Source organism: Strigops habroptila, chromosome 4 (assembly GCF_004027225.2).
Source record: "Strigops habroptila isolate Jane chromosome 4, bStrHab1.2.pri, whole genome shotgun sequence".
Taxonomy (NCBI): Eukaryota; Metazoa; Chordata; class Aves; order Psittaciformes; family Psittacidae; genus Strigops; species Strigops habroptila.
The window spans coordinates 71,843,846-72,132,203 of record NC_046358.1 but is presented as its reverse complement, the minus strand read 5'-3'; the positions used below and the strand labels follow the sequence as shown (position 1 = coordinate 72,132,203).

General features: G+C 40.0%; 1 protein-coding gene across 3 annotated transcripts; it reads right to left on the bottom strand.

Moving 5' to 3' along the window:
• Positions 1 to 82,451: 82,451 nt before the first annotated feature.
• GRIN2A (glutamate ionotropic receptor NMDA type subunit 2A) lies at positions 82,452 to 267,192 on the bottom strand. Of its 3 annotated transcripts, XM_030484243.1 has the most exons (15): positions 266,817 to 267,192; positions 265,869 to 266,118; positions 263,929 to 264,351; positions 167,505 to 168,097; positions 154,230 to 154,344; positions 141,558 to 141,763; positions 139,969 to 140,137; positions 139,691 to 139,844; positions 135,090 to 135,215; positions 131,617 to 131,846; positions 125,016 to 125,176; positions 108,304 to 108,491; positions 96,333 to 96,571; positions 93,076 to 94,736; positions 82,452 to 89,510 (listed from the first exon to the last, which is right to left on the bottom strand). In XM_030484243.1, the coding sequence occupies exons 3-15, from the start codon at positions 264,331 to 264,333 to the stop codon at positions 89,495 to 89,497; spliced, it is 4,263 nt and encodes a 1,420-aa protein (XP_030340103.1). In that variant the 5' UTR covers positions 264,334 to 264,351; positions 265,869 to 266,118; positions 266,817 to 267,192; the 3' UTR covers positions 82,452 to 89,494. The 3 variants fall into 3 exon arrangements, with proteins under 3 accessions (XP_030340103.1, XP_030340101.1, XP_030340102.1); XM_030484241.1 differs by lacking the exon at positions 82,452 to 89,510 and having other exon boundaries at positions 89,541 to 94,736; XM_030484242.1 differs by lacking the exons at positions 82,452 to 89,510; positions 265,869 to 266,118; positions 266,817 to 267,192 and having other exon boundaries at positions 89,541 to 94,736; positions 263,929 to 264,794.
• Between the last annotated feature and the right edge of the window lie 21,166 nt (positions 267,193 to 288,358).

The following is a 288,358-nucleotide window of genomic DNA, read 5'->3' as shown; positions in this document are numbered from 1 at the left end:
GCAATAAGAACAAAAAGCTAGCACCTCTGGATGTACAGTGAGAAGGGAGCAGGGGAAGAGCTGACACCAATGTAACCAGCAATATCCTATCATTCCAAGCTGCGCAAAATACCCCAAAAGTAAAAAAAATTCAAAACCACCTGCAGTTAATGTCAGCTTGCACATTTCATGATATGAACCAAATACTTTTGTAATGGAAAAATATCTTTGAAATTGAGGAATGCTATTTAGATTTTTTTCAGAGTCACAGACTGGTTTGGGCTGGCAGGGACCTTCAACCTCATCTAGTTCCAACCCCCTGCCACGGGCAGGGACACCTTCTGCTAGACCAGGTTGCTCCAAGCCTCGTCCAGCCTGGCCTTGAACACTGCCAGGGATGGGGCAGCCACAGCTTCTCTGGGCACCCTGTGCCAGCACCTCAGCACCCTCACAGGGAAGAGCTTCTGCCTAAGAGCTCATCTCAATCTCCCCTCTGTCAGTTTAAAGCCATTCCACCTTGTCCTGTCACTACAAGCCCTTGCCAAAAGCCCCTCTCCAGATTTCTTCTTGGCCCCCTTCAGGTATTGGAAGGCTATTATAGGTCTCTCTGAAGCCTTCTCTTCTCCAGGCTGAACAAGCCCAGCTCTCTCAGCCTAGCTCCAGAGCAGAGCTGCTCCAGCCCTTGCAGCATCTCTGTGGCCTCCTCTGGACTCACTCCAACAGCTCCATGTCCCTCTTGTGTTGTTGCCCCAGAGCTGGATCAGGACTGCAGGAGGGGTCTCCCCAGAGCGCAGCAGAGGGGGAGAATCCCCTCCTTCAACCTGCTTCTCACACTCTGGGGATGCAGCCCAGCATACGGTTGGTTTCTGGGCTCAAGCACACACAGCTGGGGCATAGTTAGCTTCTCATTGACCAACACCCCCCTGTCCTTCTGCTCAGGGCTGTTCTCAATCGTCTCCTCCCAGCTTGTAGTTGTGCCTGGGACTGCTCCAACCCAGATGCAGGACCTTGCACTTAAGCCTTGTTGAACTCCACGAGGTTTGCGCAGTCCCACCTCTCCAGCCTGTCCAGGTCCCTCTGGATCCCATCCATTTGCACTAGTGTGTCGACCGCACCACACAGCTTGGCATTGTCAGCAAACTTGCTGAGGGTGCACTTGATCCCACTGTCCATGTTGCTGAAAGGTGCTGAACAGGATCAGTCCCAACACCAACCCCTGAGGAACACCACTCGGCACTGATCTCCACTTGGACATTGAGCCACTGGCCACAACTCTGAGCATGACCATCCAGCTAGTTCCTTATCCAGCAAGTGGCCCATCTGTCAAATCCATGCCTCTCCAGTTTAGAGGCAAGGATGTCATGCAGGACAGCGTCAAATGCCTTGCACAAGTCCAGATAGATGACTTCAGTCACTCTTCCCTTATCCACCAGTGCCATGGCCCCATCATAGACAGCCACCAAATTTGTCAGGCACAATTTACCATAGATGAAGCCATGGGGCTTTTTAACATTAAACAGCAGAGAGGTTTGCAGAGGAATTTCTGCAAGTGGTTGTCAGACTAGTATGCAACACAAAAGAATAGCAAGTACTATGGGTTTAGATTCCTGGTGTTTGCTCACAGTAAGTAGATGTGAATCTTGTAAATTATTCAGCACTTCTTGAGAAATGTGTTATCCAAAGAGAAAATGGCCCTGAAATTAAGTTAGAACACTAGCCATTGCAAGCAGTTAATATAAACTCTGTATGCCCATGTACAGTACTGCTGTTTTCTTGTGCTTAGTGTGGTGAGTGGTTCTTTGATATGGTAATGTAAGACAGCAACAAAAGCAGTGTCAAAATAATCTGCTTAATAAAACCTTTTCCAGGAAGCCTAAAATAAAAGGTACTCTCCAACTATATGATATAAATCAAATTTTCTAGAACACATTCATTACCATGGAAATGGGAAGATTCTGTACCCACAGTTAGCTCATCCCTTCCAGTCTGATAAATAACTTACATTTGCCATCACCCCTTTCCAGAAGAAGGAATGTGAGTTGTCATTTGGATAATTTTTTTTTAGTTACTGCTCACCCAAACACTACACACATGGACAAATACACAGAGACACTGCCGTGGGGTTGTCTTAGCAGAGACCAGTCAAAGAAATACACTGCAGTCCTGACAGTGCTTATTTCATATCTTCTGCAGTGCTCACCTCTTAAAAAGGCTTACTGCCTCCCAGATGGGGATGCCAGGGAAGTAAAATATAGCCTTTAGGCCAGAATTTCTGTGGCTTTTTGAAAGAGGAGAAGTATGAAAAAATACAAATTAAAAAAAAAAAAAAAAAAAGAAGAAAAAAGCAGATAACTCTCTAAATCAACAACTACCACACAAACCAGCTATTCATTGAGACATATGCTTCATCAAGGGGAAAATAGGAAAACTGCTGACAGAAGACACACGTTTTTAAATGCTCCCAAAAGAAAAGTTATCATTGATTCTGCTCATTGAAACTCCACCTTGTGCTCAGACAAATGGTAAATTTTAAGAGTGGATTTACACTGCTTATTTTAATGCCCCTAACGAGAAGCGTTAAAGCTAGACAACCAGCCTTTCTGGGCTTCTTGCAGAGAGGAAGAAAGACGGTTCTCCAAAGAATGCTTTAAAGTGACATGCTGACTTAGATTCCTGCCTGCAGGTGGTGCAGCCTCAGAGCTCTTTTTGTTTTAACTGCAAGGGTTTCACCCTCCACGTCTTCCAACATTCACTTATTCATCACTTTCCAAAATCAATATTCCTCAATTTGAAGGTATCTGCCAGGTTTCCTAAGTAAGGTGTGATATGAAACCAGTTGTTCATGTCACCAAACCTGGCAGAGGTCTCATAGCACTGAATTTCTACAAATATTGTCAAAGCACATGGCTAGGCAGGAGAGAGCCCCTATCACACTACATGCTGTGGCATGAGCACCATCATTTCTTAGACTTTAAGGGCTCCATACACAGACTCCACCTCCAAAGCAAACTCATAAGAAACCAGGGTTTGGCGTTTGGTTGTTAAGGAACCCAGTGCAACCAAAGAGCTGGACTTTTCTTCCACAAAGAGAGGAAATAATAATCAAACCTCAAATTCAAGCTGGGGACTCTGTCTTGCTTTAGCTTACAGTTTTTTTCCCTTACATATCCTGAATTCTGCCTTTCAATTATTCTGGGATTATTTCTTTCAAACAGTACTACCTACCTGAAGTAAGAGTCCAATAAGACCTTCAATGCCTATTTCCAAAGAACTTAAATCTTAGTGAACATAGACTAACTTGGCAACAAAATGTCTCCCAGCTAACCTTACAACTTGGAATGAGAGCTGATTGACCTGTCTTTTATTTGATATGGCAGTTCATCTTCAGAAAAAAAATAAAGCAGAGGAAAGAAAACAAAACATGGAAAATATTGAAAATAAATTCGTAATTTCCATATTATTCAGTTGAAAAGGGAAAAATATTATTTGGGTCTAAACTAAAATTATTTGTTCAGCTTCAGAATCAAGTGTTTCTGGTTGTGTGTGTTTGTGTTGTGAAGAAGGGCAGGACAAAAAGCTTACAGAAGTTTACAATTTTTGTGATTATTTATCCATATTTTACTGGAAGATGCCATGTCAAGTGACAGTCAAAAACTGGGTTTAAAAGGCATGAAAATAAAAATTTTCTTCCTAAGGAAAAACATTTAATTGACACCTGTGTAGGTGGGGAGAGGCTTTCTTTCGTTCACCCAACTCTGGCCAGGTGAATTAACATTCAGTCCAAAGCACTGCAAATTGCTACAAAAAAGGTTTTATCCAACTCAGTTTGGAATAAAACCATCTCCTCTCTTTATCAGCCTACAGAACAAGCCAACAATGCAGTAATGTAGCCGAACAAATTGAAGAAGTTTTCTTAGGAGATTCAATTTTCAGTAATGTATCTTCTTTCTACTTTGCATATACTCAGTAAGCAGGCAAGGCCAAAGAACATCACGTCTGTGTTCAACTTCTTTTGCTTTTGTCTTAAGCTTCACTTCACTTGCTCCCTTGGCAGCACATCCGCCTGCTTCTTTCATGAAGATGTCACTTTTCAGAAAGGACACAGAAAAGCCATTTGTCATCCCAGGGGGAACCTGTATCTGGTATCTAGTACTATTCTCTCACTACTATTAGATCCCAGATTAAATGCAAGTTATCACCTGCCACGGACGGGTTTTTCTTCACTGTCTGCATCTTCCTTAAGCACAGCAAGAGGACAGGACTCCCTGCAGCCCTTCACTCCCAGCAGCTGTAAAAGGACATGACATCAGGATGCTCAGAGCCCTTTATGGTTGGGGGCTTCTTCAGCTCTGCAAAGTTGTAAATGTTTTTACCCTCAGATTTCTACAGCAGCTCCTTATCATGTTTTTTCCTGTCAGTATTGCTCAGTTTGTTGCTGGGGATAGGTGAATGCGAGAGCTTTACACTACTTTTCAGTTTTCCTCCTGGCTGAAAGCAGATTCCGTTGTCTTTCTCAGACATTTCAATAGCTTAAGTTGAATCTGGAAAGCTTCTGAAAACACCAGTTCATTATAACTAATCACCCAAAAGATTAGGAACTTTTTGAGGATTATTCCAAACCACAGGGTTCAGCTTTTCTCCTCAGTCTTTGAGACTTCTTTCTCCTGAACAACTCTCTTTCCCCTTTCACCTTATCTGCTTTCTTTCATGAGCTCTGCAGCAAAGGCAAACATACAGCTTCCTCCCTTCCTATGTTTCATATTCGTTTCCAGAAGGAACCCAGGTACTCTGATGTTTGTGTTTAACACAACTTCATGTGCTCTGCCTTGGAGGGAAGCAACACTGGCAAAAAACCTCAAAGTAGGCAGAATTGGATTTTTCAGCCACCCCCACAAAAGCCTGACCAAAACAATTATTGGTAGCAATAACACAAATTAAAGCAGCTGAGTTAAATTGTTTACCTGCTGGGAAAGACTGTTACATGGCAAAACATTACTTGCTTTCTTTACCTAAGAAAATGCTCACTGAGGGGCAAAACTGCTGAATGGTAACTGAGACTTTTTCTGACCTTTTCTAAGTGGTGGCCAATGCCTCCACCGAGACAGAGCTGCTGAAAGGAGAAGCTGCAGTGCAAACCTCAGACTGCAAGCAGTGCCTAGACCTTTCTCCTGGGGCAGGGGCAGGCAGCAGACCTGCCAAAGCATGCCCAGGTGGAGGATATCCTGCAGCAGGCAGCTGAGCTACAGGAGGTGGTGAGGAGGCTTCATAACCTCAGGGGGGCTGAGGAGGAGCTAGACAGCTTGTTCCAAGTGCAGTCTGCAGTGGACCCACAGCATATAAAGCATCTAATACCCACCTGGATTGCTGCCTCACTCCACTGATCCCAGAAAGGCTGGACACTGCACAGGGTAGGATGGAATTTGCCATACTGAAGATGACTATTACACATTTTTAAAAGAAGGATTATTAGGCATTATCCAGGTTAAACTAAAAAGGTCTATAGTCTATTTCCCTTATATGTGGTTTAGCAGAATCTTCCTTTCCCCCTCCTGACTACTATGCATTTTACATGAGTGGATAAGACCCTTGTTTTAACAGCAAGGCTAATGACTGACAAAATGTGGCTTTTCTATCAATATTCCCAAGATGATGAGCTGGATCAGGAAACATGATCTCTACCCAAAATGTTAAGATTTCAAAAGCTTTCAAAATTTTTTACTTAAAAGGAAAGGAAGGCAGAGAGAAGAACAACAAGATCTGGAGATGATATTCAGTGCAGAGATCTGAATCTGGTTCCCCCCCAGCTCAGTTTGAATACCCTGAACTCTAAGCTAGTGTCTGTTCTGAGATCTTCCTCCTGTCATCTGATATTTTCCCACAAAAAATTTTCACTTTAGTGAATTTGCCAAGGAGACAGTTCTGCTGAAAATGCCCTTACCAGGTTTGTATCCATCTCCATGGTAATTCACAAGTTTCTAGTTTCTATGCTGGCACTTTTCTGAGCAGCCATCACTAGTACCTGCTGCTACAGAAATAATTCTGTCTGATCCCAAAGTTGCAATGCTCTTGTGTTACCATTTGTGCTTCAAAAGCCAGAGCTCTTCTCTTACAGAAGAGTCTGGGCATGTTTAGCTGGAGCCTGTGATCTACCACCCCTTCTGGGCCTGCTCTTGGGACATGCTTTCCTGCTGGGGTCCATCAAGTGCCAATGAGTGGACTGAGTAGGCTGAACTAGAAATCATGGCATGGGTAGTAATAATTGTCAAGACTGCCCAGTTTTCCATCTGCTCCAAGGGCCCAGACAAAAGGTTATTCTGCAGAAGCAGCATGCTGCTGCTTGTGAGCAAACAGCAGCTGAAGACACCATCTAAGCCCATTACATAAGTTCAAACAGGAAAGAGCTGTCAGAAATTAGGAAGAACAATGCCACTCTGGGTAGTTATCACATAGAAAGGAAAGGAGAAGGACCAAGCAAGAGTGGCAAAAAGATCAAAAAGCAAACTATCTCCAACAAGAGAAGGGAACTAAATTCAGTCCTGGTATTCAGGACTGATTAAATACTAGTTAGCAGCTCCAGGAACTAAGCAAAGCAAACATATCAAGGCTAAAAGCTTTCAAATGCAGTGAGGAAGTGCTAGAAAGTGTCCAGAAAATCTGGTAAATTGAGCAAAGAGCAGTCCCGTCCCTTCAGCTTTGCATCTTGGTTCAGAAGTTCCCAGAGCTCCCTTCAGGCAAATTACACATTGTGCCCAAAACGTTTGGATTTAGAAGTTTTACAAGTGGATGTTAATCAACATGTCAGCTACTAATGTTGAATCACTGACTCAAATCAGGAAGAAGTGCTGTGTTCAGCACAAGAACCTTAAATCAAGATAAAAAAGCTGGAATAGTTTTACCATTATTTTATTTTCACTGCTAGAAGCTACACAAAGTTTGGCGATACAGTAGGAAATAAGATATTAAAATCCAAGAAATAATAAAACCAGGGAAATAGGTACCCATCCAAGAGCTCTGCCAAAATAAACTACAAAGCCCCCAAATTACAGTAAGATGCTTACAAATAGCATGAGAATATAATGTATTTGCGTGTAAAGTCGACTTAATACATGCACAGCAACAGATCTTTCTCTCTAAGCTTCATGCCAGGCTGGACAAATATCTGAAACATGTAGCAAGTAGCTGCATTTTTTTGCTTTTAGCAATCCTCTTTCCCTCCCTCTAAGCATTCCTCTTCAAAACAAAAAATAAATATAAATTCTTTTGACTGGCAGATCACACACCACAGCAAGTTAATAGAAATGTTTGCTTTCCCCTGTTATCTTTCCTTCTACAAAGTATAGTGCTAGGATGATGAATTCAATTATGAAAATAAATGCATCACTTTTTAGTGTGACTAAAGCATAAAGAAGTTTAATACCAGACACCAGCAAAATATACAGTGAGGGTTTAGTCATGCATTTTGATACACATGAATCAAGAAGGCTCTTTCTACAGGCTATTATAACAAGCTCCGTGGTTATAAGTTGTCAAGACTTAAAACACAGAATAGAGGCCCCAGAAAGAAACACAGATGATAAGAGTGGAGAGTAAGAGAAGATGCAAGATGTTTGCAGCAGGATCTGTATTAAAAGGATCCTCTGATTCAAGACAAACGTGTAACAATGCCCAAAGGAACACGAAAAAAGAAAGGCCTGGCTTTTCTTCTGGTCCATTTCGCTGCAGAAGTGATGCTGACACACAGTTTGAATCACCAAACTTTTCTGATATGCATTCTAGCCAAGACTGACACTAGTAGTAAGACTACTTTGAGCAAGACTGGGGAGCGCAGCAGTATGATCTACTTGCAAAGCTAATGAGAAACCTACAAACCGGAACACTATCAGTTTTGACCCTAAGAAATTTACCGGGGGGATACAGGCTGGTAGGTTAAATAAAGGAAATGGCATTCCTTTCCTCTAGATAACAGTAGTGATGACTACATGCAGCATTTCTTATTTAAGTTATATACAACTTGCATCTATAAGGGATTTTGAAAGTAGGCCAATAACTAACATTAAAGCATTAGGCTCATTTATACCTGGTAGCTGAACTGGCAGTAAACAGTACAGATGTTTAAAGGCATACAGGTTACAGGAGCATTAAGGAGATTGAGACAACATTTTAATTTTATTAAGGTTTTGTGAACGCCAGCTTCGTCAAGGCAACCAAGTTTGTGCAGTTCTTTTAGCATACGTGTGGACCAGCTAAAGAGATGAACACCATGAGCAGAGCAAGTACAGTGTAGGTTTTGCAGAGACATGTGAATTGTATTGTTCCATAGCCACTTAAAGTAAATACCAGAGCTGCAAATGAAACACACTGCAAAGTTACTTTTCATGAACATAGTTGTACGAATCCCTGAGTTGCAATTGCCACCTCTGAAACCCATGACCAGTCTGATACAGCCACAATATCTCAGCTACTTACTGAGCATAGCAACATACAGATCTGTGCCATTACTGCATGAGACCCCAGTGATTTTACACAGACTGTGGTCCTCCCTTTCCTCCTTCCCCTGAAAGCAGTCCTCAGTCAGGATTTTAACAAAACAGACATAGAAGAAATCAGGAGCACAAGGAAATCAGTGTTTCTGCCACTCTTCATGTAAGTCCTGAAACTACAGTCTTCTAAATGGCAGAGAAAAACACACGGTGGCCCTCATTCCCAGCCTGAACAGTGATGCAGGGGTTGGAACATCTACTCTGACCTGTGTGGCATCAAATGCTCTTCTGGGCATAGGCACCTGCAGCCTTTCACAGCCATAAGACAAAATCACAGGTGAGCAGATTTACTAAAGTAAGGCACAAAGTCCAGCTGGTTAATATGGAAATAGAAGCACATACACTCATAATTTGGTGAATTAGATGTTTGCATCAGTACATCCTTTTCAAAAACATGTAACTGACCATCATTAACAGCAACTTGCTTTTCACATCTACATGCTTGTCTGGTGAAGGACACAAAGCAAAAAAGCAGCATTCAGCACAAATGCAAGATGTCTTGGTGTCCGAGAGGGATGTGAATATGGCATGCCCATTACTCCTATTTAAGCTGCAAGATTTGGCTCAGAAGATGTTTTCAAAGGAAGATCATGCAGGGAACCACCCGCGCCTGTCCTGCTGAGCTAATAAAAAATAGGTTTGTGAGTCCCATGACCATACTTGTTCCATTTAACCTCTTCCAGGTGTTGTGGCAAAATAACCTGACATCTCTGAAAAAAGGGCCAGTAAAAAAAATTGACATGCTCAAAACCCCATAAAGCACGAAATATCAAAAGCCAATAAAGAACACATAATACCTACTTCATAGTCCTACGCAGCGCCTATCCCCCTTATCCTGCACTTCTCACTTCAAAGCAGCTTAAAATACCTTCCTGACTGAAAATAATTTCCAGACTTTGCACAGAGATTATTTCACCCATCAGTTAAAGGCAGTCATTTCTGAAGTAGCATTTAACAGAGCACGGCAGCCTGGAACAAAAGGTGAAGAATAACTTATTTAAATGAAATGTGGGAGGAAATCTAGAAAGGCAGAACTTTCCTTTCAAAATTAGCTCAGGATATTGGGATAAAAAAAATCCTGCATATTGTGAAAATTACAACAAGCCGTTGAAAGAACAAGATCTGAGATGTTTCACGAGTTGTTCAGTCCATCTCCCCCCACCATCCTGATATAGCTACTACATATTAACTCCACTGCTGAAGGATTTTAGCTAGAAAGCCACCCACTGCAGCTCAAAAGCATTCCTTGGTGACCCCTCTTCCAACACTGACCAAGCTAATTCAAATAGCCCAGGGAAATAAAGCAACAGGCAATGAGAAGTATAACAAGACTGTCATTTATATGGGAGTTCCTTCTACCAGCAAATTAAAGGCTCATCTAAAGATTTCCCCACCCAATCATGAGTTTGCTGAACTGAAGCAAACCCCCATGGTTTCTTTGGGGGAAGCTATTTTTCATGTTGAAATGTGCCCTGGATTCTCCCTAACATGTCCCTCTCAGCACAGGTGTGGGAGCACACTGCAGACAGCTGTCTGGCCTGGGAATCCTCCCCTTAATAAACACACTTACTGCTCACGGGCAGTGTTTCAGCAGCAGAGTCATTCCCATCTGTCTGGATGGCACTTTTCCCTGCACCTCTATTAACAGATTTTTTGCTAAGGGATATAGCTACCAAGATGTTAAGGGGCCTTGCTAGCCATCGCATTGCATACAAAATAAGACATTTCTATTAAAGGCACTCTCTGTGCCAAGAACCAAGGGTTGGTATCACATCCTGTGAGACTTTCTCACACCTGCAACTCTTCAGAGGAAGGTAGGAGCTCATGGCCACCACAGGCTGCCAACAAGACAGCTTGCATTGCCTCACATGACTAGAAAAGCCATGAAGGCCAAGTCATCTGACTGCCTGAAGACAAGTGATGGGAAGGAGCACACTATAAAAGATTCTGATGTGAAATGTCATCACATAGCATCATAAAACACACGTGTTTTAGACATTAGAGTTAATTGCACAGAGCTGATCCCACACAGCAAGAAAGTGAAGGCTGCAGCAAATGGACAATCACATAGCATGAAAATAATACACACTATTTTTTCCTTTATGAAGTCCCTGCATTCTCTGTATTTGAATGGCAAAGGCAAAGAAGGGAAAGCTCTTCCTTGCAGTAGTAGTTTCTATGGTACCCAGACAATTGTCCATACTGTTATTGTAGGAATTCTCTGCCACTCTTCTGTTACACTGAGATGATACGACCCGATGCGGAGCTGCAGCATCCAAAGCTTCTGGCAGGAGCTGTTCCACACCTTCTGAGGTTTGCCCTTCTGAGCAACAAAAACTCTGAGAAGTTGACCTGTTAATGATGGCTGCTTGCTGTCGGCTTACACAGCTTCCCCCAGCTAGGGAGCATGAAGGGTGTTGCTTGGAATTGTGTCCCATGAAAGCGGGAGCTGGAGCTACTTCAGGAACAATTTTAGGGCAGAACAAAAGACAGATGAAGTTATTGCTCTGTGTTAACAGAATAGGTGTCTGTCTTAAAGATGCTCACAGACATCTAATGCTAGAAATATTTTTATACAAAAACACAAAGCAATAACAGTTTGCTCAGTTAATAATTCTCTGCTTATCCTGAATATTCTCAAGGATAGTTTTCCTTAAAAAAAAAAAAAAAAAAAAAAAGATGTCATTTACTGAGGTTTCTTGACTAATTCATCCTGACTGCTCTTACAATGAAATTAAAAACTCTTTCTCTATTTAGGATTTAAAATAATCTATTGCCTGAAACCAACCATCAGAAATCCACATTATAATTTTGCTTGAAGAGTAAAGAGGACTAGATAAAGAGAGATAGGTCCCTTCTTTGGGATAAAATTAACTTTCACAGTTTAATAAAAACAATGGTGTAAGAAATCACGTTATAAATGATTAAATACTGCAACATTAGAATCAGCCTGTAACCAAAACCCACTCCAGAGAATATTCCTGAATACCAGTATCAGCACTTTCTCACACGATCAGAATTCAAGATTTGTGCATCCCTCCGCATTAGATTTTAACTCTTCTAAGTAAAGCTGATAATGTTCACCCTGATCACCCCATTGGCAGCCTCAGGAAGGAACTGCATCCCTAATTCATGATGTTGCAAGTTAATTTCATGACCTTCATGGCTGGAATATAACGTTATTTTATAATTAATGCTGTTTGCTTTGCGGCAAAGCCTGGACTCTTTTGCCATGAAAATAATAGGTGAGGCGTGGTTTAAAGACTTTATTCTTACTGTTGGTAGGGAAAAAAGACCAATCCAGTTCCAGCTGTCAAAATAACAAACTTCTATCATAGCAAAAATAATTCTAACATCCTGAACTCAACTGTCATGAAAAGATAAACATCACAAATCTCTTTATAAAATCCTTATCTGTGTTAGAATACAGTTCTTTATACTAGGTCTTTCATGACCTTGTCTTGGCCTACATAATTCTCTTGGCCTCTGAGAATCTTTTTACTTAACTTTAACATGACATTAGAAAGCTCAAGTAGCAGGCATCCGTGATTTACATGACTGGATTTATTATACATATTGAAGTAGATAACATTCAGTAGCTTCACATAACAGAACTTCAACAGTTATGATATAAATACACATAACATCACTTCAGAATCACAGAAAAAGAAATATTTTTAAGGGACCTTTAGAGGTCTCTAACCCACCCTCCTGCAGAAAACATCTATCTGACTGGGATGGGGAAAATCCCCTTTCTTAGAGTTCAGTTCTGGCCAACCAGGAACCTTTGACATATTCAGCCATCTCTAATACTGAGAAAAACAGTACAACTAATAAAAATACTAGCAAGTGTTTCTTCTATTGAAATTCATCAACAAAGCTAGAATAGAAGCTGGGATCTTCCAGATAATTTACTAACAAACACAGTGGCTGTGAGTCAGCTGTGGTTAGTGCACTGTAGCACTCTCAGCATAGCTCTGACTTGCCCAATGGGACATGGGTCTCCCTCGTTCGTGTGTCATACATCCCAGCCCCATCCAGACGGCTTAGCCATTAGAGAGAATCTGAAATGTCACTAATGCATCACTGAATCCTCAATACACATAATGTATTAACAACTTGCTTCTTGCTTGGACTGCTGGGACAAACTCACGAAACATCCAGCCCTGATAGTCCCTGAATATCTACAGTTTATATTTGTTCAAAAATGTGAATTTCTGACCAAATATATACATATCGGGGACTTTCAGTATTTATTTTCATAATAATAAGGCAATGAAATCTTAAGTAGATCTTATGTGTAGGCTTCAAATTCTAATGTTTCACGGACAGGATATTTAGTGCATAGTAGGGTGTGTGTATCTATTGCAATCCACAGACTCACTACTGATGATACTGAAGGAGTTCTAATTGCCCCAAGTCCTTTTCTTCCTCATTTTTCACAAGTGAAAAGCAAAATGTTGTAATAAGCACTTCTCTAAAAGAGCTTCTTAAAATAGTATTTGTAAAATGGCCTTAGGTGGGTTGCTGAGGTTAGGAGAGAAACAAACCCAGCAACATGAAATTAAAAAAAAAAAACAAATAAGAGTGAGAAAAATTATTTCTATGTCTTTCTTAATTGCAGATCTGCCCAAAGTTATACATCACTGGGCTGTTTGTACCTAACTTCGAAAAACAAGCAGCAATGAGCTTGTGCCTGTAACCACCAGCTGCATGGAATCCTTATAATTTTCACTTGATTTTTCTTTCCAGTTCCTGTTCAGGCCCTCATCCCATTGCATATCCAAGTCCTTTAACCCCTGAGCATCCCTGTTGCCCTTCTTTCACCTTCTTGGGACTGCACTCAAAAGCACATGCAACCATCAGCCAGGGCTTCACAGTTCCATGAACCAGATGGAACCTCTTGTTAAGTTCATGCCAATGTCACACATGATTCAACTCAGAGCCCAGTCTCTGTTTCTCCCTGCATTTCTCATTGTCAGATACACAGGCATCTTGTATAATATTTGGGCTGCCTCCCTAGAGGGCATCCCTAGAGAAAAACTGCCGGCATGCAGACAGATACCAAGAGCCTCTTGTTCAGTGCCACAATGCAGATTCATACTAGCAAAGGAATTGGTGCAATCAGTTCAATCAGGTCATCTCCACTTCAAATACAGAAGAAAACTTAATAACAAATTGACTCTCCGAACTGCCTTAGCTTCTGCCCCTTCCAGTCATCATCACTCCTTTGCATGGAGTACTTACTGCCATGGTTTAAAGTGGTTTTATATTATTTAAAGACTGAAAATTATTTTGAAAAATATTCAAAGAATGTTTTTCAATATTCTTGGTACTCTTCTCTTGGTAAAACCGCTACTAAATATAAGCAATGCTGCCTTTGAAAACCTACAGAGCTAGGAAATGAGACATGATTCCTTAAATATAGCTTCCTATTTCTGAAGTATACCTTTACCTAATATGTCCATAATGGCTAGAAAAGAATAGGACTGTGTAGGCACTTGAGCAGTGCTAGAAATGGGGAGGAGGAGGTGTTACTTGCCTAGATTATATCTAATAATTAAAAGGTTTTCATGCAGCCTTTAACCTACTAGAAATTGTATAATATATATTAATTCTCCTTTTTACAGATCTTCATAATCCATCCAATGAAAGTAATGCTATTATCAGCTGTCATTGGAGAGTTAATGATGAATTTTCTAATTTCATGGAGTTTTTTGAAAAGATTATCCCTCATGAAGATGCTCATTATTTCCTTCTAACACCATTTGTGTTATTTCCTTCTTTAAATTGGAGAATGTCCCAGGAGCAGAGCTTAGTTCTGCTGGCAACAGCCCATTACTGACAATGACTGTCTCAGCAGTGCATTTCTTAGGACTTAATACATCAAATTCAGATGGAAAACATTCCCCCCCACACCCCATTCAGTTATCCTGTCCAGAAGTATTTTGTTTCCTAAACAAACAGTCTACAAGTACCAAGAGACAGAGAGACACAACCAAGATTTCTGGCCATGGAGGAAATTCCAGATAACCAACATAAAACACAGTTCAATGGTTGGAAATCAAAACTGGGAAAATAGACTTGGGGAGATAGCCATACTGTCAGCTATTACTGTCTGATACAGATGTCCCATTTCTTGAAGTTTTTCACTCAAGACTGAGTATCTTTCTAGAAGAGACACTTATTTTGGTACGAATTCCCAGGCGGGATTCCATGGTGTGTGCAGCACAGCGCGCCTGAGGTGAGCACAGTGATGCCTCCTATCATTTATATCTCTGACTCATCATGGCTTTATCATCCTCTCCATTTGTAATAAACTGCCTCCATCGTGAAGACAACTTGAGTCATCACATCCAAAGTCACCTCTCACTTCCTGCATGTATCTGTCTATTCAAAAGGGCTTGGCAGAGACGAGGATTTCCCTGAAGCACAAAAGTCATATCTCTCACTCCTTCTTTCTATCTCAAACCTTGCTGCCTTCAGTGCAGTGATATTTACCTGAATTGCTATTACATCCTATTATTCTTCCTTCTCTTTTTCAGTTCTCTTCATTTGTCCAATCAGAGAAGTTCTAGACTGCTTTTTTACTTATTTTGCCTGAAAGCTATAGGCATGCAAATCTTGACTGCAGTCTGAACTTCTGAAGTGACTTCTGCAAGCAGTACTACAGCTTTCCTCTCCTGCCCAAGTCAAACATCAAAGGCATTTGAAACATATTGCCAATTATAAGCTTGCTTACAAATGCCATATTAATGTATTCTGAAACATATTTCAAATAACATTTGTAGTGGGTTATATAAAAAGCAGCCATCGTTTTCTCTTTAGCTATACAGGCAAATTCACCTGCTGTTCACTGTATAGCAATGAAATTCTTAGCGATAAACAAGGCAAAAACTCCCAAGCTGAGACAAGTTGTCTCATTACCATGGCAATAATGCAGGCGATGCTATTAGAATCTCAGTCTCTATCTACATCCAATGACTTCTGAGGAAGGAACAAATTACTGGAAATCAAACAGCTCCACCATGGTCTATTGGGACAGTCACTAACAAGGACCAGATAAAAAATTTCAGCTCTTTTTATCAGTGAAAGGCACAAAACTTGCTTGCTGTGTTGCTCTGTGATGCCTTATCACAGGCAATCTGCTTAGGTAATATATACTTGGTTCAGCTGGTGATTTCTGCTTAGAGGACTCTCCCCAGACTCACAGAATGATCTTCTAACTGGAAAACACTTAAGTGTGACATTTTGCACATTGCCTTGCCCACCTGGCTATCAGGCTCTGGACTCCAGGATGTGAATATGTAGCACATACTGTTTGCACCTTCTTCATCTTTCAGGGGAATTTGTTTTCCCTTTAATTGACAGAGTCAATGAGTGCACTGTCTCAAAAAAAGCCGAGCAATGGAGAAAACATGGATCAATACTCATGGACCTAATTTTGACCTCCTCAGGCTCCTTCCAGTCAGAGTTATCCTCTGATTCTCTACTCATTTCTAAATGCAAAAAAACAGGGTAGGAAAAGGCTTCCTTCTTGATTCCAATTTATAGCATATTGCTGTTTTGCCAATTCTGCTTTTTGCTACTTATGCTTTCTAGTGGTAACCAATATATGAACTAAAAAAATAAAAATAAAAAAATAAAAAAAAAAAAAAAAAAAACACCACACAAAAAAACCCCAAAACACCACACAGGAAAATCTCTCTCCCTCCACTACCAACCCAACCTGCCTTCCTAAGTTACAGAACCTGATTCACACCTGTTTATAGGTCTCTCACTCAGTCCTGTCTGGCCCCATTTTTGTTATATGTCTGAATTGTCCAGTCTGCAGAGTAAAGGAGGAAAATGCCAGCAGCAGAAAAGCCTAGTTATTTCTCAGTACAATCTTTCTTCAAGGAGCACTAAGATCTTAGGCTAAAGACTATCATAGCTTTCATCAAAGTTGGCTTTTGTTAGGAGTGTTGTGGCAACAGTGGATTTACTAGGTTTGCACTGCATCACCTGGAGTTTTCTTGAATTCAGTTACTTCATTACCAAAAAACTTGTTCTGTCAGTTGGCTGTCCTTCATTTCAAAGCATACCTTTAAATTTAACCCAAGATAGCAAGTCATTCTGGAATATGGGTATTTCTATTATTACACTTGATTTACAGCAACAAATTCTTAGTAGGAATTATGGAACTGTTTCTGGTTTCTGCCAACTAGAAACAGCCCAGTGCTGTAATATGTATGCTACCTTCCAGAGTAATTTTTTTTTTTTTTTTTTTTTTAGAACTTAGGTTTAGGTCTGGTAAGACAGAGACTACCTTCTTATAGGCCTTGCCATGAAATAAACATCAGGCTGCCTGTTGGCTGCATCACATAACCTATTTCAAAGGCTTAAGCAGCAATACATGGTATTCAAACTCCTGAAACACCATTTCCCGGTGTTGTAACTGTGGTGCAGTTACTGCATTTCACTCAGAAACATCCTCCTTTTTCCATCCCCTCACTACAACATTCCCCTTGCCCACCTGCCCTCCCTGCAACCTCCCTGCTTCCAGTCTTCTTTCATTCTTTCCACCACCACAGGAGGTTTTCAGTGACATGTGGCAGCTTAGACGTCCAGCACAACCCTTTAAGTTCAAGAAGTATCTCATGGTGAAATGCCACAGTGCTAAATCACACAGTTCAAGTTAGAACTCCGAATAACAGGTTTCTCTACATCATACAATAAAAGTCTATTAAATCCAGGCATGGGGTAGGAAAAAAAGTTGATGTTATACATCCTCCTGAGCGAGGTCTGACCTCCCAGCCTAGGGCAGGAGGGCAGTGAGGCAGCCCTGGAGTGTGCCTGGCTTGTACCTCTGGGACCGACCACTAGGTCAGACAGAGCCCCTCCAGGTACACACAGCTCCTGGGGATGGCATAGGAATGACACTGACTCCAGCAATGCCTTGGGTTATTTTTTACAGCCCCTGCATAGTGGCAGTTCGGTTATACACATACCATAGTATAAAGCTTTTTAAGCTTCTCCACTCTGCTCTGATCCTCTTCATATAACATTAGTATATCAAGCACACGTTGCGAATTTCCCTTCCACTAAACAGGCAAATTTTGAACAATTGAAACTCAGGAGAAAACTCTGCTCAGCCTGCACGATAAATTACCTAGCAGGGACAAAATTTCTCCCAGCTATTTTATTTTTATGTGTTTTCTTCATTACTTTATGTGTTTTCTTTTATTTATAAATTCTTCTTGATTAAAGATGAGTAGTAAATTTATTTTCCCATTTTATGTCATAAATAATTTAGTAATATGGATGTGTATATATATAAATAACATAGGCATATAACATAAGCTGTCTTTGATTTATTTATTAACATATACCAATGCTTTAAAAATCCATATTCAGAATTTGATTGTAGGTTGATTGTTTTCTTTATCTGCAATGACATTGACTCTATATTCAAGTCAAATCTTACTCATACTTGCATCACAGCCTGATTTATTTATGATGTATCAATTTACAGGCACAGAGGAGCAGTGCATGCAAAGTTAAACAAAAATGCCCAGAAAGCAAAAAATGGCCGTACTGAAAATTACAACATAAGTACTGGGTGGAAAAATCACAAGAGAAATAGTGTGCACAAAAGCAGCGGGGTGAGGGAGGGAAGAGGGGGAAAATACAAGCAAACAACAAAATTCAGCTGACGAAAATACTGTATTGCAAAGTTTGCATCAGTCTCCTTGAAAAGAAGTCTTTTAGGTGAGTTGGCTCCACAGAAAGTGCCATGAGCTGAGAAGACTCTGAACAAATGCAAATTCAGATGGACTCCTGAGATGATTAAGAATTGCCACAACCTCACTTATCATTGATGATACAAGATGATATAAGACTAGTCAATGATCTTAGTTTTACAAGCAATTTCTAAGCCCTAGATGAATATGCGTTTACATGGGGCTTTCCAACAGTTCAGTTTTCCAGAATCTGAAAGTAGGGGCAGCTGATGTCATTTCTCTTTGATTTTTATATGAAATAGTATTCAAATATTCCATTCACTAGATGCACACGGATATGAACACTTCAGGAGTTGGAGCTGGAACTTATCCAGCCTTTGATCAGATGATCTTGATCAAGATCCTTTTAAATTCAATAGAAATTAGAGATTTTAGTGCCTCTAAACTGTTGCGCCCTGGCTGCTCTGAGACTCAGTTTAAGTTTAGGTTTATGTGAAATCCTTATTTATAGGGTCATAGTGCAAATAAATTTCATTAAACTGTGATTAGCTAAAAAGTTGAGATGATAATTACTAGGTATAGATTAGTTGTGAACAGGCTTCTGATAGAATCTGCAGCTTCTGATTGGACCGTCAGCATTTTTTTCCACTTAGAATTTGGCTTGTGAACCTTAATTTTCTCAGTTACTCTAAGGTAAACATGGAGAAACTCTAGAAATTATTTTTTTAGTTACTGAAATCTTGTCCTTATACCAAGCACAGACAACTCTATTCAAGAGGACAGTAGAGTGCCTGTAATTGCTAAATGAAAATACCCCAAATTTTTAGGATCTGACACACCCAAAGATTCCAAATCAGAATCCAAGCTAAGTTTCAGAGAATCTTTCAGAAACTTTAGCTCTTAAATTATAAAACTAACATTAGATATTGGAATCTATAGAAGCTACACCAGGTTCCCTTTTATAAAGTCTATAATAAAAAGAATCTGATGAGGATAAGCCAACCCATTTCTATTTAAAGATAACTTCTCCGACAAACATAAGTTCTAAAATTCACCTGTGAAAATTCTCATCTGTTTCCCACTGAATTCTTAAACCAAAAATCCCACCACTGAAAATCCCCAGCTTGTAGCAAGATTTTCTTTAAGTGCTAAGAAAGCACTGGACTACATGGACTAGCAGTTCATACTCCTCATCAGAGATCCTTGGGTGTAACTAGAAGCATGCACATTTACTGTACTGAAACCACAGGAATCTGTCAGCAAAGGATAAGTAATAACATTAGACAACGGTAGATCAACACTATTTCCATAGATCAACTATTTCACTCCCATCTTCAGATAAATGCTGCCAAGCATTAATTATTATGATACTTTAACATTTTCCCCACTTTCGTTACAGAGATATTAAAAGACCATTTTTGGAAGACACTTGATAATTACTGACATCAAATGGCAATTAAAAAGCTCAGAACAATTCAAGGGATATATTCTATGGTTCAGATCCATTAAAGTTGGTGCAAATCTTTCCAGTAAATCACATACTAGATAATCCAGCTAGAACTACACGAACATGATTTATTCTTGGTCCATTCAGGCACAAACACGTCTTCCAATAGGACTTATCTGTTCTCTTAGCCTTACAAAGTAATATATGAATTAGGATAAATCAGAAAATGTTCTCCTAAAAAGATGTTATTTCCACAGTGAAATACACCATAAATATTTACTTACTAAGAGTGAAAAAAGATATTGCCATTTTTAGTATCAATTTCAAAGCACAGCATGCTTCAATATCCAGATAGTATCTGACATCATAGATGTCTCTCTAGTTACACATTTATATATATTAATGTGCTCTAAGCTATACATATGTGCTATAAGCTCCTTCTCTTTGCTTATTATGAAGCCCAGTTTAAGGTGGTTTTACACACTTCTGGTGTATGCCTAACATGTTTCTCTTGGACAGACTAATAGATACTCACTAGGCACAAAACCTAAAGTCATCAACTGTTCTCAGCACTGTTTTGAAGTTTTGCACATCACCTTTACAAAGAGGAACAGGGGGTTGGGGCTGTTTAGCATAATGCCTTAATCCCTTCTTGCTTCTGGCTCCCTGCTCACCTGCGCATTTTCTTGATCCAAATGGTCACCTAAATCATTTGATCTTGGATGATTCTGGACAGCAATAAACCATGAAAGCATATTCTGGAAACCCTGAGGTGACAATTACTCTGTCTCTGCTACACTGACCTATCTCACCAATTAGTTTGGCACGCTGATACCTACTGTTGTCACCCTGCCAACAGTGCAGCAAGATTCAAGTACCACCTCACATGCAGGTTGCTAATGCGATAAAGCTGAGTTTGTCTTTTTTCAGACTCCTCATCAATAGAAATCTCTAATTGCTAATCAATCAGCCAGCTCAGTCTAACACAATAACTTAACTTCCTCTTGCAGTCATTGTCTCCACAGGACCCTTTATCAAGTAGCTATCATGTAGCCAAACACACATTTTAGCTGCTGTTCACCCTGCAGCCATGGAGAAGGTTTCCATGATTCAGCTGTTACTTGTTCTCAACTATGGATTTCTTTCCTTTTTTAAAAGCAGAATGTAGGACTTCCTCATTTGTGAATTGAGGCTGCCACTGGCATTGGCAATCCTCTGAGACCCATGATGCTTCCCCCTTAGATTTCCATGTCAGTCATGCATTTAAATCTGTATCTATCCATCCACCTCCATGGCACTCATTCACTGCTCAGGGGAAAAGTGATTGTTATTTTTTTATCTGATTGATGTTGCAATGTTCAGGATGAGAACACATGATTAGAGCCCATTGAACAGAGGGCCAGGAATCTCCTTCAGTTACCTGTTTCCTGAATGCAAAGGAATAGCAACATTTATACACCATAAAAAGGAGCTCTATCTAATGGAAGTACCATTCCCTGCTGAAATCTACCCAAGGATTATATAGGATACACAGCACCTCAAAAACACATCCAGGGTGATATAATCTGCAAAGGCACTCACCCTTTTCAAAATGTTATGCATTCCTTGCATGAAGAATGAATCAGGAGCTGAAGATGATGATGACAAAAAGAAACCTCAGCACCAGCAACCCTAAATGTGAATAATTTAATCTGAAAAACTCTTTGGTGGGGATTTTTGTTTGCTTCAGAATTTAAAAAGTCTTTAATTTGAAAAACATTGACTTTGATACGGTCAGGAATACCCCCTAAAGCATCCATGAATCAAAGGTCTTTAGCCTGGAAATATCTCCACATGACAGGCAAGGCTGGGCATCACATATTTCTTTCACTAGTCTCTCTTCATGGACTCTGAAGCTACCATCCCACTTTTTTGTGAGAGAATTGCTTTGCTATCAAACAGTACTTTGCTGGCTGCAGTGGAGCTCATCAGCTAAGCTACCCTTTTCTGGAATGCATCAAACAATAACAATATATCAAATTCTCTTTTTCACTGGTTTAGAATACCCATGTAAAGAACCATTTTCCGAAGCTGAGATTAATGTTGGAAAAGTTAAACCAAATTAGTTGACTGGAATTAACTGATCATCTCCAGTTCAGTATCATCAAATAATCTTCTACAATTCCAGATATGTTCCTCATGACAGAAACAACATACTCCCTCTTTAAAGGGCTCAAAGTGAGCCCTTTGAATGGCTGCTCTCTCACTGAAACACTGGCCTTAAAGCTGGGAATAAAAAGATGCAGATTTTAGCAGGAGAAGCACAATTGTATGATTTCAGTGGAGCTACAGTCCTTGGAAAATGGGTAAAAACAGGGATCATGGAAAGAGCATCTGCTCTCCAGCTGCTTAAGTTTCTGAAACACCATTAAACAAGCCTTTGGTGTTCAAATGAAATTACAGGTCTTTCTAGAAAGCAACAGAGAAGGCACACACAAACACCATCTCTTGCTGAACAGGCAGCTCTGTTCAGGAGACTTCTGAACATCTCTGCAGGGGAAGATGACTCAAGAAAATGTATTGCTCAAATAGTCTTTTGTCTTTCTTAATGGGCTGTTACTGCACACTGCAATATCAGCCAACATCTGTGATTATATTACTTACTGCACATGTCCATAACCGATCAGGTCTTAGCATTTACTATTCATTTCTTTTAATGTAGGATTCTAATTCACTGCAAGACAACTGCTTTTTCACATCTGATAATGCCCCTTAATCTGTGAGTGGAATAAAAAACACAGGCAACTCAAATCCTTAGAGTCATCCTGTATTTTTTTTCTCTTACAGTGAAAAGTTGTTGCAACATCAGAAACATTGGGCCTCAAGGCTATCTTCACAAAAGTGATTTTTAGTTTGTGCTTATGATGACAGTAACTGCCTAAGTACCATTTCCCAGTAGACCAGCAACCTGCAGGTATTTAAGAGTCCTTTGAGTCTGCCTATCAGCTCAACTTGCTTGGAAAGGCTCTTTATGCCCAATGTAGTTAAGGAACTATTTCATCTATTTCTCTTGACCCTTTCTACCTCTCCCTGCTTTTACAACAAGTCAACAGGCTAAAGATACTTTTTAAATTAGATCTGTCCAGGGGAGTAATGGTAGAGAGCATATAGATTTTCAAAAGCCCTCAACAAACACCCATGTTTGAGACTAAATTTTCAAGTTCACCACTCTGATGCATTTTACAACTGTTCTCAGGAACCACCTGCAGTGCTGGACTGACACTGTGTGTTTAGACGGGCAGATCCTGGGGCAAGGAACCAAGACTTGACCTAATGCACTGAGTTCAGTGACCTCAGCCTCTTGTGAGCTAGTAAAATATGGTTCTTACTTTCTATTACTACAATTCTTAGTATTTATATTGTTAACTGTTATTAATATCAGCACCTCAATATTATCATATGTGGGCTCCCACCTCAGAACATCAGTTGGATAAGGTGCAACCTAGTAGTATAGTATAATCTTTAGACAGATGCAGCTTGCTAAGCAAAACCATCTGCAGCAATCTGCTCCAATGGGTTCTTCTGTTTATTAAAAAGCTTTTTGAAAACATTTCCACAGAGATAAGGAAAAACAAAGGCCAGATAGCATTAATGATAACTTTTCCTTTTCCAAAACATTTGTTCATTATAAACATCATGCAACTTAATATGCAAAGACAACAGTTCACCTAATGCCAAGACCACCCCCTATCAGTCTGACCAATATTAACTTCTTTGCTCCCCTGTGCTCCCTTCCCTTCTTATTTTCTCTTGATTTCTATAAAGATCACAGTCTCCGGGGGCCCAGCGTAATACCTAATCACTTCTGTGAAGTACAGCACAGGAGTATGAAGAAACCTTGCTGAAATAAAAATAATGAGAAATTAGCCCATGGTAGGTACATTTCCAATTCAGTGTCCTAGATGAATACCAGACTTCTTTGTATGTGGAAATGTGAGATATGCTTAAATAAGGAGAAAATCCTAAACCATATACTACCTAACAATTGCAGATAGATAGCTGAAGCAGCACTTTCAACAGTTCTGAAAGATGGAGAAACCAATACAGTGTTCTCAAGTATTGAATTAGGTTATCACATTCCACTCTAAGGTCCTTTCCAACCCTAACCATTCTATGACTCTGTGATTCCCCATGTTGATTTACAGTCTATCATAATGACTGGTTTCTTTCTGCTTTGCAGAAGTAATACCTGGATAGGCTTCCCGCTGAAAATTAACATCACCCTGGTGATGCGAGTGGTCTAATCAGGAACCCACATCCCTAAAGAACTCCTCCCCAGATACTGACATTGAAAACTCTGACCTCCACATACCTATCAAAGTATTTAAGGCAGAAGATGAAGACAGGAATCAAGACACTGACAACTTAACACATCCCAGACTGTCAACAGTAGGAGACCAGTTTCACTTTTACCCACGTGAAGTAAGAGCAGAGGATGGCAATATTACAGAAATCATTCAAGACGTATTTAACTTTATTCAAGAGGGTCCAAACTATGTGATCAAGGAACAAATGCTGTTCTGGCTAGGGAACCAAAATCATCAATAACCACATCTAGTTTTCTGCTCATTTTTGACATTTGTGTTCTGCCCATGGTTAGATTTGGCTGTAATTTCATTTCCTCCATCTCTGAAACAGCAATGATGCTTATTACCAAGACAACTTTTCACAGTAATTGCTTTAGAGCATCCAGGAGGGAAAAAACAGTTGTTGTGACAATATTGGCTCAATTTCTCAGTGTTGGCAGGTGACTGGAAGCATACCCACATTCGTGAAGTGCTTTCTCTTCCTTTAATACTGTGTTCATATATGCCAAATGAAGAGCCCAACTTTATTCCAGATGACAGAAAGTCTCAGCAAAATCAATAACAAATTCCTAAATAAAGGAACCTGTGCACATGGTTGTTGTTTTGTTTGTTTGTTTTGTTTTTTGTATAATTGCTTCATTTCAGGGAGGCATAAGCACGTTGAGAGAAGCTCCACACATCAGAATTTATGCATACCCAGTTTTATCAGGTTTTGAGATGTTATTCCGTCACAAAATGGATGGTTAAGGATCACTCAAAGAATGACCATTAAAAGTACTAGCAGGAGCAGTTTTAATTTGATGCATAAAGGCATGACTTGAGAGAATTTAATGGCAAGCTTCACTCTATTATTTATTACATGGATGAAGCATACAAAGGACAATCGAGGTAAAAATCAATCTAAAAACAAATAATACAGAGACCAAAGGCACAAAAGGATAAGGCGGCCTCCCATTGAGTCATGAAGTTAAGAGTAGACCCCCTTGCTTTCTAAACTTCTTTCCCATGACCCTGCTGTTATCAAGAGTTTATTTTATTTCTCCTTTTTTCAATGAGGACATTTTAACACTGTGCTGAGACCATATCGCTGCCACAAGAATGCCACAGAAGAAAAATAGTCATAAATACACTGAAAATTTTTAAGCCAATGTTTCTAGGAAAAGAAAAAAAAACAAACAAACAAAAAAAAAGAAAACCCTATTTCTTATAACAATGAAATACTGATAGGTATTTGTGTTAGGGCTCAGTTTCATACTGGCACATCAGTGAATGACATGCAAATGGAAGAATCGAGTTATAAAAGCCCATTTCTGCCCCTGAAATTGTGTCCTTTTTAAGGACTTGTTGACAGAATGGCACAACATGACACCTCTGAACAATACCACTTTGCCAGCCAAAAGCTGTCGCATTGTGTGGCTTTATTCAAACCTTTGCTTTATTTAAACATTAAATGAAGCAGCAGTAATTATTTTCCATTGATCGAGGCAGCCAGTCACAAGATGTGAACAGAAAATAAGAGTGGCTTAGTGAATAATACCCATTAAATCTATCAAGTGAAACTGTTTTGCTACCAATGTGATTAATATGCCAAAGTTTATAAGCAGACAGTTCATATGCAGCCTCAGAAAACTTGTCTGTAGCAAATACTGTTCCCCATTCTCCTCTCTTGAAATTGTATCTCATCATGGTAATAGCAGAAATTAAACTGCTACTGAGATTTTGTCACACAGTTTAGCTGTTGTAGCCATCCTAAAACAAAAAGGTCAAATCTCGCTTGGAGCCAGACTTTTAGAGGCTAATTGGAGATCTTTTTCCCCAACAAACAATAGCCAATTAACAGACACTGGTTGTCAGAGAAATAGCTCTTGGATGTTTCCTTCTTGTTAACGTTATAAGTCACAACGCTTTTTAAGGGAGCAGGAAAATAGAAATAGAAACCATATAGGTCAGAAACAGATGTCAGCAGGAAGAGGAGAAAGGGCCGTAAGTGTAACAGACTAAAGATTTTCTGCGAGTTCAATCATAGTGCAGGAGTTACAACGTCATGCTGCTACATTAACATGTAAAGACCAAGCTTTATCAGAAGAAAGCCCAGCTGCCTGCTGCCAGTACTAAAGAGATATCTCAACCCTCAGGACAGCTATAACGCGAGAGATGTGGGTTATAGCACAAGCTACCTGCTTGAAAACAGTACCTAGAACACCTGCACACCTTGAGGCTGTGAGTATTTTTAGCATGCGAAGAGAGAAGTCACTTCAGGTTACAAATCAACACATAAGACAACAAGCCAAACTGTGCTTGAGTAGAACTGTGCATTTCAAGAGACCACTGCTAAAGCTAAACCACAGGTCTACTAGAGCAGAGTGATAGGGGAGTGTCTAGGCAAGATCTTCAAAACAGAGAGCCCATTTTCATCTCTTACATGCAAAGTACCAGGCACTCAGTAACACACCTGATGAACTTCTTTCCCTGAACTGCGTGCCCAAACAATGGATCTTCTGTGACCACAGAACCACCTGTTCAGATATTCCCCACATACCATGGGACTTGACGCATTCTAGGTGAAGGCTGCTCACTCTAAAAATCATTTATGTATGAGGCACCCTGATACACTAATCCATTACTGGTAAAACAGTTTCAGTGGCATGGACAAATAACCTACATACAATCATTTACTTCTGAAACAGTGCAGGGAATTTTCGCAAGCTCAATTTATCAGGACAGATCCAGAAAATGCATGCAGGTGTCAGTGGACATGATGGACACCTTATGAATACAATTGCATGCATTAATGGCCATATACCATCTCATTAGTTCTTTTTAGAAGCAGTCTTGTTCTCTTTCCTTGGAGAAACATTTCCTCAGTGAACAAGTAAGCTGCGGTGGCTAGCTGAGAAAATCCTGTTCTGACTGACTTTAATAATTTAATAATTAACAATACCCATTATTAATTATATCTTACTTGCATATTAAATTCTGGTGGTCTTAAAAAGGGAGACCAAAACACGACTGTTATCCCAGTGATTAGGCTTTCTTTCTCATTAAAGACTTCTTTGCGCATGCTCACAGGATGGCAGAACAACCACACGGTAAAGAACAAAATTGGGATGGAACTCATGAGACCCATCAGAATAACCTTTTGGAGATTTGCAGCTACACCACACAAAGGCAACTTGTCCTCTTTGTGGCTGACATCCCTTCCTGGGTGAAATGGAGAAATCCTAGAAGTGCTTAAACTGATAATATGCCTTTTAGGGATTGATAGCTATACACAGTTCAGGATAATGCAGTATTTTATTCAGCCACAAAACATAAACAAATTTCTTCGATACAAGTATTTCTTAAAGGACTCTTACTCCTCCTACCCCTTATTTGTCTGGGAGAAGAATACAGAAGGTGCTCAAGGAAGAACATTAAGAAAATAAGAATCATTAAAAGAAATTATTTTGGTTCTTCAGCTAATGAGCTTCATCTTTGCCATGCTGTGCAAGTTCTTCCCACACAATTCTCGTTAAAATGAGAAGTTTTGCATTAGCCTTTACACATTTCCTTGTGGTGGAAGCTCTCTGGTGCCTCAGGAAGGTGGAAAGGTCTAAGAGGTTCTTCCCGAGAGTCCCTGTATGTAAGGAAGTTACAGCCAGGAACCTGGGACCAAGCTCATTAGTATGAGTGGTTGCTTGATCGTTTTTTAACCCCAGATTAAATTTAAGGGCACACAATAGGCATCCATCTCTGCAGGGAGGGAAAATCTACTCCTGCCAATGAAAGACAAAGCCTGTAATAGTTCTTCTGCAAGTATGTCTATAGTAGGTTGGAAATAAAGAGATTTCAGCAAGAAGTTCCTTAAATGATTAGCCATTAGTGGCTCTGATATAGTACCAAGGACTACAGAGGGATGCCGTGCAGAAATGCAGAGATGTTATTAAGATGCAGGTGCATATACAGCTCTATCAATGTTTCCACCGCCAGCACTGCGGAGAAGAGCTACACAAGGTGCAGGGACCATGAAATACATACACTGTGCTTCCACTTCAACCTGGTGCTGCAAAATCCATGTTGACGATGTCTTGCACAGACAGGTATGGGTGCACATACCAGCATAGCCCAATACCTACCACACACTTGTCTACAACACAAAAAAATCCTTGCATTTATGCTGGCATTTGTCCTGGTACCATAATCCCTGGCATGTCAGAAAGGTCAATAAAACCAAACAAATTACATAGAATGCTGCCCTTTTAAACTGGCTTAGTGTGCATAATCTCTTACTTGAAGAATTCCTTCATTTTTTCAGATGTGGATCAGGCATCTCACCTTTAAAGGCTAGAGGTGCAAGCTGGTGAAATCTCATGCAAATGGTTTTGATAAAGAAGATTTGGTGACAAGAAAATTTAGTAAATTAATGAGTCTTGCTTTCCAGAGACAAAAATAAACATATCAGAGGCAACAAGAAATAACTGAGAATAAAAAAAAAAAAGTTCTGAAGATATAATGGGCAAATTATTTTATCCCAAGGCCGAAGTTCACCAGTTTTCACTTTGATTTATGCAGCACCACTTTAGGGTATGGTAAAATTACAGAGCAACAGTCTTCTGAAATCTGACAAACTTGTCATGTTAACAGATGGGCTGTAAGAACAGAAGCTCTGAACTGGGATTAAGATGATTTGGTCTTGAATGATTCCATCTAACTGCTAGTTAGAGCTAAAACAGCTAGATATATACTTAGATCGTTACCCATCTATCATAAATCATTCTGTTCATGAAAAACTACATCTATCTCTCCTTGTAAACTTTCCCCCACTGTTCTGACTCTTTGAACAAAATTATGCAGAACATCAGGTCAGAGAATTAATATTGGCTGACCAGAAAAGTGGATGCCTTCTCTCTTGACATTTCAGCCATCACTTTGAGTTATGTTGCTTAAATCTAATCATAGCATGCTACCTTGTACCATGCTGTTATACCTGATGCAATAAATCACTAAATCCTGTTAGAATCAATCTATGCTCAGCTGCAGTACTACTATCATACCCACTGCTATGTATACCAAAACTCACACTGCAGCAGAGTGCTCCATTTCACAAGTGTTGGAATTATATTTAAGGGAATGGATTCAGGTGATCAAGACTTCACTTCATATTTTTAGGATTAAGAATTCCTGAAAATAAGGTCCTTGATTGCTCCAGAAAAAGTGGGTAGCACTTAGGTGGAATTGGCTCTCACATTTATGAAATCTATCATAGCTTTGACCTAACACTAAACGTAGCAAAGATTATATTCACATACATGCATGCATCCAAATACATTATCCCCACTCTCCCACACCCAACTTAGAAAATCATATTCTTCTTCTGCATTGAACCAGTTCATAGCTGCAAGCAGAAACACATAGGAAGAAAGCTTCCCATACACCATGTCATCAATGTGTATCATCTTCGGCTTTTTCATCCAGGTCAATACAAGGTTGTGATGCCAATATGAAACATGCTTGTGGCTTATGTAACACTTCATAGGCTACTGCCGCAATTGAGAGACGGGACGCAGCTTGATGCAAGCAAGATGTCGTTTTATTACAGTTATCCATATACATTTATACTTGTCTCTACCTAGCGTGTCTCATACTGATTGGTCTATCTTTTACAGAAGGCACACACTGATTGGCTAGCTAGCATAAGACAAACTATTAATCAAGCATTTACTTCCCCCAGCAAACATCTTTTCTTACACAAAGAGTTAGCTCCTCTTCATCAAGGTCGGCTACTCCCTTCTCTCTCAACCTTTCCAACCTGTGATTGATAAATAAACACTGGGCCATTCTTTCTCAGCCAAGCTTTTATCCTTATCTTCTTCCTCCCATGGTTTATGACCGACAAGCTCCAACACATCTCCTTCTATCAGCTGAACAGCACTGGGAGTCCTGCTGAGAGTAGCCAAATCCTGTAGTAGCCACAGGCTACTATTTCCCAGTTTGGTTTTCCAGAGCGCTTCTGTTGGAAATAAAATGTCATACACGTGTGTATGTGCAAATGTTATTCCAAGACTATAAATCTCCAAGTACTAAAATGACCTAGAAAAGAGAAGTTACTTCACAGCAAGCCTAACAAATAATCACACTGAAGTTCGGACTGAAGCATCAAACAAACAAAACACCACCACAAAAAACCGCACCACACAACTCTACAACTCTAGTCTGTGACCACAGCTTCCACAAAAAATCTTCCAAAACCAGGCAAGGTAATAAAACTATCAAACCTGGCATTGGGAATTACTAATAAGAAAAATGAGATGGATGTTAATCTATTGCAGTACTTCATTAATTAGATCTTCAACTTGTAGAGCACAATTTACAGGAAATACTGTGCCGTTCTCTACAGCAAATTACACAAAGACTGCCTGTCCTAATCCATTTGTTTGGCTCATAATTTTCTTCTCTGCTTTTATTCACCCATTAACTGTTGTAACAATTTCCAAGCACGAATCTACTGCAGGTTTCAAACTGTATTTGCACACCTTGAAGTACACAGACACTGCAAACTGCATGGTCAATACAAATCAACTATCATATGTCAATGCGAGGGAATAAAACATAATCCCAGGCTTCCTGAAACCTGTCATTGAAAATCTTTCCCTAAAAATAAACAAACAAAAACCAGCAGGCCGGCCATTAAAACGAGATAGGACAACTCAAACGTCAATAGCATTTATTTGGAATCTCCTTCCTAGAGCTAACTTTGCCAGTGCTCTTTCATGGCTTATTTTTTGATCCCCGTAAGGGTAAGAAATATGCTAGACTCATGCACCAGATTCACATACTTGTGTCTCTGAGGAGCCGTGAACTCCATTCCTGGTCATGCTCATGTGTGTGCAAACTAGAACCGTATGCCAAACATGCATCACACACACTTCCATCCTCCAGTGCTTGTCCCACCCAAAGGGGGTAGACATGACCAACAACCACACCTAGGGACCATGGCTGTTTAGCTCAAGCTGTAAAGAAATGCAGCTTCCTCCTCTGAATATGAATTTTTATGGTGACAACTCCAACACAGTAATGCGATTCCTAGCAAAAATACTCCAGGCCTTCCCACTGGATTGTTTCAAACAAGCCCCTTGTCTCCCTGCCAGACACTGGCAGAGCAGTATGTACTTCCTGAGTGCTCACTTCTAGGGCTTTCTAGGGGAGCCATCCTTCTCTGTCAGGTCAGAAGGCTTAAACAAAAAAATGAAGGTCTTCAACAGTCACTGACTGAAGCCACAACACATGTGATCCTGTGAAAACAAACCTCAAAGGGGAAACGAGTGCAAAACTGCAAAATTTTATTTGAGAAAAGCATTATTTCATGAGACTAGATGAAATTAGGGTTTGGGTTTTGATGTATTATGGAGCAGGATGAAGAAGAAGGTGGTTGTCTAAAACAAGCTATCTGTTTAGCGCTGGATAATCCGTCCTCAAACAGTACGTTTAAAGTTCTAATTCTTAAGCAAGTAAGTGCACTGTCAACCTTATCGCACTTATGAGAATTGCTTGACCACAGCTGAGTCACCGACAGAAGAATTATCAAAAGAAAATTTTTAAAAAGTTATTGATAAGACCAATAACAAGAAAAACTACTTCCACCTTTTATTGATCACGTTCAACTAACTTTTCCAATTTTTAACAGGAAGGATTCAAGTTGCAGAAATTCAATACACCTTTAGCTAGGCACCACTGCAAGGATGCCACTTTCCAACTCATAGATTACCATCAGTGTAATGTCACTGACATCTGTAATTCCCATGTGAATCACACAGGATCCCCCAAAACTATATGATATGTGGCACTAGAGAGAGTTGAGTGTATTCCCAATTAAACCTGGAGATTGACAAAGATGTATGGTTTGCACTGCTCATTACAAAAATGCATTACTCATCTAAATATGTCATGGAATGATTCATGAGCAATTCATTTGTAAGCAAGGCAAAAACTGTCCCTGTTCAGAGTTCCTTTCTAAATTTAGATTCTACAGCAGTTAGCTTTAAAAGAAATATTAAATCAGCAATGGGATGTGGAACATTATTCTTTTAGAGAAAAATAAGAGGTTGTCTAGGGATTCTAATTCAATAAGCTATGAATGAGTATAACCAACTTGAAATACTAAGAATATTTTTGCATCCCTGTTCCACTAATTAAGAAATACCTTTAGCTGTAGCTGAATTGAAGAGTCCTGTTAGCTGTAACTAATAAGCCCAGGCTAGTTTCTACAAGACTAAACACATTAGAACTTTTTCTCTGCCTTGGAAACAGTAAAGATTCAGCTTCACAGTCTTGCCTCCAGCAATGCTTTACATAACTGCATTTTATAAAATGTCATCAGCTCCTCCAGTGAGTGAGGACCTACTGTGAGGGAATGCCATAGTTCTATGTATGTCACACTTCTTCTGACTATTTACCAAAACAATAGGAATGTCGTTAACTTGATTGGCTGCATATCGATCAAGAAGGATCAAACTGTTCTTTCCACAACTAGAGCCCACAACTACATACAACAACAACAAAAAAAAGTTTACAGAACAACTTTAATTAAATTCAAATTTCAAAATAGACCTCAGCTTTGCCTTGGGATGTGTGTTGCAGATTTTGCATAAATTTGATGTAAAGAATTTTATTGTTCCTTAAAATTAGTGTATAGACAAAAATTTTCTTTCCTTCTTCATACATGGACTCCAATGAAACATTCCCATTCAACAATGAAATTGTTTAAATTCAGCCCACTTTATCGGCAATAGAAGTCTTAAGTTATACTTTACTTGCTTGGTACTTTTACTCTCCAGAGTGGTAAGATTCTTAAGCACGAACCTGACACCACTGGGGTTTATGGGACAGATGATCAGAAATTCCCTGATGACACCAGATCCCACATAGCAGCTTTAGCATGAGATTGCAGACATCCAGCATAAAGTTGTTTCAGTCCTAAACTTCTAGATTTCCCATTGTAGAACAGGAGCCTCAGCAGTCTTGGAAGACCCAGCTCAAAATAGAGCTCTTGGTATTTTTCCTTTTTTATTTTTAAGGTTAGTTTGGCTGTCCTTGCTGGGAACAGGATATAGCACATTCCAAAACATCTGACTTAGTCCCTCTAAAATAGATATTTTTTTCTGCTGGAAGAGGCATTACTTAACACTTTTGGAAGCTAATTTTATTATAACATTAAGTACTTTGCACAAATTTAAACACAAGTGTGAAGTGGAACAAAAAGTTTTAACGATAAGTGGGTATTTTGGGAAAAAGATGTAATGATTCATTAATAATTGTACTCTGATAACACTGTTAAGAAAGCAACGTAGGCAGAGATACTATGATTCCATATTGCCAGCAGAGTGCAGAAGAAAAAGAGAAAGCAAGGAAATTGCATCTGAGAAAGAAGCCAGAAAAGTGTATTTATGTGGCCTTTCATCTCTGGCAGAAGACATGGTGATCTGGGAATTCATCTTAGCAATCTTATTAGCTCCCAGCCTGACTAAAATGCACAGCACGAAGTGGAAAAATGCATACAGCTGGCAGAGAAAAAACAACGTCTTGTTTCACTAAGATCTATGTATTGCCAAAGGACAGTGACATTTAAAAACAGGAAGATGGCCAACAGCAGCCCCTATAGCAAGTTTATGGTAAGGGCTTGAAGGTTTGTGAGCAATAGAGAAATTCAGCAAGTAGCATCTGTTTCTTTGATTTTGTATTTAGCATTTTCTAGTAATAAGCCAAATGAATCCGAAAGCCAACACAAGTCATATCAACTTCATGGTTTTTCTCATGGAAAAAATAATAAATGTACCAGGTCAGATATCTCAAGCAATTGAGAATAAAACTCAGAACTATGTCAGGGAATGAAAAAAAGAACTTATCTGATCCTGAATAATCGTCTCCAAATGCAGTTCATAAAGCACAGTGAATAAAGCATATGCAGTTTTCTATCCAAATTGCTTCCCAAGGCAAGATGCCTCCTGAATCCAGCAGACAAATATGTGCAAAGAGCTGTTTATTCTCAGTCTAATTCTTGCTTTTTTCATGTAATAGAAATGAATACCCTGGTACACTAGGGGACCCAGAATGGTGATTTATTTAAACATTTTATTTGTGAAGCTACATATCCACTCAAGAGCCAAAAGCAGCATCATTGTAATGGCTGACTTGATGATCTTAAAGGTCTTTTCCAACCTAGTTGATTCTATGATTGTCTTTCACCTCACAGGGTGAAAAGCTTCTCAAGCCAAATCCTCTCCAGTTTCATGCCCCAAACTCATTCAAAACTTGTGCCTGAAAAAAACCTCCAATTCCTTTCATACTCAGCATTACCCCCACCAGCAGAAAAGAGCACACAAGACACTGGGAAAATCACATATTGATGATACAGGAGTCAAATACTATAAGCTGTTCTTAAGACCAGAAAGAAGAACACCTGGTGAGCCAATATGCTGCTATTGTGCATTTCCCTAGGGCTGAAAGACAGACCAGAGGGCAGTTGGTGAGAAGAATCAGTGGTGGAATCAGTGCTGGAGGTGGCATGGCATTGCAGTGCAAAGATCTGCACAAAGGCCAAATGGGCTTCAGCTGCTCAGCTCAGCCACTCCTGCCAATACCATTTGATTTCAAAATTCCATAACGAAATATATACTCAACAAGATTTTTAAAAAGGGAGCAGGAAGGGGGAGGAATAAACAGCCCAAGCTCATATCATACATAAATTGTCAGAGTCTCATGCCTCTAAGCTGCAACAAATTTGAAAAAAAAATTAAACTAAGAGAGCCTAAATGAACTAAAATTAGTACTGTGGCAGAGAACATATCCATTGCCAATGGCAAAGAAAGAGTTGATGAATGATGCAATTAGAGTAGCTGAAAGATAAATCTCTATTCCCCACTCAAAATCTTTTTTAACAAATAAATTAGTAATGACTTCAAAAGCAGATACACCTGTGCTGATCTACAGGGATGACAGCAGATGATGTTAGACAGGACTGGGCAGGATTCAAAATGTCATGTTGCGTACAGTCATAAGGAAACTAAAGTGTTACTGCTTTTGGTGCTATGAAATCCTCAGGATTCACTGTTGCCTACTGATGCCCTTTGCAATGGGCTTTCATTTCTCTTTTATTCTTTTAATTCTCTCTTTTGCTAGCTTAAGTGTCGCAAGACAGCAGCCAAACTTCTTCACGTTGATCTTCTTTCTAGATGTTATGAACCAAACACAGGCACTAAACAATTGCTACATGAAACAATAGGCTGCTGCTCTCAGTTCTAGCCTCTCCCAAAAACAACATACTCCTCAAAAGAAGTTAATCTCCCTTCAAAGAGCAGCCCTTTTCATGTGAAAAAGGCAGATGTACGTTTATACCACTGGATTTCAGTTCTTGATGCCAGTGGGTCTGTAATCAACCTTAGCAGAAATGAAAGCCTGAAGGCTTGATCTTGAATTAACTGGAAGTTGGTAGCAAAACTTCCATTTATTTAAGCAAGACAGCCCTCTAGCTGACTTGCTCAAATCCACCCCATCAATACCCACCTCACTCCCTGCTTTCTATGCATGTAAGAGGAAATTTGCAGACAGGCTACTCTGTCCCTTCCAACGTCAGAGTGAAATATGTAGTACAGCCCGTCTTACCCATCAGGAAGATTTGCTTAACCTGAAATTTATTCCTCAAGACAACGTTATCCAAAGGAAAGCTTATTATCTTAATTGAAAAAGAGAGCATAGGTGGGTTTCTAACATCTCCTATATCCCCCAAAAGACAAAGTGTTACATCCAGATTAAGTAGGTTATAACTTCCAGGCTCCATTCATCTAGTGTGCTATTGGAGATAATTCCCCATTCTCTGGATTGCTGTGCAGGAATATAAATTCAGTTTTCATAAGAATTCACTGACTGCTAAAGCCATTCAAACTGTCTATGATATCAATGCTACTAATCACATTTCCCCTCCATGTCCCTCCCTCTCTTTTCCCTCGAAAAATCCAAAGAGACACTTCTATATCAACATCAAATGAATTTGCTGCCCAGAAGCCAAACTGTGTTCTTTTATACTTGGCACTCACAGAATAGGGAGAAATAAGAATAAATGAGAGTCATTAATTAAATCTCACAGGGAACCACATTGCTGCAAATGGAAAAAACAACCTATTTTTCCTATAACTACTATTTTGTGCTAAACGCATCATAATTGCTATTCAAGACGAGATTAAGAGTTTGTTTTTCCAGCATGCACTTTCTTCTTATTTGTGATCAGACTGCAGATTAAGTCTGACTCTTTGCATCCAAACCTAAACGTAAGTTTTCCAAGTCATGGGTATGCCTGACGTGCAAGTGTGACTGCAGAGCCCCAAGCCACAGGTGAAGCAGTGTGGTGCCAGTGGACCTCCAGCAAATGGCTTCATAAACAGAGTTAGGGCCAACAGGCTTGCAAGCCCTAAAGCCTTTTCCAGGTCTGGCCATAGAAAGACCCTTTCCCTGCTAAAAGCCTTTCAAGTTGAAACATGGTTTTCATTTACCTAATTGCAGGGCTTCCCATTTCAAAGAAGCTACAAAGGTGAATTTTGTTGAAATACCAAAAACTTCAGTTTTGTTTTGTCTTCATTTAGGTAGCTGTCCCAGTGCAGTTCCCCCTGAGCTGATCAAAGAGAATACCCTGAACATCTTAAAAATCATACCTAGTGTGAAACAGCTTTTCTTTTTTTAAATGAAGAGAGAAATCCACGAAAAGAAGACTCAGGGGGACCATAGTGTTCTCCACAACTACCTGAAAGGAGGTTGTAGTGAGGTGGTGGTTAGTCTCTTCTCCCAGGTAACAAGTGATAGGACAAGAGGAAACGGCCTCAAGCTGCACCAGGGGAGGTTTAGATTGGATATTAGGAAAAATGTCTTCACCAAAAGGGTGGTTAGGCATCGGAACAGACTGCCGAAGGTAGTGGTGGAATCACCAGCCCTGGAAGTGTTCAAAAAACATGTAGATGAGGCCCTTAGTGGTACGGTTTGGTGGTGGCCTTGGCAGTACTGGGGTAATGGTTGGACTTTATGACCTTAAAGGTCTTTTCCAACTTAGCTGATTCTATTAAGTTCCAAGCTCATCTTCCTGCATTTTCTTACATTACACATATATGAAAGCCTTTCTAAACTTGCAACTCTTATGACATAGATTACAGCAGACTATATAAAATCAAACACAAGACATCATGGAAAGCACCATGAATCACAAATTCTGACACCACAGCCTGTGTTTAGAGCTAAATTGACATTTCTCAGCTTGCTTTTGACAGGGGCACCACTCCTGCTCCCTGTTGCCAGAGTGTGATGGGGGTTTGATTATAAAATGTTAACATCAAAAGCCTGGCACCACTGTGACCCCTCTATTCATCAGAGGGAACTACAGCTCTCTGCAACCTGCGCATCCTTGCTTTGCATCACACAGGGATTACCAAGAGACAGCCGCTGAAGGCAATCTTTTCCCCACAGGCATGCTCAGCCCTTTTAATACTCCTAATCCCTTAAAGGCTCAAGTCAAGCTCAAATCAAATAAGAAAGGGTCTTTAATAAAAGGGAAGATCCAAGATCTCCATTCTCATATTTGAGTACAGGAAACCAGCAGGGGGAATGCAATCCTCACATGCCTGTAATCACAGAGAAGGCCTGGCAGTGCCTGTGAATGTCTCAACAGCTGCACAGATGTTATGTCTAAATTGTACTTCCCATCTGAGCAAGTAGTTAAACAACATGATCCTATCCTCCAAAGCAAGTAGGTTTCACAACCAAGTTCTAACAGATGACAGCCCAAATGAGACGGAAGAAAATCCGCCACTAAATACACCCAGCAGAAACCTCACAGTTTTATACTGACAGGTATAAAACAGTCTGTAGCCTCTAGAAAATAATACCCAGAAATATTATGTAGCAAAGTGACTAGCAAAGCAAAGATACTAAATGTGTGTGTATGCCCCCAGCTACACCCATCTAAAGACACAGCTCTCGTTCAGTACACATGCACACAAAAATAGGAAATCCTATCACAGTCTAGCATTGTGTATATGTACACATGTGTGAATGCTATACCAAATATAGTCTTAAGGGGTTTCCCCATCATTCCAATCACCTGTTTCTGTCCTTTCACAAGCCCAGAGGATGGACTTGCTTATTTTTCACTGCCTTAAGGCTTTCTACCTGGAACTTCTAAATCACTTATCCAACAGCCCCCAATACACTTAACAGCCCATGAATTTCTCTAATCCACTGTGTATCCATCTATATTTGTCTTCACAGACCTTTACAGCAAGTGGTTCCATACTTTATGCTTTCTCTTACATGAAGAAATCCTTTCTTTGCTTTAAACCTTCTGCCACCTTGTTCTCCAGTTCCAGTCACCATTCTTGGTTTTAGAAGCAACTATTTACATACATATCACACACATAGAGATACTCTTTTCAGAGCCCAATCATTCTATTCAGAATATCTTTCTTTTGCCCACACAGGGAAGCCACTCCACCTCTCCTAGCCCAGACAAGTCTTGTGACCAATAAGTCTAAGGAGATTGCAGACTTGGTATCTGGTATCAGAACACTCCATCATTTAGATGTCCAGTATTTGCTTCTTGTAAGACTTGGGGCTAACTACAGAATTCAGGTCCAGTTTCAGCCCTTAGTGAGAACACTTCCTACAGAAGGGAAAATTCAGCTGGGGGCTTGGGCATGGGTCCTTTCTGTAAAGTTTCCTACTGAAAAGCAATGTCCTACAGATGTCTCCAGAAGTTCAGTACAGTTTCGCAGCTGGAGATACAAACTGCACCATCTTTTGCCCCAGGCAGTACAGGCTCGTCTCTTCATTTAGCTGGAATGCTGTAAATGCAAGTGAGAATACCTAACAAAGGGTAACAAAAACCTGTGCTGCACAGGTTGCAGTGAGGGCAGAAGGCTCCTTGCAGCTGTCTGGGAAGTCCAGATATTCCTCCCCTCTTTTCTACTTCTGTTTTGTGAGGTGATGAGAATCAGAACAATGTGCTGTATTCTGCACGTGAATGTGCATACGTGTGAATGTGAATGATTCATAGAGACAGAATGCAACTTCTGTGTTGTTCAACTTTACATAATAATTTCTAAGACTGTATTTAGGTTTGACTACCAAGCAGCTCAGGACTGGTGTTTTCAGAGAATTATGAATAATTCAGTATGTTTCTCCTTGCATGTACACCTCAGCATTACGTAGGCATTGGTGCACTGTTAGTTGTCTACCATGCATTAAATCTGCATTTAGCCCAAGGATTTATAATGCAGTAACTCAGTCTTGAAAGATCTATGTTAGAATTAAAAAACTTGTAATTCAATTAATGACAAAGTGCCATTGATTGTCTTAAATAACCTTTCCCTTCTTACAATTACTCTGGAATAAGGAAAGGGTTGATCACGGCACACAGAACACAAAACCTTCCACAGCAAAATTCTCTACAGGTCCATAGAGTAACCTTTAATGTCTGGCAAAGCAGCATTTTACATGACAACATCAATTCTGCCAACACTTAACTGGCCAAAAAGAAAAACATTTCAGTCAGTCACAGCTTGGAAAAATGCAATTCTGTATACCCTGAGCTCTCTTTTAACCAAATTATACCAATAATCTTTAACAAATATTCTCAGGCCTTTAAGTGCTGTACAATTTAACAAAAACCAGTGACTTTTCAATAGGTTGATCTGTTTTTAATAATAACGAAAAAAAAGAGGGAATATAACTCCATCAAATAATTACATAGGATACTTTTGCAGGGTTTGGATTTTTTATTTTTTTTTCATGTGCAGAAAGAATATTCTCTGTCAGAAGAGAATCAAAGTAATTCCTAGTAACTTACTGATTTCAGAGCTATTACTACTGAATTCTGTTAGGTTTATCTCTCATAATGTGATTCCAAGGGACTTTGCAACATGAGATGGTAACTGGTTTTTTTTTACACCAACACTTCTCATAAGTAATGATGTTCAAACAATTGCCTTTATCAGACAGTAATCCACAAAACCACCACCAGAAGATCATAGAAAATGATGCTGTAATGTATTCAAATCTCAGTGAAATTGCCATTTAAGCAGTAGTTTTATTTTTGCTTTTCTTATGAAGTAGGATTGATAGCACATTGCAGTGCAGCCCTTGAGTCAGTGGCCATCTCCTTGATCACACATACTGCCATAGCAGCAAAGATGGGCTTTTCATGTGTTCAGCACGGACCTAACCCCAAAGCAGTTTTACCATCAGTTTGAATGGAAGTAGCATTATTTCACTACCAGTTTGAATGGGAGTAGCATTAGGCCAAGGGTATGTCAGGCAAAATTAAGAATTATGAGCTAGCTGCACCTGAGCACAGGCGTGCTGAAAATACTGTGGATGCAGAGCCATAAAGTCTAATTAAAATCTTAAGTACTTAAAGGTCGATTTACTTCACCAGAATGATTTCATTCTCTTAAAATTCTCTGCATTTCTTTTATTCTTACTGCATTTACTTATAGTTTAAATATTTTTGCAAGCCAAGAAAACTGCCATTTGCATGTTGAAAATGTTGAAATGAGAAGCTTTCAGCAGTTGAAATCTGGTTCTTAAAGCTTTTCCCACAGAAAAAAAAAAAAAAAAAAGGATCAAATCAGCTCTTTCCCACACAATTCCGGTTTTGACAAATTGGCATTTCTAGATGAAGTATGTTCTTCTAAAACATCCTGTTCAGTTCTATTTAAATACATAAAAAATGTGAGCAGTGAAACTATGTGATGAAGTATATTTTATCTGGGGCTCAAATCATGAAATATTGAGCATGGCTACAAGAACCTTATTCAATAACAGCTCCAATGAGACAAACCAGATCAAACTGATTTTTGAAGTTGTGAGGAGAGATTGCCCAGAAAAAGTACCTGAATTGCAAACAAAATCATTTCTTTGTCATTACTTCTCTTGCAGAGGTGTTCAGAATATCCAACTGCTATTTCAAGGAAAAGGGGGTGAAATAGTGTGGTTTTAAACTTGATAGTGTGAAGCTCACTGCCGCCGAAATACAGCCAATTTAGGATGGTGTTACTTACACACAGCTGGGACAATATAAACAATTATATTCATTTCTTACAGCTAACTGAGATCTTATTACATGCTGCACAAAATAACATCCACAATTAGCATAAGACTGTTTACTGTACCTTATTTTTTGGATGTGAATTCTTTCTCCAACATCCAATTCTGGAGACTGCCATAAGCCAACCATATCCACGAGGCTTCACTAGGATAATCAATAAACACTGGATAGACTGAAATTTTAATTCTCATTCATTCCTATTTTTTTCGCCCTCAGAAATGCATGATAGAGAACATAATTCAGATTTGTAGTTTTCATAATTTGCTACCCTTAATTTAATAATCATGTTATGGTGTCTGAAAAGTGCTATCCAATTGCAAGCAACTGATTAACAAGTTGTTGCAAAGGCCACATCAATAAACTGAGATAAGGAGTTGTACTGGCCCCATCTCCAGGATGAGCTCATGGGAGAGGTCAGATACAAGCAGATAATTAGCATTAAGAGAATTCAGGTAATTGAGCCTGATTGCAACAATGACAAAGGTAAGAAGACAAGAATGTTATTCCCTCTCATGCCACTCAACATCACAAAATGGTTTTGCTCCAGTTTTGGGACTCATAACATCCCTACTCCGATTAACAAACTGACATGGGTTTCTTTGATGCATTAGCACATATACTATATAAGTGTATGTATTCTGTATATACATGAGTACAATGTATTTTCCTAGCATGTGTAAAGCAGGATCTGAGAGCATAACATAGCCAGCACAGTGTCTCTACTAGACAGGAAGCAGCCTGTGTTGCCGCCTAACCCAATATAAACCTCATGGCACTCATTTTCATATTTGCTATTCTTTGCTGTTGATTATAGTGCAAACGATTAAATTCTTCCTCTCAATTCCTCAAGTTACGCTGTCCACATGATCGGCCAGGGAAGTTGCATAGTATTATTTCAGTCCACTTATTGCAGCACTTACATGCAGCAGGGAAAAAACCAAGTGTGATAGGGATTCAAGCTGTGGTGGTAAAACTATTAATGTTGATTACTAAAAGATGTAGCTAAAGGAAGGCGTTACTAAAGGAAAATCCCTTTCACCTAAAAGCTAACAACGGTCAGTGAATGCTCTCAACTGCCCGACTTTTAAAGCAAGCGAACAGCGCATGTGCCGCCCCAGGCTCCACCCAGAGCCATCTCTCCATAGCTTCCTGGTTAGGATGGCAGCTGTTAGCAAGGCACTAAAGGAGGCCATGCCCCTCAGGGATAGATACCTGGCTTTGTTAACACCGATATTACTGGGTTTTCTCTCCTATTTCTTCTTCCTCCGACACAGTATATAGGTTGGGTCCGCAATCACCTGGCAGTGGCGGGGAGGCGCCATCCAGCTGTTGCCCCACGATGATCGGAGTTACTAAAGATTTCTGTCTGACCCGTCCTAAACCGTACTTGCTTCCTTACACAGTTGGAGCGCCCACATTCTCCGACAAGATGTAATCACTCTTTAGAAATTATAATGTATGCGATGTTGAAATTCATACATAAATTATTTATACCACAACTGATTGAAAATTCACCAGATAAACTACTCGTGATTATTATTCTGTTGGCTCTACTTTTTTTTTTTTTGTGAATTATGTACCTCTGAGTATAAATTGCTTGTACTTGAGAGAGAGATCATTGAACCAGTATAATCTTTACTTGACATGTCAAGATACGGCAAGAAGTTTATACCAATTCTACTGTGATATAGGAGTGTACATCTAATTGAGGACCTGGGTTTAATAACACCATTAATATTTTGTGAAGTACTTACAGGCTAGGACAAATAAATGCATGTTGCAGTCTATAAGAAAGTCAGAAATGGAAAACAGGCTATAAAATATAACAATGAAAACAGTGATATTCACGAGTGTTTCTGTCTGCATGTGCAATTCACCATTTAGTTTCCATATACCTGTAAAATAAGTTTGACCTTGTTCTAACCCTCATATTATAGTAGCTTGTGTTTGAGCAATCATCCTTTTTATATGAATAATCTACTTCCAGTAAGAGCACATTGCTCTGAAGACTATAACTGCAGGTATGTATGTCTCTCTCTACTTAAGCATCGCAATAACTAATGTTACAAAAGCAAGCTTATTTTCACGTTAATGTTTCCAGAATTAGCAAAAGACAACAATATACCTGAATTCAGATATTTTTTTCTCTAAAATATTTTTATACTAAGAGCAAAAATATCTAGTCTTCAAAGATATATTTTTTTTTTACAATACTTACACATGTAAATATTCCTGGTGCAGAGGTAAAAAGCTGGGCAAATCAGCAATATTCTAGTTTGCTGGACAGCTAGAAAGCAATCAAATACAACACCAATTTGTAACCTATCAACCCAATTCACCTTACCCAGAATAAAACAGTAAGTTGCCTCCCATCAATTTTCTTCAATGTTTAATTGAGGAAGGAGACTAAAATACCTACAAGCTAAGACTCAAAATATTAGGAGACTTATCGTTAAAAGGAAAAAGAATATGGCAAAGGATACATTTCTCTTAAGATTCTCTAAAGAACAAAACACTTCAGTTTGCTTATTCTTCCCCAAACCCTTTCAGGAATACTGCCAAAGATCAGCAAACCAGTATTGCATTTCAGTAGCCACCGCATGAATTTATTCCTCATTCATCCACTTGGCATCCCTTTCAAAGGAACCATCTCATCAATTGCTTCTGAACCTGTCATTTAGCAAACTACTTGGGCCTAACTTCAGCCACTTTGTACTAACATGTTCCAACATGCTGGAAAGGTGTAGTTCTGGCTCAACATGAACCAAGCATTCCACCCTTTATAGCTTCGTCTAATAGTGTGCAAGACTATTTAGCACCACACTGAACAGGAACAGAAATCCATCTAGCCTCTATCTTACCCATTGATCCTGCAGCCACAAGAACATCAGTGTGGTTTCGAGTTAGCTCAGGGTCCTTTGTACCCTCAAAACAGAGGTTAGAGTCATTTGCTGAGTTCAGACTGCAACAGCAGACAGCTAATCTAGCCGCTGCAAAGGACAACAGACTCTTTAAATTAATTACCGTATCTAATTGGCACAGCCTGCAACATACTGCAGGAAAAAACTTCTAAATATATTCACCATTGATCATATTAGGAAAAAATAAGAGATCCAGTAAAACAAAACATTCATACACAGGTTTGTTTTTCCAGAACAAATGCCCAGTCTTCTTAATTTGTTTCTAAAGGTGTACTACCAATGACTTCATGCAAACCCCCCTGAAGTAATCATTTTGCCTGTGACTGTAGCAACCCTAGTACTGGATTGTTTAAGAAGTGGAGTAACAAACCCACCCACCAGGCCTCTCCTCTGGCGCTGCCCACAGGCTCTCCAGCAGGCTGGCACACTTCTCAGCTCCATGGACATTCAAGCTAGTCATATCATCATCCTCCTCCTCCCCACCTTCCCTGCCTGTTTTTCTGTAGCAGCACTCCAGCCACACGAGCTGCACTGCCAGGTCTCAGTTGCTCCAAAATGGGCCCCTCTGAACCCTGTTTTATCATTCCTGAGGTTTCCCCTGCTCCCATCACCCTGCACCACTCGTTTTCCACCCTATCCACTCCCGCCTCACTTCACTGTGGCCTGTAACCACCGCTCCTGGTTTCCAGCTCTCCCTAGCCGGCTGGCAGCAAAGGTGCCCTTGCTGCCCTTTTCCAGATGGATCCCGTCAGGATCCTGCCCAGGCCTCCCAGCCCTGACATCCACACTCACAGGGATACACAGCAGGGCTAATGGCCCCAGAGCTGGACAAGCTGCACAGCCTCTCCACAGCATCCAGGGCTGCCAACAAGCACCACACAGCCCATGGGAGCAGCAGGGGTTCACTGCTACCACCCTCGCTGCAGGGTGGCTCCAAGGCCTCCACAGACAGGTTCCACCCCTCGGCAGCTACCAGGGCACCAAGCCTCCATCACACCTGCACATCTGCAGGAGAAGGAGCTGCCTTCCACAAGGGCCAAGCCTCCGCCATTTCAGGACTCTCCATACCAAGCGCGGCTGCAGAGTGATGGTGGCTGAGGCACTGTATTCCCAGGGTTTCCTTGAGGATCCTGTCAGTCTCTATCCCCGCTTGCCGCCCGGCCTGCCCACCCGCTCCCTCCGCTCCAGGCTCCTCACACAGCACAGGCCCTCACAGGCCAAGGTGCCACAGGGCCTGCCCCAGCCCCTCAGCGCCTGTGGGCCAAGGCCTCCAAGGCAGCTCTCCCAGGTGGTGCCGGTCAATTCCTGGTGAGGAAAGCCCCCTCTTTGTCCCATTCATTTCAGCAGTGCTATACTAGACTTGGAGAAGCCATCGATTTGGGCAGGAGCTGGGGTACTGATCACTTCGAGATCAGCCTCCTTCACTGCAAAACCATTTAGAAGGGCTGGTGACATCCTCCAGCTCCTAACCTGCTGACGTAGTTTCAGCAAGTCGGTGTGCATCGCATGGCTGCACTTACCCAACAGACACCCTCAGCTCAGGGCTACCCAGAAAGTCCTTTAGCACCAGCTGCATAAGCGAACAATACGTTAGTCCAGAGATTTTTACTGATACAAATCCTCTTCCGAGGTAATTTGTCTGGCTCAAGTTTTGCCATGTCAATTTGTAAACGTAATTAACTGTGGTCTCAATAAAAGCAAGATTAGGAACATAATGATTAATTAGATACTTTTAGGTAATGCAACGGTTGAATTAGCCAAATAAAAATAGTGGAGAAGCTGGCAAGATAACACCCCACTGATGGATGCAGGTTTGTCCTACAAAAGCAAATGCAAGAAACATTATGCATTAGCACAACAGAAATAACTACAACATTAATCATTAGAAGTATGCAAGTTACACACAGCTGCTTTTTATACAAAGGCATAGCTATTGTAATGATACCTTACCCTGGGGCAGGGGAAGGGGGAAGCTTCAGCCTCTCCATATGATGTTAGAATTTAAGAGTTATATTTAATCTCAGATAAGGAATGAGGGACCAGTCCTACTAGCCTGTATTTCTGAGATGAGGTATTACACAGACGATAATTCACATTCTTTTTTCTCTTATTTCTGTGGAAGTAGTAGGCCTTTAGTTATCCAGTATTGCACATCTATACCAATTATTATCGTAATGTTTTAAAGCTGTTCTGAGATTGAATTCTTTTCTCTGAATCCTGGATATGAACACACACAAAATAGCAATTCCAAACATTCTGGTCACTGGCTAGAGCTCTAGGAATCACCAACCGTTTGTCACCAAGACAAACACCAACTGTTACAATGGAAATCCTTACGGGTCCTTTTCAAGAGCTTAGAATTGCATCAGTGCAGATTTCTGTGAACTGCTATGTGAGACACTAGTTTCTCTTATGCTCCTTTTTAAGTTAAAGCTCATTCCTCTATCTTTTGCAAATTTTAGTTCATAAAAAATTGACTCTATCGTCTGGAAAAGCATTTTAAAAGCACAGGATATTATGTAGTTATAGAAGAGTTGCTATACAATGGTCAGAATTTCATAGGTAAATTAAGACTCTAGTTTACAGAAGTTAGGAAGAAACTTCTAAAGCTTAAATACTTTTGGAGGATTTAATCAAGCCATTGAATATCTTAGCATTTATAAACCAGACTACATTGGCAAATTGGATGGAGAACATTTCCTCAGGTCTGCAAGTAATTGATAGTAACCAAATGGATTCAGCACTGGTCCCAGTACTCTATTTAGTTCTGCAAAGACCTTGCAGGCATCATTATTCATTTGTACCTCTTTTCCCTTCCACCCTCTCTTTTCTCAGCTTGGACTAAAAGTCTTTCTGATATGGGTACAATTAAACTAAGTGCTTGACTTTTAGCAAAATAAGACTTCAGCCTAACGTAAGTTTTCTTAACAGTAAGTATAATTCAAATCAGAAGATAAAAATGACTGATAACTTTGCACATGCAGGTAAAGCCAGTTATTTCCTGCATTATTTCCCCATTTTCCACCATTCTTTAGACTTAAAAGATTTAGAGGATAGCTATTTCCCATGAGATTGATCCACAGTGGTATCTTTACTTTGTTGCAGGAAGTCATAGCACTTTTTTGTTCTAACTCAACAACAGCATCTTGTGAGTTACAGTTGGATGAACTTAGTTCCAGATGCAGGGACTACTCATTGTCACAGGACTTGTTCTTTTTACTAGCCAGTACTGAGGTTTATTGGCATTATTGTTGTAGCATAATTATGACAAATAAGTTTAGTTTTGCTTAATTGTGTCTCATATGCATTTAAATCCAGAATGGTTGTGATAACATCTAGTAAATTGTGAGACTGAATTTCATAGACAAATTCTAAAATTATTGTGGCCAAAAATCTGTGAAATAGATTCACACACACCTCAAAAAAAAAAAAAAAAAAAAAACCAAAAAAAAAAAAAAACCACAAAAAAAAAAAAAAAAACAAACCCAAGAACATCACAAATCTTTAAATATTCAAAATTGCAATGTTGGGTTTTTTTTTTTTTGGGGGGGGGTGGGGTGGGTGAGGGGGGAAGGTAAAACTGTATGTACTACCTATTTTCTTTTATTCACTCTACACAACCAGAACTGCAACTGAGGAGCTGACTCTAGCATTTGCAATAAGTCACAATTAAACAGAGGCTGCCAGACTCAATTACTGTACCAGTTTAGTGCAGATACTGTTCTGTCAAACTGAAGGGACAACTGTTTTTTCCAGGTCCCAGGGGTTTATAGCTTCTTGCTTGTGAAAAAAAGCATACTTCATCAGAGCATTTCCAACTCCTGTTGCCACTAACGGTACAGAAACAAAAGCCTAAGAACTGCAGCCTCTTGGGACTCCACACATTAAAAAATATGTTGCTCAAAAACTGGCATAATAAAACACTTGCATGTCTGTCCAAAATAAGCCATCTCAATGTATTTTAAAGTCATTGGCTGTTATGCTTTAAATCTGATTAGCGGAGCTTTTGTGTGTGTGTTATGATGCAGGGGGGTTTTTATTATTTTAAGCAATTCTGTAAACAAATTAAGATTTACTTAAAGTATTAGACTAGCTCTTACAGGTGAGCATTGGAGTGGACTTTATCATGTCTAATAGGCACCGAATTAAGAGTCAAATGCACTCTGTAGACAAATATAGGTTTTTCCTCCTCCACTCAGCCACGTTCCAACCAAACTTAACACCCTTTGCTAACTGTGGTTCAATTGGCCAGCAGTTCGAACTTGCAGCAAGGCAAGTGGCCACTGGACAGACAGAACAAAAGCCCATAATCTTCCTTCCCTTAAGGAACCGAACTACAACTTAACAATAGGGAAGAGGTCAAAAAGCCAATGACTCTGCAAGTGTGAGGAACAGGAGCCAGAAGATGCCTCAGCAGTGGTTGTTAGGAGACTTCCCTTCAAAAGAAGGCACAGCACAGGACTGCTTTCCAATAACCAGTTTCCAGACCAGTCCATCCAGGCCTGCTCTTTACAAAACAGAGGCGCCTGCTTCTCCAGAAAGTTGAAACCACCTCTCATCTTCAGCTGCAAAATACTTTATTCTCATTTTCATAAAGCACTTCAAAAGCTACAAAGAGCTTAAGCATACTTACCTTCCTGAAACATGGCGGGGGGAAATATTTCTCACTTTCCCAACCTCTATTAGCAACATTTTACAGAAACTCAAGAATATCACATAAAAACAGAAGGAACTGCCAAACAACCAAGTCCTAGTATATCAAGAAAACAAACTTGTACTCGTAACTCACCTCATCAAGCATTTGGTCTTACATTCAGCAAGTCTTGTATCTAGAACAAGAGGGGAGGAAAAAAAAAACATTACCTCAACCCCACACAGACACGACTCTAAAGGAGCTGCAAATCCAGCTGCTACCAATATTCATTTTTATTGATTTATTTTAAATGCAGCTTTAAGGCAGCCATGTGATAAGAATACACCTGTGATAAGAATAGCTGATAATTTAGCCACTTAGCAGCACAATTTCAGTAAATCTGGCACAATCCCTGCTCCTGAAGAGCAATGACTAGCTACAAACTTGAGAAGAAAGCTCCCTCACCAAATGACTAGAGGGGTTTTTCCCTCTTTTTTTGTTTTAATTTGTTTTGGGGTTTGTTTACTTTTAACTGGAGTAGGACTAACCGCTATAGCTGATGGCATTATTCTCTTCACCCCCCTTGGCAAGGAAGACACTAGCATTTCAGTGCCATTTACCCTGTCACTTTTCATTCCCGTTCCTCCCAGCCATACAGACTCCCACTGCTTCCTGCTTGCCTTGTAAATAAGTATTGTGACTCTCTGTAAATAAGCATTGTGTCTCCCAGCTAATGGTCAGGCTCCAAAGCTGACAGCCAATTAACCATCCTTTGGCAGCTCTTGGAGCATGTGCCTACCGCCAACATCTGAACCCAATCCATTAAAATCAGCTCTTAGCTAAGCACAGATGTTTTCCTGATTGCTTTCCGCAGACACAAGAGGACAATGAACCTCGATGCCTGCCTGCAAGTACATTGCCCAAATGTGCACCGGCCTCTCTGTCTGAGCATGAATTTCATATGGGCACAGACATGAATTACAAAGGTACAATGTGTTTGTATTCATTAGCCAAGGAAAATCTAGGGGGAAAAAAAAAACAACCAAAAAATCCCCAAACAAACAAACAAAACCAAAGCAACCCCAACCGAAACCCACAAATATTTTTTAAATTCTCAAAAATCATCCTACATTGCTAGTTTATAATTTATTAAACATTAGAAACTTTCAATACATGAATCTCAAACACATTAGCCCTAGGCAATCTCTTAATATCTATAATACTCCTTATTTCTCATTAAGAAACAGATAAACAGAACATTTTGATATTACCCTGTCACAGTTGGGAAAAGATTTTTACATTAACCATTTAAATTTTATGGCAGTGTCTGCAGTATTTTCTGCTTTGCTACAACAACAGAATTAAGGGACAAAGGAAAAACTATTCTTTCCCGAACTGAATTCCAGACTACACTTTAAGGCTCAAATGTAATGCAGTCATGAAAGGATAATAAAAATCTTTAATAACTCCATGGAAGTATGCCCTGAAGGAATGAAACTTAGAAGACATGAAGAGGGAATTTCTTCGTGTTTGAGACTAGAGAAATGTTGACAGCTGAAAGGAGTAGTGACACTGCACATCATTCAGTGATGTGTTCACGCAAAATACTTAGACGGCCCTGGGAACCAGACCCAGAAGCTGGGACTAAGCAGCCTCAGGATGGCACCTTCTCATTTTCTAACACCTTCTTTAACAAGTTAACCTTGCATTCTTAGCTGTGTGGCCTCAAATGTAGCCTGATCTCAGTGCCCTTGCACCTAGGGCTAGCAGACTCCTTTCAGAAGCTTTAGCTTCTAAGTACTACCTTAGTTGTACAACATTTGCAAAACAATGAGGTGCTAAACTACACCCATTACTCAAGTAATACGGGACCACAGATATACATTCACGCTTATTTTTTAATGTTATTTTTCTTTTCCCTACTCTGAGAGCACAACACATAGTTTAATTGTTTTTCATTTTATTTTGAAGAAATAATTAGTAAAGGAGAAAGCAAAACCTCTTTCCCTAGTAAAATAATGGTTTAGTATTAGCTACAAGTAAAGGATTGAGCTAAGACTTGTGAAAACTATGGACTAGGATATTGTTTATTAAGATTTATGTTAAGCTCAATGTAAAGGTTAGGTAACAAAAGATGTGAAATCGCTTATGCAAACAGCTACCAGACACCGCTTGCGTAAGATAAGATAACCACAATCGCGAGATAACCGCCAGACTTCCAGGAACCGACAGAAACAGGACAAACAACCCCATATAAGGACATATGAATGAGGGGTCAACTATGGGACAAAGGAGGAAGACTTCTTACTTCGGCCTCAACGACCACCAGGAGGCAGAAAACGACCCCCTAACAACAACTGAAGCATGCGCAGAGTACCTCCACTACTTCATGAACACGGAAGTAAAGATGTATAAAAAGGGACTGTTTGAACTGCTCAGAACGGCAGTTGGCGGAGCGCAGACTCCCCTGTCGTCCAGCGCTGTTTTTGCTCATATTCTACTTGCTATAATTAATAAAATTTTAATTGGATTATGATCCGTTGTGGTCTCAATTTATGACAATTTCTGGTGCCGTGACTCGGATAAGGAACGGTGGGCTTTGGTCCTCCGGGGAGGCGCCCCGCGACATTTCGCGGCCCCGCGACCAACAGCTCACTCCAACCTTACCGACGAACCTAAATTCTAGGATATTGAGCAAAAAAAAGACCGGTAAAATCCCATAAAATTCTGTGCACGGGAGTCCGGACGAAGACGCAGGACGCGTAAGTATATTGCGAAGTTGTTCGCGGGTTTGCTGTTCGGGCGGGATTGGGTTTCCTGGATTATAACGAACGAGAGGTTCGATATACTGAACCAAGCGAGTGTGGACCCTTTAGTACTGCGTTTCCCACCTCCCGCGAGGGACTGGGCCAGGAACAAGGGGAGCGAGTGAGTGTGTGTCTGTGGATAATCCAGAAGATGGGGGCGAAGGGCAGCAAGCCTTCGACTCCCATGGGGAGGGTACACACTGTACCTAAGAATACCCCTCTGGCATATATCTTAGACAATTGGAGATATTTCCCTGGAACCCTAGGGAAAGATAAGCAAAAAATGATAGAATATTGTACTAAGATATGGGGAGGGAAGAAGATTTCTAAAAATGTCTTTTGGCCAGTCTATGGGTCAGAAGAAGATTGGGTAAGACAGCAATTAAACCTCTGGGTTAATAATAAAAAACCTCTTAACCTGGAGGAGAGTCAATATGCGGAAGTGTGGCTAGAAAGACCGGGAGCTAGACTCTACCCGCTGAATGAAATAAAAACTAAACAAAAGAAAAAGAAGGAAGAGTTAGATGAAACCATTCTAATCCCCCCTCCTTACATTCCTCCTCCTGCTCCCGCAGAAGTCCCCAGAGCGCCCACTCCCCCACCAGAGTCGGAACAAGGGTCTCCCCCTCTTCCTAGACGCGCAACTAGAAGTCAAAAAGGGGCAGCTCAGATGTACCCCCTAAGGGAAATACCCATGGGGGGACCTCAACCTGTGATCGGATATATTTCCGTACCCCTAAACTCGGCTGACCTACGAGATTTTAAAAGAACCGAGATGGGAAACTTAATTGAGGACCCACTGGGAGTGGCAGAAAGATTAAATCAATTTTTGGGACCAAACCTTTATACTTAGGATGAGATGCAATCTATCCTTGGTCAATTATTTACTACCGAGGAAAGAGATATGATTAGACGAGCAGGAATGAGACTGTGGGATGCTCAACATGCCCAGGGACCCCAAGCAGATATTAAATGGCCACTTCAAAGACCTAATTGGGATAATCAGGATCCGGTGCATAGAACTCATATGCAGGACCTGAGAACTATAGTAATTCAGGGAATTAGAGAAGCAGTACCCCGTGGCCAGAATATCAATAAAGCATTTAATGAAATGCAAAAGAAAGATGAAAGCCCTACTGAGTGGCTGGAACGACTGAGGAAAGCCCTTCAGCTGTACTCTGGGGTAAATCCAGACGACCCTTTAGGGCAAGCGCTCCTCAAAACTCAGTTTGTGGCAAAATCATGGGAAGATATCAGAAAGAAGATTGAAAAGTTAGAAGACTGGCAGAATAGAGGGTTGGATGAATTATTGAGGGAAGCTCAGAAAGTCTACGTAAGGCGGGAAGAAGAGAGCAGCAAGCGACAAGTAAAAATGATGGTAGCAGCGGTCAGAGAGGATCGCAAAGGACGAACTGGTGAACACAGATCTGCTGGAACGAAACAAGGGAACGTAATAGTAAAGAAGGAGCAGAGATGTTGTTTTTACTGTGGAAAGAAGGGACATATAAAGAAGAATTGCAGAGAAAGGATCAGGGATGAGGAAATATTGAAAACGGAATAGGAGAGTCAGGGGCTCTATATCTTAGGGGACCGGAGTCATCATGAGCCCTTGATAAAATTAAAAATAGGTCCCCATAAACAAGAGTTCACCTTTTTAGTAGACACTGGGGCTGAGAAATCAACTATTAAGCAAATACCTGAGGGATGTAAAGTTTCCCCTGAAAAAGTACAAGTAATTGGGGCAAAAGGAGAACCCTTTAAAGTAAGCAAAATCAAAAATGTGGTATTCGAAACTGAAAATAAATTTGGAATGGGTGAACTCTTGCTCGTCCCTGAAGCAGAATTTAATCTGTTAGGACGAGATTTAATTGTTGAATTGCAATTAGAAATTAAAGTGAAAAATCAAGAGCTAACAGTGTCTGCTTATCCTTTGACCGTGGATGATCAAAAACAAATTAACCCCGATGTCTGGTACTCTCCGGACACAATTAGTAGACTGAAAATCCCACCGATTAAAATCCAACTTTCCGAACCCCACATACCTGTGAGGGTAAGGCAATATCCCATATCCCTAGAAGGACGGAGGGGATTAAAACCAGAAATTGATCGATTGTTAGCACAAGGAATCTTAGAGCCTTGTATGTCACCCTTTAACACCCCCATTCTGCCTGTAAAGAAACCAAATGGGAAATATCGACTCGTACATGATTTAAGGGAAATAAACAAAAGAACTATCACCCGGTTCCCTGTAGTAGCAAATCCATACACACTGCTAAGCAAGCTAGGACCCCATAACTCCTGGTATAGTGTGGCTGATTTAAAGGATGCCTTTTGGGCCTGTCCACTGGCAGAAGAATGCCGTGATTATTTTGCCTTTGAATGGGAAGACATGGAGACAGGCCGTAGACAGCAATTGAGATGGACTGTGCTTCCCCAAGGGTTCACTGAGTCCCCTAATCTGTTTGGACAGGCCCTGGAAGAGCTCTTAAAAGAATACCAGGTACAAACAGGAAACGTGCTGTTACAGTATGTAGATGATCTGCTCATAGCAGGGAATAATAAGGAGGATGTAAGAAAAGAAAGCATTCGACTCCTAAACTTTCTTGCACAAAAGGGACTACGGGTATCACAAGAAAAGTTACAATTTGTGGAGGAAAAAGTGAAATATTTGGGGCATTATTTGTTTAACGGCAAGAAGATATTAGATCCAGAGCGCATTAAAGGAATTCTGGAATTACCTATGCCTGTCACTAAGAGGCAAATTCGGCAGGCATTAGGACTGTTTGGGTATTGTAGGCAATGGATAGAGAACTACAGCTTTAAAGTTAAATTTTTATATGAACAACTGTCTAAAGACAAAATACCCAAGTGGACCCCTCAGGATCAAGAGCAGTTTGTCAGTCTCAAAAGGGAGCTAAGTCAAGCACCGGTTTTAAGCCTACCAGATTTAAAGCGGCCATTCCATTTATTTGTTAACATACATGAAGGAACGGCATTCGGAGTATTAACTCAGGAATGGGCCGGACAAAAGAAACCGGTGGCATACCTATCAAAGCTGTTGGACCCTGTGAGCACGGGTTGGCCGAGTTGTTTACAAATCATTGTTGCTGCTGCCTTATTACTTGAGGAAACGAATCGCATTACCTTTAATGGAGAAGTTGTCTTATATGCGCCTCATAACATCAGGGGAGTGTTACAACAAAAAGCAGAAAAATGGCTGACAGATAGCCGATTATTAAAGTATGAGGGAATACTTATAGAATCCCCTAAACTATCTTTGAAAACTATTGGAGCAGTTAACCCCGCTGAATTTTTGTACCCAGGAGAAGGTAATGAACTATTGCACAATTGTTTTCAAACAATTGAACAGCAGACACGCATTAGGCCAGACTTAGAAGAAGAAGAACTACAATGTGGAGAAGTATTATTTATAGATGGGTCATCACGAATAGTGGAAGGTAAACGATTGTCCGGATATGCCATCGTTAAGTTGGAAAAAGGAGAATTTAAGACAATAGAATCAGGCCCCCTGAGTGCCAGCTGGTCGGCTCAAGCCTGTGAGCTGTATGCATTGTGGAAAGCATTAGTGTCACTGAAGGGAAAGGATGGAACTATATATACAGACTCACGCTATGCGTTCGGAGTAGTACACACTTTTGGAAAAATATGGGAGGAAAGAGGATTTGTTAACTCACAGGGAAAAGAACTGATACACCCGGAATTAATTCGGCGAGTTCTGGGGGCATTGAAAATGCCGAATAAAATAGCAGTTGTACATATAAAGGGACACCAGCGAGGTACAAGTTATCAAGTTAGGGGAAATAATGCAGCTGATACAGAAGCAAAACGAGTGGCAGGCAATTATAGTATGATTTTGACTATGCAACAAGTACCTGTTAGTAAAAATTTGAGTTTTGAGTCTGCAGAAAAGGAAAAACTAGAACAAATAGGAGCTAAGGAACAAGATGGTAAGTACATATTGCCAGATGGGAGAGAAGTCTTGCTGAAGGGCATAGCACTCGAGATATTTTCAAAAATACACAGTAGAACACACTGGGGAACCCAGGCGTTAGTTGATCATTTCAATCAACAGTTTGCCGGTATAGGCGTATATAACATAGCAAAGACAGTCACGGCAGCCTGCGAGACCTGTCAAAAGGTTAATCGAAGCAACATGAGACAAAAACCTCTTGGAGGACGTTCCCCAGCATACAGACCTTTCTCACACATACAAGTGGATTTTACTGAACTACCCAGGGTAGGGCGTTACAAACATTTATTAGTAATGGTGGATCATTTAACACATTATGTTGAGGCTTTTCCTACCTCCAAGGCAACTGCTAACCAGGTTACTAAAGTGTTACTTGAACACATTATACCTCGATATGGAGTACCTGAAGTAATCGACTCGGACAGAGGAACACACTTTGTGTCAAAAATTGTTAAAGATCTAGCTGAAAGCTTGGGGATTAAGTGGGAATACCATACACCATGGCATCCACAAAGTTCGGGAAAAGTTGAAAGGATAAATGGAGAAATCAAAACTATTTTGACTAAATTAATGATAGAAACCAAATTATCATGGATTAAGTGCCTACCCATGGCACTATTAATTCTCAGAACCAGACCCCGAGCAGATGTAGGAATATCAGCGTTTGAAATGGTGTATGGAATGTTTTATAGAATTGAAAGTCCACAAACAAATGTTTTAATTCGAGACCGTGTGATTAATGAATATGTTTCACAATTAGCAAAACATCGTAACAAGCTTTGGGAACATGGACTGATTGTACAACGACCCCCGTTGGACTTAAAAATTCACCATGTTAAACCTGGGGATTGGATATTGATTAAAGTGTGGAAAGAAGAAACCCTAAAACCCAATTGGGAGGGACCTTATCTTGTTTTGCTTACAACAGAAACAGCTGTCCGAACTGCTGAGCGTGGATGGACTCATGCCAGTCGCATTAAAGGCCCAGTGACGAGACCCCACTGGAAAGTAATCAGTACTCCAGGTGACACCAAGATAACCCTGAAAAGATAACGTAATGATAAAGACTTTATTTGATTATTTTGCCGCATTACCTTTCGGTATAAAGTGTGTATTGCTGTTTATATTTGCTATAATTATTTCTCTTTTTTTCTATTATATATGGAAGCGTACAAAGTGTGTTGAAGGAAATTGCTAAACTTATGCAACCTCACAATATTAAATATAGAAGATATGTTGATGTAAATAATATATGCACTCTAGATATACGAATTAGGTGTAATGATTTGAACTGCAATTGTTATCCATTTGCTTGTTTTAGGTGTAAGGTATGCCAGGATAAATGGTGGACACATTGTGAATGTGGATACCCTCCAATAGGAGTTTGTACACAGTGTTGGAAAATCCAAAGAACTCTCACTGAGTGGAAATTAAAACAATTAGAGTCTAAACAAGAAATTATTCGGGAATCCCATGAGTGGTGGGAAATTTTTGCCAAAGGAATAAACCCTCAATATTATTGCTACCACTCCAACGAACCAGTCCCCTTTGTAGCTGAAATTTTGGTTATAAAGTGCAGAAGAGAAGTACTGACCGTGTCTTGCTTTGCCCCATTAGTTAAAGCTGCAAAGTGGGAAGCCTATATAAACAGGCAGAAAGCCCGAAACAGCTGTTCTCCTGAAGAATTCCCTTGCTGCCGAGAAGATGGTACACCCCGTGGCTCAAAGCAACCGAGTCGACGGGCGAGGCAGAAGAGGAACAAACTGTGGAGAAAAGAACCAAAACAATGGGACGCAAAAGCAGCAATGGTCGAACTTCCCCAGGACTGGTAAAAATATACTTAAATTGACAAAATTGACAGACACCCTTTCTCCTGGTATACCGTTAGTTTTGTTATTGATAATAACCCAAGCAAATGGAAACCCTCATGAACCTATGAACTGGACAATAACAAACATAAAATATCCAAATAATCCAATCCAAACACGAACTACACCGGGCACAGTTAGTTTCAATGTGAGTTTGCATGATCTAATTACTGAAGAAGATCGTAAAGATGAAGCGGATATATGTAAACCAATTTATATATGTCCAGCATCAAACCCTGGTAAAGGATACTGTAATTGGCCAGGTCATTATTACTGTGCATATTGGGGGTGCGAAACATGGGCCTCTGAGTGGTCCGCACCTGGAGACCAATATCTAGAAATAAAGTGGTCACCGGAAGGATGCCAGAGACCTAAATTAACCGGAGACCGGTGGGGTCATTGCTTAAGTAAACCGATTCCTTGTGTGGGCATCAATATAACTATAAAAAATCCTGCTCAGGACTTTTGGCTGGCAGGGAAATATTGGGGAATTAGATATTGGGAAACAGGTGCAGACAGAGGAGGAGTTTTTCAAATAATGAAAAGACCAATGCCCCACGATCCCTTACCAGTAGGACCAAACCTGGTCCTGAATCCACCCACTTTCTCTGAAGAAAAGGTTGCCCCCGCAAGCGTCGCAACCACTTCTCCAAACTCCCTTTCGGAAACAACTAATGACATTGTGACTGAATTCTCCTCATCCAGGGATCTAGAGTTGTCAGAATCCAAAGACCCCTTATGGAATCTAATGCAAGCCTCTTATCGTGCCCTTAATGAAAGCAAACCAAATTTAACTGAAGAATGTTGGTTATGTTATAATGTTAGACCACCATATTTTGAGGCAATTGGAAAACCAGGTAGGATTCAATGGTCTAATGGTTCAAACCCACGAGAATGCCCATGGGATGACCAGAGGAACCATACGCAAGGAATTACTATTCAATTAGTAACAGGTCAAGGAAAATGTATAGGTACAGTGCCCGAAAAATATCAGCCTTTGTGCAATCGAACAGTCACTAACACCAATATAGAGAAACACAAGAATCAAAATGACAAATGGGCTATCCCGACACCAGGAGCTAAATGGGTTTGTTCAGACATCGGAGTAACGCCTTGCCTATCCCTAAACGTGTTTGATCAATCTCAGTTTTGCGTACAGGTGATTATTGTTCCTCGTCTAATCTATCACACCTCTGAGGAGGTGTTACGCCACTTTGAAGGAGACCTGAATAGACAAAAACGAGAGCCAATTACAGTAGTAACCCTAGCTACCCTGCTGATAGCGGGCGGAGTTGGAGCAGGTACAGGCATAGCCTCCCTAGTAAAAGGTCAGGAATTACAAAGTTTGCAGATGGCTGTAGATGAAGATTTAGCCAAAATAGAACAATCTATCCAAAATTTAGCCACTTCAGTAAAGCCTTTATCAGAAGTAGTACTGCAAAATAGAAGAGGATTAGATCTATTGTTTTTAAAGGAAGGAGGGTTATGTGTAGCTCTCAATGAAGAATGTTGCTCTTTTGCTGACCATACAGGAGTAGTCCAGGACACCATGTCTGAACTCCGGAAAAGGTTAGATCAACGTAAGAAAGATCGTGAGGCGGGCAGGTCATGGTATGAAAACTGGTTTAATGTTTCACCTTGGCTAACCACTTTGTTGTCCGCTTTAGCAGGACCGCTTATCATGTTGATTTTGGGACTTATATTTGGGCCTTGTATATTACGCTATATTTTACACTTTATTAAAGAACGGTTTGACATAGCTAAACTGCTTATTTTAACTACGAGGTCTGGGGCAAAATATAAGAGTGTATCTATTAATGAGGATGAAGATTGTTGTGAATGCGTTATGCCACGTGAGAACTATGCCTTTTGTAATTGTGAGGTATTACCTTGTGAGTGTTATGATAAATGTTGGGATTGTGGAAAAAGGTTTGTTCGCAGTGCCGAAAATGAAAGTAGCGTCTAATAAACAATAATAGGATAAAAGAAAAAGGGGGGATTGTGAGAAACTATGGACTAGGATATTGTTTATTAAGATTTATGTTAAGCTCAATGTAAAGGTTAGGTAACAAAAGATGTGAAATCGCTTATGCAAACAGCTACCAGACACCGCTTGCGTAAGATAAGATAACCACAATCGCGAGATAACCGCCAGACTTCCAGGAACCGACAGAAGCAGGACAAACAACCCCATATAAGGACATATGAATGAGGGGTCAACTATGGGACAAAGGAGGAAGACTTCTTACTTCGGCCTCAACGACCACCAGGAGGCAGAAAACGACCCCCTAACAACAACTGAAGCATGCGCAGAGTACCTCCACTACTTCATGAACACGGAAGTAAAGATGTATAAAAAGAGACTGTTTGAACTGCTCAGAACGGCAGTTGGCGGAGCGCAGACTCCCCTGTCGTCCAGCGCTGTTTTTGCTCATATTCTACTTGCTATAATTAATAAAATTTTAATTGGATTATGATCCGTTGTGGTCTCAATTTATGACAGACTCTTCACACAGTACCCACACACAATACATGAGCATACAAGTGGGTATACACAAAAGCACTGTAGGAATGACTGCAAATGTGAACAGCATGGGAGTGTTTTTCCCTCTCCTGTCTACTCACATACAGTGATCCACTGCCATGTTTTTACATAATTACTATAACCAAAATCCATTAGCTTTCCACTTTTTTTTCTGATCTCCTATAATCATTATTATATCACCTGTAGGCAACACCATCAGTAACCACACTGCACGTGCCCCACACACATTAAAGCCTTTTTCAGGTTTACAGAAATCTAGCAAATAGCTCTACCTGAGAAGGCCAACTAACTGATGAACACCAACTCATTTAAGCAAGCTACACAGTTGAAAACTAAGTGGCATTTAAGGATGTTTGCACTTGTTCAGATCCAGGGTCCTGCGCTCAGCAGTGGTCACAAACTGACCTTGATAGATTTGCAGCTTTAAGTGATTTATATTTATTTTAATAAAGCCATGACATATTAGGCAGTTTATAAGAATTCAGTCTATTTTCTGGGCCTAACCACAATACAGAGGATGCTTTATAAACACAAATGTGTGGTAGTTGGCAGGGCATCCATCAACTTCAGTCATATTCAATCTCTCTTAGGCCTTGGCGAGTGTACAAGAGCCCCAGCATCAATATCTTACATACAGCTCAGGTGTGGTGTAGGGCACTTCTGCTCTTACTGCAGGCCTCAGCAGTCACAAGTGCTGGTGCCAAGGAAAATCACTCAATTTAATTTAATTTGCCAGAAACCAGTGCTATTTATGAGAAGTCTCTCTTCCTAGAATAAAGGAAATTTATTATAGGAATGGAGGCCAAATCCCATAAGGTCTTGCTATCCAGATCTACCATGGATTAATCAGTAGCATTTCCATTTTGCAGGATTTTATACATGAATTGATAACAACTTTTACTTCTTGACAGACAGTGTCCAAACAAGATATCAGTCTGGAAACTTATTCAAAGAAAGGTTAAATGTTAAACAATACCGCTTTATTGCATCAAGGAGCCTTGACAGGAAGAAGTAATTCTTGGCACATAGTGAACTCCAAATTAAGTTTATAGTTGGAAATTATTTTTTCTGGCAGATATTGATAACAGAGGTTCCAACTTGCTGGTTAAAATGTAATGTAAGTAGTACTCCTATTTAAACATTAGCACTACTGATTTTGAATGCACATATTGACAAATATCAGCAAATGACTGACTGCTGCAGAGATGTTAATAATGCAGCATTAAAACAGGTGTGCTGGTTCAAAAGGGTTCCCGTAGTATAAAAAGCAAAAGCTTCAACTAAAAAGAAAAGGCACGTTCTGAAGTGCAGAACACTATTGCATGTGAGGTTCATCAGGGGATCAAATTAACAGATACAGCTCATTGAATCAATAGAGTGAATTTGTCTGAGTATATTCTCACATATCATTAAAAGGAATTCGCAAATGTATGCAACAGCAACCAACAACAATGGTTGCAACAGCAACCAACAACCAATGAAAATTGGTTGCTTTTTCACTAGTTTTTCAGATTTGTTTTGCTACCTTTGGCAAACAGTGGAATTCAAACAAGGGCCTGTCTTCACTTACCATATTCCTTTACATTCGCATTTGGCCAGGGTGCCATAAAAATCAGGTTACCATGTTAATCAGAAATGCACCTGAGAATTTAGAATGATCAGCATTTTATCATCATATGTTTCACTTTTAACTTGAAATCAGTTCATTTTTCAGTGACAAACTGGGAATTTTGTGTTCAAATGGAAGCACTTCAAACTAATTTCTTTTAAAGTGTATGAACATGGCATATAACCAAACATACATTATTCAATTTACACAAGGCTTAGTGCCAAGCCTTACTAACAGGTATAATATGGGCAGTTGTCTCTTTTTGGCCAGAAGGATGTTAGAAGTTAGAAACAAAGAGAAAACTGGAATTAGTTGTAGAGAGAAAAAGCAGAAAGTATGGTCCACTTGGAAAACTTGGTGCAACAACACTGTTTCTCTTCCTCCTTCCTCCTTAATAGATCACTATAAAAAATCAGGTTTGGGAAAAAAAATATAGACACTGAAAAGCCTGTTTTAGTGATTTAGCACATCCAAATCTGTCTGTATTACTAAGTGTGTGTAGAATTTGTTATCAGAAATAGTCACTTTTCCCCTTATCTTCACTGATTCCCAAGGTTTTCTACTTGGCCACATCAAAGAGTATGAACACTTAAAGACATCTGTATGATAATATTAATTCACACACAATTCACACCATCTTTTGATCAGGATTACTTTGAGTATTATAGGCAGGATGGCACATATGAAAGTTTTCACATCCTTAACATCATACTGTGGAATTGTTTGCTCGCCTAATTGCCATGAAAAATGACATCAGCTGGAAATAGCACTGGCAAAAATAGCTTAAATCTGATTTAAAAAACAAAATCACTCTTCCTATAGAGTTGGACTGAAAGTAGAGATCGAGATAGATCAAGAATAATCATAAATAATTCCAGTGATGACACTAATGAGATAAAACGCTGTGGGCTTCTCCTGGCATGTGTCAAGCCCTTAGATTACAGTGAATGGTCGGTCTACAGACACTACAACCTCCTAAAACACTATTCTTACAAGCTAAAATCTCATCATATATTTAGGATATTAGTCACCATATCTTTAGGATATGGTTCACTGTATGTCTTGTGTTCAGGTGAAGCACTGCAGCATAATGAACACAGCATAGGACCAGGACTTAAATTATGATCTCATTTCTGCTCTTTGATGCATTTGATAGGTGACCTTACAAAAAGTCTTTACAATCAGTTTGCAACATGGGGACAGTGATGTTATAAATGACTCCATTATAAATAACTTTGAGATCAACTGAGAAGTACTCAAAAATTGCCACTGTGAGAGACACGTGGCATCAGCAGTGGGCAAATTTTGTAGTACCAGGGTGGCATGCTGTCGCGGTACAGCATGACAAAGTGTGACCTCCTGGCTGGAGGCAGACTGGGAATAGTCTCTCTGGTCTGGATACTCTAACTAAGCTTGCAGGGTTTCCACAGGAAATCTAAGCAAGAATAAGGTGCTTCCAACTTATAAATGTGCTATTTTCCTACTCTGCACAAGCATGTTCTCATATTCTGGGAGTGAAGCAAAGCTTTTGGCTTCTGGGTGTTCACTCTCCTGCGTGCAGACCTCCAAGACTCATGGACTTGGAAGGCTCAGGCTCTGGACACTCGCTTTGCAGACCTGTCACTCAGCGCTATCTACAGACACCACTGACCCCAGCCAGGCTTGTAATAGATTGCCTGTCTACAGGCTAACCCTCATTCACCACCAGAGATGGGCAACACCTCTCCTTCAGTATCACTGCCAGCTGGCATCTTGGAGGGCACCCACCAAAGCCATCTTCTGTGTAGACCAAAGCTGGAGTTACTGCAGGGTGCTCACACCAGTGAAAAATCCTTATGAACCACTCCTGTGCAACAACATCACAGATTTCAAGTCTTACCTCAACAGAAAGCATAGGGGCAAATATAATCATAGATCCAGTTTCATGTGCCCACATTAAAAGCACCAGTAACACCCAGCAGCTTCACCAGTTACAGTGCATCAAGGAAAGGCAAAGAGCTGGCAGATGGTCCACCCCGAGGCCTTGCTCAGTCAGCAGGAGCTGACTTCATTTGCTGCAGCAAGCACTTGGCACCACTGGAGAACAACCCAAGCAATTGTATAAAAAGTGCCAACAAGAAATCCCACCAGACCAGATCAAGCAATGCTCATCTGCAACTTTTGGAGCTGGAGCACATAGCACCCCACAGCAGCGGGACACCCATCCTGTCACCTCCCAGCACCACGTGCAGACTATTATCTGTCTCTGCAGCCTGACACAACCTGTGGAAGTCTTCCAGAGACAAAATGGACACACTGTTGTTATTAAACAAATTAGGGAACAGACATATTCAAGACTCTCCTTTATTTTTTCCTCTGAAAATCCATTAATAAACTAGCAAAGGATTAAGATTTGGTGATTAGCACCTGAATAATAACAAGTAATTATTTTTGAGCCAAACAAGGATACAGTATCCTGGGTAATTTATGCTGGGTAATTAAGGTAATGAATACTTGAGAGTCTATCAAATAAATAGTCCCTAAAAGTGTTGTTTTAATGGAAGCATGATTATAGGCAGCAGTAAAGAGGATTGAAGCAGATACAGCATACTTATTTCAGACACATATTTAAGAAAGGCATAAATCTAATCACTTAAGCTGTCATCTAAATTCAACACTGAAAAGGGCCTGTTCTTCTAACAGGCCCATGTTGTTTACATGGAGACACTACCATCAACTTAACTGGTATAGTTGTACCAAGATCACACACCCTGTGAATACACTTCCTTTAGATGCTTTTTTGTTTGGCCTGTCTTGCACCAACCAGTACATGATATAACTGGATGAAAAACAGGCTCCTATAGCATTTCCACCCATAGTCAAATAAGCACATGGAAGGATCCCAGCATAAGAGTTTGTCTAATTTGCTATCCCCATTGGGCCGCAAAGGTAATATTCCAGCTTTCAGTACAGCAACACAAAAAGAGTGCAAGCATGGACTAATGCTAATGTTTCCAATACTGCACCTCAGCAGGATTATAAAACAGGTAGAGGATATTAAAAGTGTGTCCTGCCGCGGAGCTGTTGTGTACTGAATCTAGCATTGAATCAACCCAGTTGCATTTCCTATGTCCTCCAGATCAGTAGGGGTTGCTTAAGCAGCACTCTCTAATGATCTAACCCCCAGCATGGGCAGTGATTCATCCTTCTGACTCCATTTGGGTGACTGGGCCAGAGAAATGAAGCTGCAGTAATGGTGAGCTCTTGCTGACCAGCTCAGCAAGCCCAAATATTATTATGTTTTATAGCTCTTCTCAGCCAAGTTATGGCCATTTCTTAGCACATCTTGAAAAGAGAGGCACTCTTCCTCGACACAAATGAAGGGGAAATACAGCTACAGAGGATTAAGCATCATCTTTCATTGCCGGGACTCATCCTTGCAGCTGGGTCAAGGATAGGCACATCCCCAAGTCGCTATTGCCTGGAAATGGTGTGGGTCACATCATTAGCTAGCTCAGTGAAATAACAATAATCAGGAATCTGGGCTTTGCTAAGATGCAGTATGTCCCATGTGGTAGGACTGTATTAGTAAGTTTTGAAGGTGATAACATTTGGAGGTGACAAGTTGTTGGATTTCATATATTCCTCCTGCTAAATTATATTATAAAGTCGAAAGAACAGATTACAGTGAAATTTCCTTAATGAAAAAGCTAACTGCTCATAATAGGACCTGCTTCATGAGGAGAGTCTGATGTCTTGATTAATGAGAAAGCATTAATCTCATTTGTTTGCACAGGCAAGATGAATTTTTAATATATAATGAAATGTCTAATAAACATTACAAGAAAATGGAAGCAATAGAATATCAACTTGCATTTCTGAATGCTAGTCACTACTGACCAACTAACCAGTTTGGATAGGTCACCTCATGCTAGCAACAGCCTTTCAAAATGGGGGAGAAGGGGCTTACATTGTTTAGAAGGCAGTCTTTGGATTAGCTTCAGTTTTATGCAGTTTTGTTTCAATTCTTCATTCATCTTTGTGCATCAGTTTTATATGACATCTTGGTCTGATGTCCGGCTTGGAGTTTGGTCATGACTGATGGTTTGGAAGGTTTCATACATAGACTTCCACCTCTGCTGTAATAAAGTGCTGAGTATGATGGAAAATTAATTCATTAAGACCCTTCAGTCCCTCCTCAAAGACAACATAATCCTGAGTGGTTTTATTGCATTTTGTTTGATTGATCAAATTGCTTGATGATTTGGTGCTCCTCACAAAATCTGTCCCTAGGTTTGTGCACGTCAGTGATTGTAAGGATCTGGTTCAGAATTTTTCATGCCTGTTTGAAAGCATAATGAAGTCTATGATTATCTGTTTTCTTCCAGGCAGTTCACAAATGCTGATGAATCCTCACAATTATTTTCCCTAGAAATACAGGATAAAATAATTCTGCTAGCTTAGAAAACACCTTTTTTTTTTTTTTCCCCTCATATAAGCACAAGCTGTAATACTCAAAGTAATTTATTTCTCTGAAAAAAATCATATGCTGGGAAAATAATTTAATATGCTAAAGAATAAATCACTACAGCAACCCTACCAATATTCTTTTCTAACTGGTAATTAATATAATGCTGAATATTTTTCAACTTGTTTCTGGAAACAATCCTGCAGGCTCCACTATTTGCAGTTCCCCCAGTACTGCCGAGGCCACCACTAAACTATGTCACTGAGGGCCTCATCTACATGGGTTTTGAACACTTCTAGGGATGGTGATTCCACCACTGCCCTGAGCAGCATATTCCAATGCCTGACCACCCTCTCTGTGAAGAAATTTTTCCTAATATCCAGTCTAAACTTCCCCTGGTGCAACTTGAGGCCATTTCCTCTTGTCCTATCGCTTGTTACTTCGGAGAAGAGGCCAGCCACCTCCTCGCTCCATCCTCCTTTCAGGTAGTTGTAGAGACCGTCAAGGTCCCCAATTTGCAGCACTTTCTGGTCAGGGACTAAAATGCTCAGGTCAAATCCAAGATGAGCTGGCAAAAATAAGTCATCTTGAGAAAAAAACTGATGGTAGTTTATCTACCCCTTTAAAGGAAAGCATAAAGTAGCTTAAAGTAGGAAATATTCCTATAATTTGATGTTGTGTGTTACAGAAAGGGACTGTAATTTTGGCAAAACAGTAAGATACAATGAACCATACAGAAAAGCTCTGCTTAGGTTAAATGGTTCTAATCCAATAGGAGCAAGAAGAAACCAACAGTTTGCATTGGGAAGGAAAGCATGAGGATTCATCTGACAGTAATCAGTAATATTTCAACAACTTCATCATGAATTGTCCCAGTGTTAAGTGTTAGCTCGTTTTGCAGCAAAGTGTGGAAAGTGTTCCTTAGTTAAATAGCAGATTTTTTTGTTTCCTCATGTGATAACAAATAAATTTGGAGGAAGCTTTTGTTTTTCATCGGTTTGACAATTCTATCACTGTTTTGCTGGAAATAAGAGCAGTTGGCATTTTCTTCATGCCAGCATGTATGAGTTGAATTGTCTCAAGTACAAGCAATAGCAAGATACTTCTTGTGCCAGAAAGCAATTAATTACTGCACTGCAGCCAGGTTAACCTCAAGGGTGGGAGCTCCTATCAGAGAGTCATGTGGCAGCTTCTGTACTAAGGAAAGTTTCTCTGGGGTCACTGCTTAGTCACTTTAAAGAGTAGAGAACTGCCCTCTTGGAAATAAACCACCTAATTGTATTAAAAAGAATCATCCTTCTAACCATATGGAAAAAACATAGAAATAAAGGGTGTGATCTGAAGACTGTGAATAGATTCTTTGATTTTCCTAATGTTCAAAGGGATTTAAGGGCTAAGGCAACTTACCACTCATACAAATCGCTTTTTGGCAGCTTTTTCTGTCTATTAGAGACTCCAAAATCTGCTGTGAATTAGGATTTACAAGATTGGCACAAAACTAACTTTTCCTAGAAGAGCAAAACCTATTGAGGTACCAGAGAAAGCCATTGCAAATGTTCTCAGTGATGAGGCAGGAAGCTGAGTCCCGCAGGAAACATTGCACCCTCAAAGCAGCAAGCATTGTGAGTGGGGGCGCACTGCCTTAAAAAACCACTCTGTTTTCACTAACAGAGCGCCAAATGTTGATAAACTCTCCAATTAACTAAGAGGATGAAAGCTCTTTTTTTGAAGCCTCCATGACCCAGATGTACAACCATCATCTGCTCCTACCTCCTTAGCAGTGTCCCTCCAGTTACGTAAACATGCCGTGCGCACTGAATTTCACATCAGTGATGCTGCTTGAAGCATGCCATAACATTTTCCAGACAAATATATGCACCACTCCAGCTAATATGCATATACATGTATCTCCAGTATGCAGTTAATGAGATGCAATTATTCACAGCTGATAAGACTCTTGTTCTAAAACCTTCTACATGAAAGCAAGAAAAATCTGAGTTGCAGAGAGACTTCTCCCTTTTCTCAGTACTGTCAATTATAATTCCAGCATTATGTAAGAAACAGAAGAAATTGTCTCTGATCTGGCTAAAGGTTAATAAATGCAGTGGTTCAGGGAACTAGAGCAGAAGAATACTAATGGATCATGCACCTGGAACACAGCTTCCCTCTTCATCCTAATTAGCTTCTCCCACATTAGCACATTGAAAGGGCATTTGTGCCCTATGAATTTATGAAATAAAGCAGGTCTTTGGCTTCAATAAGTCAACGTCCAGTCAAACAGAAGAAACAGGGTGTTAATAAAAGACTGATGCTGTTATCACCAACCGGATAGCATAAAAAAATATTGACAGCTCTTCTGCTCCTTATGCCCACTTAAAAGAATCCACAAATATTTTTCTCTGGATTAATTCACACATACATTTATTTTCCTATGTTAATATTGTTAGTTTTTTCTGTAAATATTCTAACTTCTTCCCATGTACCAACAGGTAGCAAAAGATTATCAGCAAGGCTGCAATTCTTGTGAAACCATACTCTCAACAAAACATACGCAAAAACCTGAAGCCAATCAAAATACTATAGCAGGAGCTTTCCTGGCATTGAACCGGCCAGGAACACACATCATACATTAAATTGAATGTGTGAGGGCAAAGGCAAGGGAGAGACCTGAGGAGTGATGAACTGCTCATCTCTCACAGTGCAAGTGCAACAAATTGTATGTACAGGATGAAACATGGCTCCTTCTACCTGTCAAAGTGTCCTGCCCTGTGGTGGCCTGGGATCATCCCCATGAAGCATCATGGAGCTGACAGTTGGCTCTTGCACCCCTTGCAGCCCTGAGATGAATGATTTCTCCCAGGCTCTGCTCACCCCAAGACATTTAATCAAACACCTGATTTTGGTCAAGTTAGTGCCTCACCAGAGAGCGGCAAAGTAAACTGGTCAGAGAAGTTCAGAGAACATTTTTGTCATGAGATGTGCCACATCATTTCTTCATTCTCATTTTGCATCTCAAGCTCTGTAAATAGTGACTCCCTGGAGCAGCACAAATCCAGCTCTCCTGGCTGACCACTGGGTTTTGGGGACACGGTCTCCACCACCAGCTGAATACTTCATGATTCACGGACTATGTTTAGTGGGAGAGACACTACTGGTATAACCAAAAGTGGTTGAGGTTATAAATGGAACATTAAATTAGGTATCAGAGGGAAAGTCAGTGGAGAGAGTCTGAGTTTGGTAAAATGCTTGTCTCCCAGCACTGTCAAAGTGTGTGAGATGACGCCCTTCAAACCAGGCAACCCTGGGAGTCAGGAGACCTCTCTCCCTGCTTGCTGGGGCTGCCTTGCACGAGGCAGTGACCTGACCATGGTGGGGCTATGGCTGAGGCATCACCCTCCAGCCCTCCATATCCCACCACAGTGATAAATCACTACCACTATAGGTAGGACTGATTAGTTAGTGATCTGCTTTATTTTTCCAGGACAGGGCACCCATTCATTCATCAATGAGAAGAGGATTTTTGTTTTGTAGACAAGACGCAGAGATCAGCAATTGCTTCCAGAAGGAAATGGAGAAAACCCACAACAGCAGCTGTGCAGCTGCCAGCATCCCCCATCAGCTCACCTCTCGGACTAAAGCCTCTCTCTTCACGGCTGAGGTGCTGCCTCCTCTTGTGAAGATTGCTTCTGCCAGCACAGCATGTGGATTCCAGAGGCAGAGGTACATAAAGCAGCAATTCAGCAAACCCCAGACATACTTGCTATCTCTAATGCTAGGGCAGGATGTCTGAAAGCAGGGTAGTAAATGGGATCACGCTGAAGGAAATGCAGACCTTCAGCCAGCTCCCAGACATGAGCATGAGCTTACTGAGCAAACAGATATTTACCTCTGCAGTAATTGCTTTCACGCTGCAGTTATATATAAACCAGCAACTGTGGGTAGGAGCTGCTTTGGGAGGAACTTCTGACTGTTGTGAGCATGCAATAGGTATTTTTGCCCTCCAAATTGTTGTGTTAAACCTCTGGAAGGGCTCATTTTGGTAAAAAGTGAGGTATAAAGCTTTGACTCTGTATATCTGGTGTTCCTGAGGCATTTGGTCAAGTATTTTTAAAGAGTTGAAAGCTTGTGACCAGTGCTATGTAGAAGCAAGCTTTACCAATGACTTAGACCACAGCCTAAACCAATGACAAACCATCAGTAGCATGCAGATGTGTTTCAAACATGCACTAAAAATATTTCCCTTTACTTCTTGACTAAAAAACCCCGAACACCTTCTGCCTATATTTACCTGATGACGTCAGCTCATGACCTGCCCCATCCAGCTGCTGGTTTCTGCCATCTCTGTACCTGAGGCCCTCCATTGTTGTTCCTCTGTATCTTCTTCCAGGCACGTGGTGAGATACAATCACATGCAAAAGTTCACTCCTTGCTATGAAATTAGTCACTGCTGCCCTTGACACAGATTCTGCCCTGCATCATGATGTTTAATACCAAAGAAAGATTAATTAAATTTTGTGGAACTATGGCTCAGGTAGCTCATTAGGGGCTTGTTTGCTTCTTTTTATTAAAATTTTCATTACTTCATATTAAGTTACACTAGAGGGTGCAGCCACTTTCCTCTTCTTGCATTCAGCAGATCAACTTAAAGGCTTCCAAGATTGCAAACTATGCAAGGTAATTAGCCCAGGTAACACTTGCTGCCTCCAAGAGTGACTTTTTCCATGTCATCCCTCCTGCTAAAGGAAACCAGCAGCCCCGTGAGCTCTGAGGAGGAGGACCAGGCTGTGAAATTCCACTTGGAGGCACATATTCACTCTACAGAGTCAGTACAACACACATCCTTCTTGAGTGAGAAATCCCACCTCTCCCATTGTGGGAGGTGGTGAAAATCACACATACCACAACTTACACATTTTAGAAGCCACAAACTCTGGAAACACTTTTTCTTGCAGCTGGATGCAGTCACCAGCAGTGTCTTCGAGGATGAGATAAAATGAGGACCCATTGCCTATGGCTGTGCCTCCTCTGTGGCCACCTGACAGGGACACCCACCACCATGGCCACGAACCTCCTTTGCCCGACCCACTGCTTGGGCTGCTCTGACACACACACATGTGCTGCTGAGCAGGGACCTGAGCAACTAAACTGACTGGGCTGAGAAATAGCTGAGGAAAAAGTTAATCTAAAGCAATACTTCCTTTTCAGCCTGAGCACAGCCTATCTGGTTCATGCCAGAGTGCTTCTGCACATGGGCAGGTCAAACAGAAAATTTCCTCAGTCAAAACACAGCGGAAATACAACTGTTCAGTCATGAGTGTGACAGAGCCGCTATGTTGCTCTTACAAACTTGATTTAATGTCTCACAGTCCTTCGGGCTTTTCCCACAACTTGAGGTCTCGATGACAGATGCATCTGATGTCCCAGATGATAGGCCACATCCCCAAATATGGTCCTTTGCACAAACAGCACTCCACCTTGCAAGTGCAGGCCAAACCAGGGAAGGGAAAAGCCTTCCTAAAAGAAATAAGCAGTTTTATTTAGTTTTTGTTTCCTTTGTGAAGCACATCACCTCCATAGCCAGTTCTCTGATGGCCTGCACAAGTGTTTGTGGCAGAAGAGCAGGAGCTGAAATCCCCCAGAATTTCAAGGGAGCCTCTTCTCACGCTGCTGCTCCTCATCAGGGTGATCTGAATGCACGCTGCAGTTCTTTAGGGTCTAACTGCACACTGTCTTCCTTAGTTTCTTCACTTTCTGCGAATGCTATCGTCCCAGTTTCTCCCATATCTTCTGTTTTGGACGCAATGACCTACTACAGGGGTATGTGAATCCTTCCCTCTTCAGATACTTCATCTGTCCCTTCCCATGCATTCAGGCCAGCTCCCCAGGCTGGTCCCATCAGTTCTTTTCCAGCCAACTGGACAACTCCAAAGCAGCATTTTGAGTCCCAGCATTATCTGGAAGCTTTCAGCTGAGCAGGCCTGGCCATAGTGCAAGTGTTGGAAAGAAGCATCAAGATGAGTGCTTCGGTTAAGCAGGAAATTCTATCATCAGCTTGCTTTTTGGTGGATGGGTTTATGTTATCTAAAATAACTGAGCAGACAGTTTTCAATATAAGAAATTCATCAAATCTGTCTGGTGATATGCAGGGAGCACAGACAAATGAGAGGAAGAAACATGATTTAGAAAAGCAAAAAAGGAGTCTGTAGTGCCACAGAACAATGAAGGAATGCATTTCCAGGATGGGGTGTTAATGAAGAGTTGCCATGAAAAGTGATTAAAAGCTGATAGAAAATACAGGCAGCGCAAAACTGATGTTATCAGGTTCAATTTCATTTTAGTCACTCAAAGTACTGAATCAGAGTTCTTATAAGAACCAGTCAAAGGTTTCAATAGTTTTTCCTGCCTGCCTATTTATTACCAGGTTTTCGAGATTAAGGCAAGAATAGCAAGCAGCTCATGTTAAAATATAAGGTTATGAGCACATTTTTCATAGGCTATAAAAACTGTATTTGCCAAGCTTCAAGTTGCCACATTGCAAGGGAAGGAAATTAGAGAGCGTAAATCCATTTGCAGCTGCACTTTATTCCAAACGTAATCATGAGGGAAAATACAAGAATTTTAAAACATCTACTCCACGGTACACTCAAAAGATGAGACGTCCACACTGGGGAAAGCAGATTTCCAAAGTTTTTCAGCCTGACACAGAAGTCAATGGGGTCAATGGCATCTTTGGTACCTGCCTGTGCAATACACGTACTTCAGCTTTTTTTCTTACACTGCACACACCAGCTGAACATAAAATCTGACAAAGCCTTTCATACTCACCACTTACAACCCACCCTGGCACTGTCTGAGCTGAAAGGTTTTGTTCCCTGTGCAACCTGTCCTATTTAATTTTTTTTCCAGGATCTGAATTTAGTGTTAGAAGAAAGAAAGTAGTTCATTGTTCACAGCTTAACTGATGTATTTCTGCACTGGCACCTGCGTAGAGAGTTTCTCCCATAGGTACGAAAGGACGTAACATCAAGGATGGCTGAATAGAAACGGATCCCTCTGATGCTCTGCCACAACTAGGACAAACCTGGTGCCAACAAGACAACCACATGTCTCCTCTCACAGGCTGAAATTCAGTGTCACGTCACTGGTGGACAAACCCCGAGGTGGTCCTGCCACCCGCATCCACTGGCTTTCACCAGTGGATGTTGGAGGTTCATTTCACTAGTGGTTGTTGGAGGTTTAACACAGAAGAAATTTGTATTTGAAGACAGGTGTCAACATTTTAAAATCATTTAAAGGGCCATGACGTACCTGATGACAATGGTGCCAAAGTCTACTGCATTCATACAGCTCCTACAAACTTATGATGCTGTCTCTGTCTGTCAGGATATATCCACTGTGCTTCCCAGGAGGAGGTAAGGTATCACAGAAGAAAGGATACTGGGGAAAATGAGAAAAAAGAACTGAAAAAAAAATGTTATTTATTCTAAAAAAAAAATTGGTTCTTCAAAGAAAACCACTTCATTTGAGAGCTAAACTTCTGGCTAAGAAATTTGCCACATCTCTCTCTTCCCCTGTGTACATCTGAGGACAGCAGGGTGCCATGTGTTGAAACAACTTACTCAGGCTTCATCACATTTTACTTGAAATTATCTTTCACAGAGCTGGAAAGGTTGAAGAGAATTTCCAAAGTAAGTTAGGCTGTACTAAACCAGCTTCATTAATGTAATAAAACTTCAAAGTAGAGAATTTATTCCAACTGTAGCAATCAAAATGTAAATAAACAGAAGAATTTAAATAAATCATCCAAATATTTGGGGGCACTATATCACTTTTGGAAGGTAGAACACACTGGCACATCAGGGAATGGAAAACAGGCTCGCTTATGCTCAGGAGATTCATCTGAATCAGATGGCAACGCTATTAGTTAGATGGTGCCTAGCAGGACAGCACCACACCTCCCAGTATTCAGACCCTAAACCAATATTGCTCTTGTATAGCATGTTCTGCAGCATCTCTTATTCAAAATACAGTATTTTCGTTCAGCAGTCTGGAGCATTTATCAGTGTAAGGAAAGCTTTCTTCTGCTAGCTGTATGGGCTGAATACTGACTATTTGCCTTATTTAATGGAGAAATTGGAGTGGGGCACAACTACCAGCTGATGTGTAGCTGTTCCATCCTGTCCCCAGCACTGTCACTCCCTGACCGCTCCTCTTTCTGCACTGGGAAACAAGTCTCAGTACCAAATACAACTTCTGACCCACAGTTTCAGTACCGCTGAATCAGTTTCTGCTGGAGAGTTGTGGTTTTTTAGATTGAAACAGCCAATTGACGCTATTTTCTGCCACTGGATGGACAGCTTGTATCAACCTCTTGACACTCAGTGACACTCATTCCTCTTGCTTCTCCTTCTCACCTGCCAGTTCAACAAAGGGTGCCATGAAAAGAAGCATTGGGATTTTTGGGTGTGCAGGGAAGGCAACTGGAAGATATCACAGTATTAAAATAGGACTGTCGCAGTCTTACATCCACAAAGAAATCTTTAGCTTGATTGGTGGACCATTAAAATCAGGCCCTTAATGAAGATGTAACTCTGGCACAAGGATAGTTTTTGGAATATGAATCAACTCCTCTGATTAAATCCCCGAAACCATTATTACAGGACTTTTCTTTTTATAACCTATCTCATTAAAAAAATATTTGGATCCCTCCTGTTATAGTTAGCTCAAGTTCTCTCATTAAGCCCTCTTTATGATCATTTTTCTCATGCTGAAGATCTCAAGGGGAAACAAAGCTCTTTCCTCCAAAGTGCTTTTCCTGTGTGCCCCTTGTAAGGAGGACACAGCGGTAACATTGAGAACAGCTGCTCTGAGTTGTACACCACCAACCAGGCAGCTAAACCAGTGAAAAATGAAGTAAAAAAAGGAAACACTTGCATAGCCATGGGGCCCTGAGGACACTCCAATGAGTCCATGGGGATCTAATGAACAGCAAATGTCACGAGCGTGGTCCCCTGAAAATATCATGTGGAGAGGTCCTTAAACAGAAATGATCTAATAACATAACTTATACAAGGTTGAAAGAGAATTAAGTTCCTGTGGAAGATTGGGGCAAACAGTCCAACAGAGTTTAAAAAGACCAATGTTCTCCATATGTTGCTGTTGATTTCAGGTCTGCAGCTTTAAAACCTGTACTTCCTCCCTGTGATCACATGGCAAACCTGTCTCCTCAGTATGAAGAGCAACAGAGTGTCAGCCCTGTCGAGGCTTTGCAATTTGTCTTGTAGGTGGTTGTGCAATGAGACCAATGTGGAGGCTTATTTTCATTGTAATATTTCATCCTAAATGTGGGTGGCTCCAGAGATGTGCTCTGCTTCGTTACACCTCTCTCTACGTTAGGCTTCTGCTGATAAATGCTCAGGTATAGTGAAGGTATGCCAATAGCCTTCATGGGAGGAAAAAATTGGTAATTGAGTATTTTTAATTATTTTATTGCTTCAAAGCCCATTTGCCTCTGCCAAGACTTTGATGTCTGCTTCATATGAGAAAACGGCAAGAGACATTAACTCCAGCAAAGGCTTTACAAACTGAAGATATACTGGAGGGAAACCAAAGAAGTGAAGATCCCACGCCACGGAACGCCAGGGCCAGCATTAGAAACCAGCCTTCGAGATTCCCAATCCATTCATACAATTGCTGCTAAAATCAGCAAACAAGGGTCTGTACTGGGAGCATTGCAGTCACGTAAGAGAGAATTTGTGTAGCTGTTTCTTTAGACTATGTCCACACATGCAGAAGTGTGCATACTTTAGTGACACACAGAGTCACTAAAGTATCGTCAGCCCTGACTTAGTCTCAATAACAGTCACATTTCGATAAAGACTAAGAATCTAGGACCAAGTTTTCCCTGGGTTTCACCAGTGTGATGAAGCCAGTGGGAACACTTCGTAGTCAGGAAGATCGAAGCATTCCGAGTCGTAACTGGTCTTTGTGCATGTCAGCACAGCCGCTCCCACATGGGCTGCCGAGCCAGAGTTACTCTGCATGCTCACCAGTTCATCTGAATTAATTTGTATTTCATTTATTATTGGTTGCCTGTGTGTAAATAACTGTATCTTGACTTCCTATCTAAAACCATGGGATTTTGCTGTTACAGCTTTGAGGCAAATATGGCACAGGTTTATAGTCTGAAGCAGTAGCCCACAGACAGCAAGAGGGCACAAGCATCACACTGCAGATAACCTCACATCCTACTTTCCCTCAGCCTCAGGAAGAAGAAATGTTTCCACAGAAGTATGCAGAACCAGCTGCGGAATACACTGATGTGAGCAATGAGCTGGCAACTCTGGCTCATATACACTCCAATTTACCCACCCACTGCTCTGAGGAATATATAAAAATACCAGGATCAAATAGGGCCATTTTGATTCAATTTCTTCCTATAAGACCAGTTCTGCTACCTGCAGGCAGGGCCCCAAAGAAGTAAACCCGTGATTCTTTAACCTTGCAGTGTGAAAGAATTGAAGACGTGCCACTTTCTCAAGGCATCAATATTTAATACCTTTCTTGATAACCTAAACTGTGGGTCTCTCATTCTCTGACTTCAAAGCATTTAGAAGTCTCATCCAGTGCATCACATTACATAATCCAGCTTTTTTTTTTAATGCTGAACATTAACTCAGAAAGTCCTCAGCACATGGAATGCAATATCACAACACATAGGCATTCGGGACACAGAAGTATGGACATCTACCCAGCATTCCTTAGAACTCCTAGCCCAAGCCCTGGTCTGTAGATGACCTGTAATTTCTTTTCTATTCCAAGCTAGATTGATTTGAAGGGGCTCTAAAATGACCTGTGAGACTCAAATATTAAGGAAAAGAAATACATTAGTGTTTAGAAATGCCAGAAAATAAACACATACAAGGAGAAATAATTTAAGCTATCCAAATGTTTTGAGTGCAAAAATAACATCTGGAAAAAAAAAAGCTATGGATGTCATTATGCTCTGAATACTGAAATCATCTTCTCATTGCAGAGTGGCAGTGCAGCAATAAATGAAATGTTAGTTTTTATAGAGACAGAAATAGAAAAGAACATGGAGATTACAATGCTTTTTACTAACACAGAAATGTGCTGACCGTGCAGGTTCAAGGTGCAGCTCGCACTTCCATGATGTTCTAGCAGGGACAGGAATGAAGAAAACTGTTAGGAGTAGACGGAGAGAATGGGAAATAAGAAGAAAGGTGATAACATCAGAACTTTTTAGTTCAGCAAAGAGAGACGCAAAAGCAAACAGAAGTACAAATATAGTTAAAGTCACATTGGGTGCTCCCATTTGCCAAGATACTAGAGCATCCATGGAAAGGAACAGCAGTGGATTTAAAGCTGTGCAAAACAGGACCTGATTATCATTCCAGCATTTCTATTTAGGGTAAAAATGGTAAAAATTTAGGGTAAAAATGGAGTAACAATTTGAGATTTGACTTTTTCATTAAAAATACATTATTTTCTTGGTTGGCTAAGACCTACTGCAAGCTGCCCTTGCAGGTGAGAGGCATGTTCAAAGAGATCTGTGCCATTTTCTGTAGGATTCCTAGTGTTGTCTAGTCCTATTTGAAAGTTTCTCCCATAGCAAAACCCCTCAGCATCATCCCCACCCCTATTTTTAAGCATAAGCTCTTCACACACATTTACATATAAAATGAAGAGGGTAACAGGAATTAACATGCACTGCAGTTTTCAAAGCCCATAATAGGAAACACTCACTGTGGCCAAATGAATGTAACAGCAGTTTTGTTCTTAGAGGAAAATCAGTTATTCTAGCCATCCATATTCCTACAACTTTTATCCTCTCCAGGGTACACAAATGGTTCTCTTTTTATAACTGCAGTAAAGAAACTCAGAGGCATTTCAGCCACCAGGAGAATTATATAGTTTGTCATATTTGTCTTGCTGGGAAAAAAGAGGGTAAAATCAGCATCATGGTATTGTGGTACCACTGCAAAAGCTTTTTCTTCACTTGGCAAACCTCTCATCTGATGAAATTATACTGACCCAGAAACTGGGAGTAGAACCTATCCAAGGTGTCTGTTTTCCTTGAGCATAGAGAAATGCCTGTTACGGTTCTCTCTTGATTTGCTTTTCCCTGTGCAGGACAGAGGGACAAAGCTACTCACAGCCCAGTCTCTGAAGTGCCAAACATCAGTCCGCAGGTCTGATATAGTCTGCTAATTACTAGTGGAATGACACACTTCCATAATGACACTTCAATAATGGTCTTAGACTTTCAAACCTAGTTCATATTGTATTTTTTCTCTCTAGAGTCCTGTGCTCAGATTTTCCGCTCTTTGTAGCTTTCATGGCTCTTCACATACACTAAAATGTTGCTGGCCTTACCGCCAGTATGCTGTATATGTGGTCATAGAACCACAGGATGGTTTGGGTGGGAAGGGACCTTAAAGCTCATCCAGTTCCAACCCCCTGCCACAGGCAGGGACACCTTCCACTAGAGCAGGTTGCTCCAAGCCCCATCCAACCTGGCCTTGAACACTGCCAGGGATGGGGCAGCCACAGCTTCTCTGGGCACCCTGTGCAAGCACCTCAGCACCCTCACAGGGAAGAAATTCTGCCTAAGAGCTCATCTCAATCTCCCCTCTATCAGTTTAAAGCCATTGCCCCTTGTCCTGTCACTACATGCCCTTGTAAATTTTTTCTCCCCAGCTTTCTTGTAGCCCCTTTAGGCTCTGGAAGCTGCTCTAAGGTCTCCCTGGAGCCTTATCTCTCAGCCTGTCTAAAATGCCTCAAGATATCACGCCATCAGAAACTCACAAGCCTTACACAGCAAGTGCCTTGGGAAGTTCAAGTTTGGAAATGCGTTTTGGAGAGGTAAAGAATTGGGAAGCTTTCAACTCCAGAAGCCCTCAATAGACAAAAACAAGCCTGCATACCCCACGCTGCAAACCAACGTGAGATTCACCTTGTCCTGGCACTTGTGCTGCAAGTTCCCTCTCTGTGACAGGGCGAGTGTCACCCTGTGGTGGGCTCCTGAAGGGTAGCTGTGCAGCCTGCCTGCAGGTGGAAGGTCTGGCTTCTGTGAAGACCTGGATTAGCTGCTAAACTGAGCTTCTGCCAAGGCCGGTAGAAATCGTGAGCTCAGCGGGGTCTTGTGAGAGGTTTCAGTTGAAGTAAGAGCTGGCAGACATATCGGGCCACTGAGACGTTTCTCATCTGCTTTCATACATACTGGAGCCATGGGAGAGGACAACTGAAAAAAGATGTGAGTTTCTATACATCCATTATGCGCAGCATATTTTTTCAAAGGTGGGTCCTCAGAGATCCAGCATTTTTCCTGTCTGGGATTTCCTCTGTGAATCATCCAGGTTTGAATATTACAGCTCTACTACAAATCAAGAGATGCATCGGAAAGGTCTTCTCTCCACTGCACTGCATTTTAAACCACTAGGCAAGCAGGGAAGCATCTGCAGTAGATAAATGTGCATTAATATATATATATTAATATAATAGATCTGTTCCCCCTAAGGAAGAAACCTCTGGTGACTCGAAAGCGAACCACCACCGGAATTCCTCAGAAACGAAGATGATCATCGGTGCACCCAAATCCCAGTTCCCGGTTGAAAGACAAGGGCGATCAAGCCCCAGAGCCCGCGGTGCCCGCGGGAGCCGGAGGCGGGGCCGGGCTCCCCTCAGCGCCGGGGCGGGAGGCGGGAACAGGCCGCCGAGGCCGGGCCCAGCGAGGTCGCTGTCCTGAGGCGAGTGGGCCCGCCCTGCCCTGTCCTGCCCGGCTCTGCCCGGCCCTGCCCTGCCGCGGGGCCCGGCCTGCGGTCCCGCTGGTGCCGCTTGTGGCTGGGTTAGCTGCTAAACTGAGCTTGTGCCAAGGCCGGTAGAACTCGGGAGCTTTCGCAGCACAAAGGGGGTTTTAAGGATTATTGCTGTCAAATGCCTGCATGGAGACCACTGGAAAATGTTTTTGACCTTGCAGTAACCGTGCGTGAACAATGTTAATCCTGATTATCTTCTATGTTACCCTCCCCTGTTGCATACTGCCATGCTAAGAAACTTCAGAGCATTGAGATTGCTATTGCCATAGTTAAGGAATGATCATTGCTTGTATTATAAACAGATTACTTCTCATAAGATTTAAGCACACTGATTTGAGCAGAATGCAGTCAACATCCGTAATGATCGTTCCGTGCCAGCTAACTAGTGGCAAATAACTAAATAAACAGTCCATAAATTACCCCCATAGAGGAGGTAATTTTGGGGAACTACAGAAAGAAAATAAGGAAATCAATGCAGAGAAATTCAGCATGTGGAACTTCCTTTTGTCAGCAGACAGGCGGATTGAGTTACAAGCTGTGCTGTGCATGGGGAGATGCCCGCTGAAGGAGACTGCCAAGTGGGAGAAGAATAGCAGTGGCCAAAGATCACACAATAGATCAATAATGCAATTTTTGAAAGCCACAGTTTGGCTTTTGTATTGCAACAGATCTGGAAGGGGAAGCTAATGCTGCTTGTAGCTGCTGGAAGAAGAGGAGAGACAAGTGGCTAGTGTGATCAGGGGCAAACTCACCACAAGTAGGGTGGATGGTGTCCCTGTCCATAGAGATGAGCAGACTTCAGCTGCTGGCCTTAAAACAGATGGGTTTGCCTCCCAATTACAGTGAGACACTTGTGTTCGTACTGGGTGAATCGCTGTGTGTGCTATGAGTGCTGCTGGCAGAGCCATGCTCACTATGTCAGACTCAAAAAGCTTTCATTTCCCAGGCACCACCTAAAATTGATTTATTTTTTCTAGCAAGCAGAGTCTTAGAGGACCAGTAGTTGCCATAGACCCATCAGCAAAGACTCAAAAGAATGACCGGGGAGAGTACGACTCTCTTTGAACCAGATCCCAAAAGGAATGAAAGCTGAAGCCAAGATGACTCAGAGCTGCACAGTAAGGAATGAGCTATGCTGGCAGGAATAGCCTGGGCACCAGTGCCAGCCCCCTCCTCAGCCAGAGGACAGGAGGCACAACAGCGATTCCAGGCCGAGTCGCATGGGCTATGTCCAGCATCGCCTGTTTCCTATAGAGACTCTGGTTTCTTCTATGACTGAAGGACTTGAGTTGGGCCTTTGTTGGACACCACTGCAGGTGAACCAAAGCCATGGATCACCATGCACTACTGTGCAGAACTGATCAGCCTGTCCATTGCATAAAAGTAAAGATTCAAGACCAGATAAAGATTCAATAACCTGGGCACACTTCAATTTGTATCGTTTAGATAAAAATAGAGTGGGGTCCCTTTAAAACGGTTTTCTAGCAGAGGACAATAAGCCCAGTAGTCATTACTGATTAAAAACCTCATTAAGGACAGAATTCCAATATTGTATCTCTGATCATGTCTGTGCAGTCATGTTCATCTTGGAACAAATAGATGGGACCATTCTGCTGTGAGACATCTTTGAGCAACCTTTCACCTCCTGTCATTTTTGTATTCAACATGAAGCACATTTATCGAAACGATGCTTTGGATTTATATAATGACTTTCGTCCCACTGCCCCAAAGAACATTATTCTAATTGCCAAGGGTTTGTTTATGCCCATTTTGTGGAATAAAGGAAGACTTTCATCAGCTGATGAGACATCCTGGAAAATGGGGTCCTGCAGAATCACTTAGGAGTGGTGAACCTTGCTCCTTTAGCTCCCCTGGCTGGGCAAACAGACAGAACTTAGGAAAGATTTTAATTGTTCCACTAAAATCTCCATTTTGATTTAAGTCCTGATTAACGAGAACATTAAGCAAGCTTGCTGATACCAGAGTCATAGAAGACGTGAGACATTGCTGCCATTTTCTCACCCCCCTTGTTTTTTCTCCCCATCCTCACCTGCTTGACCTCCGAGAGCGCTGCCACGCCAGGAGCGCTCCACAGCCCAGCTCTTCAGCTCTTCTCAGGGATGGCATCGCTCCTGGCAGGACACCTGCTCCTCCTCCTCCTCAGGCTGGATGCTGCCTCCGCAATTGCCCAAAGAGCTCCTGCACTTCCACAGCCCAGATCTCCCCATGCAGGCCCACCGGCTTTTGTGCATCTGATGTATTTCAGCATACAGGAAAATGGTGCCGCCACTTAACGGGCCATCCTCAGCTTAGGTCCCACCACTCCCTCTCCTGAGGGAGCATCTTTCAAATCAAAGTAGACTTCTCACATGGAATGAGCTTTTCATAAATTAATTGTCTCTGTCCTTTTTGTGAATTAAGTTAAACTGGGACCATCAAGCACGTACTGTCAGCTTTAGCTTCAGGCATCTTCATGTTTAGATCATTTCTAACAGCAAAGGATGGCTCAGAACATGTGGCTGTTTACACCTTTTGAATCAAATCAACTCCTATCAAAAAACCTTAGTCATAGATGACGCTTCATCTTGTACCATTTAAGGAGGAAGACAGGCAAGAATGATACATTGTTCATTTTCATATCAATTTGCAGAAATTATCTTTATTAGAAAAATGATTTTTTCATATATTTACAATTTTTACATCATGTTATACTTGGCACGTGTGTTTTCCCCAAATATATACATTTCGGTACGCACAGACATTCGAGTCCCCCATTCCCTTAATGTTTTTCTACATATTTAACAAAAAAATGAACACAATACAATTTGTAAGACAACCATAATAATTATATATTTCTCTATCATAAAAAGTTTGAAGCAAACATTTGTTTTAGATATGTTTCAAAATATTTATACAGTATTAGCACTCAGTCATGCACTGGGTCAGGGTGAACTGCTGTGAGGTGGTATATGCGTACCACGGGGAGAAGAGCATGAACATCCCAGCTCCTTCAAGCTGCAATGTGTGCTATTGGGTAGATCCCACTGCCACCAGGATTCCAGAGGCAGGGACAGAGGGGTGCAGGGGTAGCTGGGTGTATGTGTATCTATAACACGGCAGTTGACACCGTGTGTGTACAGAAACATGTGTATTGAAATTCATTTCAGTTTGCTAACCCTACCTAATAAACCAGGCAGTAATTGGGATGTCAAAACTAGCTTGTAATTATTCTCTTGTTCCCTAAACACTTCCTTTTGAAGAATCCATTAGACTATGAATCTTATCTTAAAGTATTTTATGCTTGATTCCATTTCACCAGTGTTCTTTTGTTCCTATTCTAACAACCCAATTTATTTCCCCAGGTGTTAAGAGGTCTTCAAACCTCTGCTGTTCTTTGCTAGCAATTGGGAATTTAGGACTTACCTTTTGGTTTGAAATATTATACTCTTGACTGTCACAGTAAATTGCACAAGTAAATAACAGAAGTTTGGCTTTTTAATTTACTGTGCATGGAATCAAATGGTTCCAAGATTTGTGGCAAGATGTTATTTAGGGAATGCAAATTTCTTCTACTGCAACATATAGCAGTGCTCTGGTAAGCAGGTCAGATTAGTACACCTGGACATTTTTCTCCCATCAGAACAAGAATACTTTTCCAACTGTACTAACAACTGAGTTTCTTTCTGACCAAAATCCTAAGTTAATATTGTGAATTCTTAGTTTCTCAAGATACAAATGAAACTAAACTGGTCTTAGGATGGTGACTGAAGATCCAGTACTGATTTCCAGTTACATCTTGGTTTTGAGAGTCAACTGCAAATAATGTCTAGTCAAACTCAAAATAGCAATGTATTACTTGAAACTGTTAATAAATGGTTGTAGAATCTGGGTCACAATGATGTATTTTTGTCTTGCCCATCATTCTCCCCAAAAGCTTTATACATATACATATATATAAAGCTTATATATAGCTTGTATGTATACATGTATGTATACAAAGACTCATCAGGACAACACATTAAATTTACATTATTCAAGTAAACAGGTTAAAATGTTTTTAAAAGTGTAATTTGAGATTTTAAAATACTTCTGGTGGAGTTTTTTTAGCAGCACAGAAATATCAGTGATTTCATCTAAGCCAGCAAAAATAGTTACACAGGATGAAAGGAAGCATGAAATGCCCTTCAGGATTAGTGTAAATCTGAATCCAGTGAATTAAAACTAACATTATTTACTCACAGGTGAAGTGCTTCTGAGAGAACCTGAAATGGATAGATGTAAATTTTGCATAAAAATAGCATACTTTGTTAAGAATCAGGTAGGAGTTTACCTAACACATTGATGAATTCTGTTTGTACCTTCTGGTTTCAACAGGGAAGACACAAGATATACTGTGCATGTGCATGTGGGTGTGAGGTGTGAAGACAGAGAGATCAAGCTGTTCTTCACCAGTGCAAAATGGACGTTCTGAAATGAGTAAGACTATTTCAAATCATGATACCTGATATCAAGTATAACCTGAAAACAGTTCTTATTAAAAATGTCACTCGTTTCCATCCCAGCTGCACATAATTTTACATGATGCACCTTCCATACCTTTGCAACATTAGGTGTGGTTTGGGGGTTTTTAATTCTGAGCGTGAACTGCGCTAAGGATCTGCTCTCCCATCACTCCCTCACACATCCCTGTTTAAGTCAAACGGTGTTTTGTCTTAATTTGGAATCCAGACCTAGGCCAGGTAAAAATGAACTAACCAAAACTTATCTTCTTGCCGATGAAGGACTTGATTCCAAGTTCTTCTCCAAGACATATTTGTAATGAACCACAGACAAAATCTGACCCTACACAATTTTCAGTTTCTCAGTTAAGGTGGAAAAATTGATAACTATCCAACTCTCCCTTTGAAAAAAAACAAACAAAACCAACCAACAAACAAAACCCAAATGATTCCAAGGTATTTTTCTGTCATACTTTTTGGTTAAAGCTTTGTAACTTTAGAAAAGAAGCTGAATACCACAATCATCTCTTCGGCAAAATCTCTACATCACCAGTAACAGAAAGCTCAAAAGCCTGTGCATTGAGAAAAGTGATTCTGACAAACATCACAGCTAAATACTGCCTCTGGGTGCAAAACCAGCTTGGGAAACAGCCCAGTCTGCATGGGCAGGCACTGGTGCACACATCAGCTGATCTTCCCTGGGAATTTGAGGGGTTTAGGTATCCTTCCTCAGCTACCTCATATAACATGTTTAATGACCAGATGAGGATCGTGTAAGCTGACAAAGAATGTTAGTCAGTCACCAGGCCAATAGACCCTCTCTGGACATGAATTTTCAGAAGACTGCAAGAAAACATCCTTTTCCTATGTCTTTGTTATTTATAGTGAGTGCCATTTCCAGCTCTTTCAGACAGTAACTCTCCTCTGCCGTGTGTTTACGTGTCTTAGCACAATTCAGTCCTGATCCCAGCATGTCCTTCAGCCTCTTCTGTACTAGGTATCAAACCCTACAATAAATGCTGCTAGAGGACTTGGGATGTAGGAGGTTTGTAAAAGAGAGAAGAGAATCCCTTAAAATAAAGCCCTGCTGAAATGTGTCCCACAGCTTTGGGAGATGATTCACACATGACTAGGTTGGAAAGTGTATGCACGCACACGTGTGTATACTGTATATATATTTAAGTTAGCAAGTTTATTAATAAACAGCTTCTTATGATATTTGGTAATTAAAATATCGGGCTTGTATCATTCAAAATAGTGCAACCTACATAGCAATGTACAGGAGAATTACACACATTATTCCCATTACCGTTAATATGCTTGTGCATATCAAGATGACAGGATACCCTTTTCCATAGGAGTAATCTTTTGCATATTTAATTGTATTCTTTGGCCCATTTTCCTGTGAAACCTCGTATGAAAACATAAAGACTTTGGCTTTAAAAAAAAAACCTAAAAAGCCAACTCCTGTTTTTTTCAGTGACTTTTAGAAACTTCAGTAGAGCTCAAATTGCTTTAGTTATAAATTATTTCCTTCAGAAACCACACACCCCGCAGCCTGTCACAGACCACCCGCTGGTGTGGGGAGCTGTGAACCTCCAGTTTCATTTTTGTTTTCACTCTTGAAGATCATTGACACTTCAAATGTTGCATAACACACCCTCCAACATTCTTCTCAACTCCTCTTATCTTGTCCCAACAGTGAACAAGAAAGGTCCCCTTCCACAGCAGCACTGGGAGGCCCAGCAGACTTGAAAGGGCCTTTGACTGCATCACTGAGTCCAAATACAGGGTTTGTAATGTGAAACAGAAGCCAAAATATATTTTGAAAAGGTTTGTGCCATTAAACACCATTATTAAATGGGCTCAATAAAAAATTACCGGACTAAAGAATCCTGTAGTAATGATGTAACACAAGTCTCCTCAAAACAGCTATTCTTATGTACTGCAATGCACAAATAAAAAGTGTTCTCATAATACATTTGCTGAGAAAAACATATCATTTCTTGTAATAGTACTAGAAATGCAAAACAAGACATTCCCCATTCAAATTTCATGTCACTGTAAATATTATCATTGGCCACATTAAAGCTTAGTACCATTTATGAGAAGGGAGGAAACCTTCATCAATTCCCAAGCAAAATATCATCTCACTTGGAACTTTACAGTGCACTGAATAAGTATCACAATATTTACTGGCATTTATTTTCACAGTTTTCTAACGTGCACATAGAAATATAATTTTTGAAATATATTAGTGAAAACAAATACTAATACAAAAGGGAAAGGACAAAACATCTAGGAGTATAACTGCTTATCACCACTACTTCTTAAGAGTTGGAGAGTTAAACCCATCTCTCTTTTAAATATGTAATACTATATTTAGTGTGGTTATCTACTAATAAAGGTATTGCATGACAATGTTACAGCATGGTTATATTCTCTACTAATTTAGCATTGTTTTCAATACAGGTAAAGAACTAAACAAAAGGAGTAAAAAATGTCATTTAAGTGCAAACCAACAAAAACCTGGTAAATAGTGAGGTAAGTTAATTTTACTTACATTATTTCTGGTTCTTAAATTATAGATATGACAAAATCATCACAAAATCAGCAGTGGATTCTTACAGCTGTTAGACTGGCATTCATTTAAAAACAAAACAGTTTGAACCACAGCAGATCTTTTCTGCAGTACATAACAAAAAAGCTCATGAACCTGCGAGAAGCACTAAATGCATTCTCACTGCAGTGCAGGGCGATGCACACTTGTAATCCTGACTTCCAAAGTTGCAGGACATTGGAAGAGCACGTAGTTTTAGACAGCATACTCTGTACACAGGTTGAGAGAAGCACGGCACGCAGAAAAAAAAAAATCAAAAGCTTGACTGAGGTGACATAAATGAGGAGCTTATTTACAGAGAGCACAGGAACCCTCCCCAGCAGAGCTGAGAGAAGCAAGTCAGGATTTCTGCTCCCATTTAACACGGCAACAGACACTAGAGAGCACAACCAACCACCTCTCCATCCCACAAACACCACAGTGACGCTGCAATGGGAGTGAACATGGGATTCATTCCATGATGAAAGCTGAGCATCAACAAGCATTTCACACTCTGTACAACATGTGCACATCAGACAGAAAAGTCTGCATGACCAGAGCGATGGAAGACACGTGATGGTCTTGAGGCGACTCCAGTTTACCCACAGCTTCACAGGTGACTCCAGCCAGAGCAGATTGAGCCTTTCCGCTGTCATATCACATATCTGTCTGTACTTGCACTTACATCCACCAATAAATACACAGCTGTGATTAAACTGTGCTCCCTCCTAGTGATAGCAAATACTAACACGTTACTACTACATTTAAATAAGACAGTACAGGTGAGTTTGGACAGAGAAATGGGTTATATCCTAAGTTATACTTTAAAAGGCCTTTATGCTCTTTCCTTCAGCACTGTTATATTTTGAAGGCTTATCTTTCAATAGGAAGGAAGTTTAGATTAAAAAATAACATTGGTAAAACAAACAATTTAAGTGTATCACTGGAAAACAGTTTTTACATTGCAAACCAGATTGCCCTATACAGAAAAGATACCTACTTTAAAAGGACTTTTGAGCTAAGACAGGACTAGAGCTAGGAAAGGGAAGGTTTAGCAAGGGAATATATGACACTCCATCTTCAAAGAAGAACATGATGTAATGATTGACACCTAACACAATCTAGCCAAGTCACAGTTACTCTTCTGTATTAACTAAGAGAGGATTTTGCCATAAAAGATCTGTTATCACCAGATTTTATATATCAAACATCTTAAATGCAGTGTAAAACAACAAAAAAGATTCACCTCTTGAATTCTTCCTAAATCCAAGCTGACTCTTAGACCCTTAGATTCATACCACAATTCCTGTTCTATATTGATGAACCCAGCAAGGGAAGGAATACTACCAAAATCTTCCCCATCACTAAGATGCATATGTTACACTGCAGAAATATGAAAGCAGCAAGTTACTCTGCAAGGAATAGATCCTGACACTTCTATTTCAGATGCCACCTTAGTAACTACGTGCAGAAGCACAGGAACCCATATGCACCTGCAAGGTTTAACTTGGTACCCACTTGTGGATCTAACTAGTGGATTTTTGAGGCTGGGGACGAATAGACCATTACTTTTCTAAGCCCATTTAACTGAGATGTCTAAGTTAGAAGCCCATACTTTCTATAAAGTCCATGGAGAGAGAGAAAATCTTTCAGGACACCTCACACACATATCTGCTCCTGAGCCTTCACTGCTCTAAACTACCATCCAGAGGGAGCTTTCTCTCTCTCCGCACTGACAACAGAAAGCCTTCCAGCACTGAAACCCAAAGCTAGACACACAGCTCTAGCTTTTGCTTCCTTTAAAACAATGTAAAAAGATTTATTTTCACCAGGAAAAAAAAACCGTTTCTGATTTCCCTCATGAGCTGTATTTCTCCTCCTAAGTGTTCCTGAAACATCACAGATAGAGACAGGGGTTTATGAGATGCTGCCAAAACACAGTGAGCTGGCGGTGATTTGGTTTCTGTTTGTCCACAGCACTCTTTCTCCTAATCAAACTCCTTAAATAGCAGAATAATTAATTCTGAGCAAAAGCTGCAAAAACATTAAATGAAATTTTCCAGAAATACGAAAACTCTTAATTTTCCTTAATTTTATCTTATATATTAAAATGTCTTATTTCCATGCATTAAGTTATTGGGTGGCTACACTGCTCTAAGAAACACAAGCAGAACACAAAACCCATTTGAAAGGAAAAAGGCAAATTTACTGTGGTGAAAAGGGAAAGACAAAAACATGAATAAATTCTACAATGTCTTTAAAAGAGAAAAAAAGCAAGAGGCAGGTATGTCTATGTAGCTGGTTTTACCTCCATGTACCTACTCCATTCCTCAGCAATTCAATATCCTGCCTCCACAAAAGTTGTCGTCCAGGAGCAGTGTAACACTACAGGACATGCTACCAAGAATGGCCCATATCATTTACAGCCTGATTCAGTTCCAGCTGGAGTCACGTGAAATCTTGGTGATAGGAATGACCAACAAACTGCTAGAGCTGTAATCAGGAAAATGTAACAAGTCACCAGCACCATCCAGAAAGGTACAGAAAGGATGGTCACTTATGCAGGAAGATTCTTTTCTCCTCTTCAAGAATAGCAGCAGCTAGAGTGAGAGAGAGGGAAATACAGAAAGTCTTGATCTCAGTTTAATTGAAAGTCAGTGCAAATATATCAACAAAGCTCAGGCAATACTCAGAATTCCACGCGCTCTACGGCTGAGCCTCACAAGCTGTGGCTTGTGGCTCTACTGTTGAAGATTTTCCTTCAACTTCTCAGCTTCTTCTTCTTTACTTTTATACATCTGCAACTGTACCAGCTACTGGCCTACAACTCTACAATTTAACCTTTTCTTCCCTCTTTATTCACTCATATTATATACCAAGATCAAAACAACAAATGCATGCAGATCCTTATTCCCTCTACTTTCAGTATCTTTGGAGGGTTTTGTTGTTTTGTTGTTTGTTTCTCTCCCCACCCCTCCTTTAAGGCAGCATCTTTTATTTCCATGTGAACAACTGCTGTGCAACCTTATCAAGTCTTCCCTCTGTCTCTAATTTCTTTTGGTTTAGGGGAGGTGGTTGTATGGCATATTCGTAGCTAATAATAATAAATCTCTACAGTCACCAGAAATCTGCTCAAATCAGAAAAAGCCAACACTGCAATATATGAGTTTATAGCTAATTTGCTTGTACATTTCACAGAAGGATAAATCCAACTGGGTTTAGGATGTTTACATTTGGATCTCAATGGTTCACTTACAAAATGTTGTTAATGGGAATTTTTCTTTCCAAACACTTCACATACAGTACTTGTATATATATTGAATTGTGTCTGTCTAGTTAGCTAGAGATGGTGATACAAAACCCTTGGAGTGATCAGCAAATATTCTGGAGCTTTAAGATGATGTGAAAAACAAGAGCTACCTACCACTGAGTTTCACAATTCACTTGGTGAAACTCTCAGTGAATTGCATGGCAGGTTTTGGCATGATATACCAAATACCGTATCTGCCGAAACACACCAGACAGTTCAAAATACTTAAGATTTTACTTAATATACTGTGATTTGGATTGGAAATTAAAATTTGCATGAAATATTTTTATTAAACTCATTACAACAATATTTATGCCTTCAAGTGCATTTGCCTTCCTGTACACCTAAGACAACTAGTATTATGTCTTTGGGAAAAGGTTTTGGCTCATGAAAAGTAGCATTCATCTAATAAACACCCTAGTCCTGCTTAGCTTATACAACTACTCCTAAGAAAGGTGAATCTCTCTAAGGGCAGATCAGGATCTTCTGTTTATAAAAAATTACATCCAGTGAGGAACCAGAAAACATACCCTGTGAATCAGGGCCAATAATTGGGACCAAATGTTGAATAAAGAATACTCAAAACATATTTGCTCTGGAAAGGGTACAGATACCCACAGATATGCTTTCTAAACATACTTATAATAAAGTATACTGGGACTTTTGGAAGCTGGAAAATGATTTGGAAGCCCACATCTCATTACATTTAATTCCTTCAAAGATATCATCCTTCACCATCATGGTGAACATAGAAATACATTTGTAAATACTAAGAATTCATTCTGCACTGTTTGATAGTTAAAGTTGGCTTAAAGCTGTTTAGTAACAAAATTGTAAACAAAATTCAAGAATGTTTGTCCCTCTACATCATTTATGTTATCTGCCATTTGCCACTCTGCTCTGCAGTGTGCTGTACGAAATGAAACAGCTTGCATCCTGCACCTCTGGCATGCAGATGCTGACGGGCAAAATGCTATTGAAAGAGTGTCAGTTTAGAGGAAACTTAGGGTAATGTTCGCATTTTCCAATACACAGCGGTAACGGTTTCCCTGCACGCTGTTCTTCAATGAAAAGTAGGGAATAATGCTTGAATAACCTAAACCTCCTCTACACAAAAACCTAAAGCAAATCTCAGAGTAGCAGAGTATGGGAGAGTACTGCCTGTTGAATGCTGTCAGTATTTAAGTATATAAGCAATTAGATTTCCTTCTTTAGCTTAAATTAAATGTACAGCTGTACACTCTACTCATGAAAGGCTTCCTCTCTTCCTTTCCATGCTCCCTTATGGTTAAAAAACTAGTGGGTTTTTTTCCAGTAGGGGTAAGAAGGGATGTGTAGACGACAATTCATTTGTGAAATAATCTGACAGATCTTTACTAGAAGTCATACAACAATGCACCCCTGTTATGTGAATATCTCTGCATACCAGTAAGTGATAATAAAGATGCTTCTCCTTAGTTACGTGTGCATATATTCAATCTACATAACAGACTAGATCAGAGAGGTTAAAAAACATGGTCTGATGTTCAGCAAATATGCACAATATTCTGGAAGGAATAAGTCCCTCAGAATGCATTCATCCTTCACTGCGTGTGCAAATAAATGGTATTGTGCTCCTCACTGATCACACTGACTGTATGGCTGTCGGTGTTTGATACTGTATTAACAGCTTTAATACTATTAACATACAATTAATTAGATGCCACTAATACACTATGAACAAAGAACTACAGTGGGTTGGGATTTGATTTGGGAAGAGAAGGAATAAAAGAAATACTATACAGCCCTGAGTAATCACCAGGAAGGGGCAAATGCAAACTTAGGTATACATTAGGCCTCAAGGTTGCTAATAAAGTCCACAGCTCCTTAGGAAGTGCCATATAGTGGTATCTAAAAATATATACTCTGGATTAGGCAGCTGTGAAATTTCTGACAAGATGACTGCAGACTTTTCAATGAACTTAGTTTGCAATGGTTAAGTGCATGTGCAATAGAAGAAAAGCATTTGTACATTAACATTAACCGATATCCATGGGGCTTCCTTTTGGTTCACAGCAGTTCACATGTTGGGGCCTGCCGCCTCCCCATTTATTTTCTGTCAGTCTAGAATGAACATATTAATTTTGTGCTAACACACTGCACTTTATTGATTAAGGTCCTGGGGTTTGTTTTTTTTTATATATATATTATTTGGCTTTGAAAATTATTATGAAGCTAAAATATATTTTTGAAAGTCTAGCTTTCTGTTCTCTTTTAGAGCCTTATTTTCGACTCTGTGCAAATGCATTCCTAATTCTTTTTGTCTGTGTCATACTACATGCATACCATATTGCTTATCCAGTACTAGAAAATCATTAAACATTGCTAAGGACAAAAGTACATTGAATGATATTTAGCAACATAAATTAGAATAATAACTGAAATAGTAAAATAATTAGATACAAAACAGCATAGTTGCCAACATATATTGGGGCTCTTTCAGTAGAGCTTGCCATTTATATATAAAGCATACATAAATGGCTATTTTTTAAATTCTTTTCAACAAGACATATTTTAAAAGAATAGGTAAGAGCATACTAGTTTACTTATTCATGTACAGAAGTACATTGGGAAAGGGAGAGGTTTAGGTATCATTTACCATAGCAGGATACTGTTACAGGATAAATTCTCCCTCTACGATGGTGGCAACTATTTTTCCCCTATAAATAAAGTGTTCATGGAAAATTTAAACATCTGATTCAAGGCTAGGCCTTTTCTTACACACACGTCTATTGCTACAGGAATTTAAAACCCTTGGAGTTGAGTACAAGCTATTCCTATTTGCAACGTAAGGCAAAACATGCTCTTTAATGTACATGTCATTATGGATCCGACCATCCCTGGAACAGTAAGATGCTGTAGATTTTATGGATGACCTTAAATAATTATCATTTCTTCCTCTTGTTGGTAATGAATGTTTATAAAGATCAGCTGGACTTCGCCTAAGAGATAAGTGCTGGTCATCACGATACGAGTGCAGAAAGGGGTTATCATCTGAGTGAACAGGATACAGGGACTTGCTCCGCTTACTGTCCTCCAGAGCATGAGTTAAAAGTGAGGCCTTGTTGCTCAACAGTTTGCTTGAGGGAACACTAAACATGCTTGCGTATGGACTACTTTGTAGAAATTTTTCTCTTTCTTTCAAGCTTATACTACGAGAAGGTCTTCCAAAATCAATTTCCCTGGACTTATCAGCAATATTATCAAAAGAATGTTGCCTGCTAATCCTCAGCTTGTTTTTTTTATGATATTGCAGGGCATTGTTTTGTGACCAACTATGCTGATATATTTCTTCAGGAAGTGATAAGTTTGTTGTATCCTGCAGCATCTGATCTTCTTCAATATCATAGAGGTTCCCCATCCGCAAGCACGCGTCACATTTATAAGGAGATCTGCTCGAATAGTGTCCTGCATAAGTGGGCAAATTGGAAAGACAGCTCCTGCAGTGGGTGGAATTCTGCCTGTATCTATCGTTCATGTCAACTAGGGAAGCATTTTTATCTTTTAAAGTGTAGTGCTTTGCATAAAGTTTATACTGGTCATTATTTGGAAGACTGTCTTCATTATGCGAGGGAGTCCTGTTAGCAAGTTCTGCTTTCCTGTAGATGTCATTGTGATCTTGATAAACATCAGGAAGCTCTATAGTTTCTGGAAGGACAATGTTTTCGATGTACTGAGGTGTGTCCAAGCGGAATCCTGGCTCCTTGTCAGCATCAATTGTGTAGATTTTATCCCGTGGAGAGCTCTGTTTGGTTTTCAGATATGTCAGTTCCACTTCACTACAGTCTTTTGGGTATTTTGATGCTACTGTCCTCTTTTTAAAATTGTCCTTGGTTTTGTGGTGCTTGTTGTTGTTTTCAGGTTCCATATGGCAAGTAGCTCGGCTTGATGTCTCTGATACATCTGAATGGATGACCTCTTCTGGGAGGTATCTTTGGCTTTTCACTGAAAGCTGCCTGTTTTCATCTGACCCGTCTTCTCTCTGGGAACCTTGGCTCTGACGTACAGATTCTTGACGTAAAGATTCAACAGATTTCCTCCAAAGCTGCCTAGGTCTGGAGTTTGCTTTTGCTTCTGCTGTTACTGCAACCTCTACTGTATTTGGATTGGATTCATTCAGCGTGAGAGGATGCTGACCTTGGAAAACATAGTTGTTAAGATTGTCCTTGTGTCGATTGCCAGGAAGTGTCTGCAGTTCACTTATGTTGTCACCAAAAAAGTTGTCCTTTGTCTGAAAGGATCTGTTATCAGAAAACATCAAGTTTCCCTTATCCATGACCATGTCCATAATCAAGGAACCCCTCTGAATAAAATCAGCTGTTCTTTTGGGGGAGTTAATTCTTGAAGGGTTCATATTGGTCATATTTTTTGCTGTTCGCAGTAGTTTTAACATGTTGGTTTGGGAATTAGTCAAAGAAAAGTCAGGAGACTTCTTCTTTTCTTCAATGTGTACTCCATGAATGCAGCTGTAAATACCCTGTAATATAAGTAATTCAAAACAAATAGAATCACTAGGTGTACATTTTAAACATTTCCATTCTATTTTTAATTAGCAATAAAAAAGATTAAACATTGCTTATCTAATGACTAGAAAGATTAAAGTACATATCTATCCCTTCAGCATTTACTTACACTGATATGAAGGAATAATTTCTGCCATATCTGTTGGAACTGTAAAGGAGAAAAACTGCCAGTATTTCACAAACCAGTGGCCAATGTTGGCCTCCCCTACTTATTCCAGAAAACAGGATTAGAAGGGACCCCAAAAGGTTGCCTGGTCTCATCACAAAATTTAACTAACTTTCAGTAATGGAAACACAAGTATTTTAAACCAGTGATTAAGCTACCCCTCTAGAAAAGCCTGCAGTGAGGCTATTTCCTTGGAAGTTAAGATACTCTTCACTGTCACAGAAATAAAAAGGTTTCTAGCTATTGTGTTTTAGCTTTTCTGTTTCCTATCCCAGTACATGTGAAAAAAAACCAACCCAGCTCTAAATCCTGAATTTGAGTTCATTTTGAGCAAAAGGCTGAAGCCATCTTTTAATTCCAGACTCTTGGGTCACTCCTGTGAGCTCGATTGACATTTCCAACCCTGTGTACTTGCAACTCCCAGACATTTGCCTTTGAAATGAGTACTTCCCCCCACCCCTCCACACCCCTGCATTGATTAGGAGAATTTCATATGTAAAAGGCCAAAAATATAAAGTTCAAATGTAAAATGTGGAGGGAAAAGTGTAAATGCTTTTCTAGACAATGCCTAAGAGGGTAGAGCAGAGTATTTTTAATGCAGTTCCAATAAGGTCCCATTTACTCAACAGGGTAATTTCAGCACATTTTAAAGCAATTAGGCATTTTAGTACCATTTTCAATTCTCCTCAGCTATATAAAAAATCCAGCAAAATCAATTACATAATGAGAGTACTATGTTAAAAAAAAAAAGACAAAACCCAACTAATTTGTTAAAAATATAAGAACAAGCACATACTTCCCTTATTTTACAACAGGTATCAGTTATTTGGATATATAAATCCACTTTGGGTTTGATAAAGTTATCATTTATCATTAGTTAGACACTTTCTTAGTGTCTAATCAAACATAAATGACACTTGTGTTTGACCTCATATGGTTTATTCAAATTTGCTATCAAGAAAAGCTTATAAAAATATCGCAGTATATTTTTATCACTTAAAATCCACTTGTTTAAGAAATGCACAAAAATGAGAGCTGGTATCTGTCACCAATTTAGCAGTTGGATTTTTTTGGGGGGAAATGAATCCATTTCCTGCATCTACCATTTCTTCATCAGAACTTCCCTGCATGTATTTGTTTTCAGCATATGATTACTTATTATCTTGGCATATGATAATTCATACCCTAGAATAATCTAATGGAGAAAAAGCTTCCCATGGAGTGCGAGTATATCCTAAACCTGTTGACAACTCCAGAGCATCACACTGATGCTCTAACAAGTATTTCAAATGTCCAAATGGGAATAAAAGGAAAGAGAATGTTTTAGGGAGGTAGCTTTTATTCTGTCTGTTGCCTGAAGAGGGAAAACTAAAGCAATACTAACCCTGCTGATTGAGAACAACAATCCCGGCCTATCTGAGCAGACTCCAGTGAAGCAGAATCTAAGTTTCCAGTAAAATAAGTGCTCCCAGACAAAGGTTATTAAACTGAGTGCCATGGCTGCTGCAAGCATGTAAAACACTCCTGCCATGTTGTCGATGTCCAGCTGGCTGCTCATGACTTCGTTCTTCTCGTTGTGGCAGATACCAGTCAGCCACAGGGTTTCTAACTCTTCCATTTCCCCTAGGGAAAGCAAGGAGTTAAACCAGTTAGAATGCAAAAATTACTGCTCACAGTATTCAGAAGTCTTTGCAAGTTTAAAAATATATCACCATTTAATGCCTTATTTGTGGAGAGCATTAGTTTTATCTACTAAGGATTTGCTAATATAGCAGATTTCAACTCACAGCACCGCAGTTTCAGATGTCCTCCAGATTTCATAAATTATGTGGGAAGCTGGCTGTTCTACAAAGCAGGATCTGTAATTTGGGTAAAACTTTCTTCTGCTTGCTGTAACTAGTATGACTTCCTACAGAGGGTGGAGCTGGAGGGTTCCCATTCCAGGGAATTCCTCCACCCCACCCATGACAGCTGCATTTGGTGCACACTCAGATCCAGCAGGTTCCTCCCATCCCAGTCCAATAGGTGCCACCAGAGCTGCTCCCATCTGCAGGTCCAGCCAGTAGTAAGACCATGTGTGTACTCCAGAGTCCAACCTTACTCCATATCCTTTGCATCCTCCTATGCCTTCCATATTTTTACTTTATAGCCTCCCAGCCCAAGAAGGTGTTTTTGACTGTTGAAAGACAGACAGACTATCCAAGCAACAAAGACTGAATGGCACGTTTAAAAACTGAGGATGAGCAGCAGCAGCCAGGCCCAGCAGTGGCTGTCCCGGGGTTCTGCACCAGGCCAGCCCTGCAATCATCATCAGTCACATTTCCTCTCACAGCTGGCTGCATTTCAGTACCAGGTGAACTGATTTGGGCATGCAGTTTGAAACCAGTTTCTGATCTACAAGCACTTTAGAAAGAGATGTTATTTATCAAATCTTTCTCGTTTGCTTCCCCATAATACTTTCATTTATGGCAAAGCAATGACAATCACCGACACCGGATGTAAAATCACCCAAAGCACTGTGTCTAAAGTTCTGTTACACTGGAAATGGAAAGCCTGACTAACTTTACCCATACAGCACATGCAGCAAGTGAGGAAAAAGAGTTGTATATGATACAGTATTAACAAAATCTATGGTGTTTCATACTATAGAAATGTAACTGTCACTTAATGCCTGGATACCTGCAGGAATACAGTATGCCCCTTTTCCTATTTAAGTTTCTTTTTTTAATTTTTACTGTAAGTAGTGGTATCTTTCCAACACAATTCTTCTCCTGGCTTTCTCTTCATTTTCTGTTTTCCTACAGAGACCTGGTAGATGCTGTAACTGCAAACCCTTCCCACATCACATACTCCCAGCCTCCTGTCTTGTGGTGCCCTCTGCTCCTGCCTCCCCCTCTGGATCACCTAGGCTGCTTCTTACAGTCTCCTCTGGCCTTTTGCTGCTGGGCAGCAGCACAAACCAGTTTCAGCACGTGCCTGAAACAGAGCATCCCTGGGTTCTGTTTCTGGGTATGCCACATCCTTACTGCCATTCAAACACTTCATTTACTTAAAGCTAAGGAAGCAGACCCACTCTCTCCCTCTGTTGCATGTTCTTAGACTCAGAATCCATATTTCACTGATGAGATCTGGCCTCAGATGAAGGACAGTGTCACTTAGCAGTGGTTGCTACTGCCAGCATGGACAGAGGTGTACAAGAAATTGTAACTGTCCCTGCCAAGATTGTTTCTTATATTGCATGATATATTAATTTTCAGATGTTTAGTGCTTTTCTTACTGAAGCACTGCATGTGCATACATGCCTTCTTACTCTCTTAGGGATATAGCTACCTGAGTAACTATTATTATTTTTACTGATATATACTTCACTGTTTCTAGAAAATACAGCAGGCAATACTGAGAACCAGAAAGTACAGAATTAGCTGCCTTGGTGTTTCCCAACTTAGGATACGGCTTCAGCTGGGGGGAAGAATTCCCATGCTACAGATCCCTAATCGTTACCCAGTGATTAGAGAATACATTTCCAGTATTACAAGCCATACATCATTTGAGTAAAGATCGGGGCGGGGGGGAAGTCTAGAAGCTATACTGGCATTTCATAGACTCATATAATGGTTAGGGTTGGAAAGGACCTTAAGATCTTCTAGTTCCTACCCCCAAGCTACCTTCAAGATAGACTAGAAGATCGATGACCTGCTGTGCAAGAGCATTCTGCAGGATAGAGTGCCAGAGCACTAGGAGAACTGCAGCCCACAGATAATTTGGATGTGTGAATTGGAAGTGGAACACAAGACTGTGATGGATAAATTGCTTCTCATAGAATGTGAAGGAAAAATTCAAGGAGAAAGGGTAAGTACTGAGGCGCTTTAGCAAAGGCATTTCACAAATTTGTAAGAGATATGATTCTGTTCCTAGTTAATTCTGAGTTTAGTTTTGTGCTTGAAACATGAATTGAACCTCTACATCTGAAAAAGACAGTGTATCTTCTCCCAAATTACAGTGCTCAATCTTCAAAATACATAAGAGCATCCCCAAAGAAGAAAGTCAATCCTAATGAATCTTTAAAAGTCTTTTAATCCAGGACATAGGGACAATAAATTATGAACTGTAACAGTATAGATATTGCACACTGTCACTACATAGATGGCTGGGGTTAACAAAACTCACAGAGGCTATAGAAAAGAACCCGAGTCCAACGAGAGAGCAATGTTTCTGCTTTGCGTATTAGTAGCTGAGGCTCTGACAATCAGCCCTCATTACTTCCCACAGGAAAATTCACATCTCCCATGATTGTCAAACATCAATTTGATTTGACTGCTGTGCCCTTTAACAAAATTCATGAAGGAATTTAAAACTCTCTTTTATTACTGTTTCCTCTGCTTGCCTTTCTCTTTGGCACGTACATCTAAAGTAACTATTGATAATCCACTAACCTTTCCAAAAACATCACTACACAAACCAACCAAACTTGTTGAGTCGAGATAAATGACAGTGCCCTGGCAAGCTACAAAGAACAAAGAACAAAGCACCCTAGAGTCTCACAGATCCTGCTGTTGCAATACCACTTCCCTTCTATCTGACGATGACAGAAATCACTGTTAATTAACACCCAAAAGGAATACGCTATTTTACAGATTGCAAAGCACTGTGAATCACTGGATTATCATATTTATTAAATGATATTATCTGGGAATGGAAAGATTAGGCTGCTAATTCTGGTCTATATAAATCAGTTACAATTTACACTATATATTTATATATGTGTGTGTGTATACACACAGAAACACAGACAAAACAGTTACAGGCCTGGCAGTGCCTCCACTCCCTTCTCTAAGGCCACAGCCAGAGAGCTTTTAGTCTTCTCCTTCCCACAGCTGCTGACAAGCACCAAAAAGCACAGTGCCAGCCAGTACATCTGTGGGTCACACTTCAGCCTCAAGTGAAACACACCCCCAAATCAAAACAAAGTCCATTATTTACCTCCTCTGATCTTCACTCTTAGGAAATAGAGGGACTTTTTACAAGGGCATGCAGTGACAGGACAACGGGGGTAATGGCTTTAAGCTTACAGAGAGGAGACTTAGATGAGATCTTAGGCAGAAGTTCTTCCCTGTGAGGGTGGCGAGGTGGTGGCACAGGGTGCCCAGAGAAGCTGTGGCTGCCCCATCCCTGGCAGTGTTCAAGGCCAGGTTGGACGGGGCTTGAAGCAACCTGGCCTAGTGGAAGGTGTCCCTGCCCATGGCAGGGGGTTGGAACTGGATGAGCTTTAAGGTCCCTTCCAACCCAAACCAGTCTGGGATTCTACGAAGTAAGCCAAGCCTGGGCTGGTTTATCAGTGTGATACAGCTAGATTAAGCACAGACTCATGACAGCCCGGAATAGCAGTCAGAAGTCTTAGACACAGTTTGGTTTCAAAAGGTGTGCTGCATTCAGCCAGCCGCAGGGAAACACCACCAGCAGAAGTCTGGACAGAGTGTTTGAAGGAGGGAAATTGAAGAAATAATAATGGTTAGAGATAGGACTTTGGAATTAGCTCTACATGTGAGAAATATCTGTCAAGAAACCATTAAAAGTTATGTGAGGGAAGAATAAACTGCAAAAATATAAACAGAGATTACAATCAAAGCATTGACTAAGTAGAAAAAGAAACAGAAATGATCCTTGTGAAGAATTTACTATTTACCTGTGTTTCACGTATCTATCTACACTCTCTGCAAGAACAGTTATCCTGCCAGATGAGTAATTACATTAATTTTACAAGATTTGTAACTGGAAAATTGACTCTTAAATTTTGATTCTCTTATCCTCCAATGATCAAATTAAATAGCTAATTAATTGTTTTAATATTTTTAGAATCACTGAAGTCTGTAATTCACTGAGCTCTTATTTTTCTTCTTTAACAGACAAGTGTTTCTCTGCTCTACTTTAACCATGTATGTTAAAAACAGGTTCCTGGGGATAATCACTGATGGCTCACAGGCTGCTTCAACTACTTCCTTAGGAACTCTAGAGGGGTATTCTCATCACGTTCTTACCTTAATTTTAACCTATTTAAATTATTCTCACACATAGAGGGAGAAGAAATCTATTTTATCTGTCCCTTATGAATCCAAAAATAGATTTTTAACACTTCATGTGCTGTTTGCAACTAAAAATTTCAGGGCCAGCCTGCTCCTTTCACATTATTGCAAAGCAAAACCTGGCACAAGGTGCCAATAGAACATGAGAGAAACAGCAAACCTAAAACAAACTGAGGAAAAAGTAACCTAATGGGTGTTTCTCTGGCAGTGGCATTTCTAAAATGTGCTACTGCTCTCTTGAGTGTGGGTGAGAGATTGGCTTTACACAGTGAGATCCGCTCCACAAAGGCACTGCAACCCCCTGAGCTATGGAAACCTCCGGTGCTGGACATGCCTGCGCCAATGTCGCATCCTGTATCAAGTGTCCCAGCCAGCTGCAGCTGCATGGACAGTCACCCTCCTGTGACTCTAAAAAACACTGCCTTGCATGAATGGGAGTTGTCTAGAAATGTTAATTCTCCCGTGTTGTCACACATTGCAACCATCCCTAGCTAAGTGTGGTCTGCCTGTTCTGCCGGAGCATGCCTAGGACAAGCAAGGAAAGGATGCTCTGTCCAAGTGGAGAAAGCCGAGCTGCAGCCTGACATCTTTTTTGTTTTGTTGGTTAAGTACGACAGACCTCTGCACATGCCCTGGCCTTGTATCAGATGCAGGGCAGGAGGAGGCCAACCCAGATGGAGATCACAGTGCATGTGAAAACAGAAGGTGCAAAAAGAAACAGGCTGGTATTGACAGTATAAGGGGTGGTGACACTTGTGCAGCCTGAGTTTCAGCCTCAGGAGCCAGCATACAAATAAAGAACATTGAGGTATACCAGTTACAGATCTTGAATAAAAAGGTTAAATACAGACTTTCACAATGGTCAGATGTAGGGCATCATCTTCGAAGACGGTGGCTGCACTAGCAGAAACATCTGCTCATTCAGACTGGACAAATGGTAGTTTTCAGATCTGGGGACACTGTTTCACACTTACTCTGGTGAGGACTCCCACTGAGCGATGGATGAGGAAGGTAGCGCCCCTTCACTTGGACCCTAACATGAGAAGGTCTTTACTGAATAGCGGTGTCAGAAGCCAGACGAGTTGATGTGCATTTGGTTCAATAAGCTCATCAATTTCAATTTGAACTAGTTAAATGATCCATCCAGCATGTTTCATGGAAGAGATTATATAAAGCACAGCAACTTTTGGAATTCAGTCTGGATCCCCCAAAACAATCTCTCTTATTTTCTGAGTAATTTCCCACTGTAAAAATAGCATGAGGAACACAGATGACTGACAGCAGTAAACTACTTCTTGTGAGCTAATGACTGCACTCCACATGTCCCCATTAGCTAAGGATGAATTATCAGAACTGCTAAGCATGACTTTCAGTATTACAATCCCTCTAACTCTTGTTCAGCTACACAAACACCCTCCACTTATACACTCACAGTCTCCAGTCACATTTGTTCCACCCACTGCTTGAGGAGGACACTAAATATAAACAGAAAATCACTGGGATTGTGGGTGTATTCTGCCTGAGCAGCACACACTGAAAATATGTCCTTATAATCACATATGTATTTCCTTCTTGGTCTTTAACAGCCAAGTGAGTCACAGTGCTACATTTCCTTATCATCTAGACAGTGATTTGGAAGGCTTATGCTAAAATATGTAAAAAAAACAGCAAAGAGCTTTCCTCTTCCAGATGTAAGGGGGCAAATCTCATTTCCACAGTTACCTATTACCACTAGGGAGTGGGAAGCAATTATCCACCCAGGAAAATAATTCTTAGTGTACTAAGCCATCCTAAAAGCACATAAAGATAACCAGAACTGAAAGTTATAAAGAAGCGGATAACAGACTCTGTATGGAAACTCAAACCAAACCTAGTTTTCTTCTTTACATCTCTGTGTCACTAATTGCTTTAAAGGTTGCAGCTTTAAGGGTTAAGGGCTTAATACAACTACACCATCTGCCCTTCTTTTTCTGGAGATCTCTTCCCAGACCCTCATCTGAACTGAGCTCGTAACCTACAGGTAGCACAATACATTACCAATACCTCAGATGAGTAGTACCAGCTGGTTGGTACTTTCCCACTGCTCCCCAAACTTGCTCTCTTTACCCAGCATTTTCCTGTTCCTTGACTCTATCCATTTCTGCTTGTCATGCATCTTTTTTCCCCTCTATTTCTGCTGCAGCCCCCATAGCTAACAGCTCCTCACTGTCCTGTCCATCCCTTCCACACTCTGAAGCCCTTTTCTTACTCTCTTAATCCCAAAGCAGCTTTGTCATTTGCAGTTCAATAATCTCATTTGCTCACAAATGAACAGGCAAAAGGGAGGGATGCGGGGCGAGGGGGAAGAATAGAGAAAGAAATTCTCCTCACCTACTAGGCACCAGTGATTCTGCTCCAAATCCCAAAGACATGATGCTATAGGTTTCGGAAGCAATGTCTTTTGAACTATGCAAGATATATTTAGGTAAGTACCACTCTGTTTTAAATGGCACTGTGCAGCCCAAGCCAGAGGAGTATCAGCAATACCTGGGCCTTCAGACAGCTGGTCAAAAGTTCCTGCTACTGAAGGCTGGAGGATGTGGGTGCCTTCACAAATGTTGTAGTCCAGCATCTACAGACTTACTACATTCCACAGGCTGTGTGCCTGAGCCTTTACTGACTTACCAACTGCAAACTAGCACAAAAAAGTGGTTGGCAGCTGCAAGGGGAACATGCTGGGTTCTGGGTATGCCAGCCTGCCCAGCTGCTCTTTGCAGAGGTTTAGAAAAGAAATCAAAGCACGTTTCATGTGAGTGTTCAGTGCACAACATTTCTGTGCTGACACACTCCTGTGGCTGTGGGCGGAAGATCCAAACAAAATGATGGTGCTGCTTCTTAGCAGCCGTACCATTTCAGTTGCTTCTGAACTCCTGGGTGCTTCTATTTCTCAACAGAAGATTAAGAAACAGTGTTTGCATCTCAGTAGAAATATTTTTATTTCTCTGTTAAAAAACATGAAAGTTTCATATTGTGACCACAGCAAACTAAAAAAAACCAAAGCATGACCACCACTGTGCTTCAGAGAATTACCCTGATGAGCCACTATTTTAAACAAAACTGCAGATGCTATTTGTCAACTGGAAGTTCTTGCAGATAATGAGATGTGATGTACAGAATGTAAGATGTACAAAGCCAGAAATTCACCAGTAATACACTTTCCTCACATTCTTTATACAAGAAAAAGCAACTCCTAACTCTTTATATTGAAAAGATTCAGTGTTCCAAAGCAATTACTCTGACAAATGCATATGCATATTCATCTCAATTTCCTATGAACTGGGCTGCGTATATGAACCTGCACAGACCACGTGATGAAACATTTTGGGGTTATTTCAGCAACTCCTTCCCATCCTCCTTCCCTCTGTCTCTTTTCTTCGTTAGAGAAACACATTTGGCATCTTGTAGCCTGCTTCCTTCCACTGAGACTTCAGCTGCTTTCACAGTGTAATTGTTACTTGTCAGCATAATTTGTCCACTCAGAAGAAGTATCCTCAGGATCAGAACACTACTTGTGTATACACTCATAAACTACTCAGGCTAAGCTTAAAGTTATCCTGAAACCAAACCTACATTCCTCTGCATTTACCTTATTTTCTTTTCCCAGTGAAGAGAGGATTCAAAGCCATCAACTTTGGAAAGTATGAATAGATGCTCCTGCATGAACAAGTCATTAATACTGCAGTTGGATGTTTTACAGCAGCAAAGAAGAGGGAAAAGGTTCTTATCTATTGTGCAAAAATCTCATTTCGATGTGTCAGTGAACTGGTTTTATAGGAGAATGATGTAGAAGAAGCAAGGAAAAATCAAATGAGAAAAATCACAGGAGAAAGACATATGCAGAGGAAATTGAAAGCTCTGAAACACATTTCAAAAGGCTATCTCATCACTGTGTAAATGTAAGACAGAGCTGAAATCATGGGGCTTTTTAGGTGCAATCTTTTAAACAAATTACTTGGTCTTAGCCAAATATCTAATATCATCCAAAGGATCTCTCCTCTTACTAACCTAACATTCATATAAAGAAATTGTGTTTGTTCAACTTGTCAGCATTTTTCTTTTTACAGTTATGAAACTCATTAGATTTATAATCATGCATGGAAATTAACCCATTCTGTGAGGAATATTCTATTACATATATTGAATAATAATTCAATAACTATTAGGTGTTTTGCTGTTTTATAGGCTGAATCTGAAAGAATAATAAAGTCAGCAAAGGCTATACATGTGAAAGAAGTATTTCTGCCTTCATCTGTGTTTGCCTATTTACTTAAACAACCTAATTCAGACTCCACTGAAGCTTTCCCAGGGGTATAATCTTAAGATGAAGCTTTCCCCCCATGCTTGCTTTTAGTCTAGATAACTTCAAAGAGATTTTTAGTGATACAGCAAAGTGATGTTGGTCTGAACTCTGGGTTCATCCCTTCTAATTTACAAAAACAGAGTTATGTAAGTTCATAGCTACAAAGATTACTCATCAAACTACTGAAGTTAGATGTATATTGCAAAATCAGGCCATGCTAGTTCCAGGCAATCACTCTTTACATTTAATTTCTTGGTGCTTTGTTCCAGTTCACCTGCAATGTGCTCTGTAAATCAGTAGAAGAAATTTCAACCTCAATATCATTCTTTTGTGGGGTTTTGGTTTGTTTTTCTTCCTTTTTTTTCTTTTCTCCCTATTTGTTTGCTTGGGTCTTTTCTCTGAAAATTATCATCTAAACCTGTGACACAATGTAGTGAGACACAACAGCAAACATCTCTGGGACTAAAGAAAACATACCTACAATAATTCCTACACATCTTATATGTCCAACTGCTGTTTTCTTTAATAGTGCCCACACCACTTTCTGAACAATTTCAGGGATCCTTTACAGGAGAAAATGAACATTTTAGCATTCATGGGTTGTTCAGAGTACTTTCTAAAGGCACTGAAAAATAACACTGAGTAAGATGCCATAAGCACATGAACAAACCAGGAGGATTGTGAATTCAAAACTTTTGCTTATCTTCTGAAGTATTATCTGAGCAAGATGAACATGGGAACAGACATTTCATGACAAGGCTTCATTCACTTCAGTGCTATCTGTATCTACTGCAAGTCTATAAATTATTCACGACAGTTTTAACACTGAGTTTTGTAGGCAATTCATTTGTATTATTTTCAGCTACTAAAAATGGGTTAAAGATATAAGCGTTCATATGCTATGTAAAGCCATAGGTCACTGTAAATACATGATAAGATTTTTTCCTCTTTCCTCCCATCTATTTAGTTTTCTCCCTCATATGCAGAGACAAAGCGATGCATAAAAATGCGGTACCTCTGGTATTTTGACAAGCTTTTTCTTGAATAGATTCGAATACTTTCCCTTCTATTTAATTTATTTTCATTCCCTGTGATTTCATTTCTTTTTGTTGGATGAGAAGTAGCAAAAATGATGAAAGAGTAAGCATGAAGAAAATGCAAGGTGAAAAGAATGAAAACCTCAGTGATGCTCTGGCAACATCTAGAGGGGTTAGTCCACAACTGAGAAAGACACCTCAGATCCTCCTTAAGGCTACAGAAGCATTTTCTTCTTTAGTATTGGGCAAAGAATTCAACTTCTAATTCTGGGTCAGAATTACAGCACCTGACACTTCTTAAGAGTATTACACAAATAGAAAAATATTCTGTTCACAAAATACTCACAAATAGAAAAATAAAGCAAAGATTTTAGCAACTGTTTAAAACAAGACTATGTAACTGCTTGAAACGTAGCAATTATGGGTGATAGCTTCATTCCTTAGCAGGAGGAAGCGATGTTTCTTCCATAAGCCTCTCTAAATCCAGCAGATCAATAATGATGACACTAGCATCTCTATAGGTACATCAGACAAAATGCATCAGTCATGATGGTTACATCTCTTGCAGTCATTAAGTATTATAATAGGAATAAAATCCATGTGCTGGAAGACTATCACACTCACTGTCTCCAGTACGAAAATTACTGTATTGGTTTTCATGGAACAGGAGGTTGCTATGCTGAGGTCCTGCACTTTGCCATTTAAACTGTCCTATTATACAGAAATTTGCCATTCTTACTCTCAGTGGTATTCTATTGGTGACACTAAGTGCATGTTTATTTTTCAGTAAAACCCTCTTTTCACTGACAGAGAACTGGAAAGTTAACACATGCACCTATGTAAAAAAAAAACCCAACAGGTCATGTAACACACCCCATATTCCAATCTGAAGAAGGATTTTAGTTAGTCATAAACACACATCTTTTAACCAGCATATTATTTGCATGCACATGTGAAAGGCTTGAAGTTTCATTGTGGCAAAGAAACATTTCTACATTCAAAATGTAGTTCAAGTCATTATTACTGTCTACAAATACACCAAAGCTGCTCAGGGCAGAACTGCCAAGAGGACCTATAATTCTTCTATTTTAGTGTTAGAATAAAAAATAGCTGTTTGAAATCCAGTAAAACCAGTCACTCTACTTCAATTCCATAAACATTCTTTCACCAGAAGTTTAAATTAATCCATCCTAGATTAGGCATCAGTCACACCAGCTGAACTGAGCTAAACACTCAGCAAAATTGTCATAGAATCATTTGGGCTGGAAAAAACTCTTAAAAATCATCGAGTCCAACTGTTAACCCAGCACTACCAAGCCCACTGCTAAACCATGTCCCTAAGTGCTACGTCTACACATCTGTTAAATACCTCCAGGGATGGCAATTCAATCATTTCCCTGGGCATCCTGCTCCAATGTTAGACAATCCTTTCAGTGAAGAAACTTCTCCCTAACATCCAATCTAAACCTCCCCTGGTGCAACTTGAGGCTGTTTCTTTTCATCCTATCACTTGTTACTCGGGAAAAGATACCGACCCCCACCTTGCTACATTGAAACATAACCAAGTAAAAACTCCTCAGGAACTGCTCAAAGGCAAAATTAAGAAAGAAAATAAATAAATTTAAGAAAGCTCTCTAACACTAAGGCCAGCATTACTTTGTGATGTATATGTAAACACTTTCTGAAAATAAATGCAAATGCCCTTGGCGGTGAGGTGAGTTAGAACAGAATGGAAGAGAATTCCTGTCTCAGCATCAAAAAATAATTTTACTCATTTGTTTTGCATTTGTTTCGTTTTTCTAAAGATTATTAAGAGTAGTAGAAGTCTCAGAGCTACTAAAACTGAATTCACTGTGCATACATAGCGAAAGAAAAGAAAGGCCAAAGACTGGTTCCTACCATCTCCAACAAACTGAAGGAGGGCTAGATCAATTTGTCTCTTCCAAGGTGATCCTTTCTGAAGGGCAATTCCATAGCCTGTAGTGGCAAAGATGTATCCACTCCCTATTGTGACAAGTTTGCAGCCTTCATCTCTTCCAGCCTTGTAGTTCAGCACTGCTGCATCATAGATGAAAGCATCCAACTTCCTGAAATGAAAGAAAACATTTTACAAACCAAATCATTAGGTACAGCTGTTGTCAGGCTTTTGTCCTTGATGTTAGGACCCTGTTAAATATCATATGGATTCTTTGATATCATTAATTACATATCCTGCTCTGCTGTATCTAAAATTAACAAAAGACATCTATTTTAGTGAGGGAAAAGTAGGACACATAGTTTTGCATTTCTATTTTAGGGGATGCTGTTGAAAAATACTGAGAAACCAAGCTACAGAATGTCTTGCCCTGTTATCTTTGTATCTTTGCTTTCAAAATGGATAAATACCTTTAGATGCAAAATTATCTCCAAAACCAATAGAAATGACAACAGAGAATTTAGAACTGAAACAATAATCAATTAGCTTATTTAAAATAGTGAATGAGACTGAAAATGTGACTTCACCAGTTTGCCACAGAGACTTCCTTTATGTCTCTTTCCAGAAATAAACAATGAAAGTGCAGGTTAAGCCCTTGCTAAGACAGAGGAAGGTATTGGAGCATACCTGGTACTGCTATCTAAATCTTGCTTAAAAATTATAGTAAGTATTTCTTCATGATTTGCAGTTGCAAACATATTATTTGTGCACCTAGAGCACATCAGGAATAAAGGAACACGGGGAAACGTTCAAGCCTTTCAGGTCATTTGCATACCAATCTAAGACTGGGATAATCCCAGTCTCTCAGGTATACAGGGAACACAACAAAAAAGAGGAAAACAAAGTCAGTAAGGAAAGGAAAAGAGGTTGGTGGTGTCCTTTTAAGAAGCACTGTAAAGCAAGAGTTAGAAGAGATAGGTGCATGGATATTTCACAAACGAAGCCACTAAAAGTGCATGTACAAGAGGAGGCCATTTGCAAGGACAATCATTTGCCAGCAGTAGACCTTGATCAAAACAAAGATATTCTTCCACCTACAAAAATTCATTTGCAATCTTTGAAAGAAAAAAAACATAAAACTTAGGTTTATTTTGTATTGCTGCCCTCACCTGCAGCCAAAACCTTTAAGATTTCTACCACTTGCACAAGACTAGCAGAATACAGAGGCAATAGGAAAGCAGTATCATCTCCAGTGAAACCCCTCCTAAATCATGCACTAAACCAAAGTTATCACATCCCCCAGTAACACACTGCTTTTTCAACATCTTTTCCCATCCCATAGGAGCCAGAGGAACGGGGAGGACACAGCTACACAACTGGCTTCACAGGTTGCTCCTCTGCCACTCTGACTGGCCCTGCAGCTCCCCAGCACTGCCATACCTTTGAGGAGCCACAAAGCATGACTGGGGAGCACCGCTAAAGTTTCCTGGCTGGATGAAAATTACAGAGGCTGGCAAAATACTGCTCATAGCAATTGGGACCTCTCCTCATGGAAAGGGAATTAGAAAAATAAATTAATTGTGGCACAAACAGGTACAAGAACATCAACTTCAATTATATTATATATCAGTATATACCAGTTGAGAATTCTGTTGCTATTGAAGTTTCGGAATCACTTTGGAAGCCACTAGCTTCAACTGGTTTAAGTTGACAAAGCTTTTCATTTATATCCAGAGAACAGAGCAAGACCTAGGCAGACCAGAGTTTGGCTACTGACAGGAAGAAAAAATACTTTCATTCCATGTTTGTTCTTAAATAATCAATCATACAGAAGCCAGCTTTTGCAGGAATCTACATAAGATAATAAAATTGTGGCACTGAAATATACCCCTATCCATCTCCTATTAAACCAAGAGCAATACCAGGAGAGAGTGAGGTTGTGGGATTTTGTGTGCTGTCACGAAACAGTGAAGAGTGAAGGTCAAGTGACTGTTCGCTGTATTTATTGCTTCCCTTCTAGGATACTTACCCCAAAGGTCACCACTGAAGTCATCAAATTGGAATTTAGTGAAGTAGTTAATTTAGAGAAAGTACAGGTGGCTCATGCAGCCATTAAAAGAAATAGCTGAGCCATCATTTCCTTTGTTTTTCCACTCTTCCCTGAAACTATTCCCTCAGCTTAAAACTCAGCAGAGCTCCATCAATGCTAAAAGTCTGACTCCCTCCTTCCTTTAAATGGGTAATTTAACACAGAGAAAACAATTGCTAAACATCTGGTAGGTGATGCGTCACAGATTCAATCCAGAAAAAAGATATGGATGGCTACCTAGCACTGAGGGCAACTAAACTGGAGATAACCAAGAGGATGCTGGGGTACTGCTGAAGCTGCAGTCTTCAACACAAGACCAGACAGCTCTCTAAATGACATGCTTTGATTCACCACTTGGGAGACAATCTTTGGTTTGTGTAGGGAGGAAGAACAATCCACAGCCTATGGGTAAGTGCACAAGGGAAAAAAAAGAAAACTGTTTGTCATACCCTCAAGATACTTGTAACAGTTCTGATCTACAGCAGACAATTGCCATAATCAATACAATGCAATCTCATGCTTTTAGACCTCTGCAGTTATCTGTGAGAAAGGTAGGATACTCCCCATCTTAGTGGATGCCTTTGGCTCAGGCAAGGGATTGGAATTTAACGTGGGCAGGCACTGCTGCAACCAGCTGACCTAAGTTAAAACACACTCTAGAATCTGTCATCTGTTTATTCTGGGATTCGTAGTTTTGCAATGTCAGCATATAAAACACATGCTGGTAAACACAGAAAAAATATAAAGAGACTCAGCTATTCTTCTGTCAAAACAGACTTAGTCAGAAATACAGAGGAAGAAGATAACTTTGCTAAAGACTCCAGGGCAAAAGTCTTATGCTACCTCAGAAATCATGCTCTTCATACGCAGCTTGCCTTCTTAGTTACTGAGCAGAGTAGTAAAACCTTGGGACAGAAAGACAAGGCACGATCACAATTTCACTCACTCACTGTGGACCCACCTCCCCAGCTTCCCAGAGTCTCTCGTCAGCTGCAATGGGTACCTACAAGCAAAGCAGGTTCTGAAGACACAGAAGGTTTTACTTTTGAGGGTTTTTTTCTATACTATTTCTACAAGGTCACAATAAATCTCATTACCAAATTAATTTAAAACATGAAGTACTTTCTTGACAGATGCCGCGCGCTGAAAGGTTCTGCTATCGATTGCTGCCCAATGTATGAATTGTAAATAAAAAAGTTGATTGGTCTCAAAAAGTCTTTCTGTCTACAAACTTACATTCAGAATATATATTTCCAACATAAATCTTATAACCTCTCAAGGTTATAATTATAATTACTCTCTGTAATCATAATGTGCTGATTACAGAAGTACTATTCCTTGCAAAGCCAAGCTTCAGAACATGATGTACCCCTGCAGCGTGGGCAGGGAGTCACAAGCCATGACTGAAGCTCTGGGATGTTAGGGCACCCAACTCTTCCATCAGTAGGAGGTGAATTCCTGACGCTCTGAATTTTTAAGAACTTTCAGAAAACTTTAAACATTCCTTAACAAGACTTTCCAAAAACTGAGACAAGTCTGGGCAAGTCTGAAATTTGACCCTTTCCAAGTCTGGCAGTGAGCAGAAGGTCTGGAAGCAGACAAAGCAGGCATTTGCACAGGGCAGCAGGCTGCTGGGGCCGCAGAGGACTTCCCTTCCTGCTATGTCTATCTGGGAAAAGCCACATCTGCTGTTTTGCTTGGCACTAACGGAAGAGCCAAGCTGTGTGCATGGCAGTGACTGCTGGGTGCAGTAGCCCGTCTCTGTCTTGTCATTCTCAAGGCAGGACTGGCAAGCCTGGATGTGTGCTCTACTCACCCTTTTCTTCTTCCTTTTCTTTTTCTGGCAAGCCCCAGCATCTTTGTCCTTGTGGCAGCAAATTCATCCGTGCCAGACAGCTGAGAAGCTTTGCATTGGTTTGACCACTGACCGCTCTGCTATTTAAGTTACATAAGCGGAACAGCTTACAGGCACCAAGCACAGCACCCCACATCAAGAAAGACTCAAAGACTCTTGCAAACCTTAGTTATGTAAAATGGAATCAATTAATTTGCCATTTCAGTGCAGCCACTTCAGGGGGCAAAAAGCTTTGCCACATTGTGTAGGTCTAAATAAACTGCTAAGAATTATTAGAAAGATGAAAGAGAACTACAGAAACTGGAATGCAGCAAGAAAGAAGATTTATGACTGCCATGAAGTAGCCAAATGCATCGGGCATCTTCAATGAATGCAGAGGAACAGAACTACAGTGTTATGACTCATCTGAGCAACTGGCAGGTTTGTAAACTTCCTTGGAACTACTGCAATAATACTGGGAAGGAGGGAAAATAAACATTTTGGAATATTTATATGAGACTACAAAGGCAGATGTCCTTCATTACCCAGCAAGCACAAAGAGGAGAGGGGTTAGGGAGAATTTTAGCTCACACAGAACAGGAGAACACCAGGTGTTATAGAATTATGAATTGTAACAGTCCTAAAAATACCCAAAAGTGCACTACCGAATGTAATAAGTTGAAGTGGGAGATCTGTGAAAAACAAATGTGGACAGTCTTGTGCCTAAACATTTATGAGACACCAAGAAGTGTAAGAGTTGAGAAATCAGAATAGCTATTGCAAAAAAGCATTATCTAAAGTGTTGCTGTACACATTCAAAAATGCCTGTGTAAAGAAAATGAAAGTTAGAGGAAAAGGTATAGAAAAGTAATTTCAGAAAAGCTGAAAATACTTCTTTATAATTTCCCCATCTTTATTATTGGCTCATACTTATCATCAAATTCCTATGATAAAAATAGAAAATCAGGGTTAGGAAAATGGTCCTTTATTAGTCATAGTTTCTTCCTCCACAACAGAAGTATAGCTCACTTAGAAAGTATTACTTTGCTTCCTTAACTAACTACATGACCCTCCAGCAAGCTTGTTTTCTTGATGGAACAAGAGGGAAAAAGGCAATCTGCTCAGTAGTCTGGAGAAACAAACAGTAATGCACCACACCAGAAATTCATCTCTTTCAGTTGCTTTGTGTCCTGCTATGACATACATGATAGAATTCAGAAAATGAGAGGGATGCTTTAATGCAGTATTCTTTATTCATGTTCTTCTATTTTTCTGTCAAGCACTGCAATCTATGGAACAAATAATGCTGTGTTTTGACTGAGGATCAGAGAAACTGGAGCATGACTGAAGTCACTTTCCGGTTTTCAACTACTGCAGTAAATCCAAACATAGAATGTCTACAACAGAATTCATTTCTTGCTAAAGTGGGTACCATTTAGGGCCGTGTTCATCTGTCAGATCCAGGACATTAACATCGGAATCAATTTTTCTCACTCTTACTTCTTTCTGTTTTCTAACACCCCAAATAGGTTCTTTTCATGGCCAGACAAAAGAACTTTGAACCCAAATAGGCACCTTCTGGGCCTTACTCTGAAAAATTAAAGCTGAATTATGTATGTAAGAATAATTATTCATTATAAATTATATACATTGTATTCTGAGGAAAGACAGTTAATGAAATCAGATCTATTTTTGAAATTTGCCTAGGTGGCTTAAAAACCTAAGAGATGCTATTCCTCAAAGTTGTTGTAAATAAATCCAGAAGAGACTATGAAGACTATGACACAGCAAGTGTCATACCTGTTTAGTAAGGCTCCAGTTGTGTCTTTTGAAAGCACAGTATCTATCTCAAATGACTGTCTTATAACAAAATAAGACAAACTTCAAGTTAATCCTCAAACAATACTTTTAACACCACCTTCACCCTCCCCTCTTTACCCCCATCCCCTCCATCAAAACCACTTTTACCTATTAAAACTTTATACCCTAAGCATAATTTTGGAAAGTCACAGCTCATTTTCAAAACATTCTGCAAAACCCCACTACTTTTTAGCTTTTTTGCTTTTAAAAATAAATTGCCTAGTCTGCAGAATAGATGCCTTATATGACCCTTAAAATAGCATTTGTGACTTGATACTAGGCAAAAAAAGTGGCATCCACTTAAGGCTGGATTAAACATAAGCATATGTTTTAAGACCATCAATACCACTGTTGGGAAGGCAGCAAGTGCAAAACTACTGGCTTTAAAATGTGATGGATTTACACTATGGATTTACAGATGTATTACAAATTTAATAATTTACATTTTATCCCTTCTTTTGCACAGAAGGGATAAAAGAAAGTATGTCAAGAGTGCACAATGCGAGGCACAATGTCATTTGTGCATCTCAAACTATATCCAGGGGATCTAATGCCAAAAGGTCACTATGGGATGCTGCAGCAATCAAAGGGAAAGAAGGCTGCTCTGAAGACAAGGCTTCACTGGAAGTGCTCTAAAGCGACACTTTTGCTATTGCTGGAGCAAGAGAAGCAGATATTTAACCTTCAGCATGAAGGACTGATGACTTCGCTTACTTGAGTTTGAGTAAAATGCATTTCGGATTATCTGATGGCAGTTGATCACCAGCAGTGACTACATCTTTCAGCACATGTTCAAATAGCTCCACACAGACCTTATGTTCAAACACACTGGGTGGATTTCTTGACATCTTGACATTGCCAATTCATTAGGGGAAAAATTTAATAACCACCCCCTGCAACAACACAGGCTGGCATAGTTGAACCCATTTAAATGATGAACTCATTAGCAGGGAATGCACTTTCACCTTTTCTCCCATCTCCCAGCTCAAACTGTCCTCGCTTCAATCTTCACACAGAAAACGTAGACACGCAATTTGAAAGAGCAAGCCCTGACAGACATTAACACCATTGTCAGAGATTGTGGAGGCTTCACCTCACCTGTCAGGGCAATCTCAGGCTGCCAGAAGAGCTGCTACATCACTTGGCTGTGGTTACCTGAGTGAGTATATTCACCCTCCTTACCCCTCAGGAGCTCCCATTCACTACCCCTCTGTTCACCCACTTTCCCAGTCCCTGTAACATTTCCCTTAGCAACAAACTAATGGAAAATTTAGCGTGCCTTTTATGATTAATTCATACAACAGAATGGCATTCTACTTCAGGTCTCAGAAGCAAAGCAATGAAGCACGTGAGAAGCATCAGTTTATCAAATCACAACATTTGAAAAGTCAAGTAGGGGGAAGGTATTTTTAGAGTAAAGGTTTTGTCCCAGTTACAACAGCATAATGAAGGATAAATTCAGCTTCACCAAGTTCACCAAGCACCTGATCTCACCCTCAAATCAAGTGAATACTAGGACTTAGTATAGCTTCTTCTCAAAAGAAGAGGGGTTAAATAGGATATAGCTACTTTCACTTGTTCATTTTATTTCCAGGTACTTTGGCATATTTAAAGACATAAGACAGATAACTGCATTACCTAAAAAAACGGTAATACAGACACAGCAGACAACCGTTTGTTGATTTTGGGTTGGGTTTTTTGGGTTCCCCCCCCCTCCCCCCCAATATCATAAGAGGACTCAGGTACTGAGTAAAGGAACTTGAAATAAATTACTATAAACCATTTTTTTCCTACAGGCAAGTTGCTCTGGATCAGCTGAACAGGAGAGACAGGGGGTTTTTTTGTTTCCTAAAAATGCAGCACATTTATATTCTTTCCATGAAGAATGTCAATAATATGAGAATAACTGCAGTTCCTGAAAGCATGGCAAGTGACAGTGAAATAGGTACCAGCCATCAGAAAAATTGATGCCAGAAAATCCTGCCACCAATGGAAATGCCACAGGAAGTCTTTCTCTGTGCTGCCAGCCTGGTGGCACTTCGTAGTCCAAACCCTGCACTCTACTCGCTGTAGCAGTAACTCTAGGAGGAGGAGCAGGAAAGTCACGCCAATTCAGGCACACATTTCTTTTAAGCTACTAGACTTCAGAATTGATACTTTAGTGAACAGATCCTCTGAAAAATGCACCTAGATGGAACAGCAAATGTAAATGTTTTCATATTTCTGCAGTCTTTCAGCACAAATAGCAGTTGCCCAGTTGCAAACCAGCTTTCCAATTCCTAGCTTGGGTGACTACAGTTGTAACACCGACTGAAAATCATTCCCCTCACAGTGCAGTACTAAAATGAATATCAGAATGTTCACCAAAACGAGTATTAGATTGAAGTCCAAAAGAAAGCTTCATAATGTAAATTGAAATTAAGTTACCCTAGCCATCTGCTGTCAAACTAAATGAAGCTATTGATTGCAAAGTTGCCTGAACCCAGTCAACCAGGAGAGAACATACTGAATAGGCCAAACTGTTTAGCAGAGATTTTTTTTCTTTTACAGAATGTCAGAAAGAAAATTGCTACTCACATTGTTAGCTCCTGCAGATGGTTTTTAGGAAAGTGTATTTGTACGATAATTTAGTACTTACTGTCAAAATGTACAGGGATAAATAGATATTCTGCAGCACCGCGCAGCTCTCCTAGGTAGTTTTGGATCTTTGTTCAGTGCTGTTTGACTTACAAGTTTCCCCAAAGGTATACATCGTTAAGAACACCTATGCATGGGCACTAGATCCTCACTGGCTTAGACTTGGGTCCAGATCATCTATGACACTAGCAAACAATGAATGCTTAAGGAGGAATAAAAGAAACAAGGCATGTACGGATGGTATTGTCCCTGAATACATGTTCTTGGCTTCAGATGAATGGGTATTTCATGAGCTGTATTAAGCCCCATCATGTTTAACAGCTGCCAAATTCTTCACATTCCACCAATTCCGTTTCTTTCTGAGCTTGCTTGTTTTGGTATTCACCACACCTCCAGAAAGTAACTGTGCCAATCCAACTCCACAACTGCAATATTCTATCCATTACTACCAAACTTTACAAAGGTCTTGTGCCAAACAGGGAAAAGACAGAGACAGACACTAAGACAGAGAGGAGAGAGCAAAGACTGACTGATACTCACTCAAACAAGCAAACAACCTTAAGTGGTCTAAAGCTGTGATTATTTCAACCTACCAGCACTAAAGAGAACAGCTTCTGAAAGCATTTTACATCTCTATTTCCACTCCAGCTACAAAGCAGAAAATATGGATGCATAAAATCTGAGACTCCATATACAATTTACAGCCAAAGTTGCCTGAACTTATCAGTGCTTCAGATGCGTCTAGCTCAGGTTCAGATTTCATGTGACTGAGAACATCAAAGTTCAGTTCAACTTCTTTCTAAGGAGTTCCCAGGGTCCTGTCTCTCAGCTCTACCGAATTATTTCTTTCAGAGCAGCTGCAGAAACAGATGCTCTGAAGCATCAGCCTCCAAACATGTTCAAACATTCTATCCAGAAAAATGGCCTAGGAGGTGACTTTGTATGGAAGCAGAACAATCCAGGAGCTAGTTAAGTCGGTCCTCTAAATTACTTTATACTCCTGACCATTATTTATAAGTACCATTTACAGTGAATTATCTGAAATATTAATTTCTTATTTTATGACACACATTCACGTTTTGGATTTACCACCCCTTAAAAGAATGATCACCTGGCATAATAATTTGCCCTTTGAAGGTCTGTCAAAAATATCTTAAATTAGCATCCTATAGATGGGATGAAAATATGAACAGTAATTTTCCTAAACATTTCTTGTTAAAGAAACAACATTTAGCAATACAAGTTGGATTCATTACGCAGTACTCAAAAAAGAAAAAAGGGGGCCAATTCCTGTCTGAGTTTTGAGTTTTGTTGTACTTACAACAGATGTAGACTCAGGAAAACAGTTTTCCAATCACATGTGAATAAACAAGTTTCAGATTCAGTAGTTTAAAGTGGTGAATTTTGAGTATCCTAACAGATCTCTAAGGCTTCCATACTTTGAAAGAGGAGAGCATCATTCCCTCTTCATTAGCATCAGTATATACATTAACTGCAGGCTGCTGTTTCAGTGACATCTTAAAAAAGTGACTGGAACAAGGCTCTCCCATCTAAAACCTGGTTATTTCAGTTACTGCATTTGATTTTTTAATCCTGTTTTTGAAGCTTGTGAAAAACACAAACCCCAGGCAGGCTCAGAATAGAGAGCTTAGATGAGCAGGCCATGAGAAAGCATGAGAAAACATCATGTTTTGGAATGATAGCGGGTATTTAAGGATTTGATGCATTCTTTTAAAATTGGGTTGCATAAAGGAGTGCTTACGCTAAAGCTGTGTACAGTGCAGTTTCTCTCTTTACGTATCATACCAGGCATCCAGGAGGGTTGCAAACAATAAGTTACTACAGTCTACAGATCTCTCCTGCCGCCCGCCGACCTTCTCCTTGCTCCCTCAAACATACTTCAGAGTCAGCCATTTCTGGCAATTCCTTAAAAATCTGGTAAAAGAATTGCTGTATGTACTGCAATATTAAATGTCTAAGAAAAGAGTGAATATTCTCAATTACAGATACTGTAACGTGTTGTCAATCAGAAACAGTCAAAAATCATTGAGCCACTAGATGAAAAGTTTAAATATTTATGTCTGCTGAACATTTCTTTGAGTTGGGGTTGCAAGCTGTTATCATCTGCCCACAAGAATGATGCAGAATTTGTGCTTTTTCTGAAAAATTAAAATAGATTATTTTTCTCTCAAACAGGTAATTTCTCTTAGAGCTTTCCCTCCTCTTCTTAGGTGAAAAGGTATGAACCACAGAAAGAACAGAAACTTAGGTGAAAAGGTATGAACCACAGAAAGAACAGAAATAGAACTTTGATGACTATCTTGATCACGTTTTTTCTGTAAAAAAGAAATTTTAAATACTGCAAAAACTATTGACATTGCTTTTGCATCCAAGTGGAGATGTCAGATGGCTGCCTAGAAGACAAGTTGGGTTTGTTTTCACTTTAGGCACACCACCACTTTAATTGACAGCCCTAATTAACATAAGGATCTGCTGGGCACAATGTGATCTGTGTTCCAGCAGACAGAAATGGAGATGTCTACCTCCTGGTTATGCCTGTGCCTCACTGCAGAAGATGCCAGCACAGCCTCTGACCAGCTCCTGTCTGTTCAGCAAGTAACAGACTGTGCAAAGCTGTGACTTGGATACAATTTATAAGCACTGTAAACACAAGAAAAATCCAATTCGGGCCAATAAACTGAGAGACTGAGGGGTAAAGGGCATCAGAGCCTCCTAGGGGCATCTCTTGCACTTTCTCTTCTTAGTACCACTGGAATCTAAAAAGACCATATTAATAATCATAGTGCTGTTTTCACAGGGGACAGTGCGCTTGTGAGGAGGAAACAGCTCCTCATGCCATTCACACTGTTCAGTTAGATCCTTTCAGGTGTTTCTTCTAGCATTATTATTTGTCATTACAAAATGCTGAGGAACAGACTCCTCTCCTGTTCTTACCAAAGTGATTAGCAGCTCAGGACAGGCCTGCAGGCTGATAGCATCTTCCCAGGGGACAGCTCGGATGTGATACTCCACTGCATCAGGCCTGCGAGGCTCCGGCAGTGCACAGTGCTGTCACCACGGCATTCCTTCCAAGCGGCTTTGCATTTCTGCCACTATAGCACAGATGACTAGGGAACAAGGTATTAAACTTGATGGGTATAAACTACCCAGCACAGCAATCTTTAATAGGAAGGCAGATGGAGCCGTGAGTAAACTTTAACAGCAAATCCCTGAATATATAGGCACAGCTGTGGCTGTAAATAAAACCTGAAACCTGCTCACGGCAGCAAGGGGGTCTGCAGCTGTACAAGGGGCTGCTTGCCCATGGAACACAAGGGATCCATCATTACTCAGTTTTCCTAGAAAGGAAGTGACAGGCCATAGGCAAGTAAAAGTCTCCAATTTCATCTATAGTAAGAAGAGCCTCTCCCAGTTACATTTTCTAATTTCAGCCATTAGCAGTTAAATCCCAGACAATACTTCAGGGTACATAAGCTGGGGCAAAAGTGGGAACATGAAATGTATTTCAGGTTTACTGCCACTGCATTTTCTCACTGTGACAGTTTTACAGCAGAACACTCATACACAGCGAAACACTACAGGCAAACTCAACAGCTATGAGCTGACACAACCCATACTCAGGAATTACAACAGGTAATGGTGTTTTCCTTGTGGAAAAATAGCATTCTTTAACTAGAACCCCTTCCGGAAAAATAGATCAAGGCAAAGAGAAGCAAACAAACCCAAACAGCCACTATAAAAATTAACTACCTCTTATCCAAAGACTTACTCTCTCTTCAAGAAGCAAACTCAACAGATCTGTGTCTCTGGTATAGAGGGTTCTAGATATGTATATTAATTAAACACAGCATAGACAGAAATGCTTGAAATGCATTTTTAGAGCTTTATTTGACCAATAAACATCTAAACAACAGGGAGGAGCCACTACAGCTCTAACAGAGCTGGACTTCATCCACCAAGAATGCATTAGCTAATGTCGTACAGACTTGTCTGAATAACGCTCAGGAAAATAACTGCCATTTCTGTTTTCATTAAGGAAAAGGAACAAAATGCTCTGGAGAACTCCTGAGCTGCTCAGTCCTGTCTAAAGAGCAATCTGAAGCTCCTCAGGTAGCACACTGCATATGGTTCAGCTGATCCCTTACATGCGTGAAATTTAGGGAAAAACAGTACATTGTTTGCCAAGCTTGTAAGATTGTGATTACTTAGAGTACTAAATTGCATTGAAGGAGTGACAATATTTTGCCATTTTGAAAATGATGAAGTAGCACTTCAATAACAACCCTAATTTTGCTCCCTTTTAACAGGCCTGGTTGCAAACTGATACCTTTAATCAATAAATACAAAGTTCTGCTGTTGTTCAAACGGTGCCTCAGCAGCTCTCTGAGAACTGTATGCGTGAATCTCAGAAATAAGATACTATTGACATGAGGTAGATATTACTGAGACTTTAAGATACTTATTTTTTAATATTTTCAAAGGTCGATTTCTTATCAAAGAGGGAAAGCCAATATAGCTGATAAATCTGCCTTCACCACTGATGCAACAAGCTTTCATGAGTAAGCTGCAACGAACCTCACCACAGGGATTCACCTGAAGGAATAGGTATAATGTCAATGTCAGTCTAAAGCAAAAATCTCATTTCCATTTTCATTTGCAGCATTACCCAGTTCATTCCTTTCTAGAATGATCTCACACATTTTTGATGCTAATCAAACAAGACAGGCCCAAGACTATTGCCCATGTAGTGAAGTTATTTGTTCTAATTAAAAAACCCCCCAAAACCCAAAGAAACAAACAAAAAAACCCCAAACCTAATAGCAGATGTTTCCTTCTAAGTTAATTTGTGAAACACTATTAGCTTCACCACTCAAAAATATGAGGAGCCTGGTTATCTTGTTCAAGGCTTCCCAAACACAGATCCGTGCACACTCATCTCCACATGTACAGCACAAGACCTATATAACCCCTACACCAGACCAGGAAATAAAGACAGGAACATCATTTATTTTATACACATTTCTATCCATATTTCTGCCCTTGAGGTTTTTCCTGGGCATGTTCACAACTGGACTGAAGCAGCTGATTTTTTGCTTCTTGTGAGAAGCAAGATAAAAACAGTTTGTTTATTACCTTGTTTTCAGAATGAAGAAAAGGACAAATGCATGTCTCCAAGAACAACAAAGCTCTTAGAGAAATCTGTGCATCTGAAGCTTTCTGTTTGTCTCCTTCCCACTTTCTCCTTTCAGTTCAACTCAATAACAACTCTATGTAAACATGATGGTCTCAAAGTTCAAGATACTCCAAATATACCTCAAAAGGCTAACGTTAATTAAAGCTGACCAAAAGATGTAAGAATTTGAGATACAGCACAGCCAGACTGAACAGCGACAGGAGACTACCTGATAGTTTGATTCTATTTAGATCAGATGCCACGTGTGCAGCATTATTCAGTCAGATGCCATGTGTGAAGCATTATTCAGTCATTAAGTATTGCCTGATTGCTGGTATTTTTTGTTCCATCTTAAAATTAGAATCGAACACTATATATGAGGAATTAAAAGGGACTAAATTTTATGTCTTCAATTAATCAAAAGTAGTTTTAAAAGTGAGACTAGAAATGCATACAGGTTATACAAACCTTCTTCGGGAATAAGACAGGTACTATTTATTTTGACTCACAGCAACAGTTAGCAACCAGACAATCTTTACAAGTCCTGCCCAGGTCTATAGTCTATGACTCTGTAATTACCAGGTAGTTCATCTTTGAAAAGCCGTGCAGAAGCAGCAAGCTTTACCACATTGTAAGAAAAATGGTTTGTTGTATGCTACCAATGATGAGGATGAAAAAAAAGTACAGGAATAGCTTTGACCAGAGATAAAGATGAAAACAGACAAAATAGCTCTAAGAAGGTAAGCAGAACACATGCATACTGTAGAGAAAAACAGAAATTCTATATTTGCTCAGAAGCAGAAGCAGTTTGAGGAAGGAGAGAAAATCATCCTCAAAATCATCCCTGGGGCAACGTATTAAAAATCATGGGATCAAGCAAAGTAGGGAAGGTGAAAGCTTGGTCAAGTCTGGATAAGTATGAAAGGGCAAACTTTACATGGAAGAGAGCATCAATCTGGTCAAACAATTCCTGAGAAAGGAAGAAGATACAGTACAGGTATACAAAAAATGAGGAAAGAGTTACGTATACTGAGGAATAGAACAGTAAATTTGGTAGAAAAAGTGAAAAATTCTGTTTTAGAAGGCTATAAGTCTGAAAGCAGCTGATGGCATGCTGTTTAATCCTTCTGTAGGTGCCAGCAGACAAAATGCTACGGAGCGCAGCTGTATGTAGCAGTTACTTATATTGATCTGGAAAACACCACACATGGCAGCTTATTTGCACCATCTGCTACAGAAACGTCAGTCAAGGGGAGCAAGGCAGACACCCAGGGTGTCCACTCTGAGAAATCACCTAGAAGAGGAAAGGAGCTCCAGCGAGGAAAAAAAGAAAATCTATAAAAAATGAATACGTTATGCTGTCAAAAAGACTGAAGCTTTTGAGGAAGAGCAGCAGCTGGCACAAGAGCAGCCAGCCTGAGTTTTAGTGAATGTCCTGAACTCCCCTGCAGCCAGGTAGCACACCCTCCACCACCACCTTTTTCATGCTTAAGTGTCTGACAGGTGGCCTTATTTTAAAGCTAACAGCAATATTTCAGGACTTTCAGTAGCAGAAATGGTTGGAGAAAAGTACAAGGAATATATGTTGTCTAAATAAATCCATCCAACTGAACAAGCCCTAAAAATGGTTGAAATTAAGGACAGCTTCTTTAAAACTTCGCAGCAGGAATGGTAGCATTCAGCTGACTATCTATAATGCATAATTTAGCTGTCACCCAGGAAACGTGACTTACACAGGCTTGGTCAGAACAGGAGCTCTGCCTCCAGTTTGGAAGACTTGGGTGAGATTCATCTCACATTATCTTACATGTCTACCTCAGGGTGGGACAAACCGTGCTTGAGAACTGCCAGTTGAGGATGCTTTAAGCAGTGATGACAGTCCAGACAGAACGTGGATTCAGCAGAGCAGGAAACAATAGGATGTATTATTTCTCAAAGAAGAGAACCTGCCCTCTAAGGAAAGATTTGGGGGCTCAAACGTGTTACAATCCCCTACATGCTTGGCAGAAGGAGAGTGAAAATTAAAAGGACAAGCCGTTCCCAAGAAAGGACCAAAACTAACAGCTTAATTTGGTATAGGAAGAACGATGTCCTTTGTTCACCACAAATAATAGCAGGCTAGATGTGCCTTGAAACAGCCACTAGAGTAGATGGACTGAAAGCCACTGTGGGTAACTTGGCATTCTCACTTTGAAATAAAACAAACCTGAACAATCTATATTGATAAATTATGATTATTGTAATGCAGTATTATTAAGAAAAATATGCATGCTATTACCAAGCCTGTATGTTTAGAAAACATTACCAGATCTAACACATTCCTGTCACCCAGATGAATACTGATACAAGTAGAGTTACTCATGCCTTCTGAAGATTAAGAATGAGAATTCGGTCTGGCTACTTAGAGAGAGAAAAGGATGGATGGCACTCAAGTCTAAATCTCAGATCTTAAGGAAGAAGGACAATAATATTTGCCAGAATTTTTGCCAGAAGCAGGCATTAGACTGCATTTGAGACTATCTCATCTCAACAGCTTTTACAAAGATCAAAGTCAGTATTTCAGATGTCACAGTAAATGTACAGGGTCATGCTAATTAGAGGAAGGAAGAAAATGTAAGAGTGGACCAAAAAGCACACCAAAGGGATGGGAGATTGAAAAGAAATAACAAGTAATTGCACACTCGCCAGACAAACAAGCTTTGTCAGAAATTCACCCTGAGAAAGCACATTCCTATGAGAGAGAGTTCTGCAATGATGAGGGACTGTATGAAACATCACAGTCTGTGTTGAGCCCCCACCCAAGTTAAGGCCTATCTGTATCATCTCTCTTCAAATCTGAGAAGTATTAATTCTGCCCTTTGAATCTATTTTACATAGGACATTGAAGCTTCCATGCAATTTTAAATTAGTCATACAAATCACAGGCAATCATTGTCCTTTCTGTACAGTGCATGTACAGAGCCATATACTACACAGCATGCCTGACATCAGTCTGTTCAGTATCACTGTAAGTACAGATCGATATTCCTCAGTTTCTGCAAAGTCAACAGTATTCTTTAAAATCCATGGGAAAAAAGCTCACCCAGTTTTCAAGCTGACCAAGGCATCTTCCACTCCTTTCTGATTGTACTTCGTCATGTAAAGATGCATATCAGGGTAGTTGTTTCTGATATTCCTCTCTGTGCTTCCATTTGGGACTGTTCCAAATCGAAAAGGAGGTGAATAATCATATGGCCTTTGAAACTAGAGAGAAAAGAGAAAAGCAAAGTTCTTCAGGCATTCAAAATGTGAAGAAAGGCAACTTTGGGTTGAAAAAAACCAAACAAAACAACAAAAACTCAGACTGGCCACCTCAAATTTCATCTACACAAATGCAGTAGGTTAATTCAGCTCTATTATACCAGAAACTGTGTCTTCACACTGACTGAACTTTCAGAAACATTTACATCCGAAGTAAAACCAGCTTAATTTTGCCACTTTAATGTGACCTTCTCTCATGCATTGTAATATGGCAGGACAGCAGAAACTGGAGCAGAGACATGTTGGAAGATGTTCCTCATCTGTTACCATCTCCTTAGAGAACACAAACTACAAGCAGACACACTGATAAACAGCAATCAAAAGAAAACAGTATTTTGTCGATAGTCATTTCATACTGCCATCTCCGTTGCGGCACTGGGGGTCCCACACAAAGAAGGCAAAAGGATCATTTGCACTACTTGAGCCTAAGGCACTGCTCCTGGAGGGGTGCAGGGGGTTCCAGGAAGCTTGTGTGCAGGGAGAGACAGGGTTAAGAGCTACCTTTCCTTCCACTGCCATGATTCAAGGGAATAAAAGTTCCTGCATCTTCCCCAGGGGCTCAGCAGCTACATCATTTGACATGAAAAAGGCTTCTGGAGCTCTCACACCTATAATCCTAGTCCTTATTTATTCCTGCAATTTAAAACCACAAACCATTTGCTTGTGGGCATATAGGTTTATCCTACAATTTTAGCCTCTATCTCACTATTGCATCAGCACAAACAAACCAGGGAATATCTGCAAAGGTATCGCAATAGCTCAGGGCACACTCAGCTTTCAGATTTGGAAATCATTCAGATAATCTCACATAAACCTTTGCCAACAGACCTGAAAATTTTATATGCACCTTTTCGATATCTCCCTTTAAATAGCAAGTGACACTTTATGTCACTTTAAGAAAGTGACATAAATGTCACTTTAAGAAAGTGAAAATGTCTCTTTAAGAAAGAAATAAAAAAGGCCAGTCAAATAGAGGAACTATTGGCTAATGAGGAAATTCAATTGAGCATTGATAAAAGCAGTCACCCATTAATACCACAGTAAAGTGCATTCTGGTTTTACTGCTGAAGTTAGAAGAGAAATCTAAATACCCTGTGCTGCAAGAGACAGCTAATATTTATACAGCTGCTGCTTCCTTTGGCCTACGTATGTAATACTTCTCTTTTTAACATTTGGTCCCATGGTATCAGGAATTCCCAGGATCCAGTGCCAATCTGCAAAGAGACTACAAATAGGCTTGCACAAAAAATGGGATTTTTTTTCAATTCCATCAAACCTTGACTGTGAAATTATTGCTGCAACAATATTTTCATGTTACAGAACTACAATTAAATGCTGCATTTTAATTAAGCATATTTTGACAAAGCATAAAGGAATGAACTCTATTTTTCTCTGTTTGTTTAGCTAACAGATGTCTTACTTTCCTCATTTCCCCCTTTCACAGCTTTACTGTTTAAATTACTACTTTGCCTCTACTTTACACATACTAATTGACCTATGCACTAAAATTACACTGTATGCTAGTCGTGGTTCTTAGTCTATATTTGCTATCTCCTTTTTGGAGTTTATTATGCAGCACTGAAACAAACCCTGCTCTTAAATATATGTCCAGATGTAGCTTGCTATTAACTTTATTTAAATCTATAGATAATGAATCCCTGATGTAGTGAGATGGCTTCCAGAATCTCCTAGTATTTGTACAAAATTTACCAGTCAACAGAACTGGAAAAATCAACTAAAGAAACAACACTGATTTCCAGACCTGTAAAAACTGCTGCTGCTCATCCAGCTGACATTTTTTGGAAATGGAGCTGTGGTGAGCATTCTGCAAGCTCAATTCCTTGGCAGGGGAATTGGGGGAACAGGGAGATTAGGGTGGAGTATCCTAGTAATTTACAAATGGACTTTGGTTCTCAATAGTCTCACTTTCAAGAACATCCAGATGAGTTTAAGATGTTGGGAGGCATTTCCTCCCACAGGAAAAGTTGAAGGGATTGAGGTATCTGTCACAAATTGTACATTCATGGAACACAAAATTAGTTCTGCAGGAAAGAACAGATTAATGAAAGGACTAGTTCATTCAAAGATCATAGGGCAAACAAGCAGATAAATAGTTCCCAAACACCATCCACAGACAGGAATTTCTTGGCACAAGACACCCAAGCAATGAATTTTAACAGTCACAGGAGAGATTATTTTTGAAACAATTGTCTGCTACTACTGCCTGCTCACAGACTACTTGTAAAGAAGGAAAAAGGGGTTAAAATCTTTTTACTTATACTGCACTTGTGACTAAGGTGTCTAAAGTTCTCATCAATAATTCTAAACTTATATTCTATGAACTGATATGTCCTGGAGAAGCACATAGGCTCTGTGACTGCAGTGAAGATCTATGTGGCAGGCACAGGACAAGAAAGAAAAAAGAATCTACTCTCTACATGGACTCATTTTCCCTGAAGCCCCATGATGGGAAATAAGAGGTATCAAGTCTGCTAGGAAGCAATTTGCTTCCTAGACATTTTCTGAAATCCTATTTTTTTAAAAAACCATTAAAAAAACCTTTAAACTTCATGCACACACCTCTGCTTGAACTGGAATTCTGGAGAGATCTACCGTTATTAGACTAACCCATTAGTTCTTGTTTCCCCATGCTCTGCCAGCTGCTAGAATTGTGGCACATGGCAACAAAACTCCAACACAATTAACAACAACTCCAGTTAACAAAACTCAACAGAACTGACAATCTCATTAAGTCAGTAAAGTATTTATTGTTTCACAACAGTTTCACGTTTCACAAACGTTAAATACTGACTTAATCCAAAGATTTGCATGCTTGCCTGAAAAGGCTGGTATTCAGAGCAGTTATTTGTCGTCGTTCTGAGGAAAACACTACTAACATAGCAGAAAATAGTAAATATTCTCCCTCTGTTAACACAGATTTTAACAGGAATTATGGCTGGTTTAGACTGATAGAAAAGCACCCATATTTGAACTCTCTCCTTTCTTCTTTTAGCAGATGGAAAATGCTGACAATCTGATTTCTGATCTTTGAAAAATATAGCTATTAGCAGTTCCAGGACTATTATTATAATCATCAGGTACTGAAATGCAGTTGATATCTTTGCCTTACAACCCTCAGAAAGCACTGTAAAGATCTAATGTTGAAGTAGCAAGATGGATTGGGACAAGAGAGTCCACTCTAAGGGCATCCATGCTGCCTTTCAACCTCAGCCTGCCCTGTTACATATGTCTTAGTAACTCTAGATCTTGTGACATCTTGTTGCGCAAAGCTACAAAGTCAAGGTTACAAGAACACTGTAATCTTGCAAAAATAAGGAACTTGTAAATGGCATCATTAAGGCTTCCTGTTAAGGCTGAAGAGAATCCCCTAGACCACATGTACATGGGGCATTTCTTAAAATGTGACTCTCTGGAGGAATCACAGCAGATAAAGACTTTGCAAGACAATTCTGTCCACTGCTATCTACTCTCCCTTAGTAATCTTATCTCTCTTTCATTACACGAAAAAGGTATAAATAGTCTCAAAAGTTACAAGTGCTACAAATGCCAGCTTTGCTGGATACTTTTGGACTAATTTTCTGTACCTTTCTATGAACACAAAGCTTTTAAAAAATCTTTTACATACACAAGAATGACAAAATATAATTTTCTTCTCATTTTCTGAATCATTTGAGTTTATGAACACCCACCCCTAGTAACTCCAGTACATGCTGTGCTATGGATTTCTGGTGCTACGTAGATGACATGGCATTCAGAAATTTTTTAGCAACATTAGAAAGGTTGAGGAAACTACCAAGAAGTCTTAAAGTGATGAGGGGTAAACTGCACATCATCACGTGTTCAGCAAACCTGGTGAACTAGCGGGAAGATGTTGAATGCTGAGGGTCAGGGATGACTGCACAGAGAGAGAAAGGATTTTCCTGGCTTCTCCTCTGTGCAGTCTGCCACACAGAGCTGGACTGAGAAACTCCTGTATCTCTAATTGGAATACTTTAATGCATTGACAATACAACACTGACAAAAGAGCTTCACTCTTCAGTTGTGCAGTAAGAAAAAGGGGAGAGGGAAGAAGAGGAAACTGACTTACCAGCCCAGAATTTTTTCAAAAATGTATTAAACTTCTACTATTACCTGTTTCAAATTAATTTCACCCATACCTCTGTCCCTTCTCACTGGCCTTTGCCTACTGCTGCTTTGCTTGCAGCAAGAGTCAGAGATACCTGCTGAATAACAATAAAAGTGGTTGCAAATTCCTGAACTGTTCTCTTAACAACAACATTGCAGCAACAAGGCAAAGAGGGGAGAAAAAAAAAATTACCATGAATTGGATTACATTCCCATAAATTATGCTTTAATTATTTGAATTTTTAATATCTGAGAAACCTCAGGACTGTGGAGAGGCAAAACCTGGGTGCGACAAGAATAATGTTTTGAATGGCTCATTGCTTTTTTGGGCTTCTGGCTTATTCAGTTTAATCAGAAAAGGCATGGCACCCCCGATTTATCTCAGTGCTTCAGGCCAAAGAACTGTAAAATAAAACCAAAGGTGGCAGATCAAATAAATGATCAGCAGACCACACAAAACCAGATGGTATTTTCTGATTCAAGTATTTTTCTAGTTTTATTTTGCTTATATTTGTGGGAATAAAATCTTACTTAGCAGAGAGAATGGACAAATGACAAAAATAAGGAAGTTATTAGCCAGAAGCTACAGAGCAAATACTGGCATCTTCCCAGCCCAAAGGTGAGAGTGGCAAACAGCCAGCAAGGAAAGGAAGGTAAGGGTGCCCTGGCAGACCCAGACGCTAGTGATGTGCCAGTGCAAGCCAAATCCCACCAAACCCAAGACTTCCCAGGAAAACTTTCTCACAAACAGGAGAAAGACATTTCTCAAATCCCTTTTTTTAATCATCAAGAGAAGAGCACCTTTTACCTATCGCTAACTAAGAATATTATCTTAAAATAAAGGTATATTTAACACTCTTCATACTCTTTCAAAGGCTTTGTAACAACACAAATTAATAAAAACAAAATTACTATTTTTTGTTTCTTTTTATCTGTCTTTCCTCTAGCCATGCTTGCAATTCATGCTTTGATACTTCAGGCGATCAAAAGCTGATCATAAAAAGCATTTAAAACAAAAACCAGACACAAGGCTATCTGAGCTGTTGCCTTCTTTAGAATAACAATTTCCCTTTTTTGCTGCCCTCTGAGAGAAATCCCTTGTGAGGTTCTCCCCTGTGCTATACTGTATTTAAACATTACTTTTAATGTCAATATTTAGCTTCAATTTAAAACAGCTGGGCACAAACTTGAAAACAGTGTGTCCTCCATGTATTTGGAGCATATTCATTACAACAATCATTCTGCAAATGGGCTTTAATCCCTCCATGCAACAGCACTATTACAAAGCCGCCAAACAAATGAAATAAAAGAGAAGTAATTGCTAGGTTTCTGATGTATAAGATTATTGATTAAAGTTCACAAAGCTCTGGGGAGTATACTTTCAGGAGAAGCAAGTTCAGGCAAGCTAGAACAAAATGAAAAATAAGCATATTTATTATTTGTCAGTTTGTATGAAACTTGAGCAGGGTTTAAGTAAACTATCAGAGTCTATTTTGATGAGCAAAATTGTCAAAGTGAAGTTCTCACAAAGGTTCTTAAATTAGGAAAGCATCTTCCACAAACACATCAAAATTCTGCACCTCATCCCATGTAATTTACATCTCACTTTCATGTGATAATACAAACCCTCAAATTTTCTTATGTTTGTTTTTCCTCCTGCCATTTTATACACCAAAACATTCAAACAGACAATATGTATCATTTTTTGTTATTTCTCTTTGCTTGTTTGTGCTGGCACCACTTTGAGCTCTTTCTATAACTTCCTTGCACAGTACATAGAAAGCAAAAAGACATTTTTTCAGGAGCATTAACTAGCTTCTGATGATTACTGGACAGTTGCTGGGTTTATGCATATTTTTTCAATTAACATATTGTTAATATTCCACACAGAGATGGTCAATAATTTTAAATATGCCTTCTCTGCATTCAAGCCAACTTTTTCAATTTTCAAGCTTTTGTCTACTGGTGAAGCATTCTTTTTAATCAACCAGGAATTGCCTTCCACCACAACATTAAGGTACTCTTCAATTAATGCAATTACTTTTGAAAAGGCAACTCAGACTTTGAAAAAAATCTGATATTTTCATGCTTTGGGTCTTAGGTTTCTTAGTAAAGGCTTACACTCAGAATGAAATCATCCAGTTTTAGCTTATTATTCGCTCTGAGGATTTTTTTAGCACAAAGATGTAGAGGATTATGAAGAATGGATATTGACCGCTTTTGAGCTGAAGACCTACCTTTTTATCACTCAGTCCAGTCACTTGGTCAACAAACTCCTCTTGAATCATAAAGGCAGCTAAGTTGGCAGTGTAACTAGCCAGGAAAATGACAGCAAAGAAAGCCCAAACTGACACCATGATTTTACTTGTCGTCCCTTTGGGGTTTTGCACAGGCACAGAGTTGTTGAATACCAAGCCCCAGAGTAACCACACTGCCTTTCCAATGGTAAAGGATGGTCCGTGGGGATCTGTAATTGCAAAGAGCCATTATTTTAGTTGTAGTTAAATTAAACCTTGGTAAGATACCCTACAAAATAACAACAAACTGCTCACAAAGACATGGTTAAAAAATATTTCAATACACACTCAATGTACTCCCAATGGAATGAAGGGATTTACCATAGGTACTCTCGATTGTAATGACACTAATTTCTATATTTCTAAAAAATAATTCAACATTTTTCTATATGGCATTTAGTTCAAAAGTTTTAAAATGCAAATGGAAAGCATAGGTTTGGAGGAGAAGCAAACTGGTATGTCTCTTCAGTAAGGTAGGAGCCACAGTTCTGCCCCTTTCAGCAGACATGTGAAATGAGAAACTGTGGGTTTAAGTCTTAATGATTCAATTCTAGTACTTCAATCTTCCAACATTATGCTTTCTGAAGTTTACATAAGCATATTTAAGCTTAAAAGATGTGAATCATTGTACGCATCACCTACGTTAAGCAACTTTGCACTCAGACGCTAAATCAGTAAGTCAACACAGAGAAGCTGCCTGTATAGATATGTGACTTACAGCAAACCAGACTCCGGCTACCTCATGTGCTCAGAGCCAGTTCTGTGGCTTCAAACATGTTGTCATTACAGGTAGAAACCTGTCCCAGCTGACCCATTCTGTAATTTTTGTTATCTCTGTTTGCATTCAGCTTTTAATTCATCCCAAAGCAAGCAGAAGTGGTCAGCACAATTCCCTCATGCCCATACAGCAGCAGAAGGGGATTAGCAATGCTATTATCCACTTAAAAGACCTGTGAGAGCCCTGCGAGAATAAAGGTGTCCTGGGTTCAGCTGTAGCAGTCATTTTTCTCCTTCTTAGTAGCTGGTGCAGTGCTGTGTTTTTACCTTTAGCCTCAGAACAACGCTGGTAACGCACTGAGGTTTTTAGTTGTTGCTAAGTAATGTTTACTCCAACCAAGGACTTTCAGTCTCATGCTCTGCCAGTGAGGAGGGGCACAAGAAGCTGGGAGAAGGCAGAGACAGGACACCTGACCCAAACTTGCCAAAGGGGTATTCCATACCACAGCATGTCATGCCTAGTATAGAAACTGGGGCGAGTTACCTGGAAGGCCAAGATCACTGCTCAGGTTGGGCTAGGTATCAGTCGGCGGATGGTGACCAATTGAATCCTCCCCCCTTGTTGTTTCCCTTATCATTATTATTACTGGTGGTAGCAGTAGTGGTTTTGTATTATACCTTAGTTACTGGGCTGTTCTTATCTCAACCCATGGGATTTACATTCTTTCAATTTTCCTCCCCATCCCTCTGGGAGCGGGGGAGAGGATGGGGGGAGTGAGCGAGCGGCTGCATGGTTCTGAGTTACTGGCTGGGCTTAAACCATGACAAAAGGGAAGTTTGTTCTTAGGCAGATCTGGGTAAGTACACTGCAGACATCACATATTGCTCACCATCTACACTCCTTTATCCTCAAAAGAAACAGGCCTCCCCTGACTGTCACTCATTTGACCTTTTTATAGGTGTCTATTTTTCAATTAAATGGCAATGCAGACAATAAGCTCTGATGCAGGCTAATCCTACCTCCTTCCCTGCCCCATCGTTTTTGCCAAGGAGATGCATATTACAAACTCAGATTTAGTTATTACTACAATTATAATTTACTTTCATAATAATCTAATTATTAACAAAAGAATAAAACCTAAAGTGGGGATACTTAGTGCACGTTATAATTTCAATAGAAATGCTCTCTAATACAGTTCAAATCTTTCATAGTGCAATCAAGCACTACATCTTAGGTTATCCTCTTTCTATTTTGCAGCAGTACTAAGAAGATAGAGCACAGTAAAATAAATGCAATGGAGCTGGCGAATGGTTTCTGAAACTACCTTCTAGAATCATTTAAGACTGAGCTGATACAGGGATAATCGGTATTTTCTGAGCTACAGTGATAAGGAAAATATATATCAAGAAAGCAGTCTAAAATTCTGTTTATGCTACTGGAGATTGTTTTACCATTGAGCTTCATCCTGCCAAAAATGCCTAGGGAAAGGTGTAATCTACATAAAGATTCCCATTTATTTTTAGCTTCCATGTTTCAAATGAACAACAGCTAGATTCGTGGCAAGTCTCTATAGCTACATTAGGATGCCATACTATGGCTTTGTAGCTGTAAGTACAGCAAATAATTCTGGCACAGGAAGTGGCACAGAAAAGAAAAGCCTAGCCCCTAGATCTCCAGAGACTTTACCCACCTTTAATTTCCCCTTCCTAAACACAGTGTTAATTTTGGGCAGAGGTTACACATTTACCACCTTATTGAAATGATAACATTATCTGAGCATTGCAATAATACCTTTTTTCAGGGAACAGGCCAATCATAATCTAGAAGAAACCATTAGCTTGCAATAGTTCCCAGAACTGTGTTCACCAAGCTGGAAGATCTCTTGTTATAAAATAAGGCAAGTACGATTTAGAAATTAAAACCAGGCTGCACTCTCAACTGTTAAGTAAAGAAAAGGAAGGATGAGGGCATCACAATACATGGAATCCTCATTCTCAGGTCAAAGTTTTAATAATAAACAACTGCAGCTTTCACTGAGAGAGGCAAGCTGTGTATTAAATTTGTTGTGCTGGTATATTTTGAAATTGAGGTTTCTATAACCGATGATGCTACACATGAAGAAGTGATGCCCTTCTGCCAGTGGCTTCATTTCAAGGCTGAGTTCAACAGACCGTTTGCAGGGAATATATATATCTATGTACAAGGCAACTGCTATTTTTCCGCATCATCCACCACACCAGTTTAGATCATTTTCTCTGAACTAACTGTGAATATGTAAGTGTCATGAGCCTGCAGAACTCATTCTAATGCTTTTTTAAGCTGACACTGTACAAGTGATACTGTGTACTAACCGTACACTGCCTGAATCCAACTCTCTGGTATCACTTACCCTTCGATAGGATTATACCAATTAATTAGAATACAAACATGAGCATATAAGCCCTCAAGAAACCATATTTTATTTAAAGAACAAATAGTTTCATAGCTGCTTCCCTGTTTTATTCCTATGCTTATTTTCACAGAATCACAGAACAGATGAAGCTGGAAGGGACCATGGAGGTCATCTAGTCCAATCTCCCTGCTCAAGTAGGGCCAGCTAGAGCACATTGCTCAGGATTTTAAAAGATGGAGGGCAAGGGATGGAAAATACATGATTATTTTATAGTTTCAGGGTTGTGTAAAGTGCAAAGCTTACCTCTCCCTTGTGCCAAGTTCCTGTTATATCCTACAGGACTAAAGTACTCAAATATGAAGACAGCCATGGCGGACACAATGAGAAGCATAACAAACATCATCACCCACACAGAAGCACTAAAAGGCTCTGCAGCAAAACAGACAAGAGAAACAGTTTATTAAACCAGTCCAAGAATTCTAATGTCTTTGGCTAGGCAAGCCCAGCAGTTTTCTTTAAATTAGCTTTTACCAACAAAAATGCCAGCAAACAACTAAGTACCAATATATGAAGAACTGCTGTTAGTATATTACCCAAAAGTCATAAAGTCAAAATCTTAAATGTGAGCTGCAATTCAAAAAACAAAGGCTGCACAATTTTTCTTGGCAAAGCCTTCACTGACACTGAGTGGCAAATAACTAGTTTGACTCACTGCTTATTCAGTCTACAGTCAGCCCATTTCTAACCTGTGTGATATGCATTTATCAACAGAATGGTCCAACCATGATAACTGTTTCTGCAGAGGAAAAGCAATTAGGCACATGCTTAATACATGTGGTAATTCAGTGAAGTAGACTCACATTTTCCAGTCAACAAAAAGTGTCACAGAAGAAAGCTAAATACCTGCATTCAAACTCATTTTTTTTGATTTCAGATATTTTTCCTCTTTGTGTTTAATTTCATCTACCTGCAATGAAGATGTTGTTTTTACCAACTGCAAACACATCCTTTTGAAAGTCTCATTCTCATCTAGAAGCAAATTTCTGAAATCAGAAGGTTTTTATGGAAAACTGAAAGTCAGATTGAAAGACAGGAAATCCATGATTTAAGTAAAAGAAATAGGTTGGAACAGAAGTCTAAACCCAGCTTTAAATACCAGACTAAATGCCAACTTTTTGAAAGGATTGGATGTGGGAAGGATATGTGATCTGGTATATGATAACATAAAGTTCTTAAATATCACATTGCCCAATTCGCAAATTTTCTGTCATTTCAGGAGTCCCTCTGGTAGCTGTCATGGTGTAAGAATATATGTAAGAAAGGTTTTGTATGGCAAACTAATACCTCTTTATCAGATCAACTTATGTGGGGGCACTTTATATACTAATTTTGGTAGATAATGCAAGTGTGAGTGTGCTCTGAAGGGGGAGGAAAACAATCTTAATATGCTATTTCAAATCAGTACAGAATCAAAAGCACTTGAAATAAGAAGAAATCAGTGTGTTTCAATGCTTTGCCTGTTTTTGAAAGATGAGGAGGTTCCTCCATCCTGACTTCTTCATTCTTTGGATTTAAATTAAGATCTGAACCACTGAAAATTCTTCCACCGCTGCAGGAAATGACTATAAGTGAGAGTTGAGGTGTGCTAAGCCCAATAACCTAACCTGAACCTTGCCCGAGTTAGCATGAATGATTCACTCAGAACTAGAATGAAGCATAATAATTTGGGCTCAAGCATGGAAATATCTTCTTTCAACTAGTGTAATTGTTTGTTCAAAGAGAACAGTAAGTTAGCAAAATAACAGAATTCTTACAAGGCAGAGGAAGATCTGTTCAGATGCAGATAAGTAAAGGGCATTATGTAGCTAAATACATTTAATAACAAACATTCTATTAATTCATGTATTAAATGGATTAAATTAGAATTCACATAAAATTATCATACAATTTCGACAACATTCTGACTGAAGAAAGCAAGTTGATAAAACTCTTATCAAAAGCATCAGTGCAGAAACAGCAATGGTGATTTGTCGAAATCTAAATAAGGCAAAGGGCAAAACAAGCAGATGTGATTAAGTGTGCTACAAATAACAGTTTAAGCAGAACACTAATAATTTCAGCAGTCTGGTAAATAAGGTGAAGGATTAAAAGAAGCAATAAGAAAAAGCTATTTAGCAAGCAGCGAGACTGAACAAGTACAAAATCAATGGAATAACAAAGTCGATCTTCCTGTCATATTAGAAATCACATTCCACATTCAGCTCTGCTCTTTGATTCTCAAAGGGCGCAAAGAGAACTTCCCTCAGGCAAGCAGCAGGTTTTAGAAGAAGTTTTAGTATGGCAGAAAAATACTAATATATGACTTGCCAGTGTATATTTCAAATGATTGGCAATGGAGAACATTGAAAAAGATATCTTACTCCACTAACTTGGAGGTTTACCTCCCACAAAAAACAGTACTTAAAAAGTACAGAGAATAAATAGGGGCATAGATTTCCTATTCCACCAATGCCTCCAAAAAAGAAAACTGACCTCACTTATGAATTCTCACCCTCTTAAAAATATAGATATTTGGCACTGAGATTTCCCTTATTTTGTTTGTTTAAATAAAGTTGAATCAAATCTCTACAGAATCTTTAAATAATTCATTTATGGCTCAAACGTATATGAATTGTAGTACAATAGGAAGATGTTTTAATGTGGATAAAATTCTCATTTGAAGAAGACACCTACATCAGAATCAGAAGACAGCAGATAATAAGGAAGAGGCTGTCAGCCCAGCAGTTCCTTAGATCTATTGGACACAACAATTGAATGGAAAATCTAAATCAGATAAAACCCTGTACTGGTCTACATTCATAGTAGCAAATCACAAAAGCAGATATTTCATGAGCTGTAATCCAGTTCTATTAAAAAAAAATATTGTATTTGACAGGTTTTAGAAAAGATATTTTAAAAGAATGATGTAAAATAACTGTTCGTAGACATTCACTTAATTGAAACAAAATCAGTCTGTGAATAAATTCTGTTATCTGCCTGATAGTATTTTGCACAGCAAAGCATTTTCCTACTCGAAATATACAGTCAATTCCAGTAAAGTGGCAGTTTCATCTATGTGTAAAAAGCCAGAACGTACTTCTGAAAGCACAGACTTGATTTATTGCTACAGTAAATCAGATTTCTTCAAAAGTAATGCTATTCTATAGAGCTTTATGAGATGGGGCTATTTACCATTTGAATTGTATGTTCATCCAACTAAACCAATAACATTAAATGCATTTTAGAAATCTAAGAACTATGTTGTTGTGAAAAATGCAAAAGTTGCCTCTTTTGATGGTAGCTGTAAGCAGGTTTTTAAAAGATAAGCAAATTCTATAGTAAAAATCCACTGCATTTGCAGCACATTTAGAAAGCATTCCAGTACTTACAGTTTAAATGATAATTTCAACATGCTGCAACTGCAATTTTAAAAATGAATTATCTTCACAAGTCAACGACTTAGAGAAATGAAAAGACACTATCTGAATACTTTCATTAAAAGTACAACCTCTTATAATATAATTTAAAAGTCTTTAATTCATTAAACAAAAATATTAACCACCAACAAAATCTGCTTAGGTATCACTATGTTTGGGAAGTTATTTGATTACTCACTGTATTATATTTATTTGCATCATCTCTGTAATGTGCCTTTATGGAACAGGTTTGAGAAATAAGCTGTGTTGCTAAATGATGATTCTTGTGCAAGAAAACCCAATCATTTGCTCACTTGTAGCTGATACTACACCAACATCTGCTCCTTGACGGCTACAAGTGATTTCAGTAGAAGGAAGCACTTATACTTGGCAATCTAAAAGAAACTTACAATCAGTGATGCAAAAAAGGCATCAACGGACTTGAACATACTAAACTGTTCCGTAAGATATCTGGAAAACATGGTTGAGTTTTGGGTTGTTTGGGTTTGGTGTTTTTTTTTTCCAATTTCACTTAAATGATTTTAGTGTCACTAGCACTGTTTTCCACTGCAAAACATCTTTAAAAATACTGTCCCTAAATACACTATGAGGAACATAACAGCACTCCAGGCACTTCTGATCCATCTCATGGCTCATTCTCTTTTCAGCTTCAGGTAAATTTAGGCTAAGCATTAAATACAGAAGTAAACGCTAAACACTAGAAGAGAAGGAAAGGAAAGAAATGAAAGGAGAAATAAACAATGGAAACAAGAAGCAAACAAGGAAAGAAGACCAAAATCTTTGGGTTTTTTATATCCCATGTCCTTTTTGCCTTTCATTTCTTCGCTATATCTCCCCTGTTCAACTGCACCATCACAATTCCACTGTTCAATTGCATCAATGGAGTTCAACTGCACCATCACAATTCCACTGTTCAATTGCATCAATGGAGAAAATACTCAGAAGCTCTCCAGTGCAGTAGTACAGTGTTCAGAAGTCAGAGGGAACTGTTATTGAATTAGCTGTCAGACCTCTTCTGATCATAAGGAAGTCTCTTTTTGTTAGCCGTTCTACAAGTTGTTTTTAAATTATTTTGTGAATGTGAATATTAAAAAGATATGAAACCATTTATAATGGGCTAAACAAGCATAAATTAGTTTGTAAAGAAGCAGTTTTCGAGGAAGTAATTTTCCCAACTGATGATTTTGGGAATTCTTTTTTCATATTGAAATAATTTGTTTTCACTCACTGCATCCGAAACCAACAGCACTATCTTCATGTGCTAATAGTCATGTTAATCAGCACGTCAACACAGTACAAACTTCCTAATGAAGAATTCAAAAGTTGACAGAAACATGTCAATGCACTATATAGCTTAACAAACAATGAAACCTGCCCAAACTCTATAGAAATGCAATTAAATGATCTGGATGGGTTGGAGAATCATACCTAGAAAAGCAGATGGTGAAACTGTGCCATTGCTCCGTGACACCATGACACTAATCCCAGTCTCAACAAATGGCACTGAAAAGTCAACCACTTCAGAGCGCTCTTCATTAATAGTGAGAGACCCCACAGCCATAACTGCACGATGGTATACCACCTGATCCACAAAGAGAAGACACCACCAATATTACTCAGTAGAGAATACCTGATTTCTCCAAAAGAATTAAGAACAAACATTGCTAAGTTGTCACTTAAGAGCTCTTTTACCTAACAGAACTTACTTCACCAATCATTCCATTCCACACATTATTGACTTTTTTGCCATGTTTCCCATTAGTCACCAGATACAGGTCATAGGTGAACTTGACAGTTTTAGACAACTTCTTCAAGATATCAATGCAGAATCCTTTGCAGCACTTCTTTACATTAGTTCCCTCATTAGTTGAGTTGCTGTCAACAGAGAAGAAAGACAGAAACATTTCTACTGAGAAAACCAGAACCACAATAGCAAAATTCAGCATACTTTGAAACGACATTTTGTCATACTTGTGAGTGACCATGTTTTTCTGAATCGATGGAGAAAAAATCCATAGGATGCTTTACATGATGTCTGTAGCTCTTACTAGTCATAACACAGTTGCTTGATGAGAAATAAATGGAAGAGTAGACTTTGTATGACATGCTTTTTCTCCAGTATCTAGTCTCCTGTGCTTCACTTCTCCATCAAGACATAGTCTCCTCTCACTAATCTCTCTCTTAGGCTTGGATTAAACATTTATTACTTTTATTCTCAAGACAGAAGACTACATGTCACTTAGTAATTAGAGAATTTCCCAACGTGTATTTTACATAAAGGCACAGCAGTCCCCTGTACTGAAAATGAATGCTGCACCTTTTTCTGTATTTTGAGAAGGTGAATTTCAGGCCACCTTTTAGTGCAAACATGAGGGTTTCCCTTCATTTTTTTTCTGAAATGTTAATTTCAGGACTCTAGAACTTTATAGTATAAGTGTCTTCAGAAGCCAAGGCAATATTTTAAAGGCTTTGAAAGAATTCAAAATTAAAATAAAACTAATTTAGAACTTGACCAACTACAGTTATATCAAAATAAACATTTTACTGGACTTCAGGAGGCATGTACACAACCATTTAGGAAATCTTCAGAAATCTTCAGAAACATGCCTTACTGTCCCTAACACCTGCTTAGTAAAAAATGTTATCATATTCAGTTCATAAATAACGTAGACTGAAGCACAGAATGGTGAATCAACACTAATAAACTCACAAAGACAAATTTTCCACTGATTTTGAATGACTCCTCCAAAGCAATCAAAGCAGGGGACTTTTTTCTATATGGTATGTCACAGTGCTATTTTATGCTGGAGTATTTTATCCTGCACCAAATTTCAGCATAAACGTACATTTTCAATAGAAGATACTCTCAAATTGTTAAAGACGAATTAAAACAGGCATATTTCAACATAACTGGAAAGAATTCAAAGAGGACTCATTAAACAATCCTATTTTAGAACGAATTCTTCTTCCATGTGGCTGAAAAGTGCTAATTCTAGTTGAGTTTGAATTTGCTATAAACGTACTATCTTGTTAATTCAATGTGAATTCCACGTCTATAACCAGAACCTTTCAACTTATTAATAAAGAAGATGTGCAATTAAGAGTATAGAGTGGGGGAAATAGAAAAAGAAAGAGGAAACGGAATACAGAAGGAAAAGCAAAGATAGGAAGCAAGAGGAAAACACAGCAAAGCAGCAGAAAACAATTACATGATGAAATAAGCAAAGTATTAATGAGAAAATAGGGGAATATAGTTTTTACTTGGGGGGGGAAGGAATGCTGTGTATTTACTTACTTAATTTTGACAAATTTACGACATGGCACAGTGTTTTTCTGGCAACTTTCCATCAAAGGATCCACATCCTCAACAATGACAAAGGGAGCCTCCTCCAGGGTGACAATATTCAAATGGTTATCGTCAGGGTCGCTGTCTGCAAAAGAGCTGTACCTTGGCCAGACAGAGTACTTCAGGCTCAAGGAGTTGTTCTCCCATTTCCCCACCTGCAATGCCAAGATACACAGGCTGCTGATCTGCTGATGTCTCATTTGACAAATGAGAGCTAATATTAAATGTGCTGGGATACAGGTACAGGAAATTACATTGCAAAGACAGTTGTCTTGGGGTTTTGTTATCAAAATTACTTAGAACTTTTCAGTAATTGCATGAAGTGAGAAAATGCACTGTGCCAAAGACAAATAAGGTAAAATTTTAAGAGATAACAGCTTTATAAAGACTGGTTGACATCAGTTAACACTATCTATAACCTGGCCACAGCTGTACTGAAATTTGACATGCATCATTTCCATTTGAGCCAGAACAGCAACCAGATACTCCACTTGTAGTTAGGACCATTTTGTAGTAATAAAAAAAGTTACCAAAAACCAAGAAAAATAAAAAAGCAGCAAACCAGAAAAATAAACTACCCCCACAACACACGTAAAAATCAGACTGAGAACCAAAGTATCATAATATAATTTCTGCATCTTCTCAAAAAGAAGACTTTTTCTATTCTTACGGTTTGAAAGCCATTGCGGAAGCCTTTATCACTGCACCTGAGGCAGGCCAAACAACATTTCTAGTAAACACAAGTACAATTGTGCCTGATTTAATTCGTATTACAAATAACATATTTTATTCTGCTTCAATTAATGCCAACTGCTGAAGGAGTTTAAGAAAGCATTCCCCACTTTACACTAAAATTGTCTACTTATTTACTATTATACCTTATCCCTTCTAAACTAAGCTACATTTCTTTCCACTTTCAGAACACCAGAAAGGGGCATATGATCTAAATATTTTGAAAACTCTAGAATTTTCTTCTTTGGATTGTGTTGAACTACTTTGTATCCATAAATCTAACTGCAACATAAACTTGCATGTTTTAACCAAGTAGCAATGACAGGTAATATAAATGAGCTAGCAATCCAGAACATTTATAACCTAATGCATTTGAATAATTCTTTAGTTGCTTAAGCTAAACAAACTGTAACATAACCATGAGACTGCTAAAATATTTCTTTTTCAAGGAAAATGGTGGGAATTAACAGTACAATGAAAGACTCATGTCCTAAAAAACCTGTGAAAAATTGTCATCTGCCTTCTGTCTTCTAAAGACTTTAAAATAAATCACAAACATTTCCAAAGAACTTGATTTATATCCATTCCTATCTAGGGAAGCATACAAGCATGTACCCTTTGCAGTTTCCGTCCTGTTTATAATTCAAGATGTTTTGCTGAACTTTAATACCAGAAGCAGAAATGCCAAATCTCTATACACTTAAAGGAGGAAATTCAAAATATCTCAAGGGAATTAGGAATTCTCACCTAAATCAATGGGAACTGGGCACAGGATTTATACATACAGTTCTAGCGTGAAATTTAACCAAAACACAATGGATGAAGTCTGTGTAAGAAAAACTATTTCATACAAGGAGAAACAAATCTGCCTAACTCTGTGTGAGGCAGTTATATTGCAAAAACAGTTGAATCATCAAGTTATGGTATATAACGGCATCCACAGCTGAGTCTGTGCTGGTTTATATTAGCTTATATGGTGTTGTTCAGATCTATGCCATAAGTACACCATGAAGTTGGCCATCTGGAATGGGGAGATTTCCAGCCAGCTCGGTGCTTCAGTCAAACGGCAAACGTGCCAAGCAATAGCATGGATTTCAGAAGTGGAAAACGTGCCCAACTGTCTGCCTATTCCAAGCAGCAAGAAGAAACGAAACGTGACTGAGGCTCAGTTGCATTTGTGTGCTCAGGACTGTATAGTGGCAGCACCTGCCTTTCTAAATCACTCAGTACAGGATTCCGGGAGGAGGCAGATCTGCTGAATCCTGAAGCACTTACTTCCCTCTGCAAGCCACACTGCACCTGCATCATTATCACATGGACCCACATGAATACGAGCTGCCAACCACAGTATGAGCTCACCTGGTTCTATCAAAAATGTAATGACTGCTTTGATGCGGTTGAGAAAGGAATCATGGTACTCTTTCATCCTTCAACTGGAGTAGCTGCCATTTTATTATTCTGGATAATAATAACAGGAGGAGGATATAACCAGTCATATTTTTAAACAGCTGATTTTGGGGAAATGCTAATTTCTTTTGATGTATTTTTACAGAAGTGCTGCATGTTGAGCGAATCTCTAAAGTTAGATCCAAAATTCATCTGTTGCCTTCCATGTATTTATCCAAATATTCACTCATTGTTAACTTATTTTTAAAAAATAACTAAAAATTAAGACCTTGCCTTGGGTCTTAGAGGCATCCCTATTTCTCTCTCCAAAGAGGTCTACTGCTGCAGTCCCAGGGTGTCACAGTGACTTCATCTGGGCTTTACATGGTGCAGAAATTGCATGTGCATTGCAGGTCATCCTGGCTACCACCAGTACGAGTAACTCACAGTGTCAGAAAGGACAATGAAAAAAAGTACAAGAGAAAGATGTCAATGTCATGAAGAATGGTAGAAAGGCAGAAGGCTGGAAAGCTCTGAAAATCTTCACTGGTGAGCTAAGAATGACAAATGAGGAGTATCTGGAAAGAACCCGTAGGTCACTCCTTCTGTTGGGAAACGTTTCTGTTGGATCTGTTTGTTCCAATTAATAGATGGTTAGCACAGTGTTCAATTTGCTTTGCTGCTGATGCTGGACTCACAAGTGAACAGTTTCAATATTTATTTGATATTTTGATTTTAAAATAGCTATACTGTTAAGGATTACATGTCACACTTCTATCATCCTGCTACAGTTCTGAATGATCGAAACACCTTTTTTTTTTATTTTTGGTTTATTTTAAGTGGAAGGTAAGAATTTAGTTTCATGCAATTAAAGCATGTAATTAAAACATGGGAGTATTTTAATATTTTTATTAGAAGCCTTTTAGCTTGTGCAGAACTAATTATAGCATTGTTACTAAGCATATGAATGATATTACTTATTTATGAAGATACAATGTTTTGTATCTTCATCTATTATTTAGTTCTTTTAACATCCTTGTGCAATTGATAATATCCCTTTGTTACAGGGTGAAGGGTTGAAATGACACAGAAAAGCTGTAGAATAAGCAAAACTAAAATATGAGCATGTTCATATTATAAAAAAGAGAATTTATGAAAATGTATCTGTACGTAGGTGTTGGGCAGGATCAGCATTTATGTCACATTAGTCAGATCTAGTATTACATCCAGTCAATATCTGTTCTGGATGCCTTTAAAACTTTCAAATGCTTAGGGGAAAAAAACAACAGGTTATAACAACTACACATGCTCATTGTATTTCAGAACATTACAGAGGTCTGCTCTGTTTATAATGTCTAAGAATTTGTGTGCAAACCTAAATGTTCAAGGCCAGGTTGGACAGAGTCTTGGTGACATGGTGTAGTGTGTGGTGTCCTTGCCCATGGCAGGGGGGTTGGAACTAGATGATCTTAAGGTCCTTTCCAACCCTGACTATTCTATGATTCTATGTTTTGGCCTTATTCAACACTGACTGTTAAGTGGCTTACCAATGACAACAAAGCAAAATATCTGAGGTAAAAGCAGCATTCCAAGTCCTGGTTTCACCTGTGAAGGTCACTACAAATGCTCTAGAATATAAATAAAGTTCATACATAACATCTGAAAAGTAGAACATGAAAAGTTCAGTTGCTGCTCTCAGTAGAAGACAACAGTGATATTTGAATAAACCATTTTACAGTGAAATAGTTTACTAACCAGACAGCTTCAAAATTCAATTGCCTCCAGTGTTTTGCAGCACTCATTTTCAGTGTGCTACTTCATAAGCATTATAGCTACTGATGAAACACACTAAACATGGCATCCTCCAACAAAATCCAAGCATCTAGGTTTGAGGTGGAAGGGGCCTGTGTTTAAATTAGCATGCTTACCTACTAATATTGGTATCCCTGATTCTTTATGCAACATTTTCTAATTTTAATGACAAATGATTGGAACATTAATTTGCAGGTGAAACTAAAACCTCCAATACGGAACAGTGGTGAACAGTAACTCTGTACACTCTTAGCAGAGACTAGAAACAATTTTCATGGCCAGTCTATCAAAGCGTAACAGGTCCACAAAAATAAAATAGCAGTAAATTTACACAAGGATAGAAACACACTGCCTCTGCTGTGGAGATGTTACCACTACAATGAAGAATTACTACCTTATTCTTTCCACCTGCTGCCTCAAACTTCCTACTTGCACTTGATCAGTCTTAAGGGAATTCTTTGCTATTCAGAAGCTTTTTCTTATCTCCTCAGTCTTCAAGCCATTGCTGCTTGGAAAAGGGTAGCCCAAGGACAAAAGGGAGTTAAAATATTGCACAGGCCAGTTGCCAAAATTACCTTTTGATAGGATATGGATAGAAGAAAACAGCTGAGGAAGTGTGTTTTTCACTGTTAAAAACATAAACCCACCATTTGAAATAGCTTGTAAACAGAAATAGAAATATTTTAGTAAAGACATTGTACTCACAGTTCTGCACTTGCTATCTACATGCTAATTTCTACATCCTAGAAATACATGCTAATTTATCAGAATATGTAGAGATAAACTTGAAGTGAAAGAATTTAAACTACTCCAATCTATTCTTTTGTCCTGTTTTGTTCGGGTTACTGATTCATAGAGTTTGGAATTTTAACTTCTCCCCCACCCCCCACCCCGAAAAACAGAATAGAAACATTTTCAAGATTTCAAAACTTTGTGTCAGTCAGGATAACCATTTTTCCTAGGTCCTGGAGGCAAGACTACCGCCCAGAGAACTTGGCTGAAAGCACAGCTCAGTAACACTAGGCAACCAGAAACACGTTCCAAGAATAATCTCACATATTTGAGCTGGTGTGGCAGGCCCAGCCATCCTGAATTTAAATGAAGTCAATAGAAGACAAAACATTTATACTTGGTGTAACCACTCCCTAATGACAAGAAATTAGATGAATGAGGGCAGTTTGCTCAGTCTTATCTGCACCCCTTTCCTCTTTCTTGGAAGATTAATACTATTTAAAATCCCCATCAATACCCATTTTGGTGTAACTCAAAGTCATCTTCACCTGCAACCAACTGATGTTTCAAAATCTCATGTGCTGACAAATCATTTCCTTAGCACCTTAAGGCACATGTAGAACACAGGAAAAAACATAGCTACTTTTGTAAAGCATGTTCTGGTAAGTGTATAAAATCTCTTTTTCACTTAGGTAACATGGCTTTTTTAGAACAACAGCCATTTAATAGAGCATTAAATAAAGTGCAGAAGGAACATTGGGACTTCTGGATTATGCAACCTGAAAGATGAAACTACTGAACAGTTCAAAGACAGGACTAAAAATTTCATTTAGGTGTTCAACCTTAAACTGAATTAACTAAATTTAGTCATGCTCCATAGCAAGTCATGCAATGGAGAAGAGAATAGCGTACTTAGAGTTCAAAGAAGACAAAAGTGTATCTAGAAATAGAGCCTCCTAAAAATCCAATTAATATTACTAGAAATCCAATTAATATTACTAGAGAAATAAAAAGCGAAAATGAGCTTATTCACAGCAGATACAATGGAATATCTGCATTGCTAGATTCAAAAAATGGAAGCAGAAGGAAAACTGCATTAAGAAACATTTTAAAGTCATAAACACCATAGTATGTATTTGTAAAACAAACATTTTCTTAAAAAGAACATTCACGCTGAGGATAATGCTCAAAAAATGCAGACATGCTCCATTACAGAACTGTCAAAAACTGCATGCAAACACTTTTACTCTACTATGTGGAAATGCCACAAAATATTGAGAGATTTGTGATAAGTTTCTGTCATTCTTAGTTAGACTGATAATGATATGGCCTCCATCCCAGAGAAATACAGAAGATGGCCCTCATTTGAAAAAAGGGCAACAGAATCATTTTTGGGAAGGACCCTGGCCCAAATTTTAAAAATCCTTATTTATGGCCAAAAGACTGGGACTTTCATAAAAAATACTATTTCAATAGTGAATCAAACACTATGTATATGTCTTTTTATATATATACACTTCATATATTATTTAGTTCTTTCAAAATCCTTGTGCAATTGATAATACCCTTTGTTACAGAGTGAAGGGTTGAAATGACACAGGAAAGCTATGGAATAAGCAAAACTAAATTCACTGTTGTATGTGCAAAACTTAGCTTCAAGTACAGACTTGCGATGCTACATATATCACTATTTCTTCTGAACTTGTACATTCTTTCCTATTTTCTCCATCTTCATATGCAGTCTGGAATATTCCCTTTGGTTTAATCTCTACAGGATACAGGAAGGAAAGCAGAAAATAGCTGAGAGCACAGAAGAGCTTGGTTGATGTCAGGCTGAATTAGCAATCATAGGGCCCTCATCTCATCCACTGTTGCCTAAAGCACCTTACAAACTCATTGTATCACATACATTGTTTGACCACCTCATGCAGCCTATTTATCTTTCAAAGACTGCGGCTAAGAAGGGTGATAATGAAGTATTAGGTGTGTTTCTGTGTAACAGCTAGATAAATACAGCTAGCCTAAGACAGACAGACAGCTTGCAAGCTTACACACTGCTGTACCCCATGAAGACTCCTCTCCCACTGCACCCCGAAACAGTCTCTAAATAACACAAGGATGACTGACAAACTCCTAATCACACACCTTTGCAGAGACCATCGTACAGGGAAAAAGAGCAAGGCCAGATCCTGAGCAGAGAGAGAAAAGAGCAGAGTATGTTCTCCCTTCCGTGCCAGTGCTGGCGTGAAAACGAAGTCTGTCATACCGGCACATCTCACAGAAAACAAATAACTCGGTCCTGTCACCCTCTTCCCAGCAGATGGGATCTGTACACAATACACAGTCACCATCCTTTTGTAAGAAAAAATGTTATGTGACAACACGGATACTAAATGCACTCCCAGGACCCAACCAAACCTTTGAAAAGAGAAAAATCTTCAGGGATGTTCTTTCCACACTAAACACACGTACATATTGCAAACATGCTTTCTGAGCTCTCTCACTTTTGTGAAGAAAATAATGTTGAGCAAATCAAAATCGAACTAATCTTGCTTTATATTAAAACTATTTACTACTATTATTTCATCACACTTTTCCGCTCCCAAGGAAGAGCTACTCTGGCAGGTTTTAAGCCAATAACTAGAAAGCATAAATTGAGTTTGTTGGGTTAACAATAAAAGCAGCTGCAGAACAAAGCACAAGAGCAAAATCCTCCCTCCAGATGCAGCATCTGCTGTGTACCTTCTGCTGCAAATCACTTCGCATGTCTGAAGGTCCATATTTCACAATGCCAGCTGAATTTAAGTGACAAAATATGATGCAAGCGCTTTCATGTCTTATTAATAGGGAGTGTTTTACAGTCCTGTGTGGTTTGAAAATGGCCATTTAAAGATTTTGAAGCTCTCAAAATTTGCTGCAAAATGTCATGTGGGTTCTGCAAATGCAGGGCCCTTCCCTCATGGCCGCTCCTGCTGCTGGCAGGAAGGGCCCAGCACTGCTACAAACACAGCACCCAGAGAGAGAATAAACAAACAGGAGAAAGAAAAATTAACACCTCCCATGGCCTCATTTATCAACATAGAATTAGTTGATAAATGAGGATTTGGCACTCACCAAATCCTCAGCAGTTAGTATAGTTTTGGTACTGGGAAACGTGCCATATCACTCTACGTGCAAGAGTTCAAACTCACGCCAGAGCAGGCATTTTATGAGGTAAAGGCAAAGAGCTGAACAAACTGACATCTCCTTCCTCCTCCTCCCAGTGAGGGATGACTTTCTGTCAGCTCTGCACTCAGTCAAGATCTTACAGCTCTCCAGAGATGTCCAGGTAGCCATACCTTGACCTCCAGAGGGGAAGAGCTGCCCTGAAAGTCCTCCTACTCTTTAATCCCCTCTTTGATGCTAGCTGTAACGAACAGGAGTGAAGCACACTTCACTGCTGCTTTCCATAGTAGCTGCAACTCCTTTACAGCAGCAGAGAGGAGGGAACCATCCTCCTTGGGAATACGATTTAAGAAATGCTGCATAATAATTGGTGCAATTCAAACAATCCTGTAAAGAAAGGTCAAAGGAAAGGCCTTTCAGCTAAGTAAAAGCTCACTGATACAGAAACAATATGCAATTTTCACTCGACAGTAAGTGCCAGGCTAGGCACATTTACAGGAAGACTAAACACACTAAGCAACAAGGATGGAACAAAGAAAATGACAATCCAGCAGATGTTAAAGAGCATGCTGTTTCTGCTATGAACAAAGATAATATATCATGTTTGGCCACAGAGCCACTCACAAAAGATATAACAGCAAATGGATTATTAGATAATGCAATTTCATCTGTTCTACTTAAAATAGATGCATTTCTTTACAACTTTTAGGGAATGTCTATCATGAGGCATCAGGATCCTTCAAATGTCACGATCCCTGCTCTGAAATAATGGAGATTTCGTAAAAAACTGCCCTGTACCATCTAAGTGACTTTTTATTATGACAGAACTCTGACAAAAACCTGTCAGCAATCTGAGTGTTAGGTTTTTTAGTTCTTGTCTAGTGAAGTTTCAGCTATACCATTAGATGTAATAGCTATCTTTTCCCAGCTACATGATGGTGGATGTTAGTAGCCAGATGGAGCTCTCTGTGAAGACCTTGGTTCATTTATTCCAGGCAGGAATTGCGCACCCTCTGCCCACTCATTCCTACTTAGAGGAAAATGTGTACAACCTCACACAGAGCTTGTAAATCTGGCATATGCTAGTTAATCAGAGCAAAATCAAGTTCCACATTAAATCCTGCATTAACAGAAAGTTAAAGATGATTGATTATGTTTAAAATAAACCCAGATGTTAGTAACAGTTCTTGCAGGGGCATTTAACTTGCAATTGTACCATGTAGTTCCCGTTACTGTTGCTTCTTGTAAAAATTCAGTGGCTACAAAAATACAGGACATTTATAGTTCACGAATTCACCCAGAATACAGACCACCACAGTTATTTTCCCTGTATCTACCTGTGGGAGCACCAGAAAAAATTGGTTTTACTCTGAAACTCATCTTCACACATAGAGTACACTCATCTTTAAATGTCATACAGTCCTCCCTACCTTACTTAACATACATGATCTGCACAGTTAATTAAACCATGTAATTTTGCCCCTTCTAATTATATTCTAGTCTATGATTTTAACATTGGATTGATCGGTTTCATTTCCACATTAAAAAGGACTAAAAAACACTAACAGACTGAAGTTTGCAATTCAGTGAAGTTAATGGGCCAGGGATGAGACACAGGTCACTAAGATAAGCTTCAATGGGGGAGCTGCAGGTGGTACTGCTGGATCTCTTGAGGACTTTTTAGCACTAGCAGAGTGTTCCCACAGAGCTTTGGTGATATTTGGGCAACACTGTTAACTCTGACAAATTTCAATTTCACTGAAACAAGCACATTAAGCTTATCTCCTTAAAAATCTCTTGCCAGAAAACAGCAGCCCCTGTGCCTGTCAAGATTAGCAGCAAGAATACGAACGTTGATGTCAGAAGTTTGAGTAGCTGCCTTAGGACCTGTCACAGTATCTTGCTTGAATGCATGCTGAACGTGCCCAAAAGTGTTTTTCAGTCTTCAAACTATTATCATCCAACCAGCTTTTTTCAGAATCTGATATGGGACAAATCCCTCACTCAACACATTTACATGCGAAGTTACCACCTCGAAGTTTTGATACTGAGTCACTTGTAAAGAAAAAGGAACTTATTTTCCTAGGGAGGCATCTCTATTTATTAGAGATGTATGGTTCAACTGTAGTTGAACGGATTTGCTATAACCTCAAGCTTCGAGTCAAATATATAAATTTTGACACCAAGAGAAACTGTATTTAAGTAAAAGCAGATTATTATATTAAAACCAAAAAAGAATGAGTTTTAATACTAAATCTTGCACTTTCAGGAGAATAATGGGTAAAAACATCTTCACATAAACCACAATTAGTCTTTCTTACATAAATAATAAAAGTAGCTACTTGCAATTTCTATGTACATTAGTTACATTACAAGGATTAGCAGGCTGTTGCATTGTCAGGTTTTCACATGAGTAAATCATTTAATTAGATTCTAGGAATTGATGCTTTCCATATAAGATTGAGGATATTTAATAAGACTTCAATAAAACAGTTCTGTGATACTGCAATACTGTCACTGGAAGTAAAAGCATGTGCCTGTCTGGAAATTCAGAGTAGGAAAAGTTAGATCTCAGATGAGTAACTCTGACAGTTTTGAAATTGAGAAAAACAGCACAAGGAGAAAGAAACAAGGAGAAAGAAATTGGCCAAGAGATATGGGGTGAGAAACGCAACTTGGAAAGAATATTGAGATGATACTGGAGAGATGTTCAAATAAACCAGGGGTTGGGCAAGGGCCTTCTCATGCCTATAAGTCAGAGGAACTGCCCTATTATTTCTGAAGTGCACAGTGATGCCCTGCTGATATAAATGTGGGGTGCTCTCAGATAGCTGGGAGCTACATCCAGCTTGCCAGGGTAAGTGATTAGTCAGTTTATTATCTTCATCCGCAGAGGCAGGGATCAGCTTGTGGTCAGAAGAATAATTCTGGTGGTGACAGCCCGTTCCTGGCTGCCTTTCACTTCTCCCCTCTGACACAATTAAACCTGGCCCCCTTCCCACAGTCCTACAATAGAGAAGCAGACATGAAAGCTGCAGCTAGCGCAGGCTGTCTCTACTGAAGTAACATGGCAGGCCTGCTCACAAAAATGCTCTAAAGCAAAGGGGCAGCTAGGAGTAGATGCATAGGGTTTTTTCTGGGCAAGAGCCTCCCTTCAGTCACTCCTCTTTTCCTCCTAGAAGCCCCCCAGCACAGCAATGAGCAGGAAGGAATTTCCCAGGTGGAAAACTGTGCGACTGTCAATTTAAGCATCAGCCTACAGAAGTCTTGTAGCCCAGGGCAGCAGGTGGAGTGTGCACTGCAGCCATACACCATGCACAGCTAGATAGAGCAAAACCTGCACCAAATCTTCCATTCTCTGATAGAGGAGTCACCTGAAGGTTAAAAAAGGCTCAAGTTATTTCTTGGACATAATCGTCAGTTCATATATCCAGCATTTCTTTGCTGCTGTTAGCACATTTTTCAAAAACATCAAGCCTATCTCCCCTGTCCTTTGAATGGTGTCTTTAGAGAAGTTTCAAAGTACAAAATGCGCATAAGCATTGTTGGCTGCCTCTCTGTCTTCTCCCTTTTGTGCCTCATACTAATATTCCCCAGGCAGTATAATACTTTTCCCACAACTTTATATATGATATGCAGACTGTTGTAGAATTTTAAAATAGGGTAAGACATTTTCATAATAGTTACTGAGCAAAAGATTCTTCCAAAGATTCAGATTGGCATGTTTGGATAGGATTAAATTTATCCAGAGAATTAAATTTGCATCAAATGAACATAAAGAAATACATAGCATAATCTAGGACTACTCCCTGTGGTTTTGCATGACTAGTGTATTTACTGAGATGTCCTTCACTAATTCTTATTTTGTCATTATTATTCAACATCATGAAGAGTCTTGCAGTCTTACAAACTGGAGTTTTAAGTTGACTTTATGGGATCCAAAAGCTATAAGAAAAAGAGTTCATAGATTTCAGCAGCAATTTAGATAATACAGGATTGTGTTTTATGAATTTAAAATAAAACTGGTGGATGATACAGATGTATTTTTTCCTATAGTCTCATATTGCAGTTTCTAAGCTCCCCTGTTTTCAAAACATGGGACCACAGGTAACCTGCAAAACTGAGAGCCAAAACAATCACAGCCTGAGGTGAGAGTTTTAAAGAAAAGACGCTCATTGTAAACTTTTTCTTTTATTACTCACATATATGATTAACTCTGATATTGAGATACTTTTCCTTGTAGTCTATATAGAGGCTTATGGATATGACTTGCCTACCAGGAGAACACAAGTCAAGATTCTGAACTTTTTAGGTAAACATTACACAGATTATCCTCTAATTCACAGAAATTTCACAGGTTAAAGAATGTACTTTTACTCTAAATCATGTCAAAGAATACAAAAACAAGCAAAAAAACCCAACCCCGACTGGAGTTGTCAAGATACACAAATCCATCCAAATTCAGGTAGTTAAGGCCCAAGTTTCTGGAGATTTTTCAGCCACCTGTTTTATTTTGCTAAATTGTATGAAGAAATGCAAGGTGTGTTTCACAGAAATCTTCTGAAATCCACATGGTTTATCTTCACTGATATGTTGTTTTCCCTGTTAAAACTCCTTATACCTACTCAGAATCAGGTAAAATTACCTTTTCTGAACTGTTGTGACAAACCTGCTACAGCAGAATATCATCGTTGACATCCATTACGTTAATCTGCCTACTTGTTGCTAATAGGGTTCTACCAAGTCTCTCCTACCTCCTGTCCCATCTTTTACCCAGAGGTAATGAATGCTCACCTTTTCCCACTGGCGATCATTGTTGAGTACTATCACCACCAGCCTGGGGTGTGCCTGATAACCATCTGCTGTGAAGGACAAATCTTTACCTTCCCAAGTCACATTCATCATAAACCTAGAAGGCAAGGAAAAAAGTTCATTGAAAAATTAATGAGCTGTGCAGCCATTAATGAGCAACTTAGTTCAGTACCAGAACCACTGATGAAATACATGCACCAAATCCTGGTAACACTGTGAAGAGCCTACATCTGAGCTACCCCATGCAGCATGGGGAGCTGGAGCATTTCAAGGCAGTCCACAGCAGAAGATAAAGCAGAATATTGTTTACATATGATTTTTAATGCAGACATAATTTTTAAAGCACCTTCCATTATATCAGCTCTGTATGTAACATTATACTATTGCCTTACTACAAGTAAGTGCTTGTAAGGTAAGTGCTTCTAGTCTGGCTTCACCTGTTCAAACCTCCACAAGTCCCGTCAGTCCTTCCTGACACCATAGCTATATACAGCTTTGACACTTGGATAAATTCCATTAATGCCTTCAGCCAAAACCGGACATGAAAACTTTGATAATATTTCAGTTCAGTAATTTCAAAAATTTAAAAAAAAATAAATATATATTTAAAATAATTTTTGGATTGAGGTTAATTTTCCGTAGTTTTCAAAAGATATATAAACGATTTAGCAGTTTGAATAGAAAATGAAATAGAGGGACTCAATAAAACGTTCAGGAAGAAGGATTTTAAAAATTTTGGGGAGAATCACAGAATAGTTAGGGTAGGAAAGGACCCTAAAATCATCTAGTTACAACCCCCCTGCCATGGGCAGGGACGCCTCACACTAGACCATGACGCCCAAGGCTCTGTCCAACCTGGCCTTGAACACCACCAGAGACGGAGCAAAATGTCGGTCTGATCCCACATTTCCTGCCTTTAGACTTACCTGTTTGGGCACTGAATTAATAAAACTGCGTATTTACCACAGGCTTTTCGTTTAGCCACAAAGGAGAAGATTTATTCAACTGAAAATTTTGGATGAATTTATGCCAACAGAAGGAAATTACTCTCTGCTACAAGAGGTGCCTCTCCTAAGATGTGCCATAGTACTTTTGCTTGCCTCCTCTGTCCTCTTCTATTGCCACACTAACCTGCATGTTCCAAGGACAGAGTGCTACTAATTATAAGCAATCCTGCCAAAAGGAGTGATCAGATAATCTCTACCAGGTCATTGCTCTGCCCTGGACTATGCCATTGAGGGACACTTAGGAACTCTAGCCCCAGAACCACCAGCCATGGGCCAGAAGACTCAGCAGACAGACAATGCAGTAGATCTGATCTACCCTGGCATAGCGATCTTCGTACTCCACTCATTACCTTAGAGACATCCTTCAATTCTACAGAGTCTTATAGCTTTTCTAACCATAGATTTACCTCTGAAGGTCTTAAAATCGTTAATCATTAGAATTTATACCAATTCTAATATAATTTATCTAGTTTCTCCATTTTCTTATTAATATGCATAGCCTTTCATCTCTAACTCTGGCTTTTCATTCATCATTGAATCACGTACTCTCTTTTCCAAAGCATTGTCCTTTCGTTGATTCAGAAATACTGTCATTTTGCCCATCAAACAAATTCAACTTTCCTCAAAAAACATTTTCTCTCAAAAATTTCCACAGACTTATAACATAAATCCCTATTTATATTTGTGTTCTGCACAGATTCAGTGTTTCCCAATGAGAACAGATTGTTTCCACCACTCCAGGGTCAGAAAGAGTGATGAAAAACTGCAGATTTATTTAAAAGCACAAATACAAGGAACTTACTGCCAAGAGTCTGAACTACCACAGCACACAGGTCAAGCTCCCCAGACTGTGATATTGAAAGTATCTATCATTTTATACATTATCTGAAAGAAAATGAGGCATGAGAGGGAAGAGAGTAAAAAAGGTGGTACTGGCATTGGCGTTCTTTGGTCATGTTGGAAAGAACCAACCCCAGACTGTCAATGTAAGCCTGACAGGGCTATCGGCAGCTGAGGGGTAAAGGTGCAATTCAGAATCTTGGAGATCCAGTGGCACATCCAGAAGATACTGTGCCCTCCACCCCATATCCATGGCCTGGAGTTAATTACATTGAATTACACTGAATTCTCTGTGTAATTCATTGAAAGAAATTCAGTCCAACCTTCCACCTAGGTGTTCTCCTTCTGGAACACAACCAACACCAATACCATTCCATTCTGCAGACAGATGTGTTCTGAAGGATGCTAAAGTTACTTTAACTGTTCACACATTGCTCTATACCATTTTGCTCACAAGAAACTGTTACTGGTTTACATGTTTGTTTTGGAGTTTTGTTTTGGGGGTTTGGTTTGGGTTTTTCTTTTGTTTTGTTTGTTTTTAGGTTTATTGTTTGTTTTGGTAACAGTAGTAGTAGCATGGTCTCCTGGTGAATCTAATAGACCAAATTCTTCAGCTCCATATTCAAAGGAGAAGGCTTTGTATTGACATAGCTGCCTGAAAATCCCAATAGCAGAAGCACACTAAATCAAAGTATACAGACCCAGAAGCAATGATGGCATTGTATCACAACAGTTAATAATTAAATGTGCACTGCCCTAAACAGTCATATTAACATCATCCAGCACCCATTTGACAGCAATTTGTAACTTCACGCCTTGTAATAACTCACATTTTGCAACAGACTTTCGGCGTGAAAACTTTCCCCTTGGCAGAACTCAGCTTTTCAGTTGAACTAATTTCCCAGCTATTACATTTGTCATCCAGCACTGAAAGAGCTTGCTTGGGAATAAAAAGCTTGTTTGCCACCTTGAGAGGAAGTGGCAATCCACCAAACAGAATTTCCTTGTACATACATGTAAGAAACCAGAATAATGGTTGCTCACTGCTGAAAATCAAATGTTTTGTGACCCAAGGAATAAAAAGCTCAGGAAGTCACCACACAGGGGATAAGGACAAACTGAAAACATCCACTGCTTGTATTTGTACCTCTGCACCCTCCCTCAGAGGTCCCTTCCCAATTCATACACATGAAGTAACACCCCCCACAATGAACACACCATCTTACAGGGCCAGGCGGAAACCCCCTCATTTCAATAAAACCGAAAGCAGAGCATTTTGTCTCCTCCTAAGGGCTGGGCCACAAAAATGCACACTGTACAGCCAGGCTTTTACATCCAGTTGGGTTTTTATTACATAACCATCGGTGACTGGACTTGAGTTGAACCCTTCTTTCATGTAGTTTGGTAGGTTCACTCCCCAGATTTCAAACACAACTCATCATCTTTGGGGATTAGCACGCAAATGCCCTAGCCTAGAAGCTAGACAGGGGCCATCACAAGATGCAGTGTTGTGGGTGCAGCGATGTTCAAGTGCTCCAGAAATAAAGATGAACCACAAACCTGCACTGAAAACCTGAACTCAGTGTATATTTTTAATCGGTGTGAAGTTACTAGCCTTTTAGTAATGAAACACGTTTTGCAAGTTCAAGAAAAAGTCTATAATCTGCAAAAGTCTCTTAAAATTGTATTGTCCAAGTCATGCGCAAAAGTACCTGTGAGTGACACAGTCTGAGCTACCTCTCAAATTGCTGCAATGAAAAAGAATTTCGAGGAGGGTCTTGTTTTCCCAAGCATACTCTTCTGTACAAAATTCATCAGCTGCCCGTGTTCTTCAGAAACACCTTCCCTTTGAACTGTCATTTTTCACCCACAAAGGACAGAAGTCCCTCTCTGCTTTTACTGACCAAGATCCTAAACTGCTTGTCTTTGAAAAACAAATGTGTGCTTTTCTGTTCCTGGTTAGGAAGAGTGAGGAAAAGCAAATATTTATATTATATATTATTCTTACAGAGTTTTAAGTTTGCCCAAGATTAACGCTGTGCAAGATGTCTTTGTCTTCTGAACTGGTAAAAATATATTTCTGAAATAGTTTTGGAATTGCATATTCCTGTTCTTAACTAAATGAAGCGCTTGATTATTTGAGCTCATTACTGTAAGGGAGCTATTCAGTATACACCTTGAATTAGTAGTTAATCTGCTTTCATACCTCATTAATGCTATAACCTTTGCAAAGACATGATAGCAGGAGGCCTTGTGACAGTATTACGCGCTGAAGCCTTAATTAGCTTTTGGAAACTGAAGTTTGTGAGTAAGATTCCCCAGGTAATACATGTATAAAAATGGGATTTTGGAGGGCAGAAGTTAAACTATTCACATACTGAAGCCAAAACAGGTTTTTATGACTTGAAGAACCAAGCCTGAACTGTATACTTCAAAACACTTTTAAACATTTATAAAATTCTTTTTTTTTTGCTTGTCCTTCCCCAACAAAACTGAAAAGAGAAGTATTGAAACACCGCACCGGAATACTGCTCCTGCTGTATTTACAGCAAGCCTCTGAAGCACCAAGGTTACAAACTGCTCTCTAGGTTTCCAGCATAATTTTTATAGACTCAGAAAGACCAAGTAATCCACATAAGGCTTCAGATTAATGCCAAAACCGTGCAGTATTTACCCATGTCAAATCTGACTTTATGTAGAAAGACAACACGTTTGAATAAAGTGGGTTTTCCTACTCTGCAAATACTGAATCACAACTTCATTGACTCTCATTTACATTAACAAATGGGGGAGGACTGCCAAAAGGGTTAGACCCCAATTTTTGGAAGACCATTTGCTAGGGTACAATACTGCTGAAACAGAACCACCTTTCTGGCCAGTCTCCTTACAGAAGACATGGGCATTCTTTGCCCATAAGGTATTTGGTAAGGATTTCCTATGCCGTGGGAAAACAGTTGAAACCCCAGCAAAGCCACAACCACTCCTGGAGCAGAATCTTTGAAACTTTCTGCTCCATGTTATACAACAGCAAACATGCTTGCAAGTTTGGGGATTTCTTCTGATGTTAACCATATAAATGTATATGCAAGATATACAAGTGTTCCCCGATAGATACAATATTTGAGAGCAAAAGCAAGAAGGTTTAGTGGATTTGGTGGTTTTTAACGAAGACGACCCCAAACTATGTAAATTATAAAGATCACTTTGCCTCAAATAAAGATCAGTTCTAGCCCCTGCTTCATAAACATCTTTGGGGGATGTGAGGAAACAAAACAGCAACAGACTGAAAGCACAATACTGCACAGGGGAATAATCCTGCACAACTGAAGCAGATGTGATGTCACCTCTGGAGCCTCCCCAGCAATGGTGCTTACCAAGCAGTACCCTCCACGTGCTGCATCTCTGGGATACCAGGCAGGGCATTCTTCCAAATATTCCTGTCCTCAGGATGGGCACTCTCATGCCCACCCACCTGTGTCCCAGAAGACCCTGCAGCACTATTTTACAATTTATGTGTCCCTTGGAGCAAGTTGAGCTTAATCCTGATCAGCCAGCAAACGTAGTGAGCCAAGAGACTTATAGCCCCTTGTTTCTTCTTCTCAAACTAACTTTTGCCACAGGCAACAGCATATGAACCAGTCTGTGAATCAACTGGCTTCTCCAGGGGAAAGCCAAACTGAGGGAAAACCCTAGCCAGAAGGCAAGGGAAATGCAGATTTTTGAGACTCATGGGGACAGAAATAAATAAAAAATGTGGACTACAACCTGGAACCATCCCTCAAAAGCATTGCACAGCCAGGAGGAAGCACTGCTGCAGACACAAAATAAAAATAAGTCAACGCATTGAAGCAGCAGCACTCTGTGCTTGCTGAGGCCAGACTGGTCTATTTATGCTTAAAAAACCACTAAAATACTCTTCCTGAAAGATGCAAAGATGACAGCATTAAAAAGAAGTCATGTGTAAGAAAATACTCTTACAAATGTGCAGAAATTCAGGGCATCCAGAAAAGACCTGGAGTTTAAAAGTTAGCAGTTGCATGCATGTACATATACTGAACAAGGAACTCCTTGGCACAATGCAACAAATAAACTTTCTAATTAATTGATCCCTTAAAAATAAATGCATACAATGTAGTTGTGATAATTATTATACATATGACACAACATGGTCTCACCAAAACTAATACAACACAAAAAAATCCCTCTTCTCCCCTCCAAACTGTTTGTTTTGATGTTTTCTCCCTTTTTTTTCTTTTATTTCATGTTTATTTTCTATCTATCCATGAATATATGAGTATGAAACACCATACAGGAATTAAGCCTTTAGAAACCAAACGTCCCGTGGTTTTAAAAGCAAGTTCAGATATAGGAAGCACAGACTGTTTCAGATGCCCTTTCTTTTGTTTGCTTGGATATTTGTTCCTTCCTTTTTTGTTTTGTTATGATAATTTTATACAGATCCAGACTTTCAAAAGTAGAAATTGGACTCATCAGGCTCAGGAACAGAGCTAGCTCTGTGGTGACAGGCTGGTTTATAATCAGTGTGCAACCCACCTAGTACCCAGCTCCCAAACAGATTAGTGGCTGGGAGGTATATAATGAGTAAGACAGAAGCATTAGTGAAAACGTATCACTCCTCAGCTACCTCCAAAGAGGAGAACTTAGCTACTCTGTTACTGACTCACGTTTCCTGCCCTCATCCTGCTGCCCAGACCACATAATCAAATGATAAATTCCTCATCACTGCTGACGATCATTTTTTATTTAGTGCCTACTTCACCATGGGACAGTTTCAAACCTGTGACAACTGCAGGCAATGAAGAGAAACAGCAGAGACTTAGGGAAATACAGGTTTCATAAAAGAAAATCTCCCCCTCCTCTCCCAAAGAAAGAATTTCCAAACTGAGATTTAAAGCAGATGAAATGCCTCAAAACCCATGTGTCACTGGTGAGATTTCTCCTTCCTCCAAATAGTATGAACCAACCATTTTAATAATCTAGACAGCCAGCTGGAGCTTGGCATTTACTCAGCATCATACCCACAAAAGCAGGAGTGAAACCAAATTTTGTGTTTTCTTCTTTATCTAGTCGAGGCTCTGAACTACTGAACTTTCTTACTATGATTCTACTGTGAAATTTGAAAGATACTTATCAATAGAGATCCCACAACAAATTATTTATCATTAAGAAACAATTTTCCTAAACACATCTATTAAATTAAGAAACTCTGAATGTAAAATATATGAAGTGTGGTCTGATGTACATACAGAAATAGGTCTGAAATAGATCGCTATTAAACAAGCATTTTTCAAGCAGTGAACCTTTTTTCAAGGACAATTTTATATCTTAGACTATGTAGGGCTTTTTCTTCTAAATTCAAATCCTTCATTGTGATGCAAAGAGCCTTTTCTTCCTCTGCATTCTCCTTCTCCTTCACTTCCCCCAGCCCTCACTTTCCTGAATATAACTCTGCAACGATACCCTGCTTAGGAGCTGTATCTCCGTAGGCCAGGAGCCAGCATGGATGAATACAATTTTGGGAACAATATGCTCAGTGACTGTGAAAAAGAAATGGCATGCCAACCACTTGTACCTCCTGCCAGCTGCTCCGTAAAGCATTAGTTACCACTAGGCCTGGAAAAGTTATTTTGCCACAATTCTGCCAGAAAAGTGACAGAACTCTTGGGGAGCCCTTCTGAAAGGGGACAAGGGGAGGGAGCAAGATTAGAAAGGGCCCAGCTCCCTGGAAAGGTGCCACAGGTAAGTGTAAACACCAAAAGTTTAATGAGTTCATGTTATTATTAGCAAAAGCATTTCATAAATAGCACTCATATTTTGCTGCACCAACTCAGAAGCACCCCAAACTCTTCTCATGAAGCCTGCTTGGCTTCCTGCAAGGGTAAGGTGTCAGCAGCAGCTCTGTCTCCAAGAACCTTCACTTACATTTTGAATTTCCAAGCCTGCTTTCAGCCCTGAAGGCTGCTCAGCTCCAGAACAGAGGCCATGCTTAAATTTTTCTTTAGTTATCACAAAAAGAGGAAAATGTTTCAAACCTCCATATCTGGTAACTGTTTGGTACCTTCTGCTTCCTAGACTGACCTGCGAGAAAATTCTGATTACAGATTTTCCATAATTTCTTCAATCACTTTGTCAGTAAACCAGCACCATGCGGGGATCTCTTGGGTGGAATGTCTTCCTCCACAACCCTTCTTTTATTGCTAGTGAAGTTTAGTTTTACTTTCAGAGAAAGGAACATGACATCAGTTCATTTCCCGCTTTTAATGCAACTATATGGAAAATGCCCTCATGCTAAGGAAAAGGGCAATTACAGCACAGGAACTAAAACAACTGCAAGTATCTAGTTGCTACTGTTTAAAATCTGCTTATTAGCAGTGAATTAGACTTTGTGTATCCCTGTGTACCAATCCAATTGCTACACTATTCTACTACTGGGTCTCCTGATCAGAAAGCATCTCCACACAAATTAATGAGGCCAAGTGGGACCCTGCTACTGACTACATTTTTTTCTTGAGTATCTTTTCTTATTCATTTTTTCATGTTGGCAATACTAATTTCTTGTAATTCAGGACATCTAACATGAGTTGTTAACATTAAATCTAAGACTGGCAGCCTGCTCCTCATTTGGAGATGCATAAATATACTGCTCCCTGCACCCCTGTGGCCTCAGCGCTCCACAAAGGCTTGCAGCTCTGTTCATGCCTTCAGACATTTAAGTGCATCATTCTCACTTGGATTAATTTCTGTAGAACAGCATTTGCAGTAGCAAAGGAGAAGAATAAGCAAATCCAGCAGCATGCAAACCCTGAAACTTCTTCAAGCTTTAGTTACCAAAAATCAAGTACTAAATGAAAAATATGCTCAAATGAGGTGTTTCCCTCCACCACACATAAGCTGTGACTATGGGACCTTGGATTACAGCGTTAGATCATCACCCTGCATGTGATGCAGTCCTGCAAGCATGCAATGGCTCCAGAAACACTGCATGCAGTGGGATCACAAAACAGGAAAGACAAACATATCCTGAAGAGTCTTAGGTAAAAGTAAATATAATTTGTTTTTCTGCACAGCAAGTATGCTACCAGGGAAAAAACCATTTTGCTTCATATATAATTAGTTGAATAATGATACATCTTCAATCATATAATAAAGCAGATGATACTTTTTTCCCCAAGTCCTTTGACAGAACTTAAATGAACAAATCCTCTGCAAACTGGCTGCTGATCTGTATGCCAGAAAAGATTAAACAGATTTGCTGGATTACTTATCAAACCATTTTGTCTATTTAATCCCTGATTTTGCTCAAAAGAAAAAGAGGAAAAATTATCTGTCTTTGATAAAAGCTGGAATCAAAATACTAAACTTGATGAGTGACCATCAGAACTAGAGAGACAACATACCTTTGTCCTTTGGAGAAGCCTCACAGCCATACTGTTAACTAACAGCAGCGCAACAGCAAGGACAAGTAAATGAACCGGGCAGCTGTCCAGGGAAAGAGCAACCCTGGGTGGCATATTCCAAAACACTGTTCCCACTGAGTCCCCACATTTTTAAAGCAGGGAGCCTGAGGGCAGGATCAACTAATGCATTTGTACCTGGCCACTGGGCTTCACACACTGCTCCTGCTCCCTGGCTTAGTGAAGTCCAACAAAGGAAACTGTGCTTGGGAAGTGTATGACATGACAGCCTGGCGCCACGTGAACAGCTATCTAGCCCTGCACCTTCACTACCGAAAGTAAGATGAATCTCTAAATCCTGCATGTGATTTGGTTGTATTCAGAAACTGAACACACCTAGATGTAAACACCTCATGGTAAGAAGCGCATGACTACCTCTAGATAGACACATCTTTTTGCTTTTCAGGATAAAGACAACAGAACAACAGCTTTGTCATCCCCATCCATCCCCGTACAATCAGAGTGGTTGGAAATGTTGTGAAATGTATCTCCCAAGGTTATGACTTTTATATACAACAAGAGTACCCTTCCAGACAAAGCAGAAGCATTTCTATTCACAAAGCATCAGCATTTTCCATGACGACTGGCAGGGTTATTTTGTTTTGCTGCTTGTTTGCTTACATGTTTTCCCTTTTTGAGAGAGAGCAAGCATTTGTTCAACTGACATTGCATTAATAAGCAGCTAATTCTATTTATCCTGCTGTGCTAGCACCAGTACGTCACAACATTAGTATTTTTCTGTCTTGGGTCTTACACAATGGGAAAAGATAATCTGATTCAATACATACAGATATATATATATATATGGGTTTTAATGCATTGAAAATGATCTCTGTATTGTATTTTAAATCCTTTATTCATAGGGAAAACATAGTTCTCCCATGTGTACCAGAAATAAATATTGATTAAATCATTCCAAAAACTAAAGCAAATCTGATTTTTTTTTCTGGGACTAGAGAACCAATGAAAGCATCTTAGAATTGCAGTGACAGAGAAAAGATTCAATGTGTGCTTCAAAACATATATATCTTTCATCCAATTTAATACTGAAAGGATTTGAGAAAGAGGGAGGAGGAGCTTTCACTTCATGGCTTTTTTTACATAGGATTTCTTCCTAAATGGAGATGAAAATTGCTATCTAGGTGCAGGAAGTTGCACATAAAGCATTACCAAACCTCATTTACAAGCAAATTAGCTATTATGACATAGCCTTAGAATACTATACTGGGTTTAAAGCCGAATTAGACTGTCATTATAATAGATGGAGTCTAAAAATCCTGAGGTTTTTCTCCATTCTTGAGCTTGGTTTTCCTCAAGCAACACCTTACAGAGCCTCTTCCCTGCTTTCCACTGAGTTCTCTGCTTCTGATTTCACAAGCAGTGTCCCTGTGTGCAATCCTCTTTCTCCAGCATGAGCAGGGAGGCACAGTATGGCAGATCCCACATCCATACGCTGTTTGTAATTACTTGTAGCCCTTTTCAACGTGAGGATGTTCCAAAATCTTTTTTTCATGTTAGCTCCTTAATACAGCATCATATGCACTTATCTTGTAGTTTAAAATACAAAGTTGTACTATCTGTGACCTAAAACTGTGAAGACTACATTTCAGAATAAATCCCCAATTTAGGCATTGATTTGTCACGTAAGGAAGAAACCTAGGATTTAGTGATGAGGATAAGGAACTACAATGAATTTACATAATTCACTTTGGCATGGAGAGACTGGTCAGCTCCCAGAGATTACTTAGCACTGCTAACTGCTTGTATATACTTGCTTTTCTTGCAGATTACATGTGACAAGAATAGTCTTGGGGAGTTATTACATAAGAAAGACTATTTAAAGTTTATTCATTTTAGAGTAATTCTGACATTTCTAAATTAAAACCAGCCTGCTTCTTGTTCTTGTGGTGTTGGAGAAGCTCAAAGAATCTCCAGTATGGAAAATATATTCTCACTTCATAGCTCAGTGTTTCACACTGGGAAATGACTTTATTAACCACAGTGCACTATACTACAACTTCTATTAATAATTTCTGTGTGCATCATAGAATCACAGACTGGTTTGGGCTGGAAGGGACCTCAAAGCTCACCCAGTTCCAACCCCCTGCCATGGGCAGGGACACCTTCCACTAGAGCAGGTTGCTCCAAGCCCCGTCCAACAAGGCCTTGAACACTGCCAGGGATGGGGCAGCCACAGCTTCTCTGGGCAACCTGTGCCAGCACCTCACCACCCTCACAGGGAAGAATCGGACACTGCAGAATCTCCTGGTGAAGCCTAATCTCGCTGCTCTGACACTCACAAGCCCTATTCTTGTAGTCATGCAGATTTAATGAGAAAAAAATTGATTGCCTGAAGACAGACAACTTATGCTGAATACTGAGTGCCTAATTCAAGCCTACATTAGTGTAGTACCTAAACAGTGGAAGTCCTTTTTAGAACAGATTCAAGCTTTTGCGGCCCTTCCAACAGAACCACAGTACATTAAACATCAACACTTCTGATGACAGAATACAATTTAACATTCACAGAAGCCAGACGTTAACTATTAATAGTGGACATGAGGATCACATGCCAGGTGTGGGCAGGACACTCACCCCAGCAGTGCCTCGCAGCTCACTCTGACATACTGACAGTGCAATGGCTCTCCTGGAGCCACGCTGGACTGGAGAACCACCCCAGTGCTGCCTCCTGCCACTCCCCAGGGGCAACTGGGGCACCAGGGAAAGAACCACAGATTTTCTGTGATGCCTTCAGTGAATTTACACAGTTTTAAAAGCAGAGGCTTAGAAAGAGGAAAAGCAACACCAGAAAAAAGTGGAAGTGTCATACTAAAGGCAAGTCCTCTCCAAGGAGAACTGTGCAAGTTTCTGAACTTTGGTCACACTGTTTATAAAATACATGTATGAAATGTTAAAATCCATTTATTTGTCTGTATTTGGTTTTTAAGAGAGCTTCTGAAGAATGCTATTTGCATGGAAAACAGCAACTGTTCCAGGACATTATATGGCAATCAACTCCTAATCTAAATATGCACTTACATCTCAGAAGATCAAAAATGTTCCACAATGTCCTATATGAAATCAGCACTTATTTTCCTTCTTGTAGCAATTCCAACCTGCTCTTCTGTAAACGTGCTTCATCTGCAAAGTTTGGTCAGCACAAATTTCGTAAATACCGCTTAGATACTGTAAAGAGCTATTAAAAAAAATAAATGCAAGATTCCCTTTACTTCCCCTCACACACCAAATAAAGAAATATTACTGTGTGACATGCATTCCACAACATTTTGGATAGGAGTTATCATGAGTACCAAGCAGCAAAGAATCCTGACTTAAATCTTGGCAGTTCCCATATGACAAACTGTTTTGAGAAAACACCCATATCAACTTGGATTAATGCAGATTAATTTTTACAGTTATTCTAGTACAGTTGACAAAAATAAAATACAAGCAGAAGTGACAGATTTCAGTTATTAGGTGATAAAAGCTACCTAACAAATCTAATACTGCTATAATTTCCAGGGACACCTCTTTAACACTGCACATTTCTTGTCTTTTAAAACATAACCAGGTTCCTGCTGATGCAAGTGACTTAGGCACAGCCTCCAGAGCATTTTGGCAATGTTACCTCATAGCTATAGCACACAAAGGCACAATTTTATTAATTCAGCCTCCTACCCTCTAAGACCAGTTTCTGTCATCTTCTACAAAGATCTGGAGTTGTATTTATTCTCCACAGCAGATACCATTATTTCCATGAGCCAGTGCAGCAAGTCCTCTTGCATGTTCCCTTGGAACATCTAAAAATCATTGCTTAAAAAAGGGCATGATGGGATTAACAAAAACCACTATTCTCCTTCAAGAAACATATAATGGCAATAGAATGGAAAATTACCGAGATTATGTAGGGAAAACCCCAAACCAATATGCCTTACTTGTGCAAGGTGTGAGATGGCCGGTCATTTTTCTCCAGTTGTCCATAGCAGCTGGTTTTTGCTTCCGGAATGAAGGAGTATTTTTCCAGCATGGCTGATGCAGCAGTGGCAATAATCCCAAGGCCATCCCGTACCCGAGCTTCTAAACTGTAGTCCCATTCGTCATAAGATGCTGAAATGAGCCCTGAAGGAAACTCCTTGGGAGTGATTTCTGTGTTACCACTAACCAGGCTGGGAACTATCCAAAAGAAATCATAGCCAGTAAGGCCCAGGGAACGAGCCTCATCCAGTATGTAGACAGCTTCATCCTTGGAACAATATAGCAGGATGACAGATGAATGAATTTTCTTCAGCTGAATTTGGGTCTTGGCATCTCCAAAGGCGGTATCGAGTATGATGACATTCTGCATGTCCCAGCCCACAAAACTATTTTCCACTGTGGTCTTAATAACATTGATGAAGTCTCGATATCCAGGGAAGGTGGTGGTCACCAGAGAGAACACATGCCAGTCATAATCCTGCATGATCTTCAGCATGATGATGGCTTCCTGCTGGATGGAAGCCCCAAACTGGAAGAACGTGGACATCACATCCTAGAATACCAAACAGTGAAAGGTTATTAATTTAGTACAAGTCCGAAGGGAAGAGAATCTTAAATTCTGCTCTCTTTGGTCCGCCATGGCTACTAAACTTTTGTTGTGTTCCAATAACTTTCTGTGCCTTCTCATATTCAAATCATTAATAAGCAACACCAGTCATAAGTAAGTACCTGAGCTAATGAAAATATTTGCCAAAAACTGACAAAGATATTTTTGTGGTAGTGCTTGATCACTTGAAGACAACAACTCAAATCACTACTTACTGAGGCAGCTCCCTAGAGACAGCCACCCACTGTTACACAACTCATCTTCACCAGGAAGCTTTATATTCATCAAACTTATCAGGAACATAACCCAATACACTGATACCAACTTTTTGTTTCAATGGAAATAAGCTACAATGCACATGTTGTACATATCTGAAGATGCTCTGTACTTGCAGGCCCAATGTCTGAGGAATACTTCATTTCCACAGTTTCATTGGACATGCTGGCAGCTGTCAAACTCTGCAGAAGCAGATTTATCACCCCCAGGTATGCAGTTCACTACTGTTTGCAGGCTCACTACTGACTCCATGCACTTGGCCTGTTGACAGTTGGTGTAGAATTAACATGATGGGATCCCAGAGACAACCAGTAAGCTGCCGTGTCCTCATTAAAATACTGGAATGGAAGGAAATTCAAACATTGGCCTCAGAGTCTGTAGCTGGCTGTTGCACTGCCTGATACCACTGTGCTGTCAGCTTGCTAGGAACTTGTTTCTAATGTCTATTTTTGACTTCTACAGAATTCGCAATGTTTTATACTGCATAAAGGCAGGTGCCTCATATTTTAACATCTATGAGAAATAGGCAACACAATAATATATTTTGTTGGCACTAAATTTGCAAACATTTTCATTGATCTGTTTTTACTAAGTTGCTGTAAAATTTAAATTTGTATTTGAATTTTACATTCTAGATTTATATACATCACAACTATTAGAGTACCAAAACTATACACAAGAATCTATATAATTATTTTCATTTTGCTTCAGTATGTATTCCTGACCAGTAGTGGCAACTTATGTACATCTTTTTCAGGTACAGATAGTGTGAACTCCTGTGGAAAAAAAAGCTTATGATTTTAAAATATTAACAGTTCAAGATTTCTTATGCAGCCTTTACAGGAAAGACACACACGGTGCCTTTAATTCCAAGAGTTTTATGAATGTGGTTGTGAACTGCTATCCTATTTTACACTTGTGGGGAACAGAAACAGATGAATTGACTTCAGTTTCATGGCAATTACATACAATTATTAGTGAGAACGGGAACTCAGTTCTACAAGTTCTGTATTTTATTGACGGAAATCTATTCAGAGCAAACTGACTGACTGTATTTTTCAATGCAAGATGAGGAGTGTTATTACTTCCCAAGTACCCAGAAATCCTGAGACCAGGATTTTATAGAGCTCAAAAGAAAAATGTCTTACAACTTGTGTCAGACCATGAAAACTGATACTGAAGGTACAACACACACACTACTGATGGTAATAAAATCATAGAATCATGGAATGGTTTGCGTTGGAAGGGACCTTAAAGCTCACCCAGTTCCAACTCCCTGCCACTGGCAGGGACACCTTCCACTAGAGCAGGTTGCTCCAAGCCCCGTCCAACCTGGCCTTGAACACTGCCAGGGATGGGGCATCATCTGCCTCTCAGATGGCATTCTGAATGCCAGTGCCAGATCTGAACTTGGTTTGGGTTAATTACAGATGTTATAAAACATATTTGGGAGAAGAATTAATTAGGAAGTCTGTTTACCAAATGCTGCTAGGAGCTATTTCCTGGTGACGTGCACTGTATGCTTACAAACAAACAAACAAGCTTTACATCTGGGGACACTTGCAGCTAAAAAAAAACACTGCTCACAGAAAACCTGTTTGGAGGCAGCATTTAATAGTTTAATTACTGATTTACTATTATAAAGTAAATTAGGTATCTAGACACAATGCCACGAATCAAAGTTTGCTGTAGCTTCCCCTAATGGAACATAAAAAAATACTGTCATGCAAAGTCAATCACTTCAGATTTCTTCTCCAGCTCTTATTTTATCCTGGATTTTACTTGTAATTATGATAAATAACAATAAACCAAGTAAAATAATTTACAGTAAATTAAATAGGTTATTTCCATTGTATCATTTCACTCTACCCCATTTATATATACAGTTTCTGGCTACTAATGTAGTGGAATAATTTTTTCAAACAGTACATACATCTTGGTCCTGCATTGCATCACAAGGAACTTCTCCAATAAGGCAACTGAAGATCAAGTATTTGACGGCAAAAACCAATGCACATGGACATTTCTAAATGTGGCTTTTCTAACTAGTAAATACACATTTTTAATGTAAAGCTGTCCTTGTCATCTGGTCTGGCAATGAACAACAGTCCTGTGCACAACGGTCTGTGACACCATGACACCAGTCTGACAATACAACAAAAGTGCTGAAAATAAAACCTTTTCTTTTGTAAACATTTCACTAGAGAAGTAGTTTATGAAAGGAGTTTTGATTAAACATTTTTATAAGTTCACACCCATATTTACACAAATCTTTTCAAAAAATTGTGAATGTGAACTTTAGCCAAAAATCAGGCAATTAGTATCAGTTTGTGATCTGAATGGTGAAAAACCTGTAATTATATGGTGAAAATAAGCCTGGGTTCAGCAAAAATGGAGTAGAAATATCACAAGTGAGATTCTCATCTGAAGAAATTCCATGTAGCTCCTCTGACTTCATATGATGCTTTTATAGAGCTGAAGATCTGACTAGATGTGTTTACAAGGAATAGGAAACAGATGGAAGATTACAAGTGAATTGCAGTGTTAGGAACTTCACCAGATATTTAAATGCCTATAAAGGAGAATATTCAAGGACGTATTATCCATTAAGTTTGGAGGGGGAGAGGAAAGAAAGGTTAGTGAAGAAACAGTAAATAAATAAAACTACAAGGGATTCAGCTGTTGTATTCTTAAACATTTACAGAACTGTTCATTTTCGGGTTTTTAAAGCTTCACCTTTTTCCCCAAAAAGCATTATTATTCCTCTGCTCTACACAGGCAGCATTTTGTTACATATCTAGAATTTTAGTCCTACTTTTCTATACTCAAAAGCAAACTAAAGCTATGTTTGTAAAACCCAAAAATCCAGTTATTTTCATTTCACTTGAAAACACTTGACATTCCATCTTGTCATCTATCAAGACATCCACCTAAGTCTTCGCTAAAGTGGGAATGTAGGCGTAATATCAGAGGTCCTTTAAATGCACATGGGAAATACATTCTTTTTCTTCCCTCAATGGCCCCATCTATTGAGCTTATTGGTGAAGGATGTAAGGAAGCTGTACCACTCGTCCAATACAAAGGAATCCCGCAGATAAAACTCAAAGCATGAAAAATCCCAGTATGTTACATTGATATGAGCAAAAACATAGTTAGAAGTAGTTGTGGAAATGATTTTTCTGTTTTATCTTCTTAGCTGGATTCTACCAGAGCCATGCAAACAAAAGCCAGCAATGAAAAGAGAAGGGGGGGGGGGGGCAGGAGGGAACCAAAACCAAGTGAAAGCTTTTTGCTTCTGTCTTGCACACGAGTATACAGTTTATAGCAAAACATCTCCCCACATGTTTCACACCAGAAAGAAGTAATCCTTCAATTGCTTCTTGCTTGACATTATTCTTGAATGTTGAATGCAACATAAAGTTCTGTCATGACAGGAGAAGGGCACTTCAACTACCCCGGTTTTGCACAAAACAGAGCAGTGCTCCCTGGTGCTGTCATTTCATAGATTAATATATTAAATTGTTTTTTAATTAATGTACCAAGTCCATAAATCTGTCACTGTTGTCAGAATTAGACATTTCACTTCCCCAATTCAAAAAAATTGCAGGAATATTTCTCTCAAAATCGCATTCTCAGCTATTTTCATGACATCTTAGTTTCCCAGCTCCAGCTTTTCCATGAGATGAGCAGGGCATGCTCACAGCTGCTGTACCAGCTAAGGTAAGCCCTGACAGGAGTTTATGCCTACTAGGGAAAAAGCTGCAATAGTTACTTAGCTAAGGAAAGGAACACTTGTTATCTAAAATAGTATACCTGTTGGTAAAATGAAATGCTAAACCAGAACAAAAGAGGGGTCAACATAAGACCAGATCCATTTTCCACTTGGCAGCCTTGTTGAGGACAGTTGTTTTGCTGGTAAGACAATATTATGACAGGAAGCAAAAGCCAATATGAAACATGGTTTAAAAAGCAATCCAGAAGATTCCTACTCACTCTGTATCTTCCACAGAGATCCAGCAAAAAATGTTATTCTCCTATTTTGCAACACAATAACATAGATATTCCATTTTTATAAAACAGATTTAAGGCGTGTGGTGCCAGGTCTACAAATAAAGTGCAAGCTGTTTCTGTTTAATGAATTAGTTACTTGGCATTTTTATGAAGACTGGAAAAACGGAAAGCCAGAGATTAGTCATGAATTTAAGCTGAATAATTTAGCATCACATCAAAAATATACATAAGAAAATTATTTGTACCAATCTCTAATGGAGGTAAATAATTTATCTTGCAGTGTGTTAACTTCGTACCATTTTTCTTGGATTATTTGAAATGATGTATTGATTCCCTGGTAAACAGGAAGTGAATCATGTTTATCTGCCATGAACCTCTAGGTTTCCTCTGTAGTACTACAAAGACCCATGCAAAACCTGCAGTAAATGCAAGCAATGAAGTGAGGGAGCTCAAATGAAAACCTTTCCTCCCAAGATACTCTGCACATTTCTAAACTCTTAAGTTATTAAATTCCTGACTTTATCCATTAACAGTATAGAACATGCAATTCCCAACACAAACATCTCACTAAGGTGCCCTGGGAGAAAACTCCCCCATTAGCACCATGGGAGCAATTTGGGGGAAATTATACAAAATTATGTACTTTCAGGCAAAGCAGGGCAACATGTGAGGGTGGAAATAATTTACTAGTTATTACAAACAGCAGAACAGACTTGCTTCCCAAGGACCTGTCACCTCTCTGGCCCCACACATGGCAAAAACATGCACAACTCCTGCTCGCGGGTTTCTCTGCTGATACCAACCTTGCCTTTGGGAGCTCCTGCCTGGGACCCAGGTATCCCCCACCAACCACCATCACTCTGAGACAAGCTCAGCTGCAGCGAGGACTATGCCCAGCCCCCGTGGATACTGACCTGGTCCTTGCACTCAACCTGGAGCCTACTTCACCTTCTTTCCTTGTCTAGCAACCTGGACCCGCTGTGCCTGGAGACAGGGAGCAGCAGGGCAGGGCTCTGCAGATGAGAACTACTCCTGCATGCAATAAACCTGAGGTTCTTCGAATCTGCTCACATAGACCTGTGTATGTGTCACTTAGCAGACTAAGGCCTTCTAGCACACCTGAAACAGGGATGTAACTTTTCTTACTATGTAATTTAACTGGTGCAAATGCAGAGCCACAAAATGTATAAAGGTCATCATAAAGGACAAACCGAGGCCTTACTTCTCATTTCAAAAGTTTGTTCTGGGAGAGGAACACTCAAGTTAAAAAAGGGCAGTAGCAAGCAAGCGAGTACATTATGGCTTTCCGACATCTGAAACATCTCCTTTTATTACTTCAAGAAATAAATATCAGACAAACATGATTTTGAAAGGTTAGCACCGGCTTAATCAAGCATGTTCTTTCCCATTTCTAGAGGGAGCCTGCAGGGATTCATTTTGCAGAGGCTTCTGTATTTTCAGGTCATGCTTTTATCCTAAGAGTTTTGCTAAACAGGGTTTGTGTTTGGTTTTGTTTGTTTGTTTCCTTTAAGATACCCATTTAATTTTACACTATCTGCTTGGCTTGTCTGGGCCTGCTATATGAGTTGAAGTTTGTCTATTTTTTTGTATACTAGCATAGCAAAGAAACAATTACAAAGGAATGAGAACGGGGTTTCTGCCGATCATTGCAGAGTCCACTGATTTTTGATCCTTTACATTCTTTGAATAATACATGTCATATCTAATGGACATGACATGTCAACATGCCATTATAGTGAAACAACATAATTATGGAAGATGACTAGCTTTGCACAGAGCTCAGGAACCATTCCCTGGGCTGGAGAGCACTGTCTGGATTTTCAATACATCTGGGTTTTCTTTCACACATTGGTCAGATACTGGCAATTGTGATGTCTCAGCCCGAGCTCCTGTTCATCCAGGACAGGCAAGTGAAAAATGCTTTCAAAGGCTGAAGTGACATGAACCAGTCTGTGACCAAACTTGATAAAGTCCTGAGGAGACTCGTGCAAACCAGCAGGAATTTTGTGTGGTCATTTGATGAAAAGTTTATTCAAAGACACCTCCTTTCCACATAAATTTCAATTTCCACAGTTAGAGAAATGTCTTACACAGCGAATACTTCAGTGAGGAAAGGCAAAACTGTGGTTCTACATACAAAACGGCCCTGTGGAGCTGGCTGTACCATGAGGAACTGCTATTGTACAGCTTCTGTGGTGAAAGAGAATCCCAATGTGTAAGAAGTAGTAGAGCACTGATGCCTGCAAGGAAGATAAAGGAGAATAAAGAGAATTTTTAGACTAATTATGTTTGCTTTGTATTTTCATATATTTCTTGAATACAAATCAGTCACTCTCTAACCCACACCAGATCACACAGTGATGAACATCACTGTAAAATCATTACCCTAAGATATTCTTCCTTTATGGAGAAGATGAGATTTGTACAAGTTTCTCATTTCCTAGAAGTATTTCACCATGCGAATAAATACTGAAAAACGTGTGAACTAATATATTCGTTAGCAAGGAGGACAGATTTTATGCCACTGATTACGCCTTCAACCCCGGAGCGAGGGGAAACCCCGCGCCCCGGAGCCTCAGCTCTGAGCGGCGAGAGACACCGCGGGAGCCCCGAGCCCCCGCCAGGCCTTGCCCAGGAGCCGCAGCTCCGCGGACGGGAGCAGGGACTCACCGGGGGCGGTGCCGGGAGGGAGGCACCGCCCGAGCGGGCAAAACCCGCCCGAGGAGCGCGGGCGACATTACCTCAGGAATTAACCGAGGAACCTGGGAACTAATAACAAAAAACCAGAAACAAAAACCCAACAAAAAAAGGAGGAAGAGGACAATTAAAAGCAAGGGGCTTCCTCCTCAATCTGACATCCCCACCCAGAACCGCTTCACAGTTCTGCAGGGGACTAACGAGAAAAAACACACACCTTGCCAAATGAACAACCAGCTGATGCACCAGTAAAGAGGATCTCTACTGGTGCCTCCAGGAAAAAGCAGCGGGTCATAGTAGTAGGTGACTCTGAAAGGCACAGAGGCACCATCTGTCGGCCTGACCCAGTCTCGAGGGAGGTGTGTTGCCTGCCAGGGGCTCGGATCAGGGGTGTTGCTGAGAGGCTGCCTGCTCTAGTAAGTCCTGCTGACTATTACCCGCTTCTAGTGGTCCATGTGGGTGCTAGCGATATAGATGGCAGTAGCCTGGAGAACATTAAGAAGGACTACAGAGCCCTGGGAAAGGTGGTTAGGGGCTCTGGAGCTCAGATAGTTTTTTCATCAATACTCCAGGTTAAAGGGGAGGACCTTAAAAAGGCTAGGCGGATTGGGCAGGTTAATAAATGGTTAAAACGGTGGTGCTGTAATCAGTGGTTTGGTTATTTAGAACATGGGACTCAATTTGGGAGGCCAGGTCTACTGGAGGCTGGTGGAGCTGGTCTGACCAAGAAGGGGAAGAGCTGCTTTGGTAGGAGACTTGCCAGGCTGGTCAAGGCAGCTTTAAACTAGATGTGCTGGGGAAAGGGGGCATCGATCCATCCCAACGCTCCCAGTCAGTTGCCAGCACCTGTAATAAATGCTTGGAGCATTGCAGAGATATTTCAGCTGCTCCAGCCAATGAGTCGGCTTCATTTGGAGCTCGGCTCAGATGCGTGTATACAAACACCCGTAGTATGGGGAATAAACAAGAGGAATTACAGATTGTATGCACAGCTACAGGGATATGATATCATTGGCATCACAGAAACATGGTGGGATGGCTCCTATGACTGGAGTGTTAGAATGGAAGGTTATAGGCTCTTTAGAAAGACAGGCCAGGGAGACGAGAAGGGGGAGTTGCTATTTATGTTGGTGATAGGCTGGAGAGTATGGAACTCTGTCTCGGGACAGGTGATCAGTCAACAGAGAGTTTGTGGGTCAAGGTCAAAGGGAGAACAGCGATGGGGGACATTACTGTGGGGATCTGTTACAGGCCGCGTGATCAGGACTCCTCTGTGGACGAAGCGCTTTACAGACAGATAGGAGCAGCCTCACGCTTGCAGGCCCTTGTCCTCATGGGGGACTTCAACCCTCCTGATATCTATTGGAGGGGCAGTATGGCCCGGCACAAGCAATCCAGGAGGTTCCTCGATTGTGTAGAAGACAGCTTCCTCTTGTGAGTAACAGAGGAGCTGAAAAGGAGAGGTGCCATGCTTGACCTCATGCTCACCAGCAGGGAGGGACTGGTTGGAAATGTGATGCTCTAGGGCAGCCTTGCCTGTAGCGATCATGAGATGGTCGAGTTCAAGATCCTCAGGACAGTGAGAAGAGCATGCAGCAAGCGCACTGCCCTGGACTTCAAGAGAGCAGACTTTCGCCTCTTCAGAAACCTGCTTAGTAAGGTTCCATGGAATAAAGCCCTAGAGGGCAGGGAGCCCAAGACTGGTGGTTGATATTCAAGGATCACCTGCTACAAGCTCAGGAGTGTTGCGTCTTGCTTAGAAGGAAATGCGGCAGGAGGGCCAGTAGACCTCCGTGGATGAATAAGGAGCTGCTGAGGAAACTTAGAGAGAAAAAAGAAGCTTATAAAAGATGGAAGCAAGGACAGGTGGCCTGGGAAGAATACAGGGATATTGTCTGGGAAGCTAGGGACCAGGTCAGGAAAGCTAAGGCCCCGTTAGAATTAAATCTGGCAAGGGATGTGAAAGATAACAGGAAGGGCTTCTATAGGTACATAGCAAATAAAAGACAGACTAGGGACAACATGGGCCCTCTCCGGAAGCTATCGGGAGAACTGGCTACCCTGGATTTGGAGAAGGCTGAGGTTCTTAATGACTTCTTTGCCTCAGTCTTCACTGGCAAACGCTCTTCCAAACGCCCAGGTCTTGGAAGGCAGATGCAGGGACTGTGAGAATGAAGACCTTAGGCTCACTGTAGGAGAGGATCAGGTTCGAGACCCTCTTAAGAACCTGAATGTGCACAAGTCCATGGGACCTGATGAAATCCATCCGCGGGTCCTGAAGGAGCTGACGAATGAAGTTGCTAAGCCATTGTCCATCATATTTGAAAAATCATGGCAGTCAGGTGAAGTTCCCGATGACTGGAAAAAGGGTAATATAACCCCCATTTTCAAGAAGGAGAAAATGGAAGACCCAGGGAACTACATTGGGACAGTGGGATTGAGTGCGCCCTCAGCAAGTTTGCCAGTGACACCAAGCTATATGGTTCGGTTGATACGCTGGAGTGAAGGGATGGGATCCAGAGGGACCTTGACATGCTTGTGAGGTGGGCCAATGCCAACCTCATGAAGTTCAACCAAGCCAAGTGCAAGGTCCTACACCTGGGTCGGGGCAATCCCAGGCACAGCTACAGGTTGGGCAGAGAAGAGATTCAGAGCAGCCCTGCAGAGAAGGACTTGGGGGTGTTCGTTGAAGAGAAACTTAACATGAGCCAGCTTCAGTGTGCGCTCGCAGCCCAGAAAGCCAACTGTATCCTGGGCTGCATCAAAAGGAGTGTGACCAGCAGGTCAAAGGAAGTGATCCTGCCCCTCTCCTCTGCTCTTGTGAGACCTCACTTGGAGTACTGCGTACAGTTCTGGTGTCCTCAACATAAAAAGGACATGGTGCTGTTGGAGCAAGTCCAGAGGAGGGCCACGAGGATGATAAGGGGCCTGGAGCACCTCCCGTATGAAGACAGGCTGAGAAAGTTGGGGCTGTTCAGCCTGGAGAAGAGAAGGCTATGTGGAGACCTCATAGCAGCCTGCCAGTATCCAAAGGGGGCCTGCAATGATGCTGGGGAGGGACTCTTCATCAGGAACTGTAGTGATAGGACAAGGGATGATGGGTTCAAACTTAAAGAGGGGAAGTTTAGGTTAGATATAAGGAAGAAGTTCTTTACTGTGACGGTGGTGAGGCACTGGAATGGGTTGCCCATTTGTTGTGAATGTTGTGAATGTTCCATCCCTGGCAGTGTTCAAGGCCAGGCTGGACAGAGCCTTGGGTGACATGGTTTAGTGTGAGGTGTCACTGCCCATGGCAGGGGGGTTGGAACTAGATGATCTTAAGGTCCTTTCCAACCCTACCTATTCTATGATTCAATGATTACAGTTGAGTATCACTTCTCATGCCCCTTGTCATGACCGCAGATAAATGTTTTGCCATTTTTTAAATGCAGGTGCCTGATTTTCTCATGGTTTGCACAAGCACCATCCTTTTGCTTTTTGGTCAGCACTAAAGTGATAGGGTTCTCTTGAAGAGCCCTTAAAGACCTCATTTTCCATGGGAAAAATGACCTTAAATTAGCCATGCAGAATATCTTTCACCTCTAGGAACACCCGAGTTCACATGGCGAGCTCATGAGTCTGTCCTCGCAGTGAAAACTCTTCAGTTGTTATGAATGATGGGAGAGCAATCAGGAACGTTAATGACTTTTCAAAGACAGAGAAAGCAATTGCTGTGAAGATACTGCAACAATCCTGGTGAAAGGAACTGCCAGTAATTCCCATTTGACACATCACAACAAAGTTGTGGGGACAGCATTACAAGAAAATGGGGCTCTGGTCCTGTTCTCCCCACAGTCATGTGAGAAAGTTTAGAACAAACTGGTGATGACCTGTTCTTTACAGGTTACCTACCTGGATGAGAAAAATAAACAATGAAATGATGCTATAAAAGGGGGTAGAAAGAAATCCAAACCCAAACCACGATTTTACTGCAAAACTTTCAAACTGTACTTGTTGGAAGGAGGAAAGCCTAGACTTATTTTCAGAAACAAAAAAATTCCCTTTGCAGAATCACAGAAAGCTTTTCACCAGTTAACAGAAATAAAAAGCATTAAGAGGACATCAGTGAGCTTGTGAATTAGCCCAGTGAAAAGCCAAGACTCAGGAAATCCATCAGGGATAGATGGAGACATCTGAGGAAATGAAAAATCTGGATAACTTCCCTCTCCACATACTGGTATTTTTCATTGTAACTCACATAATTTGCCTCTAGAAATAGAATACCACAAAGACACAGGATGGATGAGGGATACCAACTATCGAGTCAGACAGTTTCTGGAAAACAAATCATAATCTTGGTATATAGACTATCCATCCCCACTGTCCCACTCTTACATTTGCACTGGGCATTATTTACCAATGTTCACATTGTTCCATATCAGTACTGAGATACTTTGCTACCAAAACAACATGCTGGGCTACATGAAATTTCTTCCTCAAGTTTCAGTCCGGGACTATAGAGAATTACTTTTCAAATCAATTTGCTCATTTACTTTGAACCACATCAGCTCCCATAAGGCCATCAGAGATAAGCTTCTCTTGATTCATGGGCAATTTGGGAAACTTTAATGGATATAAAATCAAAGCATTTAGGTTACAGGGAGTTACATTATTTCTTGAAGCAGACAGCTAGTTCTAATTATGAATCTTGAAAACAATCCTGCTGTTAATGGCCATGCTTACTGAAAACAACCTTGTGTACAGGCTTTGTCTGTCCAATTTCAAAACAAGTCCGTGATTCCAGGTTTTGGGACAGGCAGATGGATCTGACATAAAGGAAGATTCTCAAATTTCCATTTTTCTCTCTTTTTGGAGTTCCATGGAAAAGCAGCGTTTCACCTTCCTCTCCCAATAACTTTTTTCAATTTTCTGTAAATAAGATTTCATTCTAATGTTTTAGCCTTACATGTTTTACTGCCCCAAAGGATTATACCGTTAGTCTTTAAAAAGCACAATGGCCGCATTTTGTCTGATTTTCACAGCTTTTTACTGCACCAGCCAAATTCTTTTTCTATCAAAATCAGTTATCCAAATCAGTTTTGCTCTACCCCAGCCATAAGTTTAAACATGCACACAAACTACTGCAAGCCATCCACAGAACATGCTAGAATTCAATCTACTTGACATCTTTTGGGGTACCCATTAAGTTAAAATATGTAGATTTGTTTTGTTTTTCATTTTAATGGTAATATTTTAGCCTAGCAAAATGTCATATGTTTTCACATTACTATTGCTGTGGAATCAAAAAAAATCTAAGTTGTTTGAATAGCGCATGGAAGTTTTGAAGAATCAATGCTATGCAATAATTCATCCCTGGGACAAATTTTCATTCCAGCTATTTGGTATCTGTCATATTAACCATTTCTCTTAACAGCATAAGATGGCATCAGAGTGATTCAGATATGTGCTGTATACCCCAAAACTAGAGGAAAAGTTGTTCAGAACAAGGATTTAGAGTGGTTGAGGGCATATACTATTCCCTGTTCCAATTTTCTCTCTTGTTTAGTACAAGTATTGCACAAGACAACCCTGCAATAACAAACTGCTCATGCTCATGCTCATGCAATAACAAACAGCTCATGCATCAACAACATTCACAAAAGGATATTCATGAAGTTTTTGCCATTAGGAGCTTTAAAAGGAGCACCAAAGTTATTAATCCTGTAAACACAATCAAAACTTTACTTACAGTAAAAGAAGTGACATTTAAACATGCTATGGCCAAGAATCTAGCATTAAATCCAGAATCAATAACAATTTATCATTGTTATCATCATTTAATGGCAGCTGAATGAAGCCAGATAGGCTGATTACTTATAGTATGTGTTGCATCTGTGCGTAAATGCCATACACTATATGGAAAGATACGCATAATTAAATACCAATAAACACGCCTTAAGACATCATCTCCTTATCTGAAAACATTTGGTCTCAATTGAATCCTAAAGTGCTTCTCACTTGTGTTGATGATGAGAAGCCAGAAAACCATTAACTAAATAATTTCCATACATCTACACTTAACAAGTAAAAATGAAGGCAACAAACAACCTCCTCCTCCACCCCCTTCCACCAAATGGTGAGTATAAAATATTAAGCAAATAAAAGAAATATAAAGCTGATTTTTTTCCTGTGTGGTTTTCCTTTTTGAGCCAGGACTCTTCGACTAGTCACCTCTGTGTACCTGATCTGCTTCAGTGGCACTGGACTAAGGAGAGAAATCCAACAGCAAGAGGCTAGCTGGGGAAGACAGACAGGGAAGGAAATGTTTGAAGGGGAAGGCTGAACGGAGTTCAAGGAACGATTCAGAGCAGCTTTCCATGGCAACAGAGATTTGGGGGATATATTCAAGTAGCAGAGGAAGATGATGATGAGATTCAAGATCCTTGATCTCAAGAAGACATATGCATTTTGGTTCCCCAGGTAGTCTGGAGGCTAAACAAGAAGAGGTGCAAACCTGACTCACCTGCCTTTGGAAGGCAAAGTCACAAAGCCATCATGATTTACCTGAAGTGTGCATGCTGCTTTTAAATTCTTCTAGAAGGAAGTGTTTCAAAATACTCAGTGTGCTTCTCTGCTCTTATGTGCAATCAGCACATCTGAAGAAGAGAGCGTACTCCAGGGAAATACCATTTATGCTTATCCTTTATATTCTCTCTTTAGACATCATCTTTGGCCTCTGGGCAAAGCTACAGCTGCTCTTCTGTTATGCTAATAGAAATTACATGCTTTCTCAAAGTCAGTGATCAGCCCATCAGTCTAGCAGTGAACATCCTTTTCCACTGTACATTCAATAGCAGCAGCTCAGAAGCAAATTCAGATAGGAAATTCCTGATAGGTATTATCTATATCAGTACTTACATATCACACAACTTAAGACAACTGCATATCGTAGAATGAATCCTACTGATTAAAACATAGCCCAAAGTACACCAGCAGTGGATGATATTTCACTGGTGCTCACTGCAGAGCCTGTGAATAAGCATAACTGAAATCACAAAACAAACCACATTTGTGTTAAAGTAGTTGCAAAGTCTCCAGTAGTCAGAGCTACTGCCTCCACAGGAGAAGAGTGTGGAATTCAGCTGTAAGCAGATAGAGTTTTCAATATCAATGTGCTAACCAGATAAAGACATTTAGCGTTGCATTCTATGATGCATGGTAAGTAAGGTAATATGACAGATGCAGACAGAAATCTCTATTGCACCTGCTTTTTCTGACTGTACCCGTAGGGCTCACCACCTTTGATTAAATCTGCATTTCCTTTCTAGCATTCTGTTTAAGGATGCATTGACTTCTTTAGTTGCAAGAATATGACACATCAAGAGATTTGCCAAGTGTTATTCCCATAAGCACATTCCGGGCAGAAAAGCTTTACCAACATATATTCAAATTACTGAGATTTTTGTATAGGCAGTCAAACTATTTCTTCTATAAAATAGCTTAGCTCAAGTTATTTTTCCTTAGTTAGAGATGCAAAATATCTTTTCAGCACAGTTCTGATTTACAGTAAATATCAGAGGGAAACCATAACTTCAGGAAAGGAAACGTTCAAAATGTAAGTTTAGGTCCTTGCAAGGCATAGCAATTCTTTCTAGAAATTATTACAGATTTGACAGTCATACTAGATACAGTAAACACTGCACTGCAATAGCAAATGGAGTATCTCATTTCCCACTATAAAACCCCCGTGTTTGTACAGTGCTCAGTAGAGTGCGAAGAAGACTGAAGCCATCTTCCTTAACTTGCACAATATACTTTAAAGAGACACAATACCCCTTGTACTGACTACAAATAAGTAACAAACCATATTATTTGGGTTGATGTTTTTAATGCCAGAAATTTGCCTTAGTTGCAGTTGACAGCACTATGCATGTAACTATTTCCTAGATAGGTACAACACCACACTTCTGTAGAACCCTGTGAAAATACAATAAGAAACTTTGGAGGTTTTTCTAACCTAGGCAGGAAACATGAAAGATTTTTAATTAATCTCAGTATAGACTACAGCAGTTAAAGGATTCTTCAAGTATCCATAATGCAACTAAATCATAAGTACCATCACATCTAAATTGAGTGGGAGCTCAGGGTGCTCAACGGCCTCCAAAGATGGGTATGCCCATGCAGAAAGCAGCATCTGCAGAGATGTGACAGTTTGGCCATGCCCATTTCATTTATGCTACTACATGTGTCCTCAGAAAAGTGTGTAAGTACTTAGTGAACTCACATAGGCTGTCTACAAAGTGGGATACTTGCTCATTTTTATTAGTGGAACTGTGCATCAAAGGGATTTAGATACCAATCCTCTGGGTTCCTTGAAAACAAGCCCTTTGTGCAGGATGGCTAACGAACAAAGCACCTGCTCTTAAAAGTTGTTCAGTGCCTTCAGTTTCCCACATTCCAGGGACCTTATGTAACAAAGCTCGTTAAGAAAGCTGCAATTGCAGCTTGTATTTCAGTGTAAAAGGCACAAAGGATTATGTTTTGCCTTAGTAGCAAAGTAGTGTATCTTGATCTATCTCCATTTGTGTCACCTAGTGCCATACTTCAGAACAGCAATTTTCTGTTTACAGACTACAAGATCACTCTTCTGCTGCAGGTCGTTTAGCAACAACCCATGGACCTTCTGGTATCCGAAAACCAGTCACAAAAATACTGACACTTGAAAGCAGCACCCATGCCATTTCCATCTCATACTTGCTATTCACAGCAGGTGTAATATTTCACTATGATCAAACATCTTATTAAAATAAGTATTTTAGGATTGATCCTCAAACTTGCCACAATTTACTATGACACGATGTACTCCAGACAGGAAAAGAAAAAGCCATGACCTGATTCTTTGCAATATACCCCAACAAAACTCCTGGAATATGGGTGAAATGTGGAAGAACAGAGGATAACTTCACTGCACAGTTCTCACCAGGCAGTTCAGGCACTCCCTTCCATGAATCAGAATTCTCTATATAAAAGCAATGCAACTTTAAGTTTGTCAGATGATGATACTTCATGTTACATTAACAGATAATTAAAACAAGATTAATAACAAAGATGAACTAAATCATCCCCTTCTGTGCAAGGAAGATAGATCTGTGGAGCAAGCAGGGATTGTCCTGTGTACAGGAGCCAGATAGAGCTTATTCTAAGGAGAAAAGTGCTGATTTTTCAAACCTCTACTAAATAAGGCAGTGACCCTGCACCATGCGTATTGAAAATTGGGAAAGAAAAGAAAAATGAGATGTAAAAACTATGTCATGTCACTTGAAAAGAAAGTCGAATTGCTCCCCCACATGAAGCTCTTAAGGAGATGGATACCTGGCTGTCCATGTGAAATCTCTGATTCTTCTCAGTGGACAGACATTGGTGGCTACAATTGTAACCGTCTGTCAGTTAATTACAAGTCTCAGAGAAATAAACACAAACAAGCTCATGTAGAGGAAAGATCCATTCTGATCCTCCCTGACTTCTACGGGAGTAAACTCAGTTGCTGAAGAACATTAATATTACTATTATAATAATAAAATTAATGTATTATTAATAAATATTTGGACAACCGCTGGTTTTTGATAAAAATATTATGAAACACCTTCATTTGAATTAATTTTATTTTTAAATTTTTAATTTTAAATTTAAATTTTTAATTTAAATTTTTAATTTTAAATGAAACACCTTCATTTGAAAACACAAACATGAAATCCTCTGTCACTTGAATTTGTACTCTCTTTTAGAAAATACAAAAGAGCACAGAGCAGAAGTAATACATCCTGACAGGTGACTGGACACAAAACACAAACAGTTAAAGAATGCCATTATAAAAGCCCATTTTCTTAACCATTTTTATTATTAAACAAACACCAAGAACAACATGATTTTAAATAAAACCAGTGAGGGCCAGTTAAAGTTTAACTGACTAAATTACAGCAGTAATTATCCATTATTCTTAGCAATGGAGCTTAGCCAGCAATCCTCTGTCGCTTCAGACTGTATTTGCACAATGACCTTATCATAAAAAGGCATCTTCACAAAAGCTGCAGTTCAACACCTAGGAATTTTCAAAGATAGAACAAGTTTCCTTTGTAATAAGGTGTACAGCCTTAGAATAAGCAAGTATAATGCATTTCCTTATAAATCTTGCCTCCTAGAAGATTTACTTATCCCCAGTGATCCTTGGAATAACTCCGCACAAGTCATGTTACAATGCCACACCTCATGGAATGTCCTGGAACTGTCCGTACAGAAACAGTTTCTAGTCTCCTCTTTCAAGTGACCATGAAGTCTGATCCAAAGGTGCTTTTACTACTACATATGGATGATCATGTGTTGCTACACATACCTATAATACAGGACATAACTTTACAATACAAGATATAACTATGCTCATTTTATCTTGGTGTATCAAATGATAACATGTAATCTGATTGCAAAATACAAATTAAAGCTGAAAAAATTGTAACTTCTATTGTAGTCTGATAAAAAAATTCAAACCTGTAAAATATACTACGTTTAGAATTCTGTACACTGGAAGACTTCTGCACACTGAGGGCTTCATCCATCTCCATGAGATCAAGCCGCACATTTTCCTTTGACTTCCCCTCCTCCCCCAACCAATCTTATAAAGGAGTTAAATTTATTATTTTACAGTCACTCCATAGAAACAAGACACATTTTCTTGCTTACTAGGAAAATATCAAACAGCTTGTGGTGATAATTAAATTATTTTATTTGGTTTTTCCTATGAAAAATTGTTTTTCTTACAACCTCACCTAAACCCCCAAGAAAGAGCAGATTTTATAGAGTATTCATGAGCAAAACTCAACACAAAGCACAGAACTACATATAAATAAAAATAACATCATTAAAATTATATAGAGATGCTTGGTGCTATGGTAGAAATAAGCATATATCGAAAAGTACTGTCTCCACAGAAGGAAGAACTCAAATTATTGCTTGAAAATGAGACTACTAAATCAAAATGAGCACTCAGCTGAGCAATGGTATTTGTACATACCTCGGTGCATTTGGAAATTAAATGGAGGCGTAAGGGATATTCTCATCAACTGCTCCAATTAAATTGATGTACAATGAGCAGAAGAATTTGACAAGACAGGGCTAAAAATGATTGTAGTTTCTTCAGCAAACAAGCAGAAGAGATACAAAAGGGATCTGACTGCAAACACCACTATCTGGGAACACTGTTACCTCTTCCAGTTCTCTCAGAGAATTAGTTCCATGCACTCAGGTGTGTTCTGAAGCCCACAGCTAGGTGCATATTCCTACTCTGGAATATGAGGTAATTTCCCAAATAATTTAAACATTTTCACAGTTTTTTGAACATGTTTAACACACACCTCTTCCCACCCCTAGCAAGCAGCAGCTGAAGACTGTGTTTGTATGAAAACAGGAGCACCTTTATTAACTGCAATGCTTAGGATGAATTCCTGCCAATTCAGAAAGATGGGGCCCATGCACTTAAACTGCAGGATCTCCAGACAGACTCAGGGTATGTGATGATTAAGAGGAGCAAAATGGGATTCAGTTTGCCATATATTCATAAACCAGTTTCATTTATTCCCTTAACCACACAAATCAGAGCAGTCAACCTCTTGAGTTCATCAGCAGGTTTTCAACGCCCTGTCTCTATACAGAGACTAGCATGTGGCCCTATACCCACCAAGAGTTTAATGTATGGTTTTAGAAAGAGTGTGCTGACCGATTTCTATGTACTGAAGTACTACACAAAATTGGGGAGAGATGGGGACAGACAGATGACAAATCTAAACCAGTAAAAGTAAGGCATGATCTTTAAAAAACTGCTGGGGGAAGGCATAGCAGTCACCATTAACAATTTATAGCTTGATTGAATGGAACTTTCTACAAATGATGTTAGTCTTCGTATTATTTGTACTCCTGTTACTTTCTTGGCAAGGCACAGGATTCAACCACTAGACCTTCAGAACAAGTACTTCAGCTTCTAATCAAAAAGCTTGTCATTAACATGCTTTGCCATTGCACAAATTCTGTACTCCAATATCTACAGAGTGGGAAATCTTGTAAATCATGAGAACAGACAGTTTGGCAGACTTGGCTCACATTTCTCAGGCCAGTGAATCATAATCAATATCAAAGGCAGCTGTGTTTAAAATTATGCAACCGATACATCCCATCCCTCCCCCCCCCACCTTTTCATTGTCCTCTAATTTGTTACCTCCCATTGGAAGCAGTGCCTTTGTGGTGCAACTGGAAGATTCATAGATTGGTTTGGGTTGGAAGGGACCTTAAAGCTCATCCAGTTCCAACCCCCTGCCACAGGCAGGGACACCTTCCACTAGAGCAGGTTGCTCCAAGCTCTGTCCAACCTGTTATGTAATATAACACACCAAAATATGAACAATAACACATATAATATACAGAACGCACAGACAGAATCCCTATATATACACCAAAATATGCCTGTATTTTTATATACACACAGCAACAACATATTCCTCCTCTCATACTGACTCTACCATACTGCCGTAATAGTTGATGAGTAATTTGAAGAAACTATGAAGCCACTGCAGAACCAAAGACATTTACTACCTTAGTCATTAAAAGCTTAAGTATCAGGCTTTATTTTAATCAAGTGAGTTTTATAATGCCAGAACTATTTCAGTTCTTTTGCAGTAGAGAGCAAGAACAGTGATTTCTAGTTCACTTACTAACAGAAGAACATTAACTATAATTTACCCATCAGCTAAATTAAGCACCAGTACAGCAATACTAATCTAAATGAATGTTTTGAAGAGTTGGGATGAACGTAAGAAGTAATAAAGCATTCTGTTGCTTGCTTGTTTGTTTTCAGAACCCGGGTCATGTTCTGAGCTCTGTATGTATTCCCCCTCCAATGTGGGCCACAGATTCTCTTCCTATCCCAATTTCTTTTCCACACACCTGCTGCCTTCCAAGTTTGTTTCCAGATTACACCTCAGACTTGCCAAGGCCATTTAAAGCTAATGAAGGTAGACTGGCTGAAATGTTCCTCAGGCTACAATTCTTCCACAGTGCTTTCATCCCTGTCCCTCATGTCAGGAATACTTTATGTGCTGACAGAAATCCAACTCAGCTTTACTACACTTGCAAATCCGCAGACTGATGAAATATTAGAGAAAGGAGTAGCAAATTTCATAACACATCATGCAGATCAAGGATACACATAAAAGATTGTGGGGATGTTCTTTCCTTTAGCATTGGTAAGAAATTAAAGACTTCATCAATTTCCAGAATAATCCTAAAGCAGTCCTAAATCCTAAAACAGTCAAGGCCTGATTCAATATCTCAAACAATTCTACAGCTGGGCAACATCCACGGCTGTAAAACCTGCACTTCTAATAATAAAAGGAAAGCAAATGCCCATCTTACTGTTAAAATGAAGCAAGCCTTTTCCATAATATTTTAACATAAACAATTTTTGAATTTCTAGATCTATGAGGGATCAGAGTTATCATGTCAGGAGTACGTTTCTCTAAAATATGGAGGTCATCTTCTTATGATGAATATACCACACTCATTACCACTAACGATCTTGGAGGTGTTCAGCTATTCAAACTTGTCTCAGGAAAACACGATCTAAAAGACCAGATAGTGTCATCAGAAGGTGGTGGGGAATACTGGAGTTCAGTATTCAGGATTATCCCAGAACTGCCATATGTTCATAACTTCCAAACAAAACCCAAACGTTCCAATGTTTCTTGACCAGGAAGTACCAGATTACAGTTCATTTACTGAATTAAACTACAGGCAACCTTCTGGGTTTGGGGTTGGTCTGGGGTTTTTTTCCCAGATTTTACAAAGGAATATGAAAACTTGCAGAATAAAACCTCACTTCCTCTGTGCAGATATGCAGATCTGGCATGCCCTGTTTTCCAGACACGTCATATCTCACTTCAGGATAATCCGACATTCCAAATTTAAATGTAAAGCCTTGCAATACCCAAGTGCTTAGTTGGTTGACACCCAGGAATAGAAAACATTCACTTTTGCTAACAGAAAACAAGTGTCTGTCTCTCTGTAACAAAAAGGTGCAAACCTCTTCCATAAGACTTAAAAAGGGTGAATTGTTAATTTCCAGATCTTTGACAGACCTCTTTTATTATAAATCTCCTGGCATGATGCCTTCCTGGCTGAGGAGCCTTGCTGTTTTGGGGAAGGCATCTTCTTCTGTCATTAAAAGGCTATAACAGAAATCACTTTTGGGCTTTTTACAAATAATGAAAATTAAATTCCTCCTCTTTTAAATGACTAGTTTTAATGAGAAGTGGAAGAGAGACACAGCTCCCAAGTGACCCATAGTACATGGATCCCCATTTGAGACAAACAAAAATGTCATTTGCAGCAAGAACAGCCTGTTTGTGGGTTTTGAACCCCACATGTGCTGAGCCGCAATGATGATTTCTGGAGTGCTCACAGCTAATTTACAGGCTTTCCATAAACACTGCATTATAGTGTTTGAATGACTCCTAAACATAGAGGAGTTGATCCCAACACGTCTGTCTAATTATGCTGTTGAGGGAAAGCAAAGCAGAGTAATCACATCTTAGAAAAGTGATTCCTGGGAAAACAGAGTATAAAACCTTTCCTATTTCTGTCCTCTCTTCAAAAGCTGTTTTAAATTTTGCTTAATTAATACATTTTTTAAGACCTCTATTTAGTACAAGAACTCCTTGACATAAGTTAGACCATCTGAGTTTTTGGGGAGAATCTCACTGCGTAGGTAAAGGACTAGCTAAGCAAATCCACCTTAATGGTCAGCTTGAACCACAATCCACATCACATTTCTGCAATCACTTTTGCTTGACTGAAAAATGGCACATGCAAAGTTATGTTTCTTGTAGGGTAAGATAAAATGTCTGACTGGAATCGCTAATTTTTTAGCAAACAGGAAACCTTTATATTTAGATTAGAAAAGCAGCACTGATTAGATGGCAGTGATTATAAAGTGGCTCAGCCAGAGATGCAGTATTTGTCACAGATACATGGAAAACTCTCTCGTCTCAGAATTTACATGTTGGCAGATTTAAATCTGAAAAACCTGACTCTCAGGTTTCACAGGAACTAAATAGGAGGTAGCCAGGTTTCAACTTGGGTCCTACTTAAATTCAAGAAAAAGTTCTCAGCAGCTTCAGTGCTGGTCAGATTTGCCACCAGTGCATCAAGGAAAATGTATACTCTTTTCATGAACGTGCAGTTCTAAAATTTACTTGTTTCTTGCTATTTATTTTACATAGGATAGTATATAGTACTTTAGTATAGTGCTAAATAAAAAGTAGGAATATATTTATTATAGAATTACTACTATTAATAGAACCAGTTAGTGTGATTTACTACCTTTGCTCTGCATTGAGTTTTAACTACAGCGTTGCTGTATCCTCACACCTTTGATTTGGCTGCCCAATAACTCAATATAACAATTCTAGCTGACAAGTCAAGACAAAAGAAACATACACACTCAATGTTTAAGAAGTCACCAGGTCTGCAGGCAGAATAGAAGAGATCTCTTGCTAAAAAAAGCTGCAATTCTGTTCTCCTTCTGGCATCCTACTCTTTGGTCATTGTCCTCTTTAGCTCACTGCTGCTTTCCACAGTAGTAGAAAAGATATAAGTTGGAAAAAGTGTAAGGTTTCAGGGTTTGATGGTTGGTTTGTGTTTGGGCTTTTTCCCCAATTTTCTATGTATTCATATACGGTTATCCAAGTAAATAAGCAAGTATTGCCACTTAGCAAAGTACATACAATGAAGAAAACACATTTTCATGAATGTACCTTTCTCTTCAAAACTGTGACCAACATTTAACAGTCAAGATTCTTTACACCAGCTTGAAAAATGAAGTGGAAACAGGCACACAAAAACAATTAGGTTGCATCAAACTTGAATTATAAGAACATATATAGATGCACTTTTAGTCAAACCCAGCTGGAGGGTTATTAATTTGCTGCATCTTCATATGTGAGAAAAAGCTATTCCATAATACTCTCAATTTCTCTCTCATGGTCTCAATCATGGACTCTCCTAATAGTCCACCAGCAAAAACCGTGCACTTCCAAGCATACATTCTGTATTCACATACATAATCCTTCCCTGTATACACTGCATTCTTTGTGGGGAAAAAAATCTAATGACAGGGGATGAAGTTTAAAATTGGGTATTAAGACAGGTCCTTTTATAACCCTAAACCCTTCAGTGACAGTCCTAATGAGTAGTGCCTCTGCAAACATTTTTTATGACTGAATCAATTAATTTGGCAAGGTATGTAGAACAGTCTAAAAATCAATTTCAGAAGACACCTACATATCTGGGCTTTGGCAAAACGCTACATCAATGCTGAAGAGTGCAAGAATTTAATATGATATTAGTTTAACCTAGCACTGCTCCAATCAATAAATAAAATTAGAATAATTTACTCTCCCATGCCTAAATGCTGAATTTAGCAGTTTTTCCAAACACACAGCCAGATGAGACCAGAGATTTAATTTCATTAGGAGTGCTTTTTGCTGTGCTCTTCTAATACTAACTTCTCCATGAATAAATGCAGCCATTAAAACTGCTTTGTAATTTTAGAGAGCAATGTTAGAGCCAAAGTGTCCATCAGAATCAGGTTAACAGTAAATAGATCATATCCACTTTTTGTTTCACAAAATATCATTCATCATAATAAAGATGGAAATAAATAACTCAAAGCATTATTTACTTGAAGTGTTAAGGAAAATGTCATATTTGCCCTGCTCAGCAATGACAGCCCTTGAATGAACTCTATTATCTTCAGATCCACAATACTCTAAGTTGCCACTAGCATGAAGCATCCCCACGATGAGCTGTGGTTTGGATCAGGCCAAGTGGAAGAATTTCTGTGGCACTATTTTCAGCATGGAAAGATTGCCTCTAAAATAAGACGTTGGCTGTAACTTGGCACAGCAGCGAGACAAAACAGTCAAAGAGACTATCTATCCTTTTGATACTTCTAACTCTGTGCTTTGCACTGCTAAAGGCTTTAAACTCTTTCTCCTTTAGGAAAAAAATGTCACAGAATCACAGAATTGTTTATGTTGGAAAGGACCTTAAGATCATCCAGTTTCCAGCCCCTGCCATGGGCAGGGACGCCTCATGCTAGACCATGCAACCTGTCCAACTTGGTCTTGAACACTGCCAGGGATGGAGCATTTACCACTTCTCTGGGCAGCCTGTTCCAGTGCCTCACCACCGTCACAGTAAAGAACGTCTTCCTTATCTCTAACCTGAACTTCCCCTGTTTAAGTTCCTATCACTAGTCCCTGACGCAGAGTCCCTCTCCAGCATCCTTGTAGGCCACCTTCAGATACTGGAAGGCTGCTATGAGGTCTTGCAAGAATAAAACTTTTTAGTTTCATTTACTCTACTGGAGAGAAGTTCCTCTGAAAGCTAAATGCTGCTCCCAAGGCTACATGTACTGCAGGACTAAAATGTCGTATGGGCTCAAGGCTCAAATTCTTGAAGATATTTAGGTAGATGCTCAGTCTGGTTAAAGGGCAAGTTTGGTTAAAGGGTTAAGTTCGAAGGGATATGGGAGCCCAAAGTCCTTTGGGATCCAGGCCTTGGTATATTCTTAACACATATGGTATTTCTAAAGAGTGCTCTATGCTTAATAATTGTCAATATTCCTCTGGGAGAAATACCACAGGTACCTAACACCATCTATATGTATAATTTCAATAGAGCCAGCAAAATACAATGACTGTGAAAGCTCATATATCCTATGGATTACATTGCAACATCCTGTGTGTAAAGTGTATAAAGGCTACAAATGAGGTGAGTCCCCCAGCTGGCTGCTTTTCTAGTGGAGATAGTGCTTCTGAAAGTTGTCAAACAGCAACTGCAGAGCATTGAGGTCCTTAGAAACTTCAGGAGAGGGACTGGTGTAAGAAAAAACCACAATCAGCAGCCTTTGCTATGGAAATCCCCCCTATTCTTTACTGTCACCCTCTGACAAGTGTAGCTTCACAGATCACGACATCCCTATGAGTGCTAACTGCTACCGCATATTGCCATTCATCTTGCACTGGAGACATGCTAGATGCTTGATATGAGTAATTACTGGTGGTTTTGTACTGTCCCAAGGAGTTTTCAAACCAGTTTTAAATATGACATAATGGGGCTACAAGATAAGGTGGCATGAGCTTCAGAGTTACAGAAATCAAAAGCTGAGACAATTAATCACAGTGTATAGAGAGCAAATAACATTCATATATTGTGCAGATATCTCTAAAGACCCCCAAAAAGCAGATCATCTTAGTCCACCATTGCCAACTTGTGTGAAAGTCAGACTACTTGCAGAGAGAAATGGATGTAAATAAGAACAGACAAGTGAGGTATTGAGACCTACTACCTTCATCAAGGAAACTGATGGTGTGGTCTTTTAATGTCAAGACTGAATTCATAGTAAATCCTTTACTATTAAAACAAGTGGGAAATAGCATTTCTTGCTCTTGGGGGAACACAGTACATAAGAGCCATTCACAGGGAGAAATGTTTCAGCAGAAGGTTGGAATTAAGCCAGAGGCAGGGCACAGTCTCTTCCCAGCAGTCAACAAAGTTCCCACTGAATAAAAGATTGAGTCATGGCTGTAGTGGCCAAATCCCTATCGTTTCCTTGTGCTACAAGACTGAAGAGCAAGAGAATAGAAACCCAGCATTCCCTAGATTATGCAAGGTGTCTCACCAACTCCTTTGATTTCATTGTAATCATTGTTTTAAACAAGAAAATGTAGCTTCGTCTTTGCAAGAGCTCTCTTGATCAGCAGATGATGTGCTGAAGTGAATCCTCATAGAAGAGCTTTTCTAACCAGCATGTAAGCCTCCCAGGATGAGAGTCAGGATTGTTTCCTGGACACGACCCTCTTCTGAGATTGTTATGAACACTTTAAAGCCCAGGACTGTTGTATGCAAACTCCTCACAAATGAGAATTGGTAGTTGCTATGCAACTTTCAAATGATTACCATAAAAATTGTACAGAAAAATCATCACCAACGCGGACAAAAAGCACAGGAGTTTGTGGGGGAGTAGAAGAAACAAAAAAAAGAAGAGAGGGGGGACACCAGGAACACAACATTTTCAAGCTTATCTTCAGCACGCACTGTCACTAACACAGTTCTGTAAGTAAACCCCAGCTCCACACCTTTTTAAACATTGGGCAATTTTGCCAAATGGGAATCACAAGCTTCTGACCCTTCAGAGAAGTTTATGCTTTTGGAAAACAGTTGCTTAGTCCCCACAGCTACCACTGTCACAGATCTGTACCTCAAACACGTACTGACATCTCTTGCTTAGGGTCCATCTCATCAATCAGTCCTTAACACCTATTTGTAGCCTCAACCTCCTTCCTCCACCCTCTGCACTGACTGAACCCCGGGGGGAAGACCTGGAATAAACTATAACAAAATTCAGAAATGGCCAACTCAGTAACCATAACACCTTCTCTTAGAGGTTTCTACACTTATCTTCTGCAAGGTTACTCAAGCCTGAATTACAGATACAGGCATTTCTCATCCTCAACCAAATGTACCACTGTTACTGCACTATGGCCTCAGCATTACAACCAATAAAATAGACAAATTTAAGTACACTGTAACGCACACTATATTCACTGGTATGCTAAACTGGTTTTAGAATGAAAGACACCATTTTGTAAGACAAGGCAAAGGAAAAATGGGCTTCAAAATGCTACAACTGATTTTTCACTAAGAATCTTACTAAAAATTATTCCCAAACAAGACACAGTAATTCCTCTTGCAAGAAAATAAAAAAAAAAAAAAAAAAAGTGGGGGGTGATGGTGTTCCTGTTCAAAGAAAGGAAACGCTGGAAACATCAATTAGAAGCTAAATGTTAACACAGAAAGGTTTCCTTTCCATTTAAAGGTGAATCAAGACACTGGATGCACATTTACCAGAGCATGTGCAAAGACTCACTGGAAGATAGAGAAAATAGACATTACTGACTATAGAGCCAGGCCCACAAGGTAGACCTTTAAATTACACCCTTTCCAGCCAGGCAAAACAATTTCTCTGGAAGCAATATGAACAACTTGAAGCTTTAATTATCTCATTCCAAGTCCCTGAAGCCTTAAAAAGAAAAGAGATATGAAGGAATGTATCGTCCATACGTCCCATTTCTTGGATTTTCTGATTCATTTTGCTCAGTGCATTATGAAACAACAGTCCATAACACACAAATCTAAGGCATTTTCTAACACTGCAGCAGAGGCATATTTCTTCACTCCCACTTGTCACCATTAGATAGCATATGGTTGAGGAGGAAATTACTTTGAACCCGCCGCTTAAGGACTCCTGCTCTAAGCAGGGGATAATCTATGCCTGAAAACAGTCAGATGCAGGAGTGCTTGAGAGCAGCATGGTTCATTACCTGAACAAACTTCACAGCCACCTTATCTCTGCTTAACTTGTGTTAGTGCTGAAATTCAACATGTTCTGAGGTTGTATGATTACATTAATCTAGATAATTTGTATTTTCACCAGGCACACAGAGAGGTTAATATTTCATGCTACTTACGGGAAGACCAAGTGTTAAAATCTCAAACTTCTCGGTCCTTGGGGCTGCAAGCGTGTTCAAAGAGGAGATTCTGCTCCCTCAGCAGAAACTGGAGAACTTAAATCAAAACAGCACAAACCAAATACAGTACCAAATTTTATTTCTTTTCCCTGGCAAGAACTGAAGATTCCAGGCAGTACATTACCAGCTACCTAGGTCTAAAAGGCTATGCTGCCTGCCAACACTTCTTTACCTGTTTCTTCATAACTTGCCAGAGAGAAGGAACAGTATGATGCATCTGATTTACTGTCACGGAGGGTACAGTGTTTGCTGACTGCACAAGATATACATTTTTCCTCTATTCTTCATAAGTATTTCAAAATGTTAAATTGAATTATCTTCAGTAAAATAAATCACACATAAACAGAGCATTTGTGATTATAAATAGTCTTAAATAGATGATTTTTTAGTGGTATAAAGAGCTGATACTACAAGTTTCACAAAATCAATCTCATTTGCCCAATGTCTTTCTAACAGCTGGATGCTTAGAGCTGAAGTGTTTATCCTGTTTTTTTCCGCTAAACCTTCAGTGAACAATTCAGCTTCTGACGTTCTAGTTTATGCAAGAAGGAAAAACATCACAATACTGAGGTCACTACAGTCAGAGCTAGGGATAGATTGCAGGGAATCAGATCTCTAATGGGAAGTAGAGCCTTGGTATCGATGTAGACAGAGATCGAAGAGAACTTGATAAACCAGTAAAGCCATGTAAGGCTGCAAGGCACCTGATGTCCACAGTCAGCATTGCTCTGAGCAGGCAATCACACCAGATGACAGCCAGAGGCCCTTCTGAAGCAGAGTTCTAATTTGATTTTTCAATCCATATCCTAACTTAAGGAACCCTCTGTGATTAACAGAATTTTGTTAACCTTGGAGGCTTATATCCAAACATCTCAAGCCATCACAGAACTCTGTTTCAAAATACTACAATACACTGAATGTGTTTTCCATTCACATCATTGAAGAGGGGTAGCTGATTGTTGTGTGCTTGCACAGAACCATTCAGAGGATGGCACAAGAAAAATCAGTCATTCTGACTACATCAGAACTCCAAATTATTTTAACAAAGGGATCATATATCAGTAAGAAGTGGTGCATCATCCAAAACTTCTACGAGTTGACTTATTTTGCCAACTTAAATTTGTGGAAGCCTTTCCAGAGGATGGGAATGGAAATTACAATTATAGCAGCATGCAAACTCTCTGCAGAAAGTTCCTGTCATTGAGGTGACACATAACAGCTCCACAGCTCCGAAGGCTGGTGCTCCTGCCTCATTTCATGGGGATACAGCAATCATCTGCAATGCCAGCACAGAATGAAGCCCCAAAGTTGATTAGTCCCTGGAGACTAAAGCTATTATATTTAGCTGAAAAATATTAGATTTCCTCATGCAGTTTTACAGCTATGTGCCTCCATGGCTTCCAAAGCCCTTCAATTCTTCCAGCCTTGTCCCACTTAGTTTTGAGGTATGACCAGGAGAATTACTTTAGCCTATCAATTATAGTAAAAATGGTTTCTGAACTCCCAAGACAGCAATGAAATGCATAGATCTTTCCTAATTATTGAGTGGTATTGGGCCCACAGCATTCCACCCATCAGCACATGGTATAAATGGCTTAACACCAATCCAAAAATGACTGGAAGAAAAAATACAACTGTACCTCATATGGGTGTCATAAGACAAAACAGAAACAAAACCTTAGTTGAGAATGCAAAATGGATTGAAATACTGGTCTTAGACCTGCAATGATAGCCCATAACTGTCCATTATATTGTATCAATGTCAAACAATCATACTCAAAAATCATTACTTGTTCTTAAAATCTTCATACAGATGCAGAGGCACAGAAACACGGGCGCAGATCAAAGCAGCAAAAATCTGGTGCATTTGGGACCCTCTCTGGCAGGATTTTACCCATGAGCTGCACATGAGTGAATGTTTCAGTGACAGGCCCTTAACCTCAGCCTCACCCCTCCCAGCTCAGAAGATTAAACCTTTCTAGTTCAGTGACCCTGGACAGCCAAGGGGCTGCCTTGGACTGGTGTCAACCCCAAATCAGCGTCTGGAAACAGAACTGGTGCTTTTACACTCTTTTCAGGGAGGAGCAGAGCAGTTGTGGACACCAAGAAACAAGTCTAAGCAGGTCTTTTTTGAGTACAGAGGGAGACTGTCTCTAGTAGAGAGCCACAAGGGAGCAATGTTTTAACAGCGTTGAGAAGAGTCAGTGGTAAAGAAAGAAGTAGTAGGAAAATGATATTTTTAAACAAAGTAAAACATGGACTGGCTCAAACACCCAGTAAATTTGACTTATGATGGTATCTATCAATGCACTACAAAAACCCAAACGTAGCATTCAGACATCAGCTCCCTCAGGATTGCTGGTAAAGAGAAAATTACCATTAGCAATGTAGCGTTATTTTTAATTGACCCCAAAAACCAGCTGTCAGTGTGTTTTCAGTCTGCCAAATGAGTTTTTAGGTATGTGTGAGGACAACTAAGGACTTTAATATGTTTCTTACCAAGAAGATATCCATTATACTGGAAAATGGAGTGAAAGCTTAATCAAATAGATGAGAAAGTATGGGAAAGCCTCCAGCACATGCTGATAAATTAAGGGCTATAGTCACAAGAGTATTGCACTGTGTCTATGACCAATTCCCGTATCAGCCACATAGCAAAAAAAAAAAAAAAAACAAACAAAAACCAAACAAACAAAAAAACCCCAAAAAAAACAACAAAAAAAAAAAAACAACCAAAAAACCATGACACCAACCAAACCCCAACTCCATGCCTGTGCCATATCCCATACAAAGGTACTCAAATCTCCAACAATTATTCCATCTGTAATATCTTCAGCTATGAAACTCAGATTGGTTGAGGAGTTGGGGAGAGGATCAAAATCCACCAATATACTCAGAGATCTAAAATTAGACTATTTCCTGCACAGACAATTCAGGAACTGGCAGTACCCTGTGACATCAGTGGGGTTTGGCATTACAGCATTTTCTGAACATCTGTTTTTGTGAGCATAAAATGTTCCAAGAAATTTTCTCAGAATGATGGGGTCACCCTCACTGTTTTCGTCTCAAAATCACTTAGCCTCTTCTTGCAAAAGAAGTGAATGAACTCATTGACAATTGCAGCCTCATCCAATGTCAGCCAATCTTCCCAGCAAGTTAAGGCGGAAGTCTGAAATGCTCCTGGAAGAGAACAACTTGTGGTTTCATTCTGATTGTGAAACAAGGTCACTCCATATACAGGAAATACCTATATGGGCACATTTGTCCACAGTCATTGCCTGTTGAAATTCATTCGCATTTTGGAAAGAGACCAAATATCATACAGTCTTCACAAGGTTGTTTTAAAAGCTAGATAAGTTCCTTGATGTGGTTCACGGCACAGCCATACAAACATTGTGCTGGCACAACAGATGGCTGGGAGAAGGTGAGGAAACAGGCATACTTCATGTTGTATTGCTATCAAATACAACTTACCATGAAGCCATAGCTTCCGTATACAGACAATATACAAATAAACCCAAGATGAAGTTTCCAACACCCTAGAGGCATAAAGAAATAAACTCAAAGTTCTCTAATATCTTCCATTTTCATAAAGTCTTTATTGTTCAAAGATAGTAAACTGGTAACAATCGAGAAGATTCCAAATAAATGAAAAGAAACGACACTAAAAAAAAAAAAAAAAAAAAAAAAAAAAGTGACTCCAAATGCTATCCCATCATTACAGGCAAGAGGAAAAGCACTGCCCTAGGCATGATACCAAAAAATTGGACACACTGCACATTAGTGATTTGAATACAACTCCATTATACAACACTGATATCAAGCACGGTTCTTTCTAGCCTAAGACTGGACCAAAGAATGTACTATCTTGGTTTTACAAAAGACATGTCTATCTAAAGCCCAGAAAAGGCCACTGGTACCTAGCAGGCTTCACTGGCCTTTCCTAAGAGTTAGCGAGCCAGCGTTCTGAACACGTGCCCATAATTTTGTCCTAGATGTCCAGTTTAATATTTAGTCCCAGGCCTGCTAGAATTACATCTGTGAACAGAGACTTCCATTTGGAATTGTATTTTGTCATGGACGTGTAGGATATCAATATTGTTAGTAAACTGCATGTATGACTACTGGACAATGTATAATTTTTCTCAAAAACTCATTAAGCATAACCAAATTAAAGGTATTGCAGAAATATATTTTACCGATACTACTACTTTTAATCTCATTGCAAATTAAAAATAGCTTATTTTTTCATTTTAATTTACACCAATTATGTTACTCTCCTTATTTTCTATTGATCAAGTCACATATCAGCTGTTCCACTATTTTACCTGGAATTAAAGTAAGGCTGGGGCAAGAAATCCCCAGATCATTCTCTCTGCCCTTTCTTGTACATATTTAGTCCTCCACTATTTCTTAAAACAAATAAAAATCCCTCAGTTTTAACACTACAAAGAGCTCCTTGCTCACATCTTGGGCATCAGACACGTGGAGCTACTGATTTTTAAAGGTCTTTTTAGTAACCGTTATGTAGCTTGTGAATAGCTGCTGGTTAAGTACTCACTATCATTATATGCATGAGTTCAACTGATGATTGTTCCAAATCAGAGAAAGAATTTCTCAATACTTCTGCCATTTCTCATTCAGTTTGCATGTCCCAAGCTTCAGATAGAGGAGTGCCCCTAAAATACAATTGTACTCATAATTCTTTTGATTATACTGAGATTGATTTATACAGGAGAGGCATTTTTATCAGTCTTCTCTGCAATTACTCAAAATGTAGGGCTAACCACAACATGTAATCATCTCAAATACAAGTTTCTGTGCATAAAAGCTATAGAAAAACATCTATCTTCTTGCTGGCAACACAGCACAGTTCACAGGGTGCAGGAGCACCTCAGGAGGTGGTTTGCCTGCTGACAGAGCCCATTCCCTCAAAAGTAGATACATGTAATGGTAAATAGCTGTTAATAAACTATGGCTTAAAACTGCTTATTACTGACACCCAGACTCCTGACTAGGAGAAAAACATATTCTGAACAAAGAAACACAGCCCACTTACCCAGCCTGCCTACAATGACAAGTTAAGTAAAAAAGAAAAAACCTACAGAGGCATCAGCTCAAGCAGAAGATTCAGCACAAAATTACTCGCTCCTCAACCTGAAATATAAAATGCTGTACTTTTATTTTCATTTCTGGAATGCTTAAATGCCCAAACTTGAAATACAGAAACAAAATATAAAGTAATCTCTCAGAAGCAAAGTCCACCAAGTGATCTCCTTTATCCAGAAGAATACAAGCCACTGGTCATAAGAAAAACTAAGAAGGATTTTCACTTATAAAACTCAGATGTACTTCATATACACTAGCAACATCCTCATGAGTAAGGTCATAAAAATAATTCTGTATTTAGCTGAATATGGCACAGGATTTTTGGACTGCCAAATGGCAGGAAACTTCCACTGCTCTGCTTTGCTTTGCTTCAGGTGCTAGTTACATATAATTGGACCTTTGACAGACTCAGACAGTGAAAGCATTTTTCAGTTATCAAACTTCATGCCCTTAGTTAATTATTCTGCACCCTCAAGCATAAAATGCATTATTTATACAAAGTACTTTTCATTCTCTATTGATAACTTCCTGATTGTACTGCGTACGGCTTTACACCATGAAAGCTTCTGTTTTTATCTTACCTATTTTCTGCAAAATATATGTAAATTATAAGTAGTCACTAAGAGAATAAACATCTTTTGAAAACTGTGTGTTTGATTGCTAATGATAGAAGACTAAAAATATTCTGTACCTTCTTAATTACAATTGCTACTACAGCAATTGTAAGAGTAAATCAAAATTGGCTACGGAAGGCAGGAGGAATGAACACAGTAGAGTCCCCGCCTGGAAGACTTAACCAAGGAGGGGCAGGAAAGGTTTTGAAGTAGTTTTACTCACCTGACACTCATGCTAGTTAGAGTCTCTCTTCATGGTATGGCATTGCACTATGCAGACAGGCCACGAAAATAGCTGGTTCTAGACTAATAAAATAGATGCTGAAAACCTACAGATGAATGGGAAACCCTCTTCCCAACCCACCAAAATCTTGAGGGGAGGAAAAAAAAAAAAAATCCCTATTTAAAATTGGAATGAAAAACTAATCTCAAAATTCTAGAGCAACTCAACTGAAAAATTAGCACATTTCAGCAAAAGTTCTCTATTTTCATAATTGTCACATATTTACATATAACTAATATTCAGAAAAGTTATTTAAACTGAACATGTAGAAAGTGCACACATGATCTGTCTGGGTATTCCTGAAACTTTCATAACTGCCTCAGAAAATCTGTGGAAACAAAGCACTGTCCACTATCCAAGCTTACAGAATTCCCACAGCATTGGCACAGACTTTGCCATCTTGTGCGCAATTCTTGGGAGGATGGAAGGTGGGGAGAAACTGCTATCACTTCCCCTCTTCATGCCGCTTTTTGTAGTGTACACCTGCCACACTACTCTTGCTCCTGCTTTACCATCTTAAAGACAGAGAGTTTCATCTGAAGCACAAACAACTTCTTTATTTTGCCCAAACTCATTTTTGAGCCAGTACACAACTAGGAGCAGGAAGTTTCCCACTTCTTCAGAAAACTTCTTGAATTTCAATCCCATGTTTCTCTTCTTCCTCCCATCCTTTCAGCACCTTTGTCTGAACTGAAATTCCCCAAAGAAAAAGCAGCATTTTTTGTTTCCTAATCAAGAAAATATGCCAAAACCCCTAATCTTAACAAGTCATTTTGGTGCAGAGTACTACACAGTTCTTGCATGGCAGCCGGTAAGCCAAGTTGTGCTAATTACACATTTAATTGCCTCCAGAGAGATCGACAGGAATTTACTCACAAAAGTTGGCTGCATACTATAATAAAAGATATCTGAAAGTGTTGCTGTAATTAAAAAGTCTTGGAAACATTGAAATGATGGTGGTGTGGTAAGCATCCAGTATACAACAATCAGCCACGGGCTTTGAAACTCCTTGAGATATAAAAGAATAATGGGACCGAGAGAGAAATTACATCTCAACTTATTAAAGCATAAAATGGAAAAAAAAAAACCAAAACCCAAACCCCAAACCCAACCAACCAAACAAAAAGCCTTTTACTAAACTTGTAAACTATTAACAAGTTCTCACAAAAAATCCCCAACAGGCCAGTACTCTGAAAGGACACCTGCTCTGGCCACAAATACAGATGAAGAGTAGACGTTATTTCTTAGGCAAATTATCAGAATGAGCCTTTCATTTTCATCTTGTATTTTCCTGCTGTGCCCTGTCTGCACTAAGACATGCCCTGCTCTCAGCCAGCAATCTTCTGATGGCTGCTGATGGAGAGATGAGTGCCTTCAGTTCTACAGGAGCGAGCTCTAGATGGGACACATTCAGCTGAGGGTCTTCAGGCTCCCTTCAGATGTTTGCTACCTGACAGCAGGAATCGTACAGAACCACACCTGGGTGAAAACAGGCCATTGAATCAGATTTCCTTGCTTGCCACTCAGCATCTCCAGTTAGCAAATACTGTTCACTTCCATTTAAATTTGATAAGACTATTTCTGGGCATTCAGTATTCTTATTTATTGCTTGCCTCTCCCTACCAGCAAATGCCACCTTGTTTATACTGAGACCCTGATAAAATCTGTGCAACACCTGTCACGCTGGAGTCTTCCCCAACTTCATCTGAGTAGAAGAGTTTGATGTGACATGATATCATACAAGTCTCACTTTCTGGTCCGCTACTACAAACTGCCATGCTGGTTAGAGCTTTGCCTAGCCAACAACAAAGCCTGCTTGAAAAGAGTAGTTCCCTCAAGAGCCACGTTTCTTGACCATTGTGCTCCACACTGGATGGCTCTTCAGAACAGTTGCCATTGGATCTGGCAGCAGAAGTCATCATCTCCCTGTTACACAGACTTACCCTTCCATAAAGCTTGGAGTTTAAGAGCCCATCCTCAGCACAGGTACATCAGGCCTGCAGCACACTTACCTGTTGCCACAGCACTAAGTTTATTTATAGTATCTGTGTTTTAACTGCAGACTTCCCAATATTCAAGAGTTTTACACAAACAATGCCCTTTAGACTGATTTAATGACTACTGCATTTTTCAGCAGAATGAAAGGAAGCAAAGCAGTGAACTTAAGAGAACTTCTTTCAGCATTGTTCATAAAACCACAAATGAAATAAATACAACTAAAAAGAATCAGGAAGGAAAAGCCAGCATTAATCTGAAGAACAGAGGATTTAAATGACTAACACAACCTAACAAAACTTCATATCTAGATTAGTACCAGCATACTTAGGAGCCCAGTACTGCTCATCTTCCACAGACTGGTCTCACTCATTGAGGAAGCATCCACTCCGAAATATTTACTGTATTTGTAATAATTCAGTTTCTTTTTCCTAAGCTCATGTGTTTTCTGCTCATATCCCAGCCCCTGGAAAAAGATAATTTAGAGAAAGAATTTCAAACAAATGGAGCATTATGCTAAGAAAATAAGCTAATTGAAAAAGAGAGTTATGACTGAAAGAGAGCAGCACTGTAATGACTGCTGCATGGGCCTGGGACCCAGCAGATCTGTGGCTTCTCCCAGTTTCCCATCCCATCAAATCAATAAAGGCAAATTAACAGCTTCTACATAAGTTACTGAGCTGATCCTTTCCTGCTGAGATCTCCACCCAGAAATGCATCAGATAAAAGTGATTACGTAAGACCAAGAACCACCATCAATGGTGGCAAGTGCCAGGCCAACAGGTACCAGGTACCTCTGGGTGCCTCCTTCCCCACTGGAGCCCAGGGAGAAAGTTTTGACTGCCATCCTCAAGTAGAGCATGTTGTTTTCTCAAAACCAAAGAGATTTCATGGAATCTTGCACAATTTAGCTCTTGTGAAACAGACACAGACATCCTGTACAGGCATTTTCAGAAGCACAGGAGAAGAGGTTCAAAATGAACAGTGGCACCGCAACAGGCAATGATTACAGCTGCTTTTTCTCCAGGATTCCTGCAATCTAAGGGTTTGACCCAGCATCCATGCTTGCGTAAATTACAGTCTTAGACTGCTGAACAGTAGGGTATACTCCTCTAAGACTTTTAGAGTGGTTCTTATTATTATTTCTTTTCTCAAAAGTAGACAATGCAGAGATCTTTATTATAGCCCCAGTTGTCAGTATGGTCACATGAAATGGCAGTTCTCACTTTCACCAGGTCATTCTGTGACAGGCCTGAACTAAGAGACAGGCCAATCCAAACAAAAATACCCACTGAGTATGAACAGACCAAATGACTCTGTCGATGCTACAGAACCATTCCTGGCTATTTAATAAAGCTTTTGAAGAAAAAAGGCACCCTAGGACCAATGTGCATTCAAAATTCATAAGCTCTATTAAACTATCAAGTATGTATTTTTATTGGGTCTTGCACAGCTCCCTCAAGGCAAGGACATATTAAAGCTAATTAAACAGAAACCACCACAGTCACTGTAGTCAGTGCTCACCTGAGGATACTGCTTCCACGCTTAGCTGCTGAGCCTTTTCCACTAACATGCTACCAAACCTTTTCAAATTACCTGTGAATATACAAACTGATATGAATTAACAAACCATCAGGTACTCCTTGATTTTTATACATCTACCTATTAAAAGCACAATAGTACTGATTCAGCTGATAACAAAAAAAAAAAATCTTTCCGATATTTAAACCCCATTTGCTCCGACATGCACAGCTTTCTAAAAATACCTGTAGAAATGACATTCCAGGGCTGACATGTCCTATGAGGTTTCTGTTCTCTGTGGAAGTTTAGCTGAACTTCTCAGCAAAACCCCAGCATCGTTTCAGAAAGTTGGGAAGACAGCACTGTCAAACACTTACCGGGGCATAGGAATTGAACAGGTGAACTACTGAAGCTGCCTTCTTAATAGTACCTACACAAAAGCCTAAAAACCATATCTTGCATATTAAAGATGTGGAGTGACTTATTGGCCATTATACATGGAGAACATAAAAATAGAGGTTTATTTTATTTTATAGATGAGAATGAGGGAGCTTTCCTTTTTCAATAGACACAGCTGGAATTCAAGTTAATTTCTTCAGTTTGAGAATGTGTGTGAGTCTATCAGTCTGGTTTCAGATAGAAGGCTCCCACGATAACCACACTGTTTTCCTAGCTTCATTCTAGGTGATCATATGTCAATGAGCATTGGCTCTCTGTTTGGAGTAATCTTATGATGTTGCTCAGGACAAACAATAGCACTTTAAAGTTGACAGAACAGCCATCCAAGCACTTTGTAATTTATTTGCCTTTAAATCCTGCACCATGTAAAGATTTCAACCTGTTTAAGTGTTTAAGCTTCTCTTGTGCTAGTAATATATAAAGCACATTTTTCAGTAGGTAACATCTTAAGTGCTAGCGCCAACTCCAAGATATCCACCACCTCTATAAAAGAAAGACTACATGCAAAAAATGCACCTAGAGCAATGAAAGCTGTATTAAACTCATAGCTAAAAGCATAGGAAATGTGGAATGGAAACAGCAGTAATTCAGAAACTCACTGGCTCATGCAAAGGAAAAATGTGCAGTTCCATAGCATATATTATAGCTGAGACAGAAGTGCTAAACAGCTTACCAAGGAGCATGAGGCTAATTAACATCAGATCAGCTCTAATTGGAAGTGATTCAGCAATCTCAACCTTGTAGCAAAAGTGTTTTCAGGACTCACTGATGTGAAAGGCTAATACTGACATCAAGAAGTGTAGAGTTATCCACCTCCCAAATCCCAGAGGAAAGCTGTATAGTAATTGTTCACTGGAGAGTGGTCTGTAGTTTCCAGCAAGAGAGAATCCAGCCACTGGGTTGCTATTTCCTTGGTGTTACTTTAGTCAAACCTGCTGTTGCAAGCATACAGAACTACATAGGCTAGCTAAACCAGCTCTGTGTCCAGAACAGGAACAAGGTTAGAACCTCAGCTTCTTCAAAGCTGGGAAGTTCTCTGTTCTTTCCAAGTTACTTCATGCAATCTGCAGTCTAAGACAGATCAACAAAACTGTCCATTTGTCACAGAGTAATACCCATCCAGATTTTCATTCTTTTAATGAAGATATAATTAATGCTTGCATTTATCAGGTCATGCACTACTACTATCAGGTCACCTACTACTTAGCACTGCTGTGAGTAATGAGAATGTCATTAATTTGTCAAGCTAATTAAAGAGTCTTTGTCTTGAGTGTGGACATCAAGGATGTAGCCAAGCTAACGAAAGAAAAATGAGATACCTTTAAAACCAAACGAACTTCAGCGTATTTTCTACATGTTACCGCTGCCCAGCCAAATAGAAAGGTATGATGAAAACTAACAACTTGAAATGCTCAATGTGATCAACTTATTAAATCATATTAAATTATCCCTTCCTTACTCTCCAGGACGCATGAAAGCCTGAGACTTTCACATAAACCCACACAAAATCCTTCAACTTACTGTGCTGTGGGCAACACTTACCCTCCTCAACTAGCTGTTCAAATAGAAGACTGAGTATTTCAGGGTTTTTCTTCCCCACAGATGCCAATAGGTAACACCCAAGAAAACTATTAACTATAAAACAACTTAAACCCAAACAAGCTTCTAAACTCAAGAGTCAGTGTGTTAAGATATGCACTTCAAAGTGAAGGTATCCCACACCTCTCTTATCCCACAGAAGTAGTACTTACTATATATAAAAAAAATTGTTCCAGAAGAGAAGGTCCAGAAGCACTAATGGAAGCCTGAGCTATTTTAGAAAAGGATTTCTTGAGAAACGGTATGGCACTAGAAAAATGAGCTCCATGGACTCATTTCACATTTAAGTAGAGTCTATTATCAAGATACAACATTTTCATGCATCATTTTATATTGAGAGAAGCTGTGTACTCTGAGAAATGGCAGTGTCTAGCTTTTTCTGGCACAAAAGCCCTCCGTGCCGTGACAGAAGAATAATACCATCCACAGATGAAAATTTAGCTTTTTTCTTCTACGTATTTCCCTAGGAAGTGTAAAAGTCTGTAATTTTCCAATTTATTTCAGAGACAGGAACAAACAGATGGACAAAACCTCTGCATCTGTTACAGTATTCACATGCCCTGTGACAGCCTCACCCTCCACTGGGGCGTCTGCAGTCCTTAGCTGTCAGACTTACCCAAGGGAAATGTGTCACACTGAGTGACACACCATCACAGAGCCCCAATCTCCCTTTTTCTCCATCTCTATCATTCCACAGGGGCCTTAAATACCTACATTAACTGTCTTGTTCCCTATTTGATAGCTATTTTAAGCTGTATTTCAAGATGAAGCAGTGACTCAAAAGACAGAGTCTGAAGACTGAGCTAAAAATCTAGATGTAAATTCTAATCCTCTGTCACTTGGAGTAATGCCTCTTGGTCCTGGTCTCTACTGCAGTCCGTTAAATCACTGGGATGGTAAAATATCTAAAGTAACAAGCAAGCGTATGATTTAGAACATGGGCAGAGTAGAAATATGAAAAAAGAAATAATGCAAGTCCATATCAGGAGAGGCAAACTGAAGCTGTGAAAGACAGACTGCCCTACAGAACACGGGTGATGCTCTGTGCTGCACCTTCCTCCTGCCTCAAGCACCACTGCCCTCAACAGCTTTTTGGTTTCATGCAGAATAACTGATATAGCACTGAAGAAGAAATGGCAGAAAGCTATTAGTGCCTAAATAACTTACTACTAATCACACTGAAATCATTTGCCATTTTAGGAAATTCCACCCTAATTGATTTCAGTAATTAGCTCTGCTAATATTAGAGGGTTGTTCTTTTGCTTTAAAGTCATGCAAGGCATGCAGGAACATCATGTACTTTAACATGACTGGTGCTCTCTAGAAGAATTCTAAGATTCTCTTCCTCTTCCCTGTTGGTTCTCTCCTATGACCTTACTTAAAATATGACAGGCTGAGAGAGCTGGGGTTGTTCAGCCTGGAGAAGAGAAGGCTCTGGGGAGACCTTAGTGCAGCTTCCAGTGCCTAAAGCGGCCAACAAGAAAGCTGGAGAGGGTCTTTGGATAAGGGTCTATATGGAGAAGGGGAAATGGCTTTAACCTGCGAGAGGGGAGAATGAGATGAGATCTGAGTCAGAAGCTCTTCCCTGTGTGGGTGCTGAGGTGCTGGCACAGGTTGCTCAGAGAAGCTGTGGCTGCCCCATCCCTGGCAGTGTTCAAGGCCAGGTTGGATGGGGCTTGGAGCAACCTGCTCTAGTGGAAGGTGTCCCTTCCTGTGGCAGGGGGTTGGAACTGGATGAGTTTTAATGGCCCTTCAACCCAAATCAATCTACGATTCGATGATTTCAGCCACGCTATAAAAACTCTCTTAAAAAAAAGGCAATTACAATCACCGGACAAAAAAACCCAACTAAACAAACCAACAAACAAGCAAACAAACAAACAAACAAAAACCCCACCCCACAACAACGACATTTTTGGTGATGATAAGTTAAACCAGAACTTTCCACTGGAAAAATCTGAAGGTCTCAAGGTCTCAATGCTTCCCAAAAACCTAATCCCTTCTGCTGAACATCTCTTGCTAGGAGATACAAGATAGAAAACTGAATCATCCCAGAAGTACTATTATCTCAGAAATTTTAGAAAAGGGACCCATGGATCAGACTTCATGAGAATACACAGGACTGTATGAGCAAATATGGCCTGCTAATGCTGCTTCTGTATCTCTACAGGAATACCAAGAGGATTTCAGTAGGCAGACTACATGATGCAACCTCATTTTTAAGCTGACAAAGCCAGATCCCAATTTATGCTCCAAAACTAACTTGAAGTCACCTGCAGTCTCAGGGAAAAAGGCCACGAGTGCAAATGCTCTCCACTAATGTACATACGATCACGTAAAAAACCTTTTGCTCTCCAAGTCAGGAAGGCTTATGCCAACTAAAATGAACACGGACTAAAAAAATAGGGCTTTTATAATGAATAAAACATCCAGATTTTAGCAAGTAAAAATGAAAATGTTAACATGACAATAGGCAGCTGAAGTCTTTATTTTTTGATAGTGCATTTATGTCACTTCAACTGTACATAAAAGGTTCTTCCCTAATTCATACAGCTTTTTAGTAGTTTGCATAATGCAGAAACTAACAGCAGAAACTAGGCAGAGTCTATAAAATGACTTCATTGCAGTTGATAGAAATGGAACAGCAAATGGAGCAGCCATCCAATATCTGCTCTTAACTGGAAGATATTACGACTTACCAAATTATGTTAGCTCTGATTTGGGGGAAAGGAAAAAAAAAAAAAAAAAAAAAAAAAAAATCACTCTAAGTTAATCTTTCCTCAAAATTACTGTCAGAAAGTCCATGTAGACAAAGCAGTACTAGGATGAAATCCTAAGTCCTGTTTTATTATTAATACAACTTCATTAACACCTTTTGTAGCAGTGATTTCTACATATTGGAAGAAGAGACTTTTCATTTTTAATCTCTGTACATCACCACTTCTCAGTCTGTTTTGTGGTGCTGTGGCAGAGCAGCTGCTACTATATTGATTTTACCTTCATATCTATATCTCACCTCATAGATTGAAAAGTCATCAAAACAAGTTTATGTTTATTTGAAGCTAATACCTAGGGTGCCTCACTTGGAAGGTATAAGCAACCTGTTTAGCATGTTAATATGCTAACAAGCCAACAATATTCCTATTTCATTCTCAGAGCATCTCACACACTAAGGATTTTCATCAGTGATTAAAGTTTCAAAGCTTGTCTTGCAACAACAATTACTACTTTTCACTTTTTTGACACTCTTCTGACTCTTCTGTCTAGGGTTTCAAAGCAATTTATGTATACAAATAAATTCATTCTCAATACCTTGCAAAGTAAGAAGTGTCTTTGTCCTTCAAGAGGCCAAAGCAATGTACTAAGCAACATGCAGTTGTGTTCAAAACTGTCCTGAAGTCCAGACTGCAGGGGAGAACTGGCACAAAAATTATCTTCCAGCTGTGGATGAGGCTTTGCATACAGTCCACACTTCTGAGTATCAAGAGCTGTATGTTATCAATTCATACACTAAAAATAAAAAATGACTGAGGAAAACAATCAAAAAAGGGAGAGGAACAGCACTTTGAAGGTCTAAGCTTTTAGAATGACTTTCAGTATTGCTCACCAAAACATAGGATGTGTGAATGCATGAAAACACTAAGTATAAAAGAATTCAGCAAAAGTACACAGAACAATAATGATGCCTGTTATAATACAGTATGTAGAGCTGTTTAAGGATAGTAAGCCAGGAACTCTTTCATGATACATTTAACCTAATAAGAGGACTGATAACTGATCTAGTCAATGCCTGCTTCTAGCCTCACGAATCAAGTGCAGTTCAAAACAACACATCCCACTAAAAGTGGAAGTTGTAAATTATCAAAAAACTTCCTACCTACACTAGCTATAGCACTGAAATGAACCTTAGGTCACTGGACTAAGAAGCAACTTCAATTTATTATGTAAGCAAAATGCCAAGTGCTACTTCTATATTTGCATTAAAAAGTTACTAAGAAAATGCCTTCAGTTAACTACTCTTTTGCTGCTTTTCATTTGAGAGCAAAAGCAAGTAAGGCCTCATCAATGCTGCCATCTACAGAGCGCTTCTCCATATCGAAAGATTACTTTTTTTTAAATTAAGACCTTCGGATTTTTCATTGCCTGATAAAAAACCTCTTGGAAACCAAGCATACCACCTCAGTTTCTACCTGCAGCAGTCCCAAGCAGAGTTACAGTCTATGCTTTTTTTCCTGGGGGAAAAAGAGAGAAGAGCCATGGGATAACAATGATTTCCAAACAGTGTCCGAGGCAGTCACATCCACTGCTGTGGCCTGCAGTAGTAATCCACCGCTCACTTCAGCAGTTTACAGGGAATATAAAAATCAAGGAAAACCAGGGAAAGATATGCACATAAATAGCAGAACTAAAACTAAAAAAGCCTTCAGTGTATCCACGAGCATTTTCACCTTTCTTTTGCTTCTCTATCAAAAAAAGGTAAGTAAATAAATGCATAAGTAAATTAAACGATTCATTCTGATCAATGTATTCTTTCTCAAAACATAATATTTTCTATTTCCTCTACCATTACAACTGCTTTGTGTCACAATTTCCACCTTTCAGAAGGCACTAGCAAGTCTCTACACAGAAAAAGCTAAGTGGAAAGTACGATGAATGTAAGTACAAATGAAAGTAGATAAAATTATCTCTACAGCAACATTTTATCTTGCTTTACAATAGAGACAATAACCTCTATAATTTGAGAGGGTGTTTGGATTTATATTTACCACAAGCCCAGGCAACTTTAATATAGATAAATCTTACTAGAAGGTACAATTATGGTGAAAACTTTGCTTTCTCTTGTCTTCACGCAGGTCTTCTGTGAATAGCAGGTTTCACTGTGCCAGACCATGTTTCAGCCCAAAATACACTAAATCCCATTCCTTGTGTTCTCTTTTGTAACCACGAAATGCACTCCAGTTAGGAAATGAAGTCATAATTGTTTGCACATTTCCAGGGCTAAACCTTTAACTACATGCTCAGTGCCAGGTTAGCTCCACAGCCCCAGCGACATTGTTCTGGCAGAGAGAACTGGCCCTGCTCCCACACCTCGCCAGCCCATTCCAGACATGGTAACTGATTGCGGAAAGGACTCATTTTCCGTGCGTGAGATTCCTGATAAAGTGTATTTGGCTATTCAAGATGCACACACCGCCAGGACAAGTTGAAAACCAGAGAAGAAAATGAAGCCTTTGCCATAAAGCATTTCTGAATACTGCTGGGAGAGCACAACCACAAGAGCCTGGTGCTGCCAAAGCCGTTTCCACAGCCACTTCTCCCTCTGTGGCACAGCTTAGACTGTGCTCTCCCCCTGAGGGCTGCTGCAGCCCAGGGGATCCCCCCAGTAAAAAGGCCCTGCCTTTTCAAAGCCTCCACCCAATTCACAGCTTGACCCAGACCAACCACCTCCCGCACTCCCACTACGAGGGATACTTGTATTCAAGATCTAATGTGATTATGCTGATGCCTGTTCAAAGGTTCATCCAGGATCTGCCAAATTTGTTTATACAGCCAGGTTGGACGGGGCTTTGAGCAACCTGGTCTAGTGGAAAGTGTCCCTGCCCATGGCAGGGGTTAGAACCGGATGAGCTTTCAGGTCCCTTCCAACCCAAACCATTATAGGATTTTATGAAAAGTTGAATCCTGGGCACCATGCCTGTTCCTCATCTATGCTGTATTTTTTAATTTCACCAAGTTCATATTCTGCTGCTGACTGGTATCTTAAGCAGATGATGATGTGACAGCTAATAGTGATCATCTCTTGTAGGCGTACCCATAAGATTCACTGCCTGTGTGGTAAAGCCCCAAAACATTCAGGAGAGTCAGCAGAGTGCTGCAGTGAGCCTTAGAAACTAAAAAAGTTAATGAAAATGTTGGCAAAGCATCTCCAGTATGCAACAGAGTGAACCCAGCATGCAGGTGCATGATCTCCACAGTGGGTTTCACAGGCACACATACGCCCTCTCAGAGCGGACAGCATTTCCAGTAAATGACATCCAAAAGTGGAACTTGTCAATCAGAAGGGTGTCATTGACAGCTGTATACTTTCAGAGCTCATGCTCAGTAATTCACACAATTCAGGCACTGGGCAGTAATGTTCCAGTTACTGTTGTACTGCAATGAGACCCAGGCGCACACACCCAGGTGCACACACATGAAAATATAATGCTGCTGTCACACATGCTGAGCCACAGGACATCGACATCTTCCCACTGTTTCTAGCAAAAATAAACCTTACAATATCTACCAGGTGAGTTTTCTACCATTTGACTGTAGCACCACATACCTGAGGCCGTGTGAAAGATGCTTCTACAGAGCATGGTGCAGGTACAAATGAATACCCCCCAGCTGACCTCAGAGATGTATTTGTACTTTACCACAACACTGAACAGGCTCTGACCATATTTTATCAACTTGCCTATCTTACAGAAAACTTGAAGGAAGAAATCCAAGACACTAAATGCCCTTTTGACTCCATCTCTAGCTCACTCCCCTGCATTCATGATATGCAATCCGATGGAACAACATGAGGAACAATGGAGCCCAGAAAATGTTCTCCCTTTAGCAGGTATCAAGCACCATGCAGAAAACATGTCAGTAAGCTCTAACGAGCCAACATGCATTTGCTTTAATTTTATATATAAAGTTTAGTACAAACCATAGTTCAGAGAGAAACTGTTTCTATTCTAACTTCATATGAATTTCAAATACTTAGTTTTATTTTTGAGACGACAGTTATCTCAAAGCCAAAGATTTAGGCAGCCTATCTTAAGGCTGAAAATACAAAATCTGTTGAAAGCCAAACTGGCTAGGCAAGCTCTGCAGTTACCAGCACAGAGGATATGCTTTAATTAGAAAGTTTGCACCAGCAGGTTCTTGTAGACAGCAAGTACCTGCCTAAAAATATGATGTAAGAAGAAAAGCTGCCAAAACTTTTCAGTAGACATGCAGGCATCACGTGCATGAAAGGGGCAAATGCTTTAAAAAGGTCATGGAAACAAATCAAGTTTGCTGCTAATTCTGCAACCAAACATAGTTACATACAAACCAGACATTGCTAGAAAAAGCCTCCAGGTAAATCTTCACTCCACCTGTTTGTACTGGCCTCCATTCAACTGTTCCTTGTGTTGTTCCATACTCGCCTCCCTGCACAAGCATTAAAAATGAGAATGCCTAATGAAAGCCATTCAGGCACTATTTTCTATATTCAGCCCAATGAGAAGCAACTTTTCCCTTTTCTACTATTCTCCAACTACAATGGAATAACAAAAGGATAATCTAACTAAAGAAACCAGTGGTAACAATATGCCAGCCCTTATCATATCCGTTTGTTCAATTTTCCTGCAAAGGATGCCCTTTGGCAGTTCATCCCTCAGAGCAAACACCAACTCCTCTGTGCAAGTCCATGTGCAACCTCTCTTAACCTTTAAAAAGCTTTGAGCACAGGAATTTAAACAGTTACGAACAGCATTACAGCACAAAGTCAAATCATTTTGCTTCATCTGTATGCTGGCTATAATTGTGAAGGAAGCTGCAAAAGCAGATCTTTTTTCTGAAGGCATGCAACGTAAGTTATCTACCCAGCAGTTATGGATATCTATGTCTGGACGGAACATTACTTCTGATCCCCTTATGAGCATTAGTTTTATTTCCAATGACAATCTGAGTGCAAGCAGGATCCAGGACAGAAAACATTGTAAAATGTAATTAATATGTATTATTAAACCTTGACAAAATCTCTATATGGAATATAGATAACATCAGAGCCCACTACATCTCAAGTGGGTAGCAAAAAACCTGCCTGACATTCTTTTTGAAACAAATTTAAATGCTCATTTTTTCCAGAAACTAAGTATTAGCACCAAGTACTGAGGGAATTCTCTGACACCACTGAATTACCATCTCCCTGCAGAGGTAACATTTACACAGGAACACCTAATGCCCTGGTGCACAATGAGATCCGTTCCCTTGGCACACTAGGGATGCTGGGTGCAGAACTGTAGCTCCCCAGGTAACGTCATGACTGTTTTAGTGGGAAGCTGGCTCCTTACTGCTATTGAGGCTGACTGCTGGGTTCATAGAATCACGGACTGGTTTAGGTTGGAAGGGACATTAAAGCTTATCCAGTTCCAACCCCCTGTCATGGGCAGGGACACATTCCACTAGACCAAGTTGCTCCAAACCCTGTCCAACCTGGCCTTGAACACTGCCAGGGATGGAGCATCCACAGCTTCCTTGGGCAACCTGTTCCAGTCTCTCACCACCCTCACAGGGAAGAACAACTTCTCTGTATCTAACCTGTGTAAGTTTTAACCCATTACCCCTGTCCTATCACTACAGTCCCTGATGAAGAGGACAGTGTAACATCCAGTGTAAAACCTCTACAATTGCTCACTCATAACCAAATACCTGTAACAACATCACTGCAGTTGTGCAACTACTTTCCCTCTCACTTCTGATACCCACTGACACTTCTCCTTGGAGCTGGACGTATCTCAGTTCTTTCTGCTTGTGGAATTACTGCCCACCAGCCCAGTGAGACTAAATCCTTCTCACTTCTTTGTCAACTCCTTCAAGGCCTCCACACACAGAGGCACCTCAGCAAAGACTCACTTTAGGATCACTGCCCACACAGACAGCAGACAGGTTTTTTTCACTGCAGTGAGTGAACAGCTTTCGCAGCCTCAAGATCTCTCAAACTAACGCTTGCATCACACAATCTGATCCCACCAGCAATCACAGAACCATCACCTCTCCAAGCCATTGTCACATCCATGTTGCCCACTTCCCTAAAGAACACAAAAATACACTTGCCAGTATCCAGCCATGTTCCAACAAATCTTTTTTATGTTAGATGGTACCAATGCACTAATCCTTTATTTATTTAAATAGATGCAGTATTAATAGATTTTCTGATCAGAAGAGAGTTTGAGGGGATTTATGAGAAACATTAACAGTAAAATAAGTACTTGGTCTAGTCTGCTACGCTTTAAATACTAGTGAGAGTTAATTTTAAGATATAAAGGAAATAGGCAGATCAAATATGTGACATCTTACATACGCAGCCTTCTATTTTTTTACCTTATAAAGTGATCCCTGCATGCTGTTAGAGCTAATATAAGCTTAGAGTAGTGCTCAGTCCTTGCCTGGTCTTATTTGCCAGAACAATGGAACTCAGTTATCTTAATTGTATATGTTTGCATCTTTGTGCTATAATAAAAACATATTTGATTTCATGCAGAATTTATATGCTTTGGCAAGTTCAGCAACAAATCACAGTTTGCATCTAGGGTAACGTTTAAGTATTTTAGCATGAAGCTGCAACTACAGAAGACTTGGAGACTTGCAAGTTTGGGCCATGCCTTGCCTTTGCCTCTCGGGTGTCTTCCACAAGGTTGCACTTCGTTGCAGGGTTGACTGAGCAAAGGCTTATGAAGCTGTCCCTTGGGTGCTCCCTCATCTCTGATCGTGCCTGTCCAATCATCTCTTTTTTCTGAGATAACCATGTTCTCTATCTTTCTGTCATAAGGAGAAAAAACAAAACAACCCCCGCAACTTTCAAGGTTATTAGAAGTGCTTTACAATTAATACCTATGGGTACTCTCCCCAACATTTGCTTGCTTAATATTCGCTCTCATTTTCTGTGTTGACTTTTAAGAAACTTCCAACATTTCACCTTTGTGTGAATTTGTTGAAAATAAAAGATTTAATGGCATCTTTCTTTACATAATGGCAATATGCCATACAGTTATATAGAACATTTAGTTTGTATAATAGCTCTTCTGCATTATCTGCACAGTTGTTTGAACAGATCTTTAATGTATCTCAGAAAATGTGAGACTGAGCTGAGAGGAGGCAGAAAAACAACTCCCATACAACCCTAGCTTTGAAATGAGAGCCACTGTCATCTCCTAGCTCAGCAAAAAGGGATAATAATATCCACTGACCTTTTCACAGTATTTTTTCAACAGGGAGACCATATTATTTTCTAGAATTTCCCAAACTTGTACAAGTGTTATACAGGTTACCCATCTGGACAGGAAATCTAACACATCAGAACATGATTAATTTACTGTATAGGAACAGGTCATCTGCACAATTCAGTGGATATACCAAGGATTTGCAGGTGGCCTGGGCAAACATCCCAGATGCTCCAATTCTAGCAAGAGAAGATTTATGGATTAAAAAAAAAAAAGACATTGAAAACCTGTATATAGAGTAGCCCTAATTATAGGTATTTTTTCAAGAGTCCCTATTAAAGCAGAAATTTTTATAATGTTAAATGTTTAATCATTAATTTATTCCTGTTATAAGCTCACAAGACTCTTTTACAAACATGCCATGGATTTTGGAGGGAGAAGCTCTATAAATTCTTCGTATTACTTTAATACTATTGTTCTACTACTTTAATTATTTCAATGTATTTTGATTTTTGGCAATGGAATTTGTGTCTTATATCAATATTTCCAATTACATTTCCAATTTTAAGCTAATTATTCAAAAACCTATGTCCAGCATTTGCAGTTTAATAAGCCATGTTTAGAGCCAACAGAACTCTCCCTGATGGAAGCAGCTCTCCTGAACCAGCTGGAGCTGACTGGTAGGTGGTACAGAAGCTCATGATGCACAGTACTGACCTGTGAGAAGCAGACACTAGATAAAGCAGACTTCTTTCAGCCTCCTTGGCTCAAAATGATTAGTGAACAACAGATCCAGCAATAATGATCTACTGCAGAAGCTGGGAATAACTTGGACTCCTACAGCTGCAGTTATACACTACAGCTAAATGGCTTGCTCATGTTCACACAGGAAAAAAACTGCAGGCAGCTGAGCTCTGGTTTTAAGGTCAACAAATGCTCTGCCCTCTTCCCTCCCTGCCTTCCTGATCTCATCCCCCTCAGTTTCCCCTGGACACACAAAAACACACACCTATCATCTCTGTCAGGTGATGAAAATGAGCACAAACTTTCATGTCTTCTCTGAAGACATAATTTTAAAGATTTGAGTTACAACACAAAACACAGTCATAGTTATATATATAATAGCAACCCATTTTTTGTAAGGTAAGAACTCATACAGTCACAAATCTGTCACTACATTTGCAGTGAATCAAACACAGTGTGATTAGTTCTCATCTTCCAACAGAGCTCACACCAGCAAACTGCATTAAACTTGCCCCCCCAACAGTATCATTTCTACTGGTGGTATGTCATATCATTATCCTGAACAGGAAAACTTTGCTGCAGCCCTGCATGGAAACCTACATTTCAGACCAGAAACTCTTTCTGATAGGTAAGCAACAATGTAAGTGATCAGCTACTTAAATAATTCTGTATTGAATCAAATCTTCTAGTTATATTTTGCTATGGGTGGATTCTGATCAGATTACAAACAGCCCTGGGATAACTCTGTTTATAAAGAAAGTGATCTTTAGTGACAGCTGATATGTATGTAACAAAGCCATAGGACTTGGCAGTAGGTAGTGACATTAAAAACTAACTCATGTTGTTATTACATTCCTATTTTTTTTAAGGATTCCATCTGCTTAGGTCTATTCAAGTCTTTTAAAATACATACAGCTTAACCCCTGATAGTAAGATGTAAAATAATTATGGTGACTTTAGACCAGTAATCTCTTGATAATTACTTTTATAGTAGATTCTATGTGTCTGACCAGCAAATTAAGTACCAGTATTTTAGTGAAGTACTTACAGGTTTATCCAGAGGACTTATTCTTGTTCCACCTCTTTTGTATTATTTATGCAAACTTTGTACGGCCTTCTGGGCACTTTTCATCTATTTGCATAAGACAAGTATACTGCAGCTATTGAAAAATTCTATTCTACTATTATTTTGGTACCTAGAACATTAATACAGATCAAACCAATCCACTGTAAGTAGAATTCAAAGCGACAGAGATTTGGTAAGGTCACTAAGTTTACACTGAAGAAGCATCTGCCTGTGGTCAAGTGTGCCGATAAAAAGGTTGTGTGTACCCCCTTGAAACTATTCATGATGACAGCAGAAGCACAATTCTCATTCAAGGTCAAGGAACAGGGGAAACAATCCAGATGCAAACAAGGCTTCAACTCACATACAGGGTGAGTGGCCATGCCCAGAAAAAAGCCAGTTCTTAGCAGATCAGTCAAACATTAACCATATGGTTTCACTGAAGTTAGACAACCAAAAGCAACCTAGGCAGAAAGGGATACAGGGGTGCTGGTTGACAGCGGGCTCAATACCAGTCAGCAGCCAAGAGCACAAACTCCATCCTTGGGGTGCATCAAAGAGCACAACCAGATGGTCGAAAGAGCTGATTATCACCCGCTGTGTTCAACGCTGGTGCAGCCTCAGCATGAGCAGTTCTGGGCCCCATCACTTAAGAAGGATGGGAAGGTCCTTGAATGCATCCAAAGGAAGACAACAAAGCTGGTGATAGGGCTGGAAGGCATGTCCTGTGAGGAGCAGGTAAGGACTTGGGGTTGGTCTAGAAAAGGAGGCTGAGGGGCGACCTCGTTGCTCTGCACAGCTTCCTGAGAAGTGGAGAGGGAGGTGCTGAGCTCTTCTCCCTGGCATCCAGTGACAGGATGCATGGGAATGGTTCAAAGCTGCACCAGGGGTGTTGTAGACTGAACATTAGGAAGCATTCCTTTACCAAAGGGGTGGTCAAACACTTGATCAGGCTTCCTAGAGAGGTCAATGCCTCAAACCTGTCAAGAGTTTGAGAGGCATTTGGACAGCGCCCTTAGTAACAGGCTTTAACTTGGTCAGCCCTGAATTGGTCAGGCAGTTAGACAAGATGACCTTTTTAGGACCCTTATAACTGAAATAGTCCTTTCTATTCTAAACTTGGCACAGCCTGATCAACACAACACTTCAGGAGTTTGCACTATGCACACCTACACAGTATAAAAAATACCCAGAAGTTTAGTTTCTGGACTTATGCCCTTTCTTGCCCTATATCTGAGTGTGGAAACAATTCTTAGAGTTACAAAATAAACAGTACTCCACCTCCATCCCAACTGCAGGAAGATGTTCCTTCCCCTGTGACTAGGCACTGTGATGGAAATCTAAAGCCACCACGCAATGGCAAAGTGCAGGTAAAGACTGTTCTTGGCAAGACTTAAAGTGATGACTCAAAAATTAGTTTCACATTCACCTTTTCCCTGAATCAAGTCACTTTTCTTTTGTACCAAAAGTATATGTTTTAAAAAAGAAAAAGATCCATGAAAGAAGTCAGTGTATATGGCTCTGACCACTCAGTGGAGGTTAGCAGTACATTTGAGAAATGCAAATATACAGTATTTTCTATGCAAAAGAAGGAATTACATAGTCTGAATGGAAACACCTTTATTTCTCAGATCTATTTATTTATTTACCTATGTATCATACCTAATTTTACTAGAATCAGTAAACTGGATAGGGCTTTGAGCAACCTGGTTTAGTAGAAGGTGTCCCTGCCCGCAGCAGGGGGTTGGAACTGGATGAGCTTTAAGGTCCCTTCCAACCCAAGCCACTCTGTGATTCTGTGATCCTAGTAGAATCAGCTGCAATTACTCTTAAGCAATTATAAGATTTTCCTCTTAACTGTGCCCTCCCAGCTCCAGGGCTCACAAGGGGACTTGCTGCAACAAGTAAGATTTACAGCACACCTGGTAGAAAACCAATCTGGTTATTGATAAATGTTGCTTGGCATTTTAGATGCTGTGAAAGTTTGTTCAGGGTAGTTCAGTGCTCTCCTGCCATCCATCATTCATTCATGGGATTAATTTAGTTAACTCCAGCTCAAACATGGTCCTTATTTCAACATTTCAAAATGTTTTCTATAACCCCTGCATTCTAGTGTATCAGCATTACTTTGGTGTATGTACTTCAACTTTGTGCTGAATTCACATACCTAAGAGACCAACATCACAAGAGATAACAGAGTTTGGAAAGACTTTGTTCATTATTTTTGTGGCAAGAAAATTGTATATAGCTTGTATACAGCGAGATGTGCTTTGCTATAAAAGCAGACGCCTGAGTTATGTGTTTTATAAACATAAGGGATTTTATTGTTTTAATGACTTAATTGATGACATTTCAATTTTTTGTTTTGTTGTAGTGAAGCACAAGAGATAATGGATGCTTGCAGAAATATTTGGGCCAATTATGCACCCAGACAAATATCCTCAATTGCCTATGGCACACGGATGTTATTAGACAATATATTTCTTCTAAGGCATAAGGCTGTTTAGAGGCATGCTTGAATAAGCACATCAAAATAAGGAGTTTGTCAAGAGCTGAAATGGAAAGGTCAGGAGAAAACTATTAAAATTTGTGACTTCTTTGTCTTTGGAGAAAAGACAAAGAGAAAACAAGGCAAACCATAGAGAAGGAGCTAAGAGGAGAAGGAGATGAAATTATTATAGAAATAGTTTCATTTGTCAGAAGCAGAATCTGAACCAGAATGTTTCCAAATATATTATAAATTCAATCATTAGTATTAATTTACCCTCCACCTCTCAGGTTTCTGTATACACCATCAGGGCTTTGGAACCTCTTCCCTTCCTCCTGTGCCTGGCACACTTGGTGAGGACACTGCCGTGCTCTCACTCTTGGCTCCCCTTCCATCCCAGAGAAGCCTGCCGTTGGTGCTTGGTTTGGTTTTATATTAGTTGTTAGTAACATCACACTGGTGTCTTACTAGTGGGTAGTATAGATTCTGTCACCAAAACGTTGACAGGAGGAAAATAGTTTCTTGAACTCAGTGAAGTCTTTGGAGAAGAGACTGATTGTGTTTGTATAGTTCTTTACATAACCAGGACTTGGGCTTTGGGTATATTATGCTAATGTCTAGTTGCAGTTGTAATAAAATGGTCCTATCCTGAATTTGTGTACAGCAAAAGATTCCATGTACATCAAATTATGCAAAGGATATGAGGAATAGAAACTATATTTATGGATATATAAGGTGTTCAGAAGGCCAGTAATCCAGCACACTAAACATAAAACCTGGATTCAGGCCTGCAATTTAAATAGGCTGAAGAGGTCTAAAAAGCAATGGAGGAAGTGCACTGCTGTGGAAAAGCTTGTCCCACATTCACATAACCTTAATTTCACTATTTTATAAACTAGAAAGTTTGGTTTAGTAAGTTCTTTGTACACAATTGTTATTTACTAGACATAGTATGGCCAACTTTTTTCTCTTAAACACTTTTATTTATTTATTTTTTCAACCTGGGTAGCTGCTTCTATTTTCTGCTTAATACTCTTTTCTGGTTCTTTTAACTACACAAAGAACCCCTTCTAGAAAAGCCCCATGCTCATATTCCGTACCATATTCCAGAGTAGCAACTCTGGAATATGGTATGGAATACATATACAACAACTACCATCCCTCTGCTACCACGGACCCCCTACACCTCCAGAGATGAGCACACTTGCTCTGATAAGCTTCAGCTCAAAAGATGAGATTCATAAAGAAATACCAGGCCAAGTGCATAAGATGATACACTGCTTGGTAGATTGCAGAAACACCTCTTGAAATACTAGATATACTCAAGAAACTGTGCAGTTGGGATGGAGTGTTCTTAAGAACACTCATAAGCAAGTATGATTAAGAAAGTAAAGTCAGGAAAGAGAAGACCAGCGTGAATCATTAACAATTCCAATTCAACCTAAGTGAAGAATCACGTAGGTTTGCTGCCCAAGTAGGTAAATATATATCATGGAATATTTTGTATGCTGAAAAGATGCTCAAGTCCCTTAAGACATTTCTCTTTGCCAGTCACTTCTATTTCAGATCGCCAGTCTATAAAAAGAAAGAACTAATATATACTAGCATGCAGCAAGAGCTAGTATCTATATAAATATCCCTCAGAAGATAATTGCCCACTCCCTATCATCTCATGCAAAGACACACAAGGAAAGTTGGCAAGAAATCTGCTTCAGTACAAAATTCTGTTTGAAATTCTTTTGAAGTAGGGCAAAGGTATAAATATGAGAGAAAGTCACCAGTTCTCCATAAAGAGAGATAAATTGTGCTTTAAAAGCCTTATTTCCTTACAGGATTTAAACCCCAGTGATTTGTATATTTACATCTTTAAGTATTCTGCTTTCCCAGTTAAATGAAATTAAATTACACCTGAAATTTAAACCAACAAGAACAAACAAAACCACAAACAAAACCCCCCCAAACTTTAGATTCCAAACCATGAAGCAGAAAAATAACCACGTCCCTGGAATGAGGGTGTCTTCTGGAAAGATATTTTCTGTAACATCCTGAATGCTCTCCAGTGGTGTTTATGAATTCCCCCACTACTGAAACAGATGAGTACACTGCAAAGAGGTAACTATAAAAACTGTAAAGGCAAAGAGTTATTTTTTTTCCAGTTGTGAACTCCAAACAAACAGTATCATTATACACAGCTTTTGCCCAGCCAAGATATTGTTTTATTGCACGCAATAAACTCTGTCCTGGTCACATCAAGGGAGTTCTTCAATGAGGGACTTGTCTAACTGTCTAGTTCCTAATCTCTGTGGGCTTTTTACCTGACTTGCATGAGAAGGTTGTGTTTTGGAGAATGCTGAAAGGCAGAGGGAGCTTTACTAATAGCTGTAATTACATGCTCAGGGTAATTTAGTTGAAAATGGGCTGCAGGGTGTTCTCATGTGGCTCTAATATTGCTGTGTCTCACAGTTAGGGGAGAAGCAGGAAGTCACAGGGAACCTACAAATTAGATAAATTGGATCAAAGCTAAGAAAACCATCTGCAGATTTACCTGTGACAACCTGTTTGCCTGACAACACAGGCAGTGATGAAGCAAATAAGCAAAGCACTAGCATATGCTGCTCAAGAGACAGCAGTAAACCACAGTGGAAAGCAAATTTTATTGCTATGTCCTGTTCCTAAGTACCATCAAAATGTTTTCATATTTCATCCGAGAGCATGCACTGTGTATTAACACAGTGCCAGAGAGCCACAAGTTAGCTCTGTGGGTGAGGCTTAATCATCCACCTCTACTGCCTGGCAGGCAACAGGTTCAGAATAATATGAGGACATGTCTGTTCCTACTGTTCAGTCTTAAAATATGAAAATATCATCACCGAATTGCTGAACCAGGTTAAAGATCTGCAAAACCTTGCAGTCTTAAACATCCGCTTTATTTCTCTGCCAGTCAAATACTAAGCCTTCGATTCATGATTACTTAGAAATCAAATTATACTGGATGCTCAAAGGCAGGAGAGACAAGGCTGGGGGAGCAGAGTCTACACAAAGGAGAAGCAAAACCAGAAAGCAGCAAAGGTCTTCCAAAGACAGCTTATCTATATGCAGTGATGGCTGCCTGCTGTCTTACCTGACTTGAAAGAAGAAAAACATCCTGGTCCCTCCTTCTCACTCCATAAGGGCTTCCTTTGTTTTTCAGAGAGAAATGGTGCTGCAGACAGGGCTACAACAGCCTGTGCCATAGAACATTTCCTCCAGACCCCTTTGCAAGCCTCACAGCCATCCAGCACATGGGTCATAAGGTTGTCATACAACCAAAGCAGATAGAAGCCTTTCATTGCTGATGTTTCTCTTTCTCCATCAGCAGCCAAGGGTTGTGCAAAAGCTCTTCTGCTCCAAGAGTTTTTGTATGGATTACCACAGCATATATCCTATCACCTAGGCTTTATAAACACAGTTAGTAAGAGCCACCAATGTGCCTGAAAAGATGGATTCTCCAATAGAAAGCACATCCACATGTGCTTTCCATATTTAAAAAATTAACTATCGCTGAGTACATTTGGAACAGGGAAATCTTCCCTACAAGAATTTTTTTTTAGGAAGGACAAAGCTCGCAGAGAAATGATGAAAAAGTGAGAAGCTATGAGAAAAAAGGATGGTGAGAAACCTGCATTTCCTTCAGAATAAATCAGAACCTTTTCCAGATCTTTAAAGGGCACTGATAAACATAATGACAAATGTTGTCAACAATTAAGTAAATACTGCGATTGCCCCACATGAAAGCAGCTTTAAGAGGTTAAATGTTTTAATTCCAAGAGAAGGCTTAAAGATTAAACAAAATTGCATTGTGAAGTGCTTTGGGTAATGGATCTTTGTAAGTGGAGCCTGCACTTCTGTGAAACTGGCGGTATGTGCACATGCACATGTGCTCATGTATGTGTGACGGCTGCCCTTTCTGTAACAGAAAAATGATCACAGCTCTACATTTAGAGTTTTCTCCCAATTCTTAATATAAATATTGGCAGATATTACCTTTGTTGCAGAGAGATCAGTGTTTTCAGGTTGCAAACTTGTAAGTTAAATGAGAACGCTGAAGAATGGTGGCAATACCAGCACTGGGAGATTGACTTACAGATAGTCTCTAAGATGAATTGCAAACTTTTTGAATTACTAGAACTGGGAGGGTTCTTTGACAGCTGATTAATGAGTTCTCATGTTGGACAACGTCCTGGAAGACCGCGTAGAGACCTGGCTTCTGCCAGATTTGGTTTTACATCAGCCAGTATTTCTGCAGTTGGTGACAAAAGCCAACCCTACACTACATCCAAACTGATCCCTCCAATACATTTCACCAGTAGGCATCCCCTTTTAAGCAAAGAGCTGTTCAGGGATACGCCACTGAAACTTTCCTATTGACTTCATCATATTTTTTGGCCAAAAGACAGAGACAAATCCACAGAATGGACATTGAGATAGGTAAAAAAAGTTCCACAGTGAAAACGAATGTGCCTTTTATTTAAGGTGTAGGACTCAAATGCTCATATTGATTATTATTCCAACAGCTGGGCATTGAACCACTTGCTTTCTCAGCACTGTCTAAACAACTTTCTGAAAATGGGAATATTTCAGTAGCCGTTTAACATTAGATTCAGAGTCAACAGTACAGTCTCAAGCCTTGCCTTTGCATGAAGCAGGGCACCTTGTAGATCTAAAAGGTAGTAAAAGAATGTTAGAGGCTAGACAACAGATAGAGAGCAACCCAGCCAAGTACCAATGATAGCAGTGAGATTAAAACATAAAACTTGGAGTAATTCAACAGGTAATAGAAAACAAGATACTGAATTTGGATTGCCATAAGAAGCAGCTCTAAGCCATTTTGAATGGTGGCCCATCAGAAAACGATCACTGAACATGTCAAAAAAATGAATTACCTGAATATTAACAACAGTCAGGGAGAAGTTCTCACTTAAACATCTTTCTATTCTTCAACCAGTTATAAAAGAATGTACCAAAAGTAGGAGAAAGCCATTATCATTTTGCGCCACTTTTATAGACATGGCACAAATCAAGACAGTCTGCGAGGCACTGCTAAAATTTCACCTATAAAAATGCTGCTTCAGAACTCAGTGGCAGAAGTGTCAGACAAAAGGAGGACACTTAAAGAACAAAAAATTACTTAAATAGCTAAAGAAATTGAATTATGAGGAATATATTAAAGAAACACATTTATGCTTCTGTAGTTAATAAAAAGACTAAGGGGGAACTAAAATTTGATTAACTGCTTTTCTGATCTCAGTGTGCTTCATGTATTACATCATAGAACCAAATGGAGCTTCTCTAAATATGTTCTGATCATTATCAATGCTGCAAAAACCCCACATCCTTCCATCAAGAAAAACAATCCAGAGAGGAATGCTTTCAAGCAGTATATTCACCAATGACAAGCAAAAGCACTTACATAATAAACAGAAAAATGAAGATTATATAAATCCTCCATTACTGATTTAATTGAAATCATATTAAAACTAGCAGATAAAACTTTAAAGCGCTAAATTAGACTCTAGTAGACTATTAGATTTTCTTTGTGCTTCAGTAATCAGGTACACTCACACACCCTTCAGTCACTGAGTTTATATTATAATATGCACTTCTTTCAAAAGATTGAGAGTTCTGTTTGGGATTTGGACTATTTATATATCCACCTCCTCATGCATTCCAAATTATTCAAAACATACTACATACATCCAGAACCCATGGATTTTTACAGCTTAGGAAACTCATAAATCACCTTGCATATGAGGACAGAAAGAAAGGAGGGAAGTTTAGAAGCTATATTAGAGCAATTTTTTACCATACTAAAAAGGACTTCTAAGGTCTTCATGGAGTCAAAGGAAGCAGTATTTTATTTAATGCTTCTGTTAACAAGTACTCACATTTATGCAGACTGTTTTTACTTGAAATATCCTGCAGAGCCTGCTGGAATAGTGAGTTGACCTGAGTGGAATTTGATGATCCAACCTATCATAGAAAGCTGTTATAATTTCTTTTTTCCTCAGAAATTATACTGTCTTCACTCAGACCTTTTATTTTATAGCACTTCTAAGGGCCCCATTTAAAAATATTCTTAGATGAAGTTATGAGTAAAATACCAGATTTGGGGGATAGTTTGGCATTTTTTTTAATGTCATGCTCTAAAGCCTAAACTTTTAAACTCATCCCATGTGGCACTACAATTCCCAGGCACTTCTTGGCACAAGACATGCAAACAAGACCCGGTCTGCACCGTTGTCTGAACTAGTCACTTCCCATCTTGGGCACTGAGTTTCAGGAAATTTTCCAGCCAATTTAAGTTCTCCAGAATTCAAATGGAAAAAGTGTATAAAAACCCCACAGAAGTAAATAAATAAGCAAATATCCCCAGGACTCATATAGTTCTTATTCAAAGTCACCTGCAGTCCACTCTATTTACATTCTTGCTGTATATAAAACCATTTTCAAAGAAAAATTCTGCTTGAAAGACAAAGGGAGGAAAGACTTGGTTCAGGCAACTGCAGCAAGTGAATGCAGATGCCTTATTCCAGGCACGGGGAATTCATTCCTTGGTTAATACTGCATTCAGTAACATAATTTTTCTTTTATGCAAATAGATTTGCAGCACTCACCATATTTCAATCCTCACTTTGTTTTGCTGTCTCTCACTGAAAGCACATCATCCTTGAAATGCTCAGACAAGAAAACTAGGACAACTGTAACACTTGATCATTCCCATATCAATAATCTCATTATAAACAGAACAGTGAAAGGATAAAAATACATTCAGTTCTTATGTTAAAATCTAAGGAAGGTGTTGACATCTGTATGTATCAAATACTAAATACTAAGATAAAACCAGATAAAGACCTCAAGGCAGGCAATGTTTATATCACTTGAAATGCTGAAAACCTGCCACACCAATTCTGAATTAGCTGCAAGCTAATTCCTCTGTCCTTCCATTTCTGTTTCCACTCATTCCTTAATAATGCATATAAATACGTGAAGGGAGGGTGCATATAAGATGGACCAAGGCTCCTCTCAGTGATGCCAGTGACAGGCCCAGGGAAGATGGGCACAAACTGAAACACAGGAGGTTCCCTCTGCACATCAGGAAACATTTTTGCACTGTGTGGGTGACTGAGCACTGGCACAGGTTGCCCAGGGAAGTTGTAGAGTCTCCATTCTTGGGGATACTCAAAACCTGGACACTGTCCTGGGCAACCTGCTTTGGGTGGCCCTGCTGGAGCAGGAGATCAGACCAGATGAGCTCCAGAGGTCCCTGCCACCCTCAACCATCCTGTGATTTTGTTTCACCAATCCAGCAAATACTCCAAATGCCCGTGCACATCTTCAGGAATGCTTCTTGGTTAAAGGGACAGCAGTACTGAAATAAGGACACTACGACTAATGAAAGCCATGTTAAGAGAACAGAATGAGGAATCATCAATCCTCAGTACAGCAATCTCAGCCCATGGGCAACTTATTATTAGGGCAAATTAGGCTAACAGCTGAACTGCAGAAAGCACTGATTTACACAGTGCTCTTATTCTGTCAATAATATCATAAAATACATTTGTTCTGAGGTGTATATGTCAGAGGCTATTTCCTCAAAGTATCTATGATTAAAAGGGTAGGACAGTGCTGTCATTTCAACTTGGATCAAAACTCACATTTTATATACCTTACAGGTTTCTTTATAAATGTAAGCAACAACAGTATTTTGTTATCTAACAGATAAGGTATCTTCATTAATTTAACTGAAGAGTGCAGAGGTCTAAAGAAAAAGCTAGTACATTTGTAGATGGGATATTCTTTTACAAAAACATCTTTTATGCGTTGATGGTCATGCTCTAGCAATATCTGATACTATGCAAATGAACAGGCCATAACCTAAATTTCTTATTTGTCGTCTAAGTCAGCTCCAAATGAATCAGAACAACCAAATTATTTTTATAATGAGAGTGATCACAGAATAAATACCACCATTGAAAAAATTATTCTGTAAGTAAGCTGCAGCCGTAAAAGACGACTGACATAATGCACCTAGAGTGCTTCTCATTTACACACCTGAATTATAAGGAAATGTTCTACATTTCCCCTTGGAGAAGAGGTGAAATATGCTCCACTGAGCTGGAAACTCACTGCTCTTGATTTTTCTGCCTCAGGTTGACTCGGATATTCTCTCTGTAAAGCAGGCAGAGTCATAGTGGGAGGTTCGAAAGGAAACAGTCCCATTTCATGATGTTGTGTTATAAAGTCATGTTGCTTTTTTTAAATATGTGTGCATATATATGTATATATTTTTACACAGACACTTTCCAGCAGCACTTCATTCTGCCTTCATCCCAGTTTCCCTATACAGAGGTTTAGCATGAGTCTGGGACTGCAGCATGCCTAGTGTTCAGGAGCCAGTTTGGAGTCAACAGACACACCCTCCGGCAGTGGAGGAAGAGGAGGAGCTCCTGATGCTCGCCTGCCTGCCCAGGCTGCACACAGCATGGCTTGCACACCCACCCCACACTGCCCCGTTCTGCACAGCTCTTCTAGTTGCTTCTCCATCAAAATAGCTTTGCCTGCAACCTTTTACAGGGGCCAGTTTTTCACTCTTTTATTCTTGGCTCTCTCCCGTGCATTGGTAATGCTGACTGAGGTGTAGACTTGCACAACAGCTCTATCACAGGCCAATCAGCAAGATATTCCAGAACTTGTTCCAGGTTACACCAAAGTCTTTAAATGGTTTGGCCTTGTTCAGTACTTCACCACTTTGCTCTGACATACGCCAGACTTCAAAAAGTCATCACTAGTCAGCATCACCCGTCCATACGAACAGATGTAGCCTATATTGTCATCAGGACTGTCTGTAAGAAAGAATAAATGGCGGCAAGCCCTTTCTTCTGCTGCTTCAAGACATTCTTCAACTTATGAACAAGAGCTCATCAAAACAGTGCACAACATTATTTCTCCAGGAAACTGTCACATTCTTAGGACGTTATTTCCTTCTGAGTTCAGTTTTTATTGCTGCTAGATTAGACTATAGTAGCTCTGTGCTAACAAGGGGATTTTGTAATACTCTAAAGGATAAAACTCAATGAAAGTTCTGTTATGCAGAAGAACCATCCACCATGTAAAATCTTGAGCAGGGAAGACTCAAAATTGACAGTATCATACACTGTCACAAGAGACAATCCATTAAAGCAGTTGTCCTTCTCGCTGTTTTACAGATAGGAAACTTAACTGTAAATTATCACAAATATCCAAGGCCGTATATAAAACCAGCATGGTATTGTTACTACTAGAACTAATGCATGTAACCTACTCCTCTTGTGCAGCTGAAAAATATTTCTTCTAACCCCATTACCTCATATTCTACTAACACAACACCATGCTGTTATCCTTCTCCTGAAAAGAAAAAGGAAAAAAAAAAAAAAAAAAGGTGAAAATTAATCTTGCATCTGAAAGCTTAAAAATTATAGCAGTCTTCCCCTGCAAGGGCCTGCTATTCTCTCTAAATCACTCGGTATTCTAGACAGTCTGGCTGCATCACCAGCACCTCAATTATACTTTGCATGGTTTTATTGCTAGATTTATTAAATTCAATATAATTAACTATGAACCTTTTAGACTGAAGCCCATATGCTGTAAGCAAAGGAACAAAAATGTCTGAAACTTTTTGAAAAGTTAACCATTAGGAAAACAAATGTATTCTTGTAGATCTATAAAACAGCTAGACAAAGTAGGCTACATTTAGCCTTATGGGAGCACAATGGGCCATGAAGTACAAAGCAAAGATCAGTCTTCCATGAATTTATAAATGAGGCTAAAACACAGACAGACATACTGACTCCTGGAAGATTCAAATTTAGTCCATTACAAATCTTGAGTAGACTAGAATAGTAACTCATTTTTCTGCTAGAAATAGCTAATTACAAATTCAGAACAAAGTTCAGCAAGCTGTGCGATTGCCAAAACACAGACAAATTGACTGACAGGTATAATTCAGTTGTTACACAACGGGCAGAATGCAGGAAAGACCAAGGAAAGCTGGTCTTGGCACTTGCAGAACTGCTCCAAGATAGACTTTGGCATTCTTGGTAAACAGTCATTAGGAGCATTTTGACTGCCAATGACAGAGTTTGACTCTGAGATACTTATTAACGTAAAGGTTAATTTGGTCTTAATGAGTGTTTAATTTCACAGATCTAGTCTATACCAGAATATGAACGCTAGCTTATTAAAGCAGCTATATCCATTTTTTAATATTTCTTTCTTGTAACCTTTACAATGTTCTAGAGATTTTCTTTTTCTGAAATCTCAACATTTCTCCAGGAAATCTTGCAAAAGAAGAAGTTGTTATATTAAAAAGCTATAAAATTAGTTGCAGCAAGGTGGTGGTTGCAATCAGTGCTGTCACCATTGTGCTTTCAATGCAATTCATATTTAGCCACCTTTCAGTGGTAGCTATAATTTTTGTGTCAGTATTTTCAAACCAAAATGATCAGCATGATTCCCTTTTAAAGAATTATTTTTTAATTCAGTGCACACTCTGTTGCGAAGCATAAAACACACTAAAAACTGATAAGGTTTAACTGATTTTTAAATCACTTTTAAAATAGTTTACCATTTCTCTAATGAACAAAACACCACCTTCTTTTTGATACCTCTTACCTAGTATTTTTAATAATGAGTTTACCTCTTCATCATCTAGAAAAGGGAGGACAGAAACAATACTGCTAATTTTCTAGCCTTGACCAATCCCCCCTGTGCAAGCCCACAGATCTTACAGAAAATAGTATGTCCTAGCAATGTCTCAGAAGTTATAAGAAACAGATAGAAAGCTTTCATTGCTCTTATGCTATTTGGTGCTTTTAAATCACCACCTTATTCCAGCTGTTCAGCTGGAACCATGAAGGTAGTGTAAACTTAGGGTATTTTAATTGGGGAAAACTGGCTGCCTTTACCTTAACCACTGAGTCGTCTGGCTACCACTCTAAATGCACTGAAAAGTGCTATATTGGGGTTTTCAAACAAAGGGTGGGAACCATGTTGCAAACATAAAGAGAAAGGAGGGCAATCTGAAGCAGAACCAGGCTCCCACTTTGCTCCCTGCAAGTAAAAGAAACCATAGCCTCTCAGAATGAGCACTTCCCTGTAGAATATCTTGAATTAAGAGGAGACCTCTACGTTCAACACCATCTAACCTTGAAAAAATCACCCTTTTTAAGTGGTGAAAGCACTACTGTCGGTAAATAACACTGATTGCAGGAATGTTATATGTTTGTCTTTGTAGACAAGGTAAACAATATTACATTCATTACAAACAAACCTTACATTTGTATCACTGAACTAGTGTGCCATTTTATCCCAAAAATATGTAGCCAGGCATGAATTCCGTTAATCACTGATAATGATGTAACATTGTCCTGAGAAAGAGCTCATCTCCCGATGTGTTGGTCCGTGTCTGTAGCACAGCTACAGAAATGCTAGTGCTGGCTGACAAAGCACAGGTGAACATCACTTGACATATTATGTTGTACAATTCTTGTTACCCACATTCAGGAAAGGTACCTGAAACTGTATGAGTATAGAGAAAGGCCATGGGAATAACAAGGTAAATCAAGAACTCATCACACAGGCTGGTTTAGCCTAGCAAAGTGAAGACTGATGGAGACTGTCGTGTCTACTGTGTGAATGGGATGAAAGAGAAGCATTAAGACAGTGTAAGAGCTGCCGAAATTTAAGCAAGCTGCTTATCCAGTCAGAGTGTATATAAGGTAACCCTGAATAAATTTAGGTTCAAAAATAAACCTGTCCAACCATGAAAATAAAGAGGCTATCACACATCATCCTTGTTAAAGGAATAATGTGTGCACCAAACAATCTTTAAAGTAATATTTGCACAGTTTGAGAGGGATTTTGTTGCGCAGATCTTGATATGGAAGCCAAGTGGAGGTTTTGAAAACAAGAGGAAATTCCCTGACAAAAACTAGTAAGAGCTAACTGTGCAAAGAGTCCTTTGACTGTAGGTCACAGCCCACTTGGAACAAGCTCATAGTTGACCATGACTGCAAGGTCACAGTGCTAAGGTTTTCCAGACCAACCAAAACAACCCTTTCTCATCTGAAGAGGAAAACTAAAAAGATGCTTTCAGTGTCTCTGAACATTGAGCAGCAGGCAGAATTACAGGACAGCTAGTCTGGCACCATGCTGGGCTATTATATTTAGATTTCAAACTAGATGGACACCCTCTAATACTTAAATATTAGAATTTTCTACTTGAATTTTAAATAGATCATCTCTATCTATGATGATTTAAATCATGATTTAAATAGATCATCAGTCTGATCTCTGACTCAGTCTCATACTAGAATTTACAGATAAGCAAACCAAAAATGGATTACAAGTTCAGTGACAGGAAGGCATACTAAACACAAGGCTGAACATTTAAAAACTTCGCACAATAAGCTGAAACACATGTAAAAGGCAGAGAGCTTTCATCCAAAGACAGTATTTCACTATGTTTAGGGAAGTTCTTGTCAAAACCAAAACTGAGTTACAAGCTGGACAGAAACAGGTGATGAAGTAAGATCTTACCCTGTTCTACTCCACCAGAAAACAGCAGACAGAACTACAGAGAAAATTAAGACAAAACCTTTTGCACCGTAAGCCTTTCAGGTTTGCTTCCTTCCTCCTCCAAAGTATACTGCCCTTAAGCTGAAATCATTGAGAGATTTACTTGCAAATAGAGTGTCAGTCATATACAGAATTCTGTCCAAAGTCAGGTTTGGCCAAAGCCTGATAATTCCCATCTCTAAAAAAATCGATATTATACAAATGATCTTCATTTCAAGCAGTGAAGACATCTGCTTGTACAAAATGACTCAACCAGCACACTTTTGCAAGTATCTTTTCTCAGACAGTTTTATTGGTTTTCTTTACATTTAACAGAATGTTAAGAAACATAGGAATTTTTCTAAATATGTTACGCACATTTGAAGGAGTATATGTTTTATTAAGATAGCATCCTAAGCCAACACTGGCATCACTCAGTTCCCACAGTGACTTCTAACACGGTAGGAAACAGATGCACTACAAGTAGCTAAATACTGTATTCCAGTAACTACTGCTATGAAAGGCCACAGCTTGGACATTCAATATGTGTCCTAACAGCAGTGTAAGGGAAGCAGTAACAAAAGAAGCTTACCAAGCTTTCTTATAATAATCAGCCAAAATCATTCCTTATACTCATGTGAATTGCTCTATACGCAAAAAGTCTTATTTTACTGATACGCCAAAACCAATAGCTAAACTAGTTCTTCAACAACCAAAAGCTGTCTGTCCTCCAACCGGTAGCAGATACAAAATCAACTTTTCTTTTAACTCAGGTTTCTGTGTCCTAGATCAGTGCTGTGGCAAAGCCAACATCAGACATGGCAGGAAAAATCCTTTAACATTTAAAACAGAAGTTTTAAAACGAACCAAATTTGTTCAGCCTCTTCTAAAGTGATTACACAACACTGTAAATTTGATCAGGACCATCTGGTAGGAAGATTTACAATGCACATGCATCCATTAGTTGCACATTTTCACACTGTAGCAAGCCCTCTCAGGGAATCTATTTTACCATGATATTTGAATTGGAAAAACATCATTTAAGGATTCAAATTTGAAAGGAAATGGTTTGCATTTAAAAGTAGTTACAGAATTAAAAGCTGAACTCATAATACAAGTAGAAATGATATGCACATTTTCTAGTCAAGTGGGTCAGGAGAGAAGGGCATTTACATCACCATTCTGAACATCTAGTTTAAGTAGCTACATCTCCTACATGGAAACTGCACAAAGCCCGACTTAGGTCCACCACAGACCTACCACTGCAATACCTGTTTGGGCAACATAAATTCTTAACTTAAGCGAAAGCAAAGGAATAAAAGGAACTGCAAACACCGTATATTAATTTGATCCTCATTTCATAGTACTAAAGGCTTAATTGATTTCAAGATCTCTTTGCTTCATTGTGCAGATATGTAAAATGCTGAGGACAAAGCCAGTCTAGGAGATAAAGACTAGAAGAGATAAAGACTAGAAGCATGCATTGCAAGATAGAAGGAAAAGAAAGGCTTCTGAGAAGCCTGAGGAGATCCTTTCTTCATATGGGATTTATCAGAAACATGGCTGGTATTGCAAACATGAAAATGCTGGACAATTCTGTTTCTCTGGATATAGCCAGGTTCCTCAGAATAACATGGGACAAGTGAGGAACAAATAATCAAAAGAGCCAGAGGTTCAATATCTACTGTAACAGCCTCAAGGTCAGCAGTCTTCATATAGCTTTTTTCCTATCTACATTAAGAAAGTGGGCAGGACCAGGTAGCAATTTTGATGCTTCAATCACATTTTTCTATATCTATAAAGTTGCTTGTGTATTTCATCTACAAGCAACCATCATTTAAAATTCAAATGCAAAGCTTGTATTTATTAAAACAGACATCAGATGGGAGTTCTTGTTTTAGAGTCATGAAAATTTAGAAGACTCTGAGAACATGTCAAAACCTCTGGTGACTCTGGCCTATTTCTCTACAGAAGGCTGCTTCGCACTTCTTTATAGGGTAAAGAAAAAAACGAGAAAGCTCAAACTCATCTGTTCAAGAAGGTGTAAAATACATTAAAGAAGTGTGAGAAGAACCACTAAGAGAACTGTTGGGATTTTCTCACTGGGTGCATTTATTTGAATGTCAGCAACTTTAATCTAGATCACTCATTATACAACAGGACTCCACATGTTCAGTGATATTATTGGAAAGGGACCTTTTCTACCTGGTTGTGTTGCTTCTCTGTTAGTTCTCAAAGCTTGCAAAACCAACCATCTTATAAAACTCAGGAATAACCTGCACAAACTAATGAGTTTTATCTTAAACACCCTTTTAAAATATCACTCAAGGTTATGGCTGTGACATGAAATGTTTCTCTACAACGTAGATTTTTGTTTGCAAAAGCATATTTGGCAGTTCATATCACAGCACAGTGAACTTCCCTCATCAGCTCAGGTTTAATTGCTTCCCAACACACACACTCTTTCCCTATTAATGCTTTTTGACAAATTCACTGCACATTAATTTTACTTGATCTCTCCTTCAAAATGGGCCATTATTTCCCAATCCCATTAAGCTTTCAAAATGGACTAGTTTCTAGTTCAGATGGGTGCAGGTGTTTGCAGTACAGCATTTGGGATGTTACCTGATTATAGCTGATACAGTCACAGGTTTGTCAAGCACAGCTAAAGTGAGAGCAGTAAGCAAAACAGGGTGTTATGTTTACCATGACATTACTTGAGAAAATACTACTTACTGTTGTTAAAAGTTACATAGAGAAAACCAGGGTGGTTTTCATAGACAAGGCTTTTTTTGAGCCATCCAAAAGGAACAGAAGAGGCTTTGAGGACTATTACTGCATAACCCTTCAGTGACAGGAAAAACGTATCTGATTGTGGAAATAGCCAAGTGAAACAAATCACCAGGAAAGGTATTTATCGAAGCCTTTCTCTTGCTATTTCTTCAACTCAGGTGGAATTCCTGGAATTAGACATGCTTTCTCTGTCCTAGCAGGATTCAGTTCCTACTTGATGCTGTCAAGGCTTTCCATTTACCACTCAAGGCTTTTTCTCTCCAGGAAGGCTCCAACTTTCTAGTCAATGAACATTTACTTACACAAAGCAGAACAGCATTAGAGAGATCTCCACAAGTCCTTCCACCCCAGCCTGGAGTTGATGCCCATTTCTGAAACACAAGTAGAGTTAGCTCCTAATTCACTTTCCTTCATGCCAGGTGAGTATCACAAGCCTCTGGTTATTGGTCACAAGTCACTGACATTTATAGAATACTGTGAGAATCTTTTAGGAAACTGCTGGCAAGCTTTGTAAGAAGAGGAATAACTGAAGGGAGGTGACTTCTCACACACGACATGAAATACTGATTTGGAGTTCATAAAACTTGAGTTTCATGAGAAATTCCATAGTCAGCCCTTTAAAGGCATGGACCTTCTTCACCTGCAATCTAAATTATGCATGAAAAGCACAGCTGTAGCAATGGAATAGGTGTCTATACATTTGTGTGCCCAGATAGGAAGTTTAAGAACTAGGGTCCTAGACAAGGAAGATGAGTTGGCCTTAGTGCCAATCTCTCAGCAAAAGCAACAGTTACTAAGATGTTCTTAAAAGTATCATTCTTAATTTAAGATGCAAAATAAAACCTCCTCAATGTTCCTTTTCATAAACAGCTCATTTGAATTGATTCAGACTTGCTCTGTGTGCTTTCTGGTGCAGAAATGACAGCATCATTGCTTTCAAGGAGGTACTTGGGAAACACCAGTAATAATTTACACTTGAAACAAGGTGTAACCAATTTTTTATACAGCTGACTATAAAGCTGCAATTTTTCATCTTCTGGAAACTTCAAGCAGTCATATATAGTATACAAAGTAATTTTTAAAAGTTTTGCTTTTCAAGTACCTTTTTTTCAGCCATTTTAACAGGCTGAGTTAAAATCAAATTTTTACTTGGAAAATGAAAACATATCTCTAAAGGGAAATGCTCAATCTAAGTTGATCCTTGATCATAAGAGTTACTCTAATACTAATTCTTGGACAGTCTTCCTTTCATCACATTAATGCAGAAGGCAACTCTTGAGATACCTACAGACCCTATAGGTAATTGTTTATGTTCTCTCAACTGCAAATTACATTTATTTATACATATGAAAACTCATTCTAAGGTAACAGATGGGAGCTTCTGTGGGAAATATGCACATAAATTTTCGGTTTCTCATGAGCTGTAGATGAAAACAAGCATACTGCCTCAGATTGAAATCTCCCAGCTGTATTGATTTTTCAGAATGGAACATGACTGGAAGTTATTCACAGATGCTCTCCTCCTGCAGCAGCAAGCTGCTCTCCCTCCTCTCACGGGAAAAGGGGCACTCAGAAGAGCTACTGATGGAGCTGTGGGGAAAAAAAGACTCCAGGTACGAGCTGCAATGGATCTGAATGAAGAAAGAAGGAGCACGACAGAAGAAAAGCATCTGTTCAGTTGTCCAGAAACTTCTTTATTTCTAAACAATTTAATTCCTCTTCTCCTTACCTATCTCACTCACTTCCTCATACATGTATGTACACCTCCACTATGCAGCCTGTCTCAAACAGCTCTCCTCTCACCAAACCATCTCCTCTGTCTCTCCCTCAGCCCAAAAAAGTCTGTCCCAACTATCACCAACACTTATCCTTCATCCTCTTCATTGTCTAGTCCCCTGCAACCTTCCCAAAACCCTTGCAATGAGCCTTTCTTCTCCCTATCCTAGTCCGAGCATCCATTGGAGGTTCACTGCAGCTCACACATGGCATTTCCTACCTAAGCTCACTGCTACCCAGGGCACAGGAAAACCTAAGATGTGGGATTTTCCCCAGGCAGGCCACCAGTCCACACCAAACCAGCTTACAGAATAAACCCAAAATCCCTGCAGATCTCTTCAGGTTGCCATGTCTCCCACCTTCACACAGTAAAATGTTATGCCCCTTGCATGGTTGCCAAAGAACTTCTAAGAGACTGCAGCTAAGCATGTGGTATGAAACATTGAAATAATACTGGAGAATCATGTACGTGCCAGGTTTATTAGGCTCACAGAAAGAGAATCCAGCTTGGATTCATAGTACTGGTGATTTACACTGGGATGGACACAGCTGACCTGTTCTTTTTGTTAGATCCATGACCTCAACTGGCAAGCATCCCAGCAAGTAAAGAAGCATACTCAGTTAATGAGCCCCTCTCAATAACCCCCCTGTACCTCCAGGCATCATTCAGTAACATCATTATTCAGTAACCCTGTCAGTGGGAATGTCCACATGCACTCTGCATCAAACAGCTTGCTGTCTGCAGGAGCTGTGTTCCTGATCTTAGGACGAAAGGATATTCATCAGCAGCAAAAAATTCTAAGCTGAAACATTTGATACAGTCACGACATTCTGCCAAGGAAGATTTACATCCTTAGTGAGGCACAAGATTGCAACTGCTGAAATTCTATCTCCTGGGCATTCCAAGTCTATAGCACCTCCACAGACTCCAAGTTTACTCAACTAGAAAAACTAAAAATAAACCCAAACATTAATGATGTGGCAGACTGAAGAGAGATGCTGAAATCCAATGCACATCAATGCTGACCTAGAACAACCAATGCTACAAAGGGAGCACATTGTCATTTCACAACCCATAGCTTGCCCTATATAACAAAGGGGCTATTTGCTGGCCATAAGCTGCAAAGAAAACCAGCAGTCATAATTGCTATCATGATTTCAACTCCTTTTTCTCCGATTGCATTCCTCATAACAGAAATTAAAAACTTGTGCAATTCCTTCCAAGATTATTCTGCACACTCCCACACACGAGAATTCCTAATCCTGTGGGTATGGATTCAATGAAGTTATGAGTCCCACGATTTTAGAAACAACCAGGAGACCCTCAAGTGTTGGTGCATGCGGTTGGTATAGACACCCATCAACCAGTCTCCTTCCCAACTCTGCTGTCAGGGATGGAGCTCCTATCCCTACACACACTCTTAGCCTGTTAGCATTAAGACTCCAGTGGTGAAACCAGCCCACTGAACACTGAAGCCCGGCATCTGTGCCCAGGACCAGTCCAGGTCCCACACCTGGAGACAACCATGCTGGTGTCATTTATACACATGGACATGAGACCCACGTACCAGATCAACTGCACAAAACAGTACATAGTGGCTGAGTGCACAGAGCAGCTACAGCTTCGTAGAGACAGACTAGTTCAGATGTTCCTACTGGGTAGTACTTATAATTTTTCCATGAGACAGCAGTTCTGACAGTCCCTGAAGTTTCAGCTAAAAGCCTCATACAGGCAACAAATGAAGCTACAGCAGAGAAACGAAGGCTGCTAAGTCATCATCTTTAGGAAGCAGAAAGCATGGATGTAGCACTCCCGTGATGTCGTGTTCAGACACCTGCAGGCTCTCAAGCAATCTGTGAAAGAACTGCAAGATGCGCAAGATAGGTCCTCACTGTAATAAACTAGGTGATTCCCTTTGTTCACCTTCAGTGTACAGAAGGATGCAAAACAGGTAGTGCAAAGGGAACTCTTCAGCACGAAAAATTCATCATCTTTGCAAAAAATATTGAACCCAATTCTCAGATTTCACTTTTGGTATGGAGTTTTATGGCTAGCATCATACGGACAAAGCCGTCCTTAAATACATCAAGCAGATGTAAAATGATATAGTAATATCTTCCTGAATATTCAGAAAATCAGTTAATCAAAACTGCTCATTTCAGAGGGATCATTAAGAAGTGCAGTTCTCGTTTCTACATTGTAACTTCCAATCACTGCTGATCGTTCTCGCAAATACACCCAACCGTTAACGCTTATCCCACAGCTTAAGTCATCTCCCAGATGACTGCTGCAGCCTCCAGTTTCACTTGTTATTTCCTCACTGGTGCATGAACATAAATAATTATGGCACAAAGAAAACCAAAGTTGGAAAAAAACCATCAGATAAATGGGATTTATTCATACCAAAATAGTTCATATGAGGCAAGGCATGAAGTTACGACAGTAAGTATAAAGTCATATCCATTGTCAATTTTAAAAGAAACCTAAAATTGATCCATAAGGTTTATTCTTAGTTTTCCACAGCCTCAATTTCCATTTCAATTGTTTAAGTGTGCAGAATGTACATTAAATGTGACAAAAGAAAGATGTTCATTAAATCAAAAGCACTTCCTCTGAACTAAAACATTAGTTACTTTCTTGCATAAATCTGCTCTGCCCCTTGAATGCAAACCTTAGTACACATCAGTACACTGCCCCAAACCCCAAACATGTCTTTAAAGGAACTTGCATACTTTATAAAAACCCTTCTTCTGTTCAGCCAGCCTTGACTGCACATGATAAAGTGCCTACTTTATAGCAGCACTTACCCAAACTTTGGAAACATAATTGTAGAGAAAGCAGGCTTCCCACCACACAGTGCACTAGGAAAATTTACAGGGTGGACTAGGAAAAAAAAAAACCCTATCTGAGCTCTTAGTTCACATTAAAAGTGAAACACTACACCTGCCACAGAATAAGTCTGGCTGATCTTCAGAGTAGCTGCATATGAGAAAAGCAAGATTCATTTACATATCTTAACAGAAAAACAGAGAGCCTGGAGAAATTGTCCCACATACTACAGACAAGTTGCTCCAAAACAGGCTTCTAGAATAAAAAAGTTGAAATTCCAAAGAAATAGGAACCAGGAAAAGTTACACCAAAAGTTTTACTTCCCTGATGCTTGTGACTTCCCTCTCCTCACTATTATGTAAAATGCATGAATACAGTATGCTTAGAGCCACCTCCAACCTCCAGCAGTGAGCTAAAGGATGCAAGAGCTTCAAGCCACCAGCTAAACATTGTACCGTCCATAGGTAACGCCAGAATGAAACAGCTTGCCACATTCTGCATTTGAGACCCTGCAGCTTTGACCAATTATTTACATAGTCATGAAGATCAGCTTGAATTTGAGACATGTGGAGATGATGCTACAGAAGATCTACACTCAAGAGAGGTGTCACTGCAGACTCCTGGGAAGAAGGAGCAAGAGGGTAAAAACCCAGTGTTGTGAGAGTCAATTGCAGGAGATTGTGAGGAAATAACGAAGTGGGAAGCCCTTGCCCAAATGATGTCCTCAGCTGCAGCCTCATGGTGTAACTAGGAGGTAGGGCACAACCAAGACTGACAGCAAACAAGAATACTGGAGTCAGAGATAAAGGTGGAATCTAACTGCTAGGAAATAATACCTGAACTTTCACGACTTTGAAGCACCTTGTCAGAGAAATCTAGTGACGTGCAGAGCCCTGAGGCTCTCCATAATGCAAGGGAAATGGAAACTTCTAATGCTGCAGCAAGAAATGCAAAAGGAGTATTTTAAGGAAAGTCACTCTTACATGAAAAGAAGTCATCCCACATTTTCATGCCCTGTTCTATACATCCTGTCTGAAAAGCTCTCTCCCACACGCAAAGTAAGAGAAGGATGGTCTCACATATTATATTTTACAAGGTAAATTAGGAATGCAATAATCCTCACTTTTTGTCATATATTTTAAATAATTAAGCAATGGAAGTTACCAGACTTCAAGATACCCACCCCAAGTAGAAAGCAGCAGCTTTACACAGCTGTGCCCCCAAGGCCAGTTCCACACAGACCAGCTCTGCCTGTGGGTTCGGTTAGAAAGTGGCAATCACTGAGAGAACTGTCACCCTTTATGTTGCTGTAATGCACACTTTTGACATGTCACCAATTTGAAGTGCCACAAGTGAAAGTTAAAGAAAGCAAACTTCACTATGTTTACAGAAGAACAGTTTATTATAAAACCTGTGAAACAAAATAATCACTGGCCAGTTGTTATCTTGTTCCTAGTCACATCTACTCAAAGAATCATTCAAGTACCTGTTTATGTGTAATTTTAATAGATTTGGATTAGATCTTAGGCAGAAGTTCTTTCCTGTGAGGATGGTGAGGCACTGGCACAGGTTGCCCAGAGACGCTGCGGCTGCCCCATCCCTGGCAGTGTTCAAGGCCAGGTTGGACGGGGCTTGGGGCAACCTGGCCTAGTGGAAGGTGTCCCTGCCCGTGGCAGGGGGTTGGAACTGGATGAGCTTTAAGGTCCCTTCCAACCCAAACCAGTCTGTGATTATGTGGTTCCCTACAATGAGCTATGGATGTGCAAACTTTACAAATGTCAAGTGCTTCTACTTTTTTCAATCATCCTGCTATGATGCACATGCAAAGCCACAGCAAGTTTCTTGTTTCAGATCTCTCCCTAAAACTTATTTTTAAGAAATCATTCTGGAAGTCTTTCCCAAGATTTAGGCACATCTCAGCTGCCTCCCCTTCACACATACCTTGTTACAAATTGTGAACAACGAAATATCCAGGGTTCTGCCCCATCTGAGAGACTGCACGTTGTCTAATTTTCCAACATGTTCAATCTTGCTTGTCAATACATGAGCTATAAATCCAAAAGTGTTGGGATAATAGTTACGTGTCACCTGTGCTAGTTGGCAAGGGATTGGAACTTGCTGTCCAGGAGCTACCAAGGCTGGGTAGTAGGTTCTCACCCTCTATTTATACTTTGAGTGACAGTCATGCCAAGAGGGAATCCTTTTCATTAAAGCTAATTGTTTTACTGAAATGCTGTCAGACACCTCCATTACACCCCTGATGTGCTAGGGCGAATTATAGCTTTTATTTGCACTTCCCTAAAAATAGCTCAGTAGTGCATGCCAAACTGGGGATCTTGACATTACTCACAATTTGAAGGAGGCAAGCTATCAGTTATCTTTAAACAAAGCACTGTTCCGCTTAAGAAAATAAATGATTCCATATTGCAAGAGAGGAACAGTTAATTGTACTTCAAGGGTACTCAGTTGAGACCCCTGTTTAGGAGCTTCTTTGGTAAGTAGTTTTTGATTGCTCTCTTACATAGGTACAGCCCATTTCCACCTTTTAATACAACATAGATGAAAACCCCTTTAAAATGGGAAGTACTGCTTATGTTGTAATGCATTTTCATACAGTGTGCAGCTACATTAAATAATGCATTCCATATCATGAACTAACTCTAACTATATAAAACACATTTATCTTACTAATTGTAACACCTATTCACGTGATAAGCAGAAATATATTCATATGACAATGTCAGTGCTTTTGCTCCCTCTACAATATTGCCTCACATACTCATTTTTTCACCGGTAACCGAGTATTCTCCCTTAGTCTCACTGATGCTACCATTTTAACTTTGATTTGATAGGGTGAACTAATAGTATTTATCATTGATAATGACTAGCAAATTTAAGGTAGAAGTGCAACACAGAATAAAAAGAGGCCACAAGATACCTATTTCTGGACTAAAGCTATTTCACTGCATAGCATACTACTGGCAGGACTTCCTTTGCACACTGCCACATTGCAAAAGTCCTCGGATTTGTCTATCATCTTCTACATGCACACTCTGGTATTAACTACACATGGGACACAAACTGTCTCTCCTTGAGATACGTGGCCACCACACCAACAGCTCTGCTTGCTTTGTAATTTTGCACACATCCACTGTTGCATCAGGCAGCTTTAGTTTGTCAAGCCTTCTTTCAAGGCTGTTTGCGTTGTTTCAGATTTCAAAGCACAGTGATCTTTCCTCATGCTGTGTTTTGGCCTCTGGTTCTCCTGTGCTTCGCTTACCCTTCTCAAAACGTAAAGAACAGAAAGAGATGTGATGATATAATGCAAACCTGATTGCTGTGGCACTGTGTTGGAGTCTGTGCGGTACTAACATGTTAAGTTTTCTGACTGATGTCAGCTAGTGTCACATGGGATGTTATGAACTTGCCCTAAACAATTCAGTAAATTATTGGTATTATGCAAGAGTAATGATAATGCAAGATCAGGGCTGGGATTTACTTTTAGTCTTTCATAGGCCAGTGGCACAGAGATACTCTTCCATATATAAAAGGAATAAATACTTGAAATGGAAAAGCATCATTTAAGACTCCAAGTACTAGTCTGTTTTACTATATGACATGCATATCGCACAATTTAACCTGCAGTGGATTAACGCAACCTCACGTCAGGAGTATCTTCATAGAAAAGCATGCTGATGCTTGCTTAATAGTTTACAGTATCACTACCAGTATAATATTTCAATATGTTTCAGCATATCTCTCTAGCTCACTTGATCTGCTCCAGTAAGATGTGTAAAAAATACATTTTCTAGGTTTCCTCTCAATGCACAAGCAAGGACATAAATGCTACATTAAGCTAAGGAGAAATAAACACTGGTCTGGTTTGTTGTTTTGTTTCTCTTTTCCAGGAATCAAAAGCTATACTGTCCACAATAAAAGGCCCAAACATTATATATATTTGATTATGGTATTTCATAGGTACTTGTGGCCACACTGATTATTCAGACAGGAAAAACAGGTTACTTGAACGGTTAGCAGATTATGTATCTACTGGGAATACTTGGCAATGCAAAATTAATATTCAGGCCCAGTATCCTATTAGGACACTTGTCAGTTGGGATTGCCAGCTTATTTACCTGATGCTTTTTTTTGCAGCAGCAGGCAGTTCTTAGTTCATCACTCAAAACTTCACCAAGGCAGTTCCCAAAGAGGAACACACCACCAGAATTTTAATCAACATGGCAGGTATTCTAAATGCCAGAGGAAAATACAGATTTTCATCTGTCTGGTGGGGTCAATAGAGACTGTGCTCACTGGACTATCTTAGAGAAAATGGGAAAAGTCAGAACAGTAAGTGCTGCAGTGGGAAAGTACATGATTCCTACATGTCTATTTAGGCACTTTGGTACTTACAAACTTAAATGTTTAGTTTGGGAATACTCAAGTTTGAAATTGGGGTCTGATTGTGAGTGCATGTTTGACTAAAATCAGAAACTAGGAATGCATGGCTTGGTTGTTTTCTTTTCCCCAAAGTGCCACTGAACAACAGGGACTAGAGGGTTCCTTTGCTGACTCACTCCATGTTTAAGTGTTTTGCTCTCTTTGCAGCATGTTGATCTTCACTTTGGAAAAAGCACATGGTGAATTCCACAGATTTTCTGTCCAAAACAGCACACAAAGCACAAGTGCCATTCCAAGGCATTCCAACGAAACTGAGGCAGGAGGTCAGCTCTCACTTTTAGCAGAGGCAGACCATAGGCAGCTCAGCTGAGACCCTTAGGGCTTCTGTGTGCCAGTCAGAGTAGATCAGATGCAGCAAAGGAGCAAAGAAATGTAAAAGGCAAATTAAACTCAAAATACCTTTCCAAAGCTCTCTGTGTATCTGCAGCAGAAGTGTCTAGAGCACAAAGACAGTGGCAACATGAGGGAGGAAGAAGGGAATCAAGACACAATTGGTAGGAAGAACAAAGCTGAAAGCAGATAGTGGTCCTCTTAATCAAAAACCTAAACCTCAAGTGATAAAAGAAACAAGGGGAAAAAAGAAAAAAAAAAAAAAAAAACAACAAAATGGTGAAGGCATTCCCAATTGCACGGTCATAAGAATCAGGGAAACTATAACATTACACAAATAATTACTACCATGCCATTCAAACTACATTTATGAGGAAAACCACATGGGAGGCTCAAGTTCATGAAGCAGATGCTTTGGGGAGGGTTAGGTCACAAGTGCCCCAAAGAGAAGGATACCAACCACCCTGCAGAGTCAGGAGATGAAACCCTGGAACTGGCTTTGCTGGTGCACACGAAGGCGGATTCCAGGAGTCTGGGCTGTGCCAATAACACAATGTTGTTTCATGGCTCCACGTATGTGCTCTCTTCTGCTCAGTAAGTCAGTGAAAACAGAAATGACAGTGATAGCGGGGTTGCCAACTCAGAGATTAAGCCATGTACTTCCAAAAGAACCCCCTGAACTTGTGCCTAGACAAGGAATTCCCAAAGCTACACTAACTTTCCAGCACTTCATATTGTCTTATTTAATGACACGAGTACAAACAGTGCACACATCTGTTTTCTTTTTCAAACTGAGATGTATCCTTCTTTTTACCTCACCCCCACTGCAAGAAAACAAGGCTCATCACACAAACAACAAAACACCACTAAAACTAAGGATGCTGCTCTGACTTTTTCCTTCTTCCCTGCCCAAAGCACAGCTAGGAGTGCCTTAAACTTTCTGAAGCACTTTTTTTACACCTGCCCTGGCCTTTTCTTTCCACATGGCCACGTATTTTCATAATAAGCACTATATCATAAAGTAATTGGCTTCTGCGGGTCCCTGAAAATGAAACAGCTGTAAGAGCTAAACAGATTATGATAATTCCAGTATTAATGAAGCCTGGAAGAAGTCTGAATTGCTTCAGGGAAGGAACAGGCTTGGTCACTTTGAAACAGAATTTTATCCAATTTGCTGTTCAGCCTTTTTTGGTGCAAAAAATTATCTGTGAACAGTACTAACCATGTGTTGCTGACCATATGTAGCATTCATTAGCATATCACTTTAACCTTCCTCTCCATCCACAGTAAATTATCAGTAAAGACTTCAGCCACTTCATTACAGTATTTTAGGAAGAACATTCCATTCCTGCAGGAACACCATTTCAGTTCTTTAAATACAGCCTCACAGAATGGCAAACAAATAATGCAGCACAACTAATGCTTTTAGTCTTCCTTTGCTAATGTTCTGCTGCATACGTACATCATGTCCTGCCCTTGGAGCAGAGCCTCTCTCATCCTTACCCAGCTTGAATCTACACAAAAATTATGGTTTCTGAAATGCATTACCTTCTGCAGCCTTTTTAAAGAGCTATTGAATGATAAAATAAAATTCTCAGTGATAGCAACACTCATTTCCAATTGCTCAACAAGGCCTGATGAAGTATGTTGTCTCTGAGGAACCCTGACAACTGTGCAAGCTCTGTGAGCAGACACCCAAAATCATCAGTTCCTCAAGACAGCTATGGAGCAGGGGAAACAGCCAGGGGAAACAGCCAGGAGAGACTTTCAGAGTTTAAAAGGCTATTTATCAATACCTCTAGGTCTCATTCTCTGTCTCACTGTGTCTTTGAAACTCTTTCTCACAGCTTAAGTCAGCCACATACGGAAGTGTCACCATCTGCATTCCTGCTGCTCCTGAGCCACAGGGCAAACGCTGGCTTCCAGGTCCTGGGCTGAGCTCCCCTTCATGCCTGTGGGGGCAGATCTGCTACACATGCATCACCTGCAAGGAGCGCACCCTAGAGCAACCTATCCTACCTCTCCTGGTCAGCTTTCCACCTGGAGGGAAATAGTTTGCTCCAGGTACAGTCTCAGGAATGAAGCAACACCAACAAAGTGTGGCCAGACAAAGGACTAGGACCAGCACCCTGAAACAAAATGACAAAGTGCCTAAAATACAGGAAGATCTAGATTTCTTTAAGTATTTCCTTCCTCAGATATGATGAAACATGGCTCTTCTACATCTCTTTACATACACCATTCCATCAGCTTTTCTCCCTCACTAAAAAAAATATAAATAAATTGTATTTATCAGCAATTCCTACTTCTTTGACCTAGTTACTTATAATAATCACACTATCATTACCTCTCCATATTCACTATGTACAGATGTGCCCATGGCACATTCCCTGTGTGTCATGGCACTCATTAGAAACCCTTTCTCCAGACCACAAAAAAGAACTAATGGATTTTGCACCATGAATCAAACTCAAATGAGTCAGCATATTCAGCAAGTCAGTTCTCAGTGCCGAAGGCAGTTGGTTGGTCTAGAACTCCTGATTATTTACAGAGACAGAAATACCACCACAGAACTCAACCTGAAAACACATATTTGAGCATTAAGAGGTTTTAAATCTTTCTGGTATTTGGAGGTCGTAAAATTAAGATTTTTGGAAGAAATTATCACAGTTTGATAATAAGCAGAAGCAATTGGATAGGAGTGAGGAACTTGTTAAACCTGGTAATCTGCAAGAACATGAAAAACAAGAATAGTTTATGACTGGCAAAATTAAAAGCATCCTGTGGGACATATTGATACAAACAGGGTACTAATGGCTTGGGTTCCCAAAGAAAACCAAAGCCACTCAGATACTGGAAGAAAACACAATGGAGATCTGATTTTCACATAGTTATGTACACACTGCCATCCAGCAAAATATTACATTTTCTCATGCTGGTCCCACTTCCGGTTCAATCCACAGAATAGCAATGAATGTCCAGCACAGCCATTAAAAAATAGAGTATTTTGAGTGTCCAGCTGCAACTACGACCCAGACTGCCCACAAATTTATGTAATGTAAATCACTGCTTAGCAGGCCTGACATGCAGGCAACATCACATGCAGATTATAGTGAGACTAGACCATAGAACTCACAAGGCTATGTTCTTATCAGGATCTGAAGGCCAGTCAGTCTTTCCAAGGCTGAGAAGGACAGTCTTTGACTTTCTGGTCAGCTGTACATCACGATTCTACTCATCCCAAGTCATATTCACCAATGCAGTGTTCACAGAAGCCTGGCTAGATTTGGAGACAATCTTATATGGTATTGTATGGTTATCTCAAGCTTTTTATAAATGTAAAGAAGAATGTAGGATTAGAAAGAACTTCATGCTGCAAGTCCTCATCTCTTCATTCATTGGCCGGTTTCCATGGTAACACTACCTGGCTTCTTGCCATTCCTGAACTTCTTAAATTTCCTTCTAAATACTATTCACTACTTCCAACTTCACACCCAAATGATGCCCACCTTAGTTTCAGTCCTCTTATCAACTCACTTTACGCTGTTTAATCAGCTTTTCTTCATCCTGTATCCAGGTGCCATACCCTGCTCCTAGGCTCATTTTTACTAGAAACAAACTAGACTCACCTCATCTCCTGCACATGAGACTTTCCATTCCCCAGTCACTGAAGGAACCAATTTCTAAACCCCTTACAAGATTAGCCAGGACTTTTTAGAATGTGGGAGACTAATTGCAGACGATATCCCAGAAGTTCCTCCATTTCCTGCACAGTGGAGTGAAATTGTCTCTGTTTCTAATAGCAATACTAAGAGAAAAAATACAAGAACTGCTTCTGCTGGCAGGCCCAAAAACGTTTGCTGCATGCAACCAGTTCTTAGCAAGGTGGTCTAAGGTTACACTGTGGTCCTAGTAACCTGAATGCAATTCTTGGTTTATTCCTTTAATTTTTTCTAAAATACTTATTTTTACAATGTCTCAAAGCTAATAAATTTATTAATATGGAAAACTACAAAATTAATCTAGAATATGCTAAACTATAAATTATGGTTCTGTAAACAGGCAAAATGTTTCTTAAATTGAAATACAGTGCACTCCAGTGAATTCAACATACTGTCTTTTATTCTTAGTCTCAAAAAAATTCTAGTCCTGGTCAACAGACATAACTAATATTCAAAAACTGGACTAAAAAGACAGAATGAGCAGGACAGAGATCTTAATCCTATCCACCCAGTCATGGAGGGAACTGCTAAAATCTGGGTTAATCCTTCCAATCCTTAGTCAGAAAGGAAAATCTGTGCAATTGAAATAGTACGCCAGAATTAGATTTGCTTGTGGTAAGGATTCAATTAAGCCCAAAATTAAGATCTGAAATAGCTTCTGTGAAAATCAAAGCAGTACATTTCTACTGACAGATATTATAACGGAAGAGTCATTGTACTGAGACTAAACTCATAGCCCTCTCTCCACAGGAAATTCATTTGGGACAAATCCCAGACACTGATTTTCAGATAGGAATTTTGTGGGGGAAAAAAAGAAAAAAAAAAAACAAAAACAAAAACAAACCAGCATTTCTCCCAAACAACAATGACAACCACTGTACTGGAATGCCCTGAATAAGGTACAGACTCCAGTTAGGAAGACCATAGGCATAAAGACAATTACTTATATGGCAGTTTTATGAAGCAGATTCTCACAAACACCCTAGTGGCAATTTTAACTACCTTATATTTGTTATTGTACTCAAAACCATGACATACCCATTAGATATAAAATATTTAACTCATATATATTTATCTGTATTGAGCAGGGAATGTTTTTATTTTTAGCAAGCTGAGAGATTACACATGTCAACATAGAAGATTTTAAAAATGAAGAAGGGAAGATACCACACTCCCAAGAACCATTTCACTTGAAGCTTCTTCATCATTAGATTAAAGCCTGCACAAATCAGGCTGGATTCAATCCAAAATCTATCAAATAGTCTGTGTTTGCAGCTTCAAGTCTTCAGACATGTCTACAGACAATTTATGGCAAGCCTGAAGTTTCTGGTTGTTTTCTTGATGAAGTTATGTGTGAGATCACTTCAAGACGCAGAAAGCCAATGCTCCCCTTAAGCCCACCAATGCCATGTCTGTGCACTTGCATAACACATCACACTGTGCCCAGTTACCATGGAAGGCAAAAACAAAGTGGCAGTAACAAACATTTAAGGTCTATAGTAATAGAATAATAGAGGCAAATATTGAGCTGTAAGCTCCATGCCAAGAGAGCCAGAGGTTTCAAGCTACTGCATAAGCATGTTTCTGTAGTCTTTATTGCTCCAGAGCTGGAAGGTTTTGCTCAGGCAAGGCTCTTCTAAAGTAACTTCAAACCTTGAGAACTGGCTCTCTGCAGATGGAAAAACAAATGATTAAACCAGCTCAATAGGGAGCCAGGCTTATTGTAAATACGTGATTTAAAAAGAAGCTAAGGGAGGGTGAATGTGTTGGGTTTTTTTCTAAATACAACACTAGAATGCTTTATAAGAAGGAACATAAGGTACATCAAGGGCTGTAATGGTACTTGGGGTGCTCTCTTTCAAATGGCTTACTGGACTGCTGATGAAATATCTTGTTGATATGCTGCCTGGTTTTACTTAAGTTAAACCTGATATTCTATTTAAACTTCATTTTGGTAATTAGATTTTTGTCTTATCAGGTCACTTCCAGGTTGCATCTGCATGTTTGACCCAGTTAGTGGTATCTGGAATCGGCTATGGAGATCATTTGCTGACTTTATCCAGCCTAGGAGGAGGATCATGTAACTTGTATTTTTCCTTCCACAAGTGAGCTTGCCCTGCAAAGAACCAAAACTATCCTTGTCTGACACCTTCCTATGCTTATTCTCTGAGGACACTGCTCATTCTCAACCTCATGATACAACCAGTCATTTAGACAACATCAGCATTTCCGTAATTCACAATCCAGAACTTTGTTCTGTACACAAAACTACAATTTAAGTGCCAGTAAACACATGTCTCAGAATAAAATTTTAAAGCCACAGCAAAACACATTCACATATAGGGGACACTGCAGAATCAGACAGCCACCTAACACTGTGGAAAGCAATTTATTTTCATGTATTTTAACTGTCAGTCTGCCCTGTCCCCAAGTATTCTGAAGTCCCTGATGGGATATCTGAAATTCAGATTTAATTGAAAATCAATTATAAAAGGGAATCATAAATATACTTTCAAATGCCAGTTCCTCACAACCCAACTTGTGTGTAGGCACCCCCACAAAGCACCAGAACAGGGTGAACATACATACATAAACAAAAGTACATATATTATTACAAATCAGAGAATTATTGAAAAATCTTTCAATTTTCTATACAAACGGCTGTTTACACGAAGGCCACCATTGCTGGACACAGTAGCCAAACAAGTTCAACACAAAATAAAGGGAGGGTTGTATATTTAGGAAAGCCTATAGACTGACCCTGTCCCACAGATTATACTAAAGGGAAAAACCAAAGCAGTAGGGAAATTTTAAATGACATTTGCAGACTCCCGCACATCCACTTCTAGATACTTAACTACAGCCCAGGGACCCTACATTGCACCAGGAAAAGCAAATATCCCCCTATATGAGTACATAAATCCCACCAATGAATACAGAAGGAATCACTTAGGACAGGAGAAAAACTGCCCAAAATCTCAAGGCCAGGAACCCTGAAGAGATTTGAATACTTTTTTTCTTATACTTCTTTCTTCACAAATAGATCACTTTCATCAGCAATTCTATTGCTGGTTTATCTCCACCTCAGCTCTCCACCATCATCACCCTGGTTTAGTTTCTCATCCTTTCTCTATATTCTGCTTATCGAATATAAACAGGTTTGGCTTAAAGTCATAGCAGTTTTTACTTTCTTGGGATTCCAGAGAATTTTTATTTGCTCCAGTTATTTAGCACAACTGTCATCTGCGCTCTGTGTACACTGCCAGAGTGCCAGTACTCCTGGCATTAAGGAACACAATTTTAAGCTGAGAGGTATATTCTCTCCCAGTCAACCTTGATTCTGCTAGAAGTTAACTAAGGCAATAAACAGAAAATAACCCCCACCCTAACTCTAACAATGGGTTGACAGCCAAGTATAAAGTAGAATAGGATTAGATGGGATGCAGATGAAGACAGCGTTTGGTGGAAGGAGACTGGCATACATAATGGATGGGTAAGAGAAAACAGCCTAAGAGCAAGCAAAGGAAGCAAATGTTCCTTTTTACAGCTTCTGTACCAGTTTGCTGTTACAGAGGTCAGTGATAGAGCTTAATATTTTGCATGCTAAGCACTGGAGTCATCTACAGCATATTTCACTAGAAACCAGATTCTACAACAGGCAATTTCAGCCTTTTTGCAGATAAAAGGCCTGTTCAACCTGGAGAAGCTGCATGGAGACTGAACCCAGGACAACCTCACAGCAGCCTTCCAGTATCTGAAGGGGGCCTACAAGGATACCACAGAGGGACTCTTCATCAGGGACTGTAGCAATAGGACAAGGGGGAATGGGTTTAAACTGAAACAAGGGAAGTTCAGGTTAGATATAAGGAAGAAGTTCTTTACTGTGAGGGTGGTGAGGCACAGATTGGCCAAAGTAGTAAATGCTCCATCCCTGGCAGTGTTCAAGGCCAGGTTGGACAGAGCCCTGGGTGACATGGTCTAGGGTGAGGCGTCCCTGCCCATAGAAGGGGGGCTGGAATTAGATCTTAACGTCCTTTCCAACCCAAACCATTCTATGATTCTGTGATAACAGTTAAAATGCAGCTGAAGAAAGAAGAGAGGAGGGCATGGCAAACAGGTCAAGGGGAACATGTTCATTTACTACACAGACAATGTGACTACTGAAGATAAACCAGACCATCTTAAATGATGCTTGACAAGAATACAGACACTTCTCAGAGTTTTTGCATCTGTTTTCTTATGATGAATTCACAAGTCTTATCCCAATTAGATATTTCATATAGCTCTGATGTCTCTGTCAACACAATTTACCCTGAACTCTTAATTAGCCACACACACAAAAAAATAACATGGAATTTGTCTGGTAATTACATGTTTCTGTAACTCCTAAAAGCAACTCATTACAGGAATGTCACGCACTTAGAACAGATTACCTTAATTCTATTTTCTATTTATTCAATTGCAACTGTCATTTCTAATTGTATTGTAAATTGTGTTGAGCTGGAAGGTGGCTATAAAATCCCTGCTCTTTCCTCTTTCATATGCAATGTGTTTCCATTAGACACAAAATCAATGTAGTGAAAACAAAGCAGGCCTACTGTTAATTCTAGTCACATGGAGAGGCAAGCTGGCCAGCACAAATAGACAAAACTTTGTATCAACAAAATTACAGGCAGAAATCTTGAAGCAAAAGTTAGGACACAAAAAAACCCTCTCTATCAAGAAAAGGACAAGATAAGCAGCTTCCCACCCAGCAATCCCTTGAATGAAGTATGTTTATGGGAGTCTATTGCTCAGAGATGCACAAAAGGCAGGCTATAAATAGTTCTACACATCGAGCAGAGGCCATGGAGCAAGACCAGCATCCGTGTTCTCAGTCATGCTGCAGCAGGTAACTTGTGACAAAGAAACTGCCCAGCCGACCCTCATTAAAAGCCTAAAAGGAAATTACTTTCCCAAACCTATGATGGAGATTGAAGGCCTCAACCACTGACTGTAGAGTCACCCCGTAACGAAGCACCTCCCCAGGAGAGCTTGCTTAAAACATACATTAAGGGATACGTAATTTTAAAGTTGAAATGTCTCCATCTCAAAAAAACCAAATTTACTTTATCCAAGCTACTTAAAGATGGGTGTACATGATCCTACTGGGAAATTACACTATTATCAGCGAATTCAATACACCTAACCACTATTACTTGTAGGATCCATCCTGAGGAGTACATTAATCAATGTAATCAATAAAAGGTGGTTATCTTCCTGTTTTTAATATTTTTCTTTCTCTCACCTTTCCTCTCCACCTTCAGCCAGGGAATCTGGAAGAAAGGAGGGTGAAGAACCTGTATGTATACCAGAAATACAGGCCTCGTTTTCTCAGACCTGATCATACCCAAATGGGAGACAAAAGATAACTTCCAAAAGAAACTGAACTAATTTTGGAGCTAAAGGAAGAATATTACAGTGTTTTAATGCAATCTCATCCACAGCCCTCCAATGTGCTTCTTAGTATATTACAGCCAAAAGGGACTGCACTTTTGCTTGAATTTGCCTTGCCCAAATACAGATTGATCTTGCTAAGCATTCTCTGTTCTGTACATGTACAGTCAGATGTTTCACTGTTGCCCATGCTCCAGAAGTTTAGGACCTCATATATGCTGGTGGATTTCCTAGATCAGTTTTAGTCCAGTCTTTGCGGCTGTTGAGAAGGAGTAGGAATGGATTACACAATTACTGTTCAGATACATACATTTATGAATTATTTCTTTAACCTGCATTTGAAGCTTAAAGAGTCTGTATTGAAGCAAAACCTTAGCCACAAATTTGGGCTAGAAACTGTTTCTTGTTCAAGAGGTTTAAATCAAAGGTTGATCAGGGAATCCTGTGTAGTCTTCAGCCCACCCCAGCATGCAGCAATGTACCCCTCATGCCTGAGTCCCAGAAAGCACAGACCTTATCCAGAAGAATCCCTGAATAAGAGAGAACTTGTACACCTGGGACCTCCTTCTCCTTCCAAACACTCAGGCCTATTGATCACTTAAGCTCTGTGCATATAGAAAGTAAAAGGGAAATTGCTGTTGGAAAAGGTGAGGTATCAATGGCATACCACAAGCTTACAGCTGCTGGACGCCAAGTAACCTCCATCTGCAACTTAGAACATTACATTTGCGTATCAGGAAACAAATTGGTTTTCCTGTTGGTGTTCAGCTTTTATATTATGTTTCTTCTACATACTTTAATTTCTCTCTGAAATATCTCCCCCTTCTAACCAACCTTATTTCCAGTTCTGGTTTCACACAGAGCCTGTAAGTCTAAACTTTTCCCTGGCCCAACATACCAAGTCTCAGGACAGAGGAAGATACAGCACCTGGGGCCTTCTAGCACAGCTTCTTTGAGTTAAAATACTCAAAAAGAAACGTTTGCTAGCTGCTCTGCATTTACACAAGAGCACAAAACCTTCTCCTAGAAACAATGGGGAGACCCAAGAATAACCAAGCGGCATGGGGTTAGGAGGGCCCTGACACCCTTTCCTAGGTCTCCATCTTGAGAAGCCAGAGGGGCCCTCAGTTGAAGGGTGAAGATGAAATAGAACTGGAGCTCTGCACTAAGAATTAAACCATATCCAGTTTTAAAAACAGTGCCTCTAGCTTATGCACCTCATTTGCAAGCACAGGGTTTTTCTCTTGAGGACATTAAGTCTAAATCTAATATAAATAGCCAATGATGCTGCTACAGTTTTATTTATTTCTGTGAAGCACGAAGGAAAATATCTCAAGGATTTAAACAAACAATATGGTGACAGATGGCGTGAAGACAATCCAGGCTAGGCTCCTTCAGTAAAATCCGTACAACTTCATAACTCCAGGAAAGAGGGGAGGCAGAGGAGGAAGAGGAAGGGGGAGGAGGGGAAGAAAAGAATACAAGCAAAGCTGGCCCAGGTGACCATGGATTTCTAACAAATACCAACACTTGTAGACTGAAATTTTCTCTGTTCATCTATGGAAGGCTCTTTGTACCAACACTGATGCAGGCAGATCCATCCCAGGTATCTTCCAAAGAAGTCCAAAAAAATTACAAAGAGATTCTTCAAATTTAATTGTTAGTTCAAATAAGTAACAAATAAGCCACACTTAAACAGTCTACTCAAATAAGCTAAACATCCTCTCAAAAATATTAATAGATGAAACACAAAAACTGTGTTTGACATGATATCAAGGCCCTTCTGTTCTGTTCACTTCATTCAGGTATGTTCTCTGGATATATTCTCATTGCCAGAAATGTCTTAGGTGCTTTATAATAGTCTATGGTTATTTTGCAGCTTAAACGAAGCAATTTTGGGGTTTATATTTGAGAATGTTCTTGGGGAAAAAATCCCAAAGATGCCACCAGGAATGCCTGCAAACAGAAAATTATGCTGAAGGTCTGGTGTCCTACTTTTACAGCTCAGGAGTTTGTTGTGTTATAATTACCTATAGGCAGGCAATAGTTTGGAGAGATTACATGATCTAACACAGACTAATGGTTTTAAAATATTGTCTTAAAACAAAGACATTTCTGGATTTCTATTTTCAGTAATTGTAAGAACAGTTCAAAGAAAAATAAAACAATACCTTTGAGATGAAAATATATTGCTCTTACTGCAAATTACTAAATCCAAGTGAAGATAAACACCCCTCTCGCTTAAATAAGAGCCCTGCACCCTGAGCTCAGCTGCAACTGTGTCAAATCAAGAAAACTAAAATAAATAAGAACTTACTCACACCTGAGCTACACCAACAATCAAGTCAATTCAAGAAGATTTCCATTCCCTACAGTTTGCTTATTAGTTAGAGAAATTCCCAATCTCTTCAAAACTATCTTCCTTCTGCTCAGGAAAATTAAACCAAACATCCCACCCTTAACTCCACAAGAGCCACAGTTCAAGTCTACTCTCACAGTATTCCAGAAAATCCTCCATGCCTTACTTTGCTAAATTAAGAGGGAAACTTCTATGTGGACAAGAGAATGAGGAATAATATAATCACCTCTGAAACAGCTAAGAAAATCCTTTAGAAAAGAGAGAGTGGGAGCAAGAGAGCAAGGTTCATGTCACTAACACAGTGCTCCTCCAAGTGCTGAGACACAGCTCCCATCAGCGCTCGCTGTTGGGAGCTTGCCTTTCTCACAGCGATAGCAGTGCAGGCATTAATGTAAACCAGCATGCTGTATCCTCAGCACCTCACGCTCCCCGAGCATGGGCTCATGTGGAAGAAAAGCACAAGATCTTGCACACGCTCACTTCATTTGCCTCAGCAAGACCAATTTCAAGCATGTTTGTAGGCATTTGATAGCAGTCATTATGGCACATATACGTCAAAGGTATGAACACAGACTACAAGCCTAGTTCTAAAAATCTTTATGGATGTGCAAGACAACTGTATTCGTAAAATACATATAAATTGACTTTTATGGGTAGGGATGGTCAAGTAAACACAGATTTGCAGGAGAAGGTCAATGCTACATTTTTATTGCAGTTCAAAATACAAATGAGAATAACTGAAAGTTAAGCTTCCCATAGCAGCATTAGTACAGCCAGAGGGACAGCCAGACATATTCAACTGCTTCTTTAAAAGAGGAAGAAGCTGGAAGTATTGTGTGCAATGGAATAGTGCAAGCTACTATATCAAGACCTGAAACTCCAACTCCATGAATTCAGGTATTTGTGCACTGAAGCATTTATTAAACTACAGTTTAATTGTCCTGTCTTTTGCAGTACCAGCCGAAGGCAGGAGTATAGTGCCATACACATGCTGATATCAGTTATCAGTAAGGGCAGGAATGCAGAGTTACAAAAGTTGTATTTCAGCTTTTCTGTAAACATACAGGACTGCTTTTACAAGCCAGCTAGATGAACTGGATAGATACCTACAGAATGCATATGGAAGACATGCATTGATGAGTGCCCTCCATGCAGTATGATGTCCAGAAAACATTCTACAACAAAAAAACCCCACAAACCCAACCCCCCCATTCATCACAACAATTTTTAAAGCAGAAGAATTGACGCCTTCTTATACATAGTGCAAATGTGAAGTGTGGATTACTGCATTACGAGGACACGGCAATGGCAATGGCAATGCCATGGCAATGAAGTTGTAAGATGTGTAGAGAAACCTTAAGAGCAGCGTACAAAGCCACATATGGATAAGAGACTGTAAACTCTCAGTACCAGAGCTAGGAGTCTTGGGGGTGCTCTGATCACAGTTACAGGGCTTAGAGCTCTGCTTTGCACAAGTATGGTTTTTGTATTCCAGGAATGAGGACTAAACAGAGCAATTCCAGCTGTGTTTACAATGAGCTGAAAATGACAGGTAATGCAGACATCTGCAAGTACCTCAGTGAAACACCTGAAAACCACCCACCAAGACTTATAAGTACAGTTTCACTCACTACTTATTGACACGTCGATGTGTTGTTAATAGACCTCCCAGCAGCACTACAGGAATGCTGTAGTGGTGGATGAGCTGAACATGAGCCAGCTAGTGGATGAGCTGGCTGGTGGATGGTGCTGGTGGATGAGCTGAACATGAGCCAGCAGTGCACCCTCCCGGTGGTGAAGCCCAACCACGCTGCAGTAGCAGGAGCACCCATTCCCTCTTTTAATACAGAGGGAAATTCTATTGAGATGTAAGGAAAGATTAAGTACTGGAACAGATTGCCCAAAGAGGCTGTGGTATCTACAGCCATAGACATGTCCACAACTTGACTGGACAATCTGATCTGACTTTGATGTTAGCTCATCACTGTGCTAGGGTTGAGTTAGACAACCTCCAGTGAGTTCTTCAAACCTCAATTGCTCTATGATTCTATTTTTACTATTTTGGAGGAGGATGGGGGTAAAAAAGGAAAGCTGAAGGTAATGGTAGATGCCAAAGAGATTTCATACTGAACAATTAGGTGTTTATTGTCAATGTTATCAGCAGAAAGAATAATGAAGAAAGATAATTTAACCATATATAGTACTTATCTTTCAGAAAACCAAAGATTTGTTTTACGTAACATTTCCAGAGCTGTTTCAAGAAGCACTGCTTTGTAATAGTCCTTCTGGAAAATGACCCTCAACTTTAATGCTGTTTGGCTATGTTTTATAACTGTCCATACCTCCATGACAATAAAAGGCTTCAAGTTATGTCTTTCAGAAAGATTTCTAATAAGAAGATAGAAAAACTACATTTTGCACTACACAAAAGCAGTATGGTTCAAAGACACTGAGTATTCCTGGGCTTCTTCACCACTTGTGAAGGAAGCAAATCTTTTATTATTGTCACAGAACTAACCATGATGTTCTGTTTTAGAAAGGTATCACAAATACTACCATTATCATGATAGCATGTGGTGAAACAAACATCACTAAGTTTGAAACCAAATGCTCAAGTCAGGAAACAGTTCCTAAGTAATGTTTGGTCTGAGATCACTCAAACATCAACAGATACAAGCTGAATAAACAGCTAGTCTGTTCTCAGCATCCTCCAAGGATGCTGATGCACAGCACGTTGGCACAGATGCCCCAGACACAGTTCTTGTCTTGTTTCAGTAGGCTATTCCACATCTGAATATGTTTTAAGTCTGGCAGCACTGGGAACCAAAGCCAAGGCGCTGTTCATCGGCAGGAGAGATCCTGCCAACAGCAGGTGATAAGATCAGCTGGAGGCAGAGCCAGTGGCAGTGTCCAAAGGGGATCTCTACAGCACAGCTGGGGTTAGGATGAGGTGGGTACCATACGCACTGGTTTATTGGTAGGGTTTTGACAGCAGATGTCAGGTGAAGGCAGATCAACTAGGTTCAGAAAATATTCCAGTTTGGTCGGCTTCACATGCCCATCAATTTTCATAGTCTGTATCAAGCAACGTATCTCCTCAGATGGTGCAGGCAAACCTTAACCAAACTGAAGAAGAGTGCAGCCACTGTTCATAGCTGTTTTCACGGGAACTACTTCAAAAACTGCATGTCCTGCATCAATCACTGAATCCTCTAAACGGGGGCCTAGCTTCTGTTTAGAAATCTAGAACAACTTTTTCTTGTTTAAAGGGATGGCTCTTCATGTGAGATTCACACAGTAGTTATTAGCCATAGAGAATACGGTAAATTTATCTAATCTGAGTCATTCCAGTGAAGTCTTTAGCAGTATAGAGCGTTAGAGATGACTTCTCATTCCTGTGCCTTCAATTTAGTCCATGTTTAGGACAATTGAGCATCATATAACAACCACCTGGCACAGAAGTCACTGAACTGTTGTGCCACCTTTATGTTAGCCATGCTTGGTAGCCTACAAACAAGCAGGTACTACACACAGACTTTGAAGTAAAAGTCATCTAAACCACAGTACCAGCATAATGCCACAGAGGAGGAAAATATCTGTTAGAGACACACGATAAGGACGTAAATGAAATGGCCTTATTAGAGTGCCAGAGAACTACATCCACAAGCAGGACTGGGACCAAGTATTTTTCTGCATATCCAGCCATCTCAATGTATGACATTGAGACAAAACAGAAGACTTTAAACACTGACTGACTTCACAATCTAGCCAGCACACACGTATTTCAGCTAAAATCCTGACACTGATTGGAAGACACACTGTGCATCTGCAGTCCTTCGCCCTCAGCCTTCCTCCCTTGCCTTGATAACAGCACTGTGAATTCCACCTTCAACTCCCAGGAATTCACTCCTAAACAAATTGTTAATTCGGTGACACGTACAAGTCTCATTACTGCAATGTTCTGAACGCAGCTGCAAAACACTGCACATTGCAAAAGCCAAGTTAAAAATTAAGGCAATTTTAGTCCAAACAATTCCTTCAGCCAACTTAAGCTACTGAAGACAGCTCTGTTAGATTGTCTTAACACACAGAACAATTTTGATTTCCTAAGTGGAAATCTCAGAAGCCAAGTTTTAGCATAAAAATGTTTTATTAGCAGACTGTGATAACCCCTAAAAGCAAAGACAGTGGGATAATAATGACAATATTAGCATAGAATGAAAATAGCTTAATTAACTTACTGAGACAACAAAAATGCAATCTGTCTCATTTTTTAGAGGCTCCTACATAAAAGTAAAAAATAGATCTGTATCAGTAACATCCTGCATCTGCTACCGAGTCTGAAGTCAATTCCATAAGGATTTCTGCCAGTGTTTCATCACTGAGCACTGGCTGGGATCTTCAGATGTTCTTATACTGGCATAGAAAGTTGAGTGAAATAAAATTCCTAAATATATATAAAGTCAGCTTTATAAATATGGGTAAATCTGTAAAGTAATTTAAAAGCACATGAAACAACTGCTCTAACTTGGTCACTGTAATTACATTTAAGAGAGTAGCACTGACTGTAATGATCTTTCTATATAAATCAAGATGTCAAGGCTATTGTTAAAGAATCTTGGCTGCAATTCAGCACTTGTCCTACCCTTGTATGACATAAGTTTTAAAGGAAGGCCATTCAAAATACCGAGAGACAGATCTCTTATCCCAGTGCAAAAAGTCCTTCCCAGAGGTAAAAAGCTTCAAAAGTTCAATGCAGATTCCTCAACTGTAACTAATCACTGCATCTTCCCTGCTTCTTTTTCCCCCTCAAGTTACAAAACAGCATATCTGGACTACTTCACTTTTAGCAAGAGAGCTCTTTACTATTCAAGTACTATTCAGAAGCCACTTATAAGGAATAGCAGTATTTAATGAATAAGAAACCCTAAAATATCAGGCAATAAGCTACAATTAACATTGAAAAGCTTTGTGTGCTGGAAAACCACTAAATTTCTTCCCACACATGAACTCCCCCTTCAGCTCTCCTCTCTCACGCCACGGTGGGAGCTCTTCTCTGACTTTCAAGCCAAGCAGCAGCCCATGCCAGACAGCTTAGTCCTGCACAGTGCTAAGCACCCGTTTCTGAAAGGGCAGAGATCACTTCACAATATCCATGCTGCAGTGCCAGCAAGGGGGGTTAAAACATGCTCCAGTATTAAGGAACATCAGCTGGGTACATGAGTCACTTTTGTCATTCCACAGCCTCACAACAGATTACATAAAGAGATGTTTTCCAACAAAACCATTTGTAGTTATCCCTAGAGTTCAGACAACCCCACTGTGGATTTTCATGAACTATAGTAGGAAATGGGAAGCATCTGGTTAGCAAAAGTCTAATTTAATAAATATAGGGAATACTAGAGCTGGTTCAAGTTTGCAAGACTACTTAATTTATAGACTGTAGTGGGTCATAAAAGTCCAGCTTAATAAAATTGCCCTATTGCTACTGTTGTCCTCCAATATATTCAGGTCTATTGCTTGCTATTTCTGAGAAGTACCGCAGAATATCTGCTTACAACTTTACATCTTATCCCTAAAATATTTTTATGGACCTACCATTTTAAGGTTGTTTTTACAGCTACATATCATATTTGCTACTAAAATTACTAAACTGACCAGCACTCAGTGTGCTGGAGGGTAAATTTCATTAGGACTGCTTTCACAATGCACAGAAAGTTGACTTCCAGGCATGAGCACCTAAATATTTCAGAATATCTGAGGAATGATCAATGAGGACACTGCTCTGTATATTTTTTCTTTTTTAAAGCACAGAGAGACAATTAGAAGCATCCTTTTGAACTGCTTGAAGTGAATATTCATGATAGAGACCAACACAGTGAAGTACATTAGACTAGCAAAACCTTTTAATAATTTTTCCTACCTTATCTGCCATTATCATGGATGCCCCGCCATGAATTCCAAGAATTGGAATAGAAGTCTGAGATGAAATAAAATCCAAAATCTGAGCTACTGCCTCCTGATCAGTATCATCTCCAAAAACCACTCCATGGATCTTGGTGCCTGACATCAAGTCGCAAATGTGTGTTATGATGCTTTTAGGGTCAGTCTGGTCCACCAGAAGGGTCACCACATTGACATCAACAGTCAGGTCTGCTGACATTTCCCTGGTCCAGAGAGCTCTGATATCTCTCTCTGTGATAGACTTGGTCCTTCCCAGAATCACTGCAATGTTCAGGACAGGATAACTTTTCTCCGCTCCACGAACAAGATCCAAAGGCGCCAGAAGAGCTTGGAGTACCAGGAGAGCACAGCCAATTTTCCTCATCTTTGCCAGCTTTATCCCCTGTAAAAGTGATCACATTGTATGAGAAAAACAGCAGAGAGGAAAAAAATATACACTGTTATATGTGTGTCTCCAATGAGGGGTTTAAACAGAAAGCTTCTAGACACAGTGCAAACCTCAGCAGCTTTTTATAACACATTCTTCACCTGAGTTTCATTTCAAGCCTCTTACATCCCCTCGAGAAGTTGGCTTGCCAGTGGCAGTGTTATAAGTGGTCTCCCACAAGCAATGCAAAAGCTGTAGCACAAGTTCAGAGGAAAAGCCCATTAAAATTCTTCCTGGATGGCCAACAGAATGATGACTGACATCATTAAAAAAAGACATTATCATCCTTCTCTTTAACTTCGCTGTCCTAAAACAGGTAACGCACAGAAATCTGTTTTCTTGTGTCCTGAATGTCTATTTAAAATTTAGTTACAGTCTAACAGGAAGAGGTGCTTTAGCTCAAGATGAGAGAAGCAAGCCAGAGGTCTGGTGGAAACCCCAGTCCATATACTCCACACATTTCACAGCATCCCAGAACCATGCTGTTTCATTTCTGAAGCTCTCTCCTAGACAGCTGCTGCTGAAGCAGAGTCTACCGCATTTCTGGAACAGATTCAGAAGCACAATATTCTATCTTAATTATTCTCTCTCCTCTTACGTGGCATTCACTTGAGCATCTATCTCAGAACTGCTGATCTCGGACACAAAGTTGTTCACTTGTGTTGAAGGGGAGGGTGTTCCACAAATGAGCATCACTGCATTGGTTTACTTCACGTCTTCACGGAATCTCTGTAGGGGGCTGAATATAGACAGAGTAGGATGGGGAGGGGGATGAGCCACAGGACTGATGTGGCTATCTGAACTATCTGAAGGAGGGAGAAGAGGGAGAGCAGGTCTGACGCCGCAAGATCTCCCTCGGTGTCTGTGCCCCAGGAGATTTCCACCCCCACAACTGGCTCTCTGCTACCTGCAAGAAGGGAGTCCCTGTGCCACGAAAGCCGAGCTTGCTGCAAGGCGTCACACAGCAAACCCTAGCAGGAATGCCCAACCGGGGGCAGCTCCCAGCCCTCGCTCTCATCCCGCCAGCCCTTTCTCCACCATCAATCAGGATCCTCTGCTGCTGAAACACACACTGAGACAAGGGCTTGCTGTACCATCACATCCTTTTGGGGCAGACGAGGAGATGAGCACTTGAGAGCCCGTTTAACTGCACACCACTGCCGCTGTACTTCCCAAGCCATAGCACTGCAGGCCAGGCTCCCGCCGCCACAGCACCGGAGGTGCGCGGGAAGCGGTTAGAAATAAACACACCCGCGTGCCCGTAGGCACGAAGCCGCTTCAGCTGCCTGCCGAACCCGAGAAATATTAATTCCAATAACAACCAACTCTCACACACACACACAAACCCCCTCTGCCCGCCCCGGCCGCGGCTCTTCCCCGTTACCCCCCGCCCCGCCGAGCGAGCGCCCCCGGCGAGCCCGGCCGCGGCGCTATGGCGCCCCCTGGCGGCCACGGGGCGCCGTCCCACGTACCCAGCGCCTCAGGAGACGGAGCGGCGGCGGGTGCCGGTGGTACCGGTAGTGCCGGTGGAGCCGGTGCTGGTGGTGCCAGTGGTGCTGGTGCAGGGCATGCCGCGGCCCCGGGCATGTCGCGCCCCTCGGTGCCCGGGCTCAGGGGCGGCCTCCGTGCCGTTGGCCGCACGCGTGGTCCCCGCCGCAGCCTGCGAGCGACATGGCAGCGCGGGAGGGCAGCTAGGAGGAGAGGGACGCAGACAAAGGGGGGCTGGGGCGGGGGACAGGACGGGACAGGGGGACAGGAGACGGTGGAAAACCGTTAGTCAGGTTGCGATTTGACAAGGCAATATGTATTTCAAGCTCATGTGGAGTGTGAACGGAAATAAAGTGACTAGACTCAAAAGTGTCGTGCCCCCCTACACACACACACACACACGCACACAGAGTTGGAAATTTATTCAAGCTCTTTCCCAACAGCAGCGCCCGTGAGCCCGCAGCCGTCCGGGAAACGGCTCCCGCCCTATCCAGGGAAATCCTGGGCTCCCAACTGCCCGTCTGCTCCCAAGAGAACCGCACGGCTCTGAGCTCTAAGGGAAGAGGCACCCAGCCTGGAAAGAGCAGCTAGAAGCAAACTAATTCACACGATCAAGGGCAGGAGTTTTCTCGACAGGTTCAAACCAAGCACAAAGCAGCTAGACCCGTGCGGGGTAAAGCTCTTTTTGATCCTGTAACGGACCAGATTCATTCTCAATTTATCAGCAGCACACCCGGGGAGCCACACTCCAGCAGCTGCCGCCACAAGACGCTCGCTTTTTGATTTTCCAGTCACTATATCCAGTAAACATGCACAAAGATACTTCTTCAAGCGACCCCGGTTAAAGGCAACCGGCGTCCCCCGCCCGGGACCCCGGCGCGGATCGCGGCGCGGCCCCTCGGCAGTCCGGTGCGGGGCCGGGCGGTACTTACTGCATTCGCCCTCCACATAGTTCCAGTTTAAAGATCCTCAAAGTCATTTCAGTAGATTCCTTTGCAAACAACGAAGTGGAAAACAGGTCCCTTAACGCCTGGATTTCATTCTGCAACTTGTTCCCACTGCAGTACACGCAAGCCCGGCAGCTCTTTATCGCTTGAAATCCCGCATTATCAAGTTTTAGCAGAGCCACTGCAACTGCGATTTGCTCTTGACTTTTGGCAGGAGGCATTGCAGCGTCTTCATCGCTCTTCCCTTCCCTTTTTTGTTTTTTTTCCCCGTTCAAAGGGCAACCGCGATTCCGCCGCCGCCGCCGCAGGTCCCCAGGACGGCAGCCTCGGAGCCCCGCGCTCCTCCCAGCGCCGGGAAGCGGCGGGGACTGGCAGCGCCGGTCCTGGAAGAGCGGCGGGTCCGCCCGCCGGCTGCCGCGGGGGAAGGGGAGGGAGCTGCCCGCGCTCCGCTCCGCACCGCACCGCTCCGCCGCCCCCGGCCCCGCCGGGGTGAAGCTCACTGGCGCCTCGTCAAACTGAGACCAGGCGCGGGTACTTTGAAGGTTCGCTCCCCCCGCCCGCTCCCCCTGTTCTGCTTCCACGAGCACCAGCGGGTGAGTCAGAGCTCGGCAGCCGGGAAGGGGGTGCGGATCTGGGGGAGCAGCGAACACTCCAGGGCTGGGGCAGAAGTGGCAAACTCGAGCGCGCTTCCCACATTAGCAGCCCCAGCGAAAGACTGCTAGCCCGGGAAACCCCCGAGTGTTCTTCCTTCCCTTCAAGTCAGGGGCTGTCAACCAGAAATCCCTGCCGTGGGGCTCAGGGGAATCAATGTGGAGCAGCGGCTTCCACACTAAAAACAGCCCTAAAACGCTGCAGACCGTAGCCAAACATCACAAAACCGCTCTGTAGAAGCTGGCTCCGTCTGCGCACCCCGCCGCTCCATGACCCGTTCGACACCCGCATTACAGAGCACCGGGCCCATCTCTGCACCTCCCGCTGCGCCGGAGTCAGCCCCGCGTTGCTGCGGAGCAGCCCCGCACACACCGCCGCCTCCCCGCCCCCCTTCCCACCACCCCGCTCCCGCTGCCACAACTCGTTCGGTTTTGCACGAATGAATCCACCAGCTAACTGCCACATAGGTGATGTCCTCTTTGTGCTCCATCCTTTACCAGCACATGCTTTTACGCTGAGTACTTCCGAGTAAGGGCAGTTCACACATTGTGGCAGACCCACTCAACGAGGCACTTTTAGGCCAGACGAAACCTTTGGGTTCAAATAGGATAACGCTAAGTGTCCACTCAATGAAATTTGCTTTTCACTACACTAAGACACAGAATATCGAGAACACACTCTCGGAGACATTTAACAATACATCAGCTTTCAGGTTAGCTATAAGGAAGAAATTCTTTACTGTGAGAGTGGTGAGGCACTAGAACAGGTTGCCCAAAGAAATGGTAAATGCTCCATCCCTGGCAGTTTTCAAGGCCAGATTGGACAGTCTTGGTGTAGGGTGAGGTGTCCCTGCCCATGGCAGGGGGTTGGAACTAGATGATCTTAAGGTCCTTTCCAGTCCTAACCATTCTATGTTCTTTACTGCTCTTTGGCAGTCTTCCCAAAATTTCCCAATAGGTCTATGCCTTTGTTTTAACTCCTTTTAAAGATCTCATCTCCTAATTTATTTAGAGATTACTTCCTTAGACATTGCATTAGTCTTTCTAAGGAAAGGAATTAAACAGCTCCAACTGTCATTTTTGTTTTAAAGTTTGATGTTTAAATGCATCTGTGCATTTCACCCTCGATGGACACTTTTCTCCTGTAGGCATTAGTGATGTTTGTCACATTACTGGAGATGGGGCTGCATCCCCATCCTGCTGTAAAGGGTTATTTCAGTGTTGTCATTCAGCAGATTTCTTGAAACAGCAGCAAAACCAGGGATTCAAAATCCTCAAATGCAAGGGAAATTCACAATGACCAAAATAAATGTGGCTCTAACATTAGCATATATTTAAACCATTAAAAGTGACATGGCACCTTTCGAAAACACTTAGTACACAATATGCTGCGTACAACACACTGACCAAATTTAATGGTTCAAAGGACCAAGAGCTAAGTTTTCTACCTTCAACAGAGCTATATAACTTTAAGTAATCTAAATTTAGTCATACTTTAGCATTATATCAAATATTTTTCCTCATTTACAAAAGTTTGTGAAATATCACATTAGAATTTAGTCCAAATTAATTTGCAAGTTAGAATCACAATAAAACCTGTTAAAAGTTTGCCCAAACACATAGAGACCAATCTTGGCAGTGCATATGCAGTCTTCTCAAAAGCCTCACCAAATTCAAGCAGATTACTGCCCACAGAGTTGAGTGCATGCTGCAGAATAAGACTGCTATTTTCATAGACATCCGTAGTCCATTTCTAGGTATTTTCACACTGTTTAATTTAAGATGAAAGAGAAGAGCTGCAAACATGGTAAGAAATCAACTTCACTCAGCAGAAACAAGAAAACAGAATTTGCATTCAAGTGTCTTGAACTTACCCTTGTAATTTGGGTGTAAAAAAGGAACATGCACTTCAAAAGCAATGTAATAAACACCAACATCCCTACACTCGGGAGATGAAGTTACCAATTCAGTATTTTCATGGAGAACATTTATTCTGAAAGGCAGAAGGATTGATACATAACTGATTGCCTTCTCCACACAAACAGCTGCGCACTTATCTAGAAGAACCTACAACATAACTTCAAGGAATTTGGAATCCAGCACTTCTGAGGATACTTCCCAGCTGGGATTTCTGTACCTCCTGCCTGCTACATAAACCCATATTTAGAGGTCCTCAGTCCCTTCCAAAGCAGCATTACATTACAAAAAGGTTTCAGTTTTCTGAAAGTTACCTGTTGCAGAGTTCACTTCAACAGAAACAAGCAGCCAGATTACCAGCTCCAAGCAATGTTTTCCATGGAGCCAAGAAGGCAGCGGGGTCTGGTGGTTAGGTGCAGAGCAGGTTTCTGTCTCCGTTCCTGACCCGTTAGTGACACTGGGTCTGTTACTTTCTCTCCATTTGCCCTACTTTACAAGCTGTACAATGCTTATCTCAGATATGTTAGCTCAATTAAAAGCCACATCTAACCCCCAGATTCAGGAAGACTCACTCCATTTTCCTCTTGCTCTTAGAAAGAGCAGTGTTAAGTAAGGGAAGTACAATCACCCTTTGTAAAAAGAATTCGTTCTCATGCAATGACACCGGAGTTAGCCAAGAAAAATACTTCAACACATTGGCTATTAACTTACTGCCACTCCATTTTCAATAGAGGTAGTCTTTGTTGAAAAAGTTTAAGCCACAATCTAAGAGATCTCTAAAACTAATTGCAGCTCTACTCAGTAATCCTTGCTACATGGGAACATCATCACACAAGACTTCATACATTCTGTGAAACAGAACAGTAACTGGCTTGGTTAAGGGAAAGAGGCTTAGTTCAAATACATTCCAACTTTTAAAATGTCTCTAGTTCCAGCAATAACTCTTCTTACACTTAGGGAATATTCCCGTAGCCAGTAACAATATATTTACATGTATCTTATCTGCCACAAATATCTGAATTTCCCCTTAGAAAACTCTCCAGCAACAACCAAAGCACCACTGATGCTCATTTTTCAGTGCCACACAGGATCAAGTCTGAATTGAAACCACTTGACTCAACAAAAACTTAATGCATTGCAAACTAAGATACAGTAACATAAAGTTACTCTTGGGGGGCAGCAAAGTTACATACATGCTAAAGGAACTCACAGTAAAAACGGGAAAAAACTCAGTTGTTTCCCAACTCACCAAAACATTTGGTCACAGATGGCCCTCTTACTGAAAACTGGCTTAGTTCCTCATTTGGCAGTGTTCTTTCTTGCACAATTTACCAAGTCATGCATGAAATGATGGCCTCAAGCTACTCTCAGTTTTGCAAAGGACATGAGCTGGCTGCCACAGAAAAAAAGGAGGCAACATCACTGGATGGAGCTTGAGGCTGTTACAGCACTTCAGCTCCTCTGCAAAGAACCCCCAGCAGCAGGGAAGGAACACCCCAGGGACAGTTCAGCCAGAGTAACCCCTTCCCACCTCAGCTCTGACTATCAAGAGTTATTCGAGATTCACCAGGATTGTGTCTTTGCTTCTTTGGTAATCCATTACCCATATCAAATTAATCTTTAGCTTTATTTCCAAGCTCTGCTATGCTGTTCCCATGAGGAATTCTCCTTCTCTAGGAAATCGCCAAATTAGTCAAATCTAACTGAGGGTCAAGCCAGAATTTCATCATGAACTCTTGTACTTTTTAATTAAAGCTGCTCTATTAACTAAGAAATCTGTGTCACAGTAATGTTGTTTTGTGAAGACTGTGCCAGTAACAATCCCATTACACATCCAACTGCCTGCATGAGGTCTGGGCCTCAGGGAATCATATCAGGTGTAAATACCTCATTTAAGACTGCTTCTCTTCCTTCCCTTCTCTCCCCCAGTCAGAAACTGAAATAGCAGTATATTTCTAATAAAACCTTCTAGGAACACTCAATAAAACACCTGACAACAGCATAGCCAGTACAGCTTGCTCATTAATACCTAGAGCAGTGGAGGAGCAGTCAAAAACTGCAATATGATCTCCCAATCCTCACTGAATCAGATTTTTTAAAATACTATTTCAGGTCTTCTCCTCATTCACCCCCTAAACCATATAACTCTGTCTCTTCTGTATCTATTTCTGGACAGCATGTTGGGCCTTCTAGCCAAGTACTTACTACCTTGCATTAGTTTATCTAAAGGATGTTCAGATTCAAGTCTATAATGACAGGAGTAGTTTTGCTCTTGCCTCACATGGAACATTCTTGATCTCCCCATTTGAGCTGGTCTATGTTTATACAGATATTATACACTTAAAAAAGCCCCTGTGTATACAGCTGATGTATATTTTCAAAAGTTTTACCAAAGATTAGTATCATTCTGATCTTCTGAGGAAAAAATACATCGTTCTAAAACCTAACCCCTTGAATAAGTACACATGTGTTAGGTATTCAAGAGGCTGGACAGACTTGTAAGGCTTGAAAATGCTTATCAGAAAAATACCTTATGAATCTTGAAGATAGGACAGCTACCAGTCTTACTAATATTAGGATTACTTGTAAAACAAACTTTCATGAAATATCCTGAAGTTTTCACTTAAAATTTGATTCAACACAACGAAAATTACTACTTATGACTGATAAGAGACAGCAGTGACCTCTCACACATTGTTCATTGGTGGTACTTGCTTGCTGAAAGAAAGCTGCGCTGAGTGGGAAGCACCAAGATGCCTACAGTGCATCTGCTTCTCAGTGCTTCACTAAGCAAAATTTTGCTTAGGGAGTTGAGGCTCTTCTAAATCCAGAAAATCAAATTTAGTAAAGGTCAATGGAAGCTTCTGATCAACTCGAAGTTACCTCAGCTCTAGCTGGAAGATATTTTTAAGTGTAGTATTTTGCTCTTGCATCCAACCAATTTCTCAATTGTAGGCACTAGCTCTAAGTGCTAAAGGCTTATAAGACATCTGAGCCAGTAGGAATAGATCCAATATATCCCCCTTGAATTTAAATTACAGTTCCATAGGATGAGTCAAAGCCTTCTGTTACGTATTTCTGCCATACATGTTACATGGCTTTTGTTCATATACAGGAACGCTATTGAGCTGCATGAATATTAGTTTTCTTTTAAGTGCAGTTGTCATGGTGGTTCTTGGTTCTGCACATAGTCTGCTCTTGCTTCAGTCAAAGCAACCCCATTCCTTGCTTCCCATGGACACTAAGCCTATTGCTTTTCCCTGCCCCAGCCCAAGGCTGCAGTGTTTTCCCCACCAACTGTGATTACAAGTAGATCTAATTAGGTCCGTTCTATTGCCTTTTCAAACCTCGCATGGCTTAATCTCACTGGTGGGAACAATGAATAAAACAAAGGGGCTTTACATAAAATAACATACTAACACACATTTGTCTCCTACCTAAAATGCAGGCTTAGCTTACCAAGATGACAATTTCTAGGAACTGATACACAAATCAAGTACTATAGTTCTGGAATCTTCCCCCAAGAAAAGCAAATGCTATTTCATCTCCCTCTAAACTTTTGTCTGACAGTAGCTATTAAACCTGAAAGAACGGGTTTCTGCTTCTTATGGCAGGGAGGTCAAGCTGGATGGAAGAAGGAAGGATCAAGGAATTTTTTCAGGTGCTAGAAATACAGAAATTGTTTGTTCTTGCCTACCTGCAAGGTAACTCTCATGGAATTAACCCTTAGGAAGAGACATATGACTTTTGCTTGCGGTGGTTTCTGTACTGTCAAAAGTTACAGGTTTAAATATGCCTTTTCTCTGAAAAGTTACTGTTGACAATCCTGGCGGTTTTTGGGCAACAATTACATAGGCAGAATCATCTAGAGGAGCATCTGAAGGTATTTCACCAACCTACTGAAAAAACCAACAACTGGTCCCAGACCCACTTTCTGGAATTAATATAAAATTGATTAATTTTATAAGCCAATTAACTGGAATCTCACTTGGCAGACAGGCTCTCACACAACTATTTCTGTTCCCAACAGTCTTTTCTATAACACAAATTCCAAAATAACTGTGATGTATGTAGGAGCAAGAATATTTTTCTAGTTTGAGCCTGCCAGATCTTTCATCTGCAAAGATCAGGCAGATTTCTTGCTGTCTTGGTTTTAGCCAGAAAGCTAAAATGCTGGGAGATGATAGCCAAAACCACTTTCTACTTAGACCTTCTTGCTAAGTGGGGAACAATGCACTCTTCCAAGGTACAGTACACTGGACAACGGTTCATGAGCTACTGCATCTGTATTTTCCTTGTATTGTGTTTATCTTCACATACTGATCAGACTCTCATACCAAAATCCACAGAATGTGAGTATTTGCACAAGAAACAGCACATGCTTCTGCAGTATCCCAAATTAAAGACACTTAATATAAACCAGCTATTTTAAGCAATTTTGAAACACGGTGGGTTTATGTTAGTTTAATGCTTGCATGGGAGATAATAATTGCTTGATATATTTCATGGTTCCAAGTTCTCCTTGATGCAAGTCTGAAAAACTTGAAACATCTTATTTTTTACCAATTGACTTTTCACCTTCCCTGGTTATCAACATTGATCCTTGAACACAGATGTAATCCTTGAGTGCAGATGTAAGAGCTATTCACCTTAGACAAACACTTCAAGGTTCAAAACCAAGATGAAAAATAGACACTGTGTTTAAACTTTGCAGATGTTCTAGCCTTCATTTTTATCCCAGTTGAAGAAAATAATCTTTTTAACAACTCTAATTCCTAGACTGGCTGTTTACTCCAGGATTGAATTATAAAGTTGATAAGGGGGAATAACTACTCCATTTGGGGGTGGGACAGCGACATCTTAGTGCTCTGAAGTAGGAGCTGGCTCAGTTTTTAAGTAGGAGGCATGGAGTGGGCTTTAAGCAGCTCATTTTAACCCTTCATTATTTTGAAAATGTCTTCCTACAATTTACAAGGGTTTGTTTGGTGTCATACCTTCTTCAAACCTGTATTAGCTCCACTAGCCATGAGCACGAGTATGTGTGCGCATGTGTGCACGAGTAAGGACAGATTTACAGGTGTTTGTCTTACCTCATCTAGAACAGCCGTTTCCCTTACTCAGGTTGCTTTGCCCTTGCTGACATTATGGCATTTGAAACATGCTTCCCAGTTAGCATAATTCCCCCACGTTGACAATCCTGAGAGCTTTGATGTTTGGCATAGCCAGTTCCTCTAGATTTAGCATCATTACAAGGTCACCACCGTCAATTACACAGGCACACAGAAAGTAAAGATAGTACTTAAAAGAGCAGTGTTGCTGAAGAGAGTACAGGAGAATGGAGAGAAAGACTGTCCAGAATAAAAGTTTAATATCACTGACAAAAATAAGTTCAAAGGGAACAGCTTTCTAATGTAAACCAAGCATCCTGGTTTTTATATTGTCACCCTTCCCTCCATCATCAGCTACTTTGCTCAGTTTTAGTTTATCTATATTATGCCAAGCAAACACAGAAATGTCATAAACATTCTCACTAACATCTTGCACTAACTTCAAACCATTGTCACTTCTTGCCACACTGAAGTGGTGCCTCAAGCCTGCACTTTCTGTCTGGTTTCTTGATTTTTAAGTTTTTAGCTCTTATATCTTAACTATTCTACAAGAAAGTGAACATTGTCACATGTATAGCTGTAGAAGGATAACAAATTTAGACTCGAATTTAACAAATTATAACCTTCCACTCATTCCTCCACACCACTTACTAGCAAATACATTACTTAAGAGAAGCAATGAAAATCTGAAGACCATCTGACCATCTTTGCGAAGTAAGTCACCTTCCCAGAGCAAGGTAAGACATAGATCTGCCTTCTATTACATCTCCTTTTTTGAATTCTGAGGTTAGTTTGAAAATCACAAGCCAGAGCAATGTATATGACAATACGGATCACCAATAATTACTGTACAACTGGATAAGTAGCCAAGAAAACATCTTTTTCCCTTCAAGAACAATGTACAATCTTGACCCAAAAGAGATGCCCTCCAAGAATCTTAGTGGGGCATATTCTGAAGAAATAACCCACTCAACTATCCTCTTAATGACAGAGACTTTTGGTTCCTTAAGAGATCATCTAAATGATCTATATACACATCTCATTTCAAAATACATCTTTTCAAGCACACAGTATAATGTATATTTTGTATATCACATCAGAGAAGACTGCTGAATAACTGACGATTTTTCTTTTCTCCAACCAATCATAGTAGGTCTATGAAGATTTAGGACTTTCAACATGCTAAGCTTTTATATTTTTTTATTCTTACAAGCTTTGAGATAATATGCTTCTTACCTTGATTTAATCCTATGTTTTGGGTGTGAATTGTTAACTCAGTGCAGTGGAGCAGTGGCAGGTCCAATACCTTCCCAGGTACAAGAGCACTTCTGTAAACAAGAGTGTATTTTGCTCCCTGAAGTTCAATTAACTGCCAAGTTAAACCTCATCTCAAGATGATCAATTAAGGCACTTGGACTGCTGAGAGAGAAGAGCCTGGGCAGGAATAAAGCTGTTTCTAGGGATGAGTGAATCGTATTTTCTCATTCAGACCGTTTTCCAAGTAAGTTAATTTTATAAGTACGAAAAATAAACACACACTTGATCTGACAAATCAGCACAGATCCAGAACCTTTGATTTTATATATAGATCCATAAAATTCACTAGGTAGGAGGGAGCGTTCAGTCAAAATTCTAACTGAACTCATAAACATTATAGCATGAAGCACTCGGTTTCTAAAAGAGGGATTAAAAAGGTAATCAATAATTTCTTCTCTAAAGGGCGAGTGATTAATCCTCTGTAAACTAAGTAGGTATTTTACTGACAAACTGCACCAAGGGGATTGCTGTAGAAAGAAATTGTTTCCCTTATATTTCAACTATTTTGTGTGTTCCTGTAGAAGGGGGCTTTGGGCCATAAACTGATTTACCACTCAAAATAAGATTTGACCTGACTGTTGCTCATTTACTCCAAGATGCATACTCAACCTATATAACCACAGCTCAACACACCATGCCCTGCTGCAGCTAAACACAGTAACACGTGTCACCAAGATGCCTTCCAGTGACTACAGAGAATGCTGAGAACCCACCACATCTCATCTTCAAGCAGCACATGCAGACTGAAACAGATTGTATATGTATCACCTTCGGAGGATGCAATTGTTAACCTAAGTACATGAAATCATGTCTATTTTTAGTATCAAGTACATCTCTCTATAAAATGTTCCTCTTGAAGTGTTATATGCTCAGAATCATTTGCTTCATTCACAAGGGCTTCTGAACACAGCTCTGGCTAAATCCCCAAATTCCACTATGACTAGTCTTACCAAGCTGAACATCATCCGAGTGTTTGACCTCCCTCTGAGAAAAGGAAAGGGAACAGCAGGATATAATCCACTCCCTAAAATGGATGGAAAGATGGTCTAAAAGTCAAAGGACATTACAGCTACTCAGGGGGACAAAAAGCAACTCCATACCTTGTCTTGAATGGCAATTACCTAACCAATGCTGCATGTCACCAGAGTACAGCAGTCTTGCATAAGCATAAAGCAACTGCATGCTGCATGCTGTTCTATAGGAGAGAGGTAAACTTAGAACATGAAAACGGCTATTTCAGCAGTTACCATGCCTTCCAACTGCAGCAGAAGAATGACTAAGCTTGTTAAAACTGTACTGTACAAGCTGCTTGTAGAATCGCTGGTACTAATTCCACCCAGTGAGAACTCCCCTGTTCTGTGGGGTGTGAACGCCAGTCTTCAAGTTTCTTACACTTTTGCAGGCAGCAGTGAAATGATATTGAAAGCTTAAACTGTGCTCAATCAAGTGCTTAAAATTCTCAAGTTTAAAATTCAGGCCTGAAACTGTGCTGCAGTTTTCTCAGTTGGATCTGTAAGAATTTAGTCCATAAAGCTTCCTGGTTGGACACTTCATTGCAATTCCTGTTGCATGAGCTAAATTCCCCTGTGGTTCTGTCCACCTCTTCAAAAAGTCAAGTCCAGAATGATACCAAGCATATGGTTTGGGCATATTTGCTCTCAGAGCAAAAAAAACCTTGCCACTATGTAGAAGAAATCCCCCGGTCTTTACTAGTATTTGCATGGCATCACTTGGACAGAACCTACAGTAAAACAGTTGATTCTAGTCAACTGCATTGTTTTGCAAAATAAAGTTCATCCTGCACAAAACAGCCCAAAGTTAGAGCTAAGCATAATCAAGTTATTTTAGTTTGTTTCTGCATGGAAACTACCTTCAAAACTGGGTTGAAAATTTCCAGTGCATAGCTATATTTATATTGTTTACACAAAAACTGCTTGAGAAGCTCTCCACATACTGTCCACATCAAATGACTTTGTCAAGGTACGATCTGGAACTACTCTTGAGTCATTAGCATGCAGCTCTGATTACTTAGGAGGCATTTAACCACAGGAAAGGAAAACAAATCATGTAACCTGGAGCTGATTCAACCATTGTTACTGGTGTAGTGTGATGTAAAGTGACAATGCATTGCAGCTCCAGCACTGCATTGCATCAGAGGCAAAACAAGCAGGCAAAGAAACAGACGGAGCTAAGAAGAGCACATTTAACTCTTCAGAGATGGCCACAACAAATGGCAAAAGCAAGCAAATTAGCCAGAGCACAGCTAGCATTGAAGAAATCCCCTTATTTAGGCCTTCACTAATCTGCTTGGGGCATGGGAACATTTATAGAACATAACAAGCATGCAGTCCCAGCACGTGTGCATATGAACTGCCTTCAAGCACTCTGGAGTATACACCCAAGCAAAAAAATTACAGATGATGCTTTCCCTCTTCCCTGACCCTGGTAAAAACAAGTCTCCAAACCTTTCTGAATAAACACCAACAATTCAGTTCAGCGCCTGCAGATCTGAAGGAGTTTGCTTTGTCAAATGCAGCACTGGGATTGCTTTTTTTCCTGATGCTCTTCTAATGCATTTGGGAAGGCTGAGGGCACATACTCCGACTCTGGTCATCTGTTTAAGAGCATGCCAAGTTTGTAAGTGGAACTGTAGCTTCTTTCCCTTTAAAAGCTTACAGCTACACCACTGCCATAGCCTGCCTGGAAATGTCTGGAGAGAAAAAAAAAAAAAGTCAGAAAGCAGATACCACTCTCTTTGTTGCTCTTTTCCCTCCTCTACACACAAGAAGCTCATATCACATTATTCAGGTTTTGGCTGCCATTCCCAAGTCATAAATGAGTTTATACTCTTATTCCACTATACAAGAGTTTTAAATTCAGGTGGTTTTTTCCTTTATAAGATCTCTGAAGAAAGACTCGAAAGGGAACCTAAGGCATAGCCAAAGCAAGCTGGGTCTCATTGAAGCATAGGCTTCAACTACTTCTTGTGAAGTGCTAGTACTGGCGCTTGCGAAGAACTAACTATGTCTTTGTATGCCAGGACAGAGAAGAAGGGTTTTACCAACCACTTTATCCAATGTTCCTCCCACGACTTCAGCCCTGGGACGATGGATTCACTTCAATGGGTCTGAGTCTGTACCTCAGTCCCGACTATTCCCATTGCTTTAAATAGGAGAAAAGTCACTAAGAGGAAGGGAAAGATGCTGCATTGCATCTCAGCACACTAGCATTTCTGTATGAGTAATCACTGTGAACCAATTCTAAGTTGCCTTTGCAAAAACTTTAAACATTTATGGCTGAAAGAAACTAAGTGATCTCTGGGCAAAAGTCAGGATGGAAGAGACAGTAAAATGTGTGGGATTTTCTCTAACTAGAGATATGTCTCCACTTGTATTTCAGCATCTCACAATCTCTCAACATGGTTCTCCACAGGATTCCAATGGAGAAAAGGGGCAATATATTACCATTTTTCCAGCTTTCTTGGTGGTGAGTCATTTAGTCTTTTTTTCTCTCAGCTTCTTTATCTTTACATAATATTACACAATAATATAGAAGTGTTCTGTTTCCCATCAAGGAATATCTCACATGGTTTTTAAACATATTAAAGCAGATTTACTTTGAAGCTTTGAATTATTTGTAGCTTTTCCCCAACAGAAGCATTGCAAATATTGCTGTGTAAATGAAGGATATTTTCAGTTCACTGGTTAATCCAAGATAGGAAAACAATCCTGTTCCCTTTAAATCCAAACTTTACTTTGAAAGAAATGCCGGGATATTAAACTATTAAATGGATAGCTAAGCAAGACAACATTGTTTCCAAAACACCAGGCCAAAGTTATTTCTGTAACAACTGGACAAATTCAATAGGATTACATAGCAATATGATCCCTCTAGCTGACCCAGATCTGTATTTTCTACTGAATAAATAAGTGGCCAGAAAAATACGGCCCAGTTCTACTCCTAAGTAGAACAGACTAGAAACGTTTCACTTTGTGTGCCCCCTTACCTGTCCTGACTCCTTTGAACTGCTGCTACTGTAGGATCCCAATGCCTCCAGCGAAGGCTCCTCTGCTTTCTCATGAAGCATTTCAAGAAGATAGAGAGGATTAACTGCTGTTAACCACCATAGCATCTACCTTCCAGGCCTGGGAGGGCAACCTTTTTATGCACTGTTAATATCTTCATCAGGGTATCTTGAGGAATGTTAACCCATAACACACGCTATGAACACTGCCTCTGATATCAGAGAGGATAAACAAAACTGCACATAGAAATGTATTAGTTGTAGAAGAAACTTACACTCTAAATTATAAAAATATTCCCCCAAAAATTCAATTTGAATTAATATGACAAGTCCCATGTCCCATGGATGGAACAGTTTGTATAGAATTTCAGTAAAGGACAAGCTGTACGTTATTGCAAGTTCTAATTTTTAAATGACTATGGAAAGTGAAAAGGAATTCAACATTTTATTTTACCCAGAATAGCTATACTTTAAATACAGACCTGATAATATTAGCAACTCCAAGATGTAATAATATCTTCATACAGAGGGGGTACAAGCTTAGTTTATTTATAACATTATGATGGAAACTAGCAAGATTTAAAAATATTCAACTGTTTTAATGCGTAATCACAAGAAATTCATCTTCTGTTTATAGTGTAGACCACTGTGCATTAAAGGAGGTCAAATAGTTTCTCTTTGCCAAGTTCATTTCTGCTATTTGAAAGCTACAGCGATATTTGTAGATGTTCACCATTCTGCACAAATTGAAAGGGAAAGACTAAACAATAAGGAACTCACAATGGTTAAAGAAAGCTGCTTGAGTGGGTCTGTACAGCTTCATTTGGTAAAGAGCAGTAATTTGTTCTCTCAGCTCACGAGGTTCTGGCTATTTTGTTTGTAATGGATTATTCCCCTCTCTCCATACTTGAAAAGCTGCATTTATTTTTTTGTTTTGCCCTAGTTTCATTATTATAAATTATTACGTTTGAATCAGCTTCTGACCTAGATCTTAAGAAACAGGACATTTCCAAGCTAGAATTCAGAGCTTACATATTCTCAGCAACAGCTACAGTTCTGGGCCACAAGCTTACATTAATGCAGGGAGGGGGGAGTATGGGGAAGTGGGTACTGACATTTCTTTCAGTGAGGTGTCTGAAAGGGACAGCAAGCAAACACAGAAACCTCTAAACCCATAATAAGGAAATGGACGAAATCAGCTAGTAAACCAATTGTACTAAATGGCTACAATCCAGAATGTTGCATTTGACACAGGGGAGATAGATTGAGATGAGATCTTAGGAAGAAGTTCTTCCCTGTGAGGGTGGTGAGGCCCTGGCACAGGTTGCCCAGAGAAGCTGTGGCTGCCCCATCCCTGGCAGTGTTCAAGGCCAGGTTGGACGGGGCTTGGAGCAACCTGCTCTAGTGGAAGGTGTCCCTGACCATGGCAGCGGAGCTGGAACTGGGTGGGCTTTAAGGTCCCTTCCAACCCAAACCAGTCTACGATTCAAGGCAAGACAGAAGAAATGTCTTTGCTCAGCAGGAATGAGAAAAGGTCTACAATAAGAGCCTTGTTTGTTTTCAAAACTTCAATCACATATGACTAATTTCCAGGGCTAACAGGATAGCAGAAACAAAAAGTCAGTCATGTAATGCCTTGCTCAGAACCTCCATTTTCATCAGCTAAAAAAAGTCAGTTTCCACACAACCAGTTACGATACCCAGCAGGTAAAACAGATGGGTAACTGGCCATTCACAGCCCATTTCCACGATATGCACTCTTGTGGTCTATAAATAACCAAGTAAGGACACCTGCTTCTTGGCAATGCAGTAGAAATGCCTCTATTCTCTTCTTTCATCTTCTTCATTATGGATAAGGATTAAAAAGGGATAGAACAGAATGAAACAATAAAACTTTTCCCTTGCCAAGACAATGCGTATTCTGTCACTGCAGCTTCAGCACAACTGGCAAACAGCAGATGCCATCCATTCACTTGGCTGAAAACTACTCACCATCTCCCAAATTAAATGTACTCTAAGGGAATTATGTTGGGGTTTGTTGGAGTCTTTTTATTTTACAGATTTTCCTTTTGGTAATTGCATGGGAACCACTACTAAACTGCTACTATCCTTCAAGTATGCATGTTTATTCTACTAAATGTTACTTGTTTTGCTTTTTAAATCTCTTTAAGTCAGAAAATTTCATGCTGAAAAAAGATTTGGAGAGTGACTCTGGCCAATTCATTCATTCCTTCTAAATAAAAACCCATAGGAGCCATCCTCCAGGGTAAGAAAGTGGATAATTTCTGGTGGACCTGCCAAAGGCAACTGTGGCCTTCTGTTGTGGACATAAACAAGCTGGTAATGCAACCTGCTCTCAGGAGTCATTAGGATTTCATCATTTATTCAGTTCCAACTAACTCGCTCACGTCTTTGTGAAATTCATGGACATTAAGTAAAACAGCACCTGAAATCCACTGAGTACAGGCAGTCGGAGGAGAGGAAGAGACTTCTGCCACTGAACACAGATGCGATTAAAGAAGAGCCTGTTTGAGCTATGCAGGTCCTACAGCTGCATTGTCCAAAAACCAAAGCCAAGAGGCAGTATTCTTCCCCAATGTAGAAGAACAGCCAGCACTATCTGCCAAGAGCCCTTTCTATGGTTTTTCTACTTTTTTTTATTTCAGTCACTTGCACCTTCTTCACAGATCTGGACGAAATAACTCCTCCCTCTCAAGAATAGAATACATCAGTCCAGCTTCTTCAGATACCTCATCTTCCACTTGAACATCATTTTTTGCTGTGTTTACCTTAGAGGCATTTCTTTCAAACTCCCTAACACCACATTCCTCTCTTTGTTTTCATTATGAGCTAATCATAGCTTAGTTTCCCTTCCAGTTTGTTTTCCTCTCCTAAGCATTCTCAGTATCTATCTACCCACCCCAGAGAAAGTATCAGAAGTTTCTCAACAGGCTGCTCTTCTAGAAAGTAAATGTTTCCGTAGAGAGTACCAGCTCTAATAAAAAACCCACTGCTGAATTTCCAGTCCGAACCAGAAACTGGCCCAGGAAAGAAAAGTTTCCTGAGACTAACCTGGAACACAAAACCCCCGACTCAAAGTCTCAATTCACACAATGCTGAAGAGACTGGCTCCCAATTTAAGAGCTTTGGAAGAAGCTGATTGATCTCCATGCAGAACAGGAAGAAAGGAAGTATCAAAGTCTCAAACCAAATAATACAAAATGAGAAAAGCTTTCTGTCTTGCTATACTAACAGTTTACTGTGATTCGACAAGAAAAGAGAAAAAGAGGAATGGGGGGTAATAATCAAAAATCCCCATTCTTCATAGCCAGTACAACCATGAAGAATTCAGTCTTCACTAATGGCTCATGTGAGTCCCCCTTATAATCCCACTCTTGCCTACTTCATTCTCTTATTGTTATATGCACACTATCTATTTGGTTTATGTATTTTATGAATTTTCCTAAGTAGAAAATTATTTTCAAGCACACATCTATGAATATATATACAACTAAGTATAAATGTTTACCATATATTAAACAAACTGCAGACCACAACTTCCATGTTTGCTTCTCAACTCCAGCAGCCTGCATCAGAAGCTGCCCTCAGACAAATCTGTCACACGCTTAGAACCAAAGTCATTACTGTCATCATTTGGGCTGTCAGCCCAATCCCATCAAAATCAAATGACATGCAACTAAACTCCTTAAGACTTCAGTTTAAAACCAGCCAGCATACATTCATTCACACCACCAACAATGGCATCAAGCCAATAAACTTGGATGCACAGACTAATGCCCTTCAAGCAAGGAATTCTGGCCAAATCTTGATCCGAGATCAATAGTAATACCCTATATTGCAAAACATGAGCTTGATTTTTCTGCTTAACTGTTTGAGCAAAAATCAAAGTATTTTACCTTCAGCAGTTTCATGTAAGAAATGAAATGAAGAAAGCTCTGTTACCTGAAAAATCACCTTGTCTCTCTATGTTGATTATTATATTGAAAATTTAAATGCTCAGATTTTCAGACCTGCAGAGCATGAATGTCATGGTTATAAGTCACATCAGATCATGGTCATTGCTTTAAACATTCCTGATCGAGTACTGATTCAGCAGCATTAGAAAATATTATCTACCACCAGACCCATTGTGAAACCATTTTAATTAACACTTATGCACCACTACAAGGTAGATTATCATTTTCAAGTGTTTATTTTCCAGCTGTGTACAAGTTCATTTTTAATGGTTTCTTTAGCTTTTCTAAATTCATTTAAAAGGTCTTTTCCAACCTACATTCAATATCCTGTCCTTACAGTCATAGCTGAAATAACGTTTTAGAAGAAAAACTGGATAATGACATTCCATGAATGTTGACGCTCAGTACTGCAGTTGTGCATGATGCACACCATGGACCATGCTCCTGCTGAATTCACATTACTTCCTTGAGCTTACAGGGACCCATAGTAACCTGCCACTGATTAACGAGCAGCTTCTCTATTTTATTTGCAGGACAAGTAACAAGGCAAAGGGAATTCATTTGCATTGCCCAAAGATTTTACTCCCCAGCTAACTCTCCCTCTCACTGGGACACAGCTACCTGTATGGAGAAGTACCAATAAAGCAAGCTGACTGAAAAAGGTTAATGAATTTTACAACTTCCAAAGTTGAGCTGCTCCACGGTAACTTACAAAGCAAGAGTTGGGCTTGTTCAGCCTGGAGAAGAGAAGGCTCCGGGGAGACCTGGTAAGAGTCTTCTAATGCCTGAAGGGGGCCTTCAAGAAATCTGAGGGGGCTTTTGACAAGAGCCTGTAGTGACAGGACGAGGGGGAATGGCTTTAAACTGAAAGAGAGGAGATATTGAGATGAGATCTTAGGCAGAAGTTCTTCCCTGTGAGGGTGGTGAGGCACTGGCACAGGTTGCCCAGAGAAGCTGTGGCTGCCCCATCCCTGACAGTGTTCAAGGCCAGGTTGGACACAGGGGCTTGGAGCAACCTGCTCTAGTGGAAGGTGTCCGTGCCCGTGGCAGGGGGTTGGAACTGGATGAGCTTTAAGGTTCCTTCCAACCCAAACCATTCTGTGACTCTATGAAGACACCTGAGTATGCGTTTCAGCCCCATACCCATGCAGAGAAAAATATATTAGGAACTGCACTTACGTATTTATATTTTTCCTACGTACAGTTTGAGGCAGTAGAACTCAACATTTCAAATCAGAGCTTCTTCTCAAATTCAGTATAAATTTCACCTGAAGAATTAACAATAGAACTGTGACACCTTGACATTTCTATACACCATTTCTAGGAAACACTTCTTGTATTTTCACTAGATCAGATTTTATATATTTTCAGCCCATACCTGACTTGGCTTATGATTAGATTTGTGATTATTTTTCTTTTGGCCTGGGTTGGATGTGGTTTGGGTTTGGAGTTTTGACCTTCACCTATTCCAGTAAAGGGAACAGTGAAGACTTCCACCACTACATGTTCAAGAAATAACAAATCTTGGAATTAAAACCAGTTAAGAACTCTGATATTCAACACACCCTGATTATATACCTATGCAAAGTCAAAGAAATTAAATAATAATGCATATTTATGGCTAGCGCCTCCAATTTGAGGGCTGATCTAAATTTAGTAATTTGCCTCATTCTACTGCATATTACTTTTTTCCACATGCTTCATTCTGTTGCAAGTTACAGCTTAGCTATTTTCAACATTTAAGTATAATTATAAATTGACATTCTTCCAAGTGCTGTATCAAGACCTTTAAGCAGCATGTCAGAAATGACTGCCTCATCTAAAGCATTCATGAGATGAGCTTTACACAAGATGTAAAAGCAATGGATTTCTGTATATCAATCGTATGTTTTATATTAGTATGAAAAGGGCCATAATTCAGAATACATTGAAATACATATTTAATTAACTGCTCTGAAATTCAAAGAATCCCAGACTGGTTTGGGTTGGAAAGGACCTTCAGATCATCCAGTTCCAACCCCCCTGCCACAGGCAGGGACACCTCACACTAAACCACGTCACCCAAGACCGTCGAACCTGGCCTTGAACACTTCGGGGGATGGAGCATTTACCACTTCTTTGGGAAACCTGTTTCAGTGCCTCACCACCCTCACAGTAAAAAACTGATTCCTTATATCTATCCTGGACTTCCCCTGTTTAAGTTTGAACCCATTACCCCTTGTCACTACAGTCCCTGATGAAGAGATCCCTCTCTGGCTTCCTTGTAGGCCCCCTTCAGATACTGGAAGGCTGCTCTGAGGTCTCCATGCAGTCTTCTCTTCTCCAGGCTGAACAGCCCCAACTTTCTCAGCCTGCCTTCATACGGGAGGTGCTCCAGTCCCCTTATCATCCTTGTGGCCTCCTCTGGACTTGCTCCATCAGCTCCATGTCCTTCTTATGCTGACGGCACCACAACTGCACACAGTACTCCAAGTGTGGTCTCATGAGAACAGAGGGGCAGGATCACCTCCTTTGACCTGCTGGTCACGCTTCTTTTGATGCAGCCCAGCACACGAGGGTTTTCTGGGCTCAAGTGCACACTGAAGCAGCTCATGTTCTCATCAACCAACACCCCTAAGTCCTTCTCTGCAGGGCTGCTCTGAATCACTTCTGCGCCCAACCTGTAGCTGTGCCTGGGATTGTCCCGACCCAGGGGCAGGACCTTGCACTTCGCATTGTTGAACATCAAGAAATTCAGTTGTCTTTACTAAAGGGTCATGTGTAAATACCACCAAAGCAGCTCTCCTACCTGGGGAAAAAGGTGCACCACACACTAGACCTCCTTTACTTGGATAGGGCAAATTGGCATTTTGTGGGGTTTCTTTTTGAAGAAGTGAAAAAATACCTAAACCCCCAGATGCTTCTAGTGAGCTTCCAAGAGCTGATGCTGCACAATGTAACCTGAGTTAGAAAGCCTCAGTGCCATCCACGTGACATGCTGCAGCAACTTCAGGAATCTGGTATACAGAATCCTCAACAAAACCATCACAAGTTGTATAACAGTAAAAAGCCTCAATGCTTATTTAATCTCAAAAGCAAACCTATTAAAATCATTAACTCCACAACCATTGCCAATAACATTTACATCTTTAGAGCAAAATCAGAACTCAGGCAAAGGACAGAGCAGTAGAAAAAAAATGGCCAAAACCTGAACCCTTAATGCTTTGAACAGTTTGCAAGTGTAAAGAAAATCCTGGAGATTGATGTCTGAATGCTTTGAACCCCTCTGCTCAGAAAAGAAAATGGAAAGAAGAAAACTGCTAATGCAATTTCATTAATAAATCAAATCATCCCTATTGCTCTGAAGTACATTATAAGCAACCAACCCCACCTGAAGTATACTCAAGCCACTGTTTCCTTCCACAACTATGGAAACATGAACTTGTTATTCCTGATACATGGCAATTCTCTACACCACAAAACTCGCGTCTAATCTCCCATCAGTCACCTCATCCTTAGCTTCTATCTGTGAGCAGAAAGTTAATCTATAAATGAACTGCTTTATGTTAATTCTGAGGCATAGATGAGTCAAGGAGCTTGGCAGGCAGACAGCTCCTCACTGGCCCGTAAGGAATTTTAACACCCACTTTACTCATTTAGCTGACCCAATCCTCAACAGCACATTCACTAATTACAGCTTTAAATCCTATAAAGAAGTTTATCTTTTATTATAATAGCCTATTACAAACACCAAGCTGTAGTATTGAACATTTCTGGAAGACTGCCTCACTACTGATTTTTCAGACATTATCTGCATTTCTTCCAGAAACATTATTAAAGCATTGTTCACCTCTCACAGCAGATTAAGAAAGCATATAATTAACTTGGTATCAAAAGCTCAGCCAGGATCTTCAAAAGAGGTTAGCATTTTTGTAATGAGAGATGAAAAAAAAAGTGTCAGGATTTTTCCTAAAATTGAGATCCCTTTTAGGGCATCTCCAAACAGGCTCTAAAGAAACTGAAAAACAATTGGATCCTTCTGTGATTTCAAAAGCTCCTAGCACATCCAGATTAAATGAACAGAGATCAGAACAGAGATGTCAAAAGCATGAACAAGAGCATGCCAATGTTTTGTTTGTAATAGGCTATTATGGACTGCCTCTTCCCTACAAAATTTGAGGAAAAGGTACTTTTACTGACTCTTGTACCTCATAAAAGGGACAATGAAGCTGATGAAGGGTCTGGAGAATAAGTCTTATGAGGAATGGCTGAGGGAACTGGGGGTGTTTACTCTGGAGAAGAGAAGGCTCAGAGGGACCTTACTGCTCTCTACAACTACCTGAAAGAAGATTGTAGTGAGGTGGGGGTTGGTCTCTTCTCCTAGGTAACAAGTGCTAGGACAAGAGGAAATGGCCTCAAGTTGCACCAGGGGAGGTTTAGATTGGATATTAGGAAAAATGTCTTCACCAAGAGGGTAGTCAGGCATTGGAACAGGCTGCCCAGGGCAGTGGTGGAATCACCGTCCCTGGAAGTGTTCACAAACATGTAGATGAGG

What these genes read in the sequence shown, in the direction of transcription:
- GRIN2A (XM_030484241.1), bottom strand. Translation starts at nt 264,333, where the DNA reads ATGAGGAAAATTGGCTGTGCTCTCCTGGTACTCCAAGCTCTTCTGGCG. An exon ending in CGTAAATTTGTCAAAATTAA is followed by an intron (nt 140,138 to 141,557) that starts GTAAGTAAATAC and finishes CTCTGTTGACAG; the next exon opens with CAACTCAACTAATGAGGGAA. An exon ending in TGTTGTTCTCAATCAGCAGG is followed by an intron (nt 94,737 to 96,332) that starts GTTAGTATTGCT and finishes CTTATATTACAG; the next exon opens with GGTATTTACAGCTGCATTCA.